This window comes from Cynocephalus volans, chromosome 11 (genome assembly GCF_027409185.1).
Source record: "Cynocephalus volans isolate mCynVol1 chromosome 11, mCynVol1.pri, whole genome shotgun sequence".
Classification (NCBI taxonomy): domain Eukaryota; kingdom Metazoa; phylum Chordata; class Mammalia; order Dermoptera; family Cynocephalidae; genus Cynocephalus; species Cynocephalus volans.
In genome coordinates, this window is record NC_084470.1 from 60,078,207 (window position 1) to 60,359,534 (window position 281,328).

Below are 281,328 nucleotides of genomic sequence, written 5' to 3' on the forward strand. Positions count from 1 at the left end.
ATGCCGAGGGAGATGGTAACAATACAGTTTATGCAGTGGTACCCAGGGGCATGTGTGTTTGCATTCCATGTGTACCCAGGCATGCTTGCTGGCATGTGTGCGTGGACACTAGCCTGTCCCTGGAGCTGCCAGTCCCCTTCCTGCCTGACAAGTCTCAGGATTGTGGAGGCTAAATCAAGCTGTGAGAGCAGGACATGGGAGGGGACCGGGCCATGCCCAGGGGCGGGCGGAGTCTGTGATGACCCTACATCATTGGCTGTTTCCAGGTTCCCCACCAGGAAAGCCCCTTGCTTTCAGGGGTGTGTGAAGGTAGACAGGTCTTTGCTGTATGTGGAGGGCAAAATGAAGACAAAAACTCAGATCTGGGATGAAACATGGTTTTTCCCTCAGCCCCTAGGCAGGGAGGCACAGGAAGGGTAGGACCAGCTTCAATGTTTTGGTTTCAACCTCTAGCTGCCCACTGGGCAGGGGGTAGTAACACCAGCTGAATGCCGTACTCTCAGCTCTTCCAGGGCATGAACTGGGCTAACCCTGAGCTCTGTTCCTACCCCCACTATTCAGAGCCAGACAGGCTCAAGAGACATGGCTTCTAGCCATCCCACTGGCCAGAGTGATGGCAGGAAGCCCTTCAGCATAGGTCAGAATTTGGGACAAGAGCAGAGGCACTTGGCATTGGCATTGCCCAGTAGCCTCTATGAGGGCTCTCCTGAGGAGGCCTGTGCCCTGGCCACCCTGCATGTAGGGGCATCTCAGGGTTGGGAGGCCAGGGAGGAGAAGGGAGCCCAAAATTTATAGTTCAGGCTCCCACCAAAGCTAGAAAGTCAGAGTGGCAGGATAAGATACGAACCTCAGTATCCACAGAACCTACAGAGCAGGTATAGCCTTATCCCCTAGCTCCGGTTGTGCCACTGACCCAGGATCCAGGACTACCCCTCAGCTCCCTGCCCCGGGGTACCAAAGGCCAGCACTCCCATGCCCTTATACTCTGGCTGGTCAACAGAAGTTCCTGCTAATCCAGCACTGAGCTCCCGCCAAGGTTCAGACTTTAGGAGATACCTGTATTACTAGGCCAGCTCCTCCAAGAAGCCCAGACTCTGACAGGGATCATCTCTTGGGGTCAACACCCCAGGCCTCCAGCCATCTTTGGAACTGCTTGGCTGTTGTCCATGTCACTGGCTCAGCCCCCAGAAGAGGGCCCAAAATGGGGGAGGGCAAGCAGTCTTTCCCTCTGGAGCTAGGGGAAGGGGCTGCCCTCCCCCCCAAGCCCCCCACCCCCCCACCTCATGACTCACTTCAGGCTGTGTGGGTTATTAAGTTATGTTTGAAATTGCCATGGCAACTAGCTGGCAATCAAGGGTAATTGCACTTGTCGTCAGGGCAACGGGGCAAAACCCACAGCAGCCACTCTCTGTGGTTGCCCTTGGGGTGCAGTAAAGGTCAGGCCAGACCAGAGCCAATGCCAGCCAAGGGGCTCTGGGGCTCTCCAGAAAGGCCAGGTTGCCAAGACCCACAGAGGTCCAGAGTGCAGAGTCAGGGATGCCTTGGGAGAGCCAGGGCCCCTATTCCCGACCCCATGCCTGGATTCCTCCTTTCTCCACACCACCCTGTGCCTGAAACATGCCACAGTGCTTCAAGCAAGCAGAACCAGAATGTTTATGTGCTCACAGCTGGTACTTATAGATAGCCCATGGGCCCTCCTCCTCATACTCATGGCGGCTGAGCCACAGGCTCTGGAAGGAGTCCCGGGATGCCATGATGGAGCCCCCAAGCCAGGCAGCAACTGCACGGTGGGGAGAACCCAGCACAGTGGCACCAGAGCCCAGCTCCTGTCTCAGGCGCTCAGGGAAGCCACTCACCAGGGTGCTGCCACCATCCAGCACTACATTGGCCAGCAGCTGCTCTTGTTGCTTAGCCTCGAGCCGGCTGATGCTTAAGAGGGCCAGCTGTGAGAGGCCTGGTTGGTTGACACCTAGCAGAGTGGGCTGGAAAAGGGCCTCGGGGCAGCAGAAGCGCTCAGAGCCCAGTGTGATAACCTGCTTATCTGGGAGCACAAAGTCCACCTGGGCCTTGGCCTGGGTGTGGGCCATCTCGGCTGCCATGTCCATGGCCACATAGCAGCAGGCCTCTTTAATCTGGTTGACCAGCCCTACCTTGGGCAGTGAGTGGCCACTTGCCTGCAGCAGCTGAGCCAGGTGTTTGGTGAGGTCAGCACCGGCCACATCCAGCCGGTAGGTGTCGAGTGGGGCCAGGTCACCAGTGAGGATGGGCGCCACATAGGAGGTGCCATGGCCACTGCCCAGCACCAGCCCAGTGGTACGCCCATAAGCATAGAGCGCCAGCAGGGCCTGGTGCACTGTCTGCATGGCTGGCACATGAAAATGTTCAAAGAGTATTTCAGCCACCTTTTCTCTGTTGGTGCGCGGTGAGATGGGTGAGTCGGCCACTAGCACAGCCAGCTCCTCAGTCTTCACGCCCAGCCTACAGTAGAACAGGTGCTGCCACAGCACTTCTAGTGCATCCCAGTCGGAGACCACACCTCGGTTCAGCACAGAGTAAGAGCCCTCTCGGCTTTCAGGCACTGCATATGGGGGCTGGTCCTGGGCTGGGTGCTGTAGCAGCTGGACTTGTGAGGGTACCACACTGAGGACATGGTCCTCTCCAGCCAGTCCACATTTGGTGAATCCTGTTCCTGTATCAATCACCACTGCAGCCATGTCCTGGTAGGGGCCCAGTGAGTAGCGGCAGAGCACTGGTGGCGGCACTGGCAGAGCATCCGCGGTGGACATCAGCTCACAGCAAGCTCCGCGGTGCGCAACCACTGAGGAGTGTGTAATGTCCTCAGCTTTCAGCTTGAACCGAGCGTTCTGGGGCTCAGTACTCCCCATGGCCATGGGCAAGACCTTGCAGCCAGTGCCAGGTGTGGTAAATGTGATCAAGGAAAGCTGCTCCTCCTGGGCTCTGGGGGAGCTGCCAAGTTGCCAGGATGAGAGCTGATGCAAGCTGGCGCTTTGAGCACTACTGATGCTGACCTTGTCTCTACTCATATACATACAGGTTTCCTTGGGAACCAGGGGTACCTGAAGTACCCCCACATTGGAAGGCAAGCCCAAAGATTCACCTTCCTGGGTAGAGGCCTGGCAAAGCTCTTTGATGGTAGGGGGCCCTCTTGAGAGGGTGGGCTCTTTGGTGATGGGGGGTTCTTTGGAAAAGGGGGGCTTCCCGGTGAGGGGTGACTGCCCACTGAGGGAAATCTGCCTGGTAAGAGGGGTCTGCCCATTGAGAGGGGGCAGACCCGTAAGGAAGGTCTGACCAACGAGGGAGGCCTTGCTAGTATCTTCGACCGAAGGGTTATCAGAGTGAGCAGTAATGACCTCTTTCCAGTTGTGTCTGCCTATGTCCTCCTGAAGCAGGGATCTGGGCACCTGCTGGGTACTGGCTGGTGAAACAGGCTCTGAGTTTATCCACTGCAGTTTCTTGGCCTGGACTGTGGAAGTATCTGGCATCCTGGAGGAGTCCAGCATCCAGATGGTGTGACTAGTTTCATTTTTTTCAGCATCAGGTTTGGACCAGCTGGGACCAGGGACATGGGTCAGTATCCTCTCACCAAATTGGAGGGGCATCCCGAGTGGAACAGGCCCAGTGAGCACTCCAACCCTTATGGGTGTCTCAGTACCAGGGGAGTCCTGTGACTCCAGGTTGAGCCTGCTGTCCTTGGGAACCAGGGCTACCTCTCGGTAGCTGCCAGATGAAAGGTTGGAGGGCATAGGGCTGGACAGCATGGGTGTGGTGGACCAGAAGCTGGAGTAATCGCTGTCAGGGGAGAGAATGGGCTTGGCCAAAGGCTGGGTGGACAGCATATTTTCAGGGACATAGATAGATGGGTGGCTGGGCATTAAGCCCACCAGCTCTGCCCGTGAGCCCTTAGGGTCATGGCACAGCAGCCCCATCCTGGTGTTGCCTGTGGCCATGTCAAACACCAGCACATGGTCTTCTCTGTCTTCCCGGAGGTGGCAGGTAGGGGCACTGGAGGAGGTGATCTGCATGGCATCCCAGGGAGACTGGAATGGTGACAGCTTGTGGCAGGTTACTTGGTAGGCAGACAGTGGTACATTGGAGCAGGTAGTGTTGCAGACATTTGGGGGCTGCTTGTCTGGCTGGGAGCTATAGATTTCCTCTGGGTTACTCCTTTGGGACTTGGGAGTACCTGGGGCCTCTAGGCCTAGTGTTGGGCTACCTGGCCTGGAGGTGTAGAAAGGGGGCTTCTCGGCTGGATTCTCGGGCTGCTCTGGTAGCATCTGCCTTCTGGCAACCTCATTCTCCTGGGCATGGCCTGGGGACTTTTCTGGAGTAGGCACTGGGTTGGGAGGCTCCTCTTTAGAGTTGGAATTCATTTTGTCCTGGCAGAATGTGACCATTTTGGAAGACTCCAGGAGGATTGACCATTGGTTGCCATACCTCCTGAGGAGGAGGTCTTGAGATAGGCCCTTGGTAACTGCAGTGGTGTCAGTCAGGCAGTCAAGGGTGCAGGTGTGAGGTTCAACTGCAGCAGGTGTTAGGGTTGCATCCAGAGCTGGAGAAGTATCCTGAGCTTGAGTTGGAGGAGCCGGTGACAGAAAAGAAGAAATTGTAGCTAGGGCAGGAACCTTAGCTGGACATGGGCACTTGTCATGGCCCTGACCTTGGGCCTGAACTGGAGCTAGAAGAGGACCTTGGGATTCAGCTACACCATTCTCTCCTGAGAGGAAGTGGGTTAGCCACCGAATCTTCCTAGAACCCAAGGAGGCCATCTGGTTGGGGCTGCAGGGGCCTTTGCCCCAGCCTACCAGGACTTTAGCTGGAGCCTTGCTCTTCGCCCTAATCTGTACCTGAAGCTGGGGGCAGCAGGGTCCATGCTGGGCTATGTCACTGATGCTGTCACCACGCTTGCACTGTGGTAGGGTCAGGGTCACATTCTTCATGATGAGATGCTGCTGGGCTCCCATGATGGGGCTTGGAAACTGGCTAGTGGAGGTGAGTCTTCGGGCATTCTGGGAGGCCCACTCACAGCCGTGTTGGGAGCTAACCTGAGCAGGGTCCTGGAGTAGCTGTTGAATGGGTTCAGGCATGTGGGCCTGGGAGGCTGGGCCACAGGCCCCATCGATGATGGCCTCAGACAATGACAACCCCTGCTTGAGGTACAAGGATCCTGAGTTTATCAATGGTCCCTGGGACCCTGTGAGGCCACCCCCCAGCTGCTGGCTGCTGGCCAAGGAGTGGCCCTGGGGGCCCGATGGATCAGGGCCTCCCACCTTCTTGGTGGCTTCCATAGTCCTACTCCATACCCTAGTGCCCTGCCCCCACTTCATTGCCATGGCAACCCCACACATCACAGCCCCCAGTGACCTGGGGGGTGACAGAGTGTGGGAAACTATGGGCCCCACCCTCCTGAGGAATGGAGGTCTGCCCAGGGAACCTTGGGAAGCAGAGAGGCCCAAGGACTACAGTGAAGTAGGCCAGCCTCCTCTCCCCTTACCAACTAGGTGACCACTTGCCCAGGCCAGCCCAGAGTGAGGGCAGCACCCCAGGGGGGTCAGTGTAAGGACAGAGGAGAAAGATAAGCAGGGGAGACTCTAAGGAAGCCCCTGGCATGAGGCCTTTTGCAGGGGCCAAAGCCCCTTTACCACTCAGTCCTGGGAGGCAGAAGGGAGTGAGGGGCCCAGGCTCAGGCCCAGGCTCCCCTCCCCAATGTTCCCCAGCTCCCGCTCCAGGGACAGCAGCTCCTTGGCAGTCTCTGCTGCTCCAGATGGTTCTCCTCTGCCTGTGCCTCATAGAGCCCCCTCCCCAGAGCCACATGTCCCTGAAGTCCAGGATGAGTATCCCACAGGGATGGGGATGGGGGTGGAAGGGGCGGGGGTGGGGCCTCTGCTCAGAATCCTCAAGTCAGAATGTTCTACTTCTTGTCACATTGTGTCAGCTTTACCTTGGCCATAAGGGGAGGCAGAGCATTGGGCACAGGGCTAGGCCACAGTGGCCACAGGGCCATCCAAGTAGCAATTACAGGATGTGGCACAGTAGGGATACAGTAGTTACAGGGATGTCCATACAGTGGGCATAAAGCTGGCTACATAGTGGGGCTGGCCAGACAGTGGGGACATGGTGGGTACAGGACTGAGCACACAGTGGGCACAGAGCTGCATATACCCTAAGGACAAGTTGGACAAAGGATTGGACATGGGGTAGGTATATAGGAAATGTAAGCTATAAGACCAGGTGGGCAGTTATACCCTCCATTTTGTAGACTGAGAAACAGAGGGGCAGGGAGGAGTGGGTCCTGCCTGGACCACCAGCTCAGGTCCAGAGCTGCCCTGCAGCCAGAGAAGACAGGCCTCGGCATCAGTTTGGAGAGCCACCCATTGCCATGGGCGTGGGTCTGGAGGTTTTGACCTGGGGCAGGGGCAAGGGCAGGCTCTCCTCCCCGCTCCACCCCCCACCCCACACTCCTCTGAGCTCTGGGCTTCCTCCCTCTGTCCTCCAGGGCTATTTCTTTTCAGGCCTCAGTCTTGCCACCCAAGAAACAGGTTTGTGGAGAATGCAGTTGTAGGCTTGTCCTCCGAAGCAGTGTGTTTTCACAGAAGTTAAAAATAGCGTTTACAGTTGGCCATGGGGTGCTAGGCTGTGTGACCAGGGACTGAGGCTAGCACTATGCTGCATCCACATCTAACTTGGCACTGGGGAAAGCCTAACTAAGCCATATCTTATGCCCCCCGGGTTCCTTCCTGTTTCCCCAAATGCTGCCTTCATTTAAGAATTGGGACAGACAGGACCAGCCCATGGCTCACTTGGGAGAGTGTGGTGCTGATAATACCAAGGCCACAGGTTCGGATCTCATATAAGGATGGCCGGTTAGCTCACTGGGTGAGCATGGTGCTAACAACACCAAGTCAAGGGTTAAGATCCCTTTACTGGTTATCTTTAAAAAAAAAAAAAAAAAAGAATTGGGACAGCTCTGGACACCGAGGAGGAGCTGCTCACCCTCATGCTATGGCCTAGGAAGGTGGCAGAGACCAAGAGTCCATGGCCTGTGCATGTGCATGCATACACTCGTGTACATACATAATTGCCAAACACTATTAACTTAATTAATCTCTGTCCTGAGAAAGCTAGTTCTTTTTGTTTTTATTTTTGTTTTTTCACGACAGAGGTGCTAGCAGCAGCCTCTAGTGCCTGTGCAGCATTTGAGCTGGGCTGCACCTGGAAGGGTTGGGGCGGCATGGAGGGAGACCCTGAGAGCCCCCAACCTGTCTGACCACTGAGCCACCCTCCACCTCCTGCAGAAGTGAGGCATAACTCTCCTTTCCAGGATTGGAGTCCTTTGTGAAAAACTAGCCTGAGGTCTCCTGGGGGAAGGGGACAGAGTCAGCTAAAGGGCCTGGCCCATGAAAGAAGGCCCAAAGGAGGCAGCCAGGAGAGAGAAGACCCCTCCCACCTGAGAAGCAAACACCCCTTTTAACAATAATAACAATGACTGATATTGACCAGGTCCTTTCTCTGTGCCAGTGCAGTGTGGAGCACATGTAACCCACCCTCACAGCAATTCAATGGGTTGGGCACTATCATATCTCATTTTATAGATGAGGAAATCAAGACACAGAAAGGGAAGAGACATCTGTCTCAGCTAGTGTGTAACAGAACCAGACTCTGAAGCCAGGCCACCAAGCTCTGGACCCAACTTCAGGAACTTGTGGTGCCACCAGTGGGTGCCATGCCTAGAGCCATGTGGGCATGAGCTCTGCTGGAGGGGACCCAACATGTTCCACACCCAAGTTGTGTCCTGCATATACTTGCTCCTCCTCCTGACATCTTAGGAGGTAGCTCAGGCCTGGGAGAGGTCATTTTCCCTGTTGGGGCCACTAAGCCAGTGCCCTCAGGAACTTGCTGATGCTGAGTAAGGGCCAGGCTGAGTCCTTTGCCCTCAGAATTTTTGGCTGGTCAAAGCCCACTCCCATCTCTTACAGCTGAGGGGAGGGGCAGCAGGATGGGTAAGGAGGCTCCCAGGCTGGACCCCTTCTGCCCAGCCCCTAGGGATAGCACCCCTGTGCCCCTCCCCCCACATGTTTTTAAATAGTCTCTTACCAGGAGGAAGGGAGTCCAATTCTATTTCTGATTCTGGTAAGTAAGGAGGGCCAACATGTTGCCATAGCAACCTGGAAAGCCCCTCCCCCAGCTGGAGCCCATTCCCCAGGCTGAAGGCTGTTGGGTGGGAGGGGGGTGGCAAGGAGCTGGAAGGAGCTCAGTCTGAGCTAGGCTAGGCCTGATGGAGTCTCCTCTGTGAGGGCATGTCCCAGCATTGCCTTCCACCTCACACATCACCCCTCCAGGCAGCCTTTGGGGGAAGGCCCCAAACCCTGTGGAGAGAGTCCAGTCACCCTGAAAAACTCACCTCCCCCATGGGTCAGGCTGGAACCCTTCCACCTAGGAGGCCTTGAGGATGGTGGAGAGATGGCAGGAAGGGCATCGAGGGGAGAGGGGCAGAAAGCTACATTCTACCTGGAGATCTAGGGCTGGCCAAAGTCTCCTGACCTGCTTCTCCAACACGGACCTATTTTTGCTTAGTGTCCTCAGGAGGCAGCTAGCTCTGTCAAGTCCTTGGCCATAAGCTCTTCCAGTCTAGAAGGAGCCTTAAAGGGCTCCCAGTGCAACAACCACTTGATAATGAAGTGAAAAGCAAGGCGTATTTCCCTAGAGGTTCATCCCTGTCTGTTGTTCATGAGCTCACATACCAGTGCTTCTGCCCCACAGGTTGCAGACTGGTAGCATTTAGATCTGTGGAGGGAGGGCATTCCAGTTAGGAGCCCAGCTCAGGCAAAGGCAGGCTTCTGAAAAGACCCAGAAGGATTTTGCGATCTAACCCTCTCAGTGCTGATGGGAAACCAAGGCCTCAAGGAGGAAGGATGCACTCTCAGTCTCCTGGCTCTAAGCTCAGTACTCTGTCTGTGCCTTCATCTCCTGACCCTCTTCCTTGGAGCTATCCAAGTGACCTAAAGCCCTAGACCTCTTGCTTCCCTGAAGTTTCTCCTGGCCAGGATATACCCATTCCATGGAGGGAGGACCATGTTTTGAAGACACTGGCACCTCCTGCTTCCTGGCCCCCTTTCCTGACTCCAGAGGAAGACATCCAGGGCCAGAACACCAGCCCTAAGGAAATTTACGGCAGGGTGAGGGGAGATAATCCACTCCTAATCTGGGATATGGAAGGCAGAAACCATTAGGGCCAGGAAGATGTGGTTTCTGAGCTCTAAGGCAAAGGGAAATTTAAATAACAGATGTTTAAACAACCTTCCCTGCAAGCCAGCAGTGCAGTGACCCCTCTGCTGTGATGTGTTGCAGCTTAAAAATAGCCCACAATGAACCGCTCTGAGCCCCAATTGACTCAAACTTACGTAACTGTGTAAAAGATGGCCAGCCACATCAGCCCAGAGGGAGGGCAACAGCACAGTCGCCCTGACTGTGGCCCACAGCTGACTTAGGGGCTGGGTGAACTCCTCTCTCTCTCTCTCTCTGGGAGCAGCAACCCTTCCAGGAGCCAAAATAAGTGAGGGTGAAGGAAGTGCTGCCAGAAGCACATGAGGCTTCATGACTGCTGAGAAGAGACCTCCAACCACATGTCCAGAGTGGATGTGAGAAAAGCTATCCTCCTTCAGGGTGCCTACATAACCCAGGCCCAGTGGAGGGTAGGAGTGACTTGAAGATGATTAGGTCCGAGAGACAAGGACAGGAGCCTCTGTGGGCTGGGTGACTGGAGCTGCCCAAAGGATTCCTTTCTCCCTTTGAAGAGGGAGTTCCCTGGCTTGGAGGAACTTGTCAGCAGGATTGATACTTGGGTGAAGCTGTCACTGCCATTGAGGCCAGGGGTGGAGCTGACTGCTTGGGGGCCTCTAATTTTCCACGGTCCAGGCTACAACATCCCAGGAAGTACTTGTGGCATGAGGGAGGGAATGCTGCCTTCAAAGCTGATTGAATCCCATGATCTTGGCTACCAGCTTCTTCAAGCCCCATGCCTTTTCCCCAGATCCCAAATGCCCAGCCCAAGACTGGCCACTGAGTGTGCAGGTGGCTAAACCAAACTGAAAGAGAGCAGAGAGGAAAGTGAGGATGCCCCTGGCATTGGGAGCCTCTGGTGCTTGCTGGTTCCTCTCCCTCTGCCCACCAAAGAGTCAGAAACTTCTCTCAGCTCTTTCCCTGAGCTCAAAGTAGGACCACTATGGGGTTGGGCCCTGAGTCCCCACAGAGCCACAGACTGGGTTTGGGATGGGGCTATAGCTGGAGCCCACAGGTGTGATCCCCCAGACAGCCTTTGGGTCCCTGGGAAAATTCCCTGAAAGGCTGGGGCTGAGGCATAAGAGGAATTTCAGGCCAGACCCATGGTTCCCCATCAAAGCAGGTCAGTTAACGCCAAGCATGCCTTCCAGGTGTCAAATGACAATGACACTAATGGGCAGTCAGGAGGGTGTGAGTCATCTGCTGCTTCCTCAGCTCTAGCTCCCACCCTGGCCTCCCCCCAGCATTTACTCGCATCTGCTTGCCCCCAGCCCCACTGGGCTGAGATGAAGGGAGATGAGGCAGAAGATTTGATGCCTGTTTTCCTCACCTCTTGGTGTAGAGATCAGACTCCCAAAGCCCTGGGAGAAACCTCTACTTGCCACTTCCCACTCTACTGGCAGGCCCAGGCCTGCCAGGGCCACTAGCAAACTTCCCTTGCACTGCTACCTATCATACCTGAGCTACTACTCACGCCTCCTCCAGGGAAGAGTCAGCCCAGCCTTCACTAGCTCTGGAGTCCACTTAGAAACCTCCTGGTCTTCCCAGCCCATCTGGAGACCTAGAACTGACCCTCTTTACCTGTCCCCTCTGATAGGTGTCACCAATTTGAAGCTGTAAAACATTTCCAGCTCCTGACAGTCTGGATGGGCTTGGGTCTACCAGGTGGCTATGAAAATAAGCTCAGTGCTTGGGGGCTGCAGAAGTTGGGGGTGGTAGAAGCTGTACCACAATCCAGGAACCCAAGCACATGCTTAACTGGGGCCTCTCCCTGGAGAATTCTGGCTCTGAAGGTCTTGGCCCAGAAACACTCCCCAAAGCCCTGGCTGCACAGGACACCTGATACTTCCTGAGCTCTCTCCTCCTCCCACCCCCCTTCCCTCCTGTCCAGAGACCCCCACCCTCTCTGAGCCTCTTTTTAGTGAATAGATGAGCCAGTAGTCCAGGAGCTGCAGAGGCTCAGTATGGAAGGAGCCCCTGGGCTTTCTCCTCACTCCCCACCCAGGCTTAGAGCTTTGGGTCACCCTTAAATCCCCAGGATGAGGTTAAGGGGTGAGGACTGCAAGTGGAAGGGATGAAGATAAGTCCTTTCCAAGTGGTTCAGGGACGACAGCTCTGAGGGGTGCTCCAGGATACTCTGCTCACCTCTCTGCCAGCCTCAGGAGTAACATAACTATTTCCCTCATACACAGAGACAAGGGGTCAGTGGCCAAGTGTACGAGGCTACAACCTCCTCTGTGCCTGCACCATGAGATATCAGAGGTATAGCGGTAAACAGGCAGACAGACTCTGTCTCTGGCCCCTTTCAGTTGGTAGGCTCCTGACCTTTGGACCTCTGTACTCAAGCAGAAGAGTCCCCTTTTATCCACCTGTCCTCAGAGTCCTTAAGGTCCCCAGGACTGGGCCTCTCTCTGGCCTGAGGTGACAGAGTGGGCAGCAGTATGGGTAGAGAACAACTGAGCAGCTCTGGTCCCAAGGACACCCCCACTCTGCTTAGCAGGGAACTCTAGCTCCAAACCCAGGGGTCCATGTGTGACAGGGCACAGAACTGGGGGCTCAGAGAGGAAGGTGGCTGCCCCCCTTGGGGTGACCTTGGGTCTCCCAACTGAAGGGATGGAGGCCATGGGGGTCCTGAGCAAGGGAGAGTAAACATTATGACACATATCCTGGACCCAGGCACCCTGGTGCCCCAGCTACCCACACCAGCAGTCCCTGACTGTCCCCCAAGCAGTGAGAGTGTGTGGTAGAGATAAGAGGAGGGGGAAACTGTTCCTTTCCAGAGGAGCATGCCCCTCTAGCAACTATAGTGCAGTAGCCCTGACGAGTATAAATAGACCAGGCAACTGGTGCTTAGAAGTTGGCTCCTTGAAAGAGTGGAGCTGAGAGGCCTTGCTGCTGGCTCATCTCTCTGAGGGCTGCAAGTGCAATGCTGGCAGGGTTGAGGGGTGGGCAAATCTCCATGCTCTGATGGCGGGGAGAGGGAGAGGAGGATGCTAAAGATGGGGCAGGGAGCCCTGGAGAAGTGCTAGGGAAGGGGGGCAAGTGACCTGAGTCAATGAAGAAACCATCCTGGCTGTTACATGCTAGAGAACTCAGCTCACTCCTTTGGTTTCATCCAATAGTCTCAGAGCCCTATAACCTGGATCTGGGCCTTGCTCACTCTTCCTGTTCTATGGAACCTTCTTGCTAACCTTTCCAACCTCAGGGCCTTTGCATGTGCTACTCACTTTGCCAAAACTTTCTTCCCTCAACTCTATTTCTGGCGGTTTTTCCCCAGCAGATAGGGCCTCAGCAAAAATGTCACCTCCTGGGAGGCTTCCCTTACTTCTCTATTCATTTTTCTATGTAAAGCAGTCCTCCACTCAGAGAAGCCTCCTGTCTTTCATAGCATTTACCACAATTTGTACTTGAATATTCATTTACTTTTTTACTGGTTCAAAGGTCAGTGTCTGTGTGGTCACTGCTGAGCCCCCTGTGCTCAGCAGGTAGGGTACACAGCAGGCACTCCATAAATATGTGTGGCAGAGGATTGTCCTTACTGGCTCACTCTGTGGAGTGAGGAACCTAATTTGCCCTGTTCACCTATTGCCTCTGACGTTTAAAGGGCAGGGACAAGGTGGAGGCCCACTGCCCTCAGGCCTGGCATGGCCCAGAGGCAGCTTGGGGTCACCTCAAGGCTGCTAAGTAGGTCTAGCTCCATGGGCCAGCCTAGGGCTTAGGTCAAATGGGCCGAGGTGGCTCTGAAAGGGGCCGGGGCCGCCATGTGCTCCTATGTGTGAGTGGGGACTGCAGCCGTTCTGGGAGCACATTCACCTCATTGGAGATGCCAGGCCCCAGGTTAACCTCATCAGAGGCGCTGGGGCCCAGGTTCACATAGGCTGTGGGCAGCTGCACATAGTGGTCTCCAAGCAGTGAGGCCACTACCCGCTCCACTTCCCCCACTAGTGCTCTGAAGGTGGGTCGCGCTGTTGGTTCCACCTCCCAGCATCGCTGCATCACTTGGTACCTGCCGGGGAAGGAAGATATCAGGGGCAGGGTGCACCCCCAACCCAGAGATTCCCCACCCAGGCCCCCCCACCTGCTGTTAGACCCTTGGTGGGTCACATAGGGATGAAAACAGGTGACAGGACCTACTGCCTAGCATTGCCCATTCAGGAGCAGCTCTTCTCATCACTATTATTGCTATTCCAATTGTGCCTTGCCACTCTGGCAGAGGTTGAATTACCTCAGGAGTTAAGAGGTTAGTGACCCTGTGGTCTGGGCTGTGTGATCTTGGATAAGTTCCTTAACCTCTCTGTGCTTAGGGTGAGAAGATGCCTGTGAAGTGCTTAGTACAGAGCCCAGCTCACAAGCTATCATGGTTATCATCACACATCTTCCAGGAAGGAAGCCTGGGTCCGCTGAAATGGGTGTTAACACTCTGAAACAGGAGTGTTGGGGCAGCACTTGTGACAGCATGATGCCCAAGCAGAGGTTCTCCAGGTTTGCCTGGTGGGTCCTAGGGCATACCTTGTTATCTTAGGGATATCATCCATGCCTTAAATGATACTTTAAGTATCCTACAAACAGTTTCCCAGATTTTTTTTCGGGGGGGGGGGAGTGGGCTGGCTAGTACGGGGATCCAAACCCTTGACCTTGGTGTTATAACGTCATGCTCTAACCAACAGAGCTAATGGGACAGCCCAATTCTCAGACTTTCTGAGGGTGTTACTGTTATTATCCCCACTTTACAGATGAGGAAACTGAGGTCCAGAAAGGAGAAGGGACTTTCCCTAGTGTGTGGATGCTCTGGTGTGCCACCCAGATCCCCCTTCATTCAGGTCTGGAAGTCTTGCCTGCTAATGGCTCTTGGCTTAGGCCCTCCCTAGGAATTGCCCTAGGCAAAAGAGAACTGCCTCTGCCAAGATCACACCCCCTCCTCAGAAGCAGCCTGTGACCAGTGACTAATTAATGCCTGGTACAAAGACCTGGCCCCTTGTCTCAATTTTGGAAAACTCTGAAGGGCCATCCCAGCTCAAGCAGTCCCCGTGGGACGGGCTGAAGCCTCTGTTGCATCGGCATCACAGCCCGACTTCTCCCTCTGCCCAGTTCTGCTTCGCTCACCCTCAAGCTACCAATAAACCCCCTGCACATAAATTTGCATCTGAGTCTGTTTCAGGGAGCCCAACCTGGATGCAGGTAGGCAGTGAAGTTAACTTCCCTTACTTCAAGCCAGATGCATTAGTGAGGAGAATAATAAAGACCAAACCCAGGCAGGTAGGGCTGTGAGAAAGGGCTACTCACAACCTTTCTGAAGCACAGCCTGAGACAGGAGTCATCAACCACTCTTGCATGTGACCTGGTTCTTCCCGTTCTAACTGTGCAGACCTGGGCACAGCTGAGGTATGCCTGCTGCTTATGAAGTTGAACTTCGGCACCAAACCCACCCCACAGGTACACTGATGACAACACAGCTGCCGCCATCCATCTGGGAATAGGGAATCTGAAACTCCATCCAGTGGGGAAAAAACCTGATCTGGAGATGCAGAGGGGGCTGCTGTGGGAGCTAATAGAAACTTTCCTTGTGGCTAAGTGAGTGGAAAATGTGGAAAACAGCCCCCCTTTGCCAGGCTGAGGGGAGAGGAGTGCTGGGAAATGAAATCACTGGCCTCAACCCAGACTCTGAGTTCCAAATGCTGTTACCATGGAAACTGTGAGGTCCTCTCAATGTCCTCCCCTGCATGGGGGTGGGACCAGTCCACAGATAAGAAAACTGAGGCCTAGAGAGAGTCCCTTTCCTGGTCAACCAGAGGGTCAGTCAGAAAGCCAGGCAGGAACTCTGTCTCCTGCCCCCTCCTTGGCTCTGGGGCTCAGCTCTCCCTCCCCACTACCACCTCCACATACTCACAGAGAATTGGGGCAATACTCAGGCTGGGGAAGGCGCCGACCCTGGGCCAGGAAGTGGGTGATGTCAAATGGGTCGATGTGAGGGTATGGTGGGGCACCCCGTGTCAGCAATTCCCACAACAGCACACCAAATGACCACTGTTGGGAGGAAGGTAAGGGGACTCAACTCTCACCCCAGATTTGGGGAGGTCCCCCAGGTCTCCTACCTCCCACAGTCCTTCAGCTGGAAATATGGGACTCCGCCCTCCATTCAGAGCCCATTTCTCAATACCTCACAAGTGTCTTCCCTTTGTCTCCTCCCACCACCTCAGCCTGCCCAGAGTTGGGACTAGGCAAGCCCTGGATTGTCTGTGAGTAGCCAATGAGTTCACAGCCTCCTCTTGCTCTGGTGAGTGTCAGATTCTATCTTATACCTGCCCAAGAGGTGGGCAAATGGGCTGTGGGGGTTGCCTAGCCTGGGCCTTCCCTGAGCTCAGGTCATCCAGAGCTGCATGGGTAAGGCCAAGTGCTTTAGGGCACTGAGGCCATATGGATTCTAGGTCAGGTGGGCCTTACCACATCAGACTTGGTGGTGAATCTGTAGGTCTGCAGGCTCTCCAGTGCCATCCACTTGACAGGTAGGCGAGCATGGCGGTGCTGTTGAACACTATAGTACTCCTTGTCCAGAACACCACGGGCCAGACCAAAATCAGCCACCTTGACTGTGAATGACTCGTCCAGCCTGGGAGAGGAGGTCATACTTAAGACTGGCCCTCTACCAGGCCCTGAACCCACCTGTTCCAGGCCCTTACAGAATTTCAGAGCCACAGTGTCCCGTGCAAGCCTGCACTGGGCAAACAAAAAAACTGAGGCCCAGAGAGGGGAAGACATGCCTAGGGCTGCACAGCAAAGGCTTGAGTGGGTCCTTCCCTAAGGTGGCCTTGGGAAGCTGCCTACCCTTGTACCCTGACGCCTTGCTCTACCCCAGCTACTCTGGCCTCTCACATGCAGTTTCGAGCAGCCAGGTCCCTGTGCACAAACTTCTGTTCTGCCAGGTACTCCATGCCGCGGGCTACCTGCAGGCCGAAGCTGATGAGGTCCTTCACGGTGGGATTCTGGGGGCACAAGTGGACTGGTGGGCAAGGGCACAGCAGCTCCATCTCCAGCTGCTGCCCAAGCCCCCCCACCCAGGGCCAGCTGAGCACTCACCCGCTGAGGTGAGCGGATGAATTGGAGCAAGTCTCCATGGCGCATATAGGGCAGCAGCACACGGGGCAGCCCTTCAGGGGGCAGCATGATACCGATGAGAGCCAGCACGTTTGGGTGGTGCAGGCCACGCATGAGCAGCCCCTCTCGCAGGAAGGCCTCCACCTCCTGCACCTCTGTGATGCCTATAGAGCAGCTTGAGTCAGGACTGGGGCAGGGAGGCACCTTAAAAGGGTCAGGTGGGAAAATGGAGAAGAAAGGTCTCCTGCTCAGGGTCACTCAGTAGGTGGTAGCACAGCAGGAGCGAGGACCCTCCCAGCCTCTGCCACACTTACGACTCAGTGACTTGATGGCACAATGGATTCGATTCTGGGCCTGGTCTGTGTATTCTCCATGGTAGACAACTCCAAAGTGGCCTGGTGCAAGGCAGATGGTGAGAGGGGCTCCCAGGCTTGCATCACACCCTCTCATTGATAACCAGAACTCGGAGCACCAAACTGGCCAATCCGACATTAAAAACAAGCAGTGTGAGGGCCGGCCCGTGGGTCACTTGGGAGAGTGTGGTGCTGATAACACCAAGGCCACGGGTTCAGATCTCTGTATAGGGATGGCCAGTTAGCTCACTTGGAAGAGCGTGGTACTGACAACACCAAGTCAAGGGTTAAGATCCCCTTACCAGTCATCTTTAAAAAAAATAAAAACAAACAAGCAGCGTGACAGCAGAGCTTGCAGCCCCCTCCCATGCCCTCTTAATCTACACCAGAACCCACTGCATGTAGAACTCTTCTAATACCTATTTTACAGATGAGCAAATGGAGCCTCAGAGAGGTTAAGTGGTATACCCAAGGTCACACAGGTTGGTGAGAAGTCCAGAGCAGAGTCTGGTTCAACTGTCCTTTGAGCCCACGTCATCTCAGGACTCCATGTCTGCCCCAGCCTGACCTGGCCCCCATACCTTTGCCAATGATGCGGTTACTGTGGGTGACCACCCGCTCATGGGGAATCAGCACATCCTTGACCTCAGCCAAGAGCGCAGAGTCCAGGTCCCTGAACTGAATGGATTCTGTCCATAGCAGTGGGAAATGGGATGCATCCCTGCTGTCTGAGGATGTTCTGTGGACCCAAGTGGTGGAATCCAGACCATCAGTGGCAGCAAGTGCTGTGGGGAGAGAAGGAATGAGGGGCTTGTGGGGAGAGGTGGTGGCCCTAGCTTCTAGCACCTCCACCATCTCACCAATGCCTTTTCTGCAGTCAGAGCCTGAGTGGAGCATAGGCAAGGACATGGCTCCAGCAGTCTGGTCCAGGGAAGCCAGATCATCCAGGTCAGGAGAAAGGACTGTGGAAAGATAGCCCCTGGTGGCCAGCTTCTCCAAGCTCCTAGGGGTCGACCTCCCATCAGGGAGGTATGGGAGACCCCTAAGGCCTGGACAGAGAGAGGATGTAGGGAGTTGGAGATGCCATTTTGGGGGGTATGGGCTGAGTCAGGGTGGGAGTGGAGAGCTCACCTCGCTGCTTCCTTCGCCACCAATAGTTGAAGATCAGAGCGGCAGCCAGTGCAGTCACAAGCACGAGCAAGGCCAGCAGGACACCAAGGAGTATGCTCTGTGGGGTCCCCTCTGGGCCTGGCCGCACCACCCTACCCAGGATGTGACACCCACCATCCACGCAGACCTGAAGGCAGGTGGCAGCTCAGGCCCAGCCTGCGGGCCTTCGACCCATGTTTCCCATGGAGGGCTGGCTGGGCTGCTTACCTGAAGTGGGGCGCCATCCATGCCAAGTTGCAGGGAGGGGGTTAGGGGACAGACAACCACATCCCCCCGGAGCTCATGCTGGCAGCTCTCACCACCCACAGTCACATTCACATCCACGCAGTCAGCCACAGCGCCCAGACCAATATACTGCAAAGAAGGTCATGAGGACCAGCCAGTGGCCTGGCCCCCATCTCCTAATGCCCCACTGCCCCTGCCACCATCACCCACACTTACCTCAAACTTAATGGCAGCCTCCTCAGGCTTTAGTGGGGCTAGGTTGGTACTTGGTGGACGGGGTGGTGGTAGGAAGCGAAAACCAGGCAGTGTGAAGCCAGCAGCTCCATCCCCCTGGGCACTTAGACTGCCTGTCACCCACCCCTGGGGGTCTCGGACCACATAGTCAGGCAGGCGGCACTGACGCTGCTGTGGAAGCTGCCCCTCACACTGTTGGGACCCACATGGGAGTAGTTAGCCAGGTGTCCCACCTGTGGCTGCCCCAGTCTCCTCAGCCCAGTATGGGGTAGGGCTGGAGCTCAAGAGTTTGGTCTAGCCTTCCTCCGTCTTGGCCAGTGCCCACTTCCACAGCTGTTATCACCCGCTCACCCTTTTCTCCACCTCCCTAAGCCCATCATGGAATGACAGCACTAGATGCCACACTGAAGTCAGATGCTGGCCATGGATGGTGACATGGGAGCCACTGTGGAAAAAGGGAAGGTGGTGAGCTTTGGGTGCTCTCCAAGGCTGGCTCTCTTGTTATTCGGAGGCCAGTGATGAGCAAAGAAGTGGCACTTACGTGTAGCCGCAGTTGGGCTTAATGCCCAGCAAGATGGGGTCTTCCCTATAGTGAAAAGTCCAGGACCCAGGCACCTCAGCACCCCCCACCTGCAGGCGGAGGGGAACAATGGCCGTGGCAGCCCCAGGGGGTGTGGCACATAAAAGCTGCCCCTCGCTGACCCTGCAGGAGTGAGGGATTGGGCTCAGGGATATCTCCTTTGAGACTGCCAGGCCCACCTCCTCCAGGGGCCTGCTGATCCCTCCCAATTCCTCTGTTGGTCATCTCTTCCACACTCTCACACTCCATGAGTCAATCTGAAGATAGAGTGGTCCCAGTAAGACCTCCAAGAGGGCAGGGAGGGAACAGGTTCTCTTGCCTCTGGGCTAGAGGGTACAGCAGATCCTTCTTCCTAGACCTGCTCTGCACATTGACCATGTAACTAAGCCTTCTTCCCTCCATCCCGACAGGATCCAGGTCCCCACCAAGGGTCCCTTGGGAGGGGCCTGTGGCCTCACATTTCCTTGCCTGCCAGCATTTACCGTTCCAGCAGGCATTCAGTCCCATTGACCAGTACAGCCCGGCTGGTGCCTACAGAAAGGCTGTGGCCTTCAAGGGTGAGAAGGGTGCCCCCTGCCCGTGGGCCAAAGAGGGGTTGCACTGCTGTCAGCACTGGCTCCTAAAAGGTCACAAAGGTGGTTTAACTGGAACAGGGCCTCCACTCTAAGCCCTTCCTTTCCCATACCACACACTGGCCAAGGGCACAGATAGGGTTAGGTAGCCTTACCATGAAAGAGAAGCCTCCCAGCACGGAGGTGCCATCTACCCGGAAGTGCCTGCCTGGTGGCATGTTAGTCACTGTGAGGCTCACGTTGGTAGGCCCCACTGCCTGGGTGCCCAAGGGTTCCAGCTCACACTCAAGCTCCTCTACGAAGTCCTTCTGGGGAACTGGGCTAGGGAACCAGGGAACCCCTGAAGTCAGCTGGGAATCATACAGGCCTGGCTGCATGCCTACCATAAGCCACTGGGCTCAACTGAGCCTGAGGATAGCATCTTTCCACCCATGACTTCCTCCAGGGCAGGCAGAATCTGGCAGGGCAGGGGCTAACCTTGCCCGGTCCATGACTCAACAGACAGGCAGGGCACGTGCAGGCTCAAAATGAGAACAGACGTCTCCCTAGACACAAAGCAGCCAGAGCCACTGCAGCTTGCCCCATACTCCCTTGCCTCTGATAAGCAGAGGACAGGGTCTCACAGGGAAGGGACTGCTTGGTTGCCCTCATCAGGGATAGGGAGGGCAGGGACCAGGTTGTACCTGAGGTTCGAAGAATCCTTGGGCAGCAGCCGGCAGGGACTTTGGCCCACAGTAACCTGATGGGTTCCCTCAGGCATCAGACCAGGAGGATGCAGGTAGAAGTTGGAGCCACACAGAGTCAGTCTCATACTGCCCCTTAGGGGTCCACTGTGGGGGTAGAACTGAAGTGGGGGAAACAGCCTGAGTCCTTGTGTCTCAGGCTGCTTCCCCCAAAGTTTTCTGCTATACTCTTTGCCTGCCCATACTCCAGCCATTCTGGGTCACTTGTTAGTCCTCATTCAAGCACTTTCTTGCCTCCAAGTCTTTGCATGTGCCATCCCCAATGTCAAGAATGTCCTCTTTGTAGATACTGAGGATACCCCAGTCCTGAGGAAGATCATGGTCGAGACTTGCTAACCACTCTTACTTGTTCCCTGCTGGGGGAAGCCAAACCTTGGTAAGCTCAGGTGGGCAGTGATCCTGTTGCCAGGAGCCAGGACATTCCTCCTGCCGGCCGCACATGCCTCCACACCAGCCACAGCCCATGAAACGCTGTGCCCGCAGGCAATGCCTGCAGGTGAGGAAGTGGTGGCAGCCGGGGCCCCGGATAGGTACCTGGAAGACCTTGGGGTGGCAGATAGGTGGCTTAGGGGTAGCAGTAGGGGAGAGTGGGCAGACCCTCTTGATCCCATTGTAGATTAGGGTGGTGAGAACTGTGTGTCCATGCCTCCCTGGATTGGATGGAGAGGCTGTGCTCCCACAACCCCGGCCTCAGGCCCTGCCCCTGTCCACCTCACCTGGTCCCCAGAGGCAAAAAGTAGGTGGTCCCCAAGGCGACTGATGTCCCGCTGCACAGGCTGCCCATTGCTGCCCAGCGAGAAGTTGGACACATACAGCAAGTAGTTGAGTGACCTGGCCAGTTCCACCTGGGACAGGTCAGCTGTGAGCAAAGTGGGGATGAAGACAGGGACCCAGGGCCAATGGGATGGAAACCTACCTGCAGGATACGCCCATCAGCTGTGCCCATGTGAGCCACTGTGACATTATCAAGACGTGTCACATGCAGTGCAGTGACCTGCACCTGTCCCAGCAGCCCATTGAATAAGTCCACACGTGAGAAGCTTCTGCTGACCAGCAGAGGAAAGTGGCGACAGCTGGTGTTGGGGCTGGGGGCCTCCAGGATGGGCTGGGGAGAGTCAGAGAAGGGAAGCCGTCAAGGTTCAGCCCCATGCATTGATCCCTTGGGGCCTTTGTCAGTGACCACAGTGGCCCAAAACTCCTGCTCCTCACCTGGCCTGCCTGGAGAAGGCCCTGGGCCTGCTAGTTACCTGCCCCCAACCTGCGCCATGGGGCTCTCAGAGGTAGCAAGGGCAGGGAAGAAGGCCCATGCTGGAAGGCCAGTTTCCCCTGCTCCCGGCCCTACCTTGCCATGTCCGTTCTGAAAATGAGTTTCTGAGTCTTACAGACCCAACTCCATTGCATCCTCACAGCTGCCCTGTAGAGTGGATGCTCTCACCATCCCCATTTTACAGATGAGCAAACAAGCTCAGAGAGCTCTGGTCACTTGTTCAAGGCCTCAGCCCTTCAGGGAAAAGCCAGGTTGGAAGTCTGAGCTCTTAAGCAGAGCTCTCTCCTGCCCCCTGCTGGCTCTGCTCTGCTTCTCTGGGTACACTGTAGGAAACCCTGTCCCCTCTGGGCTTCAGTTTCCCCACTCGCACAAGGGGCTGAACTCTGAGGTTAATTGACCAGCACAAGAATGGTAACATGGTCCTTCTCCCTGAGACTGCAAAGGTCTTCCTGCACCTCTAGCTGCTACCTACACTTCCTTCAGAGTACAAAAGGGATAAACCAAGGCCCTATGGCCTGGGTGCCAGGCTAAGCCCCAGAGGCTGCAAGACACTAACCTCTGCCCTGCTCTTAGCAAGGGGGTGTTTGAGGGGTTGCACTCATGCCCCAGGGCAGGACTGTGGAAGATTCTGGGAAACTGGGAAGCCAGGGTATGAATCTGAGTTATCAGAACTGGGTGTGAGGTTCAGGGAAGGCTCAGTAGCCAGCCCTAGGTGCTGAGGACTCTCCCTTGCCTTGAGGGCACTCCTCAAGGAAGGAGCTTCTGAACCCTCCATCAGACCACATAGGCTTAACCCAGTCTAGAGACCTCAGCTTTGATAAGGAGCCCTGGGAGTAAGGTCAGGTGCAGAGCTGGGCCTGGAAACCCCACACCCTGGATCTGTATTCTTGGTGGGTGGGGACTGGAACTTTGTCCTCACTTGAGGCAGGAAAAGGGCTTGGCCCTAGCCCGAAGTCTGCCAGGTGTTTTAAGCATGACTCAGGGACAGGTGGGGCTCTAGGGCTGAAATGAGGGCCTAGTCCAGCCAGGGCCACATCCCTGCCTGCTTGGCCCTAGATCCCAGGGCCTTAGCTCTGGATTCCCAGGCTTGTCTAACTGTTCCCATCTCCTGAAGACATTTGACTTTAGTGTCCAGTGCCCCATGGAGGATCCACACCCTACCTGAATCCATGAAGGACAGGCACCAGCTTTGAGTCTCTCAGGCTTCCTAAGGCCAACCACTATGAGCACACTGTGGGTGCTGCTCCAGTGGCTGCATGATCAGAGTCACTGGACAAACACTGTACAGGCTGGTTCACACACCTCCCAGGGGCATGGCCAGCCTGTGGGCAGGGCCCAAGATTAGTGGTCCCGGAGCCTGGCACTGCCCAGTCGTGCTGGGTGTCTTCTGACCCACCGACCACTAGCCATGTTGGGGAGAGGTTCTGACTTCCCAAAGGGAAGGACAGGGAGCCAGGCAGGGCTGTCCAGGCGCAGACAAAGAGTCCCCACCCCTAGGGCCTCTCAACCCAGATATAGTCAGCTGAGAGAGAAAGGCTGAAGATTCCACACCCCACGCTGAGTGTAAGTTCTCCTCCCACCTCTGGGGCATCAGTAAGAGCTAGGTTAGCTTAATTGGTTAGAGCACAGTGTTGTAACACCAAGGTCAAGGGTTTGGATCCCTGTACTGGCCAGCCATCAAAAAAAAAAAAGAGAGATGGAAAGGAGTCAGTCAAGAATGTCACAGCAGGGCCAGGGGCACAGGGTGGACAGAGACTCAAAAAAGTGGCTGTGGATCAGCTTGATGAAAGGCCACTCATCCAATGCTCCATTCAACCCATGTCCTTGGTCTAATATAATATTGGGTGGGATTGTTTCAGTGGCTTTGAGGAATTAGTTTTGGTTTTGTCCTCAGGTTAGCATTTTAAGAAATATCCTGTTTGTTTCTACTCCTGCTGCTTGATACCATGGCTGGAGAGAACTTGGGTAGGGTCTATTAGAAGGGGTCCTCAATTTAGCATGGGCTGCAAGACCTCCTGTCTGGGGCCGGGCCTCAACTATGGTGGAAGAAAGTCAGGGGTGGACCAGTTCCAGCCAGCCCCTCCTAGTCCCTTACTCATCCCCAGATGTTTATAGTTGCTTGCACAATACTGGGATGAAGTTCCCAGTACCTTGCAGAGCCAAGCTGCCTTCCCATCATGTCTTGAGTCCTTTCCCAATCACCCTATGGAAAATGGGTTAGTGAAGCCCAGGCCATGCAAGCACCCCAACAAGCACCCAGGCTTCCAAGATCCAGGAGTCTCCTGGGAACCTGGCATGGGTTGGGGTAGGGGAAGGAGGGGGAGATTCTTTGATAACTCCTGTCCCACCCCTTTTAGAAAGTAGAGCAAAACAAATGCTCCCATAGGGAAAATGAAACTGTTGGAAAGCAGCTGTGAATCTGTGAATCTGCTAGCATCTGCCTGTGTGTATATTTCTGCATGGGGGGGGGATCTATTTTTCCGCGTGTGTCCCTGAGGGTATGGGTGGTGGACAGACAGAAGGGGATCCCATCATTCTACCCAGAGTTTGGGAGCTGTACTGGCAAAGAAACAGTTATGTTGCAATCCTGTTCTCACATAACCAGGGAAACTACCTAAAAAATCAGAGGCCACAATGGGTGGGAGGGTGAAAGAGCAAAATGAGGCAGTGACAGGGGCCAGCCTGGCTGGGAGATGAGCCTCCAGTGTGGTCTTTGGCTAATTTCTCACACCACCCCGAGCACTTAGGAATTAGGTGAAAGAGAATGCTTCTCTCTGCCTGCCCTCCCCCTCCCAGGCCCTTTCAGTGATGTAAGGGAAGCAGCCTGTATTCAGCCATGTACTCACAGGTAAGGGCCCCTTCTTTTTGCTCACCGGATTGGGGCAAAAACTAGGCGACTGGAAGAAGTCGAGGCCTCGCCGGAGGCCCGGAGGGACTGGGGACTCACAACAGCTCTCCACACCCTCATCGATTAAGATGTCCAGCAGGTCAATAGGGAAGGCACAGACGACAGAGTTGGGGCCCACGCCGGAACCGCCCTCCCCTCCAGCCGCGAAGACCCCGAACAGCACTTCCTGGCCTTCGGCAATGCTCAGTTCAGCCGCCAGTTGGGCGCCCACTGGAGCTGAGTGGGCTGCCCGCAGCACTGGGTAGGGCTGCCCACCCTTTGGGGCCCCGCGGCGACGGCGCTTAGGCGCAAAACGGCAATCGAGGACCAGCTCCCGGTAATCGTCCAGTGCCGTCTCAGTGGCGCTGAGCCGCGCCAGGCGCGTGTGCAGGGCACCAGGAGCATCTGTCACGCTGGCCGGCTGCACGGTCAGGAAGTAGACAAAGGCTCCCGCGCGGAAGCTGTGCACGTATTCGATACGGTAGGAGGCGAGATGCTCAGGCATCACTGACAGCGCTGCAAAGCCTGGGGCAAATCCTGAGATGTCGGCCTTGAGGCGCCGGATGGATACCGAACGTGGGCTGAAGCTGGCGGCCACGGCTGCGTCCAGGGAGGACGCCACGTAGAAGTAGGAGGCCTGGCCCTGCTCAACCACGGTCACGCGAGTGCCCAGTGGGCTGGCCACACAGTCAGGGCAGTCCTCCGGCTGATTTTGGTGGGCCGAGAAGAGACACGCTGGCGCCGCCAGATGCAGGGCTGTCCCACGGTGCTCCAGCTCATGCAGGAAGCAGCGGCCCAGCAGGCTCGTGCCACAGCTCACCAGCGCGGGCAGCGCCGGCTCCAGCACCAGCACCAGAGTATCTGTGTCGCCTGGTGGGCCGTGGGGGCCCGGGCCACAGGCTGCGCATGTCTGGCAGTCAGAGTCCCCAGCAGGGCCAGTGGTCAGGCTCTCAACAGTCTGCAGGTCAGGTCCAAGCACGTGCAGGTGATTGCGTGTGGCCACAAACACGGCACTCCCATCCCTGCCGCCCTCGTAGGTCGCTATGGCCTGTACTGGGCCGCCAGCAGAATAGCTGGGCACCACATACCTCACGTCAAAGTTACGGGAGGCCGCGTAGGGAGTGCGCGGGCACTGCCAGTCCCGGCCAGCTGCGGGCATCGCAGACTGCAGCAGTAACGGCAGCAGCAACAGGGAGGACTGCGGCAGCGGCGGCGGGAGGATCTCCATCGAGGCCGAACTGGGGCTCCTCGGGGATCCCTGCGGGCCTCGGCCTGGCTGAGAGGAGAATCGAGGTCTAGGGTGGGCCCAGCGTTAAGCAGTGGTCCCGAGAGCCTCCAGGAGGCCGACTCCCGCCCCGGGTTCCTGTAAAGCCCAACCCCTTCGCCTGCCCTCGGGTCTGAGCACCTGACGCCGCCGGACACACAGGCAGGGAATGGAACAGCGCCTCACCTGCCGCCCCAGCTGCCGCTTCAAGCTGGCCCTTAGAGCAAAGTCGACCCGAGTGCGCCGGCCCCGGCGGGAGGGGCCGGGCTATGGGGGAGGGGCGGGGCTGGGGCGGAGCCGTGTTGAAGGCGTGACCCTCCGCCCCTCAGACTCTTCCGGGCACTTGGAAGCCTGGGTCTTACACCTTCCCTTGGGCACCTTTTTTTCTCAGGCCTGTGGGTGTGGGTGGAGGGGCCTGGAGGGAGGTGAGCAGGCGTGAGCCGGCCTGAGCCGTCTGATCCCGTTCCCCCGCAACCGGCTGGGTCCAAGTGAGAAGCGAAGGATCCTTTCTTGGGTTGAGCTAGTCTACAGCAACACCTTCAGATGCTGGTTCCCATACTTGACCTGGGGAGCCCACAACGCGGGAAACAGAGATCAGGAGTATATGGAAGACCAGAGGAGAGATATGGGGAACTCTAGCAAGGGATCGTATGATGCACCACCCTGTGGGCAAGGACTATCCTTCCATGCATCTGTTCTGATCTGTCAGTGACAAGATGGTATCAGAAGAAGTTGTGTTGTGACCTGCCTGCCCAGGGCCATAAGGGTCAGAGTTAGAGAGGCAGCTTATGTGGAGGCCCAACCCTAGCTCTGGTCCTTCCACTGCAGCCTCAGTATACAGAAGCTGTATGATGGGGGTAAAACCACTATACTGGCCTCAGGAAGGACCCCCCTTCCTTCCTGGCCCTGCTACAGAGCACCTCTGATATGGCGGAAGCATGGGCTTTGGCTCACAGACATCTCTAACCTGCTCTTGTGACCCTTGTTGGGACTCGGTCACTGAAATGAGAATGTAGTTCTGGTTAGGAGCTTGTCCAGAGTTCTGTCTTCAGTCTGTTTATGGGTGGATGTCTGAAGCCTAGTTCTGTTTTGCCAATTTCCTCACCTGAACCTCAGCAGCTGCCACTTGGCAACTGATCCTCCCCAACACTGCAGTGAGGCCCTGGAAGACAACCTTAGCCTGACAGCCCCCTCAGCCAGGTTGGCCTGAACACTGGAGGGAGGGAAAGCTTCAAAGGATGGCCATGGGCTGTGAACTGTGAGTCCTAGGACTGCAGAGGATAAGGGGTGCTGGGGGAGAGAGGAGCTCTCATCCTGAGAGGATTCAGCCTGGCCTGGGGAGCTGTATCTCCTCCACTTCCCTACCCAGTCCATACTTCTGTGCCTGCATCCCCTTCCTATCCTGACCTTTGTAAATACTGTTCCTCGTCCTAGGAACAACTTTTCCCTTTCCTCCTCTTGCAGCTTAGATGGCATCTCCTCCAGGAAGCCTTCATGACCCAGACTGTGCCAAGCACCTCTCCTGGGTCCCACAGACCCTGTGCTACACCCACCCCAGCACAGTTCACTCTGGACACTCCCCTCTTCCTCCATCCCCATTGCAGGACTCCCCTCCTTCTAGGCTGGAGCTCCAAGAGCACCTGGTGACAGAGAGAGGAAATGGAACATGGGGCGGCCACACTTTTTGAAGGGAGGGTACTGCACCCAAGGCAACATAAAAGACACTCCCTTCCCCAGAATCCAAACTGGCTTAGAATTGTCTGTAATATCGTGTCAGCAGTACAGGGATACAGTGTCACTGTACATAGTCCCAGGAATCTTAAATGGTGAAGATAGTATATGAAAGGTATGTGACCAGATTGTAAAATCAAAAAAACAAACAAAAAGAATTGACCCAGAAATGAATAAACACCCAGCAAAAACCATGGTGATTTTCCTGAGGTACACTATCAACCTGTCTAAAGACAGCCACGTAGGGCAAAAAATGAAATGAAACATTCTCCGCCTGGCACCCAGACAGGGGTTCACATAACCCCTATCCTGCCTCCAGATGTTTGGAGAGATTTCTGGGGGTTGGAGACTTCACAAACCTTCTTACATCTCCCCGCCCACCTGTTTTTGGGGTGGGGAGTGAAGCAGCCTTCAGTTGGTACTCTACTGCCACTGTGTGGCCATGCTGATGACTACCCCCAGGACAACGCCACCTCTCAGGAGGCAGCCTTGGTCCTCAAGAGCAGGGGTCCACAGGACCACGCTTTCCTTCTTCCCCATTTGCAGGCTCTGCAGGAGGGGGCAGGCAAGGTGTATGGGGGAGGTCAACTAATGGGCCCCTGCAGTGCCAAGTACAAGCACTCCCCCAAGGTAAACTCACCAGGCATGACCCAGAGCTGGCTTAGGACATGCCAACTACCCTGGCATCTGTTGCCTTCAAGGAATACTAGTCACTCTGCATTTCTTTGACTCTTAGTTCCCTCTGGACACTGCTCCAGAGGACTAGACCCAGCCCCTTTCTCCATCCCAGAGATCACCTTAGTGACAGTGGAGGAGAGGGGTATCTCTAACTGCAATATGACCATATCACACTAGAGCTTCAAAATTTCAATGGCTCCCTACTGCCAGATTTTTACCTGAAGTTTGAGAACCCCAGGCCTTGTAGACTCCTCCAGCTTCATTGTAAACCAGTTATAATTGGTCCTTCCCTTTGCACTTGCTGGTTTCTCCACTAGGAACACCATCCCCATCTGCCTGTCATCCACCCCTGATCCCCAAACAGGTAAACCCTGCACTCCTAGGTGCCTAGGGCTGACTGTCGACAAGAACACCAGCAATAGTCAGGGACAGCTGGCCTGGCATCACCATGGCCCCAGAGGCAGTGGTTTGGTGTCATGACCAGAAGCAAGGGCAGGAACAGAAGCAGAAAACAGGCAGAAAAGAGACCCAGGGCATGTGTGCAGGGTGAGCAGCAGTCACCAAGCCAACAGCTGCTTCCCAAAGGCTTTGGAACCTGTTTCCATGCCCACATGACACATTCTCCAACATGGGTTGGTTTTAGTGGCAGAAAATCTTGGCCCAGCTCTCAGATACTATATGAGGGTGATTTTCTCAGACAGCCTGAAGACCACAATCAGTGGACAGTTTTCTCCCATAAACATTTACTAGGCCTTTTGCTCCCCTGGCCAATGAGAGTTAAGTTATAGCAGAACTGAGAAGAGTCCTCCAGCAGCAAGCAAGCTGTGCCCTGGCCTCTGCCCCATGAGGGTCACATGATAGAATGAGTAGGGCTGGGCCTTCATTGCCAAGCCTCCTGGGATGTCCATGGTGCCCCATGCTGGTCTGGCCATGCCATGCCAGGGAACAGGATGACTGAAGGCCCAGTGTACCTAGTGGCATTAGCCCTTTTTAGGGCAGATCCACTCCTGCCTGACAGTTTAACTGGGCTCATCCTCCAGCTCACTCTTGTGGGCCATTCTGAGGAATGCAGTAGCTGAGGGAGGGGAGCTGAAGCAGATAGCTCTTCATAGGAAGGCTTCAGAAGCCTGTGACCACAGGGACACTGGACTCTGAATTTGTCTATGCAGGACACTGGGCTGAACACCTGGCTGTTTCACCAAGGGCCCCACCCTTACCAGGACTCAGACTCTCTCCACTTTGACCATCCCTGTCTTACTCAGCTCAGCCCCTGCTGAACTATAGCAGCCCATTAAGCAGAGCCACAGCCAGGGCTCTCAAGGTAGTTGGGTGGCCCTTTGGGACATTCACCTGGGGGCGCCACCGAGGAGTGAATGGGGACGCAGGCACCAGGGGTTCAGATTGAGTATTTGGGTGGGACAGGAAAGAGAAATAGGGTACCTGAGAACCCTTTACATATGGTAGGACTTCAGTTGAACCAAAACAGCCTCAGCCCAAGGCCCAACTCTGAACAGAGTGTGGCCTGATACTGCTGCAAGGGAGGGAGAGGAGGGGCTCAAATGTGCAAGTGCCCCTGTATATGGTAAAGCATGTGCAGGGGCTAGAGAAGATGACTGTGTTTGTCTGTGAGTAAGAGTGAATGGCTGAAGGAACCAATGACTGTGCTTGACAAGTGTCTTCCTCAAAGCACTTTAATGCATGCACCAACCCACAGTCCTTGTCTGCAGGCTGGGTGAGAGAGGCCAGCCCTACGTGGAGACTCTCATGGCTTCCCATGCCTAGTGGGCCTAGGAGGGCTGAGTCTGTCCACATTTCCATTAATAGGTGAGGGGTGTGAGGATGAAGAGGCGGTCTTCCTCCTTGCGAATCCAGCGCATCAGCTTATGGATGGCACTGACAGCTGATGCCTTGGTCCCCAGGGGGCTGTAGCACATGTAGAGCTCAAAGGCGCCTGTCACCTGCAGGAGGGGGCAAAGGGTGGTCAACTAGGTTAGATGCCCCTCTTGGCCCCTCCCCAGGATCTCCATGAAGCCCATCCCATCCAAGGGCCACCTTACCCAGGCCAGGAGGTTCTCATTGGGGCCTGTGTAGTAGATGGTCTTGAGTGGGCGGGAGGCATTGTGGGCACGGCTGTGCAGGTACTGATAGAGGCCCAGCAGCCGCTCCTGCTCCTCTTCACTGGTGTATGGGGCCTCAATCTCAGGGCTGCAGATGGGGGAGTGAGTTCACAAAGGAATGACTTCTACCACCTTCTCTGGAGATCTAGAAACACCTATTCCTAGACAGGGAGACTCCACCATGTGACCTACCCTCCAGATGTTTCCCTAGGACAGGACATTTTCTCCCCACCACAGAAGACTCCTAAGGACAGGGCTGGGCCCACCCAGATTGGAATCCTGTCCCTTCCCACCCACCAAGTTCAGTGTCTTTGGTGACCCTTCCTTGGAGAGGACAATCTGAATTTAGGTGTCCAAGACAGAGTGGCAGGTCTGGAGTAGAGGGGAGGTGAGCTGGGAACCCTCTGGGCCAAAAGGAGGTAAAGGGAAGACAGAAGCTACCCTATCTGCCCAGCCCCTCCTTTGGGAGAGTGGGTGGAGGAGGGTCCCACCTCCTGGGCTGGACCAAAATGACTCCTAACTTAGAGTTGCTCCAGGGCAAGGGACCCAGGAGACCTCTATTCCATCTTCCTTCCCTGAGTATATTGGGCATTTTGAGGCCTTCTGGGTAATGAAGTAGGGAGGTATATGATCGTGGGGTGATGGGTAGTCTGGGTCCCTGGTGCCATAGTAAAACACAATCAGGTGGTCCACTTCCAGAGGGGGTGGTCAGCTTCAGGGCTGCATCCCAGGGCTCAGGACCAACCAGCCTCCTCCCACCCCACGAACCTGTCTCTCTGAAGCAGTGCCCTCAAGGCCCTCCCTCACCTGGTGAAGAGTCCCGAGCTCTTTGATTTATAGAGGAAGTGGCGCAGGTCGGGAATGCCCACTTGGGCAACGCTGTAGCAGGGCGTGCGTAGTGCCTCCCGCAGTGCCAGGTGGGCTCCGCGCTTGCGAAGGCGCTCCTGGAAGCGGCGACGGCAGTCAGAAACGGCAAAGAAATCCTCGCGGTCGGTGGAGACAAGAAGCAGACAGAGGTCGGTGTCAGGTTCCAGGTAAGAGATGTGTGCGTGGAAGAAGCCAGCAGCGTTGAATTTGGGCAGGCACACGGGTGTCCAGGCCTCACCTTCGCGGAAGGACGAGGAGGAACTAATGAGGTTGAAGAGCAGGTGCAGGTCGATAGGGTGCAGGAATTGGTCCTTGCGGCGCACAAGCGCCACGAGCTGGTTGCGGGCTAGCAGGATGGAGAAGACCAGGCTGCGCGCACGCGCCTGCTGCAAGCTGGCACTCACTGCGTCGCGCACTGCCGCCGTCAGGGGCAAGCACCGCGCTGCCCCCATCAGGAAGCTGGGGTCTCGTGCCATGAGCTGCAGCAGGTTGTCGGTGATGCGCTCCGAGCCTGAGAGCAGGCGCCGCAGATCGTAGTTCTGCTTCTGCTGGAAAATGTGGCTCAGCTGCGCACCAGTGAGAAGGCTCAGGATCTGGTAGTAGATGTAGAGCAGCTCCTGCGCCAGCTCCTGTGCTGACTGCCGCGTGCGGGCCACTGCTACTAACACCAGTGGGCTTCGGCGCACAAATACAACCTTGTAGCCATCTGACGGTGGGGGGAGGGGTGTCAGCCCCAGCCCCTCTCCGAGTAACCCTCCCGGCTTGGTTTTCCCAGCTCCCTCGGAGCCCTGCCTTCCTGCGCAGCCCTTCACTTGCCACTTCTTTTCCTCCCTCAAAGCTCTGCGCACAGTACGGGCTTAAGGATGTGGAGGATAAAAACGATACCCCATTGGCCCCTTTTCCTGAGGGCTCAAGGTCTTTCTGCCTCTTGCTTCACAGATTGGCTTCCTTTGAAACCTGGGAAACTCTTTAGAAAAACACACATTTTTATGCTAAGTGCTAAGTCAACTGGAAAGGGCCAGGTGGGGCTCCGGAGGTGGGATATTTTTGGTCACCTCCCAAGGGAGATTCTCACTCTGTCCAATAGTAAAGCCCGTGTCAGAGCTGCCTTTGGCTCTCACCACAGCCCTATGAAGCTGGCAGGGTTGTTATCCTGTGTTTAGGTGAGAACCTCGAGGCCTAGAGAAGTAGAAAGACTTACCCTCAGTCACACGGTACATCCCAGACCCCTAGTCTGGGGGGGAGGGCTCCAAAATCTGCTATGAATTAATCCTGACCAGGGGACCCCCTCCCCACACCCACCTCCAGGTGGCTCACCTGCATGGATGGAGCGGATGGCGTTCTTGTCTGCCTCCAGGAAGGACACCAGGGCTACCATGACACCCATAGTACTGGTAAGTGCCTCCTCAGACCCATAGCGGGAGTACACAGGCTTCCCTGCCTCACTCAGCACGAAAACATGCTTCTGGTGCAGGCGCCATGCCTCCGTGGCATCCTCCTCATCTCCCTTGGTTGTGCCCTCTCTGGGGGGCTCTGTGGCTGGTCGCCCGGCTGCCCCTGTAGGTTCCAGCCAGTCCTCAGAGCTTCCTGGCAGCATCTCCTCCTGCAGGTCACGGGCCACACCTGTCAGCTGGGTGCTTAGCTCACTAAAGTCCTGGCTGATCTGGCGCATGTCTGCAGGCAGCGGCGGGGGACCCCCAGCACCCTCCTTGGGGCTGTCCCCAGAAGCTGCCCCATCCTCTGACTCAGTCAGGTCCTCGTAGGAACGGGCATGGACGAACATGGCACCCTCCTGCCCAGCACCTGCAGGCCAAAAGCACTGGTGCTTAAAGGAGTAGCTGCTGATAGACACTCTCACCGGCAAGGTGCGTAACATGGTCACTCTAACATGACTGCCTGTCCCAATGGGGCAAAGCCACTCTGCCATGGCTCATGCTTCTCTGTAACTTACAGTCTACCAGTCTCCTCCCATTACTCTGGGAACAAGACCCAAACCCCTCATGGCAGCAGTGGTGTTATCTGCCTACCTCTCTCACTCCCATCTCAAAAGGCCTTAATTGCAGTCACGCTGGCCTTAATCCATCTGCTCTTGGGACACTTTCAGTACAGCCCCATCCACCTCAGGAGCACCACACCTGCTGTCGGCCTGGAAGGCACTCCTACCTCCCCACAGTGTAGCTGCTTGTCACTACCTTGTCACACTTCAGCTCTTAGGGAAGAAGTTAGTAACCTCTTCACCTGACCTCCAACCCCAGGCACTCTATCATATCTCCCTCTTTGATTTCCCTTGTGGCACTTGCTAGTTACTGTCCTTCTCCCCAACTACCATGGTAACCCCCAAGGGCAGGAAGCTGGTCGTTCACTACTCTGTGCCGAGCACCTTGCCCTGTGCATAGAGAAGCTCCCATACTTAGTTAATCTCTCTCCCTTGGAGAAGGCTCTCCTACCCGACTTGGGCCACAGCTCCTGACTGACTCCATTATAATGGCTCCACTAGTATGTGGATCCCCCAGAGCAGGGACCATGTCAGTCTTCTGTATCTGTTTTTGTTTGTTTTTGACAAAATAGTTTAACAGATATATTTTGAGTCTCTATTATGAATTTAGCCTTGTACCAGGCATTGGGGATAAAACTGCCCTGTGCTCAGAGCTCACAATCTTGTGGAAGAGAGAGATGGGCAATACATACATAAACAAATAAAATTACAAAATATAGTATCCTATACGGAGAGTGGCCAGAGCAGGCCTAACTTGTGAAGAGGTGACATTTAAGCTGAGAGCTGAGGAGGGGAGAAGGAGCCAGAGAGGTGCACAGGGAACAGGAAGAGAGCTCAAAGTGTCAGCCAGAGAGCACAGGGCAAGAGGCACATGAAGTGAAGAGGAAGGCCAGATGCAGACTGAGCCCAGCTCCCTGTAGTACCCTAGCACCTGACTAATATCCAATGAGTGACTGAACGAATGCATGAATGAGTGGGAAGGAAGAGCAGTTAGGAATCCTGATTCCCCACAGAGGCTGCTCCAGCTGTTTGCTGGCTGTGGCTGCACTGTCTGCCCATACCTGGCTCCATTCCCTGGGCCAGTCCTGGTGTGGGGCTCTCAGCTCTCTCCACATTCTGACCATCAGAAGGAACCAATGTACCATCAGGGCATTCACTGCTTCTCTTCCCCTGCATGTCAGCAGCCATCCTTTGGGCTCTCCTGTGGGGCAAACAAAGGCATTGTCGAGGGTGAGGGGGAAGGTGCTATCAGCAGGCTCACTGGCATAATTAATAGTGGTAAGTAAAGTGTCCCTTTCCAGGACCCCACTAACTCAAATCCCTGGGGAAAGGGTTCTGAGTATTCCCTTCTAAACAATTAAGTATCTTTTTCCTTTTCTGAGTATAAAAGGAAGACAAAGTTGGATGGTTAGCTCAGCTGGTTAGAGCATGGTGCTGATAACACCAAGATCCGGGGTTTGATTCTTATACTGGCCAGCCACAAAAAAATAGAAAAAAAAAAAAAAAAAAAGGAATGTCCCACATTTCTATGTCTATTCACTTTCCCACTCCCCTAGTCAACAACTTCACACCTCTTTTCTACTCAAACTTCCATCATCACCTTCCCTCCTCATGCTCACTCTCAGCTCTATCAGCAGATGATGTTGCCTTCCATTTCACTGAGACAGAAGTCATCAGAGGAGAACTTCCATAGACTCCCATGACCACCTTGCCCCATCTGCTAGACTCCGCCTTCCTTCTTCTTAATAAGAAGATGACCTGTTCATGCTCCACTGAGACTAACTCCTCCACAAGTGCACCAGATTCCAGCCCCTCCTGCCTACTCAAACACATGGCTTCAGCAGCTGTCCCTCTCTCTCTTGGATCATCAGTTTCTCCTTCTCCCCTTTCTATCACCAATATGCTGATGTTTCTTCCATTTTTCTTTCTTTCTTCTTTTTTTAAAGATGACTAGTAAGGGGATCTTAACCCTTGATTTTGTGTTGTCAGCACCACGCTCTCCCAAGTGAGCAAACCGACCATCCCTGTATAGGGATCTGAACCCATGGCCTTGGTGTTATCAGCACTACACTCTCCCAAGTGAGCCACAGGCTGGCCCTAATGTTTCTTCCATTTTCAAAACAACCTCTCTTGGGTATGTTCACTTTATGATAATTTACTGAGCTGTACTTACGATTTGTGAATTTTTCTGTATATTTGTTTTACTTCAATTAAAAAGGTAAAACAGGGTTGGCTGGTTAACTCAGCTGGTTGGAGCATGGTGTTATAACACCAAGGTCAAAGGTTCAGATCCCCGTACAGGTTAGCTGCTAAAAAAAAACGAAAACAAAAAACCTCCCCTTAACTTCTGCATTCTCCTCTAGCTACCTCATTTTTCTCCTGCACTTTATAAAAAACAAACAATCCCTCTCAAAACAGTAAGTAATATTTGGAGTTTGTATTAGTCAGGTAGGCTAGGCTATGCTGTGTAACAGATGAATGCCAAAAAGCTAGAGGTTTTATAAAGGCTTATTTTTTGCTCACACAAAATCTACCGTGGGTCTAGTAGCATTTCAGAGAAGATCCCTTCTAAGCAGTGATTCAGGAATCCAGGCTACTAGCATCATATAGCTCTGCCATTTGAAACACATGCCTTCTACATCACCTGGCAGAGGAGGACAGAGCTGGAGGATCATGTACCAGTTCTTAAATACTGCAGAGCCCAGATTGGTGCTGGGGGTTGGAAGGGCTGGGAAATGTGGGGACTCATGGATATCTGGTAAGCAGCATATCCAGCACAGCCTCTCCACTTCTCCCATTCTCTCTTAAACCCATTCCAAACAGACTTTTGCCTCCATGATTCCAACATTGTTCCCATCAAGGTCACCAATGATGTCCAGGGCCATCTCACTTCACCCATAAGCAGCAATAGATACAGTTGATTATTTCCTCTCTCTTGAAACACTTTGCCCTCTTGGCTTCTGGTACACCATTCTCCTTTTTGGTTCTCCAACTTCATGGACTACTCTGAGTTCTCTTTGCAGTTCTTCTTACAGTGGAGGGGCCCAGAGTTCAGTACTTAAACCTCTTCTCTGTCTTCACTATCCTTTGGTGATCTCATTCATCCTCATGGTTTTAAATTCCATCTATGTATTAATGATTCTAATTTTCATTTCCAGCCCCAAGCTCTCTTCTGACTTCCAGAGGCTCACATATTTAACTGTCTACTTGATGTTATCTCAAGGTTATATGCCCCAAACTGAACTCCTGATCATACCCTTAAAAAAAAAGCTGCTCCTTCCAGAGTTTTCACCATCTCAGTGAAAGACAACTTCATCCTTTCAGTTGTTCACTGAAAAACCTTGGAGCATCCCCTATGTCTCTCTTTTTCTACTCACCTCATATACCAAACCATCAGCAAATCCTGTCAGTTGTACTTCAGAATATGGGTACATCTCATAAAATGTCTCTCTACTTAACATTTTCCCAATAGAATGACTTTTGGTTTTTAGTATCTAACTATAGTAGCCAGCTTTCAAGATGGTCTCTAGTGATCCTCAATTCCTGGTATTCAAGCCTTTGTGTACTCGCCTCCCACACTGAGTGGGGTTGACCTACATAACCAATAGAATACTGTGAAAAAAACGATGTGTGACTTCTGAGGCTAGATCATAAAAGACATTGTAGCTTCTTCCTTGTTCTCTCGGATCATTCTCTCCAAGAGAAAGCCATCAGCCATGTTGTGGCTTAAGTGGACTTACGGAGATAACTTCACAGCAAGGAACTGAGACCTCCTGCAAACAGCTACTACGAAGTTGCCAGTCATGTGAGTGAGCCATCTTGGAAGCAAATCGTCTAGGCCCAGTCAAACCTTCAGATGACTGCAACCTTATAAAAGATCCTGAGACTGAACCATCCAGCTAAGTTGCTCCCAAATTTCTGATCCACAGGAACTGTATGAGATAATAAATATTGTTGTTTTAAGCTACTAAATTTTGGGATAATTTGTTACATAGCAATAGATAACTAATATGCCAAACATGTAATGATTCTGCTTATGTTTATATAGAAAAAGTGTATATTTACATCATTAAAACTTGGTCTATATTTTTAACAAAGTAATATGCATTTAAATCCTCAAATTAAGGGCCAGCCCATGGCTCACTTGGGAGAGTGTGCTGCTGATAACACCAAGGCCACGGGTTTGGATCCCTATATAGGGATGGCCAGTTAGCTCACTTGGGAGAGTGTGGTGCTGACAACATCAAGTCAAGGGTTAAGATCCCCTTATCGGTCATCTTTAAAAGTGAATAAATGAATGAATAAACAAACAAACAAACAAATAAATAAATAAAATCCTCAAATTACATTTCAAATAGAATTGATAGAAAATCATTGAGTGCCAGCAAAGGGGGCTTACTTGCATCATGGCTGTTGCAGATACTAAAAGAGGCCATGAGACTGTAAAAGCAACAAACATTGTTTGATGATCAGGAGGGACTGTTTTAAGCATTTTATATCCTAATACAATAATTTATTAAGCATATGTTAGATATATGTTTTCCCTGTGTTTTAGAACCAGTTTAGAAAATTAGTGGTTTGGGCTTAAAAAGAAAAGCATTATACTTTTTCCCATTTAAAATAATGGGAAATAGACACTAAGTTAGCGATTCTAGACAGAATGTCTAATTTTCACAGAACAGATTACTGATACTAAGTGGGAAATGCCTATATCCAGAATCTGACCACTTCCATGACTACCACATTGGTCCAAGCCACCATTTATCTCTCTAGGAGATTGTTGCAACAGTCTCCTAACCAGTTTCCTCACTTCTGCCCTTGCTCTTGCATAGTCTGTCCTTCTCACAGCACTCACAGTAATCCTCTTGAAACAGAAGTCAGGTCATGTAATTCCTCAGCTCACAACTCTGTAATGGTGAGAAAGTGAGAAAACAAATTTCCTCACAGTGCCACACAAGGCCCCACTCAATATACCCCCCCCCATTACTCCTTTGCCTCATCTCCTACCTTTTCTCCCCACTAATTCTAACTCTATTTCAGCCGAGCCACACTGGCCTCACGGCTTTCCTTAAGCAGTCTGAGTACTCCTTCACTTTAGAACTTTGCCCTTGCTGAACAATCCCCCATACCCCTCTCACCTGTTCTACTGCCTGGGCTAGATACCTACATGACTCATTCCCTCACTTCCTTCAGGTTGCTGCTCAAGTGATACCTTATCAGAGAGCCTTGCAATATCTGTGCTCTGTATCCCTCTTGCCCTGCTTTATTTCTCTGTATTGAAGGTCACCCTGTGACCTTCCACAAATTTCAGAGTGTCAGTGCCACATGCAGGAGGAGTTCAATCAACATTTGCCAGATAAACATCTTTGGAAGTGAAAAAGTGAAAGTTCTGCAAAGAATACCCTGCTCTGTCACCTATGATGGGACCTCTGGAAACCCCTTCCTGTTGGGGAACACTTGTCCTTGGTTGTTCAGGAACAATGGCTCTGCAGTCAGTGGGACCTGGATTAGCCTGGCCTGGTTTTACAGGTCTCAGTTTTCATGTCCATAAAATGGGAATAATGATACTACTGATTCATTGGGTTGTGGGAAGATTAAATGAGATAATCGATGTAATTTGGTTGCCTTGGCACAGTGTAGGAACTGGTATACTAAGCTGCTGCCATTAGCCCACCATGATTATTCTTACTTAGCATTCGGACTATGTGTGACTGCACTTACACCTGAGTTCAATGGTCTCTGCTATGGAAATTAGGCCTTTTTGAGAGTTTGCTCAGCCTGAGCCAGACCCTGGGTGAATGGCCCAAGCAAACATGTTTCTGACTGTTTGAAGCCAATTGGGCTCTGTCTTGAAGTGACCCAACTGTGATATCTGGCCAAAGAGCTGTCTATGGGCCTAGGTCTGGGAGTTCTTCCAGACTGATTGGCGGTTCACTGGACCTCAAGTTGCGGGAACAGACCATTGGCTCTCTGCTGCTTCTGGAAATCTCTCCTAAATTGAACTTCTTGATCTGCCACATGCCCCTGCTCTGTGGCCTTGCACTTCTGGCTCAAAGACTCAAACGAGGTCTATAGCAGCTTAGCCCTATCTTGAAGGCCCATTCTCCACTGATTCCTTGTGGGTTTCAGCTGACTGAACCCAGTGTGGCTGAGTGGTATCCAGCATGGTACTTGCAAGGGGGCTAGGGTCAGTTGGCCTGGGCTAGTGGACATTTCCTTCACAACAGTTCCCCTGCCACCTGAAATCATGCAGTATCTCAGCATTTCCAAGGTCAGTCTGGGGTGAATAGCCAGAAAGCCTGATGAACAAAACAGCTCTCTGGATACTTATCCTGGAAACTCAAGCAGAGGTTTACTGAATCACAGCAATACCCACCTTAACCCCCACTGGAGCCATAATCTGTGTAGATGAAGTTCCTAGGAGGCTGGGCCTGATGCAGTTAGGCAAGGGAGGTCTCTTAGAACCAGGCCCAGATACCCCTAAGGGGATCCTTCTTAGTCAGCCTCTCTAGAAGCCCTGTAAAGGGCTTGCTACTTTTCCTAGAAGTGCCCTGCTGTGCTTCTGAGCAATGTCACTACACAGGTTGGCTCAATCAGCCCTTCCAATGTGCCTCCCTTCCTCAGCAGGCCCTGGAGGAGGGGAGGGCCTTGCAAGAGCCCCTCTCTACTGGCTCCCTACCACTCTTGCTCCCTCTTCCTGCTTGGATAGTGCTTCACCCTACCCTGACCTTTTGGGGAGTGGGCTATCTAAGAGGGTGGTACCAGGATGCAGGATGTGTGACAGTGACCAGGTGAGGCTGTGCTGTGGCTTCTTCAGCAGGATGTCTCCTCCATGCTGAGAGCATAGCGTGGTCCTTGTCACTTCTGGCGGCCACTCCCCTCGCTGACAAAGGCTGCTCAATCTCCCCCATCAAACTCGAGACCAGAGAGGGGGGTTCACCCAGTACAAGGGGCAGCCCTTGTACTAAGACAACTATCTGAGTCAGAGCACCCATGAGAGCAAAGTCTCAAGCCCAAGACCCTTCCAGGAGCTGCCCCGCTCACCCCACTGTCACTTATGTCGCTTTTTAAGGTGACGCCGCGGGCCAAATGTGTGTGTGCTGGGGGGCGGGTCCTACCTGGCCACCGCCCCCTACGGGACCTCGGCCCTCCCAGGCCAAAGGATGGGTTTCAGGCCTCGCCTTTTGTATTCCTCGGCTAGCGGCCGGTCGTCCAATCACAAACGTAGTGTAGATGGCAGGGACCCCAGTCTTCAAGCCCCTCCCTCCAAGGATGACAGCTCTCCAGTCTCTCGGCGCCCCCAGGCCACGTGGGCTGGCAATCGGACTCACCTGCTTGGGGGGCCCAGGACGTATAGAGGGTGCCGGTCACTGCCCTCTGCCGGACCCCCGGAGGGGTACGGGTATCCAGCCGGCCCTGACCTGAGGGCGCAGGATCGCGGGGCCACTGCCCCTTGTGGACACAGACATGGCCACAGCACTGGCACCGCGCCCTCCCTCTGCCCCTGACTCGGCCGCCGGCGCAGGAAGACAGCCTTCGCCAGCCTCTGGCGGCCAAGCCCCGACTTCAGCCGCTCGGCCCGCCCCGGCCCGTCCCACGGTGCATTGTGGGAAATGTAGTCTGTAGCGCACCGCCGCTTGCGGTTCCGGGCTCCCAGTTCCAGCAGAGCCTGGGGCCCAGGTCGGGGACTGCCTCACCCGGCGCCGCCTTCTCCCGCGTACCGGAGCCCAGGCACCTCCACGGAGCCCAAAGTTCGAGCGGACCGCAGACCTGGAGTCTCCGGCCTCTCTGTCCCAGCCGATATAGAGGTTTACTTCAAGAGAGAAAGGGACGTTGGAGTTGTTTTCCCGACCGATTGTGGAAGGACAGCGCAAGTTTGGGGGGCTGGATAAATGTCATTAACGGGCCAAGATTCTTTTTCTTTTTTAAAATATTTATTTATTTATTTATATTTACTTATTTACGGATTATGAGTTGAGAGAGATTTTGATTTAATTGGACTGAGGGAGGGAGGACCAGGCATCAGTATTGTTTTAAAAGCTCCCTACGTGATTTGCCAGGACAAAGAATCACTGTTGATAATTTCCTAAATGCAAAGTAATAAAAACGACAGGAAAACATAAGGCTTTTCGAAACGGCTACTATTTTTAGAGAACGGTTTAAAGAAGCAAAATTGGGGATTGACAACAATACTGCTCATGTTTTCTCTGAAGCAATTAACTCATTTTGTAGCTTCTGGGATGAAATTACTTCTCTGACTCTCCCTGACGCTCAACAAGAACCCCAATGCATTGTCCTGTTCCCCGCTCAGGCCTACACTGGAGTTAGGGAAGAGCGTTGCTCCAGAGTTTTTCCTCTTGTTCTCAGCTGCCACCTGGAGCCTGTCCCCCCAACACTGGCCTGTAACTGACATGGTGACAATGCTTGGCCTTTTACTGGAGGTGGCTTTGCATAGGGCTATTAGGTCCTTGCACATGCTTTAAGAGAAACTTTCTCCCCCACTTCTAGGTAAGAACATGGAAGAAAATGCCCTATTCCTTAACTATTCACTTCCTTGAAGTGAGGAGGAGGGAAGAGGAACCTCTCCAGGTCTCCATAGGTCATTTAGCATTTTCCTTCCTCACTAGCTCAGGAGTCCATGTTCCCTCCCTTAGGACAAACATCATTTATAAAGTTTGTTTTCATTATTACATTATAAGAGTTTAAGCCAAGATTTTATATTCTCAGGGCTGGCCGTTTAGTTCAGTTGGTTAGAGTGCAATATTGTAACACTGAGGTCAAGGGTTCAGATCCCTATATCAAGGAGATGCCAAAAAAAAAAAAAAAAAAAAAAAAAGCCTTATGTTCTCTGGATGGTACAGAAATATACTGGCTATTTTTCATTAACCAGAAGTTATACCCCATAGAATTGATCTCCTTGGAAGACAAATTTAGTTTTCTACCTACCCAGTCTCCCTGTTGACCTCAGGGTTTCTTCCAGAGTCTCACTCTTGCTTTTTAAGTGCATCAGCTCCATTGGATAGTACTACTGTCATCTGGAAGTATTACACCTACTTAGCTAAGCAAGTGGTTATATATATCCCATGTGCTGCTGGCTAAGACTTGTGCCTAGAACACCCTCATATAGCAAACCATTGTGGCTACTTACTAAAACATCTTAAGGTTGTTACTTGAAACTCTACTTTAATCCTCCTGTTATACACTTATATTTGAATATAGGAGCAACACTTTCCTATAGGTAAATTTTTGCTGATAGAATTACAAACAAATAAATCTTGGTGTTTTGGAATAATAATAAACACCAGTCTCTTGATGGATCTGCTGCCCAGTACAATGCTGCTTTGAACCTTGGACTTTGCTACCAACACAACACGCTGCCCTGCACCTCCAGGCTCCTCAAAGCCTCAGCTTTCTGTTTCGTCTGGCCTTGTGATTTCCATGGATCCAGAAGTCACCTCCACAACAGCAGTAATGAGAGCAAATGTAACAGTTAGACCTCTTGTTCTCCCCCAGATTTCTTTTCCTTCATAGCTTTAGTGGAAATTTCAGAATCTGAGGTGCTGTGAGGTTGTGGCTAAAGTGTTCTTGAGGCTGGGATATGTTTCCAGCCCTGTTGCCATCTTGTTTGTGAGACTCAGGGCAAATCTTTTAATGAATCTTTTAGCATCTTCAGCAGTTTTCCCCTCATACAAATACAAGATACCTAATGTGAACTATTCTGAACTAATAATAAGAATAGCCAGTCCTTCCCTGGAAATTTTGAAGAGGTTTTTCTTCTTGCCATTACCACTTTGCAGCACTTGGTAAGGCAGCTGGTTTTCCTGCTCTGCTGGAAAATTTCACCCATGGTCTTGCATCATCTGAATCTCTCCTGGTTCCCTGGCTCTCGTTTTTACATTTGATCAAGCCCCTACTCTGAATGCTGAAGAGCCATGGCCCCAAATGAGACCAAAACAACAGGGAAAAATTGGCAGGACAGCATCTTTCTCTTTGCTGGATCCTCCCCTGTGAGGATTTAGTTCCTGAAAGTAAACCCATTTCACCCTACTGGACCCAATACTGCCCAATCCAGGTGAGGATGTGGATCTGGGTCAGCTTTTCTATATAGCTCTTACTTCTTGGTCTTAGGCAGTTAAAAGAACAAACCTTAAAAGTACTATGAAGCCATGTGAGAAAAAAAATTCAGATGCATCCTCTGAAAACCCTCAATAATCACGTTAAGGAAAAGTAGTCAGGAGCATGACCTTGTTGTAGGACTGACCTGGGTTAGAATCTCCTCAATCTTCACTTTCCAGCTGTGGCAAGTTACTTAATCTTTCTGGGTTTTGTTTTCTTTAACTACGAAAGGGGATAATATCATATGGTTATTGTAAGGATTAAATGAAATCTTGAGTGAAATGCCAGCACCATGACAGGCACATAGTGTGATAAAGGGATGCAATTATTGTTACCTAAGAAGATTGAGGATAAGGCAAGAATAATTAGTTCCTTAATATGGTTTGCCTCAAAGTACTATCTGGTAAGGGAAAGACTCACCAATAATAGTCCAGTTTGAGAAGCAAAGTCAAAATGCCCATAGTTCTGTGTATTTGTTCCTCCTCTTCCCTAAAACCTTTATCCTGAACTCCAGACTGATGTATCCAACTCCAAACTCCACATCTCACTTGTCCACTAGGCATCGAAAACTCAGCCTACCCAAAACAGAGCTCCTGCTCTTCCTATCAAAACTATTCCTCATACATTATTCCTTCTCTTCCCTCATCCCAATTCAACATTTCCTGTTTCTTCTGTGGCCACACTGGTACAAGCACCATCCTTCTGTGGTTGGATTACTTCAACAACCTCCTAACCGGCTATCCCATTTTTGCCCTTTCTACCTTTAGTCTATTTTCTTTCTTTTTTTTTTTTTAAAGATGACCTTAAGGGGATCTTAACCCTTAACTTGGTGTTGTCAGCAACACACTCTCCCAAGTGAGCTAACCGGCCATCCCTATATAGGGATCCAAACCTGTGGCCTTGGTGTTATCAGCACCACTCTCTCCCAAGTGAGTCACAGGCCGGCCCATTAGTCTATTTTCTACATAGCAGCCAGAGGGATCCTGTTAACATGGAAGGCAGGTCATGATACGTTGTTCAGAGCCCTCCGAATTTCCATGTCCCTCCTTACAGAAACCAAACTAATTTTAGTAACCTATAAGGCATGTGAGGAGCTGCCCACCTCCTATATCTCTGACCTCATCTCCTCTCACTCTTACTCCAAAACTACTCTGTTCCAAACTCCTTACTGGTCCTTGAGAATTCCAGTCATGCCCACATCTCAAGGCCTTTGCCCTTGCTCTTCTTTCTGCTCAGAACACTCTTTCCCCAGATATCCCAATAGCTTGGTTCCTCATCTTCTTTGGGTCTTTATTCCAAGATCTCAGGCATTCTCTCACTGCTCTACTTAAAGTTACAACATCCCCTCCCCCCCACCCCCCAGAACTCCCTGCTCACCTTCTGTATTAGTCTGTTTCAGATGCTTATAACAGAAATACCCAAAACTGGGTAATTTGTAAAGAAACAATATTTATTGCTTACGGTTTTGGAGAATGGGAAGTCCAAAGTCCAGGGAATACATCTGGTGAGGGGCCTTTTTCTGGTGGTGACTGTCTAGTGATGCAGGGTATCACACAGTGAAATGGCTGAGCAAGAGAGAGCTCAGCTTCTCACTTGCTCTCCTTCTAAAGCCATCAGAATCATGCCTATTACCACCCATTAAACCATCAATTTATTACTCCATAAATGGATCAATCCATTCACTAGGGCTTGGTCCGCATAATCTAATCACCCCTTAAAGGCCCCATCTTTCAGTTACCGTAATAAGACTTCCCACACTCAACACTGTTACAGTGGGGATTAAGCTTCAATGAGTTTTGGGGGAGATATTCAATCCACTGCAACTTCCTTCCATTATTTTTCTCCATAGCATTTACCACCACCAGACAGATTATATATCTTTAGTTTATTGTCTGTCTCCAGTAACCACCCCCACCCCCATTTCTACTAGGACAGCAGTTTATCAGCTTTGTTCATTCCTGTGTCCCCAGCACCTCATACAGTACCTGTCACACAGTAGACACTTCACACAGTTACTCGATGAAGGAATGACTTCCCAACAAGATGCCTAAAAAGTGGGAAGATAACTTTAAAGACTACTCAACCCAACAACCTCTTTTCTCTATAGATAGAGCCTGCTTTATTTATGGTGGCCAGCCAGTCCCAGGATCCAAACCTTTGACCTTGGTGCTACAAGGTAGCAGTCTAACCAACTGAGCCATCCGGCCGGCCATGATGTCTTATTTTAGAATGCTTACGGGCTTTTCTTGCAGCAGACTTCTTTGATCCCATAATGTAGATTTTAGGCTATTAAATCAGGTTACCTTCCCTAAGGGCCTATTGACAGGGACACCGGGTGGCTGGGACCAGCAAGCCTTTCAGTGTAAACAAGCCACCTGGGAACCTGGAGCTGGCCACTGGAGGGACATTAGCTGGAAGATTTTGGAAGCGAGTTGCAAACCGAAATCTGTGCTGCTCTGTTTCCCACTGGATTTCTGATTTGTAGTTTCATTTTTCCTTCTAGCTTCTCTGTGACCTTGCACAAGCCACTCTTGGCCAGATTTATTGGCCGAGATCTAGCGAGGTCCTTTGGAAGCTGGGTGGATTTTCCTTTATGGATCGGGACCCTGAACCTTTAACACAGATGCTGTCTGCATGGTATTCTTGAGCTTGGGAGGCCTAATTTGGAAACCCATTAGAAGGAAAAGGGTGTCCCTGACGTACTGCTTCTCTAATTCGAGTGCTTCTATTCTCCTATTCTCAGCTCTCAAGTAGAAGAGCTACGCTCCCTTGGTGGGAAGGGCCGGGAGCCAGGGCCTTTTGTGGGCGCACAGCCAGCAGCTTCTTCCCCCAGCTGCTTAGACTTAGGCCCGAACGGGCTTCCTTCCATTTCCCTGACGCTAACGGACAATAAGGCAGCCTTTTCATTTTATTTTATTTTTGGCGGCTGGCCGATATAAGGCTAAGCTTTTTTTTTTTTTTTTTTTTTTCCTCGTGACCGGCGCTCAGCCAGGGAGTGCACCGGTCATTCCTATATAGGATCCGAACCCGCGGCGGGAGCATCGCCGCGCTGCTAGCGCAGCACGCTACCGAGTGCGCCACGGGCTCAGCCCTAAGGCTAAGCTTTAACTGAGCTAACCGGCCAGCCCTCACTAAGGTAGCCTTGAGCTAGGTAGATGAGGGCCATACTCCACCTGCTTACGCAAACCTCGAGAAAGACAAGCCAACAACAAACGCTTTCCTCAACTTCTAGGAAAGCGCAAGAGGAGGAGCTGCCTTAGGGCAGAGGCCAAAACCACAAACCCCATCATGCCCCGCGGACGGGGAAGTGAGCCCTCTATTGGACGGCAGCGAGCAGCGTGACCTTACGCCCCGCCCTAGAAAGCAAGCCCCTACGCGCGGGGCACGGCGGGAGTGGAGTCGGCGGGACCTGCTTCTGTACTCCATCTCCCGGCGGGCCCAGCGCTGAAGGCGGCGGCGCGGCGCCTTTGTGGAAGCAGCGGCCCCGCGCGAAGGAAGTTCCGGTTTCCACGGCGCTGGGTCGGTGGCGGCGGCGAAGGAGAAGGTGGAGCGGACCGCGGAGGCTGCGCTGCCTTGGTAAGGGCCTGGGGCGGGAGAGAGGGCGTGCCGGAGCCTGCGGAGATAGAGCTAGCGGACGGGGCCGTCCTGGACGTCGTGCCCCTCGCGGCCTGGAAGCCGTGGCTTCGGTGTCGCGGGGCGGCCGCGGCTTTGCTTCTGAAGAAGAGCCGAGTGGCGGTGTGGTGAAGGAGGCGCCGCCCGTTGCAGGAACGCCCCGGAACGCTCGCGGGCCCGGGGCGGGGCCCGGCGCGGTGGCAGAATTACCAGTCCGGCCGCAGAGCGGCCAGCTGTGGGGCCAGACTCCGGTGCGTGGCTGCGATTTGGTAGTCCTAGTCTGCGGAGCTGCAAGAAGGCTCTTCTTCCTTTTTTCTTGCTTCTGATTCAGTTCTGAGGCATCGCTAGAGAGGGAGTCCTTCTCTTGCCTAGCACGTAGCCTTGCCCTCATACCCGGATAGACAAGAGTAGGCTTGGCCGGACCCGAGAGCGCCAGAGCTCGGAGTCCGGCCCACGGGGCGGTAGAACCTGAAGGTGGGGGAGTGGCTTGGTGGGCTCTGTGCCCGTTGGGCTAATGTGGGAGGAGAGAGATGTTTCCTCGTATTCACGCTTTACATTCCTTTTGGCATTATAGATTTGTGTTTTTCTCTTAACCTTAGGATTGATATGCTAATGGATTCAACTCTGGGGTACTTTTCTTTCTTTCTTTTTTTTAAATTGAAAAGAAAGGGCCCTGTTTTGTAGGGTACATAAACTGAGGGTAAGTGTATTTTTTGCATATTCCAGATTTGCTTGTGAAGGTCAGAGTAACTGGATCTAAGTGAAGGAATTCAGTAGACTGATGCGCCTGGTCACCTGGTTCATTTTCTGAACTCTGGATTGTGCCCTAGGTTTGTTAGTTTCCAGCTTCCTGTTTAGTAATTGCCCCCAGTGTGAGTGATTTAAATATGTTATCACCAAACTTGCGAGGACTGTAGGGAGAGGTATGAAGAACCTGGTGAGTGACAGTAGGACTGGTATTGTGGAAAGTAATATTACCATTTTTGTGAAACACAAAAGTTGAATTTGAACCTTGTTTCATAAGTAGAATCTAACTAGGTACCTAACCTATAGGTAGATATCAAGTCTCTGGACAGTTGTAGTACCCTTCCTTATAGAATTCTGTTACCAGGCTTAGGTTTATTTTTTGTTGCCTTTAGGATCATAGGTTCTTGTAACCGTTCAGACAAAGAAAAATTGTCAAGGGGGAGATTACTAAATGTACTCTTCTGACTTGTGGAAATTTGGGCAAGATTATACACTTCTGTGAAGATGTTTAGAGGTATAAATTGTTGTTAATAAAGCTGATTCAGAGTTGTATTAAGATTAAAATTAGTCGGGCCGACCCCGTGGCTCACTCGGGAAAGTGCGGCGCTGGGAGCGCAGCATCGTTCCTGCCGCGGGTTCGGATCCTATATAGGGATGGCCGGTGCGCTCACCGGCTGAGCGCGGTGCGGTCGACACCAAGCCAAGGGTTGCGACCCCCTTACCAGTCACAAAAAAGGACAAAAAAAAAAAAAATTAAAACTAGGGCCGGCCCTGTGGCTCACTCGGGAGAGTGCGGCGCCGCGGGTTCGGATCCTATATAGGGATGGCTGGTGCGCTCACGACACCGAGCGGAGGGTTGCGATCCCCTTACCGGTCCAAAAAAAAAAAAAAAAAAAAGATTAAACTTATTGGAAAGTTGTGAAAATTTAAAGGTCATAAGTCATTTTGTGATGGAATCTTCTAGCTGTATACCAAGTGCATAGAATTAATTTTTCTGTTAGGCTCCTACAACACGTTCATCTCTTTCACTTAGTTAACGGGCATCTATTGAGTGCCTGGAAATCAGTATAGAAGAGTGAGTAACTATTGGTTCTCTGAAATGTGGTAGAGATTGAATTCCTGCCGTCTTCACTAACTCGTCGACATTAGGCATATTACCTAAACTCTCTGAGCCTCAATTTCCTCATCTGAAATGAGGTTAATATAGCCACCTCATAGGTTTTTGTGGGATTTATGTAATACGTGTCAGCACCTTCGAACAGTGCCTGGTGTGCAGAAAGTGTTCACTAAATGTTAGCCACCACTATTACTTTTTTTTAAAAAAACAGCTCGATTGAGATACAGCTCTTATACCATACAATTTGCCCATTTAAGGTGTATAATTCAATAGTTTTTGGTACATCACCCTATTCATTTTTTAAAAATTGTAAATATATTTATGTATGTTGTAACAAAATTTACCATTAAAACCATTTTTAAGTGTACAATTCAATGGCATTAATTATATTCACAGTGTAGTGCAGCTAATACTGTTATTTACAAAACTTTTCGTCACCCCGATAGAAACTCTGTAACCGTTAAGCAAGTAACTCCCTCTTTCCCTCTCCCTTAAGCCCCTGGTAACCTCTAATCTACTTTGTGTCTCTGTGAATTTGCCTGTTCTAGGTACCACATAAAAATGTGATCATATAATTTTTTTTTTTTAAAGATGACTGGTAAGGGGATCTTAACCCTTGGTGTTATCAACACCACGCTTCCCCAAGTGAGCCATGGGCCGGCCCTGGAATTATACAACTTTTCTTTTTTTTTTTTTTTTTTTGTCATTTTTTCATGACCGGCACTCAGCCAGTGAGTGCACCGGTCATTCCTATATAGGATCCGAACCCGCGGCGGGAGCGTCGCCGCGCTCCCAGCGCAGCACTCTACCAAGTGCGCCACGGGCTCGGCCCGGAATTATACAACTTTTGACCTTTTTGTGTGTCTGGCTTATTTCACTTAGCGTAATGGTTTCGAGGTTCATTTTGTAGCATGTATCAGAACTTCATTCCTTTTTTATGGCTGAATAATATTTCATTGCGTATGTATATAGACCACAGTTTGTTTATCTGTTCATCTGTAGTGGACATATGGGTTGTTTATTTTACCTTTTGGCTATTGTGAATAATGCTGCCATGAACATTAGTGTGTAAATATCTCATTGAGTCCCTGCTTTCAGTTCCCTTGGGTGTATACCCAAGAGTGGAATTGCTGTGTGGTAATTCTATGTTTAGCTTTTTGAAGAACCACCATACTATTTTCCTCAGTGGCTACACCATTTTACATTCCCATCAGTAATGTAAAAAGGTTCCAATTTTTCCACATCCTCACCAACACTTTGTTGTTGTTGTTGTTCTTTTGTGGGTTTTTTTGTTTTTGTTTGTTTGTTTGGGTAATAGCCATCCTAATGAGTGTGAAGTGGTATCTTATTGTGTTTCTTGATTTTGTTTTTTTGTTTGTATCATTTTAACCATTTTAAGTGTACCATTCAGTGGTATTAAGTACATTCACATTGTTGTGCAACCATCATCACCATACAGCTGCAGAACTTTGTTCATCTTCCTAAACTGAAACTCTATACCCATTAAATAATAACCCCCCATTCTCTCCTCCAGCCCCTGAGAACCACCATTCTACTTTTTGTCTCTATGAATTTGACTATTCTAGGTATTTTATATAGGTGGAATAATATAATATTTGTCCTTTTGTGTCTGGCTTATTTTACTTAGTGTAATGTATTCCATGTTATAGCCTGTATCAGAATTTTATTCCTTTTTGGGCCGGCCCGTTGCTCACTCGGGAGAGAGCAGTGCTGATAACACCAAGGCCATTGGTTCGGATCCCTATATAGGGATGGCCGGTCGGCTCACTGGCTGAGCGTGGTGCTGACAACACCAAGCCAAGGGTTAAGATCCCCTTACCAGTCATCTTTAAAAAAATAAATAAAAAGAATTTTATTCCTTTTTAAGGCTGAATAGTATTCTATTATATATATTTTGTTTATCCAGTTATCTGTTGATGGACATTTGGGTTGTTTCCACCTTTCAGTTATTGCAAATAACTATGAACATTGGTGTGAGTCCCTGCTTTCAGTTCTTCTGGGTATATATCCAGAAGTGGAATTGCTGGATCAAATAGTAATTCTATGTGTAATTTTTTGAGGAACTACCATACTGTTTTCCACATGGCTACACCACTTTACATTCCCACCAGCAATGCACAAGGGTTCTGTTATAGCCTGAATTGCATTGCTCCCACAATTCATGTGTTGAAGACGTAACCCTCAATGTGACTGTATTTGGAGACAGATCCTTTAAGGAGATTATTAAAGTTAAAAGAGGTTATAAGGGTAGGACCTTAATTTCATAGAACTGGTGTCCTTATAGGAAGAGGACTAGACACCAGGATTGTACACACAGAAAAGGCCCATGAGGAAACAGGGAGAGGTGGCAGTCTTCAAGCCAAGGAGAGAGGCTTCACCAGAAACCAACCCTACTGACACCTTGATCTTGGACTTCCAGCCTCCAAAACTGTGAGAAAATAAATTTCTGTTGTTTAAACCACTCAGTCTGTGGTATTTTGTAATGGCAGCCCAAGCAGGCTAATATAGGTTCCAATTTCTCCACATCCTATCCAATACTTTGTTACTTTTTTTTTTATTGGTGGCTGGCAGGTACAGGGATCCGAACCCTTAACCTTGGTGTTATACAACAGTGCTGTATCCAACTGAGCTAATCGGCCAGCCCACTTTCTGTTTTTTTGATTGTAGCCATCCTGATGGGTGTGAAGTGGTATCTCTTTGTGGTTTTGATTTGCATTTCCCTAATGATTAGTGATGTTGATCATCTTTTCATGTGCTTATTGGTCATTTATATATCCTCCTTTGGAGAAATGTCTATTCATGTCCTTTGACCATTTTAAAATTGGGTGGGGACTGGCCAGTTTGCTCACTTGGTTAGAGAGTGGTGTTTTAACACCAAGGTCAAGGGTCTGGATCTCCCTGCTGTCCAGCCACCAAATAAATAAATAAATAAATAAAATTGGGTTTTTGCTGTTGTTGTTGAGTTTTAGGAGTTCTTTATATACTCTGGATATTAATCCCTTATCAGATATGTGACTTGCAAATATTTTCTTTCATTCTGTGGGTTGTCTTTTTACTCTGTTTTTTGGCAGCTGGCCAGGTGCAGGGAATCAAACCCAGACCTTGGTGTTATCAGTCTTTTTACTCTTTGATAGTGTCCTTTGATGCACAGAAAGTTTTTTGTTTTGAATAAGTCCAATTTGTCTATTTTTTCTTTTGTTACCTGTGGAAGAGATCATTGCCAATCCAATGTCATGAAACTTCTCCCCTGTGTTTTCTTTTGAGAGTTTTATAGTTTTAGCTCTTACATTTAGGTCTTTGATCCATTTTGAGTTAATTTTTGCATATGGTGTTAGGTAAAGGTCCCACTTTATACTTTTGCATGTGTATATCCACTTTTCCCAGCACCATTTTCTAAAGACTATCTTTTCCCCATTGAATCGTCTTGACACCTTTGTTGAAAATCAGTCGACCATGAGGGTTTATTTCTGGTATCTATTCTGTTCCATTGTTCTGTTTGTCTATCTTAAAGCCAGTACTGCATTGTTGTGACTACTGTACCTGAATGGTATACTTAAAAATGGTTAAAATGGTATAAGCTTTGTTATATGTATGTATATTTTGCCAAAATATAAAAAAAAAATTAAGAAAAAGAGTGAGTCTTGTCAATTCCCCTTTACTGCTTTCCCTCCTCACCCTTCTCCCACTTTACCAAAGAAAGGCACCTCTTCATTTGCAATGTAACTGAAGTATACTGCTCCAGAAAGGAATACCCTTCAGGACACCAAAAAACATTTATCTCGTCTCCTACAGGAAGTTATTTGGGTGGTTTCCATTTTTTAAAAAGGTATTATAGATAAAGCTGTTGTGAATATATTTGTACAATTCTTTTGTTTTCGTTAATCTTAGGTAAATACTGAGAAGTGGAATTGCTGGTCATGGGGTAGTGTTTGTCAGACCAATTTCCAAAATGGTTGTACCATTTTAGATTTTCTGAAGCGATGTATAAGAGTTGTGATTGCTGGGAATCCTGTGTATTTGATTTGGTTATCTTTTTACTTTTAGTCATTCTAGTGGCTGTGTATTGATATCTCATTGTGGTTTTAATTTGTGTTTTCCTTATGACTAATCACAGTGAGCATTTGTCAGATATGTGCTGTAATTATTTACTCCCTTTTTGTAGTTTACCTATTAATTTTTTAACAGTATCTTTTTAATTTTATTTTTTGGTGGCTGGCCTCTGTGGGAGCCTAAACCCTTGACCTTGGTGTTATCAACAACAGTATCTTTTATTTTGTTTTTTTATGGCTGGCCAGTACAGGAATTGAACCGGGACCTTGGTGTTATCAGTACCTTGCTCTAACCAGCTGAGCTGACTGGCCAGCCCAACAACAGTATCTTTTTTCTTTTTTCCTTTTTTTAAAAAAATGACCGGCAAGGGGATCTTAACCCTTGAGTTGGTGTTGTGAGCACCATGCTGTCTGAAGTGAGCTAACCGGCCATTCCTATATAGGGATCCGAACCCGTGGTCTTGGTGTTATCAGCACCACACTCTCCCAAGTGAGCCACAGGCTGGCCCTCCAACAACAGTATCTTTTGAAGATCAGGTTTTGATTTGGATCCTTTTATTTTATGGTTAACACTTTCTGGATCCTTTCTAAGAAATCTTTACTGACACCAAGCTCAGAAACATTTTCTCCTATATTTTCTTTTAGAAGGTTTACCTTTAGCTTTTACATTTGTCTGTGATCGATTTTTAATTTTTGAGTGTAGTATGATGGTAGACAAGGCAAGAACCATCAACGGGAAATCAGGTTATGAGTCTAGAGATGGAGCCTGAGAAACTGATACTCCGTTTAGGGAAGGCAGCAGGCATGCTTCTAGACCTGAGAAGGTCTCTGTTTTTTTTTTTTTTTTTTTTTTTTTTCCTTTAGCCCCATCCCACCCCCATCCCAGCATACCTTCTTGAGTCCCTGTTATTGAAATGAGTACACTTAGATTTTTCTGAATGGGGATCTTTTGGAGGGCAAGGGTGCTTTCCTCAGCTGCTAATTCCAGCTCCAATAGCGCATGTTAAAGTTGCTACTGTTTATTTATTTATTTTTTTTTTTATTTTTTTTTTAAAAGATGACCGGTAAGGGGATCTTAACCCTTAACTTGGTGTTGTCAGCACCACGCTCAGCCAGTGAGCGAACCGGCCATCCGTATATGGGATCCGAACCCGTGGCCTTGGTGTTATCAGCACCGCACTCTCCCGAGTGAGCCACGGGCCGGCCCCAAAAGTTGCTACTGTTTAGAAGCTTGTTAGTTGTATCCTGGGAGTAGGTAGGCAGTCAGAGCAACCCTTGCCTCTTGGTGCCCCCTTGATGCTCTTAGCTGAGCATCCTATGGGTCCCACGGCATTTACTTTGGAAAAAATTAGAATGTTTAACTCAGCATCAAGCTACTCTATACCACAGCTAAACTAATAGAATAGGACCCCTAGTTCTGTTTGGTTAGTTTTTGGTGCTGAAGTCATGATTAAGAACAAAGGCTTGGGATATTGGTATTGTGCTGTTAGAGGTGAAATTCTTAGACCTGTGCAAGATGGACCAGAGTGAAAGCATTTGCCAAGAATGTTTTTATTAATTAAGAATGAAGGTGAAAACAGTATGGCAGTTCCTCAAAAAATTGAAAATAGAATTATCATGTGATACAGTAGTTCCACTTCTGGATATATACCCAAAAGAATTGAAAGCAGAGTCTCAAAGAGATCTGTACCTATGTTCATAAGAGCATTATTCACAATAGCTAAAATGTGGAAGCAACCCAAATGTCCAGTGACAGATGAAAAAATAAGCAAAATGTGATATATACATACAATGGGATATTATTGATCCTTAAAAAAGGACGAAATTCTGACATATGCTACAACATGGATGAACCTTGAGGACATTATGCTAAGTGAAATAAGTCGGTCACAAAAAGACAAAATACTGTATAAGATGTCAAAATCATCTCAGAAAGTAGTGGTGGTTGTCAGGGGCAGGGTGAGGGAGGAATGGAGAGTTATTGTTTAATGGGTACAGAGTTTCAGTTTTACTGAAAAGAGATATAGAAATGGATAGTAGTGATGGTTGCACAACATTATGAGTGTATTTAACACCACTAGCTGTACACTTAAAAACATTAAGGGGGCTGGCTGATTATCTCAGTTGGTTAGAGTGCAGCCTTGTAACACCAAGGTTGCAGGTTCAGATCCCTGTATTGGCCAGCCGCCAAAGGAAAAAAAAATGATTAAGATGATAAATTTTATGTTATGTGTATTTTACCACATTAAAAATAATTGGGGGTGGGCCAGCCTGTGGTTCACTTGGGAGAGTGTGGTGCTGATAACACCAAGGCCATGGGTTCGGATCCCATGTAGGGATGGCTGGTTTGCTCACTGGGTGAGCATGGTGCTGACAACACCAAGTCAAGGGTTAAGATCCCCTTACCGGTCATCTTTAAAAAAACCAAACAAACTGATACTTAAAGGAATTAAAGGAATTGATGGAAGGTCATCACTAGGAATGTAGCCTATAGCTTAGATATGATGCTGGTTATCTCTCAGGAACAGCTGACCCATGTTCAACATGGAACCATTTTTCGCTTCAACCTTCAAAACTCTCATTTGAATATTTATTGCTACCACCAAGATATGCACCTGCAGCAACTTCACCTGGTCCTGCATCATCATCTTCAGAACTCACCACAGGGACCCTTGTGCTCATTAGCATTTGATGGGGGTGGGATCTGGGCAGTAAGGTAGCAAGCCCTTCTTGCTCCCACTTGCCTGCCTGCCGTAGTTTGTATATGGGATTGATGTTTTAGTACTATTTATTTTCAGAGCTAGTTGATATGGTAGGTGGCTTGTTATCACTCCTTACTAGATTCTGACTTTCACGGCCCCGTCCTTAACCAAGCCCGTGGCGCACTAGGTAGAGTGCTGCGCTGGGAGCGCGGCGACGCTCCCGCCGCGGGTTCGGATCCTATATAGGAATGACCGGTGCACTCACTGGCTGAGTGCCGGTCACGAAAAAACGACAAAAAAAAAAAAAAAGCTTTAACCTGGTATCCACTTTATCCTGCCATGCCTGTTTTGCTTGCCAAATGTGGCCCTGGCTCTGTGCCAGCAATTCAGGCCTTTTACTCATTTAAAGTTTGAGAATAGATTGAGATCATTTTGGCACCAGGACTGTAACTGCTTGTTTTGCTGGATTAAGCTGCATGTCTGTGAGAGCTCCAGCTATTCTGAGGAAAACTTTGGAGAGAACCACTACTAGATGGCATGTTAAATTTTTTGCCCCGTTCCCACCAGCAGCATATGAGGGTTCCAATTTTTCCACATCCTAATCAACACTTACGTTTTTGATTGTAACCACTCTAGTGGATATAAGCATTAATTACCTCATTGTGGTTTTGTGTTGCATTTCCCCATGGCTAATGCTGAGCATTTTTTTCCCTGTGTTTATTGGCCATAAACATTTCTTCTTCGGAGAAATGTCTTTTTAGAGCCTTTGCCCTTATTTTATTTTATTTATTTATTTATTTTTGTCTTTTTCGTGACTGGTACTCAGCCAGTGAGTGCACCGGCCATTCCTATATAGGATCCAAACCCGCAGCGGGAGCGTCACTGCGCTCCCAGTGTGGCACTCTCCCGAGTGCGCCACGGGCTTGGCCCTGCCCTTGTTTTAAATTGGGTTATTTGTCTTTTTGTTATTGAGTCGTAATAGTTCTTTATATGTTCTAGATACAAGTTCCTTTTCAAATATATAATTTGCACAAATTTTCTCCCATTCTGTAGGTTGTTTTTTCACTTTCTTGATGGGGTCCTTTAAAGCTCAAAAGCTTTTCATTTTGATGATATACAGTTTATCTAGTTTTCCTTTTTTCGTTTTTGTTTTTTGTTAGTTTTTGTTTTTTATAGGCTAGTCAAATGAAGTAGTGGGAGTGGAGAAAGAACAAAGAAATCTGTAATTGGTTGTGATCATTTGGTTGTAAACACTACCACACTCAGACCAACCTGTTTTTCCTTTTGTTTCTTGTGCTTTTGGTATCTTATCTAAGAAATCTTACCTACCTAATGCAGGGTCACAGATTTATGCTTATGTTTTCTTCTAAGAGTTTTATATTTTAGCTCTTATGTTTAGGTCTTTGATCCATTTTGAATTAATTTTTAATTTTTAATTTTTATTTTATTTTATTTTATGTTATATTATGTTATGTTATGTTATGTTATGTTATTTTGTGTTGTGGTGTGGTGTGGTGTGTTGTGTTGTGGTGTGTTTGGTGTTGTGTGTTGTGGTGTGTTGTGGTGTGTGGTGTGTGTTGTGCTGTGTGTTGTGCTGTGTGATGTGTTGTGTTATGTTATGTTATATGTTGTGTTATGTTATATGTTATGTTATGTTATGTTATATGTTATGTGTTATGTTATATGTTATGTGTTATGTTATGTGTGTTATGTTATATGTTATGTTATGTTATATGTTATGTTATGTTTTTGTGACCGGTAAGGGGATCGTAACCCTTGGCTTGGTGTCATCCACACCGCACTCAGCCAGTGAGCGCACAGGCCATCCCTATATAGGATCCAAACCCGTGGCCTCCGCGCTCCCAGCACCGCTCTCTCCGGAGTGAGCCACAGGGTCGGCCCTGAATTAATTTTTATATGTGGTGTAAGGTAGGGGGTCCAACTTCATTCTTTTGCATGGGGACATTCAATTGTCCTGGTATGGTTTGTTGGTTTGTTTGTTTATTTATTTTTTTTGGTGGCTGCCTGGTATGGGGATCCAAACCCTTGACCTTGGTGACAACACCATGCTTTAATCAAGTGAGCTAACCAGCTAGCCCCCAGTACTATTTGTTTAAAAGACTGTTCTTCCTAATTGAATTGTCTCGGCACTTTTGTCTAAAATCACTTGACCCTAAATGTGATGGTTTATTTCTGGACTCTCAATTCTTTTTTTTTTTTTTTTTTTTGTGGCTGCTGGCCGGTAAGGAGATCTGAACCCTTGACCTTGGAGTTATAACACCGCGTTCAAAACATCTGAGCTAACTGGCCAGCCCTGGACTCTCAATTCTATTCTCTTGATCTCTGTGTCTATCTTTATGCCATTGCCACACTGTCTTGATTACTGTAGATTTGTGGTAAGTTTTGGAATGGGAAGTGTGAGTCCTCTACTTTGTTGTATATATTCTTTTCTATTTTGCACAGATGGTAACATATTACAAACAGTATTTTGCACATTTTAAGTCTATTATATAATAGCTTATCCTGTATTGGTTAATATAGCTACCTCACTTTTTCTGAGTGTTGCATAGTATTCCAGTAGTACTAGTATATTCTATGGATGTACATTTACGTTTTATAATCTTTTGCTATTACAAACAATGCTGCATTATGTACTTTTGAAAACTTATCATCACATATTGTAAATGTCTATAGAATGAATTCCTAGAAATTAAACTGGAAAGTCAGAGGTTATATACGTTTAAATTTTTTTGAATTTTACAGTTTTCCTTATGTTATTGATTTCTAACTTCATCCTGTTTTGGTCAGAGAAGATACTTTGTATGTTATCTATCTTTTTAAATCTTTTGAGACCTGTTTTGTGGCCTATGATCCATCCTAGAGAATGAATGTCCTCTGTGCATTTCAGAAGAATGTGATTCTGCTGTTGTTGGATGGAGTGTTCTGTATATGTCTGTTGGGTCTAGTTGGTTTATTGTATTGTTCAAGTTCTTTCTTTCCTTACTTCCAATTCTGTCTGATTGATCTATCCATTATTGAAAGTGGGGTTTGAAGTTTTCAACTATTATTGTAGAACTGTTTCTCTCTTTAATTCTTTCAATTTTTGCTTTATATATTTTGAGGTTCTGTTATTAGGTGTATAATGTTTATAACCGTTATATCTTTTTGCTGTATTAAACCTTTTAGTTAATGTATAGTGTCATTCTTTGTCTCTTGTAACCTTTGTGGATTTAAAGTCTATTTTGTTTCATACTGGTAGAGCCATCCCAGCTCTCTTTTGGTTACAATTTGTGTGGAATATCTTTTCCATCCTTTCACTTTCAATCTATTTGTATCTTTGTATCTAAAGTGAGTCTGTTGTAGGCAGCATGTAATTGGATCATGTTCTTTTAAATATCTACTCTGCCAATCTCATCTTTTGATTAGGGAGTTTAACTGTTTACATTTAAAGTAATTATTGATAAGGAGAGACTTCTGCCATTTTGCTGTTTGTTTTCTATATGCCTCATAGCTTTTTTTGTCTTTCATTTCTTCCATTATTGCCTTCTTTTGTGTTTAGTTGATTTTTTTGGTAGTGAAACTTTTTATTTCCTTCTCACTTTCTTATGTGTATATTCTGAAGACTTTTTTTTTTTTTTTTGGTTACCATGAGAATTACATCTGATATCCTACAGTTGTAATCTAATTTTAATTTATACCAACTTAAAGTCAGTAGCACACAAAAATTCTACTCCTATACAATTCCTTTCCCTTTCTATTTTTGTTATTGATGTCACAGATTACATTTTTATAAATTTATTTGTCTTTTAAATCATATAGAAAATAAAAAGCAGAGTTACAAACCAAAATTACAGTAGTACTAACTTTTATAATTGCCCTGTATTTACCTTTATCAGAGATCTTTATTTCTTAATATGGCTTTGAGTTACCATTTAGGTTTTTTTCCGCTTCATTCTGAAAGATTCCCTTTAGCATTTCTTGCAAGTTCTCTCTCATGGTAATGAATTCCCTCAGCTTTTGTTTATCTCAGTCTTGATGTTTTCCCTCATTTTTTGAAGGACAGTTTTGCCAAATGTAGAATTCTTGGTTGGCAGTATGTTTTCCTTCCAGTATTTAATTTATCATCCCACTGCTTTCTGGCCTCCAATGTTTCTGTCCTTTTTTTTCTTGGTGGCTGTCTGATACAGGTATCAAACCCTGGACCTTGGTATTATCAGCACTATGGTCTAACCAATTGACCTAATTGGCTAGCCCATGGCTTCCAAGTTTTCTGATGAGAAATTGGCTGATAATCTTACCGAGGATTTCTCATCTGTGATGGGTTGCTTCTCTCTTGCTGCTTTCAAAATTCTTTCACAATGACACCAAAGTCAAGGATTTGGATCCCTAAACTGGCCAGCTCCCAGCTGTATGCCACACCCCCATCCCCACAAAAAAAAAAAACCAACAAAAAAAGATTCTTTCATAATGTGTCTTGGTGTGAGTTTATCCAACATGTAGTTCATGGGCTTCTTGGATTTGTAAACTCATAGCTTTCATCAGATAATCTCTCAATAATCAAATAATCCCCTTTTCTCTCTCTCTCTGTCCTCTCCTCCTGAAACTCCCATGGTAAGTATGTTGGCCCACTTGATGATGTCCCCCAGGTCTCAGGCTCTATTCACTTTTCTTCATTCTTTTTCTTTCAGCTCCTCAGACTTGATAATTTATTTATTTTTATTTTTATTTAAAAAATTTTTTTTAAAAGATGACCAGTAAGGGGATCTTAACCCTTGACTTGGTGTTGTCAGTACCACGCTCACCCAGTGAGCTAACTGGCCATCCCTATATGGAATCTGAACCCGTGGCCTTGGTGTTATCAGCATCACACTCTCCCGAGTGAGTCCCAGGCCAGCCCAGACTTTATAATTTAAATTTAGCTTCAAGTTTGCTAATTCTTTCTTCTATCTGCTCATATCTGCTGTTGAACCCCCCTAGTGAATTTTTCATTTCAGGTATATTGTACTTTTCAGCTCCAGGATTTGTTTGGTTTCTCTGTATAATTTGTATCTCTTTGTCAATATTCTCATTTCGCTTATACATTGTTTTCCTGATTTCTTTTAGCCTTTTGTCCATATTATCATTTAGCTCTTTGAGCATATTTAGGACAGTTGTTTTAAAGTCTTTGACTAATAAGTCTGATGTCTGAGCTTCTTCAGGTATTGTTTCTGTTGATTTCTTTTGTTTCTTTGCATGGGCCATGCTTTCTTGTTTCTTTGTATACTTTTTGGGGTTTTTTTTGGTTGAAAATTGCGCATTTGAATATTATAAGATGACAGCTTTGGAAATCAGATTCTCCCCATTTCTTTTTTTTCTTTCTTTCTTTCTTTTTTTTAAAGATGATCAGTAAGGGGATCTTAACCTTTGACTTGGTGTTGTCAGCACCACACTCTCCCAAGTGAGCCATGGGCTGGCTCATTCTCCCCATTTCGTAGGGCTTGCTGGTGGTTTTTTCTTTTTGTTTTGACTGTCTAAGGCTGTTTTGAGACTGTTTCTAAATTATTTTTGCAAAGACTGTTCCTGGTGATGTGTGATTACTGAAGTCTCTGTTCCTTTAACTTGTATTCAGCTGATGTTTTGACTGATATTTCCTTGAATGCCAGGAGCTCAAACAAACAAAAACAAAAAAACAGCATAAAGAAAGAAGCAAAAAACAAAACAAAACAAAACAAAACAAAACACCCAAACAAGACAACTACTTGTCTCTGCAGATTGGCTCTTTGCTGGGGCACTCCTTCAACACTGAGGCTTGCTCTGAGCCTAGCAATCAGCCTGAGGTGAAAGCTTATGGTGTTCACAGGTCTTGTATGATCATATGTCTTGCCTGGGCATGTGTGTGGCTTTATATATTTCTCCATTTAGAAATGCTGCTTTGGAGTGTCCTAATTTCCCAAAGAGTTTCATCCCAGCTTTTTCTCTGGGCCTTTACCCGTAATATCTTGCCCCAGGTGTCTATCAGTCTATAGTCTGCATTGCAGCTTTCATTAGCAGTGCCTACTACTTTTCCCGCCTTAGTTTTGAGTTAGGTGAAATAGAGACAAGCACCTTGTATCAGTTCTTCAGATACTCCCAGACAGGGAAGAACGGATAGACACAATAATTTGCAAATGAGGTCTGCACTGCCCTTAGGGGGAGGGAGTTGGGAATTGGGCTGCCACTGCTTCAAGATCAAAACTGCTGCCACCTGGAGAGCGGGTAAGGCAAGAGTGAGTAAAAACACCATGAAACCTTCCTACTGTTTTGAAGATGGCTTTTTCTTGATTAGACACTTGCTTGTTTGCTGTAAACCTTTGACTGTTTTGTAAAGTTCCAACATAGTTGATTCAGACAGTACTGCTTGTTTTTTGAAGTTACTGTGGAGGAATGAGACCATAGAACTTTCTAGTCTGCCATTTTGGTGACCTGTGGGTTGTCTTTTTACTCTCTTGCTAATATCCTTTTATACGCAAGTTTTCAATTTTGATGAAGCCCACTTTACCTGTTTATTTTTTTGTTCTTTGTGCTTTTGGTGTCATATTTTAGAAACCATTGCCAATCTAAGGTCATGAAAATCTGGCCTCTTTTTCAGTCGCTGCAACAAAGTTGCTGGAGATAATTTCTCAGCTTGACTTGGGTTATATTCTCATATTCGAAGCCATCACTGTGATGAGGGTAATAGACTATTCTGATTGACCAGGCTGAATGGTGTAGGATCAGCCACATGGACTGAGAATGGGGTTAAATGTTAAAATGGTGTTTCCAAAAAGCAAGGACAAATGGGTGCTGGAAAAATTAGTTAACAGTTATTTAACTTAGTAAATATGCAGCATTCTTAGTACATTGAAAAGTTTATGATGTCCCAGAGCATACGTTTTTAGTTAAAAATGTATTTTTCTTGTTATAATATATAAATGATTAAAAGTGACCTCCAGAAATATCCCTGCTGATGTGGTTCCTGATAAATTTAGCAGGGAGAAACTAGTTTAGCCTTTACTTCAAGTTCTACAGTACTTATTTTTTGTGGTTTGTTTTGCACAGGTACTGCTATAACCAAAGTTTAGTAGAAAAAGGATCTACTTATCGTGGCCCTCTTGACATAGAAAGAGATGTGGGGGGATTCTCGATCTGCTAACAGAACAGGACCTTTTCGGTAAGTCCTGAAATTTGCATATTGAAACATCAGTATTGTAGTAATAAATATATAGTACAACATTTTTAACTATCATAAAAGGAGGTATTTTCTTTGTGTAGAAGTAGTTCTGATTTTTAAAAAACAACTATTTAAAAAGTTTTTAGTCATTTCTAAAATGATTGTGAGGTGCAATATGCAGCATGCCAAGTATTTTATTATTTATTTTATTATTTATTTATTTATTTATCTGCAGTTGGCCGGTAACAGGGATCCAACCCTGGACCTTGGTGTTGTCAACACCATGCTCTAACCAACTGAGGTAATAACCGGCCAGCCCAACAGTTTTTTATTTTACTTTATCTTTTTTTTTTTTTTTTAAAGATGACCAGTAAGGCGATCTTAACCCTTAACTTGGCGTCAACACCATGCTCTTCCAAATGAGCTAACTGGCCATCACTCTATAGGGATCCGAACCCGTGGCCTTGGTGTTATCAGTACCACACTCTCTCAAGTAAGCCACAGGCCGGCCCCCCAACATTTTTTTAAACATTAAAAATATCCTCAAATCGGGCCGGCCCGTGGCTCACTCGGGAGAGTGCGGTGCTGATAACACCAAGGCCCCGGGTTCGGATCCCATATACAGATGGCCGGTTCGCTCACTGGTTGAGCGTGGTGCTGACAACACCAAGTCAAGGGTTAAGATCCCCTTACCGGTCATCTTTAAAAAAAAAAAAAAAAAAAAAAAAAAAATATCCTCAAATCTTTTATTTCTCTTTTTTTTTTTTTTTTTTTTTTTTTTCAAAAATGACCAGTAAGGGGATCTTAACCCTTGACTTGGTGTTGTCAGCACCACGCTCTCCCAAGTGAGCCATGGGCTGGCCCAAGAAATATGACCTTTAAATTTATGCCTTCAAAATTATTGATGCTGCAGTTGAAACTTCTATTATTAGTAAATATTCATTTGGATCAGCAGTCTGTAAGATTATTGTTTAAATTCAACTGGTGTTCTCATTCATTATTCTGAAGCTTAGGTTTCAGTGAAAAATTTAGGTAGAGAATAGAGTTTATAAAATCCACATAGTGTTTAGTATAACTGGTGTTTCATAAATGCTAAATAATAGGGGTATTGAAACTAAAGCAATGGTGGCGAGGCTGGGTATATTTTTTCTTTCAAAATACTAAGGTCTAAGGGCCGGCCCATGGCTCACTTGGGAGAGTGTGGTGCTGAGAACACCAAGGCCGCGGTTTCAGATCCTATATAGGGATGGCCGGTTCACTAATTGGTTGAGCGTGGTGCTGCCAACACCAAGTCAAGGGTTAAGATCCCCTTACTGTTCATCTTTTTTAAAAACAATACTAAGGTCTAGATCAGTGGTCAGCAAACTATAGCCCATAGCCTGTTTTTGTAAATAAGGTTTTCTTGGAACACAGCCACACTCATTCCTTCACACATTATCTGAGGTTGCTTTCATGCTACAATGGCAGAGTTGAATAGTTATGACAGAGACTGCATAACTTACAAAGTCCGATATATTTACTATCTGGCTCTTTGTGGAAAAAGTTTGCAGACCCTTAGTCTAGATCAATGGACTTGTACTTTGGCATTTAAAAATATTTATATTGTAATCTATCTTCTTATTACTTCTCTTTATGGATAATTATTTTGTAATTAAGGCTGTTTCTTATAGATTTAATTTAAGATGGGTTAGGTAAGCATTCAGAAATGTTAACTCTTTTGCATAACTTTTTTTCTGTTTTCAGAATATTTTTTTCTTTGACCCATTTAAATTTAAGTTTATATTTCCCCACCTTAATTTTAATTTAAATGTAAGTCATTACATGTTATTTTTCGAGATCTTTGACCAAAAGGGAGACAGTTTATATAAGATTCTTTTTTGGGGGACTAATTTGGACCAAAAAAAGGTACCTTGAAGGAAAATCATTTTGTATGTCCTTTGAACAGTTTTTCTTCTAAAATTTGTTTTTATTTTGTTGAAAATAATTTCATAGCCACTGCTGTTTTATATTAATAGAACTGTTTCTTGATTAATCTGCATAAAATACAGATCTAAGAACCTTAGTACAGTAGGTTAGTCTGGATCAGTAATGTTGGATGTGTTTTGGTTAGAAAACATGTAGATTTATATACCTCAGAACTCATCCTATGAGTGTCTGATGAGGTGTAAGTCTTCCTGCAAGCTAACTTCTAGGACTTAAATGATTTTAAATGTGGGAGACACTATAGTTACTGGTAACATCATAATTTTAGTGTTAAATTGTATTACTTATGAGGAACACTTAAACTTGCTCCTCTTATGATGAACCACATAAATATAACTAATGTTAATGGGAACCAGTGGGAAATCATCATGTTCTGAAAATCCATTAAATGTACATCATTTGAGTGTTTAGGTTAATTGCTAAATTCCTATTACTTTAAGAAAAGGTATGGCATTGCAACTGTTTTCTTGAACTGAATGACCCAGAATTAGTCGTCCTTTGAATTTTACTGTAGTGGCGTAGTCTCAGCTCACAAGGGTCTTATAACAATAGAACCTCTGTGTTCTGGGAGGAGAGAACTGAGTTGGTCTTGATTTCTTAATGCTATTGTTTTACTGCTAAGCAGCAGATAATTCTTCAGAACTTTTCATGTTTTCTTTTTCATGTGTCCCCACCCAGGATCCCAGGAGCCTAATCACCTACTTAAATTCCCTAATCTTTGACCAAAGTCAAAACATGTAAAATGCTGTGGAGGTTAGGCAAAGGGACGAAGTTGGGTGGTATGAAAATTGGGATGGCTCTCATTTATCTCTTGAGTTCTGTAAACTTAGAGTGTTAATTTAATACTATACATATTTTAAAAATACATTGTATGACTATGAAAAATTAGCATGAGGCATTGGAATTTGGAATATCAGCTGTTTCATTTGGGGCATGGGGATAATGCATGAAGGCCTAATGCTCTTCTGTCTAGATCATTTTCAGCCATATGCGCTCCTGGATACTGTTGCTTGGCTTAGAAGATTTACACATACTTTGTGGCATGATTCATGCTGCCTCGTGTGGTACCCTTGGGTAGTTGTAATAATAGGATCCAGGTGAGAGCACTTCTAGGCAGAACCACTGTAGAACTGGCATTTAGATGCAGCTAGGGCTGATACTTAGCTGGTGAACACTGGTGGGCTCCCACTGGTAATTTACAACCAGTGTTTCTTCCTACTGGGCCTATCCATTTTGATTGTGTGGTGTCCATGCAGTAGCTGTAATAAAATATTTTGGAATGTTACCTTTGGATATAGGAATGAGAAAGACACCTAAAACTTACTGTAATAAATTTATAGTGCATTGATTTTTCTGATGTATAGGAATCATCATGTTGACCTTGGAATTCTAAGTTCCCTGGCTTTTGGTAATGGAAATTTTTGTAGCGTGTCACCATGTTAGCTTATCTGGTATTGCGGATTTTCCCTGTTGCAGGACTGGGTGAAAGCTTTTTCTGCAGCAGTCATGTTGAAAACCTTGTGTTGACTTTCCTCGTGTTCTGAAATGGGAGCATAAAAGTTTACTCCGCCACTTCGTCTTAAAATAGCAAAACTTTGCTGTTTTCTGCAGATCTAGGACATTGTTACAGAACTCTGCCAAAAAAAAAAAAAAAATGTTTACAGAAGAATGTGCTGTGATTAGAGAAGAATATGCTGGTGTGTAGATTTCAAACTCTCTGGACAATATGAATAACACTGTCTTTGTTTCTACAGTGGGAGCCAAGAAGAAAGGTTTGCTCCCGGGTGGAACAGGGATTATCCTCCTCCCCTTAAGAGTCATGCTCAAGAGAGACACTCTGGCAACTATCCTGGCAGAGATTCACTTCCCTTTGATTTCCAGGGGCATTCGGGGCCTCCTTTTGCAAATGTAGAGGAGCATTCTTTCAGCTATGGAGCTAGAGATGGACCGCATGGTGACTATCGAGGAGGGGAGGGACATGGACATGATTTCAGAGGGGGAGATTTTTCATCTTCTGATTTCCAGAGCAGAGATTCATCACATTTGGACTTCAGGGGTAGGGACATACATTCTGGGGATTTTCGGGATAGAGAAGGACCACCTATGGACTATAGGGGTGGAGATGGTACTTCTGTGGATTATAGAGGTAGAGAGACAGCTCATATAAACTACAGAGATAGGGATGTTCACACTGTTGATTTCAGAGGAAGGGATGCTCCTCCATCTGACTTCAGGGGTCGGGGCACTTATGATTTAGATTTTAGAGGTCGGGATGGATCTCATGCAGAATTTAGGGGAAGAGATTTATCAGATTTGGATTTCAGGGCCAGAGATCAGTCCCGTTCTGATTTTAGGAGTAGAGATGTATCTGATTTGGACTTCAGGGACAAGGACGGAACACAGGTGGACTTTAGAGGCCGAGGTTCAGGTACTACTGATCTAGACTTTAGGGACAGGGGTACACCACATTCAGATTTCAGAGGTAGACACCGGTCCAGGACTGATCAGGATTTTAGGGGCAGAGAGGTGGGACCTTGTATGGAATTTAAAGATAGGGAGATGCCCCCTGTGGATCCAAGTGTTTTGGATTACAATCAGCCCTCTACACAAGATAGAGAACACTCTGGGATGAATGTAAACAAGAGAGAAGAATCTACACATGACCACACGATAGAAAGGCCTGCTTTTGGCATTCAGAAAGGAGAATTTGAGCGTTCAGAAACAAGAGAAGAAACACAAGGTATAGCTTTTGAACATGAGTCTCCATCAGACTTTCAGAACAGCCAGAGTCCAGTTCAAGACCAAGACAAGTCACGGCTTTCTGGAGGTGAACAACAGAGTTCAGATGCCGGTCTGTTTAAAGAAGAAGGTGGTCTGGACTTTCTTGGCCGACAAGACACTGATTATAGAAGCATGGAGTACTGTGATGTGGATCATAGGCTGCCAGGAAACCAGATATTTGGCTATGGCCCCAACAAGTCTTTTCCAGAGGGCAAAACTGCCCGAGATGCTCAAAGGGATCTTCAGGTATGTTGAGGGGGTGGATTGCTTTTTCCTTATGGGCTTTTCTGAAGGATGAAGTATAGAGTTCAGGACTGAAGGTCTCTACTTGCACTACCATTAAAAAGCAAAATTTGTGTTTACAAGTGGAATGTAGGAATGCAGATCTCTTAAAAAAGGGCCCTCAGCTCAGATTATTTTTTTCTTTTTTGGCGGCTGGCTGGTATGGAGATTCAAACCCTTGACCTTAGTGTTATAACACGATGCTGTAACTAACTGAGCCAACTGGCCAGCCCTCAGGTCATATTTTTGATGTGTTTATTCATTATTTTGCTAAACTGTGCTGATTTTAAATGCACTGGGATAATTCACTTTGAATTATCTGTCTCTGTGAGTTGGTTCTTGCAACTCTTGCATGATCAGTTCTTCTGATTGTTTAGGGTTCATTTTCTTAAAATCATTCAGAGAATACCTAGGAGTCTTTCCCCAGTTATGAGGAGGGTATGTTAATGTTGTAAGTATCCTCTTGCAACTAACTTAATTAACTTAAATGTTAAATTTCTTGAGTAAGTAATCTAAGGAAGAAGAGTTATATTTGCAATTTGACAACAAAATATTATTTTTAAAAGTAGATTTTACCCATCTCTACTTAGTGTTTTGTATTTTGGACAGTGATTCTGAGACATGCTAACCAAATAATGGGTTTTGAGAATGTTAGAGCTGGATGACTGTATAATTCATTGTATTAATCAGGACACTTTTGAGCATAAGAGGATACTATTGATAATTATGCCAGGATAGTATGCATAACTGGGAGATATAGTCATTTAGTTATAGGAGACTTTTTCTCAGAAGTTAAATACTTTTTATAACTTTTGAAATGGAGGGAAGTTGGTTGGAGCTGAGACTTTTATAAACTGGAAAAATGCAGATTTCTCTCAATTATACTGTTAAGTTGTTATGGTTTAGACTCAGATGACTCCTTTTGGCTTTGTTCTGCAATGTTTATGGAAGGCATCTTTGATAAGTGACTTCTGGTTTAAATTTCTTTTCCTTTTTCTTTTTTTTTTTTTTGCTATTTGCTCATTTAGGAGAACAAAATTATGGTTTTGAGAATATGTTAGTGTTTTGTTTTTTTTTTCTGGTTATACAAGTCCTATTCACTATTGTTTCTCTTCACATTCCACTTTACTTTTTTAAGACTCCTTCAATGAGCCTTGGCCTTAGCACACAGTTGTATTCTAATGATTTGAAGTCAAATTTTAGAACTTAGAACAATAGAGAAAATTGTAATTTTTCGTATCTTCATGTGATGCAAGTTATTTTCATTTTTGATCCTGAGTGCCTATATTTCAAGTTGTTTCATTTTCACACTAAAGTAATATTTATTTGTGAAATAATTTTTTCATTCTGAATTCAAGGATCAAGATTACAGGACTGGCACAAGTGAGGAGAAACCCAGCAGGCTTATTCGATTAAGTGGGGTGCCTGAGAATGCCACAAAAGAAGAGGTAAGGCATATTCTCTCTTTTTCTCTCTCTCCCTCTCTCCCTCTCCCTCCCTCTCTCGCTCCCTCTCTCCCCCTGCAATTCTCTCTGTCAATCTGTCAATTAAAAGTACAGGGAAGTCTTGTGTATCCTTCACAAGGACCAGTTCCTTCAAATCTTACTATTGAAAAAATAGTCAAAACTGATGTGTGCCAAGGCTTCAAGGTTTTTACCAGTGTCTTTAGGACTGCATAATATTAAATGGTTTAAAAATAAAGGTAATTTTTGGCTGGCTGGTTAGCTCAGTTGGTCAGTGTGGTGTTAATAACCATCAAGGTAAGGGGTTCAGATCCCTGTACTGGTCAGCTGCCACAGAAAAAAAGGGATCTTTTTTTTTTTTTTTTTTGAAGGTGACTGGTAAGGGGATCTTAACCCTCGACTTGGTGTTGTCAGCACCACGCTCTCCCAGGTGAGCTAACCGGCCATCCCTATATAGGGATCCAAACCTGTGGCCTTGGTGTTATCAGCTTCACACTCTCCTAAGTGAGCCACGGGCTGGCCCTAAAAGAGATAATTTTTTAAATGATATATTTTGTAGAATTTTAAGTTGAGTAAAGTAGAGCATTAGTCTTTTCACAGAATTAAGAATTTCGTAATCCAATTAAAGCCTCCCTCAATGTTATCATTTTGCATTACTATAGCATTAATATCTAGACCAGGAGATTGACTTTGGCATAATCTATAGAGCTTATTTATTTATTTATTTTTTAAAAGATGATCGGTAAGGGGATCTTAACCCTTGGCTTGGTGTTGTCAGCACCATGCTCTCCCAGTGAGCCACGGGCTGGCCCTTATAGAGCTTATTTAGATTTCATCAGTTATATATGTATTCACTGAAGTGAAATTTGCTAAAAAAAAAAAAAATTTTTTTGGTAAATGATTGCTGTCTTCAGACCTGATAATCATCCTAAAGGGCACATTATTTCTGCAGTACATACATAAAAATGCAGTTTGTTTACAATCGTAAAAACTGCCTAACTGCCCAATGTTAAAGGATTGGCTGACAAAATTATGGCTGAATTTATGGAAGAAGTGGTCAGAATATTAAAACAGCAAGAGCTAACAGTGCTTACTCTGTGCCAAGCATTGTGTGATACTTAACAAGTGTTAGTTCATTTAATTATCACAGTATCTTGTGAGTGGGTACTCTTAATTCATTCACTCCAAATATTAAGCACTACTGTGTGCCAGGCAGCGTTCAGGGCCCTGAGTTACTATATAGCAGTGAATATTAAAAGTCACTGCCTCCATGGATAATAAAAAAGCAAGCAAAAGGTAACAATTTCAGTCACTGTTAAAAGCTCTGAGGAAAACTGAAGTAAAGTTTTAGTGTGTCACTGGGATTGGGGCCTTTTTATTTTATTTATTTATTTTTTAAAGATTACCAGTTAAGGGGATCTTAACCTTTGACTTGGTGTTGTCAACACCAGGTTCTCCCAAGCGAGCTAACCGGCCATCCCTGTGTAGGGATCCAAACCCACGGCCTTAGTGTTATCAGCACCACACTCTCCCAAGTGAGCCACGGGCCGGCCCTGATTGGGGTCATTTTAGACTGAGTAGTTAGGGAAGGCATCACTGAGGAAGTAACATTTGAGCCCAGGTCTGAATGAAGTGGGAGAACAGTCCATTTGAAGATGGGGAAAATAGTAGACCAGTCTGAGGGAGTTTAAATGCTAAGACACTGGACTGGAATGAGCTCAGTGCATCATTTTATGTTTAACAGATGAGAAACTGGGTACTAAAAAGTTATACAGCAAGTGAGCAGGAGAGGCTTGGAATGCAGGCAGTCTGATTTCAGAGCTTGAGCTCTTTTTTTTTTTTTTTCCTGCTAAAAGATGACCGGTAAGGGGATCTTAACCCTTGGCTTGGTGTTGTCAGCACCACGCTCAACCAATGAGCGAACCAGCCATCCCTATATAGGATCCGAACCCATGGCCTTGGTGTTATCAACACCATACTCTCCCGAGTGAGCCATGGGCTGGCCCTAGAACTTGAGCTCTTGGAGGTTATGCTCTTCTGCCTTTCTCAAATACTCAAATTTTTGAATAATTATGTTCTACTCATTCAAAATTTTGTGAATGCCTAGAGTGTGCATGGCTTAATTTTGCCTTTATAAAATAATCGTAGCTTTAAATTATGTAGACTAAAAACCAGTAGGGGAAACATAATATTCAGCGTTTGACTGATTTGTATCATTAGTGTAAATACCATATTCTTGCAGATTCTTAATGCCTTTCGGACTCCTGATGGCATGCCTGCAAAGGACTTGCAGTTGAAGGAGTGTAACACAGGTGAGTTTCTTGACATGCATGTGGTCTTGGGTTAGGAAGCGTCTTTGCCAGAACTTTGCATCATGTGCTACTCAAAATTTTTTTTAAGAAACCACATTTAACCCGTGGGGGCTCGCTCCGTGCTCCGTGTGGGGGCCGCCGCGTCGCTCACGCGCAAAGAAACCACATTTAAGATTTCCAAAGGCCTCTTGTTGATGCCTTCAAATAACAACCAGCTTTAGTCTTAGTTGTGGTTCTTGTGGATGTTTGTGCACACATGGGCTGTGAGGGTGCATGTTTCAGTTCTTCTGAGTACCTATCCGTTATAAAGTGAGTGTTTCAGCATTTGTCCCTGAATATATTTTATATAATATTAAACTTGCTATTATGTTTTTCATGGTGGTGGAATGTTTATGTTTAAGCCTAGTAGGATTTAATAAACTTGATGTATGTAAAATTTTATATTTCATTGCCATGGAGTGAAATTTACAACTTTCCAGAGAGATTGTACAAATTAGTAGTTTCTTGAATTTCTAGTCTTGTTCTGCGAATGGAGTCCTGCAATAGCTATTTTGTTGAAATCCATGAGTAGATCCAGAAGAGCTTTCTCTTTGACTTTTGTTCTGTGGTCTGAACTGCAGGTTAAACTTTTCAGAGTATCTTCCTAGTATAGCAGAGTACCGAATTCAGTAAGTTCCTTCAAAATTTTATTAAAGGTAATCTTCAAGTGATCTGTTTTGTAGAATTTTAAATTGAATAAAGTAGAGCATTAGTCTTTTCACATAATTTAGAATTTCAGGAATCCAGTTAAATAAATCTCCAACTAAGAGGGTGTTATATTTTTGAGGATATATTTTATTTTTAAACGGTTTACCATGGAATAAAAATTTTGCATTAATTAGGTACAGGTAGCTGCTTCTTCAAATTGGTTCTGCAGGGGAAAATTATGCACAAAAATAAATTTTTGTGATTGAAAGAATATTTGTTTTAAGTTCAGAAATATTTTTTCTGTAATTTGAGAACAAACTCAGAAGTATTATTTCTCAGAAAGCTAATTATTTATGTCTTAAAAATAAGCATTTACTCTGAATTTGTGGAAACATGACTAGGGGTAGTTATGCTCTTCTTGCATACTTTACTTTTGTTGGTTATTTTCTGTTTTTTGCATGTGTCTCATTCATGCTTTCTTTGGGAACTAAAGGTAGAATTTACAGGCTGGAGATGCTTTTTAACTCACAGGGTAATAACCTCAGCTTCAATCTTGTTTCATGAACTGTGCTTTTATTAAGTATTGACATATTTTAGAAAGAGAAGATGTCTTAATGTTTAAATAGCAACAGTTCAAACTCTTTACTATCTTTATTACTCATCAGTTTTCTATTTATACTGTCAGATTTGTCAGCAGAGTAAAAATTACATTAATGTATAGGGTCCAGGAGGAAGTTCTTAAATTTGCTGGCTGTGGTAGTTGTTAGAAGCATAATTGGCAGGCCAAAGATATTGATACACATGTGAAATCATTCAGGACAGTGGTTAAAAAACAAAAACATCATTCAGTAAATGCAATCTTTTCTTAGCATTTTATTATATGAAGTGATAGTGTATTTTTTAAAAAATATATATGTGGTTTTTCTCTTTTTATGATAGGATTGGATTACTAGTTGCGTGTTATACATAATACATCTCTGTGTAACATGTAGAAGGAACTTTTGAAAATCTCAGTCAGATCACATTATTCCCATGCCTAAAACTCTCTTAATAGCCTTCCATCTCACTTGGAAGAAATTCCCAAGTCCTTGTTCTGACTTACAAAACCCTGCATGAGTTGGCCTTGGCTGTTTGACTTCATCCTGTACTGTTCTCCACCTTCTCTGTTTTGCTGTAGCCACACTGAGCTTTCTTCTAGTCCTTGAACAATATAAACTTCTTTCTGTGTCAGGGCCTTTGCACTACTCTTCCCTCTGACCCCCTCATCTTCTGGAGTTTAGTTCTTGGCTTCAATTTCGCCTCACTCTCCAAATCTAAAATCAATATTTAGTCAATTTTCATTATATCCTTGTTTGTTGGCATAGGATTTATCACTGTGATATTTTTCTTAGTAGTTTTGTGTATCTTATTCCTCTCATTAGAGGATTAGCTTCATGACAGCAGGAGCCTTGTCTGTCTTGTTCCCTCCTGTTTAGGGCTTGACACTTGGTAGGTTGCCAGTATGTTTGGAATGGATAAGTATCCATGCTGTATGTGGAGAGTAGCCGTGATCTCCTCTCACGTGAGGAGCATTTAACGGTAGTTAAGGTTTCACAGCAGTGCAGCTCAGGTCTTAACATATCTGTTGAAGAATGTGTCTTGTAACAATCAGATGTTCTGAGAACTTTAACATTTACTTGTTAAAAGATCATGTGCAAATCTCAATGGAAAAGGTGGCTTTTTTTTTTTTTGCAGTTTTTTTTTTGGCCACTGGCCGGTAGGAGAATCCAAACCTTTGACCTAGGTGTTATAACACCGCACTTTAACCAACTGAGCTAACTGGCCAGCCCCGAAAAGGTGACATTTATAAATGAAAACCAGTCTGTTTTTTAGGATGGGTGATGACCTGCAGAGACCATACAGGATGGATATTGCTTATATGAGGAGGATTGTGGGGTAGAGTTTATCTTTTAAATGATTTAATGAGGAGTTGGTCTATAACTGAGAAAAAAAAAATTAATGCCTATTCACTGACTCTAGTTATATATTTAATTTTTGTCCTGTATAGAGCTGTGTAAGTATAAGACCACAACTTTTATCCAGAACCCGTGAAGTTAGATGAGTTTATGAATTTTTCTGGTTATAGAAATGTAATGTGGTACGTAGATCATGTGTGAATTATATCCCCTAGGGAATGTATATTCAGACATAATAGTTTTGCAGCAAAATGTATGAATATTTTTACTGAGAAGATTAAAGACTGTAAAGAGACTCAGTGTAGTATAGTCTAGGATTTGCCTCAAAAAGACTTCACTGAATATTTACTAAAAACTTGATATTTAAGGGATTTTGGGATTTTGGAATTGCAGATAAGGGATTGGGGACCTACATATGTTCTGTATATTTGAGGTTTTTATTTGTCATTTGCAAATATATTATAACCTTGTTAATTACCTTGAGTTTATATGATTATATTCCTGGAAAAAGTATCAGGAGTAAAATGTGTTTTGGTGACTGGGCTAACAAACTCTGATATATGCATATAATGGAATACTACTCAGCAATAAAAATGAAGAAACTACTTATGCACATAATAATATGGATGCATCTCCAAGGCATTATGCTGAATGAAAGAAACCAGATTCAAAAGACTGTATACACTGCCATAAGAAGGAATGAAATACTGATATATGCTACAATTTGAGTGAGCCTTGAAAATATGAAAGAGGCCAGATTCCATTAATATGAAATATCCAGAATAGGTGTATCCATAGAGACAGAAAGCAGATTGGTGGTTGCCAGGAGCTGGGGGAATGGGGAATGAGGGAATGACTGCTTAATGGGTACGGAGTTTCCTTTTGGGGTGATAAAAATGTTCTGGAGCTAGATAGTGGTGATGGTTGCTCAGCATTGTGAATGTACTTAATGCTACTGACTTGTACACTTTAAAATTGTGCATTTTATGTTATGTGTATTTGATTACTTTTTTTTTTTTTAAAGGCTATGTACTGTTACAATTCAACTTACATAACATTCTGGAAAAGGCAAAAAAAAAATTTTTTTTTTTCGACTGGTAAGGGGATCTTAACCCTTGACTTGGTGGTGTTAGCACCATGCTCTCCCAAGTGAGCTAACTGGCCATCCCTATATAGGGATCCGAACCCATGGCCTTGGTGTTATCAGCACCATACTCTCCCAAGTGAGCCACAGGCTGGCCCAAAAAGGCAAAATTTTAGGAATAGGAAATAGTGGTTGCCATGGTGTTGGGGAAGGAGTTGATTATAAAGTGGAAGCATGAGGGAATTTGGGGGTATAATGGAATTGTTCTATATTTTGATTGTCATAGTGGTGTATCAGTGCTAAATTCACTGAAGTTGGTAACTACTGTGGTTATGTTAGAGAACATCCTTATTAGAAAATACACACTGAAGTTTTTAGAAGTTAAGGACCATGATGTATGCAACTTTCTCTCATATGGCTTAGAAAAAATATTTGATGTATATGAAGAAGGGCGGAAGTGAGTAATGATGGAGTATTTGGAGCAAAAAGTTATCAATAGTTGAATCTGGGTAAGGGTATGTGAGTATTTTCCTTTACAATAGTGCAACTTTTTTGTAACTTGGAAATTATATCTAGTAAAAAGTCGAAAAACTGACATAAAGCTGATGTATTTTATTTTTAAATGATCAGCAGAAACCTTGCAAGCTGAAGACTGCAGTGAACAGCTTCTGTCAACAAGTAAACTATAGAGCAAGGGTTCTCAAAGTGTGTCCTAGTACAGCATCATCATCACGCCCTTGGAACTAGTTAGAAATCCAAATTCTCTGGTTCAACTCTAGACTTAGTGAATCAGAAACTATGGGAATGAGACCCAGCAATCTGTGCTTTAACAGGTCCTCTAGATGGTCGTGATATGCCCTGAATTGTGAGAACCACTGCGTTAGATTAACTTTATTTAGATTCTTTATTCTAGAACTTTACACAGTTTAAAAGTGACTTAGTAAGTGGACCTTCTGTAAGTAGATAAAACTAATGCTTATGTGCTTTGGGACCCCATGCTACGCACATGCCTTGCCTACCAGGTATCTGTTCTCCTGCTCTACAGAGCTGGGGCAGGAGCTGGAGTAGTATTGATTTTATTTTATGTCCTTAGTTGTTCTTTCTGCTTATGTAGTATACTTCCTCAAGAGATCTTGGAATTGTTGTAGATCTCATTCTTACAGTGTTTCTGTGACATATGAATGCAGATGAATTGCTATTGATTTTTAGGTAGATCTGCATACTATATGTAGTACATAAGCTTATTGTGATTTTTTTCCAAAAGGGATTTGTACCATTTAAGCAAAAATGATATAACTTCTGGGCTATGTTTCCTGATAAGTCTCAAATACAGAAAGCAACCCTCTATGGTAACTAAGTGCTACAGAATCACTTTAGTACTGTTTCATTAACTACTGTCTCAAAGATAGAGGATTACTAAGGTGGTATTAATGGAAAGAAGCAATATCTTGCTTGATTCTATCAGTGTTCACATGGTGAATGGGCAGTTTTTGTGGTCTTGGGAAAGAAATTTCTTCTTGGGAAGTGAGCATTTGCAGTGACCAGATCACTTGGTCTCCTGCCATAGCGTTTTGGGTCTACTGAGAGTGACAGTAAAGGACCCATACCCTTGCATTTCTTAAGGGTAACAGATTCATGTGATTTCATTATTCACAGTTGAAATGGTTTGAGTCTTTACCTCCATGTTGACAAAATAGAAGTGTCTTCCTTAAAAAGAAAAATCCAGATAGGATCTTTCAAGTTAGGGGCAGAAATCCATTGTGAAACTGGAAAATTGACACTGACGTTATAAAATATGCATAGTTTATGGTATCCCAAGTGGAGTAGCTAAAGACACGATATCTTAACATCATTTAGAAAAAATAAATTATAATTGAAAAGTATAAATACACATTTTGCATTGTTTTTGGCATTTATAGAATAGACAAGTAAACACTTTTAGTTTCTTATAGAAAAGCTGATCATAAGCTGATTGGAAAAATATCAAATTTTCTTGTCACATCTCTAAAACTGTAGAAGGTCCTTTGTTTTTGTTTGTTTGGATGGTTGGTTGGTTGTTTTTTTTTTTTTTTTTTTTGGTGGGGGTGGCTGACCGATACAGGCATCCGAACCCTGGTCCTGTTTTTTTTTTTTTTTTTTTCTTTTTCCGTTTTTTTGGCGGATGGCTGGTACAGTGATCCAAACCCTGAACCTTGGTGTTATCAGCACCGAGCTCTGACCAACTGAACTAACTGTCCAGCTCCTTGGTCCTGTTTTTAACCAGGAGTCTTATCAGGTTTGGTACCACATTTGGGGAGGATGTTTACAGATGAGCCTTAAGGAAAGGTGCTTGAGCTTAAAAAATAAGAATGTCTAGGAAGCCAAGAGACACTTTTTAGGGCTGGGTGAGTCTCCTGAAGGAAGTGATGGATGGACCCTTCCACCTGGTCTAGAGAAGAATCCTGTGATTTGGTGGGTGCTAGAGGGATTAGGTGAGCCTGGGGAAAAGTCCTGGAACTAGGGTTAATTTTAATCATTTTTGGAATGACCTGGGATTTGGCTTATTCATTTCATTTTTAAAGTTTTCTACCCCAAAGACTTTGAGTAGCAGGTTCTGTTAGTGAGTATGGATGTTTTGTGACCCTTATTGTCATTTTAAGGGATTACCTCTCATATGAGAGATTACTTGGTGTAGATGCTAGGAATGGAAAACTTGGCTAAGTACCTTAAGCTCTGGTAATGATGTATTTTGAACCCCGTTAAATGACGTTTGCTGCAGAATAGGGCCTCACTGGACTCTTGGGGGAATGATAGCTTGAGGTCCCTATATACTGTGGGATTGATAAGGTACTGAGGTTTAATGTCGAAGGGGAATTTGAGGTTTAGTTCTGTCAGCTAGTGAAGGGAAGGGTGGTCTAAGAAAGTACAGGTATCTTTTCAGGACTTGGTCAGGACTGGTCACTTTTCAGGGTTTACTGCTGACTTTATTATTATTTTAAAAATTAGTTTAATTAAATTAATTTTTTAAAATTTATTGAATTATTGATTATACATATTTTGGGTTCAACGTTGACATATGTCAATCAAATTAATATTATTAGCATATACATTATTACAGATCGTACTTATTCTTTATGCCCCTTAGCCAATCTCTCCCCATTCCCTTTTCCCTCCCTCGATCTCTGACAACCCTAGATTTTTTCTCTCCTTCTGAAAGAGTAACGATTTGTCTGTTGATTTGTTGCTTACATGATCTGTCCAGTGCTGAGAGAGGTGTGTTCAAGTCCCCCACTATTATCGTAGAGTAGATGCTTCTTCCGTCACACTGGAATGGGCTCTGTGGAGAGAAACATCCTCCTCCCTTCTTCAGTCTCCGCTGGTGACCCTCCCTGTGCCAATGCACTCGAATGGCTGGCGGGCTGTCTGCACCAGCCAAGGCTATCACGGTGGCTGTGGTGGGCCAACCACATGGAAGCGGTGTTCCCAGTGTACTCCCTGCCTGGTTGTGGGAGGAGGGGTCGGTCCCTGGCTTCATGCCCCAGGACCTAACTGCTGACTTTAAAGTAGAATCTTGGTACTGTTTCAGAAAGCAAGACCTTAGGATTACTGGTTTAACCTAATAACCTTTTTTCTTTTAGGTAGTTAACTTACTTGACACATAAGATAAAATGCACTTTCTGTTCTGGGAGCTAACTCATTGTTTAGTTTGAGCTCCTCTGTTGAAAACCCGTAAGTTAGCAAGAATAGCTAGCGATAATTGGCAGCCTTGGTAGGGAAACTTTAATATTATCATCGACTTTTATTGGGCTCCCTGTTTGCTGCCTTTCCCTGGGGCTTTTGGGGTAGAGTTTCTTTCTAGATCTGAGAATGAGACATCTTCACAACCCAAGGCATCACTTTATTCATAAACAAGGACCACCAGATTGGTGGGTTTTGGTTAGTAAACTGTGTAGCTTTGTCTCTACCTAAACCACATATAACATCTGGAGGTAGAACAGATAGCTCTTTTGAGAGGATAGCATGAAAATGATGAGCATATGTCTTAAATCTGTTTTTCTACTGATATTCTTAAATTATAGTATATTTTGGAGGGTAGGGTATTTTTCTGAGTAGGATTTGAGATGTGTCATACATTTGATCTGAGTGTGAGTAATGAGTTTTTAAAAAGGGGCTGTCCTGTATACTATTATCCCACCTCCATTTTTTTATTGTGTCTACCAGAATATTCCCAAAGTTGCAGGGAATAATTTGTTTTATTATAGCAGCCTTGGATGGAATATCTTAAGATAGTGCCCTATTTCTAAATGCTTTGTTTGCCTTTTTGAGGAGTTGAAAGGAAATATTTGAATTCATGAAGTCTTTTGGCTTCCAGTGGAAGACAATATCTTCTCTCCCAAAGGTCTCTAAGATTTTTGTGCCAAATAAGAATAATCTGGGTTCTTAGAGTGGGTGATGGGAGTGATAATGGGAAGCAGGAACATATTAAATTGGGGGGTATGTGTTTTTGTTTTTGTCTTTTCTCAGATTAAATGCAATACCCATGGGCTAGCCTTCTTTTTTCTTTTTCTTTTTCTTTTTTTGGGCTAGCCTTCTTGAAGTCTGGATTTGGAGCCACATCACTATCTCACCTGAGCAGAGAATGTGGTACTGGCCCCAAGGAACATAGTTAGGAATAGGCTCTAGCAGGGCTCAGGCTGTTTAGGTATGAGGGAGATTTCTAATCCTAAAGTTACTAGAGGATGATAAGAATAGAGGCAACAGGATTAAACAAGAATAACACGTAAGTGAATGATTGGAGGTAATCATTGGTCAAAGAGTGCAGTAAATATTTGTTTGTGATGTCCCCTGACTTTCAGAGAGGTAACATAAGTAAGTGCTTTTCAAGGGTATTATAGGAAATGATAGTAAAAAAGTAGTAGAGAAAAATGCATACAGATAAACCTAACTTTTTTGTGTGCTCTCTGGAAGAAGGTTCATTGTAACTCTATTCTAGTGGGTACTTTTTGAAAAGAATATTTTCAACCTTAAAATGCAGTTGGGTTGTAAGAATTTGTAAATTCCCTCCAGAGAGGAGCTATTTTGTGCACAGTAAACCCACCCTGAGACCTTAAAAGGTCTTGGTTGTTTTGGTGTCAGTGTTGGGAAAGTTTCCCTATTTTTTCTTTCTCAAAGAGGGCTGCTTTACCAAAGAGAACTTTTTAAATGATCAAGAGCACTTTTAGATGTTTAGAGTGATCTGAAACCTGAATTCCAAGCCATCTCAAAACATACCTTAGTAACCAAGATGGAGAAATGGTGATATTTCATTTGCAGAATTTAGTACTGATTCTGTTGAAAGAATGTTAGTTTTGCTGTGGGATTCCCTGAATTCTTGGTTGTTTTGGGCCCACTGCTTTTTTTTCTTTTCTTTTTCTTTTTTTTTTTTTTTTTTAACTATATTTGGTCTGGAAGGAGAAAAAAGATAGTCCTTGACTTGATCTGTATCTTTTATGGCTTATTCAATTGCTTTAGGGGTAAAAGGAGCAGGAAAATCAAAGCAAAACAAAACAAAATATTTCCTTTGTCCTGAGTTTAATTTTTTTTTTTTTTGCAGCTGGACGGTACAGGATCCAAACCCGTGACCTTGGGGTTGTAAGGCTATGCTCCAACCAACTGAGCTAACCGGCCAGCTGTATCCTGAGTTTAATTTGAATGCCCACAGATTCTTTTGTGTTCATCAAAAGTGAATGTTGGACTGGCTGGCTGGTTAGCTCACTTGGGTAGAGCATGGTGCTGATAACACCAAGGTCAAGAGTTCGGATCCTCTTACTGGCCAGCAGCCCCCTGCAAAAAGAAAAAAGTGAATGTTGGTTGTCATAATTATCAAATACATTTTAGAAACCCCCCTGGTATAGGAGCTGGGAAAGGGGCTATGAAATAGCATTTCATAGCTCTGGTGAGGGAAGGTGACTAGATAATGTCATTTAAAAAAATTAATCCTAAATGTCCATCGACGGATGACCTGATAAGGAAAACGTGGTATGTATACATGATGGAATACTACTCTGCCATAAAAAGGAATGAAATGCTGCCATTTGCAGCAACATGAATGAACTTAGAGAAAATTATGTTAAGTAAAATAAGCCAGGTACAGAAAGAGAAATACTGCATGTCCTCACTCATAAGTGGGAGCAGGAAAAAGAAAACCCGAAAAACTAAAAAAGAAAGAAAGATACAACAATCACAGTAATTCCTTGAACTTTTAAAAGGAGAGAATGGAAGTGAGGCCAACAGAGATGGGAAAGGGGGAGAGGGAGGAGGATTAGGGAGAAATTGGTAAAGGCACACGAAAAATGTTTACATTGTTTAATGATAAAATTAAAAATTTTTTAAAAATTTAAAAAATAATTGAATCCGATATCCCTGAATGATGGTGACAGGTAGGGAAATCATCACATAGAAAAAGCTTCATTAGGATTTTCCTGGTGACCTATCAACTAAATTTGTGCCACAGACTAAATAATTTTCTGCCTTTGCTTGTTTCTAAATGAAAGAAGAAAGTATATCAGGCTGTCAAAAAAAAAGAAGAAAATACAAGTATTAGGTTGTCTTGTGAGGGTACTTCAAAAAGTTTATGGAAAGCTTCGTATAAACTTTAATTCCATTTTCCACAAACTGTATTGTACTCCATGCTATAGAAATTCCTGGCAGCAGTGTAGGTTATGCATGAATTGGTGGTTAAATAGTATTTGTGAAAGTATAGGGATATGTTTCTTCAACCCCAAATTATGAGTTAACATGTATGTGCAACCCTTTAAAAATTGAGTAAAAAAAAAAATGAGTGAGTAGATCTTTCCAAGAAATTTTCCCCAAAAAGGTGCTGACAGACAATTTTAATTTCTAAAACTATGCAGTGGTATTATGTTTAGGGAGTAGAGTTTTCTATTCTGTCATTTGTATCATTATAAAGAATTTAAGGTTTGGCCATTTAGTTCACCTGGGAGAGAGTGGTGCTGATAACAGCAAGGTCAAGGGTTTGAATTCCCATACCGACCAGCCACTAATAGATGGAAGGAAGGATTTAAGACACTATATTTGTTAGGAAATTAAAATTTTTCTTTTTAGCTTCTGTATTAATAAGTAAGTAAGGAAGGATTTTAGAACACTGTATTTGTTAGGAAACTTAAATGTTTCTTTTTAGCTTCTGGTTCAGTATAGAACCCTAGAAAGTGCCCACTTTGTTTATCAGATAATAAATATGTTTGACAAAGGTACATACATATCTGATGAAGTGGACCTTTTTTGGGGAAACCTTAACCAAGAGCAGGCTTGTATTTTAAAATGGTTCTCTGGAGGACAAGTGCAAGTTAGCTGGTTACCGAGGTGTTTGCAATTGAACTTGGTGTAAAATGGGGGGAAAACAAACCTCAGGTGAATTGAGAGATGGATGTCTGAGTATGTTCAGTAATAATGTCAGCGGAAAGTGATGCATGCCTCCTTTGTCAAATAGGCAGAGGGATGGTAAAAGGTTTTTTTTCCCTCTTGACATTAACCAGTTCTAACACCAACTGGGTAACTTATAATTCAGCTCTGACATGAACTACCTGGAGTTAGTCTCAGACTCCACAGATTTAAGGGCTTGGTCCTATAAGACTTCCCTTACTTCAGATGCAGGTCACAAGTATCAGGTCCCAGGGTTACCCATATTTCTGTTTGACTTGGCTGCAAAGTTGGGGGTTTCCACAATGTCCCCTATCAGGTTCAGTAATTTTCTGGAACAGCTCACAAAACTCAGGGAACCACTACATTTACCAGTTTATTATAAAGGATACAGATTAACAGCCAGATGAGAAGGTTCATAAGATGAAGTCCAGAAGGGTCCTGAGTGTAGGAACTCTGTCCTGTGGAGTTGGGGTGTGCCACCTTCCAGCATGTAGATGTGTTCACCAACCCAGAAGCTCTCTGAACCCTGTTGTGTAGAGGTTTTTATGGAGGTTTCATTATGTCGGCATGATTGATTAAATAATTAGCCATGGATGATTAACTCAAGCCCCCTCTCCTCCCTGGAGGTTGGGTGATGGGGCTGAAAGTTCCAAACTTCTTTAAAAAAAAAAAAAAGGACTGGAAAGGGTATCTTAACCCTTGGTGTTGTCAGCAACCAGGCTCTCTTGAGTGAGCTAACCGGCCATCCCTGTATAGGGATCCAAACCCATGGCCTTGGTGTTAGCACCACACTCTCCCAAGTGAGCCATGGGCTGGCCCTTGAAAGTTCCAAATTTCTGATTAAGGCTTGGTCTTTCTGGTGACCAGCCCTCAACCTGAAGCCATCTAGGGGCCTGCCAAGAGTTGTCTCATTAGAACAAAAAACACTGCTATCACCCTTATCAGGAAATTCCAAGGGTTTTAGGAAGCTCTGTGCCAGGAACCAGGGACAAAGACCAACTATCTTTTTATGATACCACAGATGGGGATTTAGCCAGATCGAGCTGGTATCTAGCGCCTTTAGTTACATGTTACAGAGCATAAGTGGTGGCCCAGTGGAGTTGCTGTATAGCCTGTCTCTGCATTGAGATAGCCTTGTGTACCTCGGCTTGTGGTCTGTACAAGTTTCAAGTCTCACAGAATGCCAGTTGTCTGATCCTTCTCTGGATGCTAGCTTACTTCTGGAATAGGTGAATGGCTGGACAAATGTGATTTGCTCTCGTCTTGAGCAGCTTCCAGCTTAGGAATTACTGTCTTTGTGGAATCTTGCCAGAGCCTCTTAGAATGGTGTTGAGTTGCCCTTTGTTGGCACTAGGGCCAAGGCAGTGGGCAAAAAATGTTTATGGGCCATATTTTTCTTTCCAGTCAAAATGAAAATAGCTTTTGACCTATGGGGGAAGCAGATGTATTCTTAGTGTGCGCTAGAAATCAGTAAGGAAATTTATACTGCCTTTCAGCTGCTAAAATGTTAATGCTGGGGCATATTTAAGAAGCAGTCTGTCTGATCTTTGGTCCTCGATAGTGCTTTATAATAGAACAGACATACTGAAATGCATTATTTCGTCACACCCCTGAAACTGCCCTCAAAGGAATTACTATCGTTGCTATTTTGCATAGGGGATAACCCAAGCCCAGAAAGATGTTCCTTGACTGAGATCGTGTGGTGAGTTAGTTGTAGCTTCTGCATATGTACAGAGCTATAGAAGTTACTTTCCTTGTGTGGTGCTTCAGTAATGATGCTCATTACAGTTGGTGTGGCATTGACTGAGCACTTTCGTGTGGTAGGTATTATGCTAGGATTGGGGATACAGAAATGGAAAGAAGACCCCAGTCCCTAATATGGGACCTCTGCATGGGCAGTTTGCTGCAGCACTGATGTTGCTCTTCTCCTGGATGATCCTTTTGCCACACCTCACCATCTTTCTTGCCAGGCTAAAGTGTTTGTTCTTGTCTGGGGAAAGGTAGATCTGCACAGGTTCTTACTCCTGATGGTTGCAATACAGGTTGCTTTTTGTTTTTTTAAGTGAACAAAAATGAGGTCACTGGTTCTTTAAAGAATGATTGCTCCCTTTTTTGACTTACGTAGCATCTTGAGGTGGTCTGTGCCTAATTGTACTTGTCATGACTCTTCCATTAGATTAAACTCTCTGAGGGCAAGGATGCTGCCTTCCACTGTGCTCATATAGCACTGTTACTGCCATTGGAATAGAAATAAATAAATAGAAATGAAAAAAAGAAATAGAAATAAATAAATAGATGTAAGGGTGAGCGTGTCCTACCAAATGTTATCCTGAACTAGAGAACCATTATTAGGATGAAGTGACCCTGAGATTAATTTTGGACTTTGGAAATAAAAACCAAACAAAATTTTTTTTCTTTAAGTAACCAGTTGGCACAGATGAAGAACTAAATAAAATAGAACCACATGCAGTTTTCAGAAATTTACAGGTAATCATCAGTGTATATCTTCCTTGTTTTATCTGTTTTTTATAAACCAGCAACACTTAGATGCATAGTTGAGTGGGAGAGAATTCAAAGTGCTTATAAGATGTCAGAGTGATGTATTTCATGTGGCAGTTCCATTCTTCCCAGATGGTAGTTTGACATATTAATATTTTCCTGATTTTTGTAATGAAATCTGCCAGATGCATATTCACTTGAGGTTTTAACTGAACAAAGTACCTGTTGGAAATCTTGCACACAGGCCTCTGTTGTTGTGTTATTCCCATTGACAGGAATTCAGATACCTGGATCAATTCTGCTTTGTTTTTTGCTAAAATCTCTAACTTGATAATATTTTACGTTTCTTCTAAAAACCTATATTCCCAATGAAATGGATTTAGGAAAACAGGACCTATAGAACTAAGCCCTCTTGAATCTCTATTATGATTTTTTGTGGTGCTTTTTATATTCATAATGCTTTGTTCCCACAGAAATAATACTCCTTGTTTAGAGAAAAAAAAGCTGTATTTTCTTTACTCTCAAAGATACCAATAAAGAAACCCCATCTCTTCTATGCCTATGTCCTTTAAAGTCCTGATCCCTCTTTTACATTTCATAGTAGAGCTTTTTCAAAGTCAACAAACGTTGTCTTAATAGGAAATTCAACTGGACTTATGTTAATTGGGTTTTTCTAGATCAATTTGAAAGTAGGGCTGCCCATCTTATTTGTTTAAACAAATATTTCTTATAATTGTTATGAAAACTGGGCCTGTTATAGACTGATAATTGACTTGAATGATCAGGAGTTATGTTTGTCAACATCACTGAGTCAGCTTTTCTAGGAGCAGAGACTGAAGAATTAGTTCTGAGATTGGATATTTTCCATCAGGCTTTATTTTCTATATCTTGTTCTCCTTTAACCACCTGGTTAGCTTTTATCACAGATACTTTTTGAGAAATAAGCAACCACATGATTAATGAAGATGGAGAAATTTTAAATTTTAATGTTACCTTTATAAATTTTCCTTCCCTTGCCTGGTTCTCATCCTTCTCAGCTGCTTAAGAAAGTATAAGGAGTATTCATATTCCTGTGAGATCTGTACATTTAGGTTAGAAAACAGAGACAAGTGTACTTTTTAGTAGTCATGTAAGTAAACACAAATACCTGTCAGCCCACCAGACTTCTTCCCAGCAAGTGGCAGTGGAAGAAAAAGGTAATAAAATACATGTTTTGTTACTCTCTTTGGTAAAAAATTGTCTATGGGACTGTTAACACTGAGTTTATGATCTTGATGATTTCAAATGGTTCCTAGCAATTCTGAATGAAAGATTTGTTGGTGGTTTCCAGAATGTTTAGGTCTCTGGATGGAATATCTTCTGTGCTTACTAGAACCTTTTCTATGAATTATAAAATTGTTTTAGGGAAATAAATTTAAAAATCCCTGATTATCCTACTACAGCAATACAACAACTATAATTTTGGTATACAGTTGTGTTGCTTTACATGCATTTTCAGACTTTTGTATATTCACCTGTGCTTACTCGAACACTATCCCCCTCTCCCCTTATCCCACACCGTTTTCCTTCTCATGGGGTGAACATGGGAGGTGGGGATGAGACTCGGCTATGGCTTCAGTTGGTCTGTTTCCAGGTTTCTATGAGCATTCACTGTGCTGGCTGTGCTTTTATTATTTAAAGTGATATATTTTTCATACATTACGGCCCTTAAATGCAAACCAACCTCTTCATCTGGTGTCAACCAAAAGGAAAGTGATGTGTTGCAACGCTGGAGGAAAAACTGGCAATGTTGGACTTACCTATATTGAAAGATGGTATGTTGTTCTTCATTTTCGGGTCTTCAAGTATGATTTTGGCAGTGCATGGTTTTCATCTCACATGCTGACTTTTGTCTCTAACATGTGAGTTAGATGTAATTCACTGTATTTATACCAGTCCTTTTTCCTATAAATATTTTACATAATTATCCACAGGGGTATATTCATTTTTAAAGTTTTTGAAATAGACTATGTCAAATATCTTTCCATATTGCTATGTAATTTTTATAGCTATCATTTATAATAAGTCTTTTTAGTTTTTCTCTTTTTAGAAGAATTTTGGAAGCCCATACAATCAGTTCTTGAGAGTGAATGCTTTCTAATTTGCAAACTCAGGCCTACTTGCAATGTTCTGCTATAGATACTTTAAAACAGGAGTAACTGTTGTACTGTTAATTTCAATATGTCTTAACTACAGATAAGGACTTATCTGTGCTTAGCCATGTGGGATCTTGTCTGTAATGGGGCTCTATAGTGCTAGAATTTAGATTATTTAAATCAGTCTAAGATCTTATTAAAAGGTATGCAGAGTAGTGGTTAACAGCATTGATTTGAATCTGGACTGCCTGGGTTTAATGCTCAGTATTTGTACTTAGCATTAAGGTGACTTTGAGAAAATTACTTATCCTTTCTTTGCCTCCTTCCCCATGGATAAAATCAAGTTGATAATATTTACCTCATAAAGTAGTCTTGTGGGGATTAAATCAGTAAATGCAAAGTGTTTAGAATAGACCTTGTACCAACAAATTCTGTATAAATATTACTTAGTATCATTGTCTATTTTGGCAATTGCTGAAAATCCTTATGTTACAACCGTGAGTCTTGAATGCACAAAATGCCTGTGATCAAGACTGGGTACAATTTGTTTTTTAAAAAGTTTTAGGCAGTATAGTTAAACCTTAAATTTTTTTTTTCTTAAAAGATGACCAGTAAGGGGATCTTAACCCTTGATTTGGTGTTGTCAGCACCACGCTCAGCCAGCGAGCGAACTGGCCATCACTATATAGGATTCGAACCCATGGCCTTGGTGTTATCAGCACCACACTCTCCTGAGTGAGCCACGGGCCGGCCCTAAATTTTTGTTCTTATTTGATAGCTAAAGTTTCAGGCAGAAGAAATTGAGTGGGCTTGTGAATTTAATATTAAATCTAAAGTACATTGTCAACATAATAGTATTACAGGGTTGATGTGTAGAAATGCTATTAGGTGCTCATAGTGTTTCCTGTTGACTGTATCTTTTCCCTCCCAGTGACTTTAGTATCAGTGTCTATTTGTCCTTTAGTAAAGTATGAATGTTGCCATGAATCTTCTCTCTTTCTGTCCACAGATTCTGTGTGCTGCTTTGGGCCACAGTGGTCACTTCCTTAAAGCACAAAGAGGAAATTTAGGGCTTCGACAATTTGGTGTTAGTTCCCTATGTTTTTCAGTTTTGTAGCTATGGAGAGCGTTGCTTTCCATACATCTGAGCATTTCTTTGGTATGTTCTATAGAGGTAATCAACACACTTGAGAGAATGTGTGCTTTTTCCATTGCTAGCCCTTATTGTGGACATGTATTTTAGTGTTTGCAGTAGATAACAGTGTTTATCTGTTAGTGTTAGTGTTTGGAGGTAACTATTGTTCTTAGTTACTTCTGCTATTCTGTAATGTTTCCCAACAATATTCAGAGCCCTTTCCAAAATGCAGGATGTTTTATTTATCAGGTATTTACTGAGTTTGATCACGAAAATCCACTTGAAAGGAATTAAGTAACAAAACAATTTCCATTGCTAAGGAATATGTATAGATATATTTCTCTAAAGTACTTTTATTTCTTCAAAGAGTTAATAAGTAGAGGAGATTGATTTTGTGGTAAGTTTAAACAGAGGTTGAAGGGGTTAGTTTTAATCCATGTTGGTCAAAGCTGTGAAATTAGGATAGAAAATCTATTTCTCAGCCTAAGGTAGTGCTGACATTTCTAGTAGCTTTTGTTTTCTTGGTCATTTCCTAAAATTCAAAGCAAGGATCAACCGATACCATTGTAACATTTCATAGTGAACTGGGAGTATTATCAAGTCTAAAATCAAAACTTATTACTGTTATAATAAAACATTTTAGGCCATTCATTCCATGTGACAAGGAATCCAGCCCATTTCACTGAATTTGGTATGTTTTAAAAGTTATGCTTTCTATTGCCCTAGTTTTTTTGGCCTTTGATACCTTGATTCAGTGACATCAGTTACCTGTTGTTATATATACTTTGTACTCAAAATTATCATAGGTTTTTTGTTGTTTTTTATTCCCTGAGTTTTATTTCTCATGTGAACAAATCACATCTTTTTCTTGCTGTTCTATTTGCACAGTGTCACTCCTAGAGATGAGCTTCTTTATCCTGTGAGACATTGGAGGAAGCATGGAATCCACTTGTGGAGCATTGCATTGACAAGTGTATTTTTGTAGTCATATGGTGGCAGTATCAGGGAAATTATAGGATGGGTTAGTATTAGAGTTCAGCAGCCTGTAAATCCCATGACTTTCCAATCTCATGGGTCATGAGAGCCTCAGGCCTGTGCTGCAAATGATACTTGCTCTGTAGTAAGGTGAAGGGTATTTTATAACTGTAATGGTATGTACAGTTCTTGAATATGTGTTGATTTCTAACAACTGCTGTCTTTCCCCCAGCTTGCTCTATCTTTGTACATAAGCACAGTTTTGGACTCAGCTATTCATACTTATTTATGCTTTTACAACTTCTTCCTTTCATAAAGATTTTAACTGGTTTATGACTTGAGTTGAAACAAGGAAAAAAAAAAGGGGGACCTGAAATGGTCTGTCTCCTGCCAACCAGAAGCTTCCTGTGGTCTCCAAACAGAATAATTGCCTCAGTCTGTCAGTACTTCTATCTTTGAAGGTGGTTTCTGCTTGAAAATTGGTGACTGTTAGCTTAGCCTCATGAAAACTGCTGCTCCTTCTTCTCTTGGAGTAATTTTTTTTTTCCCAGACACTCCTCTTCTTGTAGACTTTGTTTTTCCAGAAGATTCAGCCTGTGTTTAAAATATTCTGGGTCCCCACATGAACTTTTTGTAGGATTATCCAATTCTGGATAGATCATGCTCGCCAGATCACCAGTGCTAAAGAGGGCAAAAGGATCTTCTTGGTTAATAGAAAAAACCATTTTGGAATGAATCTCGAAGTCTAGAAACATCCAGACTTTCCTTCAGTACTTTTTTCTATTTGGGGTTACAACTTTGCCTAGTGTAAGTGAGGGAGGGGCTAGCTGGGAGGGCTTGTGTTTGAGGGGATCAGAAACAGGGGATTTAAGTGTGTCTTTTGTGTTTGCAAGGCACTAACACCACTCCCGTCTGTATTTAAATGCTGTCCCCAGGTTACGACTATGGCTATGTCTGCGTGGAGTTTTCACTCTTGGAAGATGCCATCGGATGCATGGAGGCCAACCAGGTTGCTTTATACTTCGGTCAAATGATGCTGGAAGGATATATTTTTTTATGTACGGGGAGGGAGGATTTCAAATGATTTAACTTTGGAAAGGTATGAGAAAACTCTCTTTGGAGCATACCACATTCCAACTAAAAAGCGGTTGTGAGGAGAAACAAAAGGCTAGGAAGGTTTCTCTAGAAGAGTTAATGGGCACAGAGTGTATTTTAAAAAGTAGACCTCAGTTGTAGTTGACTGATTCCAAAGATAGTAAATGGAAAAAAATGGCAGAACTGGAGTGCTTCCCTTTGGAGTGTGAATGAAATGGAGATTCTGATGCAAAGAATAATCCTTTATTGTTTGTGACACCAAGGATCTGCCTGGCATGGGAATTCTAGGTCAGTAGTTACACCCAGACCTAGGGTGAAGACCACTGATGGTAACTCCTGTGGCACTCAGGTCCTGCCTGCATTTGCTACTTTGAGAGAGGAGTGGATTGTTGGTGTCTGTTGTATTCATCACTTGTTCTTTGCCAGTTAGAGTTGCATACTCAAGTCCTTGGGCTGCATATAGTCATACTTACCTTACGTTGGAACCATCTGGAGTTATTCAGCTTGCCATCTAGAATTGTCATCTGTGTGTTTTAGTGAACCCTGCCTGGTAGTTTTGGGAGGAATTACTAAATGAATAGAATCCTTCTTGTCATGGTGTTTCCTTGGGGAAAGTAGTTTTCTTTTTGGTGTCTCAGTTCCTCCATCTGTAAAGTGGGAAAAAAAGCTCAGGGATATAGTTTGATTTTTATGTACTCCCTGACTATACTTAACAGTGTGAATGCAGTGAGCCCAAAATCTTACATGCTGTAAATACTCTGGAAGCAAGCACCAATTAAAGAAAACTTTTGATGTATCTTTACCTATTGTTAGTATTATAAGCACTGTCAGATCCTCAGAGAATTTAACAAGATTCTCATTGACTGTTCAGTGTTCATCGCTGAATCAGTCATGTAACAAATACTAATTATGTGTTAGAAACTGTGTAAGCAACATGTTCTTGTCAGTAAATTGTCATTAAGTTCTTTGCCACTGTACTAAATATTGTGAGTGGTGGAAATAGAAATGGAGGAACCATGGCAGATGCTATCTGTTTTGTATCGTTCTCTCAAATATGTGTTTCTCTAGAGTGGTGTCACTTTTTACCAGGGCTATTTAATCTTTGATCTTAAAAATATCAATTTTGTCTCTTAACTGACCCTTCCATCCCAATGAAAAATCCTGACTAGAGTATCTAGCCCCCTGAAGAATAGTATCAAATAGAACTAGGGCAGCCTTCTTTAAAAACAAGGCTTACCCATAGGCAGGTTTTCTGTTGGAGCCACATCTGGAAAAATGTTCATATACACAAACAGCGTTGAGAGGAGGTGGCTTATAGACATTTCTCCCTCCACCCTCCCAGTCATTCTGTGAACACTTTTAGGGCTCCCAGATCCCTGATGAATGACCCTTCCTAGTGAATGGAACAATAGAACAAAGCAGGAGCAGAGGCCAGTATTCTTCCAGGTGTTGAAATACTATAGAGTATTTTGAAAGGTAGCCATCCTTATGCATAGGGTACCATGTGACACTCTATTTAGAGTATAATTAAGAGATAGCCTCTGCCTTCTAGGTTTTATAATCTCACACTAAGAAACGAGGCAGAGATTATATAATACTCATGGATCCCATAGGGTACTCTCCTAAACTCCAGATTTTTGTTTGATCTCAGTATTCAATGGAGTTATTCCTTAATAAAACATCTTCCATATCCTTATTCAATTAACCCAATTTCCTAGGTTTTTATTCTTCCCCTAGTCGTAGACTGCTGGCACTGCCAAACAGTGGAATCCTCTCTTGTTGAACTTCGTGATCAAATCAGCATTCTTTTAATAACCTTTACTACAACCCAGGGTGTGTGCATATCATTTTGATGGAAACTTTTTTTTTTTTGGTGGCTGGCTGGTATGGGGATCTAAACCCTTGACCTTGGTGTTGCAACATCACACTCTAACTGACTGAGTTGACTAGACAGCCCCGATGGAAACATTCTTGAGAATGAGAGCTCCAGGGAAATTTTTGTACTTAGGTAGTAAAACATAAAAAAGAGGGGTGCAGGTTCTGGAGTCAGATGGTAATTTCCAACTAGGTTACCTCCAGCAAGTTTCTTGACCTCCCTCAGCCTCAATTCCTCTGTTCCCAGTATCTCATGGGGCCCTAGTGTAGATGAAAAGAGATCATTCATTTATGAGTGGCTGCTTTGTGCCAGGCACCTTTTTGGATGCTGAGAATCCTGCAGGGAACAAGACAGACTATATAACTTTATTTGTTAGTGGGGGAAGAGAGCACATAAAGAGTGACATTACGTTTGAGTAGCGGCTCTTGGTGGATATGTGCAGAACACTTAGCATAGTACCTGGTACTTGGTAAGCATCTGAAATGAGATGATCATGTCCTTCTTTCCCTCCCTTCCCCTTCCTCCTCATGTCAAGTAATTTCTAATCATAATTCCAGGAAAATAAATTTATTTTTATATCCGGAGTTTATTAAAACTAATGTGTTAAGGAAATGGATGTAGAGTAAGCTCCTTATCACACAGTAGTTAAGAATCTTGTGAGATAAATAAGAATGTGAAAGAAGTCCTGACTCCTCAGAGTGAATAAAATCAGTGTTTATGGAAGAGGAAATGTTTCTGTCTATCCATTCTCTTTTCCTCCAAGTTTTACTACAAACTAAATTGGTACAAATTCCAAGTCACCAGGATCTGCTGGGCACCCCTAAGTAGAACCTGAGTGTGTGTGTATGCTTCTGAGGAGGTTTCTATGAAATGCTTTGGGTTTAGTATTCTGTAACTCTTTACTACCCTGACTGTTGATGTAAAATGTCTTTTGTTCATCATTGATACTTGTAGGTCTAGGGGATGGGAAAAGGAGCCTTCTGCCAGCTTGCTTTGTCAAATGTTATGAGTTATGTGTGCCTTAGTGAAGTTGCTCAGGATGTTAACTAAAGCTCTTCTAGCCCTTTCCCAGTGCCTGCATGAAAGCACCAAACAGTAGGACACCCTGCAGCAGTACTGAACATTGTGGCCAGGGGGACTCATCAGGTCATCACTTAACCAGCAACTGCCTGTCTGGGGAAGTAATTTCCAGCAGGTATGAAGGTATGAATCTGTTAGCTCATACCTTCACTGTCTCTGTCTAGGGTAAGGGGCTAGCCAGTGAACACTGAGGCAGAGCCCTTCATTCCAAGAAGATATTTTTTCTCCATACTTAAGTGTACAGGAAGTGTATTTCTAGCAGTGTCATATGCCCTTGGCTTGCTTTGTTGTACAGGTTCCTGGGGATTGAGGGTGAGTATCATCTCCTTTTGCTGTGTGTGCCATTGCACTGGGTCGTGGGGAATGGAGTAAGAAGCATTGTGTTAGACTGTCAGTCCCTTTCAGTGGTTTCCCCATTGTGAGTACTAGCCCTCTCCAACTGTTGGCATTGGTCTGCAAGAATGTTAGGATTTTATTTTCTCATATTTGTTGGTGTGATGCTTGTTGCCTGTTCCTGTTTGGCCAAATATTCGCTAAGATGCCCTTATAAAAGATAGCTCTGAGAGAATTAATTTCTCTGGAATTTTTACTCAACTTCTTTATAACAGAACAAGCCTGACTTTCTAAAGTGCAAGGGAAAAGATGCTTTTATCACCTAACGTGAAAATTCCTTTAGACACTGGCTTTTCTGGTATGGAGAATGAAGACTGTGGAATGCATGAAGTTTTATGAAATAGTGTTTTTTTGTGTCAACAAAGTTAAGAGAGTTTGGGTTATTGAAGATACCAGATGGCCAGGGTGTTTGTAAAGGTATGTAAAAGAAGCCAAATCTTAAATGTGGTCTGTCCTTGTGATTAAAATTAGAGCAATAGAGAAAGTTTATGTTCTTGGGGATGGGAAGACTATATGTGAGGCCGTGATGGAAAAAAATTGGTAAAGACCCAATTTGTTGGAAATTTACTCAGGTTGGTAATAATGACATAATATTATCTGATATTATCATCAGTACTTAAATTGCATGCATCCCAAGTAACAACCCCCCCGCCCCCCCAATAATCTGTATAACTACCTGGAAGGTTGTGATATATCACCTAAACAACCCTCACCCTAAAACTACTTCACTGAGAAGAATGTGGCATCCTGGCCAAAGCTCACCTATCTGATTTGTTATTCTTCCTGGAAACTTCAGTTTCAGTACCTTTTCCTTATTGCCCTCAGTAGAGGTATTGGTTGAAACATGGGAAAATGCATTCTAAAATGAGTGTAAACCAAGGGTTATTGAAGGTTCTCACTCTCAGGATAGCTGCGGTATTCAGGAGAATTAAAAGTGAGTTTAAGGATTGGTGATTTGATTATGTATTTTGATTACCTATCCAGTGATTGAAACTTGACTGTTCATGGGGCAGTATAATATAATAATAAACACATGGACACTGGAAGCAGACTACCTATGGTTGCATCCCAGCTCTGTTACCATCTACTGTGTAACTTGGGCAAATGGCTTAATCTGTCTGTGTTTGCGTCCTCACATACCTCTAGAGATTAAATGAGTTAACACATGTAAGATGATTAGAACTGGGTCTGGCATGCGGTGAATGTTGAGTGTGTGTTTGTTATCATAACAACTTCTCATCTAACTGGAGCAAGAAAGTCTTAAGGTACAGCAGCTCTAGTCTTGGCTTCATGGAGTACATGGCTAAAAGAGGATTTGGTGATAGTGTGCAGAAGGATTTTTATTTTTTGATCAACAATACTTTTTTTTTCTTTTTGGCAGCTGGTCAGTACAGGGATTGAACCCTGGACCTTGGTATTTTCAGTACCACACTCCAATCAAGTGAGCTAACCGGCCAGCCCATCAATATTTTTTATTTAGCCTGTTGGTTGGTTGGGCTAAATTATCAGGAGGTTATCAGGAGACTGCTTCCAGGCCTTAATAGGACTTTCTACTACCCTAGTATTCAAATCTTAAATTCTCTCAAGAGAAAGAGGAGTATGGTTAGACCACACTGGAAATGTAGCGTGTGGATTTAAAACTCGAAGCTCCAATAACCAGCCCCTGGCTCTGCCATACCTCAGACTGATTATAAGAGGTGCTCTAAACTGGATTCAATTTAATTCTCTCAAATTTGAAAATAAACATTCATTATTTGGAAGTTGTAAGGAGACCTTCCAATATGTTTCCTATGGTGGGTTTATAATTATTTAGTCATACATAAATCATGGTTTATGTCTGTAGGTTGAAGAATTTAGTTCTTAATTTATTCTAAATTGTAAATGTGCCTGTGTATTTTAACTTTGTGCTTTGATGTTGTCACATGTCTTTCAGCTTGTATTTTTAGCTAATGTTTGGCTTTTTATAAATATGGGATTGCACAAGGTGCTAATTTTTGAAAATCTTGTGGCCTTTCAGAACTTGATAATAAATGGTTATTGAAAAAACAAGCAGAATATGTAAAATTCTGATTAACTAGCTCAGGGGTTATACAAAGGCATAGTTCAGTTTGTGATGTTGATTATAACTTTGGTTAATGACCTTGTATACCTCTAGTTGATATATGGTTAGTAGGATAGAAAGATTTAGAATTCTGATTTCATTACTTCCCAGCTCTTTTGTAATCTCTGGATCTCAGTTTTATCATCTGTAAAATGAGGGCAAAATAATAGTACCCACCTTAGAGCAGTTATGAGGTCAGAATATATAATGCTTGTAAAGCACTTGGCACAGTAGCTGGCATGTGATAAGTGCTCTTCAGGAAAGGAAGATTCTATATTGGTGGACTCTGCTTGATCATACTAACTCCTTTTTTTCCTTGGCTTCTTATTCATCTCTTGAGATTCAGAGATGCCTGAAAATTAGGAGTGCTGCTTTTGGTGGCAGCTGGATCTCTGACAGCCAGTTCACATGGTACTTTTTGCCCAGTGCTTCTCTCATGCAACTGAACTGAAAAAGAGAGAGGCTGAGAAACACCTGCCCTAACAATGTCTAAGTGGTGAGTGCACAGGCATCCAGGCATGTGAAGCCAGAAGACCACGGCATGCCTCTTGTGATGGAGAGCCTTGTTGTTTCTGAAGCTAGCATCGCAGGTAAATTCTCATAGGCTGCAGGTAGCATTGAGTGTTACTAAGCACCTTCTCCATCCAAGTTGAACTTGGAGGTTACAACATATCTTTGCGTCTCATTCACCACAGGGCTAGATGTTCAGGTATTGTCATTTATCTTCTAGCTCATAGACTGTATGTATACATTTCTTGTTAGGGTATTGATGGACCAACTTCTAGTTAATATGATCCATGAATCTCATCTAGAATAATAATTATTTTTAATCTCACATCATGAGATTAGTAATGCTAATGTTGTATACTAATTGTGTGTGTATTACCAAAATGTGTTCAAGTGAAATTTGTGTTTAAATCTGTATAAATGCTATTTCTAAAGTGATTGGGGCTTAAGTTATCTTGCCAATGCCCCCAAGAGGATCCTATACTGGGCAGGCGCTTTGGGGTATATATCCTATGGCAAAGGCTGAGGTTGGGGTTAGAGGTGAGAAGTAGGGCCAGATCCAAAGTTCCCACTCCTGGGCACTGTGAGGTTTTTGAAGGACTTTTCGAAAAACTAGTGAATATGTTCTCCCAAGAGAGCAGGCATTTGTATGCTTGATACACAAAGAGGGATTATGTGCTCGTCAGCTTTAGACCAAGAAGCAACAGCAACATGGGATAGGAGAAGCAAACTTACCCTTACTAGCCTTGATAATGTTTCTTGTAAGGCAGATGATTTTGACACCCTTTCTTCTTCCCCAACCATTGGACATTTGGCAATGTCCGGAGACATTTTTAGTTGTTACAACTGGGAGGAGGTGCTACTGATATCTAGTGGGTGGAGGCCAGGAATGCTGCTAAACATCCTATAATGTAACAACAGTCCTCCACAACAAAGAATTATCTGGCCCAAAATGTCAGTAGTGCTGAGGCTGAGAAACCCTGGTGTAAGGGGATAAGAGTTGTGGAGAGGATGACCTGGCTTGCCGTGGATTGTCTTAATGAATCATCTTTTTTCTTGCTTTTCTCTTGGTCCAAACAGAGTACAGAGTGGCCATTTGGCAGTGTAGTGAGAGTACAGACTGGGCGCTTGCCCCTGCTCCAGACTTCCGGGGTCACAAGCCTAGCCTGAGTTATCACTAAAGTAGTCTATCAACCAGGAAATGGGGGGGGGGGGGTCAGGTGACTGCACACATTTGGTAACAGTTACTCAAAAAACCAAACAAGTTGAGGTTTCTTAAAACATATTGTATGTCACATTTCAGATAATTTTCCAGGAAAAATTTAAAATGTGAGTGCTGATTTTACAGCCTTGGTTATTCTGTATCAAGCACTTCAATCTACTGGATCGTTTTTTCACTTGGCTTGATTTTGGAGGAAGTTTTCACAGAGCCATCTAACTGAGGCCCAAATGCTGACCTACTTACAGAGAATGAACTCAAAGATGCATATATTTTATCTTAATATAATAGCACTTTGCTGTAAATGGGACCTATTCTATATAAAATGCTGTGTAGTACTGATTAGTCTGTTTGGAATCACATTGGAAATATTGGAAAGCAACTCACTTTAACTTTTGACACAGTAAATGCTGAGCACCTCCTGTGTTTGAGGGCATGGGCTAGGTGGTATACATTTATGAATGAATAAAATAGACATGTCTGCATACATTCTACTGGGATGAGACTGTTTAAAAGTTCTTAATTTTTTGAAAATTTTATTTTTAATTGACAATTATATATACGTATGGGATACAATGTGATGTTATGATTCATATATACATTCCACATGTATACATTGTGGAATGATGGAATCAGGCTAATTAACATATCTATCACCTCACAGACTTACCATTTCTTTGTGGTGACAACATTTAAAATCTCTTTTAGTCTGGCTGGTTATCTCAGTTGGTTAGAGAGCAGTGTTATAACACTGGTGTCAAGGGTTCAGATCCCCATAACAGTCTGCTGCCAAAAAAAAAAAAAAAAGGATAAAATCTCTTTTAGCAATTTGGAAATATATATTATTATTAATTATAGTCACTGTGCTGTGTAATAGATCACTAGAAATTATTTCTCCTAACTGAAATTTTGTGCCTTTTGACTAACATTTACCCTTTCTCTATCCACCCCCTCCCCCTGCACAGTGACTGGTAACCACCATTCTACTCTCTACTTCTATGAGTTTGACGTTTTTGAGATTGAATACCTAAGTGAGATCATGCGATATTTGTCTTTCTGTGCCTGACTTACTTAGCATAATGTCCTCCAGGTTCATCCATGTTGTTGCAAATGACAGAATTTCCTTCTTTTTTAAGGCTGAATAGTATTCCAGCGTATATACATGCCACATTTTCTTTATCCAAGTGAACATGGGGAGTGCAGATATCTTGTTGATATAGTGATTTCAATTCCTTTGGATATATACCCAGAAGTAGGATTGCTGGATCATATGGTAAATCTATTTTTAGTGTTTTAAGGAAACTTCATACGGTTTTCCAAAATGGCAGTACTAATTCGTATATTTACCAACAGCATACAAGGGTTCCTTTTTCTTGCCGACACCCTTGCTGACACTTATCTTTCATTTTGATAATAGTTATTCTAGCAGGTATGAGGTGATATCTCATTGTGGTTTTAATTTACATTTTCCTGATTATCAGTGATGTTGAGCATTTTTTCATATATTTGTTGGCCATTTGTATATCTTCTTTTGAGAAATGTCTATTCAAGTCCTTTGTCCATTTAAAAAATAGGATTATTTGTTTTATTATTATTGAGTAGTTTGAGCTCCTTATATATTTTCGATATTAGCCCCTTGTCAGATGTAAGATTTGCATATATTTTCTCTCAGTCTGTGGGTTATCTCTGTACTCTATTAATTGTTTCTTTTGGTCTGCAGAAGCTTTTTAGTTTGATGCAGTCCCATTTGTCTGTTTTTGCTTTTGTTGCCTGGGCTTTTGGGGTCATATCCAAGAAATCATTGCCCAGACTGTTTTCACGGAGCTTTCCCATTGTTTTCTTCTACTAGTTTTACTGTCTCAGGTTTTATGTTTAAGTCTTGAATCCAATAAAATGGACATGCCTTATATACTAATGAGATGAGACTGTTTAAAATTTTTTAATTAAAAATTTTTTTTATTTTGGAATAATTTGAGTTTAAAAAGTGTTCACAAATCATAGAAAGAGTCCCAAATATTCTTCTCTCCTACATTTCATAATACAGTCATCAAAATCAGGAAATTAACATTGACATAATATTATCTAATCTACAGAATTTTTTTCAAATTTTGCCAGTTGTCCCACTAATGTTTTTTCTCTGGTCTAGGATGCAGTTTAGGATCACATGTATTTATCTGTCAGGGCTCCTTTTTTCTCTCCATTACAGTTCCTCAATCTTCTTTGTCTTTCATGACACTTTTGAAGAGTACTGGCTAGTAATTTTGTAGGATGTCTCTTGATTTCAGGTTTGTATGATGTTTCCTTTTGATTACATTCAGATTGTGGATTTTTGGCAAGAGTATACAGGAGTGACATGGTGTCTTTCCCAATTCTCTTTATGGGTTTGTCCCATTACTAGTGATGTTAAATTTAATCACTTGGTTAAGGGTGGTGGTTGTCACGTTTCTCCACTGTACAGTTAGTATTTTCCCCTTTAAAATTAGTATCTTGGGGCCGAGCCCGTGGCGCACTTGGTAGAGTGCTGCGCTGAGAGCGCAGCGACGCTCCCGACGCGGGTTCGGATCCTATATAGGACTGACCGGTGCACTCACTGGCTGAGTGCCGGTCACGAAAAAACGACAAAAAAAAATAAATAAATAAAAAAAAATAAAATTAGTATCTTGTGGTGAAATACATTTATTATATAAATATCCTATTTCTCAGCATACCCTTTTCACTTAATAATTTTAGAATCCAATGATGATTCTTGCTTGTAACAGTTATTACCATGGGGTTTTTTTAATGTTAATTTTCAATTTCCATCACTCCTTTCACAATTGCAGGAATTCTACTACAAGGAAGGAAGAGCCATCCCTTCTCCCTTATTTGATTTGCTTATTTGTATCAGTAAATAGATTTTTATTTTATGGGTTTTATTGTTATTTTGTTAAGATTTTCCTAGGTTTGGCCATAGGGAGCCTTTAACTAGCTACTGTGTCCTACCAACATGCCTCCATCTTTTTTTTTTTTTCCTTCTAAAGCACTTCCTTACTTTCTGGCCCCACAAGATGTTCCAGGTTTATCTTATATTTTCCCTGCTCCAGCCCTGGAGTCAGCCATTTTTCCAAAGAACCTGGGTTTTTTAAATTGGAGAGCATATGTTAAATACCATGATTTCATGTTGTTAACTCCAATTCTAACCCAACATCACAGGGTACATTCTAGTTTTACTCCAATTCTTATTTGTAATTCTTTCCCTAGCAGTGTGAATCCTAGCTCTCATTATCCACAATATATTTACTTATTTGCTCAATCCTAGTATATGTGTAATTTCAGAATTATTAATTCATACCTGTGTAAAAACTAGTGTGCAGTATTTGGGTACAGTTCTTTTTGTCTTTAGCAGGGGAGTAGTATATAGTCAGAATATTGTTTTCCAAAGTTACTTAGATTTGTTCCTCATCCCACCCCACCCCCATCACATTCTTCAGCGTAGTTATATTATTCATTGTACTGTAGGAAAAGTGAAAAATACAGGTTAAAAAAAAAAAGAATTAGGGGCTGGCTGGTTAGTTCAGTTGGTTAGAGCACAGCCCTATAACACCAGGGTCAAGGGTTCAGTTCTCCATACTGGCCAGCTGCCAAAAAAACTAAAAAAAAGATTTAATATCTCCAGTAATCTCTATACTATTGTTATTTATTTATTTATTTATTTTTTAAAAACAATAGATTTTTTTCCCTCCTTTTAAATAGACTTGACTTTTTTAGGGCAATTTTAGGTTCATAGCAAAATTGAGCAGAAAGCACTGAGCTCCCATCTATACACATACAGCCTCCTCCCCCATCAGTAACCATCAATATCCTGCATGGTACATTTGTTATAATTAATGAATCAACATTGGTACATCATTATCAACCAAAGTCCATAGTTTACTTGAGGATTCACTCTTCGTGTTGTACATTCTTTGGGTTTTCATAAATGTTTAATTATAGTTTCATGGACCTAAAAACCCTCTTTTCTCCACCTTTTCATTCTTCCCTCTTCCAAACCCCTGGCAACCACTGATCTTTCTACTGTCTCCATAGCTTATCCTTCTCCATAATTTCATATAGTTGGAATTGGTAGTATGTACGCTTTTCAGATTGGCTTCTTTCACTTAGCATTATACATTTAGTGTTCTTCCATGTCTTTTCTTGGCTCAATAGCTCTTTCTTTTTGGCCACTGGCTGATACAGGGATCGAACCCTGGACCTTGGTGTTATAACACCATGCACTAACATACTGAGCTAACCAGCCAGCCCTCATTTCTTTTTAACACTGAATAATATTCCATGGTATGGATGTATCACGGTTCGTTTATTTATTCACCTACTGAAGGATATATTGGTTGCTTCCAAGTTTTGGCAATGATAAATAAAGCTGAATAAACATCCATGTGCAGGTCTTTGTATGAACACAAGTTTCCAACTGGTTGAGTAAATACCAAAGAGTGCAATTGCTGCATCACATGGTAAGAGAATGTTTAGTTTTGTGAGAAACTGCCAAGTTTTTTTTTTTTTTTTTTTAAATGACCGGTAAGGGGATCTTAACCCTTGACTTGGTGTTGTCAGCACCACGCTCTCCCAAGTGAGCCAACTGGTCATCTCTGCATAGGGATCTGAACCTGTAGCCTCGGTGCTATCAGCACCACACTTTTCCAGGTGAACCACAGGCTGGCCCTACTGCCAAGTTGGTTTTTAAAGTGGCTATAACATTTTCCATTCCCACCAGCAACGAATGAGAATTCTGTTACTCCATATCCTCACCGGCATTTGAATGTTAGTTATTCTAATAGGTATATAGTGGTATTTTATTGTTTCAGTTTGCAATTCCTTAATAACAAATGGTATTAAGCATCTCATCATATGTTTATTTGCCAATCTATATGTCTTCTTTAGTGAGGTATCTATTCAGGTCTCTCAGCTGTTTGTCTTCTTTCTAAACTCTTTTTATTTTATACATTTTCCCTTTTATTTAAAAACATTTTTTTAAATTGTGGTAAATGCACATAACAAAATTTTCCATTTTAACCATCTGTAAGTGTACATTCAGTACGTTTAAATGCATTAAGTACATTCACATTGTTGTGCAACCACTATCTATCTCCAGACCTTTTTCTTCTTCCCAAACTAAAACTCTATATCCGTTAACCCTCTCCTCCCAGCCCCTGTCAACCAGCATTCTTCTGTCTATCTCTATAAATTTGACTATTCCAGGTATCTCATATAAACGAAATTGTACAATATTTGTCGTTTCGTGACTGAAATATTTCATTTAGCATAATGTCTTCAAGGTTCATCCATGTTGTAGCATGTGTCAGAATTTCCTTCCCCTTTAAGGCTGAATGGTACTCCATTGTATCGATTTACCATGTTGTGTTTTATCCATTCATCCATTGATGGACACTTGGATTGATTCCATTTTTGGCTATTGAGAATAATGCTGCTGTGAATATGGGTATACAAATATATCTTCTAGTTCCTGCTTTCATTTCTTTTGTGTATATTCCCAGGAGTGAAATTGTTGGATCATATGGTAATTCTGTGTTCAATTTTTTGAGGAGTTCTGCATTCTTTTTATAGCTGTGATACTCTATCATGTAGTTCACCTTCCTTTTCTCAACTAGTGCTCTACTTTATGGATGGACATTTAGGTGGTCTCCAATCTGTTGCAATTAGAAATGTACTTTAGGGAATGAACCTTGCTAAGTTCACCTTTGTGAGGTCTGTCTGAAGGATAAATTCTCAGAAGTGGACTTGCTGGATTGAGGTGTGTGTATCTATAATTCTGTTTTGCCCATTTTAAAATTGAGTAGTGTGTTTTCTTCTTGTTAAGTGTTAAGAATTATTTGTATATTTTGGATAACGGTCCTTTATCAGATATGTCTTTTGCAAATATTTTCTCCCATTCTTTGGCTTGTCTTCTCATTTTCCTAGTAATGTCTTTCACAGAACAGAAGTTTTTAATTTTAGTGAAATCCACCTTATCAGTTCTTTCTTTTATGTATTGTGCCTTTGGGGTTGTATGTAAAAAGTCATCAGCAAACCCAAGGTCATCTAGGTTTTCTCTTATGCATGTTACCTTCTAGGAGTTTTATAGTTTTGCATTTTACATTTAGAGCTGTGATCCGTTTTGAGTTAAATTTTGTGAAGGGTGTATGATAAATTTTTTGCATGTGGATATCCAATTGTTCTAGCATCATTGGTGAAAAGACTATCCATTTTCCATTGAATTGCTTTGTGCCTTTGTCCAAGATCAATACCTGACTATATTTTTGTGGATCTGCTTCTGGGTTTTCTGTTTTGTTACTTCGCTCTATTTGTCTAATCTTGCACCAGTACCATGCTGTCTTGTTTACTGTAGCTTTATAGTAAGTCTTAAAGTTGGGTAGTGTCAGTCCTTTGACTATTCTGGGTCTTTTGTCCCTGCATATAAACTTTAGAATCATTTTGTTGATATCCACAAAGTAAGTTGCTGGGATTTTGATTAATATTACATTGAATCTGTATATCAAATTAGGAAGAACTGACATCTTAGCTGTATTGAGTTTTCCTATCCATGAACTTGGGTTAGTTCATGTATTTAGTTCTTCTTTGATTTCTTAAATCAGTTTTGTAGTTTTCTTCATATACATTTTATACAGCAGTCCTGTTACCCATGGTTTTAGTTACCTGTGGTCAACTGCAGTCCGAAAATATTAAAAGGAAAATTACAGCAATAAACAATTCACCCATTTTAAATTGTGCATTATTCTGCATAGCATGATGAAATCTCGTGATGTTCATCTCTGTCTTACCCAGGGCATTAATCTCCCTTTGTCCAGTGTAACCACATTGTATTTGCTATCTGCCTGTTAGTCATTTAGTAACTGTCTTGAAGTGTTTGTCTTCAAGTAACCCTTATTTTACTTAGTAATGGCCCCAAAGAGCGAGAGTAGTGATGCTGGCAATTCACATATGCTAAGGAGAAGCCTTAAAGTGCTTCCTTTAAGTGAAAAGGAGAAAGTTCTTGATTTAAAAAGGAAAGAAAAAAAAAATTGTATGCAAAGGATGCTAAGATCTGTGGTAACTACAAATCTTCGGCCCGTGAAATTATGGAGAAGGAAAAAAAAATTGATGCATAGTGTGTACAGAGTTTGGTACTATTCTCAGTTTGAGACATCCACTGAGGATGTATCCCCCATGGGTAAGAGGGGGGTTCTACTGTACATATTTTGTTAGATTTATAACCATGTATTCCATTTTTGTGTGTGTGTGCTAATGTAATGGTATTTTGTTTTTGTTTTTATTTTTATTTATTTATTTTTTTAAAGATGACCGGTAAGGGGATCTTAACCCTTGACTTGGTGTTGTCAGCACCACACTCAGCCAGTGAGCCACGGGCAGGCCCGTATTTTGTTTTTAATTTCAAATTCCAGTTATTTTTTGCTGTTACATAAGAAAGTAATAGACTTTTGACTTTTGCCTACTAACCTTGTATCTCACAACTTTGCTATAATCAGTTATTAGTTTGAGAGTTCCAGGAGTTGTCCCCCCGACCCCCAATTCTTTGGGTATTTCAACTAGACAATCATGTCATCTGCAAACAAAGACAGTTTTATTTTTCCTTCCCAAACTGTATCCCTTTTTTGGCCTACTGTGTTAGCTAGGACTTCCAGTAAGATGTTGAAAAGGAGCTGTTGGAGGGGACATCCTTGCTTCTTCCCTGATCCTAGTGGGAAAGCATCTAATTTCTCATCATGAAGTATGATGTTAGCCATAGGTTTTTTGTAGATGTTCTTTATCAGTAGAGGAGGTTCCCCTCTATTTCTAGTTGGTTGAGAGTTTTTAATCATGAGTGGATATTGAATTTTGTCAATTCCTTTTCTGCATCTGTTGATACATTCATGTGATTTTATCCTTTAGCTTGTTGATGTGATATGTTATATTAATAGATTTTTGAATGTTGAACCACTCTTGCACACCTGGAATAAATTTCACTTGGTTGTAGTGTATAATGCTTTTTATACTTTGTCAGATTAAATTTTGTCAGGGCTTTTCACATTCATATTCATGTGAGATATTGGTATATGGTTTTCTTGTGATTATTTTGTTTTAGATTAAAAATTAAATTCTATGCTGGTCTCAGAATGAGTTAGGAAGTATTCCCTGTATTTCTATCTTTCCGGAAGAAATTGTAGAGAATTAGTATAATTTCTTTTTAAAATTTTATTTATTGATTGATTGGTGGCTGGCCAGTATGGGGATCCGTACCCTTGACCTTGGTGTTATAGCATTGCACTCTAACATAACTTCTTCTTTAAATGTTTGGTATGTTTCACCAGTGAACCCACCTGGGCCTGTTCTTTCTGTTTTGGAAGATTATTAATTATTGATCTAATTTCTTTAATAGATATAGGCTCATTCAGATCATCTATTTCTTCTTGGGTGAGTTTTGACAGATTGTATCTTTCTAAGAATTGGTTCATTTCATCTAGGTTATCAAATCTGTGGGCATAGAGTTGTTCATAATATTCCTTTCTTATTCTTTTAATGTCTGTGAAATCGGTAGTGATAGCCCCTCTTTCATTTTTGATATTAGTAACATATCTTTCTTTTTTTTCTTAGTTAGCCTGGTTAGATGTTTATCCATCTTACTGATCTTTTCAAAGAATCAGCTTTTGGTTTCATTCATTTTCTTTTACTATTGATTTTCTGTTTTCAAGTTCATTGTTTTCAGCTCTCATTTTTATTATTTCTTTTCTTCTCCTGACATTCAATTCAGTTTGCTCTTCTATTTTCCTACAGTAGAAGCTTTGATTATTGATTTAAAATTTTTCTTCTTTCCTAATATATGCATTCAATGCTATAAATTTCCCTCTAAGCACTGCTTTTGCTGCATCCCACAAATTTTGATAAGTTGTGTTTCGTTTTCATTTAGTTCAAAATATTTAAAATTTTTTCTTAATTTCCTCTTTGGCCCATGTTTTATTTAGAAGTATGTTGTTTAATCGCCACATATTTGGGGATTTTACAGCTATCTTACTGATTTTATTGATAACTAATTTAGTTCTCTTATGGTCTGAGAGCATACATTGTATGATTTCTATTATTTTAAATTTGTCAAGACATGTTTTCTGGCCCAGAATATGGTCTGTGTTAGTGAAGGTTCCATGTGAGATTGAGAAGAATGTATATTCTGCTGTTGTTGGATGAAATATTCTACAAATGTTGATTAGATTGCTGCTGTTATTTTGATGTATATCCTTCCAGATTTTTCTTTGCACATATCATACATATCATCTATAATTATGTATTTACAAAATAGGATAATCCTGTACAAATGGTATTATAACCCTTTTCCTTCAAATATTGTGGACATATTTCCTTGTCATTAAATACATTTTTATTATCCTCGTACCAGCCAACTACTAAAAAAAAAATTTTTTTTTCTTTTGGGGGTCTTTTTTTTTGCGACCGGCCGCACCGCTCTCAGCCAGTGAGCACACCGGCCACCCCTATATAGGATCCGAACCCGCGGCGGGAGCATTGCTGCGCTCCCAGCACTGCACTCTCCTGAGTGCACCACGGGGTTGGCCCTAAAAAAAATTTATTTTAAATACGTTTTTTATTGCATCATTTTTAATGGCTCTGTAATGCTCTATAGTATAAATTACCATGATTTATTTAACTAGTTCTCCATTTGACATTTTAAGGTCATTTCTTTAACAATGAAGTAATGAATATCCTTGAGCTAAATAGTCACACATCCTTAATTACAACTTTAGGATTAATTCCTACAAGTAAACTTTCCGGATTAAGAGGTAGGCATATTTTATGACTTGATAAATGTGGTTTCATTGACATCCAGAAATTTCCCAATTTATTATTTTACCAGTGATGTTTCAGAGGACCTGTCTTCCCTGCATCCCAACCAGGGTCAAGAATTATTTAACAAAATACTTGTACTGGATAGTTCTATGTGGATGTTTGTTATTATATTCTGTCATTTTCTCTGTGTTTGAAATATTTCATAATACTTTTAAAAATGTTACTAGTGTAGTGAAGAAGGGAGCGATTCAGTTTTTCTACCTTGCTACTAGTGAGATAGAACATTTTTACTTTTGGTTACTATCTATATTTCTTTTGTGAATTTCTTGATATATTCAGCCAAAAGTAAAAAACAAGATTTCTTAGTCAACTTGTCTAGGCTTAAGGTAGATACATGTGAGATATCTATTAGATTTTTTGAAATGTTGAAAATAAGTATATTAGCTGAATAGGAGGTGGAGTTACCAAAGAATTTATCCCTTAGAATCATTTTGTTTTGTTTTGTTTTTCCTTCAAGTTCTTTTAATAAAGAAGTCTTTGCACTTTTCTCTAAATTACTTCCTTTGAGCCACAAAGTATTTGAGGCAGATACATTAGTCAGTGACCTCAGTCCATGCTGGTTATGGGTGCTTACAGAGGTCAACTAGAATATGTGTTTTAAAAGGAGGCAAAGAAATTTAACACAATATTGGTGATTATTCTGGCATTAGAATCTCACAAACAAATAAAATATTAGATGACATTTTTAATAAATCAAGTATTTAATATTACTTACAGAACTAATGAAAGAATTGACTATTGTAATTTTACGCTTAATGGTACTTGTGGCTTAGGATAAACTTATGCATCATTCACAGATTCAAAAAGTGGTATATCTTAAGCAATTTTGGCAATTAAAAATAATGTGCTGTAGAAAACTGCTAGAATAGTTAACATGGCTCTATTGATGATAGAAATGCAGCATGTGAAGAGCTTGAATAAAATACACTCTTGAGGTATACAAGTGGAAAGACCAACATTTCTTTTTTTTCTTTTCTTTTTTTTTTTTAGGCAAGCCCTTTATTATTTATTTATTTATTTATTTTTGTCTTTTTCGTGACCGGCACCACCGGCCATTCCTATATAGGATCCGAACCCGCGGCGGGAGCTCCCAGCGCCGCACTCTCCCGAGTGCGCCACGGGCTCGGCCCCCAACATTTCTAAATCACTATTTTTTTCCTTTTTTTGAAGTATTGCACACGTATAGAAAAGGTATCAGATTATAAGTGTACTGCTTAGTTAATCGCACATTGAATGAACCTGTGTAACCACTGTCCAGGTAAAGAAACAGAACATTGCTTCATATACAGGAGTCTCTCTTGCTTCTCATTTTCATCCTTCCCAGAGGTAGTCACTGTCCTAAGTTCTAGTACCATAAAGTCCTTTTACTTGCTTTTGAACCTTACGCAGGATGTATTCTTTTACCTGACATTTATACTTAGTATTGTTTTTGAAATTCATCTTGTGTGTAACTGCAATGTGTTGATTTTCATTGCTGTGCAGTTTCCCAGTGGAAGAATATATCACACTTTTGTCTACTCTTGACAGACATGGGTTTTATTCCACTTCAAATAATGCTATTTCAGAATTGTTATTACTCTTGGTGAATCGTTGCACTATTTCTGTTAATATATATCTGAGTGGACTAATTAGATTTTGTGTGCCTCTTCAATCTGCCACATAGTAGTTTAAGCTTTCATTGATTGCTGCCTAGACACAATAATTTCAGTTGGTATTAATTGCCCCTACTATGTATATATGTCTCCAAGTGTACATATCATGGGTTCAGCAGTAATTAAAATCATGTTATTTTATTTTTTAATTAATTAATTAATTTAAAATTTTTAATTTAAATGTATAAGCCAAATTGATAAAATTAAGTATAAGTAGGCATTTGACTATTTCTTTTTTTTTTTTTTAAGATGACCGGTAAGGGGATCGTAACCCTTGACTTGGTGGTGTTAGCACCACACTCTCCCAAGTGAGCTAACTAGCCGTCCCTATATAGGGATCCGAATCCTTGGCCTTGGTGTTATCAGCACCGCACTCTCCCAAGTGAGCCACGGGCCGGCCCTAAGCATTTGACTCTTTCATTCACATCCCTAAAAGTTTATTCATTTAGGGTTGTCAAATTAATTTTTGGCCATCTTGTTGGGAAAATGGATGTTCCGTTCTAGTGAGACTCTAGTTCTCTGTTCTAGGACTCTCTCTAGTGAGAGTCCTCTAATTTTCAGTTATTTTGAGAGTACTTCAAAACTGGAAAAATAGGATTAAAAGATAATATGAATCTTTTCATGAACTTTTTTTTTTTTTTTTTTTAAAGATGACCGGTAAGGGGATCTTAACACATGACTTGGTATTGTCAGCACCACGCTCTTCCAAGTGAGCTAACCAGCCATCCCTATATAGGGATCCAAACCCATGGCTTTGGTGTTATCAGCACCACACTCTCCCAAGTGAGCCACGGGCTGGCCCTTCTTTTCATGAACTTTTTGAAGTTCACTTGTGTGTGGTAATTGGAAACCAGAGCTTTGGGCAAGAATTGGGGTTTGATAAGGAGGATGAATTTGACAGTGGTGTGTATGGTTAGAGGAGAAAAGCCTGGAGGCAGAGTGCTCACTGAGAGGCTTGGGATGAGAGGGTGCTATGGATTGATTGAATTATGTCTCCAGAATTCATGTATTAGAAGCTTAATTCCTACCATAACAGTTGAAGATGGGAAATCCTATTATGGTAATTGAAAGGTAGGTCCTTGAAGAGGTGATTAGATTGTAGGACCATGCTGTAGTGAGTAGATTAAAAATTGTGGTCACAGGCAGGGTCCTAAGGGCTTTAAAAGAAGAGCACATGAGAGGTTAGTCTCTCCCTGCTCTGCCATTTCCTGCTGTGTGAAAACCCTGGGTAACTGGCGTCACTGTCATCACCACCAAGGCCTTCACCAAATGTGTTCCCTGGACTTTGGACTTCCTGGCCCCCAAAACTATAAGCAATAAATTTTGTTTTCTTTATAAAATACCCAGTTCCGTGTATATTGTTATAAGCAACAGAAATGGACTAATACAGAAGGGCAGATTAAGTGATGCTCATCTGGGCCAAGGTATGGCAGAGAGAGGGGAATGAGATTACTGGATGTCTTTGCTTTGGTAATATGTCTTGCATCCCTGAAAGCTTGTTTTGTTTTGTTTGGTTTGAGGGTGTTGGTTGTAACTGATGTACAATTCACATACTGTAAAATTCACCCTTTTAAAGTATACAGTTCAGTGGTTTTTAGTATATTCACAAAGTTGTGCAACCATCACCACTAATTTGAAAACATTTTTATCATCCCCAAAAGAAACTCTCCCTGAAAGAAAACGAGCCGAAACGCCAGGTACCATTCAAGCTTTATTAAAGGAAGAAAACGTGCCAGGCTGTACTCCAAATGGTGGGGCAGCAGCTGCTAAAGGGAGTACATACGCTTATGTGGGTTGGTGGGTACGAAAAATGCAGGCGGGGAGGGGGAGGGGTGCTGGTTTGTGGGATCAGGTGGCCAATTGGTGCTGGTGTGGTGGGTAGGGGTGATGTAGTCAAGATCGGAGGTACCTCCGGGCAGGAGTGAAAGGGTTTCTTTGTCTAGGAAACGATGAGGTAGAGGGTTTCTTTGTTTAAGGAAACCACAAGGTAGGGTAAAAGACTGGAGGCCATTTTGTACTCCATATGGCACCAGTCGTATCTGTGATGATGTCAGTCGCGTCCAAGGTGATGCAGCCGCGTCGAAGATGGCACTGGCCGCCTCGGAGATCTATCATTCCTGCCTTTTAAGTATAAGAAAAGGGGAAAGGGGTGAAGGTTTCATTCTGCTGAAAATACTTCCTGCTGAAAGTGGGCGAGGAGGAAAAATCTGGCCACACAAAAATGCCATCATCCTGTTGTAGGGTGAGATCTTCTAAAGGGAGAGGTTGATGTTTATGTTCCATGAACAGTTTGGTTACCTTTTGGTTGGCAAAAGCCTGCATACGATCGTGCAAAAAATTGGAAAAACACCGGAAAAGACGGGCCAGACAGCAGGAGAAGTCCCAGCATGGTAAGGGGTCCCAACAGGGACATCAGCCAAGGGGTCCATTTCCATAGCTCACTCCACCCTTCTCAAGAATTGATGGCAGCCTGTCTCCTTTTTGCCATTTGGTCACGGAGTTATTGGGCCATATTTCTAATGATGCCAGATTTATTGGTATAAAAGCAGCATTTTTCTCCTAAGAATAATCAGAGACCTCCCTTCTCTGCTGTTAGCAGGTCTAATCCTCGACTGTTCTGTAAGGCAACTTATGCTAGGGAATCTAATTGGTCTTGGAGGGCTATCATAGTTTGGACTACCTGTTCAATTCCATCAGCTAGCTCTTGGGTTATTTTATGATAGTAAGCCATTGAGGTAGCTATGATCTCACTTCTCCCACTATGCTGAGCCTCAGGAGCAGGGGAATGATCTGAATAGCTTGTTTCACCCAAGTATGAGCCACCAGAGGGATCTCTAAAATTTGGTTGCCAGGGACAATGTTAATTTGGGGTGTTAAAATTGCTAAGGCACAAATTCCCATCCAGTTCTATGGTTGGCATTGGTATGAAAATGGTCTGCAAACAAAGTAGACCCCCTTCCAGGAGCTACAGGTGATGTTTGTGTTGTCCCTCGGAATGGTCTGGTTGCAATCTTTTACAGTGAGATTGCCCACTTCTATATTGCCAGTAAGATTTGTTAGACAGTTCCCTGCTGGCTGATTTAAAGTGAGGTGGGTGGCCACCACTCCCAAGAGGACTGAGGTATGGTTGTCTGTAGGCCAATTAGATTGAAGTTAGATAGGGGTGTAGCCTGGTATTGGGGAAGGGTCGATCACAGGCAGAGCCAACATCCCCCTGCTAATGAGGGGGATGTATAATTAAGTAAATGGTAGGTGGTGTTGAGGAGCTGTATAACTTTGGGGTCTATTTGGGATGGACATCGGGGTTGAGGGAACTGGAGAGGACGTCGGCTTGGCTGGGTGAGAGTAAGACTTCTAATGATTTGTTCAATTTGTTTTTGACGTGTTTCATCCTGGAGCCTTCCCCCATTGCTATAACCTAGGTGCGTGGTTTTAGTGAAGCATGCATATTTACCTCTTGGAGGGCACTGGGCTCCAGCAGAATCCCCCTTGGAAAGAACCATCCAGTAGTTCCTTTTCTCGTGGGAACATGATGTGGCTGTGGACCTATCATAAATGGGAGCCGGAAGATGTGTAATAGCTGTGAAACTAGTTTGGACAGTCCCATGCCCAAGTGTAGGCAGTGCCTGTGCACCGATTGTCCATCCCGACCCAAAGATTCTGACCTGGGAAATGCACTGTGTGCATGGTGAAGCAGATACCTGTGTTAATGGCGAGAGCTGCAAAAACAGGAGGAGGAAAAATGTGAGGGCGGGGGGGGAGGGCTGAGAGAACACATAATCAAAAAAAGGAGTAGAGGGCAAATTTGTAGGGGTTGTAATCGCAAAGGACACCCTGCCAGGCTAGCTCAGTCACCCACTCAAGGATGTTATCCATGTCAAAAGAGGCAGGCTGGGATCCATCTCGGATTAGATCCTGAATAAACTGTGTGAAGTAGGCCTGTAAGAGTGAAAGGATAACTGCTGGGGGAAATATCATCTCTTTTGGGATTGGGGCAGAAAGAGTTAATTTAAAAGATACATTGACTCAGCAAGATTGCTAAGAAACATCCTACTGACAGGAGATATAGGAGTGCCCGGAGAATTTTTTCTATGTTGCTGCAATCTCTTGGTACGGCAGATGCCAATCCTATAGCCAGTGTTAGGACAAGTAGTACAATAAAGGTTAGAAACTCAGGGTGGCATATGCTTATTATGTCCCATGATGGCAAACTCACAATAACAGGTTGGAATCAATCTTGGAGTGGCTTTTGTATGAGCAAGGTAGAATGGGCCTGTAAAAGCAAGAGGATGATTGCCAGGAGGGGAGATTATTTTTCCTCTGGAATTGGGGGAAGAGTGGAGGTCCTGGAAATTTTTAATTTTGTAGGTCCTAAGATAGACGAAGTATAAGGAAATGTTGGGTTAGGTGTTGAGCAGAGGGACTCCTCTGTGTTGGTGTGCATAGATTCGTTGGGTGGAGCCTCAGGTCCTAACTTTACCAAAGATAGGTAGTACCAAGAAGTCTTTCCTAGTACCTTTACCACTGTGGGGGTGGTGAGAAGTACTGTATAAGGCCCCCCCAGCACGGTAAGAGGGGCTTTGGGGTCCGGGTTTTAATGTATACTTGTTGTCCGGGACTTAGTTTTAAATTTGAGGGAGCAGTGTGGAAAGGATGAAGTAGTAAAAGGTTGGCTTGTTCACGAAGAAGGTCCCTAATAAGCAAAAGAGTAGGGAGATACTGGCCTAAAGGTGATAAGCTAGGAGGTAGTTTTATAAGGGTGAAGGGCCTGCCATACATGAGTTCAAATGGGCTGAGGCCAGTGGGTTTATGGGGGGCAGCCCATAAGCAAGCTAGTGCCAAAGGGAGGAGCTGTGTCCAGGGAAGATGAAGCTCCATGGACAATTTGGTGAGGTGTGTTTTAATGAGATGATTAGCCTTTTCTACTTTGCTGGACGACTGAGGCCGATATGGTATGTGAAGTTTCCACTTGATGTTTAGGGCTTGGGCTGTGAGTTGTGTGACTTGGGAAATGAATGCTGGGCCATTGCTTGACTGCAGGCTGGTGGGTAGGCCAAAACGGGGGATGATTTCTGAGGTGAGAGCTCATGTCAGTGTGGCTGCATCCTCTGAAATGGAAGGGAAAGCCTCTACTCATCCTGTGAAGGTATCTATTAAGGTTAAGAGGTCACGCATTTTCTTGTGGGGAGGCATGTGGGTAAAATCAATTTGCCAGTCTTGGCCAGGAGTACAGCCTCTAGCCTGATGGGTGGGAAAGGATCAGATCTGGAGGCCACCCTGATTGGAGCAATGAGAACAAATGAGGCAGTTTTTGGTGATTTGTTTAAGTAATTTGGTCATGTGGGGATAATAGTACAAAGGCTGGAGGAGGTATGATAGGGGTTCGTGGCCTATGTGGATTGTATTGTGGAAATCTAAGAGGATTTATTTCGCTTGTGTCTCAGGGAGAACATAACGACCAGAAATAACATACCAGCTGTCTTTCTTTTGTGCCCCCAGTTCTAGGAGGCAGTGTACCTCTTGAGGGGTGTACTGGGGTGAAGGCGTAGTGGTCATAAGAACCTGGGTGAGGGAAGTGTGAGGATCTGATGATTGAGCAGCCTGTTTTGCAGTAAGTTCTGCCCGTTTGTTACCCTGAGCTGTGAGGCTTTTGGAGGTCTGGTGTCCCCTGCAGTGTATAACTCTGATCTCCTTTGGAAGCTGGGCAGCCTCGAGAAGCGTCCTTATGAGGTGCCCATTTCTTATGGGCCCTCCTTTGGTGGTCATGAATCCTCTGTCCTTCCATATAGCCGTGCAAGAATGTAAGATGTGGTAGGCATATTTAGAATCCGTGTATATATTGACTTGTTTATCATTGGCCAGGGTGAGAGCGTGGGTGAGGACAACAAGTTCTGCCTGTTGGGAGGTGGTGTTAGGAGGAAGGGGAACAGCCTTGATGGTTTGTGTTAAGCTTACTATGGCATATCCTGCCCAGGGGGCTGATACAGAGGTGGCACTCCCATCTGTGAACCATGTGTGTTGGGACTCTGTAATGGGGTGTGGTGAGATGTGTGGAAAGGGATTGAGGAAAAAATCTAGGGCCTCCATACAGTTGTGTTCTATGGGTTGAGAGTGCCTTGGAATGAGAGTGGGTGGGTTCAAGGGAGGGCAAGGTTCAACGGAAAACTGAGAATTTTCAATGAAAGTAAGGTGGATGAGTTGTGGATGGGAGGGAAAGAGAATTGACATTGCCTTATGATTGGCAAGGTCTTGAAAATGGAGGGGGGAGCAAATAACTGTTTGTTGTCCAAAGGTTAATTTAGAGCTTTCTTGTGTTAGAAGGACTGCCACTAAGGCCCGTAAGCAGGGGGCACATCCCTGGGCTGTGGTGTCTAGTTGTTTTGAGATGTATGCAACCAGGGAGAAAATATCTCCTGCCTCTTGTCCCCAAACCCTGACTGCCAATCCTTGGGTCTTGGTGATATATAGAATAAAAGGACGAGACAGGTTTGGGAGAGATAGAGCTGGGGCTGTGAGGAGAGCAGCCTTTTATCTCTGGAAGGGAGAATGAATGGGCTTTGTGGGATCTATGGGAATGGCGAGATCCCCTTTGGCTGCCTCATAAAGTGGCTTTGCTAGCACGACAAAATTGGGAATCCATAGGCGAAGATACTCTACAAGACCCAAGAAAGAAAAGATTTCACCCTTTGTGGTGGGGGTAGGGAGTTCAGAAATTAGACTCTTGCGATATACCGTTATCTCTCTGGTGCTGGGAGTAAGGTGGACTCTCCCAAATAGGTGACTGAAGGGGAGGAAATTTGGGCCTTGCTGGGGGACACTCGATATCCCCTGAAAGCCAGGAAATTAAGGAGAGCAATAGTGTGGGCCTGTGAGTCCTCATATGAGGGGCTGTATAGGAGAAGGTCATCTACATATTGTAGTGTAGTGCTAGAAGTGGGCGGAAGTTTAGATAAGTCTCGAGCTAAGGCCTGGCTGGAAAAGTGGGGGCTATCCCGAAACCCCTGAGGCAGCACTGTCCCAGTAAGTTGTTGGGAACGATGCCTGTCAGGATTAGTCCTGTACTAAATGGTATGAGCCGTTAGGCTTTATAACCGGAAGGATGGGTGTATTAAAAGGCAAGCGAGTGGGTAAGCCGCAAGAGATGAGAAGAAAGGAGTTTGTGTATGGCAGGTTTTAAGCCTATTAGGTGTTTGTTAGCAGTGGGGTATTATGGGACATTAGGGAACAAAGAGGGGTTTTGCAGTTTAACAAGGATAGGGGAATGGTGCATAGCAATGGAGGGAGAAGAAGCATCCCATACTAGGGATTAACGTTGTCCGAGGGGGAGGGGAAGGTGGAAGCCTCAGGGGCCAGGTCTGGGTGAGGCCTGTAACAGGAGTATTATAGCTGGAGTTAAAGTGTTTAGGGTAAGAGTAGCTTTGAATTTGAAAAGGATGTCCTGTCCCAGTAAGGGGGTTGGGCATGGAGGCATTATTAAGAAGTTGGGTGTGAATTGGGTGTGATATAGGGTGCAGGAAAGGGGTTGAGTGATCCATGGGCAGTATTCTGATCCTGTGACCCCTACTATTGTGATAGAGGGACGGGGTTGTTGGTCCTGTATATTCAGGAAGGGTAGAGTAAATGGCCCTTGTATCAATGACCAAAGAGATCAGCTTACCTGCTTTGAGGCGAGTTACCATGGGCTCATGTGTGGTGATCTCCATGGGGGCCTCGAGCCCTGGGCATTGTCAGTTCTCCTCCTGGGCAAAGCCTAGAAGCTCCAGTAGGGATGGCCGCGAAGCCAGAGGCTGTAGGTTGGGGACTGGGCCACTCCCTCTCTGGCGAGTGACACAGTCAGTCCCCCAGTGACTTGGCTGTTTGCAGTGAGGACAGGTTACAACAGGCCCATGCCGAGTGGCCCGGTTCACCACATTTGAAGCAATTCCCAGGTGGCTTGCCTCTTAAGTCAGCCAGCTTTGGAGTATGTGAGCCACAGATGGCATTAACTAGGAGCTGGTATTTGGCCTGATCTCTTTTATAGTTTTTTGAATATCAGGGGCTGATTGGGTAATGAAATGAGAGTGTAAGAGGGCCATGCCTTCAGGGGAGTTTGGGTCTGTACATGTGTATTCATGTAAAGCCTCAGAGAGGCGGGTTAGGAACTCGCTGGGATTTTCAGTGGATCTCTGTGCGATTTCTCTATGCTTGTCATAATTGACTGCCTTGTGAGTAGCCTTTTGGAAGCCATGAAGTAGGTGTGTGATCATGTTATCCCAGAGATCTCGATTCCCGTGGCCAGCCTGGTAGTTCCAATTTGGGTCCGTGCAAGGAACAGCAACGGCTCCCATAGGCCACCTATTATTTTGAGCATGTACCTGAGCCACCATCCAGACCTGCTCCCTGTACATGGACTCAGACAATTCCTTCCATCCCAGCCACTTCACAGAAGGGTTATAAAAAGCTGGGGCTGAGGTGGGGTTGTTACCTGACGAAGGGGGAGAAAGGGAGGAATTGGGCTGAGGGCAAGCATCTGGAGGCCAGGTGTGGAGAAAAGAGAGAAATGTGGAGGGCTGACAGATCAGAAGATTGATCCGAGTCTGCTGGAAGGAGAGGTCAAGCATGGGCTAGGAGAATTTGAGACACGGGACAGATTTGACTGAGAGAAGAACATGTTCAGAGATAGGAGAAGGCCTGAGCAAGGAATCACTACAGCTTTTGCCGTTTCGGTGAGTGTCTAAATCGAGTGCCATCTTGTGGCCACTGGGATCCATTGTAATGAGGCGTTTGAGTTTTAAGGTCTCCCTGGAGGCCGAGAAATTGGCCAGGAGACAGCCCAGAGGCATAGAGTGCGGAGTACAGTAGAAATGAGACGTTTATGTTTAATGTCTCCCTGGAGGCCAAGACATTGGCCAGGAGACAGCCCAAGGGCGTAGAGCGTGGAGGTTTGGATCATGAGGATCGTGTGTAGAGGGTGAGGAAGGGCAGTCAGTCCTGGTAGAAGAAGAGTGCCAGCGAAGGGCATCCCCTTTGGTGCCCACCTTCTTTTCAAGAGAAAAGCCACTGACTGGCTAGAGGAGCGTCCTCCAATAGCTGGGGGGCACAAGAAGAGTTCCCTCGGCCAGGTGCCTGGGCTTTGAGAGCGAGAGCAAGACAGGGGAACCTGAGACGAGACAGGACTGACCCACTGACTCCTGTGAATTGAGGCCAGTGTTGAATGCCTTGGTCTGAAACAGCAAAAGGAGAGTCCTGAGTGTACCCGGTTTCAGCAGGTCTGGGAAGGGCAGTCAAGGGCCAATCGCCCCGAGAGAGAGAGGGGATTGTCCACAACGTTGGCCAAAACCCTTCCTGGGTTTTGGCACCAAAAGTGAAAGAAAATGAGCTGAAACACCAGGTACCATTCAAGCTTTATTAAAGGAAGAAAAACCTATGGGGCTGTGCTCAAAATGGCAGTGCAGCAGCTGCTAAAGGGAGTACATATGCTTATATGGGTTGGTGGGAGTGAAAAAATGCAGGTGGGGAGGGGGAGGGAGTGCTTGTTTGTGGGATCAGGTTGACTATTGGTGCTGGTGTGGTGGGCAGAGGTGACGTAGGCAACATGGGAGGTACCTCCAGGCAGGAGTGGAAGGTTTTCTTTGTCTAGGAAACCAAGAGGTAGAGGGTTTCTTTGTTTAAGGAAACCAGGAGGTAGGGTAAAGGACTGGAGGCCATTTTGTACTCAATATGGCACCGGTAGCGTCTGTGATGACGTCAGTCACGTCCAAGGTAATGCAGCCGCGTCCAAGATGGCGCTGGCCACGCCCCAGATCTATTACTCCCTATTTTCTCCTATCCCCCCAAGCCTTATACATCCACTATAATCTACTTTCTATCTCTATAGATTTACCTGCTCTGGATGTTTCATATAAATGGAATCATACACTATGTAGTCCCTTGTGACTGGGTTCTTTCACTTAGCATAGTATTTTCAAGATTCATCCATGTTGTATGAATCAGTACTTTTATAATTTCTATAATTGAATAATACTTCTTTTAATAGTTGAATAATATTCCATTTTATGGATATACCATATATTCTTTATTGGTTCATTAGTTGATTCTTCATTGTTGTTTCCACTTTTAGCTTTTGTGAGTAATGCTGCTGTATACATTCGTGTACAAGTTTTTGTGTGAACACATTTTCAGTTCTCTTGAGTGTATACCTAGGAGTGGGAATGCTAAAGCTTTCAGTTTTTGACCAGTAGCTTTCCCCAGATGTCCTATTAGGCCCTATCTTGGAGTGGGGTGGTTTTGAAAACATGGAATACTCACATATTGGATGGCTGGGTTTTAGTTCTGATTTGGAAGCCTTTGGGTATTTGCATTGCCATCTTGAATTTTTGGCTGTCTGGGTTTTTTTGGGTTTTTTGGGGGGTTTTCTTTGACAGGTGTCTTGGGGCACTTGCTGCTGTGGACCTGGATCAGTCTTTGTTACTTGGGTTTTAGGTTCTCAGTTGACAGTGGAACAGCTAATTTTCTTCCCTCCATTCCTCAGAGATTCTCTTGCTCAGAGTCAACCATTAAATGGCATTATTTATTGTTTCTGCCTGTGCATCTGTTAATAGTCATGTGGTCTAGTTCCTGAGGTGTTATAGTTATAACAGGTGTAGGGTGGTGGTCATTTTTACCCCCTTTGATCTGATTCTTGTGCACTGTGAATCGAGAGCACTGCAGAATATGTTAGGTTCCCTACTAACTGGGGTGGAGCATCAGCCCAGACATGTTTGCATTTGATTCTGTCAGATTTCCAGGCTCGGCTCGATCTCTTTAAGGCCAGAGAACATTAGTTTGGGCACCTTGCCTAGGAAAATGCTTCTTGTGGCTCTTCCTGAATACTTAGGATAAAGGGGGCATTTCATTTTTAGGTATTTGCTTAGGTTGTTTCAGGGTAGTATTGGAGTCCTGAGAAATATGGAACAAAGGAGTAAAAGGCTAAATCAGAAAAAGTGCCTGGGTAACAACTAGCAAAGACATGGTCATGATGTCATCACTAGACTTCGCCAGATTAGACATCACTAGATTGAAAGACCTATGAGGACAGGGACTATTTCTTTTCTTTTCACTTTTTTTCCCTCCACTACTTAAAAGGCTTAGAACTGGACTGAACTGGACCTGGCAACATATGATGTGCTAAATAAAAGTTTGTTAGCTGGATTAGTAAAAGTTGGATAAAGTGATTTCTGACTCTATTCCTTAATAAGCCCTTAGCTGTCTTTTAAATTCTGCAAAATTTAGAAGGCTCTTGTCCTCCCAACCTGAGCAATCTCTTGATTTGCTAGGTTCTAGTACTTCTATTAGGTTTCCATCCTGTCATCTTTAATAGCAAATAGTAGATAACTATTTCTTCCCTGACAGAATTAGTCACATATTGTCTGTTTGTTTTAGCCTCCAAATTCCTGTCTGATTCTCGTTCCTGTACTCCGGGATATAGTGAATGGAATGACTTGGGAGGTGCAAGGGTAGGTCAGGTTAGATTGTCAAGGGCCTTGCATTTAAGTTTTTATTTTTCTTATTTATTTATTTGTTTGTTTGTTTGTTTATTTATTTTTATTATTATTATTTTTTGTCTTTTTGTGACCGGCCGCACCGCGCTCAGCCAGTGAGCGCACTGGCCACAGAACCCGCAGCAGGAGCACTGCCGTGCTCCCAGCGCCGCACTCTCCCGAGTGCGCCACGGGGTCGGCCCGCATTTAAGTTTTTAACTTGAAGACATGGAGGAACCACAAGAATGTAACAGGATCAAAATGACACTGTAGGGGGACTCTTCTTGTGGTACTATATAGATGTAAGAAGAGGAACTGCAGAGGAAAAGGTCCATTTGGATCTAGAGGAGCAGATGAAGTGTGAGAAATTGATGGCTTGCACTAAGGATTAAGAGTAGATGTGAAAGAAAAAGGTCAGGTTTGAAAGAGTTTGAACAAAGAATCTCTAGGATTTGGTAACACTGGATATTGGAGCAAGGGGCAAGGGAGAGAACAGATTCCTTTGCCACTCAGAAGTTAGAAGAACTACCGCCAAGTTAGTAGTAGTGCCTTGTACAGAAATAAAACGTGGAAAGGGAAGGCATTTGGGAGGGAGGATGATTGTTTTAGATATGTTGTGTGAGGCAACAGCTGGACTTTTATGTAACCAATAGAGATAGATACAAGACTGTAGCTGGGCAGAAAAAAAATCGTTTTTTTTTTTCCTTTGTCATTTCTTATACTTTTGTTCCACTACTTAACTAGTTTATTCTACAGCTTTCTCTTTATTTCATAGTCTATATCTTTTGAACGAAATACATCCTTTTGCCTATCAGTAATTTCCAAAAGCATCTTTTTTTTTTTTTTTTTTTTTTGTCCTTTTCGTGACCGGCACTCAGCCAGTGAGTGCACTGGCCAGTCCTATATAGGATCCGAACCCGCGGCGGGAGCGTCGCAGCGCTCCCAGCGCCGCACTCTACCAAGTGCGCCACGGGCGCGGCCCTCCAAAAGCATCTTTATCAGTTAATATTAAATTTGGCTGGGAGTAACAGAAAACCAGAAACAACAGTGGCTTAAATGAGTTTATTTCTCTCTAATGTTAATGAAGTCTGAGCCATGTGGGCATTCTTATGGTGGTTTGATCATCATCATCAGAGATTCTGACCATTGGGAAGGAAGAAGGACGAAATGGGCCCTCACTGTAAGGGATACTTTTTGGAATTTACAAGCATTACTTCTGCTTATTTCCAGTTGATGAGAATTTAGCCATAGCTGCACTTAGCTGCAAGGAGGGCTGGAGAAATTCTTTATTCCAGGCAGCCATGTGTACAGTTAAAAATCAGGGATTTGCTCCTAAGGCAAAGGAAGTAAATAGGCATTGGGAAACTAGAAGGAGTCTCTTAATTTTCTGGATTAAGGATCAGACTCCAAATTCATTTGGTTTACAGAACTTGTTTCTCCAAACCTTAATTATCCTTATAATAATACAAAAACATGCTAAATATGTAATTAAATATATAAATGTAATTTAAAATGTGCCTTTCTGTTTTTATATTATTTAAAATGACCCACAGGCTGATGACTAGTAACCAAAGCGTATGCTATGGAATAGACCAGCATTGATGTCAATGTCTGAAATTTTAGTACAAGATCAGTATTCATCAGCTAAGTTACAGTATGATAAAGACCATGTTCTACCTGGGTAGCTTTGGATGTAGTTTTTCTGCATGAGTTGTTCTAAATCTTATTACCTATAAACATGAGGACAGGGGTAGAATGCTTCCTGTTTAAAAGCACCAGCATTTCTACCAGGCCTGTCTTAGCAAGAATAACAATATTTCGGGCCGGCCCGTGGCTCACTCGGGAGAGTGCGGTGCTGATAACACCAAGGCCATGGGTTCGGATCCCATATAGGGATGGCCGGTTAGCTCACTGGGTGAGCGTGGTGCTGACAACACCAAGTCAAGGGTTAAGATCCCCTTACCGGTCATCTTTAAAAAAAAAAAAAAAAAAGAATAAGAATATTTCTTGATTTTATTTACTTCTGGACTTTTCTTAGGTGTGATTTATCATTTTCTCCTCTCTGCATCACATCTAACTTTGTCCATTGTACATGCAATTTACAGTGCACTTTATATATCTGGGGAGCTGTCAACACAGTTGACCACTCAGCATAATGTTTCTCACTTTCTTTGTCTCTCTTCATTTCGGGTAGTGTTAAAGAACTCTTTCCATTCTGAACTTCTGCTGATAAGAATTTGAGATAGTGATATGTGCTTCTTATTTGTTTAAAAGTGTGCTTGTTTATTATCCTCCTGCTTTAAAACATAATGTTCATGAGAGTATTACTATGTTTTGTTCACTGCTGAAACCCCTGTACTTAGCTGCTCAGGAAATATTTGTTGTTTAATAAGGAATACGGGGACCAGCCCATGGCTCACTCGGGAGAGTGTGGTGATGGTAACACCAAGGCCACGGGTTCGGATCCCATATAGGGATGGCCAGTTGGCTCACTGGGTGAGCATGGTGCTGACAACACCAAACCAAGGGTTGAGATCCCCTTACCGGTCATCTTTAAAAAAAAATAAAATAAAAAAATGAGGAATACATATCCTGTTCTGGCTATAATGTGACTTTGGGGGATGAGAAGGTGTTAATTAAGTAAAGGGTAAAGGCATTTTTTTTTTTAAATCTAGAAAACTCTAGACATTGTCCCACAAGAAGAAATAATCAGTACACTGAATTGAAATCTTTTGGAGGGGAACTAGCTCTGTGTTGTAATGTAAATATATATGTTGACCATCTGCCTGAACCTCAAATTGGTTTACACTGCTCGACACATAGCCTTTTGATGGGACAGAACACAGAGGACTGCCCAGGAAAATCCAGACATGCAGGCTATTCTGTATAATAGAAACCTCAAGATTCTTCCTAATGCTGCTCAAAGCTCTCCCTTTTTTAGTGTATTTTTTTTTCAGTTTTTCTTATAAAGAGGAGAAATTTTCAATTATATGATCATTTTTCTCGGTAATTTTGATAGCCTTCAAACTAGAAGAGGTGCCTTTTAATACACTGGATGGTGTGTGTTAGGTCTGACGGTGTTTAAAGGCATACAAGGGTTAAGTCTGTGATAGATTGCCATGATATACAGGTCTGATGAGGAGGATTTCTCGATGGCTATGGGCTGTGCTTTCCTAGCACTTGGAAGAAACTCCATCCAGGACATTGTTAGTGACCTCTTGGCTTTGTCTTCTCCCAAAGTTCTGGGTTACCACAGATTTCTGCTTTGAGCAGTGATCATTCCCTCACGTTCTATACATACCTGCTGCAATAGCCACCATGGTATAGCTCAGTAAATGCTGCTTTCTAAATATGGACTAATTTACCTTTAGCATGTCTTAAATGTGAAAAGCCACATTTTTATCAGGGGTTAAAGTTTGATAATTCTGTATGTTATTTTGCATGTGAGAATGAGTAGACCAAAAAGGATTGGAGACCTGACCTCTTGTCCCAATGGAACTTTTCTGACTTGAACCTTTTATTCTTTTTGTAGCTTCTAAGTGGCATTGGGTTTATAGCTTTTTGCCTAAGAAAAGAATGTTGGATTGTTATCTTCCTAAAATGTAGGAAAGTGTGCATTTAGAAGTTTGTATTTTATATTTTCAGGGCACTGTTTCTGCTGAAAGTAAGTCAGCAGGATGCTCTGAATGTCTGAGCAAGAACATTGAAGCCAGAGGGGCTAATTAGAGACACCTTTAAAGAATGCTAAAATTCTTGAGTGGGAGCTAGTCAATAAAGGGCCAGTAGAAATAACGTCTCTTTTCAGTGGTGAGACCTGAAAAACAGTTGCTGGTTTTTGGGGAATGCATGGGGAACACTGCTGCCCTCATGGTGGGCTCAGTAGTGTGGCCTGTCTCAGTGTCTTAGGACTCACAAGTCTGCTCTCTTGGCTGCTCCCCCACCAGCTGAGAGGGCAGTGTCTCCTTGCCCCTCAACCTTAAATTGGGTCTTGAAGTGGGGATCTATTTTCAGCAGAGATCCCATAGTGGCCTCATCTCCTGGGTGCACAAAGGGCAGCTCAGATTCTGTTTGGTAAAAGGCCAGTCTAAGCAGAGGGCATGGAGAAGGTCAATGGGCAGAGCTACAGAGCTGACACAGGGCATTCTTTGTGCTTCCCTCAGGATTTCTGGCCTCCACTTCCCTCCTTCTTTCCTCCCTCCTTTCTTGTTTCTGTCTCATTTTTGTTTTGGCCTTTGGGGATAGTGAGTTTTACAAAATATTTGAACTGTAACATATTGCTCCATAAAGAATGAGCGTGACTGCTTTAACAAAGAGTTCTATAAAAAGTACTCTTATATTAAGAGAAATGACATACATCTGTTTTAAACTTACTGTTTTTCTTCCCTTGCTTTGCTCTTCCTACAGGTCCATTTGACTGTCACAGTTCTCGAAACTCTTGGTAGCAGCCATTTACAAGCAGCCCTCCTTGTCTTAGGCACAGCACCTAAAGTAATTGTTGGTGCTTTAAGAACAGAAAGACTCCCTTGAGCAGGCCAGTTTGGGTGATGGGCGATGCTATCAAGAAGCAAGGCCTTTATGGCAGTCTCTCTAAAAACTCCCTATGGCTCAATTACCTGTGAATTTCTTTAGTCCATACATTGTACATCTTTTCATCAGAAGCCACCTCTTTGGTGTGGCTAGTGTGAGGAACTGGCTGACTCCCTGAATGTTTAAAAACGAGTAAAGGCAATATGGTGAAAAGAAAACCTGACTTTTAGTACCATATGTGTTGCAAACTAGCTCTGTAATCTTGGGCAGGCTATTCCATGTATCCCAGCCATACTTTACTATGTGTAAATAAGTTTTACATGTGCTCCACTTGTGAGGATCTAGTGAGATGACATTTGTGAAGAATGCCTTTATAAACTGCAAATAGCTTTGTAAATAAAGATTACCATTTCTGATAAACATTAACCTGATTCTCCCATTCTATGTTTGGAAGAAGCATGTATCCATGAAAAGGGAGTACTGATTTTTCAGCATGAGTTGTATTCACAAGGTTCACATCCTTTTTCCCTGAGTTTTGATTCTGTTTTTCTCTCTTTCTCCGTTCTTTAATGGGAAGATCTGTTATTTCATACAGCAGTCATATTCTCAGTACAAAGTATAACTGTGACTGGGCTTGTGTTGGAAATCTTCAACAAAGATGAAAGCTGCTGGCCAGAAATGGGTGCAAATATCTATAGCTTTTTGCAGCTTCATATTAAGACCCCTTGAAATGTACTTAAGAACACCTGTATATGACTTTGCCAAGTGGGAGCTTTGGGTTTAAGGGGATTTTAGCAGGTTTTAGTCTATTTTAAGTCTAATCTAACACTGCTGAGAAAGGAGGTATCTTTGGTTTTACTTTCAAAATATGGTGGCTCTTTAGGTGTCAAGCCTAAATCAGACTCTTAGCCTTCGTGGTACCTTTGCTTGAGTAGATTAATAACCCAATGATTCAAATGATGAGTAAAAATTCTAATATATTAAGATGGTAATAATAGACAAGAGTTGACAGCCACTAAAAGTGATTACAGCCTCTTCCCCATTCATTAATCCAACTCCCCACAGTGTACTTCCCTAGGAGACATTAGCAGATCTCTGCTCTGTGAAATCTGGAGAAATGGCCTGGTAGGGATGGGAAGGGGTGCAGCTTATTCATGTCACTCCTGTGCTTGGTATGTCTGGGCTGCCTGTGTATGATAGTGTCTGGGGAATCAAATCACAGATAAACCAGATTGTTTTCATTCACATTTTTCCTGTGACTGTTTATTCTTATTATAACAATTGGCTATTCTTCAGCAGTGATATTAAAATCATTTCATATTCTTTAGCAGTGGTTGCTGGTAGCTTTATGTCTAGCCATGTGTGGGTTGAAAAGAAAGGCTGCCTGAATTGTAGGGGACTCTGTGAGAATAAGAAATCATTGTCTTTGTGACACATGAGGTAAAGGTAATTTCAAAGTTGACGGTTTGATGGGGACTCCTGGCAGGAGGAGTTGCCTACCCTTGACAAAAGATTGTCCACAGGTACTGAAATAGCATATTTATTGTCTGAGACGTAGGAAGTACTCCTTGCCTTAGGAATTCCTGAATCTTCTGATGCCTCCAAGTCGAAATCAGAATTTGTGATTGACTGAAATTCACAGCAGGGCTTTGTTTTGGTGACCACTGTTCAAAGGCAACCCACCTGTTTTATGGATCGTTTGTACAGATTTATGCTATGACGGCAAACTCCCCCCGCTCCAGAGCCACTGTGTGCTAAGCACTACAGTCCTCCAGGGATAGTTTGCTCTATTCAGTCTTCATTCGTTTAACAAGAGCTTATTAAGCTCCTTTTCTTGGTAAAGTACCTGGTAAAATACTGTGTTTGGTGCTGGTAATAAAAGATCAGCAAGATTTAGCCTGGACTGTAAGATCTGGACCAGCAATTTGGCAACTAACCCAAAGTGCTACCATAAAGATACAGGTTCTGATGTATAGTGACCATTTCCTATGAAAGCTTAGTCTTTCAGGAGATTGAAATGGATTGTGAAATGTTCCAACTGGCAAGTAAGCAAGGTGAAGTGAGTGGATATATGACCCTGTCTGATTTCACCTGCTGATGTTAGTCCTTTTTCAGTGCTTAAAGCTTGAAATAATCAGCAGTTATTGAACCCTCAATATGTTCCATGTTACTAAGTTCTTTACGTGTATTAATTTACTTAATCTTCACAACTACCCTTTGAATTAGCTACTATTAACTCCATTTTACAGATGAGGAAACTAAAACACAAAGAAGCTAAAGACTTCTGAAGGCACAGAATGGAGGCAGATTTCAGATTTAGGGAAGCTGGTCCAGAGTCCATGCTCTTAAGTGATGTGATGTACTGTCTCTGGATTTGGAAAGGTGCTATCTTGACCAAACTCCTTGATGGGTAGAGCTTGACAGAATGGTGCTCCCCTGATCCTCCCAGCCCTGTAGAGTTAGTCTCTTTTCTGATTGGCCCCTAAGACCCGATTGCCTATCCCTAATACTGAGCAGGAATTGGTGAATGAGACAGAAGATCCTTTCTCTACAGGCTCATATGTGAGTCCAGCTCTGCCCTTTACCACCTGGGTGACCCCGCCTCTCGGAGCATGTTTTCTCATCTGTAAAGTGAAATAATTTTACTTCATGGGATCGTTTAAAGGATTAAATAAAACAATGTACTTAGTGGTTTCTGGCTTTGAGTAAGTGTTTAATAAGTTTTAGCAATTTATTATTATTATTATTATCATCATTTAACCTTGAGAACAAACCAGGAAACATTTTCTCAGAGACCAGATCCTAAGACCTAGGTAGACAGGCAGTTTTCCTTTGGTTTTCACAAGACAATAATTTTATTCTCTGTATTTCTCATAACTCTCTTGGTGTGAAAAGCAGAGAGGTAAAGCATTATTTGGCAGATGTATGGATTCAATCAAGAAACCGAGGTCCAATTGCAAAGAAATGACTTGTATAACTCAGAGCCCTGTCTGAGGAGACACAGAAGACCCTAGAGGGCGGAGAATGAACACAGCGCAGGGGCTAGTCCCAGAGTTGCATCCTCGGTTAGTTCACATACAAGTGTGAGCAGTAGGCAGAGATTTTTTTTTTTCCTCTGCTCCAACACATGTCTGCTGGCTAGTGTGTATTAAACAAAACTTATTTTTTCTTAAAGTGAAGTAGAATTTGTGACTTGTCCAAAATGGAGAGGCAAGGGAGCTCTGTATCTATAGGCTTGTTGAGCCTGGGCCTTTTCCCACTTGTTCCTGTGCCAGACTTTCCCAAAAGCGTATTTGCCAGTGGTTGCTCCTCAGATCTCAGGGCTTGGCTCACTCTGTGGGCTCCAAGCCAGAGTGCTGCTCTGCTGCCGCCGCCGCCACCACCGCCGCCACCGCCACCACTACCACCAGCCATTCACAGTTTCCTGCTCTAAAGGCATAAACTGCTGTGAAGCTTTTACCTTCCTTGTTTCTTACTGTCTTTGATGTTGTACTTCTTTCCCCTGGTGCTTTTGCCATGCAGCCAGTGTTCCAAAAAAAAATTCAGTCACCAAAGTTATAGCCCTTGCTACCTCTTCAAAGAAATGTGAGTTAGCCATGAAAAAGAAATAGTTGAAGGGCCTCCTGTGCCTTTGCTGCAGAAGTAAGAGTTTGCTTCTTGATAGTGTGCTAGCTCCCAAGCCAGATAGGGAACTTGCTTGGACTCATAGAGTGTACTACATGACCTCTGGAGGAGTAGACTGGACCTAGCCTGCCCAAGGACAGTACCCCAAGCTACAGGAGCCAAGGCTGAAGACCGATTTCACCTTTTCCTAAGCTTAAACTTGCTCTGCCACACTGCCCCCAGCCTGTGGCTTAAAATAGCTGTTTCTTTTTGCCAATGAATAAGCTCACTCTTTGTAAAATGCTTCAGCTTTTGGGGACTGGAAAGGCTCACTGTGTCTTCCTGTCTCTCTCTGTTTCTCCGAGGGTTGATGTTGATGGCTTCTGTCTTTGTCTTCACAGGGAACTCTAATGATCCATGACAAAGAGGTCACTCTTGAGTATGTACCAAGCCTGGATATTTGGTCCTGCAAACGAGTAAGTACCAAGAATTACTTTCTTTAGAAGTAAGCATCTATCATTATAGCCCCCAGTATCTTCAGGAATCCTGCCTGGTAGCATGCGTTGCCAAGGACAAAGCTCTTCTTCCCGTGTTCACTTAAGATGAATTGGAGATCAGGGCAAGGTCATCCATAATTTCTGCTTCCCAGCTGCTGCATGTGGCTATAGAGGATTCTGGATCTATAATTGGAGACTCTTTCCCAAAGGCTTATTCCATGCTTTCTGTTGATTATGAAAAGAATAGTCCCTTGACTTTTAACATCTTCTCAGTCACAGGGAATTAGTGTTTGGAAAGGTGGATTTGGAGAGGCTGATTCTGTGGGAGTTATATATTTTTTGGATATTCTGGGGTTTCCAGGGGTACAGAACTTCAGGCACCATAGCATTTTACATCTGTTAAACTCTATATACCTTTAGAATGGCATATTTAAAAATTTTAGAGTAAATAATTTACTCTTATTAGAGGACCAGTTTGATTACAATGAGCATGAGCATATTCAGTTTTCATTGCTACTACTTAGCTTCAAAAATAATTACAAAAAATGTATAAAGTTTCTGAACTATGATTCATTAAAGTATTACAGAATTTGACAGAATTCAGTAAAAACTTTAACTTAACATTTCTGTTAGTCTCTGTGAAATATAACTTGAATAGCTGTGATTATCATTAGCCAAAGCACTCGTATTTTATCGACATACTGTCTTAAGATATCATTTTAAGAAAGCATTTAACGTTTTTTATTATGGTAAAATACAGATAACATTAAATTTACCATTTTAACCATTTTAAAGCATATAATTCATTGGCATTAAGTACCTTCACTGTGTTGTGCAACCATCAACACTATCTACTTCCAAAACTTTTTTATTTTGGGGGGCCGGCCTGTGGCTCACTTGGGAGTGTGGTGCTGATAACACCGAGGCCATGGGTTCAGATCCCATATAGGGATGGCCGGTTAGCTCACTGGGTGAGCGTGGTGCTGACAACACCAAGTCAAGGGTTAAGATCTCCTTATGGTCATCTTTTGGGGGGAAAAAAAAAAAAAACTTTTGTATTTTTTGGTGGCTGGCCAGTACTGGGATTTGAATCCTTGACCTTGGTGTTAAAACACTGTTATAACCATTGAGAGATAACTTGCCAACCCAGTTCCAGAACTTTTTAATCACCCTAAAAGGAATCCCTGTCACTTTCCATTTCCACTTCCCCTAGTCCCTGGCAGCCACTAATCTGCTTTCTGTCTCTATGAATTTGCCTGTTCTGGACATTTCATATGAATGGAATCATAAAATATGTAGCCTTTTTTGTCTACTTTCTTTCACCTAACATGTTTTCAAGGTTCATACATGATGTAGCATTTATCAGTACTTCATTCCCTTTTATGGCTGAATAATATGTGAATATATACCACATTTTGTTTATCTATTTATCAGTTGATAGACATTTGCGTTGTTTCTACCTCTTGATTATTATGAATAATAGAACCTTCATGTACTAGTTTTTGTTTGAACACCTGTTTTCAATTCTTTTGGATATGTACCCAGGAATGGAATTGCTGGGTCATAGCTACTTTATGGTTAACTCTTTGAGGAACCACCAAACTGTTTTCCACAGACTGCAGCTGCACCATTTTACATTCCCACCAGAAATGTATAAGAGTTCCAGTTTCTCCATATCCTCAATAACATTTATTTTTCCATTTTTTTTGGTAATAACCATCCTAGTGAATCTGAAATATTGTCTCATCCTGGTTTTGATTTGCATTTCCCTAATGACTAATGACTCTGAGCATCTTTTCATGTGTTTTTTTGGCCATTTGTATATCTTTTTTGGAGAAATGTTTAGTCAAGTCTTTGCCCTTTTTTCTTTTTCTTTTTTTTTTTTGGCAGCTGACCAGTCTGGGAATCCAAACCCTTGACCATGGTGTTATCACCACCATGGTCTCCCAAGTGAACTAACTGGCCAGCCCCCACCTTTGCCCTTTTTAATCAGGTTGCATGTCTTTTTATTGTTGAGTTGTAATTGTTCTTTATATATTCTGGATACTAATCCCTTATCAGATGCATGATTTGCAGATATTTTCTCCTGTGTGTTATCTTTCAGTTTCTTGATAGCATCTTTGGTGCATAAAAGTTTTAATTTTGATGAAGTCCAGTTTATCTTTTTTCTTTTGTTGCTTGTCTTTTGGTGTCATATCTAAGAAATCACTGCCAAATTCAAGGTCATGAAGATTCACCCCTGTGTTTTCTCCTAAGAGTTCATCTCTTTCATTTAGGTCTTTGATCTATTTTGAGTTCATATTTTTAATATGGTGTATGGTAAAGGTCCAACTTCATTCTTTGGTATTTGGATATTCAGTTTTCCCAGCACCATTTGTTGAAGAAACGATTCTTTCCCCATTGAGTGGTCTTGGCACCCTTATCAGAAATCAATTTATTATAGAACTATACGTTTATTCCTAGATTCTCAATTTTATTTTTTTGTTCCATATGTTTATCCTTATGCCAGTACCATGCTGTTTTGATGACTGTAACTCTGTCGTAAGATTTGAAATTGGGAAGTGTGAGCCCTCCAACTTTGTTCTTCTTTTTCAAGATTGTTTTGGCTATTCAGGGTCCCTTGCAATTCTACATAAATTTTAAGATCAGCTTTTCCATTTCTGCAAAAAAGGTCATTGGGATTTTGATAACATTGAACATTTTCATAGTGATTGCCTCTATGCTGTGGGATTATGGGTGATTCCCCTCTCTGCTCAACATGAAAATACCTCAAAATTTTGTGGAAAAATAGAATTGAACGATAATACGAATCTTTCCAGGACCTTTTTTTTTCCCCCCAGTGATGTAAGTTCAGGGGCTTTGTGGTTGGGCATTGTACTTGACTTTTTGTCACATGTTCAGACAAAAAGAACTATGTTCACATTGTAAAGTGTCTCTTCTCTTGTTCTGGGCTACTGCATCCTTTTCCTTTTAACATCCTTCAGATAGCTGCCAGAGCCACTACCTGTCTATCTTCCTTCTCCTTCCTTGTTCCTCATTATCAGTGTTTGAGAAAGGAGTTGAAAATTGAATTCTTCTCAATTTCAGCTAAGTGTGAATGGGGGTCTCATAACAGTCCAGGACCAAGTTTTGGGTGTAGACTGTAAATGGCAGTGGCTTTGGAGCAATAATATCCTATCAGTCATTTAACAGTTAAGTTTTCTAAGTTGTTTATTTCCAATAGAAATCCTTGTCCAGGGCAAAGGCATTTGGGGCTGTTCCAAAGTCCAGATGCTCTGTTAGAACATTGCTGTCAAACAGCAGCTTATCAGATCCTGTCTGCCAAGGGCCAGCCCGTGGCTCACTTGGGAGAGTTTGGTGCTGATAACACCAAGGCCATGGGTTCGGATCCCTATATAGGGATGGCTGGTTAGCTCACTTGGGAGAGCGTGGTGCTGACAACACCAAATCAAGGGTTAAGATCCCCTTACCAGTCATCTTTAAAAAAAAAAAAAAGATCCTGTCTGCCAACACTGATGAGTGAGGGGACATCAGATTCTTTAGGCTTTGAGGGGATTTGATATATGGCTTGTCTCTTTCATTTTTGGCAGGTGTTACTGTGTTGGATATATATAAGGATTTTAAAAACCCATGCAATTGAATTCTTTCCTTTTTCCTTTTCCTTGCAGTGTAAGGCCAGCACTGGTGGGCACCGATCTTCATGTTCATTCTGCAAATGCCCAAGGGAAGGTAAGTGGTGGGAGTGGTGGTAGTACTTTATCTTGTGTACTGAGCAAAATGAATTTCATGCTTTCTTTGACTTTAATAAATTGTCATCCCTAAATACAAGATGATCTGTAAAGCTTTTAAAAGTGCAGTTTGATGTCTTAACTTCATGTGACCTGTTAGTAAACAGTCTTGGATCTCAGATTTTTACCAGAGGAAAGAGATGGGGTTGCAGGCTCCTCAGGCTGAAGTGGCTAAGTGGGCAGGTCACTAGAGACCAGTAGTATTGTTATGGAGAATGTGTTTAAACATGGTGCTGATAACACCAAAGTCATGGGTTCAGATCTCCACACCGGCTAGCCATCAAAAAAATAAATAAATAAAATAAAGTAGAATATGTTTAATGATATTAGGTTGAGAGAGTGTGTAAGGCATCAGTCTGTGTGACAATCCCCCCCTCCCCCACACACATACACTTCTTTGAAGTTATTGGGAATCATTCACTATATTGTTTTCTCATTTACACTCTTTGTAAGTATTTCAGGATCTTCAACAGAAAAACATTTGTTAAAAAGCAGTAAAAAGTTTAAACAAGAAAAAATAATCAGCATTGGGGAATACGTTGTTATTATTATAGAAGAACAAACCTACCAGCTTCCCAAGTACTTAACTTTAAAGTAAATTTCTTCAGAGAACCTTTAGGTAGAAAACCTTGAAGAGTCTGTCAAAGGCATCTGTAGCAACAGTCCTGTAGCAGTGATTATTATATGCCTGTTTCTGATATTATCCCTTTAAGGAAAGCCAGGACATGACCATAAAATACAGCTCAGTGCAGGGGTTTAGGTAGCCTTCTGAAGGACCTGTTTGTGCTAAGGTTAGAATTTAGTATGCCAACAGAGATTTTCATCACTGGGCTTTTGGCCTGTAGTGGAGATTCTACTCTAGTGAGGACTGAAAATCAGGTGTTCTGAAAATCTTAGAGGGAATGCTCTGAATGCTATAGAGACCAAACCAATACATATTGGGGAGAAAACAACTGAGATTTTTAGCATGTTGATTGGGCGATTTTGTGCTTTTTCCCTCAAGAATTATTTCTCAAGATATTCTAACAAATGAATAGTTAGTTTATGGAAGGAAAAAAAAACAAAAAAACCCTTAGGCACCATGTCACTAAGATGGCTGAGACAACTTTAGCCAGGAAGCATATACAGCAGATATTCACTAGTCACCTGTCTCTTCTATTAAGTAATCTCTGTATTGCTCCCATAGAATTTCTCTTTTTGAGCCACATGGCTTCTAGTGAACCCAATTAATTAATTTCAAAAATATGCCCCTAATTAACTAGACAAATTATCCTGCTATAGAAAGAGATTTGAAATTAATCATTTATTGTTTGAAGAACACTTGCCCATTATCATTATTTGCTGTAAATGAGCCTTGTGCAGGTAGGTCTATTCCTAGCTTTCCCAGAGAAGAGAGGCCTGTGGTCTTACAGAATTTGAGATAGCTATTTTAATATTATAACACTGGAAGAAGCAAGGCTCCTAGACATATGTTTGGGACACATGTTTCTACCAAACCTCTAACAGGGCCATATATTTGCTAATTTTGTTCCCAAATCTATTCTTATCATTGGTTATAATAGTCAAGTCCAGGGTGTCATGAAGGATTTGCTGTATTTAAATGTTTGGTACATGACAGAAAGCTATAAGATTAAAAATTTTATTTTATTTTATTTTATTTTATTTTTTTTGTCTTTTTCGTGACCGGCACTCAGCCAGTGAGTGCACCGGCCATTCCTATATAGGATCCGAACCCGCGGCGGGAGCGTTGCTGCGCTCCCAGCGCTGCACTCTCCCGAGTGCGCCACGGGCTCGGCCCAAAAAATTTTAAATGCTTGGATAGTTTCTTCTGTGAACTATGTAATATGCTGTCTCATTAGTCTTGCTTAAAGTCTTTTGCCAGGAACTGTCAGAGGACTTTTTGTAGGTATTTCTTAGACAATATTTAAAACATTCGTTCTAGTATGAGTATTTGGTGGCAAATAAGGAAGAATCATTTTAGCAGTGTTTTTGATAAAGCTTTCTAGGGATTCTCTGTTTCTGTTCCCTTAGTGACAGAGGCCAAGCAAGAATTAATAACCTACCCCCAGCCTCAGAAAATATCCATACTGGCACCATCAGAAAAACAACCCAACCAGCCCCCAAGGCCAGGTGATAAGGAACCTGAGCCCAGGAAGCGTGAAGAAGGACAAGAATCACGCTTGGGACATCAAAAGAGAGAATCAGAAAGGTACCTGCCTTCTTCTCGAAGGGAAGGACTCACTTTTCGAAGAGATCGAGAGAAGGAGCCATGGTCTGGAGAGACACGCCAAGATGGGGAGAGCAAAAGTAAGTGGTTTGTCAGGTTATACACCAGACTGTGCCCACCACAGATGAGCATAGGTGGCCCATGCTGTGGCTAAGAGCCAGCTGTTTCCCCATAACCTAGTAGAACTGTACACAGCCTGATTACAGAGGCCATTGCTTTCTGTGGGCCTTGATGTACTAGTTAAAGGAATCTACATCATCCATATAATGAATTGTTATACAAATGCAGTAAGGCATGATTTTAGATTTCTAAGTATTGGTGAAGAAAATTATGAAGTATTTGTCTAGCATTTCTTTATAGAACCAGTCTGCTAGAGCAGAGTAGCATCTACAGTAAAAATAACAGTCAGGCTCTTGGGAATTCAAAAATTCATTTTTCTCTCTTTCCTTGCACCTCTCCCATTTGTGCTTGGTTCATTCAGCAATCATGCTGAAACGCATCTATCGTTCCACTCCTCCTGAGGTGATAGTGGAAGTGCTGGAGCCCTACGTCCACCTTACTACTGCCAACGTCCGTATCATCAAGAACAGAACAGGCCCTATGGGCCACACCTATGGCTTTATTGACCTCGACTCCCATGCAGTGAGTTTCCCCCACCTTGGAATGGGCTAGGGACACATGTCTAAAGAACCTTCAAGAAGGTTTGAGGGACTTGTTTATCATTTGAATTTTCATGTACTACCTGGTATCATAACCCATCTTGTTCTCTCCTTTGGCTTTCATATTCATTCAGGTGAAGTGACTGCCCTTGAAAGTTAGAACTGGGAGGTTTTCCAGATCCATTTTTGTCTTGTGGCATTTATAATTTCCAACTTAACACACTTGAGAAGAATCTGAATATTGAAACCTTTAGATTTTAGTGAATTTTCTAATTTCTTAGACTTGTTTTGCCCAACCACAGATGGTTTCAAATTTGATGATTACAGGACAATTCCCTCTTATTCCTCAAAGTATAATAGATTCTTATGGCTTAAATTTTGTCTTGGCCCTTTTCTATGGAAATAATCTGAAGATAGTAATGACAATCATTGGTATGAAATTTCATGCTCAAAAATACATGGGACTTTGTATACTGTGTCTGTTGTGATGACAGTTCAGCCTAAAAGAAGAGTATTTGAATTTCTGAAATTTATACTGGAAACTGATGGACTTATCGCTATTCTGATTAGTCTTTCATTAAGAACTGCCTGTTTTTACCAGTGTGCTCTTACTGTTAAAATTATGACTAGAATATAATGTTTAGTAAATTTCTTTTTAGAATAAAAATCCATGATCAGTTCTCTTTCAAAGGACATGAACTTTTCTCTCTTTGGGTTCAAGTGTGTCTTTGGTTTCCTAGGAAGCTCTTCGTGTAGTGAAGATCTTGCAGAACCTTGATCCGCCATTTAGCATTGAGGGGAAGATGGTAGCTGTAAACCTGGCCACTGGAAAACGAAGGTAAGGCACAGGAGTGAGTATCCCTGTGCTGCCCCACTTAAGTTTTTGGGAGGAAACTATTCTTTCTGGCAGGAGAGACAGATAGTAAGGCACAATGTCTTCCTGGCATGAGCTGCTTCCAATACGTGCTTATACAGTTTCTTTTTTTGAAGCCTGCCTTGTTCCGACTGTAGAATTGTTTTCGTTCTTAAATAGTAGTACTAGATACTTTAGTCATTTCTCTTTTGATGGCCTGACATCTTTGGTTCCAAAAATGATGGTACAGTTTGGATATGCAGAAAAATCTCAATGCTTCCCTGCCCCTTAGAGTCCAAAGAAAATGCTGTCCTGACTTCCCACTATCCTGATCATAGCACTGGGAAATTTAATTCCTCTATTTCTTCACTTATCTTGACCCAGGAGTGGTAACTGGGAAGCAGCTGAATCAAAGAGACAGGCTTACGGAGATGGGGCAGATCTTTCTCTAGCACCCCCCACTCAATCACTGCTTTACTGCAGCAGATGACTTTGTAGGAGTCCTACTGCTCCTCCCCTTCAGGAGTTTCTGGACCACCCAGCCTGCCTGCTGTCTGGGTTGATTCCTTTCCCTGCAAAATGGGGAAGAGAGAGTTTTGCAGTGACTCTGTAGGATTAGGCACTCCTTAAGTGCCATTTGGTAGCAAGCTCATGACATGTTGTGTTGTTTGTTGCAGAAATGATTCTGGGGACCATTCTGACCATATGCATTACTATCAGGTAGGCTTTAACAGGTGGAAGTGCTCTGTTAAAATCTTCAGATGACTGAAAGGGTGATCTTGAATTTTTTCCAGTGGGTGACCATTAAGATTAAATGGCTGTTGGATAGTTCTATGATTTTAACTTGCCTTTCCATTATAGGGTAAAAAATATTTCCGAGATAGGAGGGGAGGTGGCAGAAATTCCGACTGGTCTTCAGATACAAATCGACAAGGACAACAGTGTAAGTGACCTTTTTAAATTTCTATTCTTTTTTGTTTGACTTGCTACTTATTACTTGAAATCTATGTGGTCACAAAGTTGGTAACAGATACTGTTGACTGGAGTCAACATCTAGAAAGAGCACCATCTACATGTTCTGCACCTGTTTGGGTTGGTCACCCCAATTCTTGAGTTGTTCTTTTTGAGTTTCCAGTAAGGGCTTCATTGGACAGGGCTTAAAATTGGCTCTGGTTTTATCCCCTCTAGCATCTTCTGACTGCTACATATATGATTCCGCTACTGGCTACTATTATGACCCCTTGGCGGGAACTTATTATGACCCCAATACCCAGGTGAGTTTTTGGCTCTGTTTACTCTTGTCAGTGGTCCTTTTGAGAAAAGTACCCATAATTTATTACTTTGAGCACTTTATTACCTGGATTCTCTGGATGCTCGTTGCATGAAAAGTGGAAAAGTTTAAATCAATGGAAATATAGAAAATCAATGCCTTGTGGCATTACAGGTAAGAATAGTGCTCCTCTTGGTAAAATGGACAGTGGGTGGTTTGGATGTATCCTAGCCCCTGCATTGACTCAGGTTTGTGAGTAAAAGAGCTGTTCTTTCCTCTGGAAGGGGAATTGTGCTCCTTAGAACTGAAATTGCTGAGAAAGTGAAACATTCTTTAGACTTAACTGTTTTCAACTGTATCACAGCAAGAAGTCTATGTGCCTCAGGACCCTGGGTCACCGGAGGAAGAAGAGAGCAAGGAAAAGAAACCCACCAGTCAAGGAAAGTCAAGTAGCAAGAAGGAACTATCTAAAAAAGATGGCAAGGAGAAAAAAGACAGAGTAACAAGGGTAAGAGGACTTGTGAGTCTGCTGACTTTTACCACATAGTTACAGATTAAAATACAGGAGTCATGGACATAGGAGATCCAGGTTTAAGGTGTAAAGTTACTTTAAAAATATTCTAATTACCTGGTGTAGGCAGTCCCCTTGCCTCTTATAGCCCCATGGTAACTCCCTTTACAAGTGGGAAACTAAGGATGGCAGAACAAAGTGACTCAGCTCAAATCTGAACTCCTCGGCTCCACACATTTTCACTTTTCTGCATTCCCTTTTTAGTGCTTGGCTCTGTATACACATTTCTCTGGGTGTAATTGTAGCAGGGGAAACATTTTGTATTCTTTATTCACTTTCTGTTTTATCATAAGTATTTTTTCCATGTTTCTATAATTCTTTTTTATCATTTTTAGTGCCCACATGGTAAAAATACACAAACTATAGCCTTGTTTTTCTTCATCATTCCTGCATTGTCTCTTCTTTCTAATTTTATGCTGTCATAATATGCAGCATTTAGCATTTTATTTGTTTCTCCTTTTAAATTACTTCCTTAAGATACATTTTTAGAATTAAAGATTAACATTTTACATCTGATATAAAATCAAATTATCATCATCATCATCATCATCATCATCATTATCATTATTATTTGGCCAGTACAAGGATCAAACTCTGGACCTTGGCGTTATCAGCACCATGCTCTAACCAACTGAGTTAACCGGCCAGTCTGAAAATCAAATTATTTTCTAAAGAATTATATTGATTTATCCTGATACCAGTTATACATTAGTGAAAATGGATGAATTTGCTTGTGGTTCAGTTCATAACTTATCTTTTTTTTCCTTCTAATACTGTTAGTTATTTATCTAGCGATACAGAAAAAGAGAAGAGAGTACTTATATGTATCTAAGAACTTAGACTTTAGAGTCATACTAGCTTAATGCATCTGTCACTTAGTCTTTCTAACTATATTCCTAATTGTTTGTAAAATGAGGATATTAATGCCTATCTAGGAGGATTGTCTTGAAGGCTGAAGGAGATAATGCTATATATAAATGTCTTATCTGGTTCCTGACATATGGTTATCATGCAACATATACGAAATGTTGTATTTTAAAGATTCTTTGTTTCAACATCACCATAGCTTCATTGCAGATATTTCACAAATGAGGAGGTTTGGAAAAGTCAACCTAATTTTAACAGATTAACCCTTAACCCAATTTTCATGAATGAGTATCATGTAAAATTTACCTCTGGGTTTGATCAGTTTCAGGAAAGTGCCAGTGAGGGGAAGTCCTCCCCAGAAGATGTCTTCAAGAAGCCCCTGCCTCCCACTGTGAAGAAGGAAGAGAGTCCCCCTCCAGTAAGGCTAACACTGATGCCCCGGGCTGGAGCTGCTTCTGGGTGGAAATGGAAGCACAAAGGCTGGTCCCTCATTCTGGTGTTGGTTCTTTTTTTTTTTTTTAAAGATGACTGGTAAGGGGATCTTAACTCTTGACTTGGTGTTGTCAGCACCACGCTCTCCCAAATGAGCTCACTGGCCATCACTATATAGGGATCTGAACCCTTGGCCTTGGTGTTAGCAGCACCACACTCTCCCAAGTGAGCCATGGGCTGGCCCTGGTGGTGTTGGTTCTTTAGTTCTCTACATCTCATGAATAAGGACTCTTCTTGAGTATAAGCTTGAAGTAAATTTTCCTGTCTGCTGATAGTAGTATTAATGGGGAATCAGAGGTGGTTATCTGTTTCCTTTGTCTCTAAACTGTGCCATTCCCACCAGACCAGGAGATGCTTGGCCATTGTAAAATTATAATCATGGTCTTGTCAGTTCTTCTCTAAATCACTGAGGAAACCCATTTTCTGGCCTCCATGTCTTCTGCCTTTTGTTGCCCATAAGAATCACTTAGATGTGGAATACACACATGGTCATTTTTGTAGTCTGCCTGACTGGCCAGAGTGAATGATGCTGATGCTGGTACCCATTTTTAAGATGCATTGAAGTGATAGTCTTAATCACTAATGATTCTAATTGCATACAAATATATAACAATAGTGACCATGCTCTGTATTTTTATTTTGATTGATTGTAGATCCAGTGTCACACATCATTATTTAATAATTCCTATAATGTACTTCTTGCCTGCTCCACGTTATTAATTCAGCTTATTATAACATTTATCCTAACTATGTATTTGCCTTTACCTTACTCAGAAGATGTGTCTGTCTACCTGACTACTTGTCATTGGGGTGCTTTTAGTTCATCTCTTAAATCCCCTTTGCTAGAGCCTTAATGAGATTCATTTTTTTCTTTCCTCCATGGGTTACAGTGACTTGGAGGTGTTTACTTCTTCTCTGTAACTTTTTAACTCTTTTGCTGTTTTCTATACCAGTTCCCCTTTCTCTTCTCCTCACCATTCTGTTGCTAGAGTTGCTTCTAAAGGTACCTGTCTGGTTTATCTCAATAGGCAAGGAGCAAGGTCAGGCTCTAGCCATGTTGTTTCCATCTGGGAAATGAGCACCATGGTCAGTGGGCCTATTTTGAACCCAATTGATAATTCTAACCAGAAGAGAACAACAACAACAAAAAGTATCAAAACATAGGTCGAATATGGTATTGATCCCTGGCCTTCTTTCAGCCTAAGGTGGTAAACCCGCTGATCGGCCTCCTGGGTGAATATGGAGGAGACAGTGACTATGAGGAGGAAGATGAGGAGGAACAGACTCCTCCCCAGCAGCCCCGCACTGTGCAGCCCCAACAGCGGGAGGAGCTGATCAAGAAGGAGAATGAAGACGACAAACTCACTGACTGGAATAAACTGGCTTGCCTGCTCTGCAGAAGGCAGTTTCCCAATAAAGAAGTTCTGATCAAACACCAGCAGCTGTCAGACCTGCACAAGGTATTAGGGGAATACCTCTCAAACTTTTGAATCCTATCACTGATGGGTATTACAGGGAATAAATAAGCTCATACCGGTCTTTAGTATAAGCTTATACTGATGGTACTCAGCCGATATCATCCCTTTTCTATCAGTCAATCCAATTCAAGAATGAATTGCTCTTCTACTTTCTGTTCATGAGTTGCTCTGAAATAAGGCTGTGCCTACTTTCAAAGAACTTCAGTGTGTAGACCCAAGGCAAGCAGCATGGCTGTGGCTAGGGCACCAAATACAAAGGATGTGGAGCAGGAAGCTTACTTGTTGGGTTTCTTTTCTTAGCTTTGCCGTTAACCTAACAGTTGGACCATAGATTTTATCCAGCTCTGACAGTGTGCAGTTTTCCTCATAGGTGAATTAAATTCTGCCATCTCTTCATGTAGTAAGTATTGCTATAAGCCACAGCATAACAGCTGTTCTTGGGGTGTTAAACTGACATACATTGGTCCTCCCCTGCAGTCTTCCCATTTGTCTGTACTGACCAACGAGCCAAATTATGGACAATTAAAGCCTATAGATGGACTTCTGTTCTCATAGTAATTTGTGTCATACTCCTTGTGTAGCAGATGTTGCAAGAGTAAGTGATGAGACTGGATTTAAACTTTCTCTCACTACAGAACCCAAAGTTTTACGTAACTAAAGGCTGAGAAGCTCTGCTTTTGATAAGATGTATACTATTTTTCCCAGCCAGCTCTGTGGAGCCTCTGCAAAGCTTCTAAGACTGTGAGAATCTCCTCCTGACAGTCCCTGGAACAGACTACCTCCCAAGTCTCTTTTGACCTGCTGGAATTCTGAGTCATCAGACTGACATATTTGCATATAAATAGCTAAAGAGATAAACAGGAAAGAGGAGCAACAGGTCTAGTGAATTCACAAACTCACCCCAGGAAAGTAGACTATAGCACTTTTCCTTTCCTTGGAGTCATCCAATACAAAGAACCACCTCTCCAAACAAGAGCTGCTTTGGACTCCTTAAGTTTCATATGTATGTGTGAGGGCTTGTGCAGTGGAGTGATGCTTGAGGAGTGGGGAATCTCAGAGGAGACTGTTTTTTTCAAGACCCTGGGGCTTCTTTTCCTGTTTCTGTTTCCTCTTTCTCTGGGGGCTTGAAAGAATGACTAGTGTTTGGGGATGCTGGATGTGGTGGTGGTAGGCAGAGTATGTGGGCATTTAGTTTTCTTCACTGGTGTGCTCAGATCCCCACTTCCACAATTTTCCCCTTAGATAAATAAGCCAGATTTTTGTCTTCCACATTTTGGAGAAAAATAGAATGAAGTTCCCTCTTGTGCCACACCACATAACTAATTTGTGTGACAGGCCTGGATTAGAATCTGGGTTCCCATTGTTGAGACTAAAGCTAGACCAGTTAGGGATTATTGTTTACAGGGTACAGTGATCATTTAGGAGAGTTGGTCAGGTGAACTGCAGTTCTAAAGCAGCTATCAAAAATGGATTAGAGGCATTTGTTGGACCATTTTTCTAGACCCTTACTCACAGAATTCCCTTTCTTCTCAGCAAAACCTGGAAATCCACCGGAAGATAAAACAGTCTGAACAGGAGCTAGCCTATCTGGAAAGGAGAGAACGGGAGGTAAACTTTGGTGACCTGTTACTTCCTTGACTCCAACTCTTTCTGCTTTCTGGTGTAGACTTTATAGGCTGTACTGATGGCCTCCTTACAAGAAGACAGAGAACAAAGAGGCCTCAAAGTATGCATTTGTCAAAACTCATCAAATTCTACATTAAAGTGGGTGCATTTTATTGTTTATAAATTATACCTCTGTAAACTTGATATCTTTTTAAAAGGTGGTGTTAGGATCTCCAGATAGGTTAAATAAATAGCACTTTCCTTCTTGCTCAGCTATTAAATCAGGTGAGAAAATGAAGGAGTTTTGGATAGGGTTGCTGAAATAGCATCTTTTACTATTAAAAGCTAAGTTGGAGGAAGTACCTTAGTGTGGGATCTAAATGGACTTGCTTCCTAAATCATGCAATTAGGCAGATTTACCTAGTCAGTCACAGGCTTCACCAGCCTGGGACAGGTCTTACATGTTGATTAAGTATTGACCTATGGAGGCCACCTGCTTAAAGAAGGGGGAAAGACAGCTGAGCCTGAATAAGCATGCCAGCTTACTCTTTCCAATTTTACCAGAGAAGTCACTGCTTTTTCTAGAAGAATATGTGAAGGTGAGAGAGATTCCAGGAGTTACCAGTTGAGCTGCCTTCACATTAAAGGAAATATCAGGAATGAGGTAAAGCTTCCCCACTCTCCAATCCCCTCAGGTGGAAGTCTCAGGTCTGCTCTTCTGCTTACCAACAGGGAAAGTTTAAAGAAAGAGGAAATGACCGCAGGGGAAAGCCCCAATCTTTTGACTCTCCAGAAAGAAAACGGATTAAATACTCCAGGGAAACTGACAGGTAAGACAGGAACTTTTCGTTCAGCCTAGGCCTCAAGGCCTAATGTTAAAACCATCTTCTTCTGCAACTGTGCTGCTTTTTTTTCTCTCTTAGGGAGGTGAGATTATCAGGAGCAGGTTCTGTCTGAACTCCTTGAGCAAGAGATCCACTCCAGCCTTTTGATCCACTCCAGCCTTGTGTGGAAAATTGGCTGGTTGCTTTAGATGCTCAAAGCCAGGGCTGGAGTGACCATGGTTAGGAACCCATTCTCTCCTCATCAGTTATGCTACACCCTCCTTATGGGCCTTATAAGAATGTCATACTCTTTGGGCTTTTTCTCTAGGGAACCTCAATTCTCACATATAGGTTCTGAATAAGTGGTTGCCTGCTGATAGAGACATATGATCTCTAGCTTCATGTAGTTGTTTCCAGACAGATTGTTCCCAAGTCATAAGCCCAGAATTATAGAGAATTTGTTGATAACCCACTATGTATAGGCACTGCACTGAAAGAAAGTGAGCCGAGATACTGGGTACCGATCAACCTTTATTAAAGGAAAAGAATCTGCCAAGCTGCACTCAAAGTGGAAGGCAGCCCCGACTGCCCTCAAGATGGAAGACAGCACCAGGTGTGGGGGTGGTAGAGCTTATATAGGGTGCCAAGGGCTGGCTGATAAAATCAAGGAGAGGCATTATGCTAATGCGGAAGCTATGTGACCAAGGTGGAGAATTGCGCCCTTGCAGCAGCAAGAGGGTTTCTGTTTTGCAGAAGTCATGAGGCTTCTCATAAAGGGAAGAGGGGAGGGGTTTGGTGCTGGAGTGGAAGACAAGGCCAGGGGCTATTTTGTGCTTATTGTGTGCACAATGGCACCAGTCATGTCCAAAATCTATCATGCGCTAAGTGCAAAGAATATTCAGGTGGACAAGACATATTATTTTTGACTGAACACAATAGAGAAAGCTAAGGTGTCTCATAGGGCAGATACAAAAATCCAGTGGGAAAGGTAAGGGCATTTCAGTTAGAGAGAACCGCATACACCAGGGATGAAAAAGAGTAAGAGCCCATGATGCATTTGATGAGTTGCAAGTAGTTTGATGGGGCTGAATATTAGGGGTTATTCAGTGACAGGAGATAAGGCTGGTCTAACAGATGGAGGCCAATTCACGAAGTTCATGTACCTTGAACACCATGCTAAGGTTTTATCTTAAAGGCAGTGGGAGGTCATGAAATGGTTTTAAGCAGGGTATTGATCTAGCTTTGCATTTTGGTTGATTGATAACCATGTGGAAGATGAGTGTGTAGAAAGACTAATGATGCAACCTCTGTGATTCAAGTGAGAGATTATGATTGCCTGAGAGAAGGCCGTGAGTGTGGAAAGGAGAGTGGATTAGAGAAAGGTGTCATATCCACCAGTCGTTGTGATCAATTGGTTGTCTGAGGAGAAGGAAAAGTCGCTGATGAAGTTCAGGTTTCTATTGGATGGCTGGGAGAAGAAGGGGTATTAAAGGCCTTGAAAGGAAGAGGGGAAAGGGGTGACAAGAGGGTACATGAGCAGGAGAAGAGGTGTAGTCACTTGTAACAAGAGAGACTTGAGCAGTTCTCTGTGTTGGTAAGCAAAAGAACCAGTAGCCAGAGGAGGTTATCTCTGTGGGAAAAGGAGGTGATTGACGTAGCAAGGCCCCTGAGGAAGCTGGAAAAGGTCTGGGGCTCTGACATCCCAGCTTATTTGATAACAGCCCACAATAAGAGATGTATTTTTATATCATGGCCTAGTAATCGTGTGTATGTATGTGTGTAACTGAAAAAAGTCTTCATGTAAAATACTTCTTACTCCTTGTAGAGTGTACAGTGAACTCTGGTATTTCCATTCTAGTCTATTCTGTTTTTATTTTTAAGAAGTGCTAGGGTTGGTGCCAAGGTCATTGGCTCATTCTGTGTGAATTGAAATACAGTGGACTAGGACAAAAGTAGAGGAGTAAGCCGTGAAGAGGAAGGATACCTTAGACCCAAGTCAGTTGGGACGAGCCTGGGCTGGGTGCAGAAGAGACCATTGTCTATTCTCGGCAACCTTCATACCACATTCTCCTGACTCTCCTCCTTCTTAGTCTCCTTTCCTGCTCCTCTTCCCTTTCTGGGTAAGTCTGCATGTTCTCCAGGACTCTGCCCTCAGTGCTCCTTTATTCTTGCTGCTTTGCCCTCTTTGTCTGGACTATCTAAGGTATCCAGGGCCTCAGCCACCACTAACAGGCTGACAAGTCCTGTGGTTCCATCCCAAGTCAGTTCTATTTTCTCAGCTCAAAATCACTACTTCGTTTGCCTCCTGGGCATGTTCTCTCGGACACTTCTCAGGCTCTTCCTACTGAACAATTACTCATTATTATATTCCATATTACACTCCAGGCCAGTCCTGCTTAACCTCCTATATTCCTGATTCAGAGTAGCAACCTCAAAGCACCACCATCTACCTGGTCTGACCCAGTCCTCCTCCTTTATTCCTTATATCTCATTAGTGGTCAAATCCCTAATCAATCTTGCCCCCCATTCTAGCTCATCTTCAAACTAGACTCTTTACTTCCAGTCTTTGCTCCCTTTATTCTTAAGTCCATTCTCTACCCTACCACCAAAATGACTTTTGTAAACAGAAATCTGCTCTTGTAACTTGTCTTTTTGTGAACATGTACCTTGCCTAGGAGGAGTCCTAGGCTCCAAGTTTTCTTTGTCTGAAGGATGAAGTTTAGAGGAATGATTTAGCTTAATGTGCAAGGCTTTTTACAGTCCAGCTACCAGCAGCCTCACCTTTGTTAATTCCTACCACTCCTCTCCTGGACAAATTGTATTGCTTCACTTCTTCATGATTGTGTCCTCCTTTCCTCCCATACTTCTTGTAGCTCACAAACTCCTCATTTGTCTAGACCTAATTCAGATGTACCTTCCTGTTGAAATTCCTGCCATTTTCAGTGATTCCCCTTCAGAGTTTATGTTCCCTCTACTCTATTTTTATAGCAGATATCCACTGTTGCCACATCCATGATCAAGCTCTTCAATGTTCTGTAAGGATCTATGACATAATTCTTGCATCCTTCCTCATGAACAGGGCCAAATCTTGTCATTTCTGTATCCCTGGGATGAAGCCTTGTGCATAGATAGCAGGCATTTAGAGGTATTATTTAATATACTTTGTAGAAGGCAGATCTGAATCAAGAAGACAGAGGTTTTCATTAGGCTCACAAGCCAGTCACCTTGAAAGTGATGGTGTATAAATATGGTCTGCCTCTTTCACAGTGATCATAAACCTATTGACAAAGAAGATATTGACACTGGCAGCAAAGGATGGTGTGTCCAACAGGCCACTGGCTGGAGGAAAGGAGCAGGTGTGGGATATGTCCATCCTGGATTGGCTTCATCGGAGGAGGTGAAATAGTTTCCATCTTGTGGGGGTTACATGAACTTAAAATATGCTTCACTTTCTCTCACTCTCTGGCCTAGAGTGGTGTCCTTTCCTTTTAGCTGGGCTTTCTCCACCACTAGCTAAAGGACATGAGCTAAGGAACCCATCAGTCTTGATTACTAGGTTATAGCTTGGCATGCTGGGCCCTTTGTGGTTTGATTGGCCTTGGGAAAGGGAGGGAGAAGGTGAAATGGGATTCATTGTACTCTTAAAAGGAGTAAGCAGTGGGGAAATATGAGACTAGAATTATTTGGTAAAAAGAACCAGGGAACCAACAATAAAAGGTACAGGGCTGGCCGGTTAGCTCAGTTGGTTAGAGCACAGCCTTGTAACACCAAGGTCAAGAGTTTGGATCCCCGTACCAGCCAGCTGCCAAAAAAATTAAGATAAAAGGTACAAAGGCATCTCTGAGAGGGATTGTCAGCAGAGGTCTTTGATCACTAAAATTTGGGGAGCGTGAAGTTAGTCCTGGTTCCCTTGAAGGACTTTGCTCCTCATATTTCAGGATAAACATCTGGAAGAGGTGGTAAAAGAGAACACTGCCCATTTTGTATTGGCTTGGTTCCCTTCTGCAAATGCCAACCATAAGACATTGGCTTATCTCTTTCCTCCAGAGCTTCTCATATCTTTTGTATTGAAGCCTATATCCAGCAATCATAGCATCACCACCCTCCTTATTCATCGTGGGTATTTGTTTAATAATGAAAGATTCTAAAAAATTCTCCTATATTTTGCTCCTTACTGGTCCAGGAATGCTTGTGGTCAGAGACTAGCTCTGAGGCTAATTAGTTCATAGGGCCCACTTGACTGTTTTTGTTTTGCAGACTGAAGGCCGGATGAGGGGCCTGAACACTGGGGCCCCAGGAAGAACCAGCAAGAGACAGTCCAACGAGACTTACCGAGACGCTGTTAGAAGAGTCATGTTTGCTCGGTATAAAGAACTTGATTAAGAATGGAGACAAGTCCCACAGGACACAACCTCCTTCATGTTTTGTTTGTCCATCTCTCCTTTTGTTTTGTTACTGTTCTTGCTGCTAGAACTTTTTTAAATAAACTTTTTTCAATGTGATCTTTTTTTGTTAAATTTTTCTTCCAAAGATGGGGTGGGGAGGATAATGGTAGGAGGGAAAGAATACCTTGGTGTGGGCCCATCTGAGGTGATGCTGAAATGACAACTAGTGCTACAGTGAGGCCTGGAGCACTGCCTGCTGTCAGTGTGAATGGTTGGGTTGCAGTGACCTTTGAACTATATAGCTTGTGTGAATGCTGTCAAATTTTAAAATTTATTTTCCTAATCTGATCAGTGAAATTATCATCTCTTCATTTCTATTTTTTTTGGTAACTGCTGAGGCTGATCATATTTTTTTTTTTTTTTTTTTTTTTTTTTTTTTAGAAGAAAAATGCAATAACATTTATTTTTATGCAATTTGTATTTAAGCTGTACTAATAATTTAATGTAAAGATCACCATGACAACATCGTTTGGTCAATGTATCAAGACTGTGGTATCACAGAAGGGTTCAAGAGGAATTCTTTTTTTTTTTTTTTTTTTTTTAATTTATAAATGTATGCTGTTTATTTTTTTTTATTTTTTTTTTTTAAATTTTATTTTGTCGATATACATTGTAGCTGATTAATGCTCCCCATCACCAAAACCTCCCTCCCTTCTCCCTCCCCCCCCTCCCCCCCAACAATGTCCTTTCTGTTTGCTTGTTGTATCAACTTCAAGTAATTGTGGTTGTTATATCTTCTTCCCTCCCCCCCCCGATTTGTGTGTGTGTGTGTGTGTATGTGTGTGTGTGAATTTATATATTAATGTTTAGCTCCCTCCAATAAGTGAGAACATGTGGTATTTCTCTTTCTGTGCCTGACTTGTTTCACTTAATATAATTCTCTCAAGGTCCATCCATGTTGTTGCAAATGGCAGTATTTCATTCGTTTTTATAGCTGAGTAGTATTCCATTGTGTAGATGTACCACACTGATCATATTTTTATATGTTGGTTTCCTACTCATTAGACCTCTGAAAGTCCTCTTCAAACTTCCCCATTGTTGCGGGGGGAGGCTGGCAGTGTGGCAACTTTTTCTGAATGCCCTCTGGCTTCATACTTTGTGATCACAAGTTACCATTACTCTGCAGCCACTGCTCCAGCTCTTCTTTCCTTCATAGCTAAAATTCTCCAAAGAGGTATCTGCCCTCTTTCAAATCTTTCTCAATTTCACCATCATCATCACTCATACCATTTCACAGGATTTGCTTCAAGAGTGATCTTTTAAAAAAAAAATTTGTGGGCTAGCCAGGTAGCTCAGTTGGTTAGAGTGCAGTGTTATAGAACCAAAGTCAAGGGTTCAGATCCCCTTACCAGCCAGCTGCCAAAAAAAAAAAAAGAAAAAGAAAAGAAAAAAAATGAATAGAAATGTACTTAAAACTAAAAGGGCTATATAGCCTATGACCCTGTAGTGGATTGAATTATGTTCCCCCGAAACTCATTGAAAATTGAATTGTCTCCTGAGTTTTATGTATTAGAAACTTAGCCACCACTGGGACTGTTAAGAGGGTGGGAAATCCTATTATGATAATCAAAAGGTGGAGCCTTGAAGAGGTGATTGGATTGTAGGACCGTGCAGTTGAATGGATTAAAAGTGGTGGTCAGGGGTGTGGTTCTGAGGGCTTTAAAAAAAGAGGAGAGCCTGTCTTTCTCTCTCTCTGCTCTCTCTGCTTCCACCCTCTTGCAATGTGAGGCCCCTGGGCCATTGTCGCCACCACCAGATAGACTTTGGACTTCCCAGCCTCAGAAACTGTAAGCAATAACTGTTGTTTTTCTTTATAATTACCCAGTTCTGTGTATTTTGTTATAAGCAACACAAAACGGACTAATACAGACCCTATTACAACTTTTAAAAATAATTCCTCAAGGTCACATATTACAGTACTAAGGATTGCACTTTTCAGAAGTCTCAGGGGAAGAATGTTCCAGAGAATCAATATTTTAGGCTTTACAGGTCATATGATCTCTGACGCAACAATTCAGCGCTGCTGTTCTTGTGAGAAAGCAGCCATAGGCAGTCTGTAAACAAGTGCTTGTGGCCATGTAAAAAACTTTATTTACAAAAGCAGGGCACAGGCCAGAATTGGCCTGCAGTTTGTAGTTTCCAACCCTGGTCTAAGGGCATGGGTCTGTATTAATAAAGCAAGACCAAAAAGGGCTGAATTGTACTTGGTTTAAAAAAAAAAAAAGGGTGGGGTAGGGGGAAGACTTGGTTTTTAGTGAGTGGATGGGCAGTGAGGAGTGGGAGATAAAAGGGAGGGAGTATATACTAAGGTGAAAACATTACCAGCATCAGGAATAGTAAATATGAATTTAAATTGTCTGCCATGGTGTGTCCAGATATAATTCCCTTTCTCTTAACCTTTAATAAGTGTGTTTACCACTACAAAAGGGAAAGCAAACAAAATCAGGAGCACCTTACCTTAGGAATTGAGAGCTCCATGTTCTAGGGCTTGCTATGAATAGTGCTGTATTACAGAAGATGGGCCATTTGAATCTTTTTTTTCCCCCCCCAGTGGGGAGACATATGAATCTTTTTTTTTTTTTTTTTGATGTGCCATTTGAATCTTTTTTGGGGGTGGCACCTGGCTGGTCCGGGGGAGCCAAGGGAACTGAACCTTTGACGTTGGTGTTACAAGGCCATACTCTAAACAACTGAGCTAACTGGCCACAACCCCTTCCACTTATTCTTGAATCCAGAAAGAGAAGAGAGTAGTATAGGTGCAGTTTTCCACTACTGATATCTTCCTTTGCCTTGCCATGGTGTAATTTTTCAGTCTATATGTATGATCTGAAAATATGTTTCACTAAAAATATATCTATAAATAATGCCAAATAGCAAGTTATGCTAACTGAATGCACAGGAATTGCACCATCTTACTGACCAGTCAGGGTCCAAAATATCCCTTTTTTAATTTCCCAAGGATCCTTTGTTTCTGCCACAAATATTACACTTTTAGCTTTGGTAGTGGATTGATTTGTTCACTCGACAGACATTGAGTGTGCACCGTGTGTGAGGCACCAGTAGAGGCACGGGGGAGATAGTACTGAACTAGACAGAGAAAAGTCCCTGCCCTTCCGGAGTTTACATTCTAGTGGTTGAGGGCATGGACTCTGAAACCAAACTAGTTCTTATCCCAGTTCTACTACTGTTATTAGCTCTGTATGACCTACTGTCCCTGTAAAACAAGGACAGTGATGGCTTTGACTAGGACAGCGGTGGAAGCAGCTAGAAGTGATCGGATTCTAGATATACTTTGAAGGTAGAGTCAACAGGATTTGCTGACAAATTGTGTGTGAGAATGAGACGTCAAGGTTTTTGTTCTAATTACTGGAAGCATGGAGTTGGCCATTTACGAGCTGGGGATGGCTGTGGAGGAGACGAGGATGGGTTTGACTTTGTTAATTTTGAGATGCCAGTTAGACGTCTTAAGTAGTAATTTAAATTAATCCTGGAAAATGACTTTCCTGAGCCGTTGCTTTAGACTACAGAGTATCAAACGGAATGATACTCTGAAGGTTTGCTTACGAGAATTCTTTCCATTTCCATAAACCTCAATTTCCTAACCTGCAAAATAGATTTAATAACCACCTCATAGGTTATGAAGATTAATGTTTGTAAAGCATCTAGCACAATAATATAACGTCCAGTAAAGCGATCTCGTGAAGCTGGATTAGACATTATCGTGTCAGTGAAAGCAAATTGTACTCTCTACAGCAAAGGCAGATAATTACTATGCCTAATGGAGAGGAGCCCTAAAAACTCTAATCCGGGTCTGCAAAAGCAGATTGGCAACCCTGTCGTGGTTTAGAAGAAAGAAATACGCAAGAAATTAACTCAAGGCGAACAGGCTGCTCTGGCGACCACACTTCCCGGCAGCCCTCGCGCAGCTAGGCACCTTCGCGGATTGGACGCCTCTGCAGGAGGTGAGTGGCGTGAACGGGAATAGGCGCGAGGCACTGTGGGTAGGAGACGGCCATCCGCGGGGGCGCCATTTTGTGGAGCGGCCGAACACTGTTGAAGGTTGTGGGGCACAGAATCCCTACTCTTGCTGCTTCGGTCCCTCTTGGGGGTAAGTGCGGTGGCCGTCCATAACGACCGGTGGTTCTTGCCTTTGGGGCCGGTCCCCAAGCCTCGCTGTCAACTAATAAAGGCGGCTGATCAGCCCCAGCCTGTTCTCTCGCGGGGCTTAACTACCCGAAGTGGTGGAGGGCTGCGCCCCTCCTCGCCGCTAGCTCTGTCAGCTTCTAGAGGTCGTCCCCACTCTCTCCCCTTATCCCCTACCCTCACACACATCACCCCTCTCAGCCCCGGGCCCTCTTCTTTCGGGCTGTGAGTTTTCCCTTTGCCGGGACGCGTTACTGAATCCCCAGCCCAACGGAGCTGTGGAGCTGTTGCGTGTCCCTCGGGGACTGCTTGGGAGTACCCCGGCTGTCTCTGGCCGCCATCGCTCCGCAGCTGCAACTGAATCGCCCTCTCTGAGAGGTTGTTCGGTAATGGCCGATCTGCGGGCTGCGAACCTCTTGGGAGGCGGAGGATGGGGGGCTGTGTAGGGAGGGAAGCCTGGACGCCCGAGTCGGTCACGCAGGCCGTGGCGCCGCCATCTCGGCCCTGACACCCCACGGAGGTGGATGCGGGCACCGCCCGGGAGACGAGGGGCGGTGCCAGCGATTCTGCCCCGGGACTTGTTTCCTCCCGGATGGTTCTCTTTCATTTATTAATTAAATGTTCATTGAGCGCCTACTCTAGACCAGGAGCTAGAGACGGCTGTAACTGAATTCTCGCACCTCACACGCATCAAAGGTGGTCCAGCTGTGTGATGTCTTATTACCGCCGGGACGGGGGTGATGGGGACGGCTAGGCTGTTCGCCATTTAGTGGCCTGTGGTAATCAGAACTGGCTCAAGAGGTGGTGATTATTGTTGCTGAGTAATTAAATCGTGTTATAGTTTGTTCTTGTCTGATTGAAATAGCTTTGGATCTGCCGTTGCGTGATGAATGTAGTAGATTTCAATCAATACAGTATCCTAACTTATAAGAGGTTTTAAATTTTTTATCACAGATGTTTGAATTTCGTGTTGCTCCTTGTATTAATGAAGATACTTGGATTAATGTTTTAACGGTCAGCTACTCCACTGGAGTTTAGTTTGATTCAGAACGCAAGGAGCTGATTGCAGCTCTGCTCTTTTTGCTTTGTAATCATAAGGTAAAAGCAGGGAAAGAGTCTTCTTCTTGCTTCCTTTTATGAGTTTGTAATTGAATATGGAATCTAATACTTTAAAGTATGCTTCATCTTTCTGCTATTCTCATCGTTAACAAAATGTTAGCATGAATTTAGCGTTGACAGTTAGTTGGTCCCATCCCCCCCTTTAGTTAATCACTGTTGATGACTTGAAGGTTTGATGAAATCCCAACCTCATTAGTATCCCAGCTTATAGAGCAGTTATCTTAAATGATCTCTTTGCAGCAACCGATTTCTCTTGTCTCCTAGAAAAAATAAAATTTGAACCTTTTGGAGCCGTGTGCTAGATCTTCACTGGGACAATGGGTTCAGACAAACGGTAAGTTACTATAGTACATGCGTTTGATGTCAACATTTCAGTGGGGACTGAACTATTTGATTAAAATTGTTTATTTATCAAACAAATATTTGAGTGTCTTTTTTGCGCCAGGTATTGTTAATGAGCACCTTCATGAACCTGCTGTCACTAACTATAGTCTAGTGAAAGAATTAAAGTACTGTGTGAACCATGCTGTGATAAATGAATTCTGGGATACCATTAGAACACATAGGAAACTTGTTTTTTCTTGTACACAGCCAAGGAAGCTTCCTGGAGAAAGTATCCTCTAAGGTAAAGCCTGACAGCTAAATAAGAATTAGGCAGGGAGGACAAGGTAGAGTGGGTCACTGAGGGTTCCCAGTGTGGACAACACCCTACACAGAAGCCAGAAGATCATACAGTCTGGCACTTAGCACAGTTCCTGGTTGTGGTAAGCAATCAATGAATGCCAGTTCTCATTATTGTCCCCTAAATAGGAAGATGATCCAGACTTATAGAGCTGAGAAACTTTTGTTTTGTTTTGTTTAAAAAGATGACCAGTAAGGGGATCTTAACCCTTGGCTCGGTGTTGTCAGCACCACGCTCAGCCAGTGAGCGAACCAGCCATCCCTATATAGGATCCGAACCCATGGCCTTGGTGTTATCAGCACTGCACTCTGCCGAGTGAGCCACAGGCTGGTCCTAAGGTGAGAAACTTTTGACCAGGTGTTACATGAAGAAAAAAAAAAAATTACATGAGTCACGGGCTGGCCAAAGAGGGGCCAGCCCATGACTCACTCGGGAGAGTGTGGTGCTCATAACACCAAGGCCAAGGGTTTGGATCCGATATAGGGATGGCCAGTTCGCTCACTTCGGAGAGTGTGGTGCTGACAACACCAAGTCAAGGGTTTAAGATCCCCTTACCGGTCATCTTTAAAAAAAAAAAAATAATAATAATAATAATAATAAAGTGCCAAAGAACTAGTGGAGAATTAAGATGAGGGCATTTGGCTGCTGTGGCACCTGTATACTTTCAGATCATTTGATTTAAACACACAACCTTTACTTATTCAGCCACCTGCCTTCCTGGTATTGAGGACAGTCCCTGTGATAGGTTAAATTGACAGCCCAAAGGGACTTCGGTAATATTCATGTCACACCTCATCTTAATGCTGTATCAATAGCCTGTTGTTCCAAATGACTTATTAAATTAACATTTACCATTTCAGGGTCTCTCAGTCCCGTACTTCATGTCATATAGTAGTCCTAGACTACTTGTTTTCTTTGATTCTTTTTATTAAATTTGTATACTCTAAATGACGCCCTTAGAGGCTGGCTGGTTAGCTCAGTTGGGAGAGAGTGGTGCTGGTAACACCAAGGTCATGGGTTCAGATCTCCATACCAGCCAGCTGCCAGGAAAAAGAAAGTAAATGTGGCTCTTATAAACCTTTTCTTTGTCTGGTGATTGTATAGTACTTTGATAAACCTGGTAAACAATTTATGAAAGAACTATTTTATTTGTGACATAAGCCTCTTGTTATAGATTTTCCCATGAAGCCCAGTGTGGCCCAGTAACCAAAAATAAACAGACGTCATAGGAAATGGTGTTCTCTGACAGTGCTTATTTTGGGTAACCATCCAATTATGCCTAACAAACTACTTGGTTAACCGCCCTGTGGTCACTAAGATCTAAATTGGGGATGAAATGTGTAGACTATAGGTTTAAGAAAATACAAAAAATTTGTACAACATGACCCTTTCTCAAAAATATTCAGCCCAAACATTTGCTAGCTGTAGTTTTGGATTTAACATAAATTCCTGAAAATTATCTTTACATTTAAGGATGTAGATATCTTCCCAATGGTTAGCTTTGTAAACTAGAATTTGGTAATAAATTTTAAGGGATACCTTAATCTATTTGGATGTATCTTATAAACTGATTAGTGAGGGGTGTGTTATTTTAACCATGTTTCCTAAAGTACAAAATGTAATTTACTTTAGATTGAAAATTATTTTCCCTGACAGAGTGAGTAGAACAGAGCGTAGTGGAAGGTATGGTTCCATCATAGACAGGGATGACCGTGATGAGCGTGAATCTAGAAGCAGGCGGAGAGACTCAGATTACAAAAGATCTGGTGATGATCGGAGAGGTGATAGATATGACGACTACCGAGACTATGACAGTCCAGAGGTAAGTGACTCGCAACTGTTTATGGACTTGTTAGAATTATAAATTGTATGTACAAGATTCTTGAAATAAGTATGCCAAGTGTGGAAATATATCCTCTCGAGTATTATATTTAAACTCTTATTCTGAAGTATATTTGAGTTGACTGTAATCCCCAAAGATAACCTGAGCCTTACAGTAATAGAAATAATAGCCAAGGTTTACACAGGACTCACTATGTGCTCTTTTGAATGCTTGACTTGAAGAAGTCATTTAGGTCTCACTGAAACCCTATAAGGTAGGTGTTGAAACCCTATAAGGTAGGTGTTATTCCCATTTCAAAGATGAGACCAATCCTGTGCCTCAGACTGTGTTTTGAAATAAATGTAAGTTGTAGTTTTGGTCATCTTAACATTTCTTTTCACATTCCTTTCCATATGTGTACATAGCTTTGTTTAGAGTAATTATGCTACTCATATAACTTTACATTGTTTTCCCCCTTTTTCCATGCATATAATCTTCATATTGTAACATTGTGTGTTGGTGTAATATACGATGGAATTATTAAACCATTCTTCCTGAAGTAAATGGTTGTTGCTGTTTTAGAAAACACTGTAGTGGACGTCAACACAGAGTACTCATATCGTCTCCATTGACTTTCTTCCTAAGGGTAAATTTTGTGAGTGGAAAGCCTGAATCAAAGGGTGCAGAGTGATTTCAATTGTGATTTTGTTTATTGTAAATCAGAGAGAGCGTGAAAGAAGGAACAGTGACCGATCTGAAGATGGCTATCATTCGGATGGTGACTATGGCGAGCATGACTATAGACACGACATCAGTGATGAGAGGGAGAGCAAGACCATCATGCTGCGCGGCCTTCCCATCACCATCACAGAGAGCGATGTAAGGGGAAATGACAGTTCTAACCAGCAGTCCAGTAGGCAGAACAGACTTTAAGCTTCTGCCGTTATTTTCTCATGTTTTTATCTCAAGCTAATATCTGAACTAGTGAAATATATTTCTGTTTTTAGGGTGGAGTTTTCTCAACTTGGTTCAGAAGTAAATTACCATTTATATTTAAGCTTTGAAGCTCATTGTAGAGTTTTCAGAATCTTCTTAGCCACAGGGAGCAGGTCTTTTCTTCAGTAGTTCTTAAAAGGTAATCAGTACACTTTTATTGAATTACTTATTAGGTGAGGATGTATTGTAAAAACAACCTTCTTCATAATCTGAGCACACTTTGATTTGATGAAAATTTTACTATCCATTTGAAACCTCACAGAAGCCTGTAGAAAAGGAAGGCTGATTCCCTACCTCAGTTCTTAGACCGGCCAGTGAGGGTCTTGGTGTACTTGGCACTACCTGATTTCCAGCAGCATCTCTGTTCTTCACTTCCTTCCAGCCACATCCAGCACCTGCTTTCCCAGCAGGCCACTTTGGATATGTCCATTGTTCTACATGTGTGCCTTTTTCTGCTTGGAGACTCCTTTATATGTAGCCTTTCCTGATCTACCAGGCAGAATCTCTTCCTTATTCTCTTCCCAAGTCACTGTATTCGTGACTTTTCTGTAGCATCTTTACTGTGGCTATCAATATATGTCTCATTTCCACCACAAGACTGTAGATCTCTGAAATCAGACCTCTGTGTCAACCAGTCATCTTCATGTTCCCAACCCTTGGACACAGTAAGCTGCTCAGCCAGTGTTGGTGAAATGAATGTAACGTTTTGAAACATGTTTTTAAAATATGTAAATACACAGAATTGTGCCAGTATCTATTGTCCTGGAGTAGTCAAAGTAGTATTCTGACTAATGTTTAGTTGACTTTTAGACAAAGCTGAAGATAAGTATTGGATTTCTAAACATTTAGAAACAGCTTTTGGTATCTCAACACTGGAAGTAACGAATGTGATGAATCTGAGATGAAAGTTAATGGTGGGTAATCATTTCATTATTTGTGATCCACTGCATACTTGCTACACCATCTGTGCTGTGTTAGATGCTATGGTGATGCAGACCCATGGATCCTGCCTCGAAAAAGATTATGGGTGAATAGTAAATTCAGCAGATAATGGTGACAATGCAGAATAGAAAGGGGTCAGTGTTAGAAGAGGTCCTGTTGAAAGAGGTCCTGCTGAAGGGATCTGGAAGCTTATTTAAGGGAAGTATAAGCTTAGTATATAAGCTCATACTAGTGGAGGGTAAGGAAGGGCACCATAAAGATATTAGTTGAGCTGATTCTTGAGAGAGAGAAATGTTTTGGTCTGGTGGAGAACTGGGGGAAGGCTATGGTGGGTAGGCCCTCTAGGCAGGGGGATCACACGGGCAGACCTGGGAATAGAACGATACTGAATCTAGATAAGGCCTGACAACCAGCTTGTTTTGGCTGGAGTCTGAGGCTTTTGGCAGAGGAGAGGCAAGTGGGAAGGTGCTGTTTGAGCTGGAGGCTAGAGTCTGAAAACCCAGGTAAGCCTAATAGAGTTACTGAAGGCTTTGCCTGGTAGCAGAGGCTATGCAGGTTAGAATGATAGGGGGAAATAATGGTAGTGGGTAGTAGACAGGGAAGGCAGGGCTGAGCTTAGGTAGTGGTAGCAGTAGGGATGCAGAGTAGGGAATGCAGGAAATCCTGCAGGAATTAATTCAAGAAGGCTTTTACTGATGGATCAGATTGTCCCCATGAACATGGATCTGTTAGGCATGTGGGATCTGTGGAGGAAGTGGATAGCATGGGGAGAGCAAAGCCCTAGCTGACTTTTTGGGGTTGCCCTGATGATAATGAAATAGGATTGTAATGCTGTGTATTTCAGGCTTCTTCAGGGAAATGGAGGTGGCTACTCTAAGAAGGCTGGTTTTCAAAGTAGAACTTTCTGAGGTTGCCAAATATGGTACAATATTCTTAGAAAATTTGCTTGTTGGGATCTTAATATTTGCAAAATGTATGAGGAACTCTAAAGAGAATGAATCCCAGCAATCCTTCCATCACATCAGTCAGTTGTTTGATTTAATCAGTGATCTGGCAAACCTCAGCTGTCTTGTTTACCAAGCTGATACCCAGACATACCAGCCTTATAACAGACTAGATGAAAGAGAAGATCTATATGCTCCTTTGTTGGCAGGCCCAACAGGCCAAGTTGAAAGCATTAGAGGGATGGAGGTGGACTTGGAACACAGCTGTATATAACATGCTGTAGTGGGAGTTTTGGATTATAGTTCTTCTGTTTCATTTTGTTACACTCTAGCCAGGATTGAATGTATTAGATGAGGGCTGGCCCGTGGCTCACTGGGGCGACTGTGGTGCTGATAACTCCAAGGCCTCATGTTCAGATCCCTATATACGGATGGCTGGTTAGCTCACTTCGGAGAGCATGGTGCTAACAACACCAAGTCGAGGGTTAAGATCCTCCTAGCGGTCATCTTTAAAAAAAAAGAAAAGAAAAGAAAATTTTTTAAAAAGAATGTATTAGATGAAGTGTGAAGATTTTGTTCAATCTGAAACTTCTGTTGCCCCTTCCTGTGCATGCACACGTTCTCTCCCTCTCTCCCTCCCTCCCTCCCCCTCCCTCCCCCTCCCTCCCCCTCTCTCCCCCTCTCTCCCCCTCCCCCTCTCTCTCCCCCTCCCTCCCTCTCCCTCTCCCTCTCCCTACCTCCCTGTCCTTTTTTTTTTTTTTTTTTTTACGACTAAGCCAGTACAAGATCTGAACCCTTGACTGTGGAGTTATCAGCACCATGCTCTCCCAAGTGAGAGCTAACCGGCCAGCCCTTTTTTTTTTTTCTTTCTTCTTCCCACCCCCCACCCCCCCAAACTGGCCAGTAATACTTAAACATTTTTATGATGATTTAGGTGGAAGTTGTTCTTTGCCAGTGTTGGTTCCAGTCCTCCAAACTGTTCATATCTGCTTATAACATTCACTATAGAGACTCTTTTTCAGGACAGAGTTAGGGGGTAGTGACACATTTTAGTTAAGTCCTGAAGATGTAAAGTCTTAGTGAAAAATAAATAAATGTTCTTCAGTTATATTTTACCCCCCAAAATAAGTAAATAAATAAAACATTTAAAAATTATACTATTTAATCTTCTCCTGAACTTTAGTATATCATCTTTCCTACTGTTTCCCTTTTTAGTTTATCCCCCATGTAAACTATTAGCATAACTATCTCTAGTTACTATGTTACTATGTATGTTATTGTATCACTACTTTTATAGCAACTATCTTTAATTACTCTAGTGACTAATTCTTTTTACTTACTATGTCACTAAGTATGAACCTGAGTCTCATGGTAGGGCCAGGTTCAGCACTTTCGTGTGAGAAAATAGATTCTCCTTTTTGGTAGTTATGTTCCATAAAGTCACTATGAATCCTGAACCATTGCTCCTAGGGGGAATACAGGGTTAGGTTCCCATGGGCCAGTGGTCACAACATTTTCATCAGCTGGTCAATACATGACCTCGTTTTATGTGTGTTTGTGTTTAAAGATGCCTCATTTAATATATATTGTTGATTCATTAACATTGAACTCACAGCCAACGGCACTGTAATTCATGCCTTAATGAAGTTTATCTAACACATATTTTCTCTTGTGCTTAGGAACACTAGGCAGCACTTCAGCGCTGTGCTTGGGGATCCATTTTATTTATTTATTTTTTTAAAGATGACCGGTAAGGGGATCTTAACCCTTGACTTGGTGGTGTCAGCACCATGCTCATCCAGTGAGCTAACTGGCCATCCCTATATGGGATCTGAACCCGTGGCCTTGGTGTTATCAGCACCACACTCTCCCGAGTGAGCCATGGGCCGGCCCTGGGGATCCATTTTAAACAGTGAAATCACAAAAAAAAAAAAAAAAAAAAAAAACCTACAAAAATGTGGAAAGCATGGCACTAGACAGTTGTTTACAGAGTATGAAAGCTCAAACAAGGCCAAGCATCACCTTGTTAGGTCTTTTCTGGGAACATGTGGGTTTGGGCAAATCAAATTTTTTACTACACTGTACATGTCCAAGAATGACTCTGAAAGTGCTGCAAGTATTGGTTTGGGGTTTACAAATTTTACTGAGTAGGTGAATTCACAAATACAGGACCCAAGAATAATGAGGATTTACTGTATATAGTCTTGCAGCCTTTGCACCTAACTATGGAAAGTAGGGACTATTAAGAATCTGGATTTGCAAATTTGGCCATCTTTTTCCTGGGAATATTGCTGCCTGCTATGATTGAGGAAGAAACTGGTATATTTTTTATCATTGCCTTTTGCAGTGAGGACTTGGTCTGATATCCAGAACAAAGCTACCGGCCAGAATATGTTCTTCTAGACCCAATTAATGTTTATTTTGATTTATTAGGAGCCTAAGAATGTTATGAACTTTGTTAATTTTCACCGTTAATGTAAATATAAGAGAATTATTTCTTTTTAGGATGCTGTGCTAAAAATGTTTATCTTGAAGGGGCCTCTCATTTTTGGGCTATTGGTTTTTTTTGATGGCTGGCCAGTATGGGGATCCAAACTCCTAACGTTGGTGCACCAAGCTCCAACTGAGCTAACCGGCCAGCCCTCGCTAGTGATTCTTGATCAGTTGTACTTCAGAAGACAGTAACACATCCTCTTCCTCTGTTAAATTTCATTTTCTGTCTGGGTTCTTTAGAATAAAGAACAATGAGATTACACTAAAGGAGAGAGGCTTAAGGGACATTGTACCATGATCAAGGGTGTATATTTGCACCTGAGGGAAATTCCCAGTCAGCATATAAAGAATGCCTTCAAGCCTTTTATAACACATGAAGTTCTGTGAAAAGTTTTCCTTCTTTCTTTATGCCGTTTAGGATAATTGCATTTTGGCAATAAAAATTAAAAGCTTGGCTAAACGGTTGATGTAATTCCTAGTCCTTAAACTTTCTTTTGTGTAGAATAGTATGCAACTAAAAATTTTTAACTGTAAATGTGTAAAACCCTATGCAGATTCGAGAAATGATGGAGTCCTTTGAAGGCCCTCAGCTTGCGGATGTGAGACTGATGAAGAGGAAAACAGGTGAGAGCTTGCTTAGTTCCTGCTGTTCTGGTTCTTTTCCCCATTCCCACCTCAGTCCCTAAAGAACATCCTGATACCCCCAGTCTTCAAGCACATGAATTCAGAATGAAAGGTTTGCCATGGCTAAGGAATGTGACTCTTTGAAAATGATGTTAGCATCTGAGCAACTTTTTAAAAACTTTGTTTTTAGGGGCTTTTTTTTTTCCTTCGGTAAGTAGTGATGTATAAACTCCTTGTTTGACTATTTGTAGTCGGTTGCATGGTTACTTTAAGCGTGGAATCAAATCGAGTGGCATTTAGTTCAAGCGGCTTGTTCCTTGCCATGGCAAAGTATCAAGAAGATCCCCAAGTCAAGTCACATTTGTAAAGCTGCTTCCCAATTGGCTTTGTCACACAGTGTTGAAGCAGTGGGAGAGAGATTCACCTGTTATAAAGGAACTGACTAACACGAGTATCCCGTCTATATCTGAATGCTGTCTCTAGGTGTAAGCCGTGGTTTCGCCTTCGTGGAGTTTTATCACTTGCAAGATGCTACCAGCTGGATGGAAGCCAATCAGGTTGCTTCACTCACCAAGTCTAGATATTCATGAAAATGGAACAAGTCTGTACAATTAAAAAAAAAAAAGGTTAAAGGAGTGGTTTGTTCCAAAGGAGTGACTTTTTAAAAAAAGCTTTGTATATATTAAAATTGACATTACTAGAATAAATATTGTAACAAGGACTGTGCTGCAGAATTTGCTCTACCTTTAAACATGGCTACCTAGCAGGGCTTTGTTAACCATTGAGTACCTGTTCGATTATTACCAAAACGTCTTGATATTTCCCTTTTCCCTACCTGATTGTGTTCCTATTCATTATGTCCATTGAGAGTAAGCTTAGAATATCAAACTCTCCATTTGACAGAGAAGAGAACATTATGGAAGTCTGTGGTAGGCATTTTTATAAGTAATTCCTTATTTCTGCCTGGAGACCACAAGCCTCATGGAGGCCTAACTGCTCAGATGGGTCTTCAGGGACTATTTAAAGACCTAGTGGAATTTATGAATAATAAGTCTGATGAGATTAGTCTGGGAGCAGTGTCGTGCTGCTGTCTAATCTAGTTAGAGTGGCATTAACATTCTAATTTCTCTGAGAATGCCTTTTTATGGTCTTTTCAAAGCAAATTATTGATGGTTCTTTGATGTAGCATTAACTGAAGTATTCTTCAGTTCATCAAGGTAATATTCAGTGCTTGGCACTTAAATAACATTTTTTGGAAGTACTCCAAAGCACAATATTGAATTCCTTTAACTAAGTGCATTCTGGAAAGTTTGCTTGACTCATTATGTTGCTTTTCTGCAGCATTTTATGGTTTGAGTTACTCATGAATAAGACATTCTTTGCTTGGTAATATTCCTGTTTATAACAAGACTCACTAATGAGGGTATCACTTTGATTGGCTGGTTTGTTAAGATTTTTAAGCCAGAAGTCACAACCTGATCTTATAAAAATAGAGCTTCATTCATTTCATATCATGGATACCATCCTAGTAAATCCAGAACATAAACAAGCTTCACGTAAGTCTGCTTTCTTGACACGACAGCATCTTTTGATGCAGTGAGTGTGTCAGAATGACTAACCTGAGAGTTTAAAACTCCTAAGAAATTTAAATGTATAAGACATTTAAAAGTCGGCACAATTTTAATGTATACAAAGCTGTGTTAACGTGTAATATTTCGTTACAGTTCAAATTCACTCCAGAAGTAAAAAGCCAGTAGGATTAGGGACTCAGTGGTAGTTTGGAATCTCCCCCAGCACACATCCCTCCTAATGGGATGATCTGTTGACATATCTCCCAGCTTCTTTGTTTTTGCTTCTGTAAATCACAGTGAGTGGATGGCCTTCAGCTCTTTCCCTCTTGGCCATACGTGCAGTTTTGCCTTTAGATATTGCAGAGACAAAATTCACAGCATGTCTTAAATCTTCCAGGATTTGCAAGAACCAAATTGTTCAACAGTATATATATTTAGAGGGGTTAGACTCCTTTTTAAAATCTGGATATCTAACCTCCTACTTAAATCTGTTCTGATAGTGTCAGGCCACACCCACATCCACCCCCCATTCACCCTTCCCCCCCCCAAAAAAAAAAGAAAAAAGAAAAGTTGCTCCTGTTAAATGAAGGCTCTTTGGGGGCAAGTGCTAGGTATACTCTTGGCTAGACTGATTCAGCTCAGAGTTAAAAGCTCAGTCCCTTTTAGTCACGTGGTTGACTTGAAGGACGAGGTGGTGTATGCATTTATGAACTTTTCCTGTCTCCCCCTCCCCGAAGAAACTTCATTGGCCTCCTGGTTACTCATCTTGAAGAGAGTACCATTCATTTCAGTGAAAGATACCTGTGTCACCTAGGATGTTACATGGTTGCATTTGACAGGAAGATATCTCATCTAGCTGTTTTAGAGTTGGTGGCATTCAGGATAGTCCCTCCTGAAAAAGAGTTGTAACCAGATTCCCTTTAAAAAATGAGTTCCCTTCCTCTCTCCCACCCCTCAAAGGATACATCCTGAGGCAGGAGTTGGGGGAAGGGGGAATATAAAGAGTTGTACTTGGCATAAGGATGGGGGACTGGGGAAAAAGTGAAGCAAAGCCCAAGGACACCACGCTAAGGGCTAAAGTAGGAGACAATCTCAGAACTGGGAGCATTGTGTCTTCTGCTTTTTGAAATAGACTCTCACAGGCAGCCTGCCAATGCTGAATGTTAGGACTTCTGTCTCTGCTGGAGACACGGCCTGGTGCATGTCAGCGTTTAGTGTTTGACAGCTTTCTCAGCACTCCCTGGCTCCGTGTACCTTTACTCCACATCCCATTCTCTTACTGCCTATCTGAAGGATTGGATGGGCAGAGTATAGGTGGCGGTGGTTGGTCCTCCCCGTATGTTGTCCATTTAATTCCAGAGCACTGATTTTTCCGAAGTGTGCTCTGCCCTGGGAAAATGGACACATGTTCCTCACAATGGAAATAACTAATTACTTCTTTTCTTACAGAAAAAGTTGGTGATTCAAGGAAAGCACATTGCAGCTCATTATAGCAATCCCAGACGTAAGTTTGAAGATTGGCTTTGTAACAAGGTAAGCATGTGTTCTTCCCAAATAGACAAAACTCCTTCAGGATTTTGCTATTTTTCTGTTTGTTTATTTGACAATTTGAATAAAGAAACTAGTAAGTACACAGTCAACAGCTCTTATCATAAGGTAATTTTTGTGTTTTGTGACTTTCCTTGGGTCTTCCTGTGCTGGTATTGGAGGACACAATCCCCAGAACTCTAGAGGCTTTGTTTATTAAGATCCAGGTCCTAACCCCAATGTTTCAATTAAGATTTTAGGTGTGTTTCACTTTACTGTTTATTGAATTCTATAGCTCTCAACTTTTGGCATGGATTCATAACTGTATTAAAACAAAAATCCTTGAGAGCCCTGTTAAAGTTATTGTAAGATCTGTTATGGCCTTGTCACTAGTACACCATTTTGAACTTAGATGTTGACATTGATATTTTGAGAGTGCTCATACTCTTTTTTCTGCATGTGTCCTATGTCCAGTAGGGGACTCTACAGTGTTCAGTTTTCATTGTGTTTGTATACGTCATATATAGAGTGGTCCATATAGTGCTCTTTTGATATAAGGAAGAACTTTGCTAATGACTTGCTACAGAGTTTTGGGGTGACCTAGAACGTTTCCCCACTTGATAAAAATGGAATTTTAGGGCTGCCTGGTTAGTTCACTTGGGAGAGCTTGGTGCTTATAGCACCAAAGTCAAGGGTTCAGATGCCTATATGAGCCTTCCACCCCCCCAAAAAAAAAAAAAAAAAATGGAATTGTACTTCAAAATGCAACAAAATTTGTCTTTCTTTGAAGAATTCACAAAGTGTAACATTCTGAATTTTTAGGTTATGCCCCTTTGTCTTGGATACATGATATCACTTTCTGCTTTTTTTATGTTAGTTACTGAGACTTACCCATGGCCCCATTGCTTTAACCCACATTGTTGCTAGAAAACTTGGCTTAATGTGACAAATAATTACAGATAAAACTTTTTTTTTTTTCAGTGCTGCCTTAACAATTTTAGGAAAAGACTAAAATGCTTTCGATGTGGAGCAGACAAGTTTGGTAAGCCCAGATTGAGCTGTTTAGAATATGCATTGAAACCTGACTGATTGGATTATCATTTGTGAGCCTGGGGAAAGGAATAGATTTTAGAGCATTTAAACAAGTAACTTAGGGCCGACCCCGTGGCGCACTCGGGAGAGTGCAGCGCTGGGAGCGCAGCAGTGCTCCCGCCGCAGGTTCGGATCCTATATAAGGATGGCCAGTGCGCTCACTGGCTGAGCGCCGTACGGCCGGTCACAAAAAGACAAAAAAAAATAAATAAACAAGTAACTTATATTTCCTTAGACCTTTTAACTTAGGTTACATAGACTCTGCTGCTGATTGTGAGAACACAGAAAGTTCTTTTGTTTTCTAAAATTAAGTCTCACCTGGTTTACACTCTGTATCTGATTTTCTTTAGTACAGGGTAGTGTGAGTCCTGTACTGGCTCAATTTTTCATTACACATTCCATGTCAAAATGAATGAGGTTTGACTATAACCACAAATGTTTAAAAAAGAAAAAAATGACTGCTAGATATGCTTAAAATGAAAACGTTGGAGGTTTTAATGTATTTCTTTACTAAAAACACATTGGTTTTTTGTTTGTCTTCAATTGGGTTTCCTTCCTTTCTTGTTCTAGACTCTGAACAGGAAGTGCCCCCTGGAACAACAGAGTCGGTTCAGTCTGTGGATTACTACTGTGATAGTAAGTTCAAGTATAATCTTTTGACCTTTGTGTTAAAAGCAGCTTCGGGTTGTCCCATAGAAGACTAGTTTTTAGAGTATTCTCCATGTCAGAGTGGACTAGGGAACCTCCCAGAATGGATGTTTGTACTCGAACCTGCCTTGAAAATATTGGTGGTGGGAATGTGTATGTATGTAATTTGTCTCATTCACCCCCAGCGATCATTCTTCGGAACATAGCTCCGCACACTGTGGTGGATTCCATCATGACAGCACTGTCTCCCTACGCATCCTTAGCTGTCAATAACATTCGCCTCATAAAAGACAAACAGACCCAGCAGAACAGAGGCTTTGCGTTTGTTCAGCTGTCTTCTGCAATGGTGAGATTCTCATTGAATCTTTCCTTTTAAAAGAAACAGAGGTAGTTGTGATACTATGTTTAAGGCTGCAGGATCCCAAGGTTCAAGGCTAAATAACAACAGTTTTTGCAGTGCTAAATTACAAGAGTATTTCAATAAATAGTAAAAAGAACGCATATACCTGAAGAGAACTGGCCAGACTGAAGTTTGAGCCAGTTTAGTCCTTCGTGCTTTGTTTTAGATCAGTTTAGCATTTGCTCCTTTAATAATACTGGATACTTTCACATCCTGGAGGAAAGAGAGGTATTTCTTTCCTCAAGGTTTCATATCCGCAAACACAGTAAGGAATCATTGCTTTATTTGTTATTATTTTTTTGATAGAAAGCACTAGTTCTTTGAGTCGGATAGGTGGTAGGGAGAGATTTTTAATTAGATGACAAAATTGTTTTTCTTTACATTCTCCTTCAGGATGCTTCTCAACTGCTTCAGATATTACAGAGTCTCCAGCCTCCTTTGAAAATTGATGGCAAAATTATCGGGGTTGATTTTGCAAAAAGTGCCAGAAAGTGAGTGACTTCATTGTCCTTATTGCAAATTGCTATGTTTGCACTTATTCAGAGATGCTTTGCTAACTGTACCCCAAGTCCGTGTTTTCCACACTGAGACACTATCCTCTCTGGTTTCCAAGACTGGGAAGGAAATGATTGTCTTCTCTTAGATTTTATTTTCTCCGGTCTTCTATAACCAGTTGACAATGGTTGACAGAAATGGTTTCAGAGCCAGGCAAAAGACAAGCATGGAAGATGGGTTGAGAACATGTGCTGTGAAAATTGCAGCAGTAGGCTGGCTGGTTAGCTCACTTGATTAGACCGGCCAAGCCGCCAAAACAAAACAGAAACAAAAAAATAGACTGTAGCAGTATAGGGCAAACCCCTCCAGAAATAAACCTTTCCTTCCAGAACAGCATATTAATAGCTTCATGTATATAGTGCTTCAGTCTAACACTGTTAATTTCCCTTTTCTAGCATCACTGCATATCCAACAGATGCCTTATTAGAATGCAGGTTACGGGCCGGCCCGTGGCTCACTCGGGAGAGTGCGCTGCTGATAACACCAAGGCCCCGGGTTCGGATCCCATATATGGATGGCCGGTTCGCTCACTGGCTGAGCGTGGTGCTGACAACACCAAGTCAAGGGTTAAGATCCCCTTACCGGTCATCTTTTTAAAAAAAAAAAAAAAAAAAATGCAGGTTACAAAGTACAACAGTGATCCTATAGAGACATTTGTCTAAGAAGAACAGTACCCCTATGAAATGTGACCTTGCTGGCATTTGAAACCTGAAAAAGGCTGGAGTGAAACAGTTTCCTTGGCAGTGTAGGTGCACTAATTGGGGAGCATACTGAGATAGAATCACATGATTGGATCTTTGTGGTTTTAGAGACTTGGTCCTTCCAGATGGTAACCGGGTCAGTGCCTTCTCTGTGGCTAGTACAGCCATTGCTGCTGCTCAGTGGTCATCCACTCAGGTAAGATGGAGGATGTTTTTGCTCAAGGTAGTATGATGGTGTTGCCCAAATTCACAGAGGTGACCCCTTGTGTAGTATTTGCAATAGTAGTTCTCCAAGGACATTTTTAGAGAATCCTTCCTGATTTCTTTCCTTGATGTCCACTGAGTTTGTCATTGTTTCCTTTTCTTCTGACGTTTTATAGTCTCAAAGTGGTGAAGGAGGCAGTGTTGACTATAGTTACCTGCAGTCAGGCCAAGATGGCTATGCCCAGTACACTCAGGTAAGTATTTGACCAGCATCCAACTTGTAGTCTCCAAAGTTTGTCTGTGAATAACAACTTTAATTGTGGACTTTTTTTCAGTACTCGCAGGATTATCAGCAGTTTTATCAGCAACAAGCTGGAGGATTGGAATCTGATGCATCATCTGCATCAGGTAGTAAACTCCATCTCCCTTTACCTTTTGTTTAACTGCAGTTGAGGAAATATGACTAGATTTCCTACCAGGACCCAAGGATAAAAGTCCATTTCCCTGCAGGAATATTGGGGGCACGTTTGGGGTTTTCACCATGTGCCTAGGGTCCTGGGGAAGATTAGGTTTGTTCGTGTACACCACGAAGTCTTGGGATTGAACTCTGCATTTCCCATCTTTGTTGTTGGGAGTCTTGGATGTCCATGTAAGTTCAGGTGAGCAGAGAGGATATGGCCCTAGAGTCTGGTGCTCAGACATCAGTCAGAAAGATCACTGTAAAAAACCTTTGCTTTGGGCCGAGCCCGTGGCACAATCGGGAGAGTGCGGTGCTGGGAGCGCAGCAACGCTCCCGCCGCGGGTTCGGATCCTATATAGGAATGGCCGGTGCACTCACTGGCTGAGTACCGGTCACGAAAAAGACAAAAAAAAAAAAAAACACCTTTGCTTTATTAGTTTTTGTTCCAGAATTATAAAAATCCTTATAGTTAAATCTTTTCTCAGCTCCAGAGCAGATATGGATTCTTTCTTCTCTTCCTTCTTAGTCATCATATAGTATCCTTAACTTTATGTCACATTCTAGTAGGATTATAAGGAAATAGAAATGTCATAGGTTCCAGGGTATTTAGTGGGAATTAGGTTATTAAAAACTGACATATACAAAGAGAGAAAGCTAGATTGGGCATTACAGATAAAGGTGTTTTGGCTTAGAGTTCAGTTCCTTAACTCTCCCTAACCCCTGTGTTTATCATCAGGCACAGCGGTGACCACTACCTCAGCGGCTGTAGTGTCTCAGAGTCCCCAGCTATATAATCAAACCTCCAATCCACCTGGCTCTCCGGTAATCCTGTTGTCCTAAATACAGAACTGGTAGCTATTGGGGAAACTTGTTTTGCTGTACAAGTATTATCCTTTCCTGCTGTATGAGCCAGGATTGAGTAGTACATATTCTAATCTTATTTCTGTGTGTGTGTGTGTGTGTGTGTGTGCGTGCGTGTGTGTGTGTGTGTGTGTGTGTGTACACTTATGGGGCGTGGGTAGCTGGCTGGTGTGGGGATCTGAACCTGTGACCTTAGTGTTATAAGGCTGCACTCTAACCAACTGAGCTAACCTGCCAGGCTGCATATATTTTAAATATAAAATTCCCAAAAGGTTGTATTTATACTTTTCCGCATGCTTCAATTTGACCTTTAGAAAGTTGTCAGCATGTGTTTTGCTGAAGGATTGCCTTAGATCTTTGCTATAGCATGTCTGTCAGGAGAGCCCTTCCTCCTAGATAACTGCAGTGATTTAGTTCTCTTAAAAGGCTTTACAGTTGAAATTATATTGAAGCTGTTGTACTTTCCAGACTGAGGAAGCACAGCCTAGCACTAGCACAAGTACACAGGCCCCAGCCGCTTCCCCTACTGGTGTAGTTCCTGGTACCAAATATGGTAAGCCAAACCTCCTGGGGCTCTTGACAGTTGGAAGGTTCTAGTTGTTGTCTTTGTTTAAGAGTTCCTCTCCCTTTGTGGGTATCAGAGGGACACTTGGGGATGTGAGAGAAAGAACATTAAGGCCTGCTGCATCTCACTGGCTTAAAATTTGAAGTAAAGCCAGTTTCTTACCTAAAATGACTATGTGCTGGATTTTGTTTTTGCAGCAGTACCTGATACGTCCACTTACCAGTATGATGAATCTTCAGGATATTACTATGATCCAACAACAGGGCTCTACTATGACCCCAACTCGCAAGTAAATGCTCTGTTTTCCTCCTCAATTTCACTAGAAATATCCTAGTTTCACTTAGTCCATTTATGAGTCATGAAATGAAATATTCCTTGCAAAGGAGTACATGACCCAGATTAGTTTTAACTTCTTCAAAGCCACCAAATGTAACTTTTATTTTAGTATTTAAATTTTAATTTTAAGGTAAAAGTTTTTTTGTTTGTTTGCTGGCTGGTATAGTGGTAAAACCATGGACCTTGGTGGTATTGGCACCGTGCTCTAACCAGCTGAGCTAACTGGCCAGCTAAGAAATGTTGCGAGGTATAACTTAAATACAGAAAAATACACAAGACTGAAGTAGGCAGTTCTTTGAATGTTTACATTTACACATATTCATATATGTATGTATGTACACGCACACACACCCCCAACCCCCACTCAGCTAGGGAGAACATTCCCACCCAGCATGCCTGAAAGGTCCTTTATGCCCCTTACCAGTCAATATTTTCCTCCTTCAATAAGCACTATTCTGAGTCCTATTTCCATAATTACTTTGTCAAGTTAAAATTTATGTAAATACCTAGCTAGAAGTTTTTCCGTTTTTGTGTGTGTGTGTGTGTGTGCTTTGGTTGTGTGTGTGTGTTTTGGGTGGCTGGCCTGTACGGAGATCTGAACTCCTGACTTTGATGTTACTACACCAAGCTCTAACCGACTGAGCTAACTGGCCAGCCCCTAGATGTTTATAATTGTTCTTCTTCTCCCTATGAAATTCACCATTTTAATCATTTAGACTACAGTTCAGTGTTTTTATTATAGTCACAGTATTGTATAGCTGTCACCACTAATTCCAGAACATTTTCATCACCCCAAGAAGAAACTGTAATAATTAAGCAATCACTCCCCATTCCCCACCCCCCAGTAACCACTAATCTACTTTCTGTCTCTATGGATTTGCCTATTCTCAACATTTTATATAAATGGAAATCAGACAGTATTTGACCCTTAGTGTTTGGCTTCTTTTACTTAGCATCCCTGTGTATTCTTGAGGGTAGAATTTAGCACATCTGTGGAGTAATGTTTTATTTTTGGTGGGTATATATAACTTTTAAAGAGGAAAAGCAACTTTAAAACTCCATAAATAAATATTTATGACCAGAAGCTGTATATATAGAATAGTAAAATAAGTACTTTTAACAGGAACTTCTTGGCATTGATAGCTTGTGGTTTCTGAGAGAGTGAAGTGTGAAGCTGTGTGTGACCTGCCTGAGCAGGCCGACCTCTGCACTATTCTTCCACTTCTCTCCTTTGTGAAGTGTGGCCATTTCCTTGGCAGTTCTCCCTTGTAGCCATAAAAGTTGTAACTTCTGTGACTGTTACCCACACTACCTTCCCCCAAAGAGATATAACAAACAACATTCTCCTCGGTCCTTCCCTGTTGAGCAAGTAGAATGACTGAGGAATAAAGAAAAGGAAACGATGGGTGACACTCATTCTCTGTTGCAGTTCCTGTGGATTTGGGTTTCTTTACCAACTCCTCCTTCCAGTCTCCTGAGCTAGTGTTTATACCCTACATTTGGTTGTGTGGGTATCCAGAGGGTTCTACATGTATGAGCCCAATAATGAGCTGTTAACTGGTTGTCATGGAGGATATATGATCTCCATGGCACATCTACCTGTTCTAGCCACCTGGTTTGTGTAAACAGTCTGTCTGTGGGAAGGAGTGAGACACATTGCTCTTTGGGTGTCCTCCAGGCAGGCCCAGGGATTAAATTAATGAGAACTAGGCTCTTGAGAAGAAACCATATTCTACTTTTACCCTAGAAGTTTCATACCTCTTCGCCGGCTGGTTCATCAACCTCACCTATACCAAGGTGTACTGAGGGTCCTTTCTGGGCAGGAAATATCACTAGTCCACAACATATTTTATTTTATATTTGAATGTTTAAATTTTTTTGACAAAAAAACTATGACCTGCTTTTTGACAAAATATTTCTTTAATCATTTGACATAGCTGAAAGTGTGCGTTAATTGTATTGTTTTCTTCTAGTACTACTATAATTCCTTAACCCAGCAGTACCTTTACTGGGATGGAGAGAAGGAGACCTATGTGCCAGCTGCAGAGTCTAGCTCCCACCAGCAGACAGGCCTGCCTCCTGCAAAAGAGGGGAAGGAGAAGAAGGAGAAACCCAAGAGTAAAACAGCCCAACAGGTAAGAGTATGACCTGGCCATGGGACCCATGTTTTTCTCCTTGGAGTATTGGGTTATAGCATTTTTGTGAGCTTTATTTGGATTCTTAAAAACTGGGTTAGGGCCGAGCCCATGGCGCACTCGGGAGAGTGCGGCGCTGGGAGTGCGGCGACGCTCCTGCCGCCGCCACGGGTTCGGATCCTATATAGGAATGGCTGGTGCACTCACTGGCTGAGTGCCGGTCACGAAAAAGACAAAAAAAAAAAAAACTGGGTTACATATTTTATTTACATTAAGTTCTTAGAGCATTTTGCTTTTTTTTTTTTTTTTTTTTACTGTTTTTATTGTTACTATATATTGTCTATCTTTTAGTTTATCTATGTACTTAGGAAAAAACAATCCTGGAGGGCTGGCTGGTTAGCTCAGTTGGTTAGAGCACAGCCTTACAACACTGAAGACATAGGTTCAGATCCCCTTATTGGCCAGCCACCAAAAAAAAAAAAAAAAAATTCTGGAAGTCTCAAAGCCTTTCAAGCAGTATTCCTAATGACTTTGGTTGTATGCTCTAGTGTCTCATGGAAATATTTGTAGGTAGAAGTAAGAGTAAAATGGGTTTTGTTACAGGGTATGTGGTTGAAATAAGATTCTTAATGGTTCATTGTCATGGCACAGGGGTCTAAATGTTTTTTGGTGGTTTGTTGTTTGACATTAGATTGCCAAAGACATGGAACGCTGGGCTAAGAGTTTAAATAAGCAGAAAGAAAATTTTAAAAATAGCTTTCAACCTGTCAATTCCTTGAGGGAAGAAGAAAGGAGAGAATCTGCTGCAGCAGATGCTGGCTTTGCTCTCTTTGAGAAGAAGGTAATAGTGGAAGGAAAGACCAATACTTCATAATGGGAACTTAAGTAAAACTTGAGGCTTATGGCTTGTTCTGTTTCCCAGGGAGCCTTAGCTGAAAGGCAGCAGCTCATCCCAGAATTGGTGCGAAATGGAGATGAGGAGAATCCTCTCAAAGTAAGGAAGTACTACCAGTGTTTTAAAGACCATATCTGAGGCCAGCCCGTGGCTCACTTGGGAGAGTGTGGTGCTGATAACACCAAAGCTGCGGGTTCAGATCGCCATATATGGATGACCGGTTAGCTCACTTGGGAGAGTGTGGTGCTGACAACACCAAGTCAAGGGTTAAGATCCCCTTACTGGTCATCTTTTAGAAAAAAATAAATAAATAAATAAAGACCATATCTGTGGTTTGTGTCTCACTTTGAATCTAAAGTGCATCTTGGCTAATGTGATTCCTACTTAAAACTGGATGTGACCACTGTTGGTGGGTATTTGCAACAGCTTCTACACATAGAATCATGTTCAATGCTTTGTTTTTTATGCACGAGAGCAGGTGAGATGGAAGAATGAATGAAGGCTGAATTCCTAAGCTCAATTAATTGAGTTTCGTTGCACCTGTAAATAGAGAGTTTTAGTGGTCTGGAAAGAGAAAATTAAGACAAGAAAAAACTTATTTCACTTAACAGATACTGGTCTGGGTGGGTCATTACTCTGATGTGCTATATTTAAGGTTTTCATATGTGGTCAGTGGTTTGAAAACAGTCATCCAGGAACCCATTTCTTGAGCCTCAAGAGGGTTGATACTCGGAGGCCATTACTCTGATCTGTATTTAAGGTTTTCATATGTGGTCAGTGGTTTGAAAACAGTCACTCAGGAACCCATTTCTTGGGCCCCAAGACCTGACTGCTCCATACAGTTGAGGAAATGTGATTCGCTAGAGTATGACATAGAGGAATGTAGATTCTCTCACATTTTGGATTAGGCATTACTTTTTTCAAGTATGTAACCATCGCTATCTTCCTGTTGTACATTTCCAATGATCCATCCTCCTTTTGTCCCCAGAGAGGTCTAGTTGCTGCTTACAGTGGTGACAGTGACAATGAGGAGGAGCTGGTGGAGAGACTTGAGAATGAGGAAGAGAAGTTGGCCGACTGGAAGAAGATGGCCTGCCTGCTCTGCCGACGCCAGTTCCCAAACAGAGATGCCTTGGTCCGGCACCAGCAGCTCTCAGACCTACACAAGGTAGGCCATGCTTCTCTCAGGTGGGGAGGGGAGGCAGTGAGACTATGTGAGTTCCCTGACCATAGTGAAGGTTCATTAAATACCTGCTGTTGAATGCCTTATAGAAAGCTGTTCCAAATCTTAGAGTGGAGAGGAACATGGCAGCTCTTTTTTTATGCAGTAGTGTATTGATCTGGGCTTTGGCTATTAGAATACAACATTGTTGCTAATGTTACGACTTTTCAAATTAGGATGATCTGAATGTTTACTGAGTCTATAAAATCTTTTGTATAGCAAAACATGGACATCTACCGACGATCCAGGCTGAGTGAGCAGGAGCTGGAAGCCTTGGAGCTGAGAGAAAGAGAGGTGAGTGGAAAACAGTGTGCCAGTAGGAAGAATCTTGGGATATCTACTTTTAGCTTTTATTTGTAGCATTCAATTCCAGGTCCCAAGGGCTGGGTAGAAGGATTTGTCACACCCAGCCAGCATAGCTTATGTAGACTCAACCCAGGTTATAGGTACTTTGTGAGCCCTGCGCTGTCCCTTCATGAGTATGCACAAGACAGAGAAACACACCCTCAAGACAGCTCACAGGTCCTGAATGCAAAGTGCTCACTGGGAAAGTACACTGGATTTTATTACAGAGAGAGTGCTCTCATTTGGCCTGGCCAGGGAAACCTTCATGGGCAGTGAGGGAGGCTTCAAATTAGGCCCAGAGGAGAGCAGGGCATGAGATGATTGCAGGTGATGTGGAAAGAAGGGGGTGGGCAGGGCATGGCAGTCAGGGCTGGGGGTGAAGGTAGGAGAAGCTTGTAATGCCAGTAACAGCAGACAGTTGGTACTAGGGTTGACAGTGCAGGTCCGGGCCAGGTAGGCAGGGTTTTTTAAATTCCAGTAGAGGCCTATGGGTTAGAAGTGAACCAGTAGATTAGAAATTTCTCACCCTAGGTAATTCTGTGGTGTCTATAGTTAAGGCTTTGCTTTCCTTTTATTCCCCTACTGTTTATGGTACCAGCTCCCCAAGGACTGCTGAGTAGTTTTCTGCAGGCCTCCTAGATGCTATCTGTCCCTGGAGGTGAGCTTGTCCACATGCCGAAGGAAAACAGGCAACTGCCTTCCTCTTTAGGGCCTTGCTAGGCTATATCCACAGTCCAGTGGGCTGGTTGGAGAGCTTGGCAAGTGGTGGCTTATTAAATAAAACTACTTTTTGGAGACATAGTTCCACACACTATTCATCTCTACAAACTTGACTTTTTAGGTATGACTAAGTGCACTGAGGGGGAACAAGGAAATTTGGTATCTCAGACCAGTCTAAAAAGTCAAGCTCTGGATTAAAAAATACTCAAAGTGATATAGGTGCAATAGGCTGTTACAGGTTGAACTTTGTGAATATGTCTAATAGTGTTTTTTGTCCCACGTAGATGAAATACCGAGATCGAGCTGCAGAAAGACGGGAAAAGTATGGCATTCCAGAACCTCCAGAGCCCAAGCGCAAGAAGCAGTTTGATGCTGGCAGTGTGTATGTGATGTGCACATTTTCCAGTTCGTTAGCTGGGGCTCTGGCTGTTTTAAGTAACTGTATGTTTGCCACTGGCAGGAATTATGAGCAGCCCACCAAAGATGGCATTGACCACAGTAACATTGGCAACAAGATGCTGCAGGCCATGGGCTGGCGGGAAGGCTCCGGTTTGGGAAGAAAGTGTCAAGGCATCACAGCTCCCATTGAGGTAAGCACTAGGGTTGGGGCTTCAGTGGGTGTTGGGCTTTACAGGCTTATTCCAGAGAGTAGATGAGGTAATAGTGCCCAGAGGTTCTGAAACCTAGAAGCAGCTTTACCTTACTGCAAAGGGACCATCTCCTTGGCCAGATCATGTCATCACCACTGAGTGGGATTCTTTTAAGATATTGATTGGGAGAAATTGGAATGGCACCCCTACATGATTTTTCTGGTCAGATTTTTTTCGTATCTTTGGGTAAAACCCACTTTCTTCTAAAGACCATGTATTTCTGTTTGCTTTGTTATAAACAAACCCTGTCACGGAGAGTGCTTACTTTGCTTAACACCAACCCAGACCCACTCAGTTTACGTTGATTTTTTTTAAGATGACTGGTAAGGGGATCTTAACCCTTGACTTGGTGTTGTCAGCAACATGCTCACCCAGTGAGCTAACTGGCCATCCCTATATGGGATCCGAACCCATGGCCTTGGTGTTATCAGCACCACACTCTCCCGAGTGAGCCACAGGCTGGCCCTAGGTTGGATTTTTTTAAAAGGTACTATAAATTTCCTTCTAAATGATTTTGGTTATGTATTTTTTAAAAATTAAAATGTGGTAGGGTTTTCATCCATGATAAGAAGTCTCTAAATTGGTCAGAGCCCAGATTGAGACAATCCCAGGATCAGAGGCCCCCACCCACTGGCCTTCTAGGCAGTGGTTCCACCAGTGAATGTACTCACTCTGTCCTGGCAGCACATCTTAAGTCAGACTCATAGACGATGTTTATCCTGTGCATGTGAGTTCTGCCGACATCAGGCTGTCTTACTGTCTGTACTTATGATTAGCAGACCTTCCCTAGGCTTCAGTAGAGTGCGTTGGGGTCCTACAAGGCACGGATGCTTGCTGAACAGGCATTGAGGGGTGGGGGACATGGCTTCACTTGCCTGTCTTTCTTAGCACATTTTATTCTTTCAGTCCTTAAACCTGTTGCAGATCTCCAGTAGGAATTCCTTTCTTTATATAAAACTTCCTCTTTCCTGCCTCCTGGTGGGCGGGCCTGCTCAGTAAGGAGTAGACTATCCATACTCTACCTGCCAGCTGCTGACAATCTTTTTGTTCCCCCAGGCTCAAGTCCGGCTAAAAGGAGCTGGCCTAGGAGCCAAAGGCAGCGCATATGGGTTGTCAGGTGCTGATTCCTACAAAGATGCTGTTCGGAAAGCCATGTTTGCCCGGTTCACTGAAATGGAGTGAGACTGACAGAGAGAGAGAGACGACACGAAGCTCCAAGGATCACAAGGAGTGGTCCATCTCCTGAATTCACTCTTACTGCCTATCTCTTTAAGGGCATGCCTTGTGCTGTTAATAGTTTTTAGGGTGAACCACTTCATTCTGCAGGGTTCTCCCTCCCACCTTAAAGAGGAGTTCCCCTTGTGTGGGTTACCCTTCTTCCCACCAGAGGACTTGTGAACAGACCAGAGAAGACAGTGGGTTTTTTATACTTCAGTGTACATAGTGTAATGTAGCGTGTTTTACATGTGTAGCCTATGTTGTAGTCCATCAGATCCTCACATTCCTGGGGTTTGAAATGCCCTAGGTGGTATGTGACATCAAAGTCACCTCTGTCATTTGTTGTTGTGATGTCTTTCCTTGGCAGAAGCCTTGTGTATATTTGTATATTACACATTTGTACAGAATTTTGGAAGATTTTCAGTCTAGTTGCCAAATCTGGCTCCTTTACAAAAGAAATATCTTGAAAAATGGATGTCTTGTGTCTCTTTATTCTTGGGTGAGTGAGTGGGCTTTTGTCTGAGCCAGTCAATCCTGGTGATGAAATCAGTTTGTTAAAAAAGTTATTTATATGTTGTAGTATTTTATACTATTTCCTTGTCCCCATCATCCATGTTGAGATTTTTAAATTCAAGGGTTTATTAACATGTTTTAAAATGCTTCATGGAAACAACCTTAACTGAATGAGCTTTTCCACTTCCTTCCAGTTTCTGAAGTCCAAAGTGAGTGTCCAGTTTTCACAGGAGATGGGGATGTTTCTCCTCTGGGGGGTAGAATCTCTGCTTGTGGCCTTGGTACAGATAATGCCTGGTCTACCCTCTGCTGGGATGGAGGAGCCGAAAAAGCCATCTCTCTCCCTGCTGCAGAACCCCATTTACCTTCTTAACTATCAAGGAATTGCTCAGGGACACCGCAGGTTTTTCTGTTCTGAATGGTGTCATCCCATCCTTGTCTCAAGCAGCAGGGTGAAGAACACCATTTTGGCCAAAAAGACCATGCTTGAGGGCAGGAAGTGTGCCTGGGTCTCAAAGAGACTGTTCTTGGGACCAACTGACATGGTAACTGGGTGCTTACAAGGCTAATCTGCCCAAATTTTGTGCCTGAGCTCCACAGATTTGTCATACAGTCAAGGGAGGGTGGCCTTTTCTCTGGAACTATTTTTTTTTTTTTTTTTTTTTTTTTGGCAGCTGGCCGGTACAGAGATCCAAACCCTTGACCTTGACTTTGGTGTTACAACACTGCATTCTAACCAGCTGAGCTAACCAGCCAGCCCTGGAATTTGTCCTTAAGATGGTTTTTGTGGATGATCACATTTCCCTATTTTCAGGCAGGCATGACCCTTACAAAACTGGAATGGAAAATGCTCAGGAGGAACTTGTAAGGTACAGGTCCTTACCCCAGCCAGCCAGGTGGCATCTTGGAGAGGTTGAGCCTAATCACTAATCACAGCTTTGCTAGGGAGAGGTGGAGGCAAATGCAGAAGCCTCAAGTCTGGATTTCTGCAAAGCAAGGCTTGGGCACCTCACAAATGAGGGCCTAAGTTGCCGAAGCTGGGGCACAGAATGTGTCACAGATCTGGTCTACCAGGGTTGGTAGTCCTGTGGAGGAGACAAGCCCCACCTCCAGTGCCCTTGCAGCACCAGGGAGATGTTGGTAGTCCTTGAACCTGAGCAGCAGTCACAAGCAGCCTACTTAGGCCCATCTGACAGCCAGCCTAGGAGGCTCTTCCAGGTGAGGCCATGCATAATGGGATCTGGGAAGCTCTTAATTACATACACTCAGCTCATCAAAGGCTGGGTGGAAGTGTCTTCCCTAGGGGAGCCATAGCCAAACACTGATGGGTGAGCCAGCCTTCCATCAGCCATCTTGACCCTCAGATTAACTTTCCCCATGCCAAGAAGGGCCCTTGAATTCATCCTGCACTGCTTGGCACTGACAGTCACCTATAAGCTGCTCAAGGCTGCTCCCATGAAGACTGCTCTGTCAGCACTGGTATGGGCTTTTGTATGAACACCAAGTTGAGGTTTCCTATGAACATGAGTCTGAGCCAACCCCTCAGAAAAGCTGGAGGCTCCTCCTCCCACTTTCAGCCCATTCCTCCACAGTCACATCTGTCACCAGTATACCTAGCCACGTGACTGCAGCCTTCACCCTGCATCTGAACTGATGGCCCCAGTTCTTTAGGTTTGACAGGCTCAGGTCTCTCATGCCAGACCATATTTGCTGGTGCTGAATGGCTCTCACCCTTGAGGATCTGAGGCTTCAGCCCCCTGGTCCAGGTATTCCCCCACCAGCCCATCAGTGTCTGCTCCAACCCCAAGCCCAGGGTTGAGTGTGCTGTCTCCTCTCCCCTGCCCCAGCCCACAGGTCCTCCCAGCCATGACTGAGCGGGGTGCTGGTAAGGCAGTGCAAATTTCCCAATCAAGGAAACCCAAAACCCAAATTTGGAATGGGATCTTGCTAAACTAGAGGGAGCTTCCAGGGTTTCCAAGTCCAGACTGCCCTTGGCCAGGACAGCTGCTGAAATGTGCAGGGCTTTGAGGGCTGGCCAGGAGCAGCTGTCATGGCCATGTATCAAACAAGTTTCAAAGCCTAGATGAGCAGTCAGGCCTGAGCTAAGCTCCCCAGGCATGCACAGTCTGGCTGGGGGTCTCAAGGGTGCCCAGAGCCCAGCTACCCTGATTGGGGTGGGGTACAGGTGTAGGGTGAGATTGTCCCAGAGACAGGAAGAGGGTACTGTGCTGCTGGTGGCCACCAGGTGGCAGCAGTCTATCATCTATCTGGCCAGGCTGGTTTAGGTGGTGGTAGTAGAAAGGAGTCCTGAGGTATTAGGGGTTCCTGGGGCCTCTTCCCAGGTTTCTGAGATTCAGGGAGACCTGACTAGAGTTTGAGCTTCAAAACTCTGTGGAGCCAGGCAGGTGCCAAGTCTGCCAGCCCTGCAAGTTCCTGAGAGTCCCCTACATCCCAGGCTAGAAGGGGAAGTTGTCCCCACAGCACAGCACCCAGCCAGGCTAGTCCTGTGCACAAGAAAAATACTCTTAACAATGTCTCTTATTAAATATTTCCAACCCAGATAAATAATTTCCACAGTCAATAAAATGCATTTCTGCTTCTCACACTCCCTTCACCATCATGTGATGATTGACTGTCACAGAAATATTCTCTTGACAGAGCCCACATCAGACCCGCAGCTTCTGTCTTTACAGGCCAAGGGGAGATGGCGCCAAGTTTGCCCAGGACTCCCAGAGGGAAGCAGGGGATGCCCACAGTCCTCTCCCCAGCCTCCCAAAAGGTGGCAGGAGGGGGCAGATCCATAGACTTTGAGTTAAAGTCAGAACCCTATCAGGAGTGGGCCACCCTAGCCGGAAAAAACTTACCAGCAGGAGGCACAGGCCAGAAGCAGGCGCCTCCCCTCCTGCTTAGTCCAAGCACCACTTTCATCCAGTTTAAAGAGAAAACTGAGGTTAAAGTCAGTTACTGGAGGTTACCAGGCTGAGCTGGTGCTGGTGAATGCTGACCCTGGGCCCAATCGACTCAGTGGAGATGGGTCCTTAACCATAGGCACAAAGTCAGACTCCAGCCCAACACACTCCAACCCTGGAGTGAGCTGAGCCTTGGAATGCCCCCCAACATTCTGGGGAGAGAAAGATAGGCAGGGAGAGGAAAAAAGACAACTGGGGACAAAGAGGCCTACAGGATGCTGGGAAGAAGAGCTGGAGAGGTCTGCAGCAGCCGCCAGCCACAAGAGGTGGGAGAAGGTTGAGTGGGCAAGATAACGTGGGGTGGGGCAGAGATGGCGGGATCTGAGAGAGTCAGTTCCGCTCTGCCCACAGCCACTGAGATAAGTCAGCTGAGAGGCGGGTGAATTCTGCAAGCTGCTGGGGAAGCCACAGTAGGCGGGTAAAAGAGGAGAAGCCAGGAGGCCTGGCCGGGATCCCCGCCCACTTTCTTATACAACAGAGGCCCTGGGAGCCCCTTGCAGCCACGACAGGCTCCCAGCTCCAGGCGGGCATCACTACCCTCTAGTCCTGCTGGACAGGAGCTATTTGAGAATGATTCATGGATGTAATTAAGCCTCCCACCACCATGCCTTGGCTCAGGCCTGGAGTGAGGGGAGGGGGTGCAGGTATGGGAGCCCTGCCCAGCCTGCCCTGCAGGGTTGGGTTCATCTCAGGGCCCCCAGGACAAGCATAGCCGACTGCCTGAGGATGCCCAGTCTGGATCCATGGGGCCTGGATCCTCAGCAGTGCTGAGTCCAAGTCCTGAGAAGCACCAGAACTGGGGCTTTCTCCCCTTTCTCTTCCTCCCTGCCTCTTGGCTGGGCTGAGGAGCCACCCTCTGCACTCACAAGCATTTGGCATTTGCATTTGCACATGAACACACACGCACTCACACACAGGCCAGATAGTCATCCAGCTGCAACAGGCAGCATGCATGTTTCCCCAGTACCCTTGACACGTACAGGGCCACTACAGGCAGATGCCTGCAGACCCCCACCCCTACCCCCTGAGTAAAGCATGCACACTCATGCATATCTCTCTCTGGGCCACTGACACACGGGCACAAGTGTGACCTGAGTCCTGCCTAATGTGGCAGTAATCATCTGCCCTCGTTAGCTCAGAAGGAAGGAAACCTGGTTGGGCAGCTGGTGGGAGCTGAGAAGGGGTAGGGAGCCCCCAGGGCCACAGCATGATGAAGCACAAGCCACCACCCAGCAGGTACACCCTTGTGCACGTACTCAGTCACCCAGAGCCACCCCACTACTTTCCAGGTAGGTGGATCTTGGGGGTTTCCACCCAGAACAGGCTCCTGAGCTCACTAAACAGGTCCAAAAAAGGCTAACCACTGCTCAACCCTAGGGTTGAAAGAGAGCTAGAGGAAAGAGGGAGGGCTGAGGTGGGGAGTACCATGATTCTTAAGTAGACTGGCTCGAGGCTCGGCACCTGCCCTCCTAATACCCGTAGCCACACCTAGTGGGGAGGAGAGGAAGCAGCTTTCTCAAACAGACTGGTAAACTGAGGCTCAGAGATGGGTAGCAGCATGCCCTGACTCAGAGAGCTCATCAACAGCTCATCAAAACCCAGGGCTACCACCCATGACTCTAGTCATTTCCCTGGGTTGGTGTCTTATCCTACCCAAGACTGGGAGCCTCTAGGACCATCTTGGCTCTGCCATCCAACTCAGGCTAGTAGTCTTTAAAATCAGCTGGGCTCTGCCTCCTCCCTCAAATGGGGAACTCCCAGGACTGGATGGACTCTACCTTTTCCCCTAGCGCATCAGCACCAGCTCAACTGGCCCTCTCCTCTAAGACCAGGAGCCCCACCCTCAGCCCCAGACTCAAATGCAAAATGTGAGCAGCAACCACACACCCGCGCCACATCCCCGCTCTGCAGATTTTTCTGGTTCTTATTAATGTAAATGAAATCTGCTCCGAGCGTCCTTAATGGAAAGCGTTCCTGGAATTTGACTGTGCACACGTGCGGGGGGTGGGCACCCTGAGATTAACTCTTGCGCAGCCAGACTCAGACTAGTCAGGCTGCAGTGCACCTGGGCCTGGAGTGGCTTGGTGGGCATCAGGACAGTCACTTAGCCGCTCCCAGAACTGTGTCCTGACAACATCAAAGGGTGGCAGAGCATCACCCATATTCCACTCCCTGTCCTGGGACCAGCTGAGCAGGTCAAGAGGTTACTCAGAGCCAGAGGAAGGTGGCTTTGACAAGAAATGGGTCCCAAAAGTTTCTTGACCAAGGAGGGGCCAGGCCAAAGACTGGAGGGGTGAGGGGGCTGGGAGGGGGGCAGCTAACAGTCAGACTTGTCCTCATCTGGCTGTACCCTGATTTGGGAGGGGAGGCCCAGGCACATCCTGTCTTTCTGAACCTCCCTCCTGCACGAAGACCCCACCTCTGAGATTCCCTACTCTCCCCCTCCCCCACCTTACTCCTGAGATAGATCTGCTAGGACGATGATCATCTTCATGGCTATGGGAGCAAAGTGGGGGATTTGAGACCCCAGAGTGGATTCCCAGGGCCAGTTGGCTGCAGGGGATGGAGGGCAGAAAAGCCCTGGCCTGGAGCCCACAACATGCCCTCTCTCGCTCCCTCCCCAAAATCTGGATGCTTGTTCTGGCACAGCCCTTTGGCCTGGCCCCAGTGGAACAGTGTTTAACTGCCGTCCGTGGCCAGGACAGGGATGTCTGCTTCATTGGCAGGGGTAGGGGAAGAGTCTAAAATTTCAGTTTCTCCCAGGTGTGACTCAGTCTGGAGGATGCCTTGGGGAAGCTGGCTGAGGGGCCAGCACCTGGGCGGGGTGGGGGTGGGGGTGGTGCAGAGAGGAGGAGGGCTCAGGAGAGGGCTCGGGAAGGGGAGGAGGCCACAGAGGGGGGTCTCAGGAAGGAAAAGGGGGCTAAGAGGGAGAGGTCCCTGGGAGGAGGTAGGGGCTCTGTGAGGGGCAGGGGCTCAGGGAGGGGGATTGGAGTGGTTGGGGCCTTGGGAAGGAGTTGGGAGCAAGGGCTCAGGGAAGGGGGTTGGGGAGCAGGGGCCTTAGAGGAGGTTGGGGACAGGGGCTCAAGGAGGGGGAGTTGGAGGGAGAAGGGATTCAGAATGGGACTGACTTCATTGGGGGACAATAGACTGACAATCCTCCTTTCCACCCACACCTGTCAGGGAGGCTGGGGGAGGGGGACTGACCCACTTAGCTGCCTCTCCCCTTAGGCTTCTACTAATGAGCACTCTGGGCTTTGGGAGGCAGTTTTCCCCCCACAGGCTGTGCCTGAGGCCATCACTTTCCCCACAGCCCCTCATTATCTACTAGGGGTGTTCACTGGCTCAGTCTGCCCCCCTTATCTGCAGCTGTGCTTGTCTGTGGCAGTGAGGAGGAGGCTCTAGGCCCCCAAGTGCACCCTCTCTGCCCCTAGTTCCCCTACTCTCCCAGGACTAGGGAGACAAAGACTCCCAGATCCCTGCTGTGGAGCTGAGCTCTGAGCAAAGAGCTTTGATTCTACCTGTGGGTCTCAGCAGCATGCCAATGAGGAAGGCAGGGGGGTGGGGGGCTGTGGTGTGGTACACAGGAGAGCGGGAACTGAGGTGCTGGCAGGACCGCCAACCTGAGATGGGGAGTCTGCTCTACTCACCCAATGGTTTTCCGGTGCCTGTGGGCAGAAGTCCCACTCAACAAGGAAACAGGCTCATGGTGGGTGAATGAGGGCTCCTGAATGTCTGGGGAGCACAGCTCTGGAGGATAGAGAATGGATGGTAGCATTTGGGGAGCTGAATTCTGATAAGATGGGAGCATGGTTCAGGGAGAATGGGGGAGCACCGGGCCCAGTTCTAGGAGGGAGGAGTGGGGGTTAGGAGGGATGGTGGGAGGAGGGGAGAGGTTTATAGCTCCTGTGGATGTATATGGGGGACAGTATATCTGTAGGAGCACAGCCCTGGGAGGATGATTTAGGTGTGGGAAACAGCTCTCAAAGATACTTGGGCAGCATTGTGAGAATGAGGGTACAACCTGGAGGACAATGAGGGTGGTGAGCACAGCTCCTAAAGATACTCTATAAGAGGACAGTCCAGGGAGGAGGCTGCCATGTCTCCCTGTAGCCTTGGCTTCTTCCGACTCCTCCCCCCCCACATTCCTGGGGTGCATGGGTAGGTCTGGTTGCTGGATTATGCCCAAGTCCCCAAGGCTCCCCCTGACACTGTCCCACTGTCCATCTGTCCTCCCCCTCCCCAAGGATCCCAAGGCCCAGGTGGCACTCTCCCTTCATAGCACCCTCATTAGAGAAGGGCTTTGAGATCCTTCTGCTGCCTCTGCCCCCCCTCCATCCCCACCTCCCAGCCAGCTGCAGGCTTTGGCCCCTGGAGCCTGATAAATATTTATGATGAGATAAGCAGTATCTGTCAAGTCCCAGCCCAAACCTTTGTCCAGGGAGCCAAGCTGGAGAGAGATGCAGTCTCAAAACCACAGGACTTGAGTTTCTGGGGGCAGAGCTGAGTCTCGGGGTTGTGGGTAGGGGCAGGCCTGCCTGGGTAGGTCTCCTGGGCTCCACACAGGGAGGCTAGGATGAGACAGGGCTCAGGAGTGGGGGATGGTGAGGGAGCTGCCTCCGAGGTGCCACACGGGCCAAGGCTGGTCCCCTCGGCCCCTCTCACCCAGTCTGTAGCCATGCCGACTGTCCCCACTGTGAGGCTGGGTCTGCTGGGACAAGGCCAGCTGGCCTTCTGTACTTGGGCTCCACCACCCACCTGCCAATACTGCTGCCCTGGTTTCTAATTTCTTAATGACTTCGGTAACCCCCAATCCAAGATTACACTGACCAGTGGGGCTCCCCATCTGGTTGCCCAGGACCAATAGCAGGAGGGTCCGAAAGTTCCATGAGCAGAAGAGCAGAACACTGCAGCAGGGAGGGGTGCATACTGTACTCAGTGTACCTGAGTATTAGTGAACACTGTACCCCAGCACTGTACCTGAGTGAGGTTAGATACTAGACTAGGTGGGAATAAATACCGTACCCAAGAGTGGGCAGATACTGCACTCAGCGCACCTAAGAATGTAAGAAAGGGTGAACACTCTCTCAGCAGTGTGGGCAAATACTCCTCTCAGGGCATGGCTAAGGACTGTACCCAGGGAACACTATCCTATCTGAGATGTGAGGAAATAAAGCAACCAGTGTGGGGGTAAATAGCCCCAAGTACCTGAGTGAATGAATGCAAGAGGAAGACAGACGTACTCCTCCCAGGCTCTAAGTAAATGGAATGAGGGTAAATATTGGTGCTCTTGGGACATAAATATTGTCCTTGGTTTGCAGATGCACATGTGGCATCTAGCATGTGATGAAATACTATATACTCAGGGTGTAAGTATGTATTGGATTGTGGTAAATAAGACACCTAGGTCATAATTGGGTCTTATATTGGAGGCACAGGTATACACGAGGGTACTTCAAAAGGTTCGTGGAAACATAGAATTAAACAACATTCTGAATCTTTCCATAAACTTTTTGAAGTACCCTATCCTCATACTGTACTTGGGACACATTTAATTTCTGCTGTAGTGTGACAACTGCTATTCTCAGGGTGAAGTTAAAGCTGCACTTAGGGACAGTCTGTAGCTAGGGCATTCAAAGCAGCCCTGAAAGTGAAAGGGGAATGTCATTAGTGGTGAACCCAGTGAGACTCCAAGCATTCCTGGTGTGGGGGGAGGAGCAGGTGACCAATGGGGTCACCCATGGATTCCAGAGCTGCTCACAGGGTGCAGTCCCCACAAGGCATTCAGCCCAGATCTGCCAAGCTGGGCTCATGGCTGGTGATGAGGGGGTGGGGGCAGCCTAAGGAGGCCTGGGGGTGGTCTCTACCTCCCTCACTCTCTGGCTCCTGCCTAGTGGGTTCCAGGTCTCTGTCTTTCCTGCTCCTGGGAGCCTGGACACTGTCAGCCAAGCTCTAAGAGAAAACTTCCAGGTCCTATTGGTGCAGGGCAGAGGCCAAGGCAGAGCCAGCCTGGGTCGAGGTCCTCAGATCTGGGGTGAGCCTCTTGCCTGCAGTCCCAGATGCTCCAATGTTGGATACATGCCCAAGGCACAGTGGGGGTCACTTGTCCAATCTGAGACTGTGGCTTCTGCACCCCACATGGTGCGACCTGGCCAGGGGAGTGGGTGGGGATGGAGACCGATGCAGACTCAGGACTGCTCACCCTGATGGCTGCCCATCCTGGGGGCAGCTCAAGAGTCCCTGCTGAGGAGAAGGATCTCGGCCACCTCTAGGCAAGTATGTGGAGGTTGGAGGTCCCGAGTCCGTGCCTGTGGTTCCTGTGAGTTCCCACATGTGTGAGAGAGAGACTGGTACACCTGTGCCCCACATCAGGGGTCGGCTTGGCACCCCCTCCTCGCCAGCCTAACTCCAGCCTTTCAGTTCCCAGCTGCCTTTCCAGGAGCCTGGATGTCAAAAACCTCATTTGACCCCAGTCAGGGGCTTCCTTCCAAGGAAGTCCTGGCAGATGTAGGTGGCAGGGGTGGGGTGAGGTGTGTGGATAGGGCCACCATGGCCAGGATGGTCTGTGCTTGGCAGAATAGCTGTTGCTGCTGGCAGTGGGACTTCAGGATTGGAATTCAATAATCTGGGGTGATCTGGTCTAGTGAGGAGGCAGGATCTTGAAGGGGCCTGATCTCCCCCTCTCAGAGCTGAGCCAAGGAGCTTGGGCAGGTGTGGCCCCTCCTGGTTCCACTCTTCCTACCTGTGATGGGGCAGTTGGGCTGGGGGGTGCTGTCTGAGGCACTGACTTGCCCTTGGATTGGGGGTGCCCAGGAATGCGTCCCCTCCTTTTCACCCATTAGCACAGTCTCCTGGAAGAGCAGGCCAAGCCGGCCTCTTGGAGGGCAGGAGGCATCAGAGTGCCTCAGGTTCTTTCGCTAGGAGTCAGGAGGCATCTGCTCCCTGCCTGAGGGCTGCTTTCCCCTCTGCTGTGACTGTTCCTCTCCCTACCCAAGTAGTGCCAGGGTTTACACAGCCACATGGGCAGCCCAGGAGGCAGCAGCCTGCCTGATGGTCCAGTGTCTCCTCAGAATTCTTGTGCCCAGGCCACACCCTCAACTGAAGGGAACCTGGGGGTGGGGCTGGGAATCCAGATTTTAACAAGCCCTTTGAAGCTGGCAGGCCACAAGGGCAGACACCCCCCACCTCCTTTTCTGACTGTCCTGAGTGTGCATGCCATGCACACCTGCACACACACACACACGCACACACACACGCACACACAGAGCCAGATCTCTGAGGCCACAGGCAGCCCATATAATCTCTGAACCTCGGAAACACTAATGCATTAATGGAAAAGCCTGAGACTCTGGGAGCCACGATGCTCCCAGGTGTGTCTAACAAGCATCTTATGGCATCACTGGGTAACCCAGGAGACTGATTCTGATAGTAGGCTGTCAGGCCATGGGGCCAGTGAGCCTGAATGCCCATCCCCTAGCATGGGGCCTGTGGGTGTGAGAGGGTCAGTTGGGACCCAAAGGCTACATAAGTCAGTCCTGAGGCTGCTGAAACCAGGACCTGTCGAATGTCACATGTGGTTCTGGCTGCCAGGCTGTCTGAGGCTTCTTGAGAGTGTGCTTGGTGGTGACAGAACAAGTCTTTCTGCCCCTCGCCGGATCCTCACACTAGATCAGGGTCCTGATGATAGGTCTCCTCCTCCAGCCCTGGAGGTGAGGTCAGGAGGAGATGACTGCTGTCCTCCAAGTGTGTAGTCATCTTCCAGGTGTACATAGCAACGCTCCAGGTGTGTTTAGTTAGCCTCAGGGTATCACATCGCTGTCTACCAGGCATCATAGAGCTGTTCCCTGGTCATGCACTTCTTTCTCAGGACAAGTGACCAGCAATGGTGACTCTGGGACTGTAATTCCCTGAGGTGAGGAGCCGAGCTGGATGGCCTCCAAGTCCCAAACTCTGACCAGCTAGGAGTCCAATTAAGCAGGCTCAGGCTCCCAGGCTGGAGATGGTGTGAGATAGGGTGGTGGGATTACTCCTGACAATCCTTTCTCCTGTGACCCTACTGCCATGGGAAGAGGGGCTCATCCTGGCCTTCTGGACCGCTGGAAAGATGGGGGTGAATGATCCCAGGCTGGAAAAACCTCCACCCCCAACTACTCTAGCCCAGGCCCAGCCTCCTCTGCCCACCCCCTCCCCCTCCGGCCACATCCCAAATCCCCAATCCCAGCAGCAGACCTCGGTGTTTGCCTGTTGCCATGGAGATGGGATGCACCTTTCTGTTGCTATGGCAACCAGCCAGGGGTTTTTTAAATTCAGTTGAGGTAATTTCCACCCCTCAATCCTCGTCCTCAGATACCTCATTTCTTCTCTTTCCTTCTCTGAATCTTATAAGGTTTGGGGGACCCACAGCCACCAGCCAGAGGTGGAAGGTCGAGGGGCTGGTGGGAAGACTCTGCCCCAATTTCCCCCTGACTCTTTCCAGACTAGACCTAAAGAATAAGACAGCTTCCTCACCATTCTCTCCCCAGGCCCCGGTCTTCTGGGAGAAGATAAGGGCTTCACATGGCTTGGTAGGCAGAGGCCAGCATGCTTGGGAGGCCTGGGTGAGGGTGTGGCCTGCGTGGCTATGTGCCTACGCAGGAGCAGGTAGAGTATGTCCCCAGGGCTCATCTGGGGATCTCAAGACACCAGAAATTAGATCCTAGGACAACAGGGGACAGATGTTGTTTATGCTGTATCCTGGTACTAAGGAGCTTAGCCTAGTGGAACCCAGGGTTGGCCAGATTTGGGAAGAGGGCATCTGAGAAGAAGGATGGAGGGAAGGGGAACACAGACACTGTCCAGTACCTGCTTCTCCCCATCCCCACTAGAGTCCTTACTCCCTAGGCACCTGTTTCATTAAGTCTAGTCACTGCAAATTCATGAGGACCACCATCCTCTCCCTGCCCCCACCTGCATCCTTGATGGGAGAACAGAGCTGACAGCTCAGGACAGACAGGTAGATGCATCTCCCAATCCTGAGCAGAATAGACTGGGTCTAGGAGATGATGGCACCACAGACAACATTTCCTGCCTGACTCTGCGACCTCGCCATGTCTGCATGTAACTTTTTCACACCATGACTTATCTCTGTAGCAGGCTGATGGTTCCACAGTGGGGCCCCCACAAGAGAAAAGGTTTCAAGGAGGGAGAAGTCTGGGAAAGTCCTGCAACAGGGGTTTCCTCCCCACCTCCCCCAGTTCTGACCTTGCCTGTTCTTCTATCCCGCCAGTCAGTTGGGCAGGGAGGCCCTTCTCCCTCAGGATGGATGCAGAGCATCACTATAACTCCAGCAGCCCCTGGCCCAGTTCCTCAAAGCCAGGGATTGAAGGGCCATCAGAGCCGGGTGTTAGAACCAAAGGGAAGTGGCTTCCAACCTAACTGTTCCTTGGGCACAAGTGCCAAGATCCTATAGCAACAGCCATTCTACAGGCATAGATGAGCCAGGTGACCTTGTGAAACTACAGAGCACCCTGGGATTGAGGCCCCTGCCCATTCCCACTGCTCCTCGCCCAAGACAGGGAAGTCCCACAGCCCACTCCACCTGGGGGAGGGGGTCCCTACTGCCCTGCCTGTTGAGACCCCACAAGGCCCTTACAGGGTCCACGAGCATCTGAACACCTGGATCAATGGCCCCCCAAGAGCAGAATAATGAAGTCTGTGTTTGACACTTTCATGAGTTATTATTCCCACCAGACCTGTAGGCTCCACTGGCCCAGACAAAGCCATGTAGTTCCTGATGGCAGGCATTGGCATCATTAATTCTTTTCTGCCCTCCTGCCAGCTGGTGGGAGGGTTGGGGGAAGAGGGGTTAAACCAGAACCTCTGGTAAGGAGGTGGTGGGGCTCAGGGGGGACAAGGATGAAGGAGTGTTGTGGCCACCCACTTACCACCACCTGCCCACTTTTCTTTCCACCCCTGCTCCTTCTAGGCTCCCAGACCAGAGAAGCCCCAGGCTAGGCTGGGGAGGAGGGAGCCCAGACCAAGCCCTAGGTGAGAGTGGCCATATTCTAAGTGGGGAAACCCTGGTCCCTGAGCCTGCCCTCCACACCCAGCTGGTAGGCACCAGCAGCTGGGTAAGCAGAGAGGGATGCTTATCTCCCAGGTGGTTCCTCTGCAGCCTGCGATGCCCTCCTAGGGTTGTAGAACTCGGGGAAGAACAACTCCCTCTCTCCCCAAGCAACCCACGGCTCCTAGGCTTCCAAAGAGCTCCCCAATGTCAGGGAACTGATTTGGAGCCACACTACAGCTCCACCAGGGCCTCCACACTTGAGACCCTATAGCTGAAGTCCTGGGGAGCAGTGTTTCTGGAGATTGTTCATGTGAGCAACAGGTATCTTGTGATCCCCATTTGGTGTGTCCTGCTTGGCATCAGCTAGAGCAATGTCTATCTGGGCAGATGCTCCAAGAAGTTCTGCTGGCCTTGGCAGACTTGTGCAGCACTGGAGCCCCCATTCAGAGTCAGATAGAGGTGTAGGGGAGAGAGGGACCAGCAGGGCCAGGCAGGGCTGATCCAAGGCCTTCTGCTAGGGCAGGCCAAGGGATCAGCAGGATGGGAATAGAGGCAGCTCCATCACGGACAACAGATGCCTTCGGCTCCTGGCACTCTCTCTCCTCTGGGATCAGAGCCAGCACCCTGGCCCCCCTTCCTGCCACCACCACCCCCAAGCTATGTGTATACATCTTGCAGGGAGCAGTCCTCAAACTCCACTGGTGATGTCCCTGGACCAGCATGATTGCTGAACACCAAGAAACCCTGAATTGCTCTGCCCTCAGTGGAAAGGGGTCCCTGGGGCTGCAGGACCAGGCATCAGGGCCCAGAGGCCTGCCTCCCCATGGGAGCATTTAAAAGAGAAGCTGAGAAGTGCCAACTGTTTATAGCCTGTGGGATGTGCCAGCCCAAACCCAGGACATATGCCTTTGTTCTCTGGGCAGCCACCTGCTGGCCAAAAGGTGAGCATCCCAGCTTTAGAGCTCGGAGACTGCAAAGGTTCAGAGAGAACAGGAGACGTATCTGAAATCCCACAGCTCATGATCTGCAGTCTCAGGGGGGTGTGATACCTAACCCAGGACACAGTGGGGTAGCGGAGGGGCACTGGGGTGGAGGCTTTTATTCAGATTGCCAAAGCAGGGCTCTTCACCAGGACAGGGTGGTTGAATGGGCCTCCTGGAAGGGGAATGAAGTGTTCAGTCCCCCCTGCATGGAGCTGAGGCTTTCAGACTACCTGTGGGTGTGGGGGTAGGGGTGGTTGATGAGGAGTGAAAAGTATAAACTGTACAGTCAGCTACCGAGGTGACCCAGGCACAGGAGAAGGGGGCAGATCAGAGATGGGAGTATGGGGGGCATTGGATGGTCATTGGGGCTGGTCTCCACTGCTGGCTGACCATGCTGGAGATTTGAGTCTTGGGAAGCCTTCCTAGCCCACCTGATGATACTGCTCTCCCTGGACCTCCCTGCACCCCTGATCTCAACAGCCCACCCTGGTCTCCTGATATGCTGACAGATCACACATCCCTGGTCTCTCTGGGCTTCTCCGGGGACAGGGGGAAGGCACCCCTTTCCTTGGTCCCAGTCCTGTCTATGAGGAGATTCTGGGCTCCCTGCAGTCAGAAACCACAACTGGCTAATGTCCACACCCCTCCTCACTTACCCCTAGCCCCCACCCCAGGCCCTGGGAAAGAGAGGGACACACAGGCTGTTCCATGTGTGAGGCAGTGCATGATTTTGCCTTAAAACCTTGGGAATGTACTTATACTTGTGGCCGTCACTCAGTCAGGTGACTGAGCTGTTATCCAGTGCTGCCGGGTCCTGGGGACCAAGTGTGACTGAGCTAGATGTGGTATCATTCCTCCTAGAGCTCACAGTCCCTTGGGAAAGGAGAACAAAGCAGATACAGAGTGGTCCACCTGTGAGGGGGGAACAGGAGTTGCAAGATACTGAGGATGAGGACTAGGGGGGCTTCTCTGAGGAGAAGTCCCTGAGCTGAGCTAGTCAGGTCCAGAGGTCTCCAACCTGCAGCCCAGAGGGGGGAAAAAATGTATCAGGACTTGGGAGGAACCCCTCATGGCTGGAGCTGTCTTGACAGGCTTTCTCTGAGAGCAGTTCTCAAGGGAGGGTGATGGGAGGGGAGGTCACAGGAGAGGTGTTGGGGGGCAACTCTTGTCCACAATGGGTAGCCTGTGGATGGGACATGGAACCAGGCCAAAGCAGGGGCAGGACCTTGGGTCACTGCCTGTCAGTGACCTGAAGGATAGGCCAGCTCAGATCTCATGGGCAGCTGGCTCCGCTGATCTGACTGGAGACTGAGAACTTAACCAGGAAGTGATCAAAGAACAGCCAGGCCAGGAACACTGGGGGAGCAGACTGTGGGGGATACTTGTCACCTCAGCTTTATCTGGACTCAGCTGTGTCCCTTCCCAGCAGGCACAGAACAGCTCTTGCTGTAGCAGACACCCCATTCCTAGGGACTAGTTTATCTTCCCCCAGGGCCTGTCAGGGTGACCCCAGATGCACTAGCCAGACATGCAACTGCCCCACAGCCTGCTTGCCCATCCCAGGACACAAGGGTCAGTTCCCCCACATCTGGACAGGTGAATTTTTCACCAGCTGCCAGAATGAGCCAGCCCCTTCCTGGAAAACGGTCTGCCCAGCTCAGGTTGCCTGAAATAGCACCAGCATCTGAATAAACAGCCTGGAGCCTGGTGGCTCTGGAGCCCTGAGTGGGGCAGGTCTGGGGTTGTAGTGGAGGCAGCCCCCACCCCAGCCCTGCTGTGGAGCTCCCATGAGTTCCCACAGCTGTTCATGGCCACAACCTTGCCCTATGACTGCATGGACCTCTAACCCTTCAGACTCATGGCTGACCACTGCCTGCCCCAGACAACCTATCTCCTCTTCCTGGCACATGAGTAGCCTCTGCTTCCCTCCAGGAAGACTCTCCCATGACCTTCCATTCCCTGCCACCACGCTGATCAAGCTGGGCTGTCTTTCCCAGTGTCTCAGTGCCCAACATTGTCCCAATGCCAAGCAGTGGGTGCTCAGTAAGCACTGTCGCCCTTGGTCATAACTTTCCAGGATGGGTGCTCCTAGGGATGACAACTGACCAGCTTGGACTAGCTGTGCCCCTTTCCTGCTTCACCCGCCCTGGCTCTAGTCCACGTGGCGCTATTGGGCTCTGAAGGCCTGACCTAGACTCAGAACTAGACTCGGGGTCCCATCCATCTGAAGTTCACACTCAGCCCAACTGTCCCTGCCCCAGCCCACCTGGGGAAGGAAGGGACTGGCATGACCCCTCCCCCACTCCCCTCACATCTGGAATATGACCTAGGAAGGGGAGACTGTCGAGGCTCAGAGCTCTCATCTGAGAAACGGGGACGATTGTTCCCCATCTGTGGGGTGTGGGGCTGCTGTGGACAATAGCACCTGGACGCCTGGAGAGCAGGTGTCGACCTTCAGTGCGTCTCTCCCCATGATTGATTCCAGTGCACTGTGTGTCCTGATTTGGGACTTTCAGGCAGTGAAGGAGTGAGGGCTATGGGGCCCTGCATGCCTGCAGGACTGTGTGGGGCTCCCCAAGGACCCAAGGGCACACAGGGTCCCTGACTGGCCTGACTGTACCCTTGCTGTGAGACCTTGGGCCAGTGGGGGGTGTGAGGTCTGTCAGCCCTTCCCTCCGTGTTCTCCAGAAAACAGTGAGTACACCCCTCAAAGTTCATGTCCCATTTCCTGTCGGTTGGGTCTCAACCTGACAGGCATCTTCTCTCACCTCGCAATCACCATTTCCTCCTACCCCTTTCCCCCATTCCCCCCACCTCCTTCCCCCACCTAATCAGAACTTGCCCCCACCCCCACCGAGTGGCTTCCTTTCCCTGCTTTCATTCCCGCTGTGGCGAGGAGGGGCCCTCAGCCCCAGCCCCTGACTCCCTCTGGGCCCTGTCTTCTCCCCTCTGCCCTTCAGGAAGCCCCCACCTCCTCCTGAAGTACCCCACCCTTCTGGGTCCCTCTCCCCATCCCAGGGTTCAGTGTCCCGGGGCCCCCACCCCCAGCAAACTTGGCTCCTTTCAGCTCCCCTCCCTTGCGGGCAGAGGCAGGGCGTTCAAGTCCATTTAATCTTGGCAGAATGCAATTTCCTGCTTCAGGGAGCTGGCGGGTTTAGGAGGCTTAATGAGGGGGGAGGGGGGAGACAAGGAAAAAGAGAGACTGACACAGGGCTGGGAGATGGAGTCAGAGAGTCCCTGAGAGGGGTGGTCGAGGAAGCTTCAGGGACATGTGTGTCTGGGGGTTGCCTGGGGGTCTTTGACATCAGACAGGGGTCAGCTCTTCAGCTTTAAGCTCCCACTGATAGGTCAGGGGCCCTATATGCAAACCTCCTCACCCCCTCTGCTGTGTGGGGTGGAAGTGGGGGGAGGGGAGGGGCCTCAAAGTGGTCCACTGTCAACAAAATGGGGGAAGGTCAGGGGTAATGAGATTGCCTGTATGTGGGAGGGGGGAGGGGGAGGCATGCGCCTGTATGGCCAAGGGGATAGGGGGGTGCAGGTCCAAGTGTGCAGATGGGGGACGGGTCCCAGGGAAAATGGACAGCTGGGGGTATCCTAGGTAGACTGGACACTTTGGATGGGTCCCCAGGAGAGTGTGTAGCTGGCAGGTCTCAGACCCCCCAGGTGGTGGAGTGGGCAACTAGGCTGGAATTTCAGCCCAGAATGGGATGCTTATCTGTATGCTGCCACCACTGGAGGCAGAAAAGATAAGGGACAAAGGGGCCTCTGAGCTGCTGGAAGCCCCACACCTGGTGGGGGCAGGGCAGCCAAGGACCCTGCCTGACGCCTGGAATACAGACAGCCTCTAGGGGAGGCTGAGGCTGGGAGTCCTCCTGCGGCCCCTGCCCTGAAACCCCACTTGGCCCCCTGTTCCAATCCTTACCCATCTCTCCCTGACCAGACTCAACAGATCCACCTCCCAGAGAAGCTCTTGGAGGAACCACAGCCCATGAAGGCAGGGAATCCCCAAGCAAGACTGTGTGTCGCAGAGAGGTGGTCAGGGACTGGTCCAGTATCACTCCCCGGCCCACAGGAAGCAGGCAAGGGGGCAGGGTGGAGGGTCCTCACAGGGAAAAGCAGGAAGCCTGGAGTCCTCCAGGAGAAGCTCCCTCCATGGGGAAGCTCTGCTAAGCCTGGGCCCAAGGAGGGGACAGAGCAAGCAAGGTTTGAGGGCTCTGAAAGGCAGGACAAAGGCACCTCAAATCCAGCCTGCAGTCTGAGCGAACTCTTTCTGCTGGGAATGCTCATTTATGGGGTCTTGGGAGAAAGGCTGATGGAGACCACGGAAGGCTAAAGCCCTTTGCTCCTTGACTTTGGACCAAGCCCTCTCCCCCTGGGCCTCAGTTTCACCATTTATGAACAAGGGTTCTGGACAGCATCTCTGAGGAGTAGCCCATGCCCTTGGAAGCAGATGGGCCCTGTCCCAGCCCAAGGGTCATCCGTGGTGTGCTTGAATGGCAGCTAGGTGTATAGAGGAGGATGCTAGGAAGCTGGGGCAGGTGGAAGGTATGAGAGGGACACAGCTTACAGTCTTGTGACCTCATAGAAGCCTCAAACCCCCCCAGCTTCCCACCCCTCATGAGAGCGGCATGGCCTACAGAGGGGGTGTCCTATCCCTCTGAGGACAGCTCTCAGTAGACCCACAGACAGCTCTCAGAGGCAGCAAAGGCCCACAGCCTGGGATCCCCCAGCCCTAGTCCTTGCCTAACATTGACCTGTTTCCTTGCACCTCTGCTTCCCCTTTGGACTAGTCCCGACAGTGGCCTGGGGCCTCAGCCTCCGCTGGGGCCTCCCCCAGGGCTGTTCCAGGGCCCACATTGCCCTCACTCTGCCTCTTTGCTGCTCAGTCAGGGCCCCGCCTGGCCTTTGGAAGGGTCAGTCTAAATGGAGCTCATGTGCCATTGTTGCTGTCCTCATCCCATGCACATTACTAGTAGGTTTTGACACCGTCTGAGTCCTGTTCAAGACAGCACCACATTCTGGCCTCCAGGACATACCATCATGACAGGCCCTTGCCTAGGCTGCTCATTCATCCTTCAAGATGGCGTATCTCTGATTAGTCTTTTAAGGCCTTGAGGCAGTGTCACCACCTCAAAGCAGTCTTCTGTTAGTCACCTGCCCAACCCCCTGGGCACCCTATGCACAGGGTCGCTAGGACATCTCTCTGCTGACCTGGAGCTGACCCAGGACGTCATCATCTTGCTGACTCTTGCAGCTCCTGGTGCAAAATTATTTGGAGGAATTGTGGGCTGGACATTAGGGTCAGGGCCAGAGTGGGACTGGCCTGTTTCAGGAAGGAGAGAGGTTTGGGGCTCAGGAGTCCCAGGTAGCCTGCTTTTCCAGCACTGCGTTCCCATGACAACCCGCGTGCTGCCCTCTCCCAGGGAGGACGGAGAACTGTGAGACTGCCTTTGCCTGTGGAGGCTCCAGTGCGTGTGAATGTGTATGCCATGTGTGCCGCCCTGTGGGGCCTGGATGCCTGACAAGCAGCGGCAGAGGCAAGAGATGGGGTCAAGACTGGGCAGTCGTGGGTTGCCCCAGCCCAAGTGGACCCTTTTGTTGGATGAGAGAACACATGCTCACTTCCTCTCTCCTCAGGCCTCAGCAGAGCAATTCCAGGCAGGCCCTTGTGCCTCTGGTGATGGCATCTGGGTCTCCCTGTCATCCACTGGGGAGGATGATGAGTCATAACAAAGGTGACAGGGGAAGGGTGCACCCTACGTGCTAGATGCTGATCCCAGCAATCTGCTCTTGGTGGCTGGGCTTGTTTAATCCTGCCAAGACCCTGTGAGGAAGGGACTTGTTCTCATTTTCCAGATGAGGAAACTGGGGGCAAATGAACACACATGGGTGGCTGAGAGCCTCAGGCAGCCAGGCTTGGAGTTGGGGAGGCTCCATGGTGGGGCCAGCAGAGCCCTCCTGTGCACATGTGTGCACAGGCACCCGTGGCCCCAGCCATGTTGGCCTTGATGTTCGGGTGAGGATAGTGAGACACAGTGAGGTCAAAGAGCTCCTAGGCCACCTGGTCAGCTTGGTAGTCCTTCCTGTGTCTGCCCACGTTCCCACTTCCATGGAAGCTCCAGTGGCTGTGTGGACAGTGAGGCCAGAGCTGCAGGGTTTCTACCACTGGCCGGGCTGCACACTGGCCTCCACACGTCTGAGGGGCTCAGGCTTCTCTAGATGCCAGGCCCTTTCCTGCCTGGAGTCCTCCTGTTCTTCCCAGGCCTCTCCAAGGTATAGGAACTGGGTGGGGTCTGAGCACTGTAGGGACTCAAATTCTCCCAACCCTGGGCCATCAAGGTCTCTCCTTCCTGAGTTGGCTCCCACCCCTGGACTTTAGGCCTGTAAGCTGTCTGACCTACCACTCCTCACAGTTTTGTTGACATTTCAGGCCAAACTGGGGTGGAGAAGTCAGTCTCTGTGGCCTAGTGCTTGGCCCAGAGCTGGGCACACATGATGTCTGCAGAATGAATGAATGACATTTGACCAAGACACAGGTCAGAGTGAGGTGATCCCCCCCCAGAACCTGAGAGGACAGAGACTAGCTGGGCAATCAGAGGAGGCTTTAAGAGGAGACAGCATTTGAACCAGGTCAGAAGGACCAGGGGAACCTTCCTAGGGAGACAGAGAAAGGAATTTATGGTAGGAGAATAGCCGAGGCAAAAGCTTGGGAGTACCATAGTGGTAGATGTAATGAGGCTGCGGCCCCCAGAAACCCTGGAGTGTTCTGAGAAACTGCCCAGCCAGGCCTTGGGGACCTAGCTTCCGGGCACTGAAATTTATTTGGGAGCCCCTCCAGAGACCCTTCTGACTGCTTCTGCCTGGGTCACCTTGCAGGAAAACTGGGCTTTGCCTGTTCTGACTCAGACTTTCCATGGGACCCTTTCAGGGCCCTTGTTTCACCATCTGCCAAGTGGCATCTTTGTCTGAGGTCTGGCCTGGTAGGGGGTGAGTGGACCTTGGCATGGGAAGTTGTGAAAACCCTATCCAGGGGCCCTGTGGGGACAGCAGAGGGGTGAGGATGGATTATCTAGAATCCTGGACCCACAGTAATGCAGTCCTATCTTCCTAGGAGGGTACCCTTGATCAATAGGTGACAGAGGGAGCAAGAACTGGCACCTGCCTGGACTGCTGGGAACCCCACAGTATTGCCCCACAGCAAGACCCATCGTGAGAAAGCACTGGGAGCAGCTAAAGGGGTGCTCGGGGGCATTCAACACAGAAATTCTTCTGAACTCTGGCTGGTGGTAGGGGCTCTCTCTGCTCTGTGCCCCCAGCCCAGCCCTTAACTCCTCCTCTGAGGCCTCTTCTCCACCTGAAAGCCCCAGGATGTGAGGGCCCAGTGTGGACCACCTGTGTCCTCAGGGCCACAGAACCTGAGACCTGAGCAAGCCAGTGGTACAGGACTGGGCCCCCTTTCTGAACAACTGGAACTCCTGCAAGAAACACCAATGTTTTTCCGAGAATAGGCCCCAGCTGGCCTTGCCTGGCCCCTCTCTGGTGAACTGGCCCCCCATAGCCTATCCTGGGTACAACCAGACCTCTGTCTGGGAAATATGGGCTTCCTGAGGCTCTGTGTTAACCCAGGGCCTGGGGTGGCTGCCTAAGATCTCATTTTGGGGCCACCCCAGGAGGTTAAGGCCCCCCTTGGGCTGGAGTCCAGATGTCCTTGGTCAGAAGGCACTGATTGTTGGGTATACTCAGCTGATGGGGCAGCCGTAGTGAGGGCAGGATGACACTGAGACAGTCCATTCCCAGGGAAGGAAGCTGAGGCTGATAAGGACAATCTGTGGGGTGTGTCGCTCAGGTAAATCAGACACAGGCTAAGTCTGGGAGCAACTGACCACCCCTCCCTCCATGCCTGGCTCCACTCCCAGGATGGTGCACTGAGATTGGGGAGCTAAAGGAGAGGAGTTGGGGTTTCCTCCTGGCTCCAGTCACCCAGCTTTCCACATGCCTCCTCTCCCCAGGCAGGAGCTGGGTACACAGAGGGAAGAGTAGGGGAAGGCAGCCTCCTGTTTGAGAGTGGTACTGGAGGACTTCAGTAAGGGGTGGGGTAGAAAGAGGTTGGAGCAACTCAGGCTAGAGGACAGCAATGGGGGTACTTTAGGAAAAGATGGGACAGGGTCATGAGCAGGCTGCAGGCCTCAGTTTCCCTGGGAGCCTGCTATCAGTGGTGATGGAGGACGGCAACTGCTTCCTTTTGGGGTGGCAGTGCCCCGCCCCTCCCTTCTGCTCTGCCAGTGTCCTGGGCAATCTGGATTTGTCCAGGGCTGGGCCAGCCAGCGGTGCTGCTTGAGCACCAGAGATTCTTGCCTGTGAGCCATGACCATCACTGAGGTAGGGTGGCACATAGTAGGTGCTCAGGCAGGTCATGGATACATGAGTACATTTCTCTGGGTGGCAGGAACAAAGTTCCTCCAAGTTAATCTGGGGGTGCTGGAGCCAGGCAGGGCAGAGTGTAAAGCCTGGATTTCTGATCTCTCCCCATGCAGGCCCTGCCCCTCCCCTCCCCCATCCCTCCCCCTGTTTCTTATCCCTCCATCTAGGCCGGTCCCTACTCCTTCCTGCAGCAAACAGGAGCTTTGCAGAAACTCGTCCTCAGATTAAAGCTTAAACCACTGTCTCAGGAGACAGGGACAGGAAGGTCAGCCCGTGGGCCATGTGTCCAGGGTATACAGCAACTAGGGAGGAGGCCTCTCTCCCCACCCAAAATTTCAGGTCAGTCCCAAATGAATGGGCTCCAAGGTTAGGATGAGGGGAACCTGGCTAACTCTGAAGATACCCAGCAGCACCCCCAGTTCTCCAGCCTGATCTCTGCCCTCTCTCTCCTGGATGCCCTCTCTGGCATCCCAATAGCCAGGGGGATCCTTTTAAATCTTAAATCAGATTATGCCATGCCCCATCACCCTCAAGTCAGTCCTAGTCTTTCCTCTCTTAGAGGTTGCACTCCAACGTTCAAGGAGGTACTAGTCTGGAATCCCCAGACAAGGTCATCCAGGTCATTACTCTTCAAGGTCTCAGTATTCCCCTCTATTAAATGGGTATAAAACGATGTTCTAGCCCAAGTGAGCCCAAGGCCTGAACCTTCTCATGACTTCACAGATAGCATAGGTTAAGCCCCCAACCCCTGGGTGAAGGGTCAGAGGCCAGGTATGGCCAAGGCCCTACTCTGCCCAATTTTGTTTGGAAATTAAACCCCAACAGAATAGGAAGGCACTGAATCCCTGCGTTGGGGAACACAGGCTGGGCTTCATTGTCCTACCAATCACAGAAAAGGGAGCAAAGAGGTTCATCATTCTGGAGGGAATGCTTAACAGGCGGCAGGTTGGCCAGGGTAGGCCCTGCTCCCCACCCACCTGGCACAAGCCCTGCTACCCCAACACTCCTTCAAGGCCCTGAAGCCATGAGCTGTAAAGGGAAGATTCTCTGGAAGGAGCATTCTTTATTGGCCAGACCCGGGGGCACAGAGGCCTTGCTGGTGAAGATGCTATTTCCTGGCTGGAGGAGGCTGGAGACACAAATGGGATGCTCTGGCCTCAGATCTCTGGTCTGAGGGCAGAAACAGTGACCTCATATTGCAGCCCCTCCTCAGGGGTGACCTGGCGCCAGTCTTAGGGAGGAAGGCCAGGATGGCAGGGTGCCCAGTGTCTGCCCGTCAGCTCCTCCCCTCTTCTGGGGGGCTGCCTTCATCTGGGTCCCATCCCTTGCTGGGAGTGGGGGACTAGAGGAGGCCATAACACCACTGTCACGGAAGGGACATTCCCCAGTCATTTGGAGCTAAGTAAGTCCAGATCCCAGCTTGCAGGCCTGGCTGCAGGACCTCCTCAGACCGTCCCCCCCAGGACTGTAGACACACAGACACATGGAGGGAGTGTGCGCAGCAGATGCGGGCCTGGAAGGCAGCCAAATACCTCACAAGATCAGAGCCTGTCCTAGTCAGCTCTGTCAGGACACTGCCCAGGTCTCTCCTAGCCCTGAGGTACACCACTGCTTAGGGACTCTGTCTGACCCTAGGGAGCTCACAGTCAGAGCTTTACTGCTTTTTAAGTTAAAGCAGAGTCTAGCTTGAGTCCCTGCTGCTGCAGTGTGACATACTCTCTCCACAAATGGGCACCCCTCCATGCCCATCTACAGCTCCAGGTAAGTGTCAGCAGAGGCCACAAGGGGAGGGTGAAAAGCAGCTCACAGCCTCTGATCAGGGTTTAGGGGGTGGGGGGGCAGGGATTCAGCCCCATTCAGTTATTCATTCAACACCTATCTTATGTGAGTCTCCATTCTGGGTGCCAGAGAAGCAGCAATAGACAAAACAGACATCAATCCTTGTCCTCTTGTAGCTGACAGTTTAGTATGAAAATAAGTAAATTACATAGTATGTTGGGAAGAGAAAAAGAGAGGAAAGGTAGGGGGGATTGAAAACCTGGGCATCGGGCCGGCCTGTGGCTCACTCGGGAGAGTGCGGTGCTGATAACACCAAGGCCCCGGGTTCGGATCCCATATAGGGATGGCCGGTTCTCTCACTGGCTGAGCATGGTGCTGACAACACCAAGTCAAGGGTTAAGATCCCCTTACCGGTCATCTTTTAAAAAAAAAAAAAAAAAAAAGAAAGAAAACCTGGGCTTCACTGAGAAGGTGATATCTGAGCAAAGACCTGCAGGAGGTGAGGGAAAAGTCATGTAGGTGTCTGTGGGAAGGGCATCCAGGCAAAGGGAACAGTCGTTGCAGGTGCCCTGAGGCTGGAGTGTGCCTGGTGTGGGAGGAAGAAGGAGAAGGCTGGAGCCAAGAGCAGGAGGACATAAGTCAGAAGGGCTGGAGGAGTGACAGCCACTCTAAGGACTCGGCTTTGGCTCTCAACAAAGTAGGAGCCATGGAGAGCTTTGGCCAAGAGACAGACATAAGCCAGCTTTCACTTTAACAGGCTCCCTCTGGATCCTCGTTGACTAGGTTATAGAGGGCAAGAGCCGAAGCTGGGTGCCCAGGGAGGAGGCTCCTGTACTTGTTGAGTGAGAGACCAGGTTGGCCAGGTGGCCATGGAGGTGGTGGCTGTCCAGGGAGGGCTGCAGAGCTGGTGTCCAGGGAGGGGAGAAGTGGTCACCAGATATATTGCATATTTTAAAGGTGAAGCTTAAAGTATTTGCTGATGGTTTAAATGTGGATGTGAAGGAAAGGGAAAGTCCAGGCTGATTCTAATGCATTTTGGCCTGAGCAGCTGGAAAGATGGAGCTGCCACAGCTGAGCTGGGCAAGGCCAAGGAGTTTCTCATGTGGGCTCTCAGGTTGGGCTCCAGATCTTTTCCGCACAGGCAGAATCTCCTCAGCCAGGCTCTCCCCCTACATTCCCCCATTACTGTGGCAGAGGCTGCCCAGACATAACTGACCCAAGGCCAAGGTGCCCAGAGATGAGGCCTCTGCCACAGGGACAGATGAACTCCAGAGTTCCAACTCCAGCTCTTATTGGAGAGACTCCCCCAGCACCAGACATGGATTGAGCTCTCGGCCCAGGACCTGGGCTCCCTGGTGGGGGCTGGGCAGGCCCCAGCTGGTGAGCCATGGCTGTCTGGCCTCTGTCTAAACAGGAAGTGCTCAGGCTGGCCGATGGTCACAGGTCACTTTGAAGCCAGCCGAGCTTAGGCCCACTCAACCCCACCTCCCTTACTGTCTGAGACACACACACACACACACACACACACACACACACACACACACACACACACACACACACACACGGAATGGGGAGGGAGTAAGGGGTAACAAGCAGGGATCTCAGTGCCCTGTGTCCCTCTCTCTTTTATTCACTCTGAACTCACATGAGAAGCAGTTGCTGATAGGTCCATGTGGGGCCCAGCCGGGAGAACACAGAAGGGTCTGAGTCCCCTGGGCAGGATCTCTTAGTGACTGGATGAGGGTGCAGTACCTGCGGGGGCCCAAGGAAGCTCCTGACCCAGCTGTTAGGACTGGTTACCTGGGAGATGATGACTGTCCAGGGCCCTGAAGGATCTAGATGGCAACAGGAAAGACATTCCAGGCACAGGGATATAGTACGTGCAAATGCCCAGAGATGAGAGAGAACATAGAACTCCTCAGAGAGGCTTGGGATGTTTGAAGGGCCCAAATAGAGAAGAGGAGGATGAGGCAGCCTTAAGAAGGGTGGCTGAGCCCCTTGTGCAGGTAAGGGTGGTTTTTGTGGGTGAGGGAGGTGGCTGAGGCCCAGGTCTAGCAGAAACACAGGGCTTAGACAGGCGCTGAAGTCTGGGAAGAACATTCCTGGTAGAGGGAACAACAGCAGAAAAGGCTTGGAGGCAGCTTTGGGGAGCAGCCAGGGAGGTGGGCCATTCCAGCTTTTGATCGGCTCAGAGCCAGTCCCTGGGGCAGGCTGGGAAGGAGAAGGCTGAACTGATCCTCATCCTGGCCCCGGGCCATGGTGACACCTCACTGCCTGCCCCTCCTGGTGCTGCCCAACTGGCTGCCCTGCACCCCCTCCCTGGGCCCCTTCCCAGTGCTCCCTTTCTCCGGGATCCAGTTCCGGGAGGGTGGGGGCTGGGCCAGAGAGCAGGCAGCGCCTGGGGCAGGGGAGATGAGAAAACCAGAAAGTAGGGAAACCTGAGCCAGCTAAGCTGGGCGGGCCAGGGCCTGCTCAGCCTGCTAGGCCCGGGAAACAGGTTCCCCCCAAGACTTGGGGCAAGGGAGGGAATGCTGGCGTAGCCACCACCTTCATCCAGGGGGCATGGCGGGTCTCTGAGGCCCAAGCCTTCCAAGTCCAGCCTTCATATGCAGAGGTCAAAAGGGCAGGTCTTCTCTCAGGTCACCCGGTACACCATCAAGCTTCCCTCTCCCTAGCTGAGGCAGGCCAGGGCAGATAGATAGAGTATGGACGGGCAGCAGGAGGCCAAGAGGCTGCAGCTCAGTCCCCACAGCCTGGAAGAGCCAGAAGGAAGAGAAGCAGGCGTGAACACGGCCAGGGCTGACCCTGTGGCTCACTCGGGAGAGTGCGGTGCTGGGAGCGCTGAGGCCGTGGGTTCGGATCCTATATAGGGATGGCCGGTGCGCTCACTGGCTGAGCGCGGTGCGGGCAACACCAAGCCAAGGGTTACGATTCCCTTACCGGTCACAAAAAAAAAAAAAAAAAAAAACACGGACAGAGACAAAGTCTGGGCCAAGCTGAGGGGCCAGGGATGTTTGGGGGAGGAGACTTTCAAGCCTTTCCTGCCTACTGCCAGCCCTTCATCCAGGGTAGTGGCTGGACAAATTCCTTCCCAATTGTAACCCCTACTGTTGACCCAGTAATCCCTTAGAAGCTCCAGAAGCCTGAGCCATGAGCCCAAGTCTACACAGTCAGGATAGGGCCTATCTCCTAGGCACACAGAGCCCATCTAGGAAGGAGGAAGGGGCTGCCCCAGAGTCTGGGTCACTGGGGAAGCCAGACCTGGCCTAACCATTTCCGTACCTCCCTCCTACCCTTCACCCCTTGTGTGACCAGACTGGTATCAGGGTGGGCCTTGAAGCTGGAGAATATGCATGCCTAGGAGCTGAGTGTCCTACAGAGAAGTAAAGGAGGCCTGGCCAGTGGGAAGTCAGCTTAGCAGTCCCCCTTCAGGCTAGGGCAGCCTGGGTGGCTTTCAGATAGAGCTAGAACAGCTGAGCGGCTTTTGGAGAGGAGGTTAGAAAGACTCTGGGTGGCAGGGAGAGCAGAGGGTGGGGGTAGCCAGTCCAGAGGAACGAGGTAGTAGGGCGGGGAGTTGGCTCTCTGGCCTCTCAGCTTCTTGGCTCATGTTCTCTCTTACGTTTGGTGCTGCAGAGATTTGCTCTCTTATTTAGTAAAGATGTATTGAACTCCATAAGTGCTGCACAAGGCTCCAGCACTCATCATCAACCCCGGAGCACCTGTCTGGGTTGCAGGCCCTTGGCTCCATGTGGGCCCCATAGCCTGGCCTTTCCCTCCTGGAGCTTTCCCACAGTTCTGCAAAATGCCACCTTCTCCAGGCACAGCAGCCTGGTGGTTATAGGCCTTGCCCCACTTCTTTTGGTCTCCTCCTCCTCAACTGTACAATGGAGACAATAGGGCCTGCTTCTCACCATGATTGTGAAGTACCTGGAAGTGCATAACTATAAACCCTGCTGGCATGTAGGACCATCCAACCTGGTGTCCAGGGCTGGTTTCAAGGGGTCTTTTTAAAAACAATTTTTAAAATTTTTATTTTATTTCTTTTGTTTTTGTTTGCAAGAGGTCTTTGGACCCCTGAAATTAAAGACAAAATTGTGGAAAGCTACATAATATTCCTCTGAGTAATACATTATGCACGCGCGCGCACACACACACACGCACACACGCACACAGGCACGCACGCAATATAATAACATATTACAGTGATACAAAATGCTCAGCCCAGCACTGACCCAGAGCAAGGACTCAGTGTAGATACACTGCTGCAATAATAATAATTTTTTTACATTGATTATTCAGCTCTCTGGACTTTGTTTAGGAGAGAATTGGCATTCCACCCTGTGTAGCCAGGCTCATCTCTAGCTCTCTTTCCTCTCCCTGTCTCCCTGCCACCAAAGGCCTCTGTGCGTTGGGCCTATTTCATGTGTCTGACTGGAGCTCCATGAACAGATCAATTAGATTCTTCCCTTCCCAGTCCAGCACCCTGGAGTCTTTGGCACATCCTAATGGTTCTGCCTTATTTATTTATTTATTTTTTCCACCGGTAAAGGGATCGAAACCCTCGGCGCTAACAGCACCGCACTCACCCGAGTGAGCCACGGGGCCGGCCCATGGTTCTGCCTTAGTGAAGGTGATGATGCTGGGGTAGTGACAGAAGTGGCCGATGCTAGGGGTGGTGACAGAAGTGGCTGGGCTATAAGGAGACCTTGGAGGCTGTAAGGGGATGGAAGGGATGGTGTTGGAAGCCAGTGGTGGTGACCTCAGGGTTGACTCTGGTACAGATGAGTGGGGATGAAGAGGGATGACTGTCACAGTGTTTTTCTTTCTTTTTTTTTTTTTTTTTTTTGTCTTTTTCGTGACCAGCACTCAGCCAGTGAGCGCACTGGCCATTCCTATATGGGATCCGAACCCGCGGCGGGAGCGTCGCCACGCTCCCAGCGCAGCACTCTACCAAGTGCGCCACAGGCTCGGCCCTTCTTTTTTTTTTTGGTGGGTAGCTGGTGTGGGGGGGTGGGGGATTGGAACCTTCGACCTTAGTACCTTGGTGTTATCAGCACCACTGCTCTAACCAAGTGAGCTAACCAGCCAGCCTTGTCACAGTGTTTTAAATGAGGCATGACAGAGGGCAGAGGCACAGACCCTGTCACTGCAGCCACCATAACCCCAGGCTGGCATTTTCTCACCTCAAATGCCCAGCCTTTGCTTGGAGCATATGGGCAATGCTCTCAATCCTGAGTCAGGAGACCCTCAGCAGGATCGCTAATATCTCACCCCACCCTACACTTGCAGTCAACCAGTCAGTGGGTCAGAGGGAGAGATGCCTTTTCCTTGGGAGTCTTATTAGCCAGGAAGAGAAGGGGGAGGAGGAGGAGGGAAAAGAGAAGAAAAAATAGGGGGAGGAGAAGGAGAGGGCAGAGAAGGAAAAGGGGGAGAGGAAGGAGGGAAAGGAAGGAGATGAAGGAAAAGGGAAAGGAGGAAAGAGGAAGAGGAGAGAAGGAGGGAGAAGAGGAGAGAGGGGAGGAGAGAGAAGAGGAGGGAATAGAAGACAGAGCAGAAAGAGCAGGAAGGAGAGGACAAAGAGGGCCAGTGCCCCTGCGGACCTCAGCAGAGTGCATGGGGCAGGGCTGAGAAGCGGTTCTGGCTGGTGAGGCCATGACCTTGCAGGTTGGGTTGGGCAGAGGGTCCCTTCCTGGTGAAAGCGCGTGTCCCTTTTAGGAGAGGAGGCCCCAGTTCATCTGGCTTCTCTGGGGTATAGAACTATATAAGGGGAGGGTCTGTGGGAGCTGCTGGTTTGAAATAGGGCTGGCGGTTGAGGTGATCACGGGGAGCTCTTGGGTGGCCGGACAAGACTCTGTGCCCCGACCTGACCTAGGATGGAGGTGGCGGCCCGCGGGAAGGTCCAGTGGTGCCAGCCGTCCCGGGGGCTGCACCGCCACCTGCTGAGCGGCCCGGGCAGTCCTGGGTCCTGCGCCGTGGGGCTCACGCGCGGGGCCAGCGGCACCGCCGGCGGCGAGTGGGAAGGAGGAAGGCGGAAAGAGGGTGCGCAAGTGAGCGCAGGCTCGTTACTCCCCGGTGCGCCCGCCCTTCTCGCCAGGGAGTTGAGTGCGCGGGTAAACACCAGGCGCGATGTGCGCGATGTATCCACAGAGAGACAAAGCCAGGGCGGGGCGGGGGCGCCGCCCGCAAAACAGGGGCGCGGTGCGGGGCGCAGAGTAGCCTCCTCCGGCCGGGTGGCCCAGTGCCTGGGAACCCTGAGCCCAGCCCGCGGACAGGTGGAGCGGGGGCGGGGCGGCGGTCGGACGGGTCCCGCCCCGGGGGTGGGGCGGGGCGGGGCGGGGCCGCGCTATGCAAATGTCGCCCACGGGTGGCCAATTGCCGGCGCTCCCCGCGCGGCTGCAAGCGCCCCGTCCCGCCGGCGGCCGCGAGACCAGAGCAAGCGAGCAAACGAACCGCGGCGGTCCGGCGAGCCCCGAGCACAGCGTAGGGCGAGGGCGCGCCGATAGGAACGGTGCAGACCAGCGCGGCCACCCGGCCTCAGTCCAGCAGCCAGGCGAACGCAGAGCCCCGAAGCCGAGCGCGCGTCACCGCCCGCGCCCCGCGCAGGGGAATGCGCCCTCCGCGAGCTGGCCAGGGGGCGCCCGCAGCCCGCCCCCGGGGAGGCGGCCCCGAGCGCCCCTGAGCCTTCCCATGGCCCGGGCTGGGGCCCGGGGCCTCGGCTGCTGACGAGCCCAAAGCCCGCGGAACCGGTTAAGCCGCGGCCGCGGCGCCGATCCAGACTCAGGCGCAACGGCGAGAGGGCGCGGGCAGGGCCATGGCCCCGGGGGTCCGCTAGCGCGGACCGGTCCAAGGGGAGCCGCTCAGTACCGCCACCCGCCCAGGCCCCGCCGCCGCGGAAGAGGTGAGTGTAGCAGCGGGAACCTGGAGGAAGCGGGCAAGCGGCCGGGCCATCCCACGACCCTCTGGGACCCGCGGCACTGCAACTCCGCAGAAGTGTCCAGGGAGCGGGGTTCGGCGACCCGGGGGGCTACCAGCCGACGCAAGGGCGACAGAACTGGGATGGGCTTCGTACCTGTCCCAGCGGTCTGGACTCCTTAGCTCCGGGGCGGCGTGGAGATGTGTGGACGTTATGGCCTGCGGGGTCACCACTGTACAAAGCAACTTTTTCCCGCAAGGTTCTGGGTGGGTGGGTGCTCTCATACATCCCCACCCTCACGCTCCTGGAGCGGGAGTCCCGATCTGGCTTCTCCGGTCACAGCTCTGTCTCCCACTAACGCCTGAGGCAGCACTCTTCCCCAGTAGGTGCCTCAGTGTCTCTATCTGAAGACCGGGTCAGCCCGACGGGAAACGCTGTACTGGCAGCCCGCACGTGGGGGGTCTCCTAGATCAGCAAGGCAGGAGGACCGCGAGCCCCGGAGGCTTTTCTTCCAGAATTATGCCAGCCCCCTTGACCCCCAGCTGCCACCTTGGGTTCGCTTTTACAGCAGGGAGTCTTGCCTGGATTAGGGGGACGTCTTTATGTGGAGTGTAGGTGACCTGGGAGAGCCTTCCATCAAGCCCCAGTTTGAACCAGAGGCCCCAAATGTGAAGTGGGCAGGGGATAACAGGAGCTTGGTGGGCTTGCCCAGAGCAGGTGGGACAGGAATGTGTCAAGGTGGCCCAGGAATGAGGTAGTGCTGGCAGGAGGAGTCGGACGGAGCTAGGGCTGGGGGCCGGCTGGATAAATACCTCCTGATTCTTGAGATAGCTGTATTTTGCCACCAGCCCATTAACGCCTGGGAGGGTGCAAACTAAAGGCACCAGTGTGTTCACCCTGGAACTGGGCCAGGTTGGGGACCCCCCATCCTCCTGAATTCACCCAGATTGTCTCCTAGCAGCTGCTCTCCTAGTTGTAGAGATGGGGAAAGTGAGCCCAGGGATTGGGAGCCTCATCCCAGCCTATGAGATTGGATGGAGCAGTGGCCTCTTCCCAGGCGACCCAGGGGGTGTGCCTGGACACACAGAGTATGAGGTCTAGGCAAAGTGAGGGCACAGCCACGCCTACCCCTGCTGCTCCCCCTCAGCTCTGAAGGAGCCAGGCCCGGAAGTGCGGAGGTGGGGGCCGGGAGAGAAGGCCGGCAGCCCAGCCTCAGCCCCCGCTGCTCAGCATACCTTGGGGGGGAGGATGGAGCCAGGCCCAGGTGACCTTGACTGGGAAACCGTGGCCACAAAAGGGGGTTTCAGTCCCAGCTATGCTGGGGTGGCTCTGGTCCATGAGCTGTTGGGGGAGGGGAAGGCCAAGGAGCCAGGAAGAAGCTCTTGCTGGGGTGGAGGGGAGTATCTGAAGGGCTGTGTTGCGGGTGGGGTACTGTTAATAATTTCCTCCCCATGTTCCCCCACTGCCCCTGTTCCTGCCTGCCTTCCTTCCTTCCAGGCAGCTCTCAGCTTAGAGGAGCCAATCTCCCTTCCCTGAGGCAGGCTGTCCACCCCCTCGCCCCCACTCCAAGCCTGGGAGGTCTGGATCGGGCTGAGCGAGTCGACCACCTGGCCCCCTGTCCCACCCCCAGGTGCCTCCGGATCCCTTCCTCTGGCCGCCCCTTCCCTGCACCCCTTGCCAGCCCCAGCTCCTCGTTTCTTTGTTCGAGCTCTCTCCTCTGTCCCTCCCTCTCTCCTCCCTCTTTCCTCCTCCCTCCTGCCTGCCTCCCTGTCTTGCTCCCTCCCACCAGCCTTCCTTCCCTCTTTCTCTGCTCTCCTCCTGGTGGGCTCCCAGGTGGCGGTGGCAGTTCCTCCTCTGTCCACCCACCTGGGCTTGGTCTGCCTTGGGGGCTTTTCTGGGGCTGGGGCTGAATGGAAGGCATCTAGGGGCTGGCAGAGGGGAAGGGACTGTAGTAGAAATGCCCTCCCCTCCCCTCTCTGTCCTTCTCCTCTTCTTCCTTCCCTCTCCTCTCCCCCACCCCCTGGGTTGCCAAAGAGGGGGCCTGAACTAGGGCCTGAGGCCCCAGCAGACTTGAGCATCCCCCATTCACCTCTTTAAAAGGCCAGAGCATTGTAGGAGGTCCCTGTAGGGGCCCAGTGGAAGGCCCCTCACCTTCCTGGACACCTTGGTGACACCATCCCTGTCCTTGGTGACCCTGACCTTGTCACCATGAAAATGGAGGCAGAAAAAATGAGGTCATGGGGATGGAGGAGGCGAAAGGCACATTGACGTGAGCCCCCTGATACATAGGATCAAAACTCACAGAGGGACTCAGACTGCGTCTTGCTCTCCAGAAGCCAGGATGGTATCTCCCTGCTCCCCTGAGCCGCACCCAGCAGCAGGTCAAGTTCTTGAGCAAACTCATGCTTGTGAGGACATGTGTGGGCAAGCACATGTGGACGTGTGTATATCCAAAGCTGTTAGCAGGGGGCCTCCCAGGTGCACCCCGAGGGTAATGGTGGCTACACAGCCCTTTCTCCCACCTGCCCATTTGTCAGAGCCTGTCATTCAGTCAGCACTAGCTTTGTGCCCAGCAGACTTGGGGAGAGGCTGGTTCTCCTCCCTCAGCCAGCCTCCCCAGGAGGGAGCATCTGTGATGGGGGAACAGGAGAGATGTGCCAGGCACTCAGGAGAAGGTGTTCCTGCAGAGGGCACCACATGAGGAATAGGCCAGGAGGCCTGAAGCTACAGTTCCTGTCAGAGGACACACGAACGGTTTGCCTTGGCAGGAGAGGCAAGGGCTCATGGGAGGTGGGTCTAGGGAGGGCATCAGGGTCTCTTGAGTGGGGCCTAAGAGTCAGATGTGGAGCCTGGGCCTTGCCTTGGCGTTGGGCAGTCATAGCAGGGGAGTAACAGGTCATAGCATTCCCCACCCCTATCCCAGAGTTCTAGAAATGGGCCTGGGATCCTGCCTCATGGGAGAAGAGAATAGGGCAGATCTGGGGGATGGGGCTCACATTGTCATTCTTGATGCCCCCACCCCCAGTGCATCTGGGTGGGGGGGTAGGAGTTGGCACTGATTTGTGCCAGGAGGGAGCAATATGTTCCAACAACTGCTGCTGGGCTGCGTTTACCCAACAGCCAGCCTGCCTGGGGAGACAATATTTGAAAAACACAGTATCGAAACTTGGACCTGCTGAGGATGGGAGGGGGTCGCTCTGAAGGGGACAAGGTAGTAGGCTCAGACCCTGTCCCAGGCTCACTGGCCATCTTAGCTCCTTTTCTTTGCTCTCTATAGGCAGAGCTGAAACTTTTCCTTGGCAGGAAGTCCTTCTGCCTATCTGACCTGGGCCCCTCCTGCTTTGATTTTAGTGAAAGTGGACCCTGCTATTCACTGCTGCTGCTTTTCTTACCAATGCTGTCTCTCTTCTGCTTTGGGATATCTGCCTGTGTCTCACTCATTTCCCCCACTCTCTCCCATACCACCTCTCCACCCCAATAATCAGGTCCAGATTTCCCAGCACTGGGAAGAGAGCTTTGGCTAAAGCAGGCAGGGATGGATCCCATTTCTTCCCCTGTTCCTCAAGGTGGGAGGGAGAAGGGGTAGCCCACTTTGTTGGGGGTGGGAACAGGGGAGAGAGCCTTTGGGAACTGGAAAGATCACCTGCTTGATTGAGATGGGCCCTGTGAATGGAATTCAGGATGCTATGGGGCACCCGTTGGCTCTGGTCTTCATTGGCGACACCTCCCCAGACAAAGGCAGGCAAAAGAACATATATGAGGTTTTCACACTGGGGCATTCATGGCCCCATGCTGGGTTATAGCATGGAGATACTCACCACCCTTTTTGTTCAGGCAGGGAAATGGAGGTACCTTGGGCAGAAATTGAACAAGGGAAATGTCAGTAGGACAGGACTCCCCCATCTGCCTTACGCATTCCAATCTGGTTCCTTCCTCTCAGGTGTCCAGAGGGCCAAGCCTGCTTCCTGGACCCTAGGCCCCTCCCACAATGCCTGTCGCTGGTCTCCTCCTCTGGGCTTCCCTACTGACTGGGGCCTGGCCAGCCACCCCCTTCCAAGACCACCTCCCAGCCACGCCTCGGGTCCGGCTCTCATTCAAAGGTAAGAGGCTGCCTTGCTCTTCCCCAGAAATCCTCTCTCTTCACAGCACTTGACTCCACTGTACAGGAGGAGAGAGAGCGGCGAGGTCAGGGGGAAAAAAGGACGAGTTGGCAGGGAAGGGGAGGCAAGGGAGGCAGTGACTTGCTGGGACAGGCTGGAGACTGGACCACTTAGACATTTTGGAAAAGGATCCTGAGTCTGGACATCTTCCATCAGACTGTGGGTTCCTGAGCTGGGTGGCCTAAGGTCTGCAGGGTGTCTCTCTGTGAGATAATTGGGGAGATGGGAATGTCACTCCTTCTGGACTTGTGTTTACTGAGGCCCTTTCTTGCCACTGCTCTGCATCTGGTCCTGCCGTGGGAAGACACTGGGGCCTCAGGAGTCTGGATGAGCAGGACTTGCTCTGCTGGGGTGTGGGTTCTTGAGGAGCTTTCCCACAGGTCTCCAGGTAGGGGGGTTTCCCAGGAGACTGAGAGGGCACTGTTGGTGACTGACAGGGAGGCCACCTGGTGGGTTCAGGGAGAGTGCATGCTATTGTGAGAGACCTGAGCTCCTGAGATCCCCTTGAATACTTTGCCTGGGAAGTCACTGGAAGGTTTTAATGCTGGGTTGGGGTACACAGAGGGAGATTCTGGTCCCCCAGCTCCTTCAACTTTGCACTTAACCCACTAGGCAGGTGAACACACATGGTACACAGCCAGGTGTACAGATGACTCACTCCTAGCCACTTCCTCAAGGGTATGTGTGGCTAGAAGAGTCTAACCTGAGCCTAGGGTGAAAGGCAGTGGCTATGCTGGGGTCTGGGGGACCTGGGGTCACTGCTGAGTTCACAGGCTTGGCCCGCTCTTGCCAGAGGTAACTTCATCCAGCTGCCTGCCCTGGGTGGGGCTGACTCAGCCCTGGCTGGCCAGATTTCCGGGCAGCCATATTGGGGTAAAAGGCTGGGCTGACCTTTCCTTCCTCAGGCTTGGCTGTGGCCCAAGCCCCACCTCATTGTGTCCCTCAGCAGGACCCCTCCCCTGGCCTCATCCCATCTCTGAAACTTGATGGGAGGAGTGGGGAGTAAGCTGCTTATCATCGGTTCTTCCCTGTCGCTGACTTCTAGAATTTCTGAGGATGTGCCTGGAAGGAATCCTCTGCAGGGCCTGAGAAATGGGCAGAGAAGTTAATCGGTTTGGGTTGGAAAAGCACCCCCTTTCCCAGGCCTGGGAAGGTGAGATATTTATTCTGCTGATACCTCCACCCTTTCCTGGTGGAATTACTCAGAGCAGATTAATAAATCTTGAAGAGGCCGGATCCCCTTTCTAACCCCTTCCCTAGCCCAGGGTGCTGGCAGGGGGAGAGGAGTGTCTCCTCCCCCAACAGGGGAAGGGATGGGTGGCATCATCTCCACAGCCTGGGACCTTGCATTCACTCTGGGTGTTATTTTAGTTATCATACATGCAAGGAAGCAGGAGGGATGAGACATAGGGAGGTTCTCTGTGTCTTTTTAAACCTTCTCGGACTTCCAGGGGCAAGGGAGCAAAGTATTGTGTTCCTGTTTTCCAGAGAGAGAAACTGAGGCTCAGGAAAGGGCAGGGTCAAGGTCAGGCAGGAGACAGAGGCAGGGACAGAAATAGAACCTTGGTGTCCTGGCCTTGCCGGCGCCCACATCGTGTCTGGTCGATTCCCTCACAATTAGCCTGAAGCTGACACCCGCGGTGACTAAAAGCGGAACTCGCTGGCAGCCAGCCTATGGTGCTGCTGTCTGCTGTGGCAGCCTGGCGCGGGGCTGTAGGACATGTGGGGCCACCCCATCCAGGCCTCTGTGCCTTTGCACATGCAGATTCCCCTGCCCTGAATGACTTTCCTTGTTCCCAGCTGACCTCATGTCTTAGTTTGAAGCTTAGATGTCACTTCAGTTGAACAGATACTTGAGCACCTCTTGTGCACCAGGCCCTGTACTGAGTACTAGGGACTCTGCACTGTACAAGATGGGGTGCTAACAGTCAAACTGGCTGAAAAGACAATAGACACCCAGTTGGTCAGAGCCACCTAGGAGCCCAGCACTTACTGTACACTGTAGTCTCAGCCAGATCACAACCATGTGATGTGGCCCCCGGTGAGGAATAGGCCCTCACCAAGTGTTTGTGGAGGGAGAATGGAGACCAATGCCTGGAGAAACTGGGATCCCACTGTTAGGCCAGGCTCTGGGAGTGGGGGGATCTTTCCTCCCCAGGTACACATGAGGGGCACAGAGAGGGTTGCTCTCAGAAGCACAGCTGGTCACTGTGGCCCCATGTCTCAGTTTCTCCATCTGTACCTTGAATGGATACAGCAGCTGGGCATCCCCTGTCCTGCCCTGGGTCCTACTGCAGCTGGGAAGTGCCATTTCTGAACTGGGTAGAGCTAGACCCTCCAAGCTGGAGGTGCTGGCATGAGGGGCCCCACTGCCCTGGGCCGATAAAGGAACAAAGGCAGGAACTGGGCCAGGCTTGAGCTTGCTGCCCACCCTTCCGCCCTGAGCACCCCAGCCAGGTCTAGAGTCAGGAGGGTGTGAGGGCAGAGGGACCCAGGTTTCAGTCAGATTGGGGGGATTCCTAAGGCCCATCTTCTGAGCTTCAATCAGCAACACAGCTGAGGTCGGGCAGAAGTGAGGGGTCAAATGAGGAAGATTTCCAGGAGCAGGCAAGGTATTCGTTCATTCCCCACTCTTGGGAGCTGGGGGATACCTGGGGCTGGAGACCCTGGACAGCGGGGCCCTCTTTCCTCCACCCATCCATGCCTGGGCCGGAGTCCCCTTCACTCCAGAGTCACTGCCCAAATCTGGGAGAAAATGCACTTCTTCCCCCCACCCTGAGATGACCTAGGCTCTGGGGCACCACCTCCCTCCTGGGCAGCAGCAGGGAAGTTGGAGGGCCCTGCCAAGTCCTTTGTTCCACTGGGAGAGTGTTTACTTCTTCCCAGGAAGCCACCCTGAATGCACCACTGCTACTTGGGCTGGCTTTGGCTAGGAGCTGGAGCCAAGATGTGTTCGGGTGGGGGAGAGGAGTCTTGCAGACATGAGGCAGCTGGGCTACCGGGGAAAGTGAGTCAGGAGTAGAGAGGGAGCAGAAGATCACCTTGCCAGAGGATGTCAGGAAGGAAGAAAATAACAGAAATAATAGTAGGTACCCATGATGAAAACCAAGCAGAAGTCCCCCCAAAGTCTGAGGACGGTCTGCCTAGGTTTCCTGTGAAGGAGGCGGCTCAGAGGGGCTCGGTGGCTTCCCAAGCCTCTCAGGAGCAGGACTGAGATTGAGCCTGGCTCTGCCTGATGCCTGAGCCCATCCCAGGACCAAGAGTGGAGGGCAGGGGATGGTGGTGCTATAGGCACAGCTTCTTCCATGAGCTAGGGACGGGGTTCCAGGATCCTACGGAGCCAGCCTCAGCCTTCCCAGTGTCGTTGCCCAAGGAAAGGGCTGGGGTAGCACTGGGTAGGCCCCATGTGCCCTCTGCCTGCTGAAGTGGCAGAATTTGAGTTTGCTTATTTCCAGGCTGCAAATCCAGCCCTCCATCACCCCAGCTATTCAGCTGAGCAAGGCCCCTAGGAAGCCCTCTCACATCAGAGATGGGAAAACTGGGGCCCAAGAGAGGAAAAGGGCTCCTGTGGACATGGAATTTGGGCCCTCTCTGACTCCAGGCATAATTTACTTGCTCAGTGAGGGAGGATATTCTGCAGGTGGAGGGTGAATAGAGGGTGCTGGCCACTGCCCACCCATCTACCTCAGTCTGGCCTCTGAGTCTCTGCAGCTGATGGCCCAGAACAGTGCCACCACTCACGTCATTTGCATGTGGCATGAGAAGACCAAAGGTGCCAGGACTCCTTGTTTGGAAATGACAAGATGAGAGGCTTGGAGGGGTCCCAGCCCACTTGCTTCACTCATATGGGGTGTTGAGCATGGTTTGAGGTAGAAACGCCTTTAGCAAGCCTTGATGTAGCACTGGCCCCTAGACCTGGCTGCAGGGTGGAGGTAGGGCTGGGGAGCTAGAGGACCTGCTCTTGTCCCAGGGGCTCGTTGGCCAGCCAAACTGTAGAGGATTCAGACTGAAAAGGAGTGAGGGAAGAGGAGGGACGAGACCCAGGAGCTTTGATCCAGAAGGGCACCGGGGAGCTGGGCAGGGTTCAGGTGGCTTTGAAAGCACTTAGTGGGGTTTGGAGCCAGCAAGGCGGGGAGGGGTGGATGTGCCAGGATGAGTCAGGATGAGGGAGGAAGGAAGACCCAAAGCATGAACTTGAGCCCAGATCCCTGCATCTAGGATATCGGTTTTCCTGGAAATGGAAGCTGCCTTACTCCTGAGAGGGAACTTGGAAGTGGCCACTTCAGGAGTTGGGAGGTTCTGGAGGCTGCCCTTCCCCCAACTTGCTAGGAATTGGCCCTTGAGAGAGTGGAGACAGGGTCCTGTGCTTGCCTGAGAACCTTCCTGAGTCAGCTAGGCTAGGGGCTGGGGCCTTCAGCAGTGGCCCTTCCGGATCCAGCTAAGCTTTGGATGGGACCGCCACTGGCTGGGCCTTTGCAGCACAGGCCTTGTCTCTGATTCCCTGGCATGAGGCCCACCCCTCCCTCCCTCCCTGGCCCCAGCTTCCCTTGGCACTAAGTGAAGAGCTGGTGTATGCTCAAGGAGTAAATCATGTTCCTTGGCAGCCCCCGCTGCTTCGTAATCATAAAGAATTTAAAGAGAAACCGCCAAGATAAAAATCTCATCCTAGCCCATGAAGGCATCTTTCACCCTGTAGTTTAGGATACATCGAGCTTCGGAGTGGGCTCTTGACTGTTGCAGACCTATGAGTGCGCACCGCTGACCCGTTGGACCCTTCAGAGGTAGTGACAGCTCAGAAGGTGGCTTTCAGGCCATGGGTACCTGGTTCCTAACTCCTGGGAGACCTCCAAGTCCTCACTCAGGGCAGAGAGTGGGGTACTTCAATTTGGTATAATGCAGATGTGATGGTGGTGGTTGAGTTGGCCAACCCTGTAGGCAGACAGACTAGTTCTACCCTTGTCAGCTGTATGACCTCAGACAAGTGGCTTAGCCTCTCTGAGCCCTGGTTTTCTCTTGTGTGGTCATGGCAGTGGCCCCATGGAAGCAGCATCCTGAGAGCTTAGACTGCGTCTGGCTGTGGGTAGACCTTGAGCAGTGAACTTCTCTCTGTGTTCCCACTGCCCTGTCTGGAAAATGGGAATAAGAATAGTACTGGCCTCATTGTGTTGCTGGGAGGATTAACTGTGTGAATACTGTTGCTGCCCCAGTGAAGGAAGTCTCAGTAACCGGGGGCTATACTGATGGTGGTGACCAGGTGAGGGCTGATCCAGGGGGATGCCCCAAGGAGTCCCGCACTGCCTCACACCTCCCTGAGAATTCTAACCTTTGGTAAGGGAGATGGTGTTTGGAAAGGACTGCGCCCTGAGCTCTGTGGGGTGGTGGGAGGGGGGTCAGAAGGAGGAGCATGCCTACCACGGGCATCTGGGTAGGCTTCATGGAGGAAGCTGTGTCTCAAACAGGGGAAGGGAGATTGTGGGAAAGGGACGGGCAGGAGCAGAGGCAGGCGCTTGCAGGGCAGCACCTGGAGAAGAAGGCAAGATCTAGACGGAGTCTTGCTTTGGGGGCTAGGATGTAGAGTTTGAACTTTCTTCTTGTGGTTTTTAAGCTCTTTTTTTCTCATGGCAGAGGTACTAAATACGTATTGTGGAAACATTCCAGTGATAGAGATGCATTTGGTGGAGAGTGGATACTTTGGAAGTAGCTCCCCCGAAATAAGCTCCCAAGCCTAGTGGGGGCACATTGTCAGCTGCAAAGATCCCCTCTGTGAGTACTGTTCTGGCTCCTGTAGCTTATGCTAGGGGTGACCAGACCTGGGCTGCTCACTTAGGCATCTATGCAGCTGGGCAGAGAGCATGTTTTCCTGGCCTGCCCTGGTGCTGTCCTGGGAATCTGAGCCCTGCCTCAAGGGAGACCTTGGGATTATGGAGAAGCAGAGAGGATTCCTGCTGCATTTTTCTTAGAAATAGCAAGACAGCCTTTGCCAGAGGCCTGGATGCCAGAAGGCTATGGTCTGAATCCAAAGCCTAGCTCACGTGGGTGCCTGAGCTTGGCAGGCCTGCAGTCCCCCATCCAGGCTGCCAAATAGCCCCAGGGAGAGGGTGGAGGCCTCCTGGGCTCCAGACCCTGACCACCCGTCCTGGCCCTGCAAAGAGTGGGATCTGGGCAGTGGCTGTTGGCCTGGATCCAGGGGGCCAGCCTGTGGGGGGATGGGTTGGGGCTCGGCTAGGCTGACATGTGGCATTCTCACTGGGGCCACCAGCAAGCACTGGCTCTCTGTTGTATCTCTCTGCAGAGCAAGGACAGACCCAAAGCAACAAGCCCCTCCAGGGACCAGGAGGCTTCAGCTCCAGATGCCCCTTCCCCCACTCTTTTTCCTTCCTTCCTCCCCTTACCCCCCTTGCCTCCACCTCCTCCCATCACCACCCTTCCTTGGCTTCCTACCCGGACATGCTCTTTCCTCTGAGCTCTCTGCACCAGCCAAGAGCCTGTTTCTTCCTACTTGGGGTTCGGTGCTGATGCCCTTATTTCCCTCTGTGGGCAGAGTCCACAGCCTGGTGTATCTTCTGTTCAGGCAGTACAATCACCTCCAATGGGCCATATACTGCAATTGGCAGAGTGGCGGCTAGAACTGGGGGAACTTTTGGGCTCTGCAGCACCCGAGGCTGAGTGGGTGGCACTCCAGGGGACCTTTACCTGGGATTGCCTGTACTATCATTTTTGTCAGCCCCTTCCTGTCCCAGCAGCAGGCCTGTGTGGAGGACTTGTTACCTTTGCTTGACTGGCTACCAGCTGAGCCCTGTCTGGGCTCTTGACCTGGCCTCACTGCATCTGCCAAGGCTGACCCTGAGCATTCATCTAGCTGCTCTGTACCTCAGTTTCCCCATCAGAATGTTGGGGAGGAGGCTAAAATTGTCTGGGACATCCTGGGCATCTCTGGGTGGGTGATGTGAAGGGACTATAGGAGTCCAAGGAGGGTGGCAGAGATGGGGGCTGGGCCCAGGGCAGGGGGAGGGTCATGACACCCACCAGCCTGTCGGTCCCATCCTGGCCTGTCCATCTGGGTGATTTATCAGAGTAAATGAGCCATGGAGAGTTTGTTGTCTTTTGCAGTCAGGGGGAGGAGGAGGTGGTGGAGGAAGGAGTAAGGGGTTTCCGGGCGGGTCTGGAATGTGGGAGGAGGGGTACACCCCCACCACCACCTCCCCAGGGCCTCTGGAGCTGGAGTCACTCACTGAACAGCGGGTTCACTTTCCCCACCTGAGAATGGATCAGTGCAACCTTCCCCCTCAGGACTAACCCCTCTTTCTACCCCCTTCACACTGAGCTGGAGCCCTGACTTCTGTCTGGCTGTTGAATGCCCAAATGTGTTCTCATAAGCACCACCCATGTATACTGATGAGGTCCCTGTAGGACCTCTTGGCCCCCTGAACCACCAGCCCAGCCCTAGAATGATCAGGTGCCACGGTGCCATAGGGGTAGACAGGAATCAGTGGAGGCTTCTAGGCTGGAGAGCCCCTCATTGCTGGGACAAGTCAGAAGTCACTGGATATCCCTGGAGAGACAAGGTGTGGAACCCCGGGCTTGGGACTAGCGTGTGTGCCAGGGAGTAACCCTGTTGCTCCTTCCCTCTGGCTTTTCCTGGCTTGAGGAAGAGCCATGTCCCCAGCCTTGTCCTCTCCTGGGCGGGTCAGGTGGGCGCTGGGGCGGAACGGGCGTGGGAACAGCATGCCTGGGCCTACTGGTCCCAACCCCCACCCCTGAAATGAGAGAAAAGCAGACAGCAGAGCTTTAGCCCAGCTGGGTGGCTCTTACCCTTGCTCGGTGTTTACTGAACAGCTGGGATGTTTACAGTAGTCCTTAAGGAGAGGCCCCTTGTTCCAGAGGATTTCCCATCTTGAGGGTCCCACTGGGGGCTCCTCCTACCTCACTACCTCCCTGAACCCCTGGGATAGGCATGTCAGAGATGCAGGGACTGTAACTATCCCCACCCTCATGAGGGCTGAGCCAGTGGTGCCTTCTCCACCCTCTTCTCTGACTTTGGGTCCCTCTCCCCTGCAGGAGCTGACATATCCCAGAAAGTGGCAGCTCTAGGTGGTGAAATACGGTAACGGGGTCCCCAGTTTAGACATTTAAATTAAATTCAATCAGAGCAGTTATTGAATATAAACACGCAGAGTCATTTACATGTTAATTATGTTGAATGGACTACAAGGCCATAATTAGTTGCTAATTGGGTGAGAGAGGCTGTAATTGGTTTTGTTGGCAAGACCTGGCTCACCTGCCTGGGGAGAAGGGGTGGTGGTGGCTGTGGATGGCTCCTGGAGAGGCATCTGGGTCTCCAATCTGGAAGGCCTGGCCAGGGATGTGAGAGGGGGCAGATATTGAGGGTCTTAAGACCAGAGGAACCTGTAGCCTACCTGGGTGGTAGACAGGGAGGGGGCAGCTGAGGTCTGGCTTTTAGGGATTCCAATCAAGAAATTCGGGGGGGGGGGGCGGGGAAGAGACTGGAGAGCTAACCCCAGATCTGCAGTGGCAGCCTCCCCTGCCCAGGCCTATGTGAGGTCTGGGTTTGAACAAATGGTAAGTGCCCAGGAGAGGGCCCGTGAAGCACAAAGCAGGTGTCGCTGTGGGATATCCCTGCAGATGCTGGTCCCTGGCTTGGCCTGGTCAGTGGTTGAGGTCTTGGCATGGGGGTATGAGTGAGTGGGTGTGCTGAGCAGGGGGAAGGTGCATGTGAAGGCTTCTGGACTGCCCTGCCCCCAGCTTGGCCTGGCTGGGGCTCTCAGGGTTGCAGGGATGTGGCCAGGGGCTGAGGCCTTCCGGCTGGCCGCTCATTAAAAGAGGATTAGGCCAGGAGCCAGAGGACCAGCCCAGTCCCCAGTCTTCCTCTGGGGCCCCCTCACAGCTTTGGGGGAGTGAAAAAGAGCCTGGGGTCACTTCTCCCTAGAGTCTAAGGGGCTGTCCAGTAGGGACTGCCTGGTCCTGGCTACTCCTGTCGCTGCCACTGCTACCATATTCTTGTCTACCTCAGTTTCCCTCCTCATAAGGTCAGGAGGTCTGTCTTTCTGGTGATGAAGCACTGAAAAAGACCCAGGCCAGCACCCCCCTTCGCCCCCAATCCCATTTCTCTTCAGCTGCACTAGCCCACACAAGGTCAGAGGTCAGAGCTAGGCTGCAGAGACCTGTCTATCACCCCCAGTACCCAACACTGCTGGGGGTGGTGACGCTGTCAGTCAGGGCCATTGCTTTGTGGGGCTGTAACCAAGGCGGGTGGAGTGCCCACCTCTGCTCTAAGACCTCTCTTTTTGCGGTAGCCCCTGCCTTACTGGCAGCAGATCTTGTGTCCTGGAGACAGGCAGCAAGAGGTGGGGACCACCCACTTGGGGTCTTTGGGTGAGAGTTGTGGACACGCCTCCTCGGTGCCTGTCCTCGCCCACCACGTCCTTTAATGTAAGGCATCATCAGCGGCTTCCCAGAGATGAGGAAATGGAGACCCCAGTATTAGGCCCCTTATGCATTGAAAATGTTCCTGCCTCTGGACCTTTGCCAGGCCATTCTGGGCCAGGACCCCAAGTATCTGATGGCCATGAAGAGTCCTAGAGGCTGGGAATGGCTGCGGAAATGAGGTGTCTGATGCCAGAAAAGGTTCTTCCTTCCTGATGATGGGAAAATCCTTCCCGGATGTTGCCCCACCCAACCTGTGCCCAGCTGGGGTGAGAGTATGGGGGTGGGGAGGCCTTCGCAGGAGACATCACCCAGGCACACCACCCTCCCTTCTGCCAAGGTCAAAGCTTATCCAGGCTTAAGTCCTGACACCCACAGAACCCTTGTTTGTACCCAAGCCCCTCCCTCAATATTACCTTGGCAATGGGGGGGGGTAACACTCCTGCCGTCAGAGCTGGGCCTGGGACAAGTGAGGCAGAGACGTGGACTGGCCTGAGGACATGATGAGGATGGGTCCACATCAGCCCCCCACCCACTAATGCCACCTCTTCACCACCCAACATGGCCTCCTGGGGGCTCCCCTCCCCTGCCAGTTTCCATGGTAACTGGAGCATCACATCCTGTGACACCAAAGCCATTGACGCCATATCCCGTGGTTACTGGGAGGGGTCCCTAGGGTCCTGAGTCATGTGCCCTGTCGATGGAGGGCGAGTCACCTTCCGGCCCAGGCCCTCCTGGCAGGCATTCTCCACCACCAGGACTGACTTCCCCATGGCCTCCCCCTCCTTCAGCCATGGACTCGAGTGGAAATCCTGCCCCCCATGCACTGTGGCATGTCACTTCCCTTCCCTGTGTCTCAATATAAATTGGATGTTGTGAGCACAGGGCTCTGTACATAGATGCTTGATGACTGACTGAGAGGCTCCCTTCACCCCCACCTCTGCCCAGGGACAGACTGGGGATAGCGGGTGCAGAGGACTGAGAGGCAGGATGTCTGGTCAAGGCTAGTCTCCTACCCCTCCATCTGGGACTCAGTTTCCTCATCTGCTGAGTGATCTCACCCTGCCTTTCTCACAGAGGGAGTTAGAGCCTGGGAATACTGGGGCTTTGGGAACAGGTGGGCATTGTGGACTTGGGGCTTGGGCCCTGGAAGTCGTGGCACAGCAGAGGGGGAGTTGTCTGGCTTATAGGTGCTCAAGGCTGGGCAGGGATGGATGGCATAGATTATGGCTGATTGGGTCCCTGAGGTCTAGATGTCTGAAGCTTCTCCCCACCCCAAGTGCCTGTGTCTGAAGGTGCCCACTTGAGCCTCTGCCCCTCTTCCCTCCGTTGACCCCAAAGTGCCCCCTAGCCCAACAGTACGGGTGAGGGCACAACCAAGGCCATGCCCCTAGCCAGGGTATAAATAACCCCTGGCGGGCTGTCCCAGCCTGGGGGGGCTCTGTTGGCAGCCCCACTTCCTCTCTGGCCACTTCCCAGGCCTGGGGGTGGGAAAGTGTTTACTTTCTTGTTGTCACTATGGCTGGGTGGACAGGCAGGGGACTCCGAGTGGCCTAACAACAGGTGCGGGACAGGTGCCCAGGCTGCCCTGCCCAGAACTTCAGAGGCACCGCCGGACAGGCGGGTGAGACCATAGCCAGGCAGGGATCGGCCCTTTGATCCCTCGGCGTCCCTGGGTCCCAGCGGCGGCTGGCCAAGGTCATCACCTGTATTCCCTTGTTGCCACATAGTCAGGCCTTTCCTTGCCCCCCCCCAGCCCCTCAGAGTGAGGTACCAGACATGGGCTCTGGATCAGCTGTTGGAGTCCCCTGGCCCCAGCCCACTTCAACTACCCTACATGCCCATCCCAGCACATCCTGGAGCTCCTGTACGAAGCTGCTGTCCAGCTTGTCCCAGGATCCCCAGCACACCAGCAAGGGTCAGGGTCAGCCAGAGACAGCTGCCCTGAAGTGGAGGGTGACCTTGACTGATGGGATGGAGCCACCTACTGGTCCCACCTTCAGGCTGTGTCCAGAGCCTCAGATCCCAGCTGTTCTATCCCTCAAGATGCCTTGGGGCTTGTCCCAAGCCAGCCTCTTGATTGCCGCCCCACCCCCCTGTGAAATGGGCTACCAGCTGTGGGGAGAGGGGACATGTGGGACTCTGTTGGTGAGTGCCTCATCTGTTGCAGGACATGTCTGTGCAGGTGCGCATACCTGCGCCATGTGTATACATGCATGTGTTCTGTGGGCTGTCATCTTAAGTCCCCTGTGTGTGTGAATATTCATTACCTTCATTACACTGTTCACTCTCCTGCTGAGCTAAAAATAACTGGAGTGGATGGAGGAAGGGCTTGCCAAGAGTACCCCTCATCTCCTACCCTCTCAGAGGCAGGTTCCCAACCTTCCTGGAGTCCTGTGTCTGTTATTAGCTGAGCCCCCTCCTGTCCTTCATCCCTAGAAAGCGGGACTTTTCCCCACCATCCTGTGGGTGGGAGGGCCAAGGCTTCTGGACTCATTCAGATGTGAAAACAGAGGACCCAATTGGACCCTCCCCCGAGGCCTGGGGACTCTTTAGCACTAGGGGGAGAGCCTCTTTTCCAGAAATGACCGTTCCTGGCTGATTCAAAGTGACCTGAGAGCTCCACCATTAGCAGTCTTGCAGGGTCTGGAGGAGGCAGTGGTCTGTAAGGCAGCATGCTCCAGCAGGGCTTTCTGGTGTTCTGGCTAACCTGCTTCAGGCCGGGTGTGAACTGTGCTGTGTACCAGTTGTGCCCACTGCCTGGTGGGCAACCGAGGTGAGAATAGGGCATCCAGGCTCCATGCCAGCACCTCCGGGCTGTCCTAAATGTACCTGTCCTCCTACACTCACATGCTCATTAACCCTTTTAGGCCCCTGTGGGAAGCCAGCCCCACCCTGAACATGGGAACATTAACCCCCACCTGAGCAAAGACTCTTTGATGCTGTCATACACCCTGGCCCACACCCACAGCCCTCTCATCACGACCCAGAGACTAGGTTTAGCCTTGGGTGTGGCCCCTTCCCCAGCCGGCCCACTGGTTTCTTCCCAGCCTGTTGAAGACTGAAGAGGGAGCTGAGTAGGTCCTGGAAGGGGAAGCTGGAGGGTTAAGACAACTGTGTGGTGGGAGCCCAGAGGGAAACCTCGCGGCCTCAGTACCCCTCTGTCAAAGGGGGTACAACTGGATGGTCTCCTGAAGGTCCTCACTAGTGCCCTGTCCTCCACCCACAGAGCTGAAGGCCACAGGCACTGCCCACTTCTTCAACTTCCTGCTCAACACGACTGACTACCGGATCCTGCTCAAGGACGAGGACCACGACCGCATGTACGTGGGCAGCAAGGACTACGTGCTGTCCCTGGACCTGCACGACATCAACCGCGAGCCCCTCATTGTAAGGACCAGGCCAGATGTGGGGCATGGGGGAGAGGGGACGTGGAACCCCAGGGCTCAGGGCCTGTCCAGCAGGCAGCACCCTCTGACCTCCATCTCTGGCAGATCCACTGGGCAGCCTCCCCACAGCGCATTGAGGAGTGTGTGCTCTCGGGCAAGGATGGCAACGTGAGTGCAGTGGGCTCCACAGGGAAGGGGGCAGGTGATCCCAGAGAGGGAATGAGCCAGGCAGTGGCTGGGCACTGACGTAGCCTTCCTTCTGGCCCCAGGGTGAGTGCGGGAACTTCGTCAGGCTCATCCAGCCCTGGAATCGAACACACCTGTATGTGTGCGGGACAGGTGCCTACAACCCCATGTGCACCTACGTGAACCGAGGCCGCCGGGCCCAGGTAAGCCCCGCCCACCCTGGCCCTGTGCTGTCCCCACTGGTGGCTGTATTCCAAGGGTCCTGATGGGAGGATGGGCTTGAGCCCCAGCCCTGCCACTTTGAGCCCTGTGACCTCGGGTGAGTGACTTCTTTCACCTCAATGAACCTCAGTTTCTTCACTTGAAAATGGGCTAACAGCTGCCTTTCTCACAGGTCGGTGTGAGGGGAGGCAGTGAGCTAATGCTCCCAAAGCTCTTAGCACTGTGCCTGGCACAGAGTAAGCACTCGCTCCATATGTGGCAATGATTCTCTTGCCTGTTCCTGTGGACTGTGCCCCTGTGGCCAAGCTAGAGGGCCTGGCAGGGGCCTCAGCGTTGAGAGGCTGGACGCCTGGGTCAGCTGCCATGTGGCCTGGAGGGAGCTGCCCCTTCCCCAGCTCTGCCCACCCTGCCTGCTTCTGCCCTTCTCCATTTCCATGTGGGCATGTGTGTGAGCTGGTGTGACCTTATAGGGCATGTGTGAGAGCGACTGGACCTAAGGGGCACATGTGTGTGCAGGCGTGTGCCAAGCCTGTGTGTGTGTGCACATACATGCGCATATACGTACTCTGGGGGCCTGTGTGCTCACGTGTGTTCCTGGCCTGTGTGGTGTGTGAGGCTGGCAGCCCGAGCCCGCTCCCCCAGCCCCTGACACCCCCAGCTCTAACCCCTGTTCCTCGTCTTCTCAGGCCACACCATGGACTCAGATGCAGGTGGTCAGAGGCCGCGGCAGCAGAGCCACAGATGGTGCCCTCCACCCGATGCCCACAGCCCCACGCCAGGTGGGCCTCATCCGTCCAGGCCAGCCTCCCCAGGGTCTTCCCTCTACCTCTCTGCCCCCACCCCATTCCCACCCCTTCCCCTGCAGTGCCCTCAGGCTCTGAAGCCATTCCTAGCTGGATTCATGTCAGCCTCAGTGTGAGCCCTGCAGGCAAAAAGTCATGAAGCCACCAGGTGGGGAGGACAGGAGCCCTGGGGACAGCTGTGCCTCAGAACATGTGTGTGTAGAGACGCAAGAGTACACACCAACACATACTTGGGCACCCCTTACTCAGCACCCAGAGTGGGAATGTGGCACATGGGTGCAGTCTGACACATTACTTCTACGTGTCCATGCCCTGTGCCTCCCATGGGTCACCCAGTGGACACAGGTGTCCCGCACACTCACATGCTTGGAGCTCTCTTCTCCTGGGGTAGAGTTTGTCCACTAGTCATAACCCGGGCCTGGGCTGGGAGAACTGGGGCTGGGCAGGGGCGGGCAGGGGGGCAGGGGCTGCCGGTGAATGACAGTGTGTGCGTCTGTGGCAGGGAGTGCTGAAAAGCAGGATCATTCAAATTCTGTGTGCGTGTGTCTAGGGTATAAGCAGGGGTTCTGTGTGCTGGCAGTGATGTGTGTGAAGCTGTGCGTGCCGTCCCTGTGTGTGCAGGAAGTCACGTGTGCGGAGTGCAACTGGAAGCGGGCCTGTATGCACCTTCCCATCACCATCCTGCCACCTGCTGCCACCTCCTCCTGCCTCTGTGTCTCTCTCTCCCCTTTCCTTCTGCCTTTCCCTTCTGGCCTATGAGCTCATCCTGGTCCCAGTGCTTTCGCCAGCCTTCCTCCCAGCATCTTCCAGGCTGGGCTGGGAAGCATAGGGGGCTTTTGGAATTCCATGTGGTCTGGGCTGGATCCTTCAACTCCTGGCTCTCTGGGGGGATTTTTGGAGCCTGGGGGCTCTGTGGAGGGGCAGAAAAAAGGCCATGGCCTACTGGTCCATCCTGAGGACCACAGGTAGGGGATAAAGTCTGGAGACATAGTAACTTTAGAGCTCTTTGGCCTGATTGGACCTGATGGGAAAGGACAGGCCCTTGACCAGTGCCCCCTGCCCTGGCCAAGTCTACAGCCCCTCCTTGGCCCAAGACAGGCAGCTGCAGCTCAAAGGGTTGTGCCTTGTGGCCCAAGGGGGCCTTGGTAAGAGTCTTCCTGAGCCTGTTGGCACGGAGGGGCTTTAGCTCCTAAAAACCCACTCGATGCCCATCTCATGGCCCCCAAGGTGGGGCCCTCTGAGACTTACCTCCTGGGTAAGGACTAGAGCTAGGAATTGCCTTCCCCACAGCATGGTCCTGCCCTGGGAGACCTGATTGAATGGAGTTTACTCCCAAGGAGCTCTCAGAAGTGCAGGGGGTGGGCCCAGCGTATCTCTAGGGGGTCGTTCTCACCCTAGGAGCCTGATAACCTTACCCTTCCTGGTTGTGGGACTGCCTAGATGGTGCTGAGCCCCCCTCTGCCTGCAGGATTACATCTTCTACCTGGAGCCTGAGAGACTCGAGTCAGGGAAGGGCAAGTGTCCGTACGACCCCAAGCTGGACACAGCCTCAGCCCTCATCAGTGAGTGCCCCCACCCCACCCTGGTTCTACAGTCTGAATGTATGGCCTCTGCCACTGGAGGGAGGGTATGTGGCACCAACACTTACCCCAGGACAGAAACAGTGACCAGGCTGTCCCTGAACCCCTCAATGAGGCCCCACCTGGGAGGGGGAAGGGGTGCAGTTCAGAGCCTGGTATGTCCTGAGGGGCGGAAACTAGGTGGTAGGAGCCTCCATCCAGCCTTTCCGGATGGGGGTGCTGGGGGCCCAGGTCCTACCCTGAAAAACAGTGTGGTCCATGCACAGTCCAGAGCCCTCCTAGCCGTAGGCTGCCTAGAAGAGAAGACAAGCTGAGTCTGTATCGGACGTGGTGTGAGGGGTGGTTACATAGCACGTTCCTGGTATGTCTAGGAGGCTGGGAGAGGCCCACAAGGAAGCACCAGTGGAGAGTTCTGCCCTGTGACCAGCCAGGGAGAGCATGTTTCTGGTTTGGGCAGTTGTCTGGGAGAGTTGGGGGCTGTTCTCTGAGGAGAGGTCCTGTCTGGGGCCCCAGGAGCAGCTGCGGCCTCTACCCCCAGGTTGGGCAAGCCTACCACTGACCCTGGCCCATGCATTCTGCCTATTTTCTGGCTGTCCAACCCAGTCAGCCTTCTCAGAGCAGCTGTTGGGCACTGTGCCACCTCCAAGTCTGGGAAAGGCCCTTGGGGCAGGGGGCGGGCATTATCATCCCCCTCTTGAGTGAGAAGGTCTCAGCTTGATGGCAGAGCCCAGACCAGGGAGTCTGATGGGGGATGACAGCGCCTGCCGTGGGGGAATCTCAGAGGGAAGACATGGAGTGGTGTGCTGGAGCCAGCTCAGCTGTTAAATTTGCAGGAATTTTGTGAGCCTATTGTTATTATTAAAAATTAAAAATTAAAAGCTATTATTAAAAATTAAATTATATTAAAACAAATGTGACAACAACCAGAAAAGGTAACAAATACTCCAAACTCATTACTTCCTAATTATTTTACTACATTGTATTGTTATCTGTGCTCTTGTGGTTATTTACATCTATTGTATCTGTGAGGTAGAAATTCTGTGCAATGGTGTTGGCAGTTATTCCCAGCTCTGCTTTCAGTGGCCTCAGGTTAGGAGCTTGAAATCAGCCATGGTGGACTATTTACAGCGCAGAAATTGGCTATTGCTGCTAATCAGAGCTAATTGCTACTAATCCCAACCCGCCCAGAGCCAAGTGTTACCATTTACCAGCACCCTACTGGAGATATGATCATGCCTGGGGAGACTAAGCGGGGGAGACAAGACCTTGCCCTGGAGGTCATTTGGGCTGTGCCCTGGCCCAAGCAAAAGGCAGACTCCCTGATCCACTGGCCCACCTGCAGATGAGGAGCTCTATGCTGGTGTCTACATCGATTTTATGGGTACTGATGCAGCCATCTTCCGCACACTTGGAAAGCAGACAGCCATGCGCACGGATCAGTACAACTCCCGGTGGCTCAATGGTGAGTGCGGCCTGCAAGACTTTTGGTGGGCGTTTGTCTGTTTTATGGCAAGGGGATGATAAACAAACATATGTGCAGTTTTCGGCCTGTGACTGGCTGGTGTGGGGGTAGTTTCTTGTCTGGAGAAGAGCTGGAGGTGTTTTTGTACCTGGCTGGGGATTCTGTTGGGGAAAAGGCACCGTCAGAGGGAGGGCTCACCCGGCTGACCCCTGCCCACCTGCAGACCCCTCGTTCATCCATGCTGAGCTCATTCCTGACAGCGCAGAGCGCAATGATGACAAGCTCTACTTCTTCTTCCGCGAGCGGTCGGCAGAGGCACCGCAGAGCCCCGCTGTGTACGCGCGCATTGGGCGCATCTGCCTGGTATGCTGTCCCCTCTCCAGGCCCAGTCCTGGCTGTCAGCCCTGCTCCAACAGGGTCTTGGGGATGAGTGAGCTGATCTGACCCGGACTCCTACCCCATACCCCCTACCCGCTAGAATGATGATGGTGGTCACTGCTGTCTGGTCAACAAGTGGAGCACGTTCCTGAAGGCGCGGCTTGTCTGCTCTGTGCCGGGCGAGGATGGCATTGAGACTCATTTTGACGAGCTCCGTGAGTGCCCAGCAGACAGGCAGGGTCCTGTGACTGCAGTGGGAGAGATGGAGGCTGGATGGGTGGCCAGGGTACCTTTGGTGGGCCCCCTCCCCTGGGGAGGAGCGGGGGGGCCCTGGGGCTCCTGCCTAAGGCACCCTCTCAGTACCTTCTCCCTCTGTCCCCAGAGGATGTGTTTGTCCAGCAGACCCAGGATGTGAGGAACCCGGTCATTTATGCTGTCTTTACCTCCTCGGGGTGAGGCTGGGTTCGGGGCCAGCAATGGCAAGGTGTGGCCAGATTGAGGGGTTAGAACTTGTGGAGGACCCCAGGCTGGGGGCAATCTGTAGGGTGGGGGAAAGCTGGGAGGGCCCTGGGCCGAGGTTTTCCCCACCCACAGCAGCAGCTTGCCCTGCACACAGCTCCGTGTTCCGAGGCTCTGCTGTGTGTGTCTACTCCATGGCCGACATCCGCATGGTCTTCAACGGGCCCTTTGCCCACAAGGAAGGCCCCAACTACCAGTGGATGCCCTTCTCAGGGAAGATGCCCTACCCACGACCCGGCACGGTAAGGGCCCTGCTCACCTGCCTCTCCCCTTCCTCTCCTTCTAAGAGGCCTCCTCTGAGAGGACTCCTGTGGACATGGGCCCCACCATCACAGAGCTCACAGCCAGTGAGGGAGGTGAACCATAACCCACACAAAAACCCAGCATTCACAGCCAGCACCAGGCTGTGAAGGAACCCAGCCGGACCCCGAGACAAAGATGGGCAGGGTGTGATGGGCTGCTCCATGGGTGCCCTCTGAGGGGCTGCTTGCGAGCTGAAAGTTAGAAGGAAGGGCCAGCTTTGGAGGCTAACAGTAGGTAAGGAGGTGGGGAGTGGGCAGGGGCCAGGCCTGCGAGATCTGCAGCAATGGGAGATGTTTCACTTTATTTTGGTGTGACATGGACCACTACAGGAGTCTAGGCAGAACAACATGATCTGATCTCTTGCAGTGGGACAGGGAGGGGGAAAGCTGGTCTCAGCAGGTGTCAGGGAAGGCTTCCCACCAGAGGTGAACTTGGAGTTGAAGAATGGGCTGGAGTTAAGCTGTCAGGGGTGGAGAGCAGGATGAGCCCCAGCCAGGCAGGGGGAGCAGCTTCAGGGAAAAGGGAGAGTGTGCCTAGAGTGTTACAAGGACTTCAGGGCCTGCAGTCCAGCTGTGCAGGAGGAGGGGTGAGACTGGTGGAATAGCCAGAGAGGAAGGAGACAACAGGGTGGGGATGAGGACATGGGAGGGGAGTGGTCAGCTCTGCTAAATGCTGCCACAAGATCATGGCACATGAGGCCAGGGAGGTGGCTGTGGGATTTGGTCACATGGGACCTTGGGATCTTAGCAGGTCACGTGTAAGGAAATTTGGAAGGGGTTTCATAGAATGAGAGCATCCCCAGATTGGCCTCTATGCTACCCGCCTGGAGAGCGGGTTTTGAAGAGCAGAGCAGGTAGAGGTGGTAGGACAGACGGGGCAGAGGCCTCTCCTGAAGCTAGTGGGTCTGGTGTGGCCCATCTGGGCAGCCTGGGACTGACACTCATCACCTGCCTGCAGTGCCCTGGCGGAACCTTCACGCCATCCATGAAGTCCACCAAGGACTATCCTGACGAAGTGATCAACTTCATGCGCAGCCACCCACTAATGTACCAGGCTGTTTACCCTCTGCAGCGGCGGCCCCTTGTGGTCCGCACGGGTGCTCCTTACCGTCTCACCACTGTCGCTGTGGACCAAGTGGATGCAGCCGACGGGCGCTATGAGGTGCTTTTCCTGGGCACAGGTACCCACTGCTGCTCCCGGCCCCTACAATGTGGGGCCCACTGGGTAGGTGGGGGGTGCCAATCTGTGGGGCTGAGACCTGCCCTGCTAGGAATTGCTATAGGCTTGTCAAGGTCAACTCTTTCTCCCTCATCCTTTGTTGCTTCTCTCTACTTCTAAGATAACTGAGGCTAGGGATGGGAAGACTCCATTCCATGTATGGCAGGAGAGGGGTGGAGACAGATGACAGACACCCCCAGGATACACAGGTTCAAATACTGACACACATGCTTGCAAGTGCATGTGCACATGAAAGTGTATCCACCACAGCTCCAGGAGCCCCCAGCACAAGGGAATGCCTCAGTGTCCTGGTCTCAGCAGGGCCCAAAATGAGGGTCTGGTTGGGGGGGCAGACACTGGCCATTACCCCCTTTTTCTGAGGTCTGTCCCCTCTGACCTCTTCCCCTCATCCCAGGGAATCCCTTCAAGCGTGGCACAGAGCTCCTGCTCCACTGCCCTAGGGGGGTTTGGGCCCTGGTGGGGGTAGGGGCTGAGGCTGGTGCCCCTTCCCCAGTATCCCCAGCCCCACTGAGGCCCTGCCCGGCCCGTTCCAGACCGCGGGACAGTGCAGAAGGTCATTGTGCTGCCCAAGGATGACCAGGAGATGGAGGAGCTCATGCTGGAGGAGGTGGAGGTCTTCAAGGTAGGTGCGGACCCACCAAGTCTTCTCCCTACCTTGACCCTTCCCAGTCCCAGCCCCTAGGTCAGGGCAGGGAGGAAGTGCCCAGGTTCTCAAGCTGATTCCTTTTTCCAGGACCCAGCACCTGTTAAGACCATGACCATCTCTTCCAAGAGGGTGAGTCTTTGGTGAAGTGGGTTGGGGGTAGAGAAGGAGTCTGTATCCCCTTGGGGTCATGTCCTTGGCCCAGGGGTGGGGAAATGGAGGCATGGAACAGGGAAGAGAAGGAGCCCAGACCAACTGGCTGCTGATGGGGACTGGCTGTGGGGAGGGAACTGACAAGCCTCTACCTCCCCCCAGCAACAACTATACGTGGCCTCAGCTGTGGGTGTCACACATCTGAGCCTGCACCGCTGCCAGGCCTATGGGGCCGCCTGTGCCGACTGCTGTCTCGCCCGGGACCCTTACTGCGCCTGGGATGGCCAGGCCTGCTCCCGCTACACAGCATCCTCCAAAAGGTGTGGACCTTCAGACCCTTGAGGTTTTAGCCACCAGATCCAGGGTCCTGTCCTGGGGGTTTGGAGGTAGAAAGGGCATTACCCTGGGAGAGTCTATGAATGAGACATCACTGCCCTGGGGATACAGGGCCCTGCTCTGGAGTCTTAGGGTACAGGGACCTGGGGGGAGGGGCAAGCTTTCAGGGAGCTGCTCTCAGGAACTATTCTGTCTTCATCCAGGCGGAGCCGCCGGCAGGACGTCCGGCATGGGAACCCCATCAGGCAGTGCCGTGGGTTCAACTCCAATGGTGAGTGTGCTGGGCCTCACCCCTGGGTGCTCCTCACACTGCCCTCCACTGTAAGTATTCTCAGACAGTTGGTGGGGGTGAGGGGACTTGGGGTTTTAGAGATGGGACATCCCTGGTCATCCCCTCTAGGAGGAGATGCCCAGTGGCGCAGCCCTGCCTTTATGGGTGGGTGCCCCTCAGTGCCTGCCCCTCATCAGCCAGTGGGCTGCCCAGAGCCAATGCCGCTCTTACTCAGCGCCCTCTTCATCTACAGCCAACAAGAATGCCGTGGAGTCTGTGCAGTACGGTGTGGCAGGCAGCGCAGCCTTCCTGGAGTGCCAGCCCCGCTCGCCTCAGGCCACTGTGAAATGGCTGTTCCAGCGAGATCCCAATGACCGGCGCCGAGAGGTAAGTTCCTGTGCCCCACAGTCCTGCACCGTGGGTATGGAGTCCCTTGTATGGTGGAAATTTCATGTGGGTGAAATGTAGCATAGAGGCCAATCTGGGGATGCTCTCATTCTATGAAACCCCTTCCAAATTTCCTTCCCTACGTGAAAATCATTTGAGTGAAACTAGTTTTGTGAAAATTCCGTGGGGCAGGCATAATTATATGGAAACCATTTATAGGTATGCCTCTTTACATGAAAATCCCATATATGGACCCACTGGGAATATACCTCCTTGTATGGAAGCATCGTGTGGATGAGTTCCACTATATGGAAATTCTGTGGGTAGCCCTCACTTTATGGAAATGCCTTACAGGTGTCCCTCTTTATATGGAAACTGTGTGTGTTGGGGTACTCTCATTAAATGGAAATTCTCTGTGTGTGCTCCAAAATTCTCTCATTGTACAGAACCTCCTTATGGTCAACCCTCCTGAAATGGAAATATGTATGGATGCCTTATTCAGATCTCTCTCGTTATATGGAAACTTCATGTGGGTTTTCCTTGGTATATGGAAATTCCACGTGGGTACCCCTATGTGGAATGGCCACAAAGGTGGTCTGATCTGGGAGCTGGCTAGGGCAGCTGGGTGGTCACACAGCCCCTGAGTCCCTGCTCCCTGCACCTGCAGATTCGTGCAGAAGACCGCTTCCTGCGCACAGAGCAGGGTCTGTTGCTTCGAGCGCTGCAGCTTGGTGATCGTGGCCTCTACTCCTGCACAGCCACTGAGAACAACTTCAAGCACGTCGTCACACGGGTGCAGCTGCATGTACTGGGCCGGGACGCCGTCCATGCTGCCCTCTTCCCACCGCCGGCTGGGAGCGCCCCACCGCCCCCAGGCGCAGGACCCCCCACGCCTTCTTACCAGGAGCTGGCCCAGCTGCTGGCCCAGCCAGAAGTGGGCCTCATCCACCAGTACTGCCAGGGTTACTGGCGCCATGTGCCCCCCAGCCCTAGGGATGCCCCAGGGGTACCCAGGCCTCCTGAGCCCCAGGACCAGAAAAAACCCCGGAACCGCCGGCACCACCCTCCGGACACATGAGGCCAGCTGCCTGAGCCCAGCAATGGGCCAGCTAAGCCCTCCTCTCTTTTAATATAAAAGATATATATATATATATATATATATATATAAAATCTATATTCTATACACACCCTGCCCCTGCAAAGACAGTATTTATTGGTGGGTTGTATATAGCCTGCCTCAGCGGCTAGAACTTAGACCCATGCTGGTCAAAGACAGTAGAAAGCAGAGCCCACCTAACCAGGCCCAGCCAGTTGGCAGGGCCAGACTACACAGTCCCCAGGCTCAACTGGAAGTCTACTTGCTTGACGGCCACCGCCAAGACCTACAGGACACAGGGAGGGAGCAAGCCCTACTTGGATGGTGCACAGACTGTACACCTTTGCCAATGTGTGCTGCCAACCCACGCTGTGACAGACACGGATGTGAGGACAGCTTTGGAGGCTGAGAGTGGGGGTTCAGGTGCACTAAGAGAAGGGAAGAAGGGGCCGTCACAGGATGTTGGCTCCTGCCTGGGTTGGGGGCACTCAGTCAAGGCCAACCCCTTCCCAGGTATTTATTCTCTATTTATTGGGGACAGGAGGAGTCCTGCCTGAGTTGGGCAGTACCTTCAGCCCCTTCTCCTCTCCCTGCCATTGCCACCCTCTACCTCCTTAGCTTTTCCTGTGCCATCTGGACTCAGGCTGGGAGAATAGCAGAGGGGCCAGGCGCAGGCAGGGTTGAGGGGAGCCCCCCAGCCCCAAGGGGAGAGGGGGCCATGGTGGAGGCCTGGGGCCTGCAGGGGCTCCCTGGGGCTCCCTTCTGCCCACCACCTCAGGCAATGGGTGTAAATAGCTCTGGGGGGCAGTTGGGTGGATGGGTGGAGGCTCCTGGTGGCCCTCTGTTGCCCAGGCCACAGCCACCCTTGGGTTCCATCTTGCTAATAAACACTGGCTCTGGGACTAGACTTTGGCCTCTCTCCTTGGTGGGGGGGGGTTAGGGTCACAACCGGTGGGCAAAGGGAGCCACACTGGGGGGCTGGAAGGCAGTGGATTGGCCCCACTATAAACAATCCCAATATGTAGAAACCAGTTTTGGTTAGCCAACTCACAATGTTGGGGGTAGGGGAGGGTGGGGGGAGCCCAAAGGCTGAAAGTGGCACAGATGAAACAGGCTTGCTCCTGGACAGATCCTCACCTAGCAGGGTGGGTGTCACAGCTGCCAGCCTGTGATTGGAACCAGTGTCTACTTCCCATGCTTCCTGTTTAGGGACAGCCTTCAGTGCTCAATGTTTGGGGCCCTGGCACCCCCTCGTGGTCTCTTGAGTCTGTGGCCAACTTGAGTACTAAAAGACAGCCAGCTTTCAGGGAAGGAGTCCAGGAGAGGGCCTTGAAAGCCTAAGATTTGGGTTTTCTGTTGGGAATAGGGGGTGGGAAATCTCTAGAGCCTGGGAGCTCAACACTGGGAACTCAGCCTGAACCACTTCTGCCCAGCAGTGCACCCTGCACATGAACAGAGCACCAGACCCCTCAGCTGAGGCAGGCAGGCCCTATAGGTACCCCTAGGCAGGTCCCATAGCATCCACAGGGGACAGAGCAGGAGCAGGGCAGGTGAGCCCCTCTTCCATGCCTCAGGGAGCAACAGACCTGCTCTGGTACTCAGTTTCCCCATCTGACAACAGGCCTGCAAAACATTCTCTGCAAGAGCCCAGCCACGTCTGCAGATCAGAGACATAGTTACACCTAAATACACATGTACACATAGTCACAGGCATGTGCAAGCACATATGCACACACACGTGCATAAATATACACACGTGGGCACACATGCTCAAGTAAACACAGGCATGTTCATTTGTGCACAGGCAAGTGCACACTAACACACATTGCACATGTACAGCATTGCACATTCAAGCACATGTGCACATGAGGAGAGATGCACAAAACTGCATCCACATGTACACACTCATATATATACATGTGCACACACACAAGCATGCATACATAGTCACATGAAGACTGGCATGTAAGAGCACATGCACTCACAAAGGCACAACACACAGGCACAGGTGTACACACAGTACACATGTACAAATGTGTTGAGTCGTTGCTTGCTTGATGCTGGTAAAGGACGGACACATACACCCAGGCATACATAGCAGACAGACACGCCTACCAGAGTCCATCAGAAACAAGCATGTGGAGAATGTACTCAGGGTCAGATCCAGCCCTCGGTATGAGGTAAATTTAATGCCCACCTTTTCCCTCTTGACTACCTGCAGAGCATAGAACCCTGGTCCAGAGTCACCCAGCCCTTCTCAACCATGTCTTCCTGTGTGACCTTTTAAGCCTCCACTCCCTCATCAGTAAAATGTGGTTGATGATATGGACACTCGTCCCCCAGGGCCAGTGTGATGTTACAGCTAGATAAGGAGCGGTGCTGAGTCCAGTGCTGGGCAGGCAGCAAGTGCCCCATGCATGCTTCTCCCTCTACTCCTTCTTGCTGCCAGCCCCACCCCCATTGCTCCCACCCACAAGGCTCCAGAGCCTATCCTCCCCTTTCTCAGCCCTGATCCTACCACACATGTAGGGGTGGAGGCCGGACTGTCTCCGGGGCCTCTCCTGGAGGGTTGGGGAGAGCAGAGGGGGTGCAGAGTCAGCGGTTGAGGGATTGGGGCCACACTAGCCTGATTAGAATGGGGGTGCTGAGCTGGATTCACCTGTCCTTGTCTCTGATTGGCTCTTGGGCACCCCCAGTCCCTAAATCCCACTAAGAAGCCCCACAAGGGCCTGCACAGGTCTGTGGAGAGCCACTTGATTTCAGGTCCTCCTGGGGCCAGAAGGGTGACTGGGGAGGCCTGGCTCTTGGGATCACCTCCATCCAGAAGAGCCACCTGCCCACCCTGTCCCTTTACCTGCTGCTGGGACCATGGGGGCTGGGGCCAGCGCTGAGGAGAAGCACTCCAGGGAGCTGGAAAAGAAGCTGAAAGAGGATGCTGAGAAGGATGCTCGAACCGTGAAACTGCTGCTTCTGGGTAGGGGTGTGGGCCCAGGTGGGGCCACTGCCACCAGGTCAGTGGCCTGGGGGCAGGCAGGCATCCCTTCTGTGAAGCAGGGGTTCCTTGGAAAGTAGAGTGAGCCTGCAACAGGGTAGGGAACAGAATGGGAGCTTTGGCTAGGCAAAGGTAGGCCTGACAGGTAATGTCCCTATCCCCCAAAGCTGGGCATCCCATGAAGCCACTCTCCAAAGGGCTCTGCCTCAGACAACCTCCTCTCCCCCAGACAACCTCCTCTCCCCAGAAGCGTGCGCCAACCACACTTTTGTACAAGTGTGTATGATGCACTTTTGTCCTGGCTGGACTCCCTAAAGCTCCAGCCTTTGATCTGATGGGTCTGCTAGAAAGGGCTCAGAAACCAGGGGCCTCACTGGGAACCCCACATAGGGCTGCTCCCTTGGGAAGGAGAAGGTCATAGTACTCCGGGGAGTAGGGAGTCTCTGGGACCACCCAGATCCACAAACAATGGCCCTCAGGTGCCAAAGCTTTACTGCTGGCAGACCTACAAAGCAGCTAAAGGGGGCGGAGGGGTACTGAGGCCCAGTGAGGAATAGATAAAGCCCTGTCCATGGTGCCATGGGTAGTGAAGGGAAGTGGGGCTGATCCAGGCCTGCCTCAAGATCACTGCCGGATCCCCCAAGATGAAGGATCTGCTTTAAGAAGGACAGACAGGCTCCATCCAAGCTTTCCAAAGTCCAGTCAACCAGCTGGAGGTGGGCAGAAGGACCAAGCCAGGGCCCCACCCCGTCCCGGGGAAGGCAGAGAGGCTAAGCCGGCAATCTCATTAACTGTGCCCAACGCCCTCGCGGGGGGTAGGCTAGGAAGGGATGTCAGCTCTGTCCTTTCCCCCCCTCAAAGGTGCTAATTCCCTCTGAGCCTCTTGGAGACACCTCCCTCCTCCCTCCCCCCCCTTCAGGTGAAAAGCAGGGGTTGACCCGCCTTAAATAATTCCCTGCCTGAAGTACCAGAGATGACCCACAAGATGGCGCTCCAGGATTTCTTTATTTTGGTCTCCCAGCATCATAAAGGCTGTATACTAGGGTCTTGGGGACTTGCCATCCACCCAGCACCACGCACCCCACACAGTTGAGGCCGTTGGTTCCCCTCGCCGGCCCCCTTTGTCACTTTCCTGACATTTACAAAAGTTTTGCCGCCAGGGCATGAGAAGCTTACTTTGAATTGGCGGGGGCGGGAGGAGGGCAGACGTGACGGAGGGTCGGGCTGGCGCCCAGGCCTCTTCGCTGCGGGTCCACCTGGCCGACTCGGGCCCGCACCATCTTACGGTCTCATTGTGGGAGCGGGGAGGCGGTCAGCGAGGCTCTGAGGTGCGGCTTCCCTTTCAGGTGCAGGTGAGTCCGGGAAGAGCACCATCGTCAAGCAGATGAAGTGAGTGCCCCCGCCACTACCGAGGCCCCCGGGGGTGGGCGCATACACCGGGCCCGTCCTTCCTCACTGGCCCGTGAGGCGCTGACCCTGTTCGCCCCGGCCGCAGGATTATCCACCAGGACGGGTACTCGCTGGAAGAGTGCCTGGAGTTCATTGCCATCATCTACGGCAACACGTTGCAGTCCATCCTGGCCATTGTGCGCGCCATGACCACGCTCAACATCCAGTACGGAGACTCTGCGCGCCAGGTGCGCCAGGAGGCGGGTGGAGCAGGGCCTCCGCGGACTCGAGGCGCCCAGCAGGGCCCATGTCCACGGTCACCACCAACCGCTCCCATCCTACCCCCAGGACGACGCCCGGAAGCTGATGCACATGGCAGACACGATCGAGGAAGGCACAATGCCCAAGGAGATGTCGGACATCATCCAGCGGCTGTGGAAGGACTCGGGTATCCAGGCCTGTTTCGACCGCGCCTCGGAGTACCAGCTCAACGATTCGGCGGGCTAGTGAGCACGCAGGCGGGGTGCGGGGGTGCGGGCGGGGCCCTGCCATGCCCCTCCACGCCACCCACTCCACCCACACCCCGGGGTCTCCCGCAGCTACCTGTCGGATCTGGAGCGCCTGGTAACCCCGGGCTACGTGCCCACTGAGCAGGACGTGCTGCGCTCACGTGTCAAGACCACGGGCATCATCGAGACGCAGTTCTCCTTCAAGGACCTCAATTTCCGGTAAGACACAGAGCCCTTGCTCAGGGGCCTACCCGGGAGATCGCGCCGAGGCCCTGTCCTGTCCCAGAGGCCCCATCCCTACGAGAAACCCTGCGCCTTCTCGGACACTCCCCCAGCAGAATGGCCCGGCCCCTCCAGATGCCAGTCCCATCTGAGAGCTCCCCAACCTGCATAGAGAGGAGAGGGAATGCCTGTGGGGGCGTCCGGGGGGCCCGATGCACGGGTTCAGGCCCACACGGCCCCACAGGATGTTCGACGTGGGCGGGCAGCGCTCAGAGCGCAAGAAGTGGATCCACTGCTTCGAGGGCGTGACCTGCATTATCTTCATCGCTGCGCTGAGCGCCTACGACATGGTGCTGGTGGAGGACGACGAAGTGGTGAGTGCCAAGTAGGGCCTAAGTCTCCTAAAGGCAGATGGAAACAGTGCTGTGGAAGGGTAAGCGTCTGGGAGGGGAGGTTCATTCCATAGCGGTCTGAAGGAGGCGAGGAGGCAGGCAGCAGCCCCGCATAAGGGGGCAATGTGGGAGGCTGTCTGTGAGCCGTCTGACCAGGGAAGCCCCCAGTGCCCGGGAGCCCAGAGATCCGGGGCTGGCCTTGTCGGAGGCGGCCCGCGTGGGAGCGGTTGCCCTTGTCCCCTGGTGCCCGACAGCTGCTGCCTTCCTCAGAACCGTATGCACGAGAGCCTGCACCTGTTCAACAGCATCTGCAACCACCGCTACTTCGCCACCACGTCCATCGTGCTCTTTCTCAACAAGAAGGACGTTTTCTCCGAGAAGATAAAGAAGGCGCACCTCAGCATCTGTTTTCCGGACTACGACGGTGGGAATCCCTGGTCCTGCCACCAGGCGGAGCCCCAGCCCCACGATCTGGCCCGGGGAAGGGTCGGGGCAGCGAGTAAGAGCTCCCCTCCCCCGCAGGGCCCAACACGTATGAGGACGCCGGCAACTACATCAAGGTGCAGTTCCTCGAGCTCAACATGCGGCGCGACGTGAAGGAGATCTATTCCCACATGACCTGCGCCACCGACACACAGAACGTCAAGTTTGTCTTCGACGCTGTCACCGACATCATCATCAAGGAGAACCTCAAAGACTGCGGCCTCTTCTGAGGTGGGATCCTCGCTGGCCTGGCCGGACGCACCCTTCTCTTCCCGCATAGTCTCAGTACCCCAAGCCGCGCCCCCAGCTCCCCTCCCACCTCACTACTGCTGACCCCGCCTCAGACCATGAGGCCTCGCCCCAGCTCTCCAGCCTCACTCCGCTTCCTAGCGCCCCACCCCCAAATCCCAGACTCAATGCTTCCAGGCCCCACCTGGCTCCTCAGGCTACACCCCACTGCCACAGTCCCCTCCCCCAGCTCACAAGTCCTGCCCATTTACCCCTTTTGATCCGGCCCCAACACCCCAGGTGTCACAGCTTCCAGGGCCACCGTTCACACCAATGCCTAAACCCATTTGTTTTGAGTCCCAGGGATGCTAACTTGGTTCCCTTTTCTCTTCACAGGTGCAAGTCCCTTACCCTGAGACCCTGTAGCCCTAGCTGCCTTGTAGCCCCAGCCCCCCTGGACTCCTGGGCTCCAGCCTGCCGCACAGCCAGCCACAGACCCAAAGCCTGAGCCCTGCTAGCCTTGAGGCCCAGACCCTCCCCTGTACCCCCCTAATCCTGGCCCTGCCTTTCACCTTCTGGCTGCATTGGCCTCTTGGACTTACAGCAGCCAGCCCCAGCTAGGAAAGGGAAGGACTTGGGGCAGCTGGAGTTTGCAGTGACTCAGCAGTGCTTGCCTGACCAATCTCCTGCAGCTCTCCTGCCCTTGGGAGCCCATGACTCACCTGGTGAGTCTGGGCTCAGCAAACAGCCCTCCCTCCCAGAGTTTCATGAAGGGCTGGGGGTATCCCTCCCCCAAGCAGGCCTCTATGTGACAAGTCTGATACTTGTCTACCCAGTGGCTGGTGACTATCCCTCCCAACAGTTTCAGGGGTCCAAAGTCCAAGCTAGCTCTCTCCTGCAGATCCTCCACATAGATAAATTAGTGAGTGGGGGACAGATCTGGGAACCCCTGGGTGCCAGGAAGAGACCCAAGCTAGACCTTTCCCCAAATAACAGGCTCCCCTAAACCCTGCCCTCCCCCCCCAGGATCTGCCCCTCTGTCCTTGGAAGCCAGATCCACACCCTACCTCATCCACCCACACACAATACTCTGGGCAGATCGGTATTCTGGGATGGTCTGTTGATGGAGGGTACTGTTGACACCAGCTAGGGCCAATAGTTGAGCTGTACTGAGAGGTGGCTGGGGGTAGAGTCCAGCTCCCATCGATCAGCCTCAGGCAGAGGATGCAAGATTAGATGGAGACCCAGGCTGTGCCCAAAGAGGTCTACCTCAGTTGAGGTTACAAGCAAACCTAGGTGACTGTCTTGTTCCTGCCACCAGATTCTCTTGCCCTCTCCATTCAGGGCCCATTCCTAGGCAGGGGAAACTGAGGGCCATGCCTGAACCACTGGGGATGAAAGCCCATGTCCCCCACGTCCCTGCTTGTTCCTCATCAAGCACTGAGTCTTTGCTTATGCCCATGGGCCAGGGCCTGTGCTGCAGTCGGGGACAAGGAGCTTCCACCTGGCAAGGCCAGAGCACAATTTGGACACCTCTCAGCTAGATGTGCAGACTCAGCAATAAACCTTTGCATCAGGCCCCAACTGTGCTTTCTTGGGGGGAGCTTAATTATCATGAGTCATGGGCATCATTAAGTGCCCAGTGCAGGGCTTGACATGAGGTGGGAAGATGGCCCCTTCCAGGGAGAAGCACCTGGGTGGACATGGTGGGGGGCAGTTTTGGGGGTATGGGACCAACTCGTGCCTCTTGAGGGGAGTCGAGGTAGGGAGGAGCTGTGGGCAATGTTCACTGGGACAGTCTTGGATCAAGAGGGAGTTTTGATGTGGCGGCTCATTATGGCAGGGACAGTAGTGTGTATAAGGCCACAGGAGTTCTATGAAGCAGGAGCAGGGAAGGGGGAGATGGGGTGGGGAGACAGTGGACAGATGCCAAAGGCCAACCTGAGGGCCTGGGCTTTGTCTAGAAGATGATGGAAGCCCTTGAAGCCGGGACATAGTTGCAGGGCTGGGATTAGAGTGAGGCAAGTGAGGCACTCACCGAGGGTGCAAAATTAAGGCGGTGCCAAAAACATTCAGTAACCAAGATAAATATTAATGTAATATTTAAAAAAATCAAAATTAACACAAAAAAAATCCACAATGAACAAAATATCAAAATTCAACAGAGGATCCATCAGAGTCATGCCAAGATATATTGGAGCCAGAAGCAAAAGGAACGATATCTGCTCTTATATATGTTTTTATGTGTTTTTGCCAATTTTTTATTGTGGTAGAATATGTGTATCATAAAATTTACCATCTTAATCATTTTAAGTGTACAGTTCAGTGGTATTAAATACATTCATAATGTGGTGGTCCCACCATCACCACCATCATGTCCAGAACTCTTTTCATCTTGTAAAACTGAAACTCTGTATCCATGAAACAATAATTCCCCATCTCCCCTCCCCCCAGCCCCTAGCAACCACCACTCTACTTTCTGTCTATAATTTTGGCTACTCTAAGTACTTTATATAAGAGGAATCATACAGTATTTGTCTTTTGTCACTGGCTTATTTCACTTAGTATGATGTCCTTAAGGTTCATCCATATTTAGCATATGTCAGATTTTCCTTCCTTTTTAAGGCAGAATAATATCCCACCATATGGATAGATATACCGCATTTTCTTATCCATTCATCGATCAGTAGACACTTGGGTTGCTTCCACATTTTAGCTATTACGAGTAATGCTTCTGTGAACTGCGTGTACGAATATCCTTCAAGACTCTGTTTTCAATTCTTTGGGGTATATACCCAGAAGTTGAGTTGGTGGATCATATGGTAATTTTACTTTTAATTTTTTTTTTTTTTTTTTTTAAAGATGACCGGTAAGGGGATCTTAACCCTTGACTTGGTGTTGTGAGCACCACGCTCAGCCAGTGAGCGAACCGGCCATCCGTATATGGGATCCGAACCCGGGGCCTTGGTGTTCTCAGCACCACACTCTCCCGAGTGAGCCACGGGCCGGCCCTTACTTTTAATTTTTTAAGGCACTGTTTTCCACAGCAATTGTACCTTTTTACACTGCCATCAATAGTGCATGAGGGTTCCAATTTCTCTAATTTTTGCCATTTGCCATTTTCTGTTTTTTTGATAGTAGCCATCCTAATGGGTGTGAGGTGGTATCTCATTGTGGTTTTGGTTTGCATTTCCCTGATGATTAGTGATGTTGAGTATCTTCTCCTGTGCTTAAAGCCATTTGTATATCTTCTTTGAAGAAATGTCTATGCAAATCCTTTGTCCATTTTTGAATTGAGTTGTTTGTTGTTGTTGTTGAGTTTTAGGAGTTCTCTGTATATTCTGGAGAATAATCAGAGATATGATTTGCAGATACTGTCTCCCACTCTGAGGGTTGCCTTTTTACTCTGTTTCATGTAATTTTTTCATATTTTGTATGTATTTTTGATGGTGATTTCTTTCCAGAGCATTAAAGTAGTTAAAAAAACATTGAAAAAATTTAATGTAGCTATACTAAAACTCACATTATTTTAAGCTTGAATATATTATTTATACCTAAAACAATTTATTATAATTTTATTTTCTTGACTTTAATAGAGATAAAAATCATCAATAACATTTTCAAAATCTGCTTCTGGGAAAAATAATCATTAAAAATTTTCATAAAGACATGTATATAGGGACACACATTTTTTTCTGGGGGCCAGAGTGGGCACGGGAGAGGAGAAGAGTAGGGCTGGGGGACCCATGAGACAGAGGCTTATGTCCTTGTTACCCAGCAGAGCCAGGGTCTGCAAAGTGAAGGGGTTGGGGTCGTGTGGTTATCATGCACGTGCAACGTCCTCACCAAGCCTGGACTGCAGAGAAGTGTTGCATGGGCTGAGCTTGCAGGACCTGTGGCCACTTGGAAGAGATGTCCAGGAGGCAGACAGATACTTGGGGCTGGGCAGAAAGCAGAGGGTAGGAGGCAACCTCAATGTCCAGGCAGAAGGTGCAGCTGTGAGCCAGTGGAGGGCCGGAGGTGGGAGAGGGAGGACACCCAGGCCTGAGCACAGGAGGAACACTGGATGGGTTAGGGAGCCCAGGACTCATGAGGGCAACCACATTGGTGCTGCTCAGAGGCCTGAGGGGAGAATGGGGCTCAGGCTGGTGGTGCAGGATCCCTGATGGGTGGTCTTGGGCCTGGCTGAGCTGGGGCTGTTTATCTCTTCTAAGAACGCTCTCCCTAGGCAGTTTACTGGAGGGAGGTGGGGCAGGGGGTACTGACAGAGGGATTTAGCAGGCAGAGCCAAGGCAGAGAACTGGAAGCCTCGAGGAGCTGGAGGTGTTAGGCTTGAGAAGGAGGAAGCAGTTAGGAGAGGTAGACTAATGGGGCTTTCTGCTTAGCCACCTTGTCTTAGAAGAAAGGTAATGAGCTCCCCAGCCTTCCTGGGCAAGGGACAGAGAAGAGCCCAAACACCACACAGGGGCTGGATCCTGCCCTCCAGGGCGTCTCCTCCCACACATGCTTCTGACCTCAGGGTCTGGGCTTCAGGACCAGTATTCCTGGATCCCGTGGGCTGGGGACGCTGCCTGGCCTCCAGCTGCCCTGTCCATAGCCAGCAAGTGTGAGAGGGGGAGGGCGCCTGAAGCCTCCTGAGCCCAACTCACCACACCAGTGTAATTACACCCTAAGGAGCAAGATCAGTGGGTGCCCGGTACCTGATTCATAGTCCAGGGCAGAGGATCAGAGAGAGCTGGCCCAGAATCAGCACAGTGGCCACACCCCAGTCTTGTAGATGGGAACATTTACTGTGGACACCTTCAGCTACCACCATCCCTGTCTGACCTACAACCTCAAGATTCCCCTGAGGCCTCCATGGCCTTTAGCTCTGGCTCTGGTGGGACTAAACTGGCCCAGCCACTGATCAGAGATTAGAAAGGCCTAGTGGACTTTTAATGCCCCTGATGTCAGGGCCTGGCCGGGTGGCCACTGGGGGTGTGGGCCCTCCCCATGAGCAATAGCACAACCCATGTGACCTGGGCTCATTAAGCTGCTTCTGTGGCCAGAGAAGCTGGGGGTCAGATCTCAGAGGAGAGAGAGCAGGCATGCCAAGGCTGCGGGAGCAGGCCTCGGCCAAGAGGTCACCAGCTCTGGGGGCCCAGGTCAGGGAAGGGCTAGATAGGAGGATTGCCTATGGGTCCCCTCCATACCCCCTGTGTTGTGACACTAAACCACTGTGCATTCCTAAAGAGGAGCCTCCCAGGCACCAAACTGAACAGAATGTAGTCAGGAGCTACGGGCTGGGATACCAACCCCGGCGGGCGTGGGGGTGAGAACCACCCCCTCCTATGAGGCCTTCAAAGCCCCCAGCATGACTCCAGAACATGTGTCCTGCCCCCCGCACACGGCCCTCCACTTGGCAGTGCTATTCCACACTCATACTCGTATCTCTTTGGCCAAGCTCTTTCCTCCATGCAGAGTGCCTTTTTGCTTCCCCACACTGGCATATGACTTCTTTCCCCTTGGCAGAGCCAAGCTCACAGGCTGCTTCTCTATCAAGCATTCCTTGATTCATGCACTCTGACCTGGCAGGAGCTTTCCCATCTAGACCACCAGAGATTGTGCTTGGAGACACTGAGGCTGGGACTTTTGGGGGGACAGGGGGCTAGCAAGAGCAGCTGCAGTAAGCATTGGGATAGCTGGCTTTTCCCAGAAACTCAGGCAGGGTTCTCAGAGGTGATCTCCTATTTGCCTGCCAAACGACAAGTAGGAGTTTGCCAAGGAAGTGGGACAGGGTCGGGAACCTCGGACCCTGGGAAGCACAAGGGCAGAAGCACAGGAGCATGAATGCTTGCATATTATGCAAACAGCAGGAACATGTGCATGTCCAGCCGGACAGTGGGGGAGGTGGAGAGGCCAACTGGGAGGAGGTTGGGGGTATATGAGGGAGGCCAGCTTAGTGTGAGGGCAGGGGCCCACAGGGTGTCCGAGGAGTCAGTGGATACAGATGCCGGGCTCTGGGAATGACTGGGTTGGAGGCGAAGAGGGTTTCAGGGCACTGTGTAGATTGAGTGCCAGTGGAGGGAGTGGCCTGGTGAGAAGAAGCTGCTGAGCTGGAGGCAGAGAGTTCATGACTAGAGAGGGAGGAGGAGACCAAAGGGCTGCTGGGACCCTCCAAGGAAGGTCTGAGCAATCCCGGGACCCTAAGTTCTTCCCCACATGCTTGGCAGTCTCTTGGTCCTATGTTCAAGTTTGCAGAAATGGGGGAGTGGAGGTGGAGGCCAGGCTGAAGCCTGAGATAAAGCTTCCCCACCCTTTACACCAGGTGGCTGCTCCCAACACTGTGGTTGCAAGGATGGGCATTCTCACCAGCCTCTGAGAGAAGACACCAGGCAGCTCTCAGAGCCCCATTCCAGCTGTCCAACTGTCAGGCCACCACAGGCTGGGCTGAGAGATTTGGCAGGTGGTGGGGAAAGGCCTCTGAGCTGTGTTTGCCCTGGCCAGGGCCCAGGCCTAGCAACAACAATCAGCCCCTCCCCCAGCTTGGCCACAACTGGCCTGTCCCAAGGACCCCACATCATACCTGCCCCTGGGCCTCACGCAGCAGCTCGGCCCAGCCAGCCTGTGGCTGGATTGAGGACCCCAACACCCATATGTTGGGTGACTTTGAGTCACTCCTAGCCAGGAACTGCCAATGGGAGCCACCAACACTTTGCAAATGGCTCCTGAGAGCATCCAGGATGTCTCCAGGTGGGAGGTGAGAGGCAGACCTGAGACCTAGTCAGCACCTCTCCTATCTAGCTCTGTCCTGTGGTGGAGCCATGCCTTTTCAGGGGATGGGAGTCTAATGGCCCCTCATGATCAAGGTGTACTCTGACCTGGGGATTACACCAGCTCCAGATCAGGAGGGAAAGCCAGTCCCTTCCTATTTTCCACCCACCAGTGAGGCAGGAGCTCTGGTGGTTTGAGGTTTTGGGGGGTTGCCACCATCCCAATGCCTTTCTCCTTAGCCCTCCCAGCTCCCTGGCACTCACAGCCAGAGCTGAGCCACCTGCTCCGGGCTCACAGCTTCCCCTTCACCCACTCCCCTCAGGTCAGGGGAAAAGAAAGAGCCATTTCCTTATGACACAGAGGGAAACTGAGGTACGCTAGGGCTTGGCTGTGGAGGTGCTGTGAGTCAGCAGGAAGTGAATCCAGGAGTCCTGACTCCCAGCCCAGGGCAGCGGAGGGGTTAGGCCTGTCCTCTGAGGGCATTCCCCCCAGCACCGGGAAGCGGGGCAGACATGACACAGCTTGGACAGGAACAGCAGAGGCCATGGGATTAATCAGATCAGCGCCAGTGGCTGAGAAGCAAGGGGCAAAGCTGCTCTGGGAAAAACCCCCAGTTCACCCCAAAGGTCAATGCTTCCCCCAGCTCCCTGCTGGCTGGACCTGGAGACTCAACATCCACTGCTCACCTCTGAGCACAAAGGTGCTAGGTGGGAAGCAGGCAGGGGTGGGATAGGAGCCTCCAGCCAAGAGCAGGGCTACCCTAAAACCCCTTACCCCAGGGCACCAAGTCCCAGCTCCCACTTGCCACGGAGAGGCTGACAGCTGTCTCCTACACCTTAGAAATAAGGAAATGGGGGCCATGGCAGGGAAGCCCCAGGCAAGGCTCAGAGCAAGCCAAGCCTTGCTCCCCTCTCCTGTCCTCACTGCTGCTGCCCCTGTCTGTTCCAGCCACAGTCTCCTCTGAATGTCTGCAGTGAAGACAGAATTGATGCAGGAAGCCCTCCCATCCCCACCCCTTCCCACCACTGGTTGGGAAGGGTGAGGCAGGTAGAAAAGGCATTCTGTTGCTTGAGTGATGTCTGAAAGTCCTCTATTCAAAGCAACCTTCACTGAGGTTAAGCATTGCCCTGTTCCCACTCCTCTTGGCTGAAGATCCCCTTCTGGCTTCACGGAAGTGAGAGCAGAGCATTTTATTATTATTTTATTTTTTTTAAAGATGACCGGTAAGGGGATCTCAACCCTTGGCTTGGTGTTGTCAACACCACGCTCAGCTAGTGAGCCAACCGGCCATCCCTATATAGGATCCGAACCCGTGGCTTTGGTGTTATCAGCACCGCACTCTCCCGAGTGAGCCACGGGGCCGGCCCAGAGCAGAGGTTAAGGTGGTACCTAGAGACCTTGGACAATCTGCTTTGGACTGGAACAATCCCCCCACAAGATTCAACGGAGCCCCTCCTGGAGAAGCTGTTCTACCTAGGGGCTCCCCAGCGCTCCAGCTGCCCCTTTGCTCCCGGCCTGCCCCAGCCCCCGCTCTTCCCCGGACCAGCCCCTCCTCCCGCGGGCAGCCAGGGATTGGCGGGCCGGGGGCGGGCTGAGGGCGGGGCCGGGCGCACTTCATCCCCCGCAGCGGCTGTCGCCTTCGCAGCCCTACGTTCAGCCGGGAGCAGAGCAGAGGGCACCGGCCCAAGCGGAGCGCCGCGCGTGCCCACCCGCGAAGCCAGGTACCGTTGGCGGCGTCGACCTACCAGCCCTGGGGCACTGGGCGGGTCGAACCCTACTGTCCACCCTTCAGTCCGTAGCCGGGCTCTGGGCAGCTGCACTCGCCCGCCGCGACCCCGGCAGGCGCCCCAGCCTCCGGCGATCCAGAGCCTCGCGCGCTCCAGGCGCAGGTCTGGGCGCCTGCCAGTTGGGACCCAGCTCCGAGCTTGTGCCGGATCCCGGGAGGGGAACTTTGTCGCCTCGCGGCCTCTCTGCATGGCCGGGCGGGACAGCAGGAGGTCGGCGGCACACGGGACTGGGGCCACAGTACGCCTTGTTGGGGGCTCAGGCGGCACCCGACAGGCTTCCAGAGGCAGGGCCCGCGGGGGCGGTCTGGAGAGGGTCCGGAAAGAGGACCCAACAGGGGCCCGGAGCAGTCACTAGAGCGCTGCCCCGACGGGCGTCTGACAGGCAGAGCGGCCCGGCTGGCACGCCGGGAATCCGAGTATATTTATCCCGGCTGCGTTGGGCAGGGGTTTGAGGGCAGATCGGGCCGGGCCGCCTGAGGGGCAGAGGGATACATGCTGGCCCCAGAGCCAGTGCCATTTGCAGCGGAGCCAGCGGGCACGGCGGGCAAAGGGCAGGCGTGGCTCCCTGGCCTGAGGGCGGGGCGCTGTGTGCGCTCCTCCCCACCTGGCGCCCGGGCGGGGGTGTAAGAGCCAGCACCGCGCACGGGAGGAGGGAAGGACGCAAGACTTGGTTTGCAAGAGCCCGCCCCCACCCGATTGGCCGCTTCGATTGGTCACAGCAAATGGCGTGCGTTTGTTTACACCCGGGGAGAGGGAGGCACGGGTGGGGCCTGTGGGGATCCGCCGTTTCCCTCCCACAGTGACCTGAGCCCTGAGCCCAGGAATGGGCTCCCTAACAGTTCTGAGGAGGGCTAAATCAAAGGCCCTTGTGCCCTAGGGAAAACCGTGGAGGACACCCTCACCCATGTCCATCCTTCCTTCAGCCTGTCCCTCCTTCCATGACTGCCTCAGGCCTCTGTGCTGCCCCTGCAAGAGGCCCTTGAGCCTTCTGCCCCTCTTCTTCAGTACACGGTCTGGGATAGGGGTTCAGTTTCTTCTGAAAAGGAAGCAAATCTCTGAGGACTCTTAGTCTGGGGGATAGAAAGCTAGAGAGATCCAGAGACAGTTCCTCTTTTTTTTGTCTTTTTTGTGACTGGCAGCACCAGGCTCAGCCAGTGAGCGCACCGGCCATCCCTATATAGGATCCGAACCCGCTGGCGGGAGCGCTGCTGCACTCCCAGCGCCGCACTCTCCCGAGTGCGCCACAGGGTCGGCCCGACAGTTCCATTTTGAAGGGGGGAGGTTTGACACAGCCACGGAAGCCTTCCCGCAGGAAGCTCCACTGGTTGGAGGGATCGGGAGTGAATGGCTGAAATCAGAAATGAGAATCTTTGACTTCTTGGGATTGGGGGCAGAAGGCTGCATCTCTGGGGAGGGGAGGGACGTATGTCTCAGAATTTCCTTCTGCCTGGGCCCATGGAGCTCATATCCTCACTGGCCTCTGGAGGCACCCTTTGTTGAGTGTTAGTTCTTTTGACCCATATCACAAACTGTCACTGTCCCAGTCCAGGCTTTCTGGTGGCCAGACCATGACAGTTGGTTCCTCCTGTCCTTGTGCCACAAATGGAAAAACTGAGGCACAATGAGCAGGCTGGTTAGTTCATGATCTCTAGGCTGGGTCAGGGGAGGACTTTAATCTGAATGGAGTGTACCCTGGAAGTCTAAGCCAGGTGTGGAGACAGGCACCCAGTTTGAAGGGAAAACATGTTTGGAGGGGAAGGGAGATGGTTGGCTATCAGGGAGGTGCGGTTTTGGCATCTGTGTGCACAGAAAGCTGGGGTGGGATGTGCGGTCTATGCCATAGTAGGATGGGGTCCCTGTGGAAGGATATTCTAGTGCAGACACAGCCAGGAGCTAGGCCTTACTTGTAGCGGGTAAAATGCGCTGAAGGCTTGAACCTATCCCAGTCTTTAAACATTCACTGAGCACCTACTCTGTGCCATGTGCACACTCAGTCTTATGAGTGCAGGGTGGGCCTTTGACTCTGCATGGGACGACAGACACAGAAGGGCAGGGTGGGGCTCTGGAGGACCAGGTGGGGCTTCTTGGGGCCAAAGGCAAGGATCAACTGCTGGGACAGGAGGGGCTTTCCAGCCAGTGGCCTGGGAGACTTGGTTTTGAATTTCTGCTCTGTGGGCCATGTCCTGTACATAGTCTCCCAGCTGGCACATCTGTGCATGTGAGTGGCTGCTGAGAATGGGGGTCACTCCAACTGATCATCATCTCTGCATGTCTTTTCCATTGTTTGGCTAGACAAGCCCTGATACTGGACCAGGAGTCTCTGAGCTTTCCAGCAGGGTCTGGCTTTGTGGCCCTAGGGGGCTCAGCCCCACCCTCTAAATATCACTACACCTGGCTGGTGGGAGCATAACATTTCCTTGAGAGGATGTGGAGATGCAGTTGTGGCATTCTTGTGGGTTCTTTCAGGGTTCTGTCGGGCAATGCCTGCAGTACCCACTGAGTCTGTTTCCCCTCACCTGGGCCTTCTGGCTCCTTCTCCCCTTCTTGCTCCTTCCAGGGCTCTCTGTCTTTCATTGGCCGACTCTTGCTGTTTCATTGTCTGTCTCCTCCATCTGCCTCTCTCTGATGGCTTGGTAATATCTCTGAGTTCCTCACCTCTCTGGTTGTCTCTGTTTCTCTCTGTCTCCCTGTCTGAATGTTTACCCACCTATCTTCATGTGATTTTTGTCTTTCTCCGTGTTTTCCTCAGTCTCTGTCCCTCTCTATCCATCTGCATTTTTCTGTCTCCCTGGACCTCTCTATCTGTCTCTCTGTATGGGTCAGTATATGTGGATGCCTGTATTTAATGCATGTGTGTTTTCTCTCCCTGCTCTCTCCCTGTCTAGCTCTCTTCCCTCCCTCTGACACTCTCTGCTTCTTCCTGAGGTTGGATGTCACCCCTCCTCCAGGCTGACTTTGCCTTTAGCCCCACATTGGGGTCTCCAGTGAATCCTGAACTGCCCAAAGCCTGTGCTCCAGCTTTCTTTGGGGCCAGAAGTCCGGCTGTCCAAATATTTGGCCACCTCCAGGGGATTCCGGGTCAGCAGGGAGGAGGATGGGCTGGCTGGCTCAGGGTCTCCCCTGCCCCTGGGGGGCCACAGTCACATGATGTCCTGTCCTGTTCCTTAGCTGGGCCTCAGGCTGCACGTCCCTCTCAGCAGGCTGGCAATAGGAGGGAGGGGGCTGCCACTGGCTCTGGCCCAGTCTTGAGCCAAGAAGTTCTGGCTGCAACCTTGCTGTGGGCAGTGCAAGCAAGGAGGGTCCGGGGCTGGCAGGAGGGGAGGCCTGGGTGGCTGGAGCTAGGCCCAAATATAAGCATCTGTTGGGTGTCTAGAAAAGCACCCTGTCACAGGAAAGTCTGCCTTCTGGCCCCAGCTGGCTGTCTCTTATTATCCTAGACACCTCCAGCTTCCCAGAACATAGAGGACAGACCCCAGATCCCGGGACCAATGAGCTGAGAGGTGACGGATTGGTGTGGCCAGTATATCAATGCTCTGGGCCATCTGCTTTTCTCTGTATGTGCCCCCTTCTGCATATCACCCCCTCAGTCCACACACTGACCACTTGCATCGTTGTGTTGTGTTGCTGACAATGTGGGAGTGGCAGATGGGGGACTGGGATCCACTGGAGTAGAACTCTGGAGTTGTAGGCCTGGGAGAGGGGAAAGGGGTGTTTCTTCCCTGTTCTAACACTCCACCAATCCCCGTGGCTGTGCCTTGAGAACATACAATTCAAATACATCAGTTGCATCTGGGGGCTGGCTGGTTAGCTCAGTTGGTTAGAGAATGGTGTTGATAACACCAAAGTCCAGGGTTTGACCCTTGTAATGGCCAGCCACCAAAAAAAAAAAAAAAAAAAAAAAAAAAATTGCATCTGCCTTCCCTTCTTACTAATGGCTTGTCCTAGGAGGGGGTGTCTTCTCTCTGAGACCTGGAGAAGCAGGTGGACAGAGGGGTAGCTGTCCAGATGGGTGCCAGTCTGGGAGAGGCCCCTGCCTCAGCCAACGAGTGGAGTGGTAAGAATGTGCTGAGTTGGAACTGGGGGAAGTCCTTACCCTTGAACCCCCAAGGATAATCACAATGGACCCTCAAGCCAGTCCTGCTGCCTCTCCTCTGAGATATGGGCTGAGATCAGGAAGCCTGGGCCATAGTAATAAGCTCCATGGGGTCTGTGTCCCCATTCATGCATGGGACAACAGAAACAAGAGAAGGACAGTGTGGATGCCTCCCCGTAGCCAGCCCACTACTGCAGACCCACTTATGTCCCAGAGCACCGGGAGGAAAGCAGGCTTAGAGCCCTGGGGACTCCAAGGACCTTGATCCCTGGACAGAGAGGTATGTTTCCTGTAGCGGCTGACGCAAGCAGCTGCCCCACGGTGGCCTGGATTCCTGGGCCTCGAAATCTTTAATTAGCCAAACTCAACACCTGCCAAGATGTGCCTGGCGAATTCTCACTCCGTGATGCCCGCGTGGGTGGGCGTTACCTGCTGCACCGTCCCTGTGGTTCCTGGCCCCTCCTAGCCCTATCTCCCAGCAGAGCAAACAGGTCCCAGGGCAGCGACCTGGTCCATCAATTTACTGTCCGGGCTCACACTGAAAAATGCCATTCTGATGACCTGCCCAAGGTCATAGTGATCTTCTTGCCCAGTGCCTGACCCCTCTCTGGGCATCCATGGCCTGCCGTAGGGGCGAAGACCTCAGGGAGGCTCCTTACTCTGTCCCCACCTTGGCCAAGCCTCACGGGACCCCTAGAGGACAGGGGGACACTGAGGTCCTGAGCGGGGAGTACTCTGCCCCAGCCACACAGTAAGGCAGGACCAGGGTGGGCCTTAGAGTGTCTACTCCAGGCTTTCACCACAGTGGGTCAGATTCTGCTGGCAGCTTTCCTTTTCAGGGGCTCTCCCTGAGTTTACCCTGATTCCTGATACAAAGCAGTCTGTGCTGGCTGGTTGGCTCAGTTGGTTAGAGCTCAGCATTTGACACCAAGGTCAAGGGTTCAGATACCCATACCAGCTAGTCACCACCCCCATCCTCACCCCCCCCCCAAAAAAGCAGCCTGGGAGGCAGCAGGCCTGAGGGGTGGGAGCTGTCAAAAATGGGCTGGCAGCCTCAGGGAATGACTGGGGGCCCACATGCCAGACCAGAACTAATCCCCACTCATCCCCCAGCCCTCATCCCTGCCCTAGACTGAAGAACAGACTCCTTTCCCTGGCCTTTAAGTCTCTGTCAGGTTTGTCTGTAGCCATGGAACCTTCATTCCATCCTCATGCCACACCTCAGGGCCTTTGCCCATGCTGTACCCTGTCTGAGGCACTCTTTCCTGTTCCACACCTCATGGGCTCCTGCTGGAATTCTAGAACTGACTTCATCGCCTCCTTCAGGAAGCCTTCCTTGATGCCTCCTTCTCCCCTTTTTTGAGTCCCTATGTGACTCACTTGGTTGCAGCAGGAACTATAGGGTGGTGGTAGGGGTGGTATTGGGAGGTTTTGTCCCTTCCAGACTGGAGGTCACTGGAGGAGAGGTATTCCATGTTCTTTCGGGAATCTCAGGCCAGCCTGAGCCCCAGCAATGACTGGTCATGAATAAATAATAGCCACCAGGCCACGAAGGTCCAGGCCCAGGTCCTGTAGCAGGGATGGGGAGCCAGAAGTCAGGACCTCAGATACCTCCCATAGCCCATGCCATGGACTGTGGTCTTCCTAGAGGCAGTGCCTAGCAGCTAGGAAAGGATATTAAGGCAGAGAAGGGTCCTTTGTACAGGCTGCTAACTCAGCACTCTCTGAGGGCCTGTCCCAGCCTGCCCAGGGTTGGGGGCTGGGCAAGGGCAACCCTAGTTGAGTGCCAGGGGCACTCTGGCGTGACTCTGGAGACCAGACACCGGCACCTCCACACCAAGGTGGGATCCTTGGAGAGGTGCTGATGGCAAGCCTTAGGGAAGGAACATGAGGACAAGCTGACCTAGGGAACATGGGGCTAGGGGAAGAGGGCTCAAGAAGCGACATTAACAATGTCATGGTCCCAAGTGGGCAGGGCTGGAAGGAGAGCAGGGCTCAGATGCTAGCATCAGAGGAAAGAGATGCAAATTTGAGGGGTGCAAGAGTGCCAGGTGTAGAGCCCCCACAGCTGAGGAATCTGGGATCTGACATCTGGCCTGTGGCTGCCTGGGACAGTGCCAGGAGAGGGTCCTTTGGTCAGTAACGTGCAGCTGCTGCCTCCGGAGCACCAGAGCCTGAGGTCTGAGCCTTTCCTCCCTCTTCACCCTAGCCCCGAGTGCTAAGTTTGAGTCCCCTAGAGCTCCAGATTCAAGAGCAGACCTGAAACCATAGGGGTCTGGAATAGGGATGGGGGATTCAGGGCAGGATTAAAGGTTCCCAAGCAAAGGGAGCATGATGGCTGCAGAACCAGGCTCTGGCTGTCCTGTCTGGCAGTGCTGCCCCTTCCCTGGCCTCCACTCTGGCTTCAGCCCTCCTGCTGGCCAGTCTGGCCCTCAGGATGTCCTTACAGACCCTGGGGGCACTATGCCCAGTCACCTTCTGGGCATGGGGTAGGCAACTCCTGGCCAGCAAGTTGTCTAGGCAGTGGGTAGGAAAGGGGGGCAGGGGAGCTGGTTCCTTAGAGGCTCAACAGAGCCAAGCCCTGAGAGCAGAGGGGGGGGAGACTGATCCAGTGATCCAGGCTCATCTACAACTGGCCAAGGCCCGGAGCTCCTGGGCTCGGGTTCCGGGAAATGGGGGGTCTGTTCAGAGGGTTGACTTCTGGATGGTGGGCACCTGAGGGTTGGAGGTTCCCTGTCAGGGGAGGAGAGGCTTGAAGGAGAACAAGACCCTGAGGCCAGGACTGTGTGGAGGGCAAGGCCTGTGTGGCCCAGAGAACTGGGCCCCGACGCACCCGTTTCCTGGAAGGCCCCCTGAGGGCCCTTTGCAGCAGCTAGGCAGGAAGGGTCCAGGTGTCCAGCCACCAGCACTGCCTCAGGCCTCCTGGCTCCGGGGTGGGGGCAGCTTCTGCGCCTGCCGTTCCCAGCGCCAGCTCTCAGCCCACAGAGGGCCCTTTGTTCTGGCAGCCAGCAGTACCCGCCAGGCGGCTGGGAACAGGGCCCACAGCCCTCACCCTCTCCCAAGGCCTCCAGCCGTCGGGCAGTGCCATTCTAGGTTGGCCAGGAGGCCCTGGCACATAGGGTCAGTGCAGGAAACCATCTCCCAGCACTAATGTCAGGGAGGGGGAGTCTGTCCTGGGTGCACACCCAGAGTGGGGTCTGGGGGCCTGGGACTCAGCATCTAGGCTCCTGATGCTGCTGGGGTCTGAACTCAGGTCATCAGATGATGGCTTACTTCACAGATGGGGAAACTGAGGCCCCAAGAGCTTGCTGGGCTGGTACGTGTGTAAGGGGTGCATTACGTACTGGCTGAGGTGTCTTGTCAGGATGAACTGGGAAACCCAGGTGTCTGAGCTCTACCCCCAACAAAGGCAGGTCCCAGGGAGGCAGCAGGCAGAGCTGCATGTGTGTGTGCCCTAAGTGATCCTCTGAGAGGTGTGCTATGGCTGTAGGCCCCATGTGGGAGGTTGGCCGTGGGCCCAAGGAGGGTTATAACCAGAGGGACTGGCTGCTCTGCAGACTTCTGACTGTCGGTGTGAGAGTAGTGTTGCTGCTGGTGGTCCCTGAGCCATGGAGGCGCCTCTGCAGACAGAGATGGTAGAACTGGTGCCCAACGGCAAACACTTGGAGGGGCTACTTCCAGTGGTCACCCCCACAGCCTGCATCCAGAGGTGAGTAGAAGAGGGACCCAGTGATAGCCCAGGACAGGGCAGGGCAGGGGTGCAGAGCAAAGGGCTGGAGCTGAGCCATCTGCCCTGACCTGTGCCTGCAGGATCGAGGACTCCAGACAGAGCTGTGCTGAGGGCAAGGGCTTCCTACAGAAAAGCCCCAGCAAGGAGCCACACTTCACTGATGTGAGCTGGGCAGCAACGAGGGGCTTGGGAGCTATATGGGGGGGGGTCTTGGATGCAGCAAAGAGGTGCTCTGGGGCAGTGATGGGAGGCTGAGGAATGGCAAGGGGAACACCACGATGCCTCCATGCCTCACTATTCCACTCTGGTGCCTGCAGTTCGAGGGGAAGACGTCGTTCGGGATGTCAGTGTTTAACCTCAGCAATGCTATCATGGGGAGCGGCATCCTGGGGCTTGCCTATGCCATGGCCAATACAGGCATTGTCCTTTTCCTGTGAGTGCCCTCAGCAAACCTAAAGATAGGGAGCCTTAAACAAGCCGCCAACCATGACCTCCCAGGACCCTCCAGTTCCCTGTCCCAGGGCCCCGGCTGTGGTGGGTGGGCACTTCTTACACTAAATCCAAACCACGGCTGAAACAACACCCACAGCCAGACAAATATACCTCACTGCCCAGTAAACCCACTGAGGTCACAGCCCAGGGCCAGCCTTACAGGCCTAGTCTGTCTTTCTACCGCCTTTTTTACATATGGTGGCTGAACCCTCAGGGCCAACCATGTGTGGGCACTTGTGTCCTTTACCTGGGGGCACTGCCCTGCAGCCTGAATGGAAAACATGTTTGTCTCAAGGACTCAAGAGGAGGAGGTGCTCAGCGGGCAGTCACGGGGACACTCTTGACCCAGAGGGCCCCTTCTGGGGCACATTCTACCCTTGGTGAAACAGAGTGGTGTTCGCCATCCTGGGGCCTGCTGAGCTTGCATCCACACCTGTTGGGGATAGAGACACAGACCCTCTTCACGCGTGCCTCCTAGAGTCCCTCGCCCCACCCCCCACCCCCACCAGCCATGGGTGCCCCCAGTGGCCTCTCTCCATCCATCTTCCCCAGGTTCCTGTTGACGGCCGTCGCCCTGCTCTCCAGCTACTCCATCCACCTGCTCCTCAAGTCTTCAGGGGTCGTGGGTGAGCCTCACACCCTGCCTGGAGCAGGCTGGGGCTGGGGGGTGTGGACTAGGGCCAGCTGCCCTGACTTTCCTGACCCCCGGTTCCCGCAGGCATCCGTGCCTATGAGCAGCTGGGCTACCATGCCTTCGGGACCCCAGGAAAGCTGGTGGCAGCAGTGGCCATCACGCTACAGAATATTGGAGGTGAGACCAGTGGGCAGGGTCCAGCAGGCAGTGGGCAGGTGGGCAGGCCTGAAAACTAGCCAGTTCAGCTGACCCCAGCACCTGCTCTCCCTTCCCCCCCGCAGCCATGTCCAGCTACTTGTACATCATCAAGTCTGAGCTGCCTCTTGTCATACAGACCTTTCTGAACCTGGACGACCAAACCTCGTGAGCCCTGGGGTGGGGCAGGGCTGGGTGAGGGTGGGATGCCCTAGTCCCACCCCTCCATGTCCACCGCCGACATAGAGACCCAGGCTGGGTTGGCAGGAGAAACGAGTGGCTGGTGGAGGGGCAGAAAGTTGCCAGCAGAACCACATTCAGTCCACACTTGTTTATGAAGCATCTGGGGGACCCCCCGGGAGGGGACGTGTGGGGCTAGGGGCAGGGTGAAGCTGAGGAAGCTGGCCCTGGACCCAGCTCAGGCGCATGAGAGCCTCAGGCTTAGCTCTAAGCGCCTGCTATTCCTGACCATGGGGTTAGCCCCCCCACCAAGAGATTAAGCCCAGGGTGTCCTAGTTGCCATTACTTTAGTTAGCACTGACTGGACATCAACTGTGTTTTTTGGGTTGGGGGCAGAGAGGACACAGCCAGGTCCTGCTCTTGGCAGCCTAGCCCAGACAAGCAGAGGGGCTGAGAGGCTGAGAGCAGCTCTGGGAGGAGGGCAAGAGTCAGGATTCTGGGGCTCTCGGGGGCTTTCCAAAGGAGTTTGCCTTTGGGCTTACCCTTGAAAGTCCCTTATCCCCTTATCTCACTTTGCCCCATGTCTATTCACGAGGGTAGAGGAGGGGGCAAGACGGTGCAAGATCCAGATGCCAGGAGGAACCATGAGGGGCACAGGTTATTGGCAAGTCCCTGAGACCCCCATGGAAAACACTGTTCCTCCAGAGCCAGGTCCCTTCATCCACCGGCCTTCCTCCAGAGACTGGGCCAAATGTGTGTGTCCTGAGAAAAACAACAGCAGCAACTGTAGTAGTAACGGTTACCAAGCATGAGCTGTGTGCCAGGCCAGTGCCTCCGTCCTCACATCACCAAAGAGAGTACCAAGACTGCCCATTTTGCAGATGTGGAAAGGGAGAATCAGAGCTGTGAACACCACTAGTGACCCCAACTAGTGACTATCAACTGGAGGAGGAAGGTGGCTCCACCCCAAGCTGAGTGGGCTCTGACCCTGGATCCCCATTTCCATCCCTGCAGGGACTGGTACATGAACGGGAACTACCTGGTGATCCTGGTCTCTGTCATCATCATTCTGCCCCTGGCACTGATGCGGCAGCTTGGTGAGTATGGCAGGGTCAGGGCCTTGGAGGGGGACGTTGGAAGGATGCATGGGGGGGTCCGCAGTCTCACAGTGCCCCTCCCCCCTGTTTTGCAGGCTACCTGGGCTACTCCAGTGGCTTCTCTCTCAGCTGCATGGTGTTCTTCCTAATTGCAGTGAGTCACCTTCCATGTTGGTCAGGGAAGGGGGCAAGTCTTCCAGACGAGTCCTCTGTCAGAAGGAGGGGCATTTACCTCTGGAAAGCCTGGATCAGAAGGCAGCTCTTCTGGTCCTGCTCTAGATGTGGCTTCATGGCAGCCTAGCTTGGCTCTGATACCCTTTCCTCCACAGGTCATCTACAAAAAGTTCCACGTTTCCTGCCCGCTGCCCTCCTTCGGCAACACCACAGACAACTTCAACTACACGGAGGTCATGGAGGAGAAGGTGCAGGTGCAGGTTGAGACTGAGGCTTCAGCCTTCTGCACCCCAAGCTACTTCACACTCAATTCACAGGTTCTGACAGGCTGAGGTAGGGACAGGGGCCTGGTGAGGGTGTGGGGGCTGCTCTGACACAGTCCCATGTTTCCCCAGACAGCATACACCATCCCCATCATGGCCTTCGCCTTTGTCTGCCACCCCGAGGTGCTGCCCATCTATACAGAGCTCAAGGAGTAGGTGTCTGTGGCTGGGAAAGGGGGCAGGGGCTGCCTTGAGCTAGTTTGGGGAGAACAGATGTGGTCCTGGGTGTGTGTGTGTTGGGGGGGTGACAGGAGCCAAGGCACTTTGTTAAAGGTCTTCATGGCTGCCATGAAGTGGGATTGGGGGCAAGAAGGAGACACTCTCAGCTGCTGAATGGTGAGGGTGTGGTGCCAGGAAGACCCTGGGGCACATGGGGTCTCCCACTGTGGCCCAGTTTGTCACCACCCTCTCTCCATGCCCCACAGCCCCTCCAAGAAGAAGATGCAACACATCTCCAACCTGTCCATCTCCGTCATGTATGTCATGTACTTCCTGGCTGCCCTCTTCGGCTACCTCACCTTCTACGGTATGGCTGGACCAGTGGGGGCAAAGGCCGAGGCCAGGTTGGGGGCAAGGGGTTGGTCAGTGGCCATGGCGCCCTGCATACTGTAGGCGCTCATTAGGTGTGTGATTCCTGACTATGCCCTGCAGCTGTGGAGGTGAGTCTGAGTGCCACTCCCCACAGTGTCAGGGTCCACTGGGCGGCTCAGAGCCCAACTCCCTCCCTGGGCTACCTGCTGACCACCCTCCCTGCCTGCCACAGACAGCGTGGAGTCAGAGCTGCTGCACACTTACATCAGGGTGGACCCATTTGATGTGCTGATCTTGTGTGTGCGTGTGGCCGTGCTGACAGCAGTCACACTCACAGTGCCAATCGTTCTGTTCCCGGTAAGCTGGTGAGCAGGTGGCCAGAACAATGGGAGGGATGGGGCTGATGGGGCTGACGGGCTAATGGTTCATCCCACCTGTCCCCCAGGTGCGCCGTGCCATCCAGCAGATACTGTTTCAGAACCAGGAGTTCAACTGGTTGCGGCACGTACTCATTGCCACTGGTCTGCTTACCTTCATCAACCTGCTGGTCATCTTCGCCCCCAACATCCTGGGCATCTTTGGGGTCATCGGTAAGGGTCTTATTCTCCTGTGGAAGTGGGGTATTGCCCCCAAGAATTTTCATTCCTGGCAAATTCCTGAGCTCAACACCCTACATTTAAGTGATGGCTGCTGGCCGTGTGCACAGTTTGGCCTCCCATCTTAGATTCTATCCTTAAGGCTATCTAATCCCTTTTGAGGGCTCAGAACCATTCAGTCAGTACCGCTTACTGGGGCAGGGGGTGGACTCCAGGGGTCAGAGGCCTCCACAAAAGATCTCGTTGTGTCTTGTCCATTTCACATATGAGGAAACTGAAATTAAGAGTGATTAAAGAAGCAGCAGGGCCACACAGCTGGCGAGTGGGGAGACTTGATCTAGTTCCAGGACCATAGGACTCAAGGATTGGAGCTCTGTCCACTGCCCCATCCCAGTTGGGGCTCTAAGCTGGAAGATCGGACAATTCTGAAACATCTTTGAAATGATCCAACTTAGGGGACTGCCTTCTCAACCCAACTCTGTAGGGACTGCCACACATACCTAGGGGCTGAGTATCATGAATGTCATGGACAGGACTCTTGGTTCTGTGTGTCTGAAATCTGACTCAAAATGAATTAAGCAGAAAGGAATACGTTGGCTCAAACAATGAAAGAGCCTTTAGGAATAGCTGTATCCAGGAACACAATATCCATAAGCCTTTGTACCTCTCCATCTCTTGACTTGCCTTTCCTCGTTACTAGCTTCATTCACTGATATTCTGCTGACACCAACAATACCAGCCTTCCATCCTCGTGGATGGAGAACAAGGCGAGAGGTGGTGGGCTTCCCAGAATCAGACAGAGCTCTCAAGTGGAGTCTCAAGATGAAACTCGTCCAGCAAGGAATGTTTGATTTCATTGATGGGTCCATCCTCAAACCTTAGCTGAAAGATGGACACAAGCCCCCAGTGATCATGCATTGTTTCTTTGCAGGTGCCACATCTGCCCCATGCCTCATCTTCATCTTTCCTGCTATCTTCTATTTCCGAATTGTGCCCACTGAGAAGGAGCCTGCAAGATCCACCCCCAAAATCCTGGTGCGAGGGGCCTTAAGGCTGGTGGGCTAGTGTGGGACTGAGGGGGCTATCCTGACCTCAGACCTGATCCTGACTTATGACCCTACAGGCCCTTTGTTTTGCTGTGCTTGGCTTCTTGCTGATGACCATGAGCCTGAGCTTCATCATCATTGACTGGATCTCGGGGACCAGCCAGCCCGGAGGAAGCCATTAGGGTGACCTCCATCCTGTTTCGTTTACTTGTCCTGGCACCCCTGCCCAAACTCTCCAGCCCCTACACCCATCCAGTGGCCAGTCAATTGGAGGGAAAAGATCCAGTTAACACCATAGCATTTGGCTTCACCCCATGTCTTCTCTGTGGAAGGTTTTTGTTAAAGAGCAAGGACCAAGGCCCTTGGGCCACCACCCTGTTGGGCTTCAGAGCTGCAGGGACTTTCTCAGCTGGGAGCAGGGTAAGGCTGTCACCTCAGATCCCACCTAGGCCCCTCATCTGTTCTTGCACAGATGCATACACTGAGGCCCAGCAGCTGCCTCCTGAGGTCACACAGCCTGTAGAGGCATGTAGAGCTGGAACCCAAGCCTTCAGCCATCTGCCCACTCTGCTCTTATACCAAGATCTGTACCCTGGGCCTCATCTCCCCAGCCCACTTGCCTTTTCTCCTTCCATCCCTCCCCTAGGCCTCTTTCAGATACTTGGGCTCAGGTCCTTAGATATTCTTGTCTTCTTCTTCCATCCCCTCCACAAGAGGAGGCCCCACCCCAACCCATAGATAGGGTCAGCAGGTTCTGTTGAGGGTGGGGCTGGTGTGGGTATACCCAAGGGATCCCTGCCTTGTCCTTTCACCAGTCCTGGGGAGGCTGGGACTCCCCCAACCCCTAGCCTGGGCCATAGCTCACATTCCACTGCTGGGAGAAGAGAGAAGCTGGGGCCCAGAGTGTCCTGCCCCTGGGAGCCAAAGACCCCAGGGGCCAAACTGGGGCAGGGGTGGGGAGGCTGGCATTCCCTTTTTATAAATATTATTACGTAAGATCAGCTGTGTTTTATATTCTTCGTCACCATGGTCCCTGAGTTCCTGGAAAGTGGGGTGGAGGCCAGGACATGGATGGTGATGGAGGCCCCCCGTCTCTTTTCTTGGGATGAGAATAGTGACAGGGCAAGTCCCCTACCCACCCCGCCCCCTGCCTTCCAAACCAATCAGTGGCACACTCAGACCCAGCTCTGGGCCTGGGCCAGGCTCAGCACAGACCTGCTTTCTCACGGGGTGAGGTGGGTAGGAATTAATGAGGCCCCAGGAAGTGGGACAGAGAGAGGCCTCCGGAAGGAGGCAACGTGAGGTGCATCCCCAGCAGCTTCAGGGAGGGTCTGAACTAGGGGCAGCTGAGCCCTACAGAAGCCCCAGGAAGGGCCCTCTGCCCTTCAGTGGCTCCCAGGCTGCCATGTCAACTCTCTGTCAATGCCTTGACTTTGGGGACAAAAGCCCAGGAATCCTGTGCCCTGTCGGGGTGATCTTTTTAATAGTAAAATCCATTGTGAATAAAGGTGGGTTCATGAGTTCCTGTGTGTGGGCCCTGAGTGGTGGAGGGGAGGGGAGAGTTCAAGGCAGGGCAGGGACTGCAAGGAGGCATGGCAGCCCCAGGTGTCCTGGCCTGGGTAGGACTGCAAAGCTGCTCACTGCCTTGGGCGGGCCTGAACCAACCGGGACCCAGCAGGATGGAGCTGCCCAAGCCTTGGCACCAAACCCTCATTAGGAGAGACCCTGCATCAGGCGAGGCCGCCCAGAAAAGGGCAGCAGGAAAAATCCAGTTTGAACTTGCAAGCAGCTGTCAGCTTAGGAACCCCCTGAAGAAAGGACTTCTTCAAGCTGGTGGCTGCTAGGCCCATGGCAGTGCCAGCTGGGCAGGGGGATTTCCTGAGTCCCATTCCCATCAGCCCCAGGCGTCTGACTCCATCCTGAGGACTCATCCAGGAGCCCATGGCCCCAAGAAAGGGCTGGACACTGGCCTAGAGGTGGATGCAGCCCAAGGTGCCCTGGCATGAGGGGCTGTCCTCTGGGAGTCTCTGGCTTCTTCCTGATCAGATGGGGCCATAGTCCTGCCTGGAACCCTTAGCTCCTGGGAATAAAGGGAGGAGTCCATCCTGTAGGCAGACTTGGGGGTGTTCTCAAGCTCCTTCCATCCAAAGAAGGCTGCAGGTCAGAGCAGCAGCAGGACACCAGGCCTGGCTTCAGGCATCTCAGACCTAGGGGATGTGCTAACAGTAGTATTCACATGCACACACACACACACACATGCTGGGGTGGAGGAAGGACCCTGGCCCAAGAGGCCATCTCTGCCTGCCCAGTCAGGACTCCTCCAGCCTGACCCACAGGCAGCAGGCTCCAACAGGGAAGGAACAGGTGATGTGGCCACTATGCTAAATTCAGAAGCCAAGTGCCCACGTGACTTTATTGTTGTTGTTTTTTATTATTATTTTGGTGGCTAGCCAGTAAGTGCATCTGAACCCTTGACCATGGTGTTATCAGCACCATGCTCTAAGTGAGCTAACCGGCCAGCCCGTGACTTTGAAAATGAGTATCCCTCCTCCCTGGCTGTCAATTTCCAATCACAACCTCCCTGAGGATGGGTCTACAGGCTCTTGGGCATCATTAACCATTTTTGTCTGTTTTGAAGAATTTCCCAGGGTTTTCCTTCTTTATGCTTTTTAAAAATTGTTCTGGGCCGGCCCGTGGCTCACTCAGGAGAGTGTGGTGCTGATAACGCCAAGGCCACAGGTTCAGATCCCTATAAGGGATGGCCAATTAGCTCACTGGGTGAGCATGGTGCTGACAACACCAAGTCAAGGGTTAAGATCCCCTTACCGGTCATCTTTAAAATAAATAAATAAATAAAATACATAAAATAAAAAATTGTTCTGCAAATAAATAAATAAATAAGTCGTTGTTTGGGATATTGATAAGTTAATAGAGTAGCCAGAAAGCCCAGCACAGAGCTCTATATTTCTTTTCACCCTTTTTCTTATGACCACTTGTTACAGAAAGATAGGACAACACAGACCAGGAAAAAGGGCAAAAGCATGGGTCTTGGTCTCCCTGTCCAGCAGCTGCCCTTGCTCACACCCTCCTCAACCCACCCAAGTGCACATGTGCACATTCGCCTATGAACTGAAAAGGGATCCATTCATTCATTCAACAAGCACTAATTGATATTTCCTATGTGCCAGGCACTCTTGTAGCACTTGTAAATACAACGGTGAACAAAGTGAAGACCCCTGCCTTCCTTGAACTTAAATTCTAGGTGAGGGATCAGATTCAGAACAGAAACACTAAACATAAGGGCCGGCCCGTGGCTCACTTGGGAGAGTGTAGTGCTGATAACACTAAGGCCATGGGTTCGGATCCCTATATAGGGATGGCTGGTTGGCTCACTTGGGAGAGCGTGGTACTGACAACACCAAGTCAAGGGTTAAGATCCCCTTACCAGTCATTTAAAAAATAAAAAAAGAAGCATTAAACATAACCACTAAGTCATGTCATTTGTTAGAAGATGCTCAGTACTACGGTGAGTAAAAACATCAACGTAAGGGCATTGGGGAACAGGGGGCCAGAAGGTGGGCCAGGGTGGGCCTCACTAAGAAAGGGACTTTTTAGAGTGTGGCCTTGTAACACTAGGGTCAAGGGTTTGGTTCCCCACACCTGCTAGCCGCCAAAAAAAAAAAGAAAGAAAAGAAAGGGACTCTTTTTTTTTTTTTTAAAGATGGCCGGTAAGGGGATCTTAACCCTCGACTTGGTGTTGTCAGCACCACGCTCTCCCGAGTGAGCCGCAGGCCGGCCCTAGAAAGGGACTTTTGATCAGAGATTTGGAGGGGGGAAGAAGCCATGTGGATGCCTTCAGGGGAATGGTCCAGTCAGTGGGATCAGCCAGTGCAAAGCCCTGAGGCAGAATGTGCCAGGCATGTGAAATGAGCAGGCAGGCTGCCATTGTGACTGCTGAGTGAGAGGCAGACAGCAGAAGGGGCAGGTGGGGGCAAGCGTGGGGACCTGTCATCCACCATAAAGACTCTGGATTTTTCTCTGGGTAAGATGGGAGCCAATGCTGGGTCCTGAGCAGAGGAGGGGGCAGGATCTTATTAGGAAGTGATTCTAAGTTTTAAATGGATTATTCTGGCTGCTGCATTGAGACTAGATTCTGGGGTGGAGGATGGGGGCTAAGGGTGAAACTGAAACAGGGGCTACTGCTGTTCCAAACAGACATGTCGGGTGGCTTAGCCCAGTGGTGGCAGAGGTGGGTGAGTTGCTGGGCTTGTCCTGAAGGAAGAGGTGGCAGGGTTCCCTAATGGCTGGGTATTGGGGGGAGAGGCGAGATGAGTTCAGGGTGACTCCAAGGCTGTCTAAGGATGGAGCTGCCACTGCAGAAAGCTATGGGAGGAGCAGGGTTAGGACAGAGATCAGTTTTTTTTTTTTTTTTTTTTTTAAAGATGACCGGTAAGGGGATCTTAACCCTTGACTAGGTGTTGTCAGCACCACGCTCAGCCAGTGAGCGAACCGGCCATCCGTATATGGGATCCGAAACCGGGGCCTTGGTGTTATCAGCACCGCACTCTCCCGAGTGAGCCACGGGCCGGCCCAGGATAGAGATCAGTTTTGACCATGACAAAAAAAAAAAAAAAAGAAAAGAAAAGAAAGAAAGAGTAGCCCTGGAAAAAAATCTGAAAGAACAAAACGGCTTTCAAAACCACACAAGGCTGCTAACCCGCCTGGCCGCGCACAGCCGGGCCTGGACAGGATTAGCCAGCGACCTAATCCCGTCTCTTACCCCATGTCCCACCATCTGCGGGAGGCGGCCTCTGCTGTCCCCTGGCGGTCAACAGCCAGAGCTGGCTTCGCCGTGACCCACCCGACACGTTGCTCCGCCTGGTGGCTGGGATGGTCGCCCAAGGCAGTGCGGCCCGGCCCTGAGGCTCCAGGGCAGTCCTGGAAGGCTTTCTGGCTGGTGCACGGAAAAAAGGCAGGCAGGAAGGCTCGGCGCGGGGCGGGAGGGGCCGGGGCCTCAACGCTCGGTGGGCGAGTATTGCAAGCGTCCCGGCCGGGCCTCCCAGCTGCTGCCTGGCCTTGGGTGGGCCCCCGGAGCCGAAGAAAGGGCTGGAGCCCCAGACCCAGCCCGGACCAAGCTTTCTGAGAGAACTCCGAGTACTACCCAGCTCCTATCCTTATCCTGTCTACGTCTTTGGAGTCAAACTCTGAGCCCCCAGGGCACACTGGCCTGAGCTGGGCGTGGGCGATGGGCACGGAGCCACCCCGCCCTCAGAAAGCAGGCAAGGCGCCCAGCGGGAGAATCACCCAAATCATCGTCTAATCTCGGCTACGAAGTAGTAGCGGGGGAAGCGAGAGCGTCCTGGGACGGAGGTGTGAAGATGGCAGGACCGGAGGAAGCAGAAAGGCTGGTGTCATTGGGGACGTTCTGGTGATCGGCCGAGCTCGGCTATACCGGAGGAGGGCCTGGCGGGCTGGGGCCAGGCGCTTGAAAGGGCGATGGGGCGTCAGGGAGGGCTCGAAGCAAGAGGACGCTGAATGGCTGCTGCGCTGTGGAGGGAGGGCTTCGATGGCCACGCACTGGCCGATCGGCGAAGACTGGGCCGGGCTGCATCACTGCTGGGCGGGAAAGCAGGCAAAGTGGGGGAAATCAACAGTGGTAGAGGAGGGGAAGAGATGGCTGCCGGGAGGTGGGGGGCGGGACGGCCTCGGCTTCCGCGCTGCGCCCGGGACCCGCCAGGAGGCGCTGCTGCCTCGCGAAGCCGTGTTGGGCCTCTCGCAGCCACCGAAATTCCGCGCTCCGGCCTAGAGAGGCCCCGGAAGAGGTGGGGCAGCGCATCCCGAGGCCGCTTCCGGCTGCAGCTGGGCTGGGGAGGCCAGAGTTGGGGGAAGGACGCCGCGGGCGGGGCGTGGGTAGGGAGGTTAAGAGCTGGGCTAGGAGGTGGTTGTGGTGGGCAGGGGCCGAGGGTAGGCGGCGTCCAGTGAGGTTGCACCTTGAGCACTTGCTCCACGCCTGAGCCTCCCACCCCTTCACCTTGTGAAATGCGGTCCAGGGGTCAGGGGTCCCTGGGGAGCGCAGCGCGGGCCAAAACCAGGGACAGGGCAAGGAAGTCTTCCCAGACACGGAGAGGTGGAAAGGGCACTCCAGGGGAGGTGGAGAGGTGCATAAAGGCGGAGAAGCAGATATGGGGACGTTGGGAACCCCTTTAGGCCTGTCTTTGTATGTTTGAGCAACCTCCATTTGGAAGAGAGGCCAAGCCTGCAGGGAATGCTGAAAGGGGACCAACCAGTCCAAAACTGCTGGAGGAAACAGAAACTCAGTTCAGTTATATTGCACCTCCCCCCACCCCGCCCCCTACCCCCAGCTCCCATCTCTGAGGAGACATAGGACAGCCCTGTCCCCCATGTGCTTCACTCCCTCACCCTCGTGGTGGCCACCCCCTGCCTCCCTGCCTTCTTTCTTGTCCTCGGGCCATACTCCTTGTAACAGCCAGAAGGAACTTTAAAATATCAGACCAAGTCACTCTGCCTTAAAAACTTTCCAGTTGTTTCCATCACACCCGGAATACAATTTAAACTCTCCCTTGTCCTGTAGCCTTAAGGATCTGGGCCCTGCTGGCCTCTACCCCCGGTAATAGCCCACAGCCTGGCCTATTGCTTTGACATACCATGCTGTCCCTCACCTTAGGGCCTTTGCACTGGCTGATAGCTTCTCAGAAGCTTCTTTCCAACAGCCTGAAGCAGCTCCTGACCAGACCCATTCCTCTGTCTAGTTGGCTTTGGTCACATTTGCTCCTTGCAGTATGGCAGAGCAATGGCCTGTTCTTCTAGCGCTCTGTAACCAGCTTCCCTCTCAGGAAAGGTCCCCCTTTCATCTCTCTTCCCCCCTACTTCTAATCATCTGCAGGAAGCCCTGAGCCCAGGTCGCAAGGTGCACCTTGCTGGGCTGCTTGCTGTTGCATCACCTTCGTTAGGGCTGTTTTTGCTTCTTCATTAAATTAAATTCCAGGAAGCAGTGCTAATGACAGCCCTAACAAGTCACAGGAGAGATTGCCAGCCCCAGCCTTTGGACAGCATGGTAAGAAGGACGAGGCAAGAACTTGAGCAAAGCAGTGGCTCCTGGGGATAGAGCTGATTATCATTTTCCAGGCCCTCCAAGGACCCTGGGCTTTCCTGGGGGAAGTGGCCTTTGGAGGCTGTGTATGCAGCAGGCAGGGTGACAAGTTGGATCATGAGCTCTTCAAGGACAAGGAGAAGGAGGGAAGCTCAGCTCAGACCTTAGTCCCAAGGCCCTGAGGGCTCCCTGGAACCCCTGTCAGGCTCTGAGCAGCTCTTCCCCAGTCACATCGGGAGCACCCTGAGTTCTAGGACCAGTGAGGTTGCAGTGCTAGACATGGGTCACTGGCTTGGAGATGCTGGTGCCCCTACCTCAGCATCTCCTGGAGACTTGAAAATCCCCTGTGTGCCTCACTCCTCCCTATGCCTCATGGCAGTCCCCTTTCACACCACTGTGCTGTCACTGTTCTAGCCAGGCTGGCCTCCTTCCTGGTCCAGCAACATCCAGCTGCTTCTTACCCCAGGGTCTTTGCACTTATTATTGCCTCTGTCTGTCACACTTCTGGCTTGTTACATGTCTGGCCCCTTCCCATGACTCAAAGTTCCCCTGCTCAGATTGTTCCCTGCTGCACACACCTCCCAGTGGCTCTGGAATCACTCTGTTGATTTCCTCTGAAACTGTGGAGTTCATTTCCCTGTTTCCTGATTGATTTGTGCTCCTCCAGGACAGGGTTGCAACTGCCTCCCTTACTCTAGGGTTCTCAGTACATTGGCACATAATAGGTTCACAGTAAACAGTGGTTGAGCAGAGGACCTCTTCTCCTAGATCCTCCTGCACCCCCCTCACCCCCTGTCAGGTGTGGGTGGGGAGGTGGGAGGTGGGGCTTGCCTAATCCAGAAACTTCTAGGCAAGGAGTGCTGTGGCCTGAGTTCTTCAGGGTAGATGACCAGGAGGGGAGACCTTGGGTCCAGGGCTCCCGGGCATGGGGCTGCTCCTCTTGTGGGAAGAGAGGTCTTGCGGGGGGGGGGGGGGGGGGGGGGGTGGCGGGGACGCAGGATAACTGACTCCAATCTCAGAACTGCTGCTGGGCTAAGAGGCAGGAAGAGGGAAGTGCAGGGGATGTACCAGGAGGTGGAGCCTGGCTCAGGGCTGCAGGGAGGGAGTGGAGTGAGCTCCGGCCACTGAGATATGCAAGCAGAAGTTGCCAAGACCCTTTCTGCAAGGCTGTAATTTGGTGGTCACAGATCCTTGGCTGGGGACTCCCTGCCACCTTGGAACCATGGAAGTGGGATGGTTGGAATCTTGGACTTTTGGTATGCCTGTGGGGTCCTGCCTTGTCTTGAACTCTGGGCAGGGGCAGACACACCCACCCTGAAACTGCCTTTGGGGAAGTGCTGGCAGCTTCGCTTTCCTGGAGCCTGTAGGCTGTGGTGTCACAGCCTACTGAGGGGGTATCTGTTCCTCACCCTGCTCAGGGCTGTTGCCAGATAGGAACTCGAGACAAGCTGGACCTGCTCTGTGGCCTGTAGTGAGCCCTGAGGCTATTGGGGTGAGCCAGCAGCCACCACTCCTCCATTCCAGCTGGGGGCTACCCTCAGCTCTGCTGGATGTCATTCCACTGTCCCTTATGGTCTAGTCCAGGTGGTGCTGGGCCCAGTGGGAACAGGGACAAGTCATCCTCTTCTGCTGCTCATGAGACCCTGGCCAGGCAGCTACACTCTGCCCCCAAAATGACCTCTCCCAAAAGGAGTCCTAGATTCCTGAGTGTGAAGGAACCACAATGCCTGTGATGGCCCTCACAGATGACTGTGGATGGGTCCTCGCCCATTCTGGGCTTCAGTTGACTCAGATGCAAAACAAGAGGTTTCTCCAGTTCTGACCCTTGATTTTCTCACTGGCCCTTCCCCAAACTCACCCTCTCAGTCCTACCTCCCTGCCTTTGCATGTGCTGTGCCCTCTTCCTGGAATGTTCTCACTTACTGTTCTCCCTTTAGCACTCCCCACATCACCTCCACCAAGAAGGCTTCCTCACCTTCCCAGACACAATTAGTTTCTTTGTTCTCTGCACACACAACCATGGTGAATATTTCTATAGTGGCAGCAGGATTAATTGTTTATATCCCTCCCAGCTCCAGGATGAGGAGACCCCTGGTAGCGTAGAATAGAGTTTGTATAATTCATTCATTTAATTTGACAAATATTTATCTGCCATCCTGCAATCAGGGATTCATCACCAGGATAGTGGGATCTGATTGGGGAAAGGGAAGCCCCAGGACAATAGGAGTCAGAAAGGCCCAGTTCACAACTAAGGAATGCAAGATGGGGAGGAGGGATTAAGAGGGGGAAGGGGGATCAGAGGGAAGAGCAAGGGGATGGAGAGAGCAAGGCAAGCTGGATGGTTAGCACCCCCTTTAAGGTTTTTCTGTGTGCCGTGCACATTCTAAACACTTTACATATGTTTCCTCTCTTAGTCCTGACCTCAGCCTGTGCATTGGGTAGGTATAACTGTTAGACCCATTTTACTGGTAAGAGAACTGAAAAAACTGAGGCACAGGGAATTTCTGGTACTTGCCCAAAGTAACAACTCAGCTGGCAAGTTTGCAGACTGCTCCCCAGAATCTTGCTGCCACCTGCCTCTCTACTGCCCCTGCCTCCTGCAGAGTCCAAGCCAGTTTATGTGGGCTTTATCCTCAGAGCACCAGGGAGACACAGAAGGTTTGTGAGCCAAGGGAGTGATGTAATTTCTTTCACAGTGGGGACAGAGAACAGGGACAGATTTGAGGAGGAATTGAAGGGAAGAGGCTGACAGCATGTAGGGGTGAGGGTAGGGAGTCATGGCTCTGGCTGGTGGGAGGGGCCATGAAGTAGTGGAGAGCACAGGAGCAGAGGCCACTGGGGATAGAATGTACCCAGTCTCGAGGTACCTGAGGTGTCTGAAAGAGGCTTCAGAACGGTGGTGGATATGGGCTGGCAATCGGGAGAAATCAGGCTGGAGATGACCATGTGGGATTCTGAGCCCCTGTAGTGGGAGGTGTGCGACTGGAGTGGCAAGCAGAGGCCTGGCCATTGTCCAGGGGACCCTCATGGACATAGAGGAGGAGCAGCCAGAGGAGCGGAAGCAGAGGTTGCTGGACTACCTAGGAAGAGCATATGAGAGTTAGCTCAGATGGTTAGAGCATGGTGTTGATAACACCAAGGTCAAGGGTTTAGATCCCCTTATTGGCCACCCGCCAAAAAAAAAAAAAAGGGCAGGAAAAGGAATGGCTGACTGGTGGGAAGGGTGCAAGAACCACAGGACCTGGCCTGGGGCTGGGTAAGGCCATGCCTCCCAGTGGCCCCATTCTGCCACGCCTCCTTAGATTGGGGTCTATGTCATGCCCACCTCCTGAGAGCCGGGCCTCCAAGGGGCTGACAGGTTCTCCCTGTTGCCTGGCAACTCAGAGAGAGCTATTGGCTGTTGCTAGGAGCAGTCTGGAAAGGCCGAGGGGCCAGGATCGGCTCTCTAGTGTGGGGCGGGGCCGGCCAGGAAAGGGGCCCGCCTTGGAGCATTTGTAATCTGTGCTTGGACAGACTGTGGTTTTGGCTGTGTGCACCCATATTTTATAGTGTGTTTTGTGGATTCGAGGCATGTTGGATTCGTGAATATATAGAGCATATTTCTATGTCTCTTGTGGGCATTGTTTTCACCATGTTTGTTACATGCCTATACCATAGCAGGGCCTGCTTGAGCTTTGGCTCCAGGCAGGAGGGAGCCCTGGAGAACCAATGGAGGTCAGTAATTCCTCAACAAGAGAGACATTCAGATAGGGATACCTAGACAGTTCAAGGAGAGCAGACAGCCTGAGGACTGGGAGCTGGAATAAGGTGTGTGCCACAGCAGTAAGGAGGGGCGTCTTGCTAAACAGGGTTCTGTGGGTGGCTAAGCATTGATGGCAAGTTCTCTGCTGGGCTTTGGGGAACTTCCCTGTCTTTGGGCTGGGGACTTCCGTGCTCATGACACTGGGGCTTCACGGGACACCTTACTAGGTAATCCTTGGCAGAACCTTCAATTGTCCAGTTGAGGTTGGAGCTGTGGGGTCCTCCTGGAGAGCAAGATAAAAAAGACTTGAAATGTTCAGCTAGAAACACTTCTGCCTCCACTCTACCTTTGCCCAGCCGTAGGTTTGCAACCACTGACTATAGGGGACAGGCTATACAGGAGGATGGGAGGTGGGATTGTGGTTACCTCCAGAGGTGGACAGGCCAGGGAAAGCACAGGCCACAAGATCATGGCCACTTTTGTTTCCAGAAGTCCAGTGGCAACTTCTCTTTCTCCCTCTGTCTCTCCCTTGGGTCCTGGTTGTCTGGTCCCAGGCTGGAGTCCAGGATGGCATACTGCAGGAGAAGGACTCAGAACAGAGCAGGGAAGGATGAATAAGCCTTGGATGACTAGAGAAGTCACCCAGCTCAACTTAATTTATTTTCTTCCTTCCTTCCTTCCTTCCTTCCTTCCTTCCTTCCTTCCTTCCTTCCTTCCTTCCTTCCTTCCTTCCTTCCTTCCTTCCTTCCTCCCTCCCTCCCTCCCTCCCTCCCTCCCTCTGTTTCTTTTCTTTTCTCTTTCTTTTTTTTTTCCCTGACTTGCTGCAATCCAAAAAGAGAAGGGGGCAAACCCGCCTTAAGACTGAGAAAACCGCAGTCGTGAAAGGCTCCCGGGTTCTGTAGATCCCAAAACAAGTTTATTGGGTTCATTAACTTTAACAAGTGACGAAGACACGCCCCCTTCACCCTACTGCCCAACTCCCAGAAGCTCAGAGGGCTGGTTCCTGTTCGGCCCGAGAAGCCGCCGGATCCCCACCCTCGGGCTAAGAGATTCGCCCGCTCCGCGGTCCCGAAGCGATGCTCCAGGTTCCTCACACCCAATCGGAGCCCAGTCCCGCCTGCAGCCCGCCCAGAGCCAGATCCCTGGGTTTGGTTCTACCACTCTTGTCTTTCCCCGGCGTGGCCCCACCTCCAGCCCAGGCCCGAGTCTGGGCTGCGCCTAACTTCTCCCTTCGCTCCACCCTCGAGCCAATCACCAGCCCCGAATCTCCCCTGGCCCCTCCTCCGGGCCCGCCCTGGCCCAGTCCCTGGCTTGGCTCGCCCGGGCCCCACCCCCGGCCCGCCCCGCCGTCGGTGCGCTGCGCCGGGGAAGGCGCCTCCCGCAGACGCTCGGAACTGCGGATCTGGTAGCTTCCCTGAGAGGGCCAGCGGCGGGAGCGGAGTGGGTCGGGCGGGGCCGAGCCGGGCCGTGGGCCGTGTCGGGGCCGGGCAGCGGCTGGGCCGGCGGACGGCGGGATGGGCTGCACCGTGAGCGCCGAGGACAAGGCGGCGGCTGAGCGCTCAAAAATGATCGACAAGAACCTGCGGGAGGACGGCGAGAAGGCGGCGCGGGAGGTGAAGTTGCTGCTGTTGGGTGAGGCCGCGCCCAGCGCTGGGACCCCTGATTCCTGGCCCGCATCTCCAGACAAGGACTTTGACTTCCCAGACAAGGGCTTCAAACTCCCGGACCCGGCCTGGGCGCCCACAACTGGGCTTGAACCTCCAGGCCCGGCCTGGACAGGACCCCAAAATAAGAGTCTAAACTTTGCGTTGATCTGGACCTCTGATCCTAGCTCAGACTCTAGATCAGACCCCCAACTCATCCCATACCCCACACCCAGTTAACAGTCTCCTAACACCAGCCGTCCAGGACCTTTCTTGACTACCCAGGCTTGTTAACCAACTTCACAGAACCTCAGAGCTCCTGCCTTGTCCTTTCTATCCTTCCCTAGACTTTACCCAAACCCTCAGAACCCCACTCAGTTTCCACCTTCAGGCTCCACCTGTTTCCCCCACCTGCTCCTCATTTCTATTGGGCATGAGCATCACCCTGGGACCCCTGCCAGGCCCCCACCCACTCCCTCCTTCCCCTTTTGTGCCTTATTCCTACTCTGGAATCTGTATCCTCCACCTGTGCACCCTCACCCCAAGGGAACTCTCAAGTGGGAAACTGACTGCTCTTGAGCCCTCTCTCCAGCTGGAACCCCTTCAGAGACCCCTGCTCTCTGCTCTTGCCCACCAGATCCCTCTCTGAAGGCATCAGTCTGCAGATCCTCTTTCTGCTCCTCTCTTAGGTCTTCTACCCATTCTAGCCTTCCCCAGATTCCTCCAGCCCGCCTGCACTGGGTGGGCTGGGCTGAGAAGAGGGGACCTAGGGGCTAGAGAGGGCCTAGGCTGCGTTGGGCAGACCCCCAAAGGACTGATACTCCACTGGTCATGCTGGGGCAGGGGGCCAAGCTTCCAGCTTCCCTGGGAGGTTCTTCTGGCTATATTTTCCCAGTTTTGAATGTCTGTGTGGGCCAATGAGGGGGGAGTCTGGGAAGTGGAAGGAAGTGTGGAGGAGTTGGTGTTGTGGCTACCTCCAAGGCCAGGGAAGATGGTGGCTGCTGGAAGGGTGAAGGGAAGTGGAAGTGGTGAGATAGCCGACATGTTGCTGCCCCTGCGGGCTGGCCGAGGTGATTGTTGACAGGTGCTGGGCTTCCCACACCTCTTCTGGGCTGAAAGTCCTGGGATGTGGCCTCTGAGAGTGGATGGGCCTTCGGATCTTGGGGCCCTGTGAGGGGGGGAATGGTGGACCAGCTGAATGAGGGGTTGGGGGACCAGGTAGGTGTGGGCCAGGGTATCTCTGAGCATCCGAGATGGCCTTTTGCAAAGATGGTGGGCCTGGTGTTATTCCCGTCCAGCCTATCACTGGGAGCAGGGGTAGTGCCTAGTGGAAGCCTGATTTGGGAGATTTCAGGGTTGGCGGGGAGGGAGTCCCTGGCAGCAGCGCAGCATTTTAGGCTGGATAGTGTGTGGGGGGTGTGGCCCCTCGGCTCCAGCACTGCCATTGGGCCCTCAGGCTGTGAAAAATGGGGCTTTTCATGCAGGGCCTGTGGTGAGGAACAACATGTTTGTCCATTATGGGCCCATCTGTTGACTGTCCCTGTGGGCCCGGCCTCGGGGGCACAGCCCCAGAGGTTTCAAAATGGCATCCGCTCAGACGCTGCTGCGGGGAGGAAGAGAAGGGGCGGGAAGGGGCGGCCCAGCCTCCTGAGCTGCTTTGCGTTGGGCGCTTGCCTCTTCCTGTCTCTGCTGCGAGAGTGCGGCAGCGGCAGTGAGTGGGTGTTGACGCGGCGGAATGCCCGTCGTTGCTGCTGCTACTTGCCGGGCCTGGGAAGGGCACTTCTGATACCGCTGACTCCCAGTGTCCAGCCAGGAGCCTCTAGCCAACCTTTCCCCAGACTGATCGCAGTGATTGCCGTGGCTGAGATGTGGGGCTGGACCATAGGGCCAGGGGACACAGGGCTCCTGGCCTGCTCTGTTCCCCAACACTAGAAGGGTCCCACATCTCACCAGGCTTGCCCCTTGGAGCCCAGCTCAGCTTGTGGGCCAGGTCAGGTGGGACTTAGCAAACCCTTCCACACTGGGCTGGCAGCATTCAGGGGTGCAGGGTCTCACTCAGCACTTTCTAGCCTGGGGAGTCAATCCCAGCATTTTGCCTCTCTGGCCTTTGCTTCTTCTGTGAAATGGGCTTCCTGAATGGGGGCCAAAGGAGTGCTTGGCTTCAGGATGGGGAGAACAGGAGTCTCCTGGAAGTTTCTGTTGGGGATGCGGAGTAGGGATTAAGACCCTGCAGAGGGTCTGCCTGAAATTAAGGTTGTGTTTTGTTTTGCTTTTTGGTGGCTAGCTGGTACGGGGATCTGAACCTGTGTGCCTTAGGTGTTACAAGGCTGTGCTCCAACCAACTGAGCTAACCAGCCAGCCCATGCCTGAAATTAAGGACTCAATCTGCTGTGGCTGCTGGGGAGAGGTCTTGGCTTGAGCCCTCCCTTTCCCCATCCAGGTAGAAGATGGCAATGGAGCCCAGCCGTGGCAGGTTCAGAGGACTAGGCGCCTGTCCCATGTAGCAGGAGACTGTCCAGGCAACGGGACTCAGGCTGGGCAAGTGCCAGCCTTTCCTCCCAACCAGAACCACGCCTGCTGCCCCACCCGCACACTGGCTCCCTTTGTCCTGGGTAGCCCTGCCAGCAAGCGGGCATAGTCACTGTCACCAGCGCAGAGGCAGATGTGGCACACACTGGAAAGAGTTTTTCCTGGAAGCTTGGTGGGGGAGCAGAGGAGCTGATACCAGGCCTACACCAGGGATACCCCCACCCCTACCCAGTTCAGCTTGACTGACCAGCTGGGCCTGGGTAGAATCTGGGGCCTTGGGCTGGACACTTAAGGGAAAAGAAGCAGAATGTGTGTGTGTGTCAGATGGGCTTGTGTGGACAGCCTCACAGAGAAAGGAGAGAAGTACCCACTGCTGGCTCCATAAAGGCTTCCGTTTGTAAATACAGCAGTTTCTCTTGCCCCTGGGGCTTTGCATCCATTGTTTCCTACTTGATTGTTCTTTAAGACTTTATTCAGGGATCACCTCCCAGGATCCTTCCTTGACATCCTCCCTCTACCAAGTCTGGTGAAGCATCTCCTCTAGCTCCCAACCTTACTGTTTCCCCCACCAGAGTGTGGTATTTGCCTAGCTACTGTCCCTTGAGACTGCAGGGGCAGGGCTGTGTCCTTTTCATTTCTGTGCCAGGCTTGGAGCCTGGCACCTATTGGATGCTTCCCACCTGTTTGTTGAATGGAGGAAGTACCCTCTGAACTTGATCTTGGGGATGGATAAATGGAGGAGTAAGATTAGCTGAAGTTTGGCATACCATGGGCAGGTGGCCAGGGCTCAGTGTAAGGCCAATGACCAGGATTGGCGGACACAGAGAAAAGTTCTACAGGCTATGCTGGCACCTCAGTGACAGACCATACCACACCCGGGGCGAAACTCTTGCTGACCAGCCTACAGCCTGTCACAGGGTACAGCACATAGTAGGGACTCCAACTGTTCATATGGGAGAGTAGCTCTTCCAACTCAGGCTGTTTTGGGACTGCTACAGGGCTCTGCTGTCTCTTACACTCCAATAGCTCCAATAGAGCCTGAGCTGGCTGGTCCAGCTGTCAGGGGCTGTGGCTGTCTTACAGACATGGGGCTCGGACCAGAGCAGTGCTATAGGAGTTCTGGGCCTGGCCAGAGCAGAGATTGCACAGAGCAAGAGCGCAATTAAGTTTATCAAAAGAAGAGACATTTGTGGCCTTTGTCCTGTCTGTGTTTAGCAAAGCTATAGGTGCCTATTAAGTATGGACAGAATGAACCTGTTGAACACATCAATGAACAGGGAGGGCACAGCTCCTGTGCTACACTTGGATGGAACATGGGATCCTGGCTGGCTAAGTAGTGGGTAGACTCTAGTGATGCCTGTGAAGGGGGGCTTCCTAGAGGAGGGGTCTTCTGGGAGAGCTTGAAAAATGAATGCTATTCGTCAGGGCCAGGCATTGAGGGCAGAGGGACCAACTCAGCAAGGGCACTGAGGCAGGAATACCTCACCTAGATTCCCAAGACCTTGGGTGGGTGTTTCCTGGCCTGAGGGAGGAGGCCCACACACCCTGGACCAGTCCTTGGGGTCACACAGACCTGAGTTTGAATCCCGGCTCCACCTAGCGCACCGGCTGAGAAACCTAGCATCAAGTGAACCCCTGGCAGGAGTCCTGCTCTCTAGTCATGACCCGAGGACAGGTGTGCCTGTCTGCAGCCATGGGTGTTGTGGGCACAGTGCACCAAAGCCTGAAGGTGTGAAAATGAGTGAGGGACCCTCTGCTGACTCCTGCAGAGCTGAGAGTTTGGTGGGAAGGAGTATCCCCGTCCTAGAGGTTGCCTGGCCCCAGTATGGGGCCTGTGGGGAACCCCCTCCCCTGCCCTCAGACAGATGCTCACAGCAAGTGGGGAGACCAAGTTGAGCAGATAGTGGATGCCAGCTGGAGCGACAGACTATCTTGAGGACCTTTGGCCCAACCTCTAGGGGCCCAGGGTTGGGGTGTGTCAAGGTGCTGGGTGTCACGTGGGCTGGTATGAAGGCTGGCCTCCAGCCTGACATTCTCCCCCCAGCCCTCTCCTTCCCGGCTGGAGCTTATTAGCACTTGAATGG

General features: G+C 48.2%; 9 protein-coding genes across 31 annotated transcripts in view; 6 read left to right on the plus strand and 3 right to left on the minus strand.

Moving 5' to 3' along the window:
* Positions 1–1,661: 1,661 nt before the first annotated feature.
* On the minus strand, positions 1,662–5,306 carry LOC134390366 (uncharacterized). The gene has a single exon (XM_063113626.1). It carries the CDS (start codon positions 5,304–5,306, stop codon positions 1,662–1,664), a length of 3,645 nt encoding a protein of 1,214 aa, XP_062969696.1.
* Positions 5,307–12,720: 7,414 nt separating this feature from the next.
* Positions 12,721–25,895, minus strand: MST1R (macrophage stimulating 1 receptor). Of its 12 annotated transcripts, none has more exons than XM_063114578.1 (21): positions 25,871–25,895; positions 24,380–25,696; positions 21,183–21,371; positions 20,983–21,111; positions 20,639–20,809; positions 20,207–20,367; positions 19,679–19,844; positions 19,434–19,570; positions 18,913–19,074; positions 18,723–18,816; positions 18,354–18,563; positions 18,120–18,266; positions 17,874–18,039; positions 17,603–17,704; positions 17,324–17,527; positions 16,704–16,865; positions 16,372–16,553; positions 16,168–16,277; positions 15,739–15,904; positions 15,185–15,321; positions 12,721–13,303 (listed from the first exon to the last, which is right to left on the minus strand). In XM_063114578.1, exons 2-21 carry the CDS (start codon positions 25,646–25,648, stop codon positions 13,018–13,020), a joined length of 4,350 nt encoding a protein of 1,449 aa, XP_062970648.1. In that variant the 5' UTR covers positions 25,649–25,696; positions 25,871–25,895; the 3' UTR covers positions 12,721–13,017. The 12 variants fall into 12 exon arrangements, with proteins under 12 accessions (XP_062970648.1, XP_062970650.1, XP_062970649.1 ...); XM_063114580.1 differs by having other exon boundaries at positions 24,380–25,692; positions 25,826–25,889; XM_063114579.1 differs by lacking the exon at positions 25,871–25,895 and adding an exon at positions 25,826–25,865.
* A 3,888-nt stretch (positions 25,896–29,783) lies between these two features.
* Positions 29,784–40,637, minus strand: MON1A (MON1 homolog A, secretory trafficking associated). 3 transcript variants are annotated; one of them, XM_063114669.1, is made up of 7 exons: positions 40,405–40,637; positions 37,929–37,980; positions 34,135–34,274; positions 32,395–32,880; positions 31,018–31,783; positions 30,151–30,298; positions 29,784–30,051 (listed from the first exon to the last, which is right to left on the minus strand). In XM_063114669.1, the coding sequence occupies exons 3-7, from the start codon at positions 34,259–34,261 to the stop codon at positions 29,911–29,913; spliced, it is 1,668 nt and encodes a 555-aa protein (XP_062970739.1). In that variant the 5' UTR covers positions 34,262–34,274; positions 37,929–37,980; positions 40,405–40,637; the 3' UTR covers positions 29,784–29,910. The 3 variants fall into 3 exon arrangements, with proteins under 3 accessions (XP_062970739.1, XP_062970737.1, XP_062970740.1); XM_063114667.1 differs by lacking the exon at positions 37,929–37,980; XM_063114670.1 differs by lacking the exons at positions 37,929–37,980; positions 40,405–40,637 and adding an exon at positions 40,192–40,213.
* Positions 40,638–46,683: 6,046 nt separating this feature from the next.
* RBM6 (RNA binding motif protein 6) lies at positions 46,684–148,369 on the plus strand. Of its 7 annotated transcripts, none has more exons than XM_063113753.1 (22): positions 46,684–46,765; positions 57,685–57,833; positions 62,494–62,605; positions 66,343–67,615; positions 69,010–69,099; positions 71,357–71,426; positions 90,233–90,306; positions 129,138–129,212; positions 132,902–132,962; positions 135,053–135,328; positions 135,730–135,890; positions 136,648–136,745; positions 137,438–137,480; positions 137,622–137,703; positions 137,949–138,034; positions 138,395–138,538; positions 139,791–139,886; positions 141,160–141,420; positions 142,972–143,046; positions 143,776–143,873; positions 147,135–147,264; positions 148,125–148,369. In XM_063113753.1, the coding sequence occupies exons 3-22, from the start codon at positions 62,562–62,564 to the stop codon at positions 148,248–148,250; spliced, it is 3,363 nt and encodes a 1,120-aa protein (XP_062969823.1). In that variant the 5' UTR covers positions 46,684–46,765; positions 57,685–57,833; positions 62,494–62,561; the 3' UTR covers positions 148,251–148,369. The 7 variants fall into 7 exon arrangements, with proteins under 7 accessions (XP_062969823.1, XP_062969824.1, XP_062969825.1 ...); XM_063113755.1 differs by having other exon boundaries at positions 46,708–46,765; positions 57,688–57,833; XM_063113754.1 differs by lacking the exon at positions 57,685–57,833 and having other exon boundaries at positions 46,699–46,765.
* A 3,954-nt stretch (positions 148,370–152,323) lies between these two features.
* RBM5 (RNA binding motif protein 5) lies at positions 152,324–178,657 on the plus strand. 2 transcript variants are annotated; one of them, XM_063114008.1, is made up of 25 exons: positions 152,324–152,420; positions 153,839–153,908; positions 155,913–156,078; positions 156,802–156,957; positions 162,008–162,077; positions 162,561–162,634; positions 165,098–165,181; positions 166,157–166,217; positions 166,838–166,903; positions 167,101–167,261; positions 167,709–167,806; positions 168,680–168,767; positions 168,952–169,029; positions 169,111–169,183; positions 169,972–170,057; positions 170,565–170,649; positions 170,859–170,950; positions 172,971–173,132; positions 173,824–173,973; positions 174,055–174,126; positions 175,016–175,195; positions 175,469–175,543; positions 176,599–176,696; positions 176,775–176,904; positions 178,021–178,657. In XM_063114008.1, exons 2-25 carry the CDS (start codon positions 153,892–153,894, stop codon positions 178,144–178,146), a joined length of 2,448 nt encoding a protein of 815 aa, XP_062970078.1. In that variant the 5' UTR covers positions 152,324–152,420; positions 153,839–153,891; the 3' UTR covers positions 178,147–178,657. The 2 variants fall into 2 exon arrangements, with proteins under 2 accessions (XP_062970078.1, XP_062970079.1); XM_063114009.1 differs by lacking the exons at positions 170,565–170,649; positions 170,859–170,950.
* A 30,639-nt stretch (positions 178,658–209,296) lies between these two features.
* On the plus strand, positions 209,297–237,280 carry SEMA3F (semaphorin 3F). 2 transcript variants are annotated; one of them, XM_063114209.1, is made up of 19 exons: positions 209,297–209,787; positions 213,743–213,902; positions 226,636–226,796; positions 226,901–226,963; positions 227,065–227,184; positions 227,890–227,982; positions 229,475–229,568; positions 230,929–231,048; positions 231,272–231,411; positions 231,527–231,641; positions 231,809–231,878; positions 232,043–232,187; positions 233,206–233,428; positions 234,021–234,109; positions 234,221–234,262; positions 234,446–234,603; positions 234,823–234,890; positions 235,144–235,277; positions 235,945–237,280. In XM_063114209.1, exons 2-19 carry the CDS (start codon positions 213,791–213,793, stop codon positions 236,353–236,355), a joined length of 2,358 nt encoding a protein of 785 aa, XP_062970279.1. In that variant the 5' UTR covers positions 209,297–209,787; positions 213,743–213,790; the 3' UTR covers positions 236,356–237,280. The 2 variants fall into 2 exon arrangements, with proteins under 2 accessions (XP_062970279.1, XP_062970280.1); XM_063114210.1 differs by lacking the exon at positions 227,890–227,982.
* A 1,961-nt stretch (positions 237,281–239,241) lies between these two features.
* Positions 239,242–244,040, plus strand: GNAT1 (G protein subunit alpha transducin 1). Its single transcript, XM_063113396.1, has 9 exons — positions 239,242–239,365; positions 240,712–240,754; positions 240,861–241,002; positions 241,103–241,260; positions 241,354–241,482; positions 241,730–241,859; positions 242,148–242,301; positions 242,400–242,591; positions 242,985–244,040. The coding sequence occupies exons 1-8, from the start codon at positions 239,242–239,244 to the stop codon at positions 242,588–242,590; spliced, it is 1,071 nt and encodes a 356-aa protein (XP_062969466.1). The 3' UTR covers position 242,591; positions 242,985–244,040.
* A 6,951-nt stretch (positions 244,041–250,991) lies between these two features.
* On the plus strand, positions 250,992–265,686 carry SLC38A3 (solute carrier family 38 member 3). The gene is made up of 16 exons (XM_063114039.1): positions 250,992–251,062; positions 258,779–258,930; positions 259,032–259,113; positions 259,269–259,384; positions 259,996–260,069; positions 260,162–260,254; positions 260,359–260,440; positions 261,467–261,549; positions 261,645–261,703; positions 261,879–262,040; positions 262,119–262,198; positions 262,472–262,572; positions 262,810–262,934; positions 263,023–263,167; positions 264,105–264,208; positions 264,297–265,686. The coding sequence occupies exons 2-16, from the start codon at positions 258,830–258,832 to the stop codon at positions 264,399–264,401; spliced, it is 1,512 nt and encodes a 503-aa protein (XP_062970109.1). The 5' UTR covers positions 250,992–251,062; positions 258,779–258,829; the 3' UTR covers positions 264,402–265,686.
* Positions 265,687–276,461: 10,775 nt separating this feature from the next.
* GNAI2 (G protein subunit alpha i2) overlaps positions 276,462–281,328 on the plus strand; it is a 20,421-nt gene continuing 15,554 nt past the window's right edge. The window contains exon 1 of one of the 2 annotated variants that reach the window (XM_063113511.1): positions 276,462–276,704. In XM_063113511.1, the coding sequence (XP_062969581.1) occupies positions 276,587–276,704 (118 nt within the window). In that variant the 5' untranslated portion in view covers positions 276,462–276,586. The remainder of the gene's footprint in view (positions 276,705–281,328) is intronic. The other variant, XM_063113510.1, reaches the window with a different exon arrangement.

What these genes read in the sequence shown, in the direction of transcription:
- MST1R (XM_063114578.1), bottom strand. Translation starts at nt 25,648, where the DNA reads ATGGAGATCCTCCCGCCGCCGCTGCCGCAGTCCTCCCTGTTGCTGCTG. An exon ending in GTGGCGAAGGAAGCAGCGAG is followed by an intron (nt 17,705 to 17,873) that starts GTGAGCTCTCCA and finishes ATCTTTCCACAG; the next exon opens with TCCTTTCTCCTGACCTGGAT. An exon ending in TCATCCGCTCACCTCAGCGG is followed by an intron (nt 16,278 to 16,371) that starts GTGAGTGCTCAG and finishes TTGTGCCCCCAG; the next exon opens with AATCCCACCGTGAAGGACCT.
- MON1A (XM_063114667.1), bottom strand. Translation starts at nt 34,261, where the DNA reads ATGGCTGCTGACATGCAGGGGAAGAGAAGCAGTGAATGCCCTGATGGT. An exon ending in GGCCCAGGGAATGGAGCCAG is followed by an intron (nt 32,881 to 34,134) that starts GTATGGGCAGAC and finishes TTTGGCCTGCAG; the next exon opens with GTGCTGGGCAGGAGGGTGCC. An exon ending in ATGAGAACCTCCTGGCCTGG is followed by an intron (nt 30,052 to 30,150) that starts GTAAGGTGGCCC and finishes CCCCTCCTGCAG; the next exon opens with GTGACAGGCGCCTTTGAGCT.
- RBM6 (XM_063113753.1), top strand. Translation starts at nt 62,562, where the DNA reads ATGTGGGGGGATTCTCGATCTGCTAACAGAACAGGACCTTTTCG. An exon ending in GATGCATGGAGGCCAACCAG is followed by an intron (nt 90,307 to 129,137) that starts GTTGCTTTATAC and finishes TTGTCTTCACAG; the next exon opens with GGAACTCTAATGATCCATGA. An exon ending in TGGAAAGGAGAGAACGGGAG is followed by an intron (nt 143,047 to 143,775) that starts GTAAACTTTGGT and finishes GCTTACCAACAG; the next exon opens with GGAAAGTTTAAAGAAAGAGG.
- GNAT1 (XM_063113396.1), top strand. Translation starts at nt 239,242, where the DNA reads ATGGGGGCTGGGGCCAGCGCTGAGGAGAAGCACTCCAGGGAGCTGGAA. An exon ending in TTCAAGGACCTCAATTTCCG is followed by an intron (nt 241,483 to 241,729) that starts GTAAGACACAGA and finishes ACGGCCCCACAG; the next exon opens with GATGTTCGACGTGGGCGGGC. An exon ending in TGGTGGAGGACGACGAAGTG is followed by an intron (nt 241,860 to 242,147) that starts GTGAGTGCCAAG and finishes TGCCTTCCTCAG; the next exon opens with AACCGTATGCACGAGAGCCT.
- LOC134390366 (XM_063113626.1), bottom strand. Translation starts at nt 5,306, where the DNA reads ATGGAAGCCACCAAGAAGGTGGGAGGCCCTGATCCATCGGGCCCCCAG.
- SLC38A3 (XM_063114039.1), top strand. Translation starts at nt 258,830, where the DNA reads ATGGAGGCGCCTCTGCAGACAGAGATGGTAGAACTGGTGCCCAACGGC. An exon ending in CAAGTCTTCAGGGGTCGTGG is followed by an intron (nt 260,070 to 260,161) that starts GTGAGCCTCACA and finishes CGGTTCCCGCAG; the next exon opens with GCATCCGTGCCTATGAGCAG. An exon ending in ACTTCACACTCAATTCACAG is followed by an intron (nt 262,041 to 262,118) that starts GTTCTGACAGGC and finishes ATGTTTCCCCAG; the next exon opens with ACAGCATACACCATCCCCAT.
- SEMA3F (XM_063114209.1), top strand. Translation starts at nt 213,791, where the DNA reads ATGCCTGTCGCTGGTCTCCTCCTCTGGGCTTCCCTACTGACTGGGGCC. An exon ending in TCAACCGCGAGCCCCTCATT is followed by an intron (nt 226,797 to 226,900) that starts GTAAGGACCAGG and finishes CATCTCTGGCAG; the next exon opens with ATCCACTGGGCAGCCTCCCC. An exon ending in CCTACCCACGACCCGGCACG is followed by an intron (nt 232,188 to 233,205) that starts GTAAGGGCCCTG and finishes ACCTGCCTGCAG; the next exon opens with TGCCCTGGCGGAACCTTCAC.
- RBM5 (XM_063114008.1), top strand. An exon ending in ATGAGGAGAATCCTCTCAAA is followed by an intron (nt 174,127 to 175,015) that starts GTAAGGAAGTAC and finishes TTTTGTCCCCAG; the next exon opens with AGAGGTCTAGTTGCTGCTTA. An exon ending in AGCTCTCAGACCTACACAAG is followed by an intron (nt 175,196 to 175,468) that starts GTAGGCCATGCT and finishes TCTTTTGTATAG; the next exon opens with CAAAACATGGACATCTACCG.